The sequence below is a fragment of the Harpegnathos saltator genome, unplaced genomic scaffold (genome assembly GCF_003227715.2).
Source record: "Harpegnathos saltator strain DR-91 unplaced genomic scaffold, Hsal_v8.6 scaffold168, whole genome shotgun sequence".
NCBI lineage: Eukaryota > Metazoa > Arthropoda > Insecta > Hymenoptera > Formicidae > Harpegnathos > Harpegnathos saltator.
The window spans coordinates 17,889-267,500 of record NW_020229948.1 but is presented as its reverse complement, the minus strand read 5'-3'; the positions used below and the strand labels follow the sequence as shown (position 1 = coordinate 267,500).

The 249,612-nt window shown below is 45.0% G+C and overlaps 26 protein-coding genes and 3 long non-coding RNA genes across 76 annotated transcripts; 12 read left to right on the top strand and 17 right to left on the bottom strand.

The window, feature by feature from the left end:
• Nucleotides 1-6,587: 6,587 nt before the first annotated feature.
• Nucleotides 6,588-8,987, bottom strand: LOC105190683 (odorant receptor 13a-like). Its single transcript, XM_025297066.1, has 9 exons — nucleotides 8,832-8,987; nucleotides 8,539-8,655; nucleotides 8,278-8,395; nucleotides 7,870-8,131; nucleotides 7,612-7,734; nucleotides 7,385-7,475; nucleotides 7,157-7,296; nucleotides 6,855-6,987; nucleotides 6,588-6,766 (listed from the first exon to the last, which is right to left on the bottom strand). The coding sequence occupies exons 1-9, from the start codon at nucleotides 8,985-8,987 to the stop codon at nucleotides 6,710-6,712; spliced, it is 1,197 nt and encodes a 398-aa protein (XP_025152851.1). The 3' UTR covers nucleotides 6,588-6,709.
• A 621-nt stretch (nucleotides 8,988-9,608) lies between these two features.
• LOC105190684 (uncharacterized) lies at nucleotides 9,609-21,575 on the bottom strand. Its single transcript, XM_025297065.1, has 28 exons — nucleotides 21,170-21,575; nucleotides 20,874-20,990; nucleotides 20,619-20,736; nucleotides 20,183-20,444; nucleotides 19,944-20,075; nucleotides 19,727-19,817; nucleotides 19,499-19,638; nucleotides 19,203-19,340; nucleotides 18,940-19,114; nucleotides 17,739-17,855; nucleotides 17,484-17,601; nucleotides 16,601-16,647; nucleotides 16,373-16,512; nucleotides 16,077-16,214; nucleotides 14,916-15,045; nucleotides 14,621-14,737; nucleotides 14,365-14,482; nucleotides 13,442-13,488; nucleotides 13,205-13,344; nucleotides 12,919-13,051; nucleotides 12,796-12,825; nucleotides 12,012-12,197; nucleotides 11,813-11,932; nucleotides 11,488-11,605; nucleotides 11,143-11,404; nucleotides 10,604-10,726; nucleotides 9,934-10,066; nucleotides 9,609-9,855 (listed from the first exon to the last, which is right to left on the bottom strand). Exons 1-28 carry the CDS (start codon nucleotides 21,323-21,325, stop codon nucleotides 9,805-9,807), a joined length of 3,597 nt encoding a protein of 1,198 aa, XP_025152850.1. The 5' UTR covers nucleotides 21,326-21,575; the 3' UTR covers nucleotides 9,609-9,804.
• LOC109504555 (odorant receptor 13a-like) lies at nucleotides 12,259-15,298 on the bottom strand. 2 transcript variants are annotated; one of them, XM_025297044.1, is made up of 9 exons: nucleotides 14,916-15,298; nucleotides 14,621-14,737; nucleotides 14,365-14,482; nucleotides 13,926-14,190; nucleotides 13,659-13,781; nucleotides 13,442-13,532; nucleotides 13,205-13,344; nucleotides 12,914-13,051; nucleotides 12,259-12,825 (listed from the first exon to the last, which is right to left on the bottom strand). In XM_025297044.1, the coding sequence occupies exons 1-9, from the start codon at nucleotides 15,069-15,071 to the stop codon at nucleotides 12,687-12,689; spliced, it is 1,287 nt and encodes a 428-aa protein (XP_025152829.1). In that variant the 5' UTR covers nucleotides 15,072-15,298; the 3' UTR covers nucleotides 12,259-12,686. The 2 variants fall into 2 exon arrangements, with proteins under 2 accessions (XP_025152829.1, XP_025152830.1); XM_025297045.1 differs by having other exon boundaries at nucleotides 12,705-12,825; nucleotides 12,919-13,051.
• LOC105188849 (uncharacterized) lies at nucleotides 15,768-18,932 on the bottom strand. Its single transcript, XM_025297046.1, has 9 exons — nucleotides 18,036-18,932; nucleotides 17,739-17,855; nucleotides 17,484-17,601; nucleotides 17,048-17,309; nucleotides 16,818-16,940; nucleotides 16,601-16,691; nucleotides 16,373-16,512; nucleotides 16,077-16,214; nucleotides 15,768-15,988 (listed from the first exon to the last, which is right to left on the bottom strand). The coding sequence occupies exons 1-9, from the start codon at nucleotides 18,189-18,191 to the stop codon at nucleotides 15,853-15,855; spliced, it is 1,281 nt and encodes a 426-aa protein (XP_025152831.1). The 5' UTR covers nucleotides 18,192-18,932; the 3' UTR covers nucleotides 15,768-15,852.
• Nucleotides 21,570-26,479, bottom strand: LOC112588176 (odorant receptor 13a-like). 2 transcript variants are annotated; one of them, XM_025297047.1, is made up of 9 exons: nucleotides 25,594-26,479; nucleotides 25,298-25,414; nucleotides 25,067-25,157; nucleotides 24,606-24,867; nucleotides 23,051-23,173; nucleotides 22,834-22,924; nucleotides 22,606-22,745; nucleotides 22,310-22,447; nucleotides 21,570-22,221 (listed from the first exon to the last, which is right to left on the bottom strand). In XM_025297047.1, exons 1-9 carry the CDS (start codon nucleotides 25,747-25,749, stop codon nucleotides 22,101-22,103), a joined length of 1,239 nt encoding a protein of 412 aa, XP_025152832.1. In that variant the 5' UTR covers nucleotides 25,750-26,479; the 3' UTR covers nucleotides 21,570-22,100. The 2 variants fall into 2 exon arrangements, with proteins under 2 accessions (XP_025152832.1, XP_025152833.1); XM_025297048.1 differs by having other exon boundaries at nucleotides 22,125-22,221; nucleotides 22,315-22,447.
• Nucleotides 26,478-30,602, bottom strand: LOC112588177 (odorant receptor 46a-like). 2 transcript variants are annotated; one of them, XM_025297051.1, is made up of 7 exons: nucleotides 29,977-30,602; nucleotides 29,681-29,797; nucleotides 28,755-29,542; nucleotides 27,233-27,323; nucleotides 27,010-27,149; nucleotides 26,708-26,845; nucleotides 26,478-26,619 (listed from the first exon to the last, which is right to left on the bottom strand). In XM_025297051.1, exons 3-7 carry the CDS (start codon nucleotides 28,895-28,897, stop codon nucleotides 26,490-26,492), a joined length of 642 nt encoding a protein of 213 aa, XP_025152836.1. In that variant the 5' UTR covers nucleotides 28,898-29,542; nucleotides 29,681-29,797; nucleotides 29,977-30,602; the 3' UTR covers nucleotides 26,478-26,489. The 2 variants fall into 2 exon arrangements, with proteins under 2 accessions (XP_025152836.1, XP_025152837.1); XM_025297052.1 differs by having other exon boundaries at nucleotides 26,513-26,619; nucleotides 26,713-26,845.
• LOC109504380 (odorant receptor 4-like) lies at nucleotides 30,594-33,295 on the bottom strand. Of its 2 annotated transcripts, XM_025297049.1 has the most exons (6): nucleotides 33,088-33,295; nucleotides 32,791-32,907; nucleotides 32,535-32,652; nucleotides 31,869-32,362; nucleotides 31,652-31,742; nucleotides 31,553-31,563 (listed from the first exon to the last, which is right to left on the bottom strand). In XM_025297049.1, exons 1-4 carry the CDS (start codon nucleotides 33,283-33,285, stop codon nucleotides 32,094-32,096), a joined length of 702 nt encoding a protein of 233 aa, XP_025152834.1. In that variant the 5' UTR covers nucleotides 33,286-33,295; the 3' UTR covers nucleotides 31,553-31,563; nucleotides 31,652-31,742; nucleotides 31,869-32,093. The 2 variants fall into 2 exon arrangements, with proteins under 2 accessions (XP_025152835.1, XP_025152834.1); XM_025297050.1 differs by lacking the exons at nucleotides 32,535-32,652; nucleotides 32,791-32,907; nucleotides 33,088-33,295 and adding exons at nucleotides 30,594-31,029; nucleotides 31,123-31,255 and having other exon boundaries at nucleotides 31,424-31,563; nucleotides 31,869-32,097.
• On the top strand, nucleotides 33,139-34,031 carry LOC112588178 (uncharacterized). The gene is made up of 3 exons (XR_003112609.1): nucleotides 33,139-33,175; nucleotides 33,669-33,906; nucleotides 33,992-34,031. It is a non-coding gene; the product is annotated as an uncharacterized LOC112588178 (long non-coding RNA).
• LOC105188847 (odorant receptor 4) lies at nucleotides 33,919-39,817 on the bottom strand. 2 transcript variants are annotated; one of them, XM_019843991.2, is made up of 9 exons: nucleotides 39,462-39,666; nucleotides 39,272-39,391; nucleotides 38,837-38,954; nucleotides 38,513-38,774; nucleotides 38,301-38,423; nucleotides 38,082-38,172; nucleotides 37,869-38,005; nucleotides 34,147-34,279; nucleotides 33,919-34,066 (listed from the first exon to the last, which is right to left on the bottom strand). In XM_019843991.2, the coding sequence occupies exons 1-9, from the start codon at nucleotides 39,603-39,605 to the stop codon at nucleotides 34,016-34,018; spliced, it is 1,179 nt and encodes a 392-aa protein (XP_019699550.1). In that variant the 5' UTR covers nucleotides 39,606-39,666; the 3' UTR covers nucleotides 33,919-34,015. The 2 variants fall into 2 exon arrangements, with proteins under 2 accessions (XP_019699550.1, XP_019699549.1); XM_019843990.2 differs by having other exon boundaries at nucleotides 33,919-34,279; nucleotides 39,462-39,817.
• Nucleotides 34,254-38,476, top strand: LOC112588179 (uncharacterized). Its single transcript, XR_003112610.1, has 3 exons — nucleotides 34,254-34,295; nucleotides 34,634-34,888; nucleotides 38,230-38,476. It is a non-coding gene; the product is annotated as an uncharacterized LOC112588179 (long non-coding RNA).
• A 5,605-nt stretch (nucleotides 39,818-45,422) lies between the features above and the next one.
• Nucleotides 45,423-62,890, bottom strand: Ssdp (Sequence-specific single-stranded DNA-binding protein). Of its 5 annotated transcripts, none has more exons than XM_011150500.3 (14): nucleotides 62,349-62,404; nucleotides 60,101-60,173; nucleotides 59,952-60,013; nucleotides 59,757-59,841; nucleotides 59,401-59,442; nucleotides 58,936-59,022; nucleotides 56,452-56,559; nucleotides 55,915-55,989; nucleotides 55,628-55,676; nucleotides 54,962-54,991; nucleotides 53,623-53,834; nucleotides 53,338-53,508; nucleotides 52,937-53,137; nucleotides 45,423-45,636 (listed from the first exon to the last, which is right to left on the bottom strand). In XM_011150500.3, the coding sequence occupies exons 1-14, from the start codon at nucleotides 62,402-62,404 to the stop codon at nucleotides 45,532-45,534; spliced, it is 1,356 nt and encodes a 451-aa protein (XP_011148802.1). In that variant the 3' UTR covers nucleotides 45,423-45,531. The 5 variants fall into 5 exon arrangements, with proteins under 5 accessions (XP_011148802.1, XP_011148805.1, XP_025152827.1 ...); XM_025297041.1 differs by lacking the exon at nucleotides 45,423-45,636 and adding an exon at nucleotides 50,351-51,557 and having other exon boundaries at nucleotides 62,349-62,890; XM_011150503.3 differs by lacking the exon at nucleotides 54,962-54,991 and having other exon boundaries at nucleotides 45,449-45,636; nucleotides 62,349-62,890.
• Nucleotides 62,891-62,911: 21 nt separating this feature from the next.
• Nucleotides 62,912-69,161, top strand: Atg10 (Autophagy-related 10). Of its 6 annotated transcripts, XM_011150509.3 has the most exons (6): nucleotides 63,807-64,016; nucleotides 64,804-65,884; nucleotides 66,726-66,847; nucleotides 67,324-67,522; nucleotides 68,617-68,782; nucleotides 68,916-69,161. In XM_011150509.3, the coding sequence occupies exons 2-6, from the start codon at nucleotides 65,836-65,838 to the stop codon at nucleotides 69,037-69,039; spliced, it is 660 nt and encodes a 219-aa protein (XP_011148811.1). In that variant the 5' UTR covers nucleotides 63,807-64,016; nucleotides 64,804-65,835; the 3' UTR covers nucleotides 69,040-69,161. The 6 variants fall into 6 exon arrangements, with proteins under 6 accessions (XP_011148810.2, XP_011148812.1, XP_011148811.1 ...); XM_011150508.3 differs by lacking the exons at nucleotides 63,807-64,016; nucleotides 64,804-65,884 and adding an exon at nucleotides 62,912-62,972; XM_011150510.3 differs by lacking the exons at nucleotides 63,807-64,016; nucleotides 64,804-65,884 and adding an exon at nucleotides 63,042-63,213.
• A 1,976-nt stretch (nucleotides 69,162-71,137) lies between these two features.
• On the top strand, nucleotides 71,138-88,268 carry LOC105188843 (excitatory amino acid transporter 1). 3 transcript variants are annotated; one of them, XM_011150515.3, is made up of 8 exons: nucleotides 71,138-71,318; nucleotides 74,660-75,470; nucleotides 83,187-83,587; nucleotides 84,598-84,786; nucleotides 84,954-85,137; nucleotides 85,368-85,796; nucleotides 85,912-86,046; nucleotides 86,159-88,268. In XM_011150515.3, exons 2-8 carry the CDS (start codon nucleotides 75,451-75,453, stop codon nucleotides 86,307-86,309), a joined length of 1,509 nt encoding a protein of 502 aa, XP_011148817.1. In that variant the 5' UTR covers nucleotides 71,138-71,318; nucleotides 74,660-75,450; the 3' UTR covers nucleotides 86,310-88,268. The 3 variants fall into 3 exon arrangements, with proteins under 3 accessions (XP_011148817.1, XP_011148816.1, XP_011148818.1); XM_011150514.3 differs by lacking the exon at nucleotides 71,138-71,318 and adding an exon at nucleotides 72,585-72,767; XM_011150516.3 differs by lacking the exon at nucleotides 71,138-71,318 and adding an exon at nucleotides 73,014-73,093.
• A 2,171-nt stretch (nucleotides 88,269-90,439) lies between these two features.
• Alg10 (alpha-1,2-glucosyltransferase Alg10) lies at nucleotides 90,440-92,435 on the top strand. Its single transcript, XM_011150517.3, has 4 exons — nucleotides 90,440-90,817; nucleotides 90,900-91,242; nucleotides 91,318-91,457; nucleotides 91,542-92,435. Exons 1-4 carry the CDS (start codon nucleotides 90,671-90,673, stop codon nucleotides 92,277-92,279), a joined length of 1,368 nt encoding a protein of 455 aa, XP_011148819.1. The 5' UTR covers nucleotides 90,440-90,670; the 3' UTR covers nucleotides 92,280-92,435.
• A 241-nt stretch (nucleotides 92,436-92,676) lies between these two features.
• On the bottom strand, nucleotides 92,677-110,949 carry GlcAT-P (Glucuronyltransferase P). Of its 6 annotated transcripts, none has more exons than XM_025297076.1 (7): nucleotides 103,550-104,011; nucleotides 102,385-102,559; nucleotides 99,554-99,623; nucleotides 98,313-98,524; nucleotides 97,348-97,750; nucleotides 97,091-97,248; nucleotides 92,677-96,974 (listed from the first exon to the last, which is right to left on the bottom strand). In XM_025297076.1, the coding sequence occupies exons 4-7, from the start codon at nucleotides 98,511-98,513 to the stop codon at nucleotides 96,576-96,578; spliced, it is 1,161 nt and encodes a 386-aa protein (XP_025152861.1). In that variant the 5' UTR covers nucleotides 98,514-98,524; nucleotides 99,554-99,623; nucleotides 102,385-102,559; nucleotides 103,550-104,011; the 3' UTR covers nucleotides 92,677-96,575. The 6 variants fall into 6 exon arrangements, with proteins under 6 accessions (XP_025152861.1, XP_025152862.1, XP_025152859.1 ...); XM_025297077.1 differs by lacking the exon at nucleotides 102,385-102,559 and having other exon boundaries at nucleotides 103,550-103,621; nucleotides 103,714-104,011; XM_025297074.1 differs by lacking the exons at nucleotides 102,385-102,559; nucleotides 103,550-104,011 and adding an exon at nucleotides 110,784-110,949.
• Nucleotides 110,950-112,454: 1,505 nt separating this feature from the next.
• On the top strand, nucleotides 112,455-117,628 carry Art4 (arginine methyltransferase 4). 4 transcript variants are annotated; one of them, XM_011154978.2, is made up of 8 exons: nucleotides 112,455-113,006; nucleotides 113,737-113,877; nucleotides 113,988-114,482; nucleotides 114,559-114,825; nucleotides 114,916-115,138; nucleotides 115,234-115,520; nucleotides 116,138-116,232; nucleotides 117,060-117,196. In XM_011154978.2, exons 1-7 carry the CDS (start codon nucleotides 112,874-112,876, stop codon nucleotides 116,188-116,190), a joined length of 1,599 nt encoding a protein of 532 aa, XP_011153280.2. In that variant the 5' UTR covers nucleotides 112,455-112,873; the 3' UTR covers nucleotides 116,191-116,232; nucleotides 117,060-117,196. The 4 variants fall into 4 exon arrangements, with proteins under 4 accessions (XP_011153280.2, XP_011153281.2, XP_011153278.2 ...); XM_011154979.3 differs by lacking the exon at nucleotides 117,060-117,196 and adding an exon at nucleotides 116,336-116,358; XM_011154976.3 differs by lacking the exon at nucleotides 116,138-116,232 and adding an exon at nucleotides 117,402-117,628 and having other exon boundaries at nucleotides 112,456-113,006.
• A 4,293-nt stretch (nucleotides 117,629-121,921) lies between these two features.
• Nucleotides 121,922-127,620, bottom strand: LOC105191515 (P protein). Of its 2 annotated transcripts, none has more exons than XR_003112611.1 (17): nucleotides 127,352-127,620; nucleotides 126,887-127,043; nucleotides 126,746-126,820; nucleotides 126,508-126,640; nucleotides 126,364-126,436; nucleotides 126,081-126,250; nucleotides 125,758-125,864; nucleotides 125,527-125,680; nucleotides 125,331-125,402; nucleotides 125,121-125,252; nucleotides 124,769-125,023; nucleotides 124,444-124,578; nucleotides 124,166-124,360; nucleotides 123,812-124,045; nucleotides 123,448-123,706; nucleotides 123,092-123,310; nucleotides 121,922-122,958 (listed from the first exon to the last, which is right to left on the bottom strand). XR_003112611.1 is itself a non-coding variant. In XM_011154967.3 (17 exons), the coding sequence occupies exons 1-17, from the start codon at nucleotides 127,449-127,451 to the stop codon at nucleotides 122,868-122,870; spliced, it is 2,436 nt and encodes an 811-aa protein (XP_011153269.1). In that variant the 5' UTR covers nucleotides 127,452-127,620; the 3' UTR covers nucleotides 121,922-122,867. The 2 variants fall into 2 exon arrangements, 1 of the variants encoding a protein (XP_011153269.1); XM_011154967.3 differs by having other exon boundaries at nucleotides 123,092-123,185.
• Nucleotides 127,621-127,666: 46 nt separating this feature from the next.
• On the bottom strand, nucleotides 127,667-128,566 carry l(3)87Df (cytochrome c oxidase assembly factor COX20 lethal (3) 87Df). Its single transcript, XM_011154968.3, has one exon. The coding sequence runs from the start codon at nucleotides 128,452-128,454 to the stop codon at nucleotides 128,104-128,106; it is 351 nt and encodes a 116-aa protein (XP_011153270.2). The 5' UTR covers nucleotides 128,455-128,566; the 3' UTR covers nucleotides 127,667-128,103.
• A 1,116-nt stretch (nucleotides 128,567-129,682) lies between these two features.
• On the top strand, nucleotides 129,683-164,275 carry LOC105191517 (putative uncharacterized protein DDB_G0282129). 11 transcript variants are annotated; one of them, XM_025297054.1, is made up of 14 exons: nucleotides 129,683-130,053; nucleotides 130,825-130,882; nucleotides 134,218-134,352; nucleotides 142,811-144,575; nucleotides 144,835-144,994; nucleotides 145,139-145,345; nucleotides 158,897-159,011; nucleotides 159,142-159,273; nucleotides 159,566-159,589; nucleotides 159,964-159,999; nucleotides 160,129-160,308; nucleotides 160,436-160,555; nucleotides 160,675-160,748; nucleotides 162,106-164,275. In XM_025297054.1, exons 3-14 carry the CDS (start codon nucleotides 134,251-134,253, stop codon nucleotides 162,404-162,406), a joined length of 3,216 nt encoding a protein of 1,071 aa, XP_025152839.1. In that variant the 5' UTR covers nucleotides 129,683-130,053; nucleotides 130,825-130,882; nucleotides 134,218-134,250; the 3' UTR covers nucleotides 162,407-164,275. The 11 variants fall into 11 exon arrangements, with proteins under 11 accessions (XP_025152839.1, XP_011153271.2, XP_025152841.1 ...); XM_025297062.1 differs by lacking the exons at nucleotides 129,683-130,053; nucleotides 130,825-130,882 and adding exons at nucleotides 161,052-161,067; nucleotides 161,879-161,887 and having other exon boundaries at nucleotides 134,251-134,352; nucleotides 162,106-162,294; XM_011154969.3 differs by lacking the exon at nucleotides 130,825-130,882.
• A 1,596-nt stretch (nucleotides 164,276-165,871) lies between these two features.
• LOC105191514 (uncharacterized) lies at nucleotides 165,872-168,823 on the bottom strand. 2 transcript variants are annotated; one of them, XM_011154965.3, is made up of 9 exons: nucleotides 168,710-168,823; nucleotides 168,054-168,409; nucleotides 167,740-167,971; nucleotides 167,545-167,642; nucleotides 167,283-167,474; nucleotides 167,073-167,200; nucleotides 166,799-167,003; nucleotides 166,442-166,713; nucleotides 165,872-166,366 (listed from the first exon to the last, which is right to left on the bottom strand). In XM_011154965.3, the coding sequence occupies exons 2-9, from the start codon at nucleotides 168,288-168,290 to the stop codon at nucleotides 166,174-166,176; spliced, it is 1,557 nt and encodes a 518-aa protein (XP_011153267.1). In that variant the 5' UTR covers nucleotides 168,291-168,409; nucleotides 168,710-168,823; the 3' UTR covers nucleotides 165,872-166,173. The 2 variants fall into 2 exon arrangements, with proteins under 2 accessions (XP_011153267.1, XP_011153264.1); XM_011154962.3 differs by having other exon boundaries at nucleotides 168,594-168,815.
• Nucleotides 168,824-171,161: 2,338 nt separating this feature from the next.
• Nucleotides 171,162-174,978, top strand: LOC105191513 (ATP-dependent DNA helicase DDX11). The gene is made up of 9 exons (XM_011154961.3): nucleotides 171,162-171,470; nucleotides 171,555-172,291; nucleotides 172,384-172,860; nucleotides 172,962-173,515; nucleotides 173,630-173,853; nucleotides 173,935-174,114; nucleotides 174,214-174,298; nucleotides 174,391-174,521; nucleotides 174,619-174,978. Exons 2-9 carry the CDS (start codon nucleotides 171,594-171,596, stop codon nucleotides 174,856-174,858), a joined length of 2,589 nt encoding a protein of 862 aa, XP_011153263.2. The 5' UTR covers nucleotides 171,162-171,470; nucleotides 171,555-171,593; the 3' UTR covers nucleotides 174,859-174,978.
• A 170-nt stretch (nucleotides 174,979-175,148) lies between these two features.
• On the bottom strand, nucleotides 175,149-177,060 carry LOC105191512 (aldose 1-epimerase). The gene is given in 7 exon segments (XM_019845221.2): nucleotides 175,149-175,241; nucleotides 175,305-175,650; nucleotides 175,728-175,828; nucleotides 175,896-176,060; nucleotides 176,124-176,351; nucleotides 176,419-176,564; nucleotides 176,726-177,060. Coding segments are annotated over 7 exon segments (1,404 nt in total). The 5' UTR covers nucleotides 177,051-177,060.
• A 7,845-nt stretch (nucleotides 177,061-184,905) lies between these two features.
• On the bottom strand, nucleotides 184,906-197,225 carry LOC105191510 (mitogen-activated protein kinase kinase kinase 11). 6 transcript variants are annotated; one of them, XM_025297068.1, is made up of 15 exons: nucleotides 196,003-196,193; nucleotides 195,692-195,926; nucleotides 195,289-195,506; nucleotides 194,755-195,095; nucleotides 194,492-194,672; nucleotides 194,226-194,374; nucleotides 193,937-194,109; nucleotides 193,721-193,741; nucleotides 193,268-193,514; nucleotides 192,968-193,087; nucleotides 192,267-192,470; nucleotides 190,469-190,498; nucleotides 187,070-187,478; nucleotides 186,411-186,743; nucleotides 184,906-186,139 (listed from the first exon to the last, which is right to left on the bottom strand). In XM_025297068.1, exons 1-15 carry the CDS (start codon nucleotides 196,191-196,193, stop codon nucleotides 185,410-185,412), a joined length of 3,582 nt encoding a protein of 1,193 aa, XP_025152853.1. In that variant the 3' UTR covers nucleotides 184,906-185,409. The 6 variants fall into 6 exon arrangements, with proteins under 6 accessions (XP_025152853.1, XP_025152856.1, XP_025152857.1 ...); XM_025297071.1 differs by lacking the exon at nucleotides 192,267-192,470 and having other exon boundaries at nucleotides 196,003-197,225; XM_025297070.1 differs by lacking the exon at nucleotides 190,469-190,498 and having other exon boundaries at nucleotides 184,907-186,139; nucleotides 196,003-197,225.
• Nucleotides 186,563-187,223, top strand: LOC112588185 (uncharacterized). The gene is made up of 3 exons (XR_003112616.1): nucleotides 186,563-186,745; nucleotides 186,826-186,926; nucleotides 187,043-187,223. It is a non-coding gene; the product is annotated as an uncharacterized LOC112588185 (long non-coding RNA).
• Nucleotides 197,226-197,487: 262 nt separating the features above from the next.
• LOC105191505 (alpha-ketoglutarate-dependent dioxygenase alkB homolog 7, mitochondrial) lies at nucleotides 197,488-198,803 on the bottom strand. The gene is made up of 5 exons (XM_011154947.3): nucleotides 198,662-198,803; nucleotides 198,309-198,566; nucleotides 198,049-198,222; nucleotides 197,849-197,976; nucleotides 197,488-197,751 (listed from the first exon to the last, which is right to left on the bottom strand). The coding sequence occupies exons 2-5, from the start codon at nucleotides 198,561-198,563 to the stop codon at nucleotides 197,619-197,621; spliced, it is 690 nt and encodes a 229-aa protein (XP_011153249.1). The 5' UTR covers nucleotides 198,564-198,566; nucleotides 198,662-198,803; the 3' UTR covers nucleotides 197,488-197,618.
• Nucleotides 198,804-201,464: 2,661 nt separating this feature from the next.
• On the top strand, nucleotides 201,465-218,050 carry Chsy (Chondroitin sulfate synthase). Of its 7 annotated transcripts, XR_003112615.1 has the most exons (8): nucleotides 201,466-202,364; nucleotides 206,938-207,042; nucleotides 207,524-208,508; nucleotides 212,345-212,485; nucleotides 212,772-212,952; nucleotides 214,474-214,830; nucleotides 215,072-217,592; nucleotides 217,688-218,050. XR_003112615.1 is itself a non-coding variant. In XM_011154953.3 (7 exons), the coding sequence occupies exons 3-7, from the start codon at nucleotides 207,696-207,698 to the stop codon at nucleotides 216,025-216,027; spliced, it is 2,448 nt and encodes an 815-aa protein (XP_011153255.1). In that variant the 5' UTR covers nucleotides 201,465-202,364; nucleotides 206,938-207,058; nucleotides 207,524-207,695; the 3' UTR covers nucleotides 216,028-218,050. The 7 variants fall into 7 exon arrangements, 6 of the variants coding, with proteins under 6 accessions (XP_011153255.1, XP_025152858.1, XP_011153256.1 ...); XM_011154953.3 differs by having other exon boundaries at nucleotides 201,465-202,364; nucleotides 206,938-207,058; nucleotides 215,072-218,050; XM_011154950.3 differs by having other exon boundaries at nucleotides 201,466-201,857; nucleotides 215,072-218,050.
• A 184-nt stretch (nucleotides 218,051-218,234) lies between these two features.
• On the top strand, nucleotides 218,235-218,917 carry LOC105191507 (lysozyme c-1). Its single transcript, XM_011154955.3, has one exon. The coding sequence runs from the start codon at nucleotides 218,310-218,312 to the stop codon at nucleotides 218,772-218,774; it is 465 nt and encodes a 154-aa protein (XP_011153257.1). The 5' UTR covers nucleotides 218,235-218,309; the 3' UTR covers nucleotides 218,775-218,917.
• An 11,673-nt stretch (nucleotides 218,918-230,590) lies between these two features.
• LOC105191508 (pro-resilin) lies at nucleotides 230,591-233,403 on the top strand. Its single transcript, XM_011154956.3, has 2 exons — nucleotides 230,591-230,700; nucleotides 231,437-233,403. The coding sequence occupies exons 1-2, from the start codon at nucleotides 230,683-230,685 to the stop codon at nucleotides 231,959-231,961; spliced, it is 543 nt and encodes a 180-aa protein (XP_011153258.1). The 5' UTR covers nucleotides 230,591-230,682; the 3' UTR covers nucleotides 231,962-233,403.
• Nucleotides 233,404-240,342: 6,939 nt separating this feature from the next.
• Nucleotides 240,343-241,077, bottom strand: LOC105191509 (immediate early response 3-interacting protein 1). The gene is made up of 3 exons (XM_011154957.3): nucleotides 240,879-241,077; nucleotides 240,603-240,704; nucleotides 240,343-240,526 (listed from the first exon to the last, which is right to left on the bottom strand). The coding sequence occupies exons 1-3, from the start codon at nucleotides 240,967-240,969 to the stop codon at nucleotides 240,471-240,473; spliced, it is 249 nt and encodes an 82-aa protein (XP_011153259.1). The 5' UTR covers nucleotides 240,970-241,077; the 3' UTR covers nucleotides 240,343-240,470.
• Between the last annotated feature and the right edge of the window lie 8,535 nt (nucleotides 241,078-249,612).

The following is a 249,612-nucleotide window of genomic DNA, read 5'->3' as shown; positions in this document are numbered from 1 at the left end:
TCGCCTCGTCTAGACGTTGCCGTTTAGCGGTGGGTCTCTTCTGTACGTGGACAGCGCGCCGCGAAAGTGGCCCGCCCTTCTCACACGCACCTCGCTCTCGCCTGTCAATCGCAACTGCCGATCGATGGCCGCGGGAACGAGACAATTAGCGTTATCGCGGCGTTGCGGACAGATCTCCGCGCAGACGGACCCGGTACCTGACGAATCACCAGTCAGGTAGTGGGAATTTGCGATATTCAGCGGTAGAACTGAACGTGAAAATATTACTTTTACGTTAAATATTTATATATATTTCATTCATATATATTTTATTTATTATATATATATATATATATATTTCATTCGTTATATATATTTCATTCAATATATATATATATATATCCCATCATTAAATATTAAATATCTATATATATATATATATAGACATATATATAGACTATATATATATAGACATGAACATTTTAGAATTATCTTTACGGAAAATATTAGAATGTATATTTGAAATACATCGCGATTGCCATATATATTACATTGAGAAAAAATTGTACTAAAATTAAACAAATATTTGTTCAAATGTGACTGTGAATACATTTACTTAAATTAAGCAATTATTTTCTAAAAGTCAAGAAAAAAGTTCACATTCAGAGAATTTCTGTATTTCATTTTAGAAATTAGTCGCTTAATTTGAATAAATGTATTCACAGTCTTATTCGAACAAATATTTGTTTAATTTTAATACAATTTTTTCTCAGTATACCAAAAGGGTACGTATTTTCTCGAGAACCTGTCACTTTGATCGTAGGAGCAAGTTGTAAATCGTCGATGTTTCGTGCGCGATGTGTATCTAATCGCTCTCACTGAATTAAACACGTGACGAGTCGAGCGACAAACTGATAAAACCAGTTGGTAAATACATGAGCATCGAGAAACGTATGTGTATCCATCGTAACTATGATTATTTAAACTCTATTTAACATATTGACAAACTGCCAAATACGAATTATATCGCAGTTGACATGCGAGAGGAATTCTCCATTTTGTACGATATCCAGAGTAGATTTCCTTCCGATGCTGTGTGAATTTGTATTTCTCACTTTGTTTTCATTCCCCGCCCCGAGAGTAATAAATATAATTAATTAGTGCGTCGAAATAACACGCTGATTTTTAAAGGCCAGAAACAGCGAGCTAATAGCTCCTACGCGTGTGGGACGCTCAAGCGCGCGCTGATCGAAGCGAGTCAAACAAATCATTAAGGATCGCAATCTCCTTACACCTGTGGAGAATGGTGACGGCCGGTGAGTTAACGCGCGTTATTATTACGACCGGATATGATCCCGCGTCTCTCTCTCTCTCTCTTTCTCTCTCTCACACGTACGTCTCGTTCGATTACGTAAATCGTACGTCACGGTCGGCTCCGCGAGGAATTCCGCCGATTCAATCGCTCGCGACGCGGCGCTGTGCCAGACCGAAATAAAAGGGACCCGACAAAAGCGGGACTGTGCGGGGGGTCGGGCGGGACGGTGGGGCTAGGAAAAGGAGCGAGCAGCCACGTCGTCCTTTCACGGCAAGGACGACGTCGCCGTCGCAGCCTCCGATGTCGAAGTGCACCCGCCTGACCGGCCGCGCGCACCTCCGCCAAGGTCGTTACTTATATCGAGAGTGAAGTAAATTTTGCGTCCTTCCGCGACGTCAGCCCCGCTCTCGATACCAATCGCGCGCCGGCCCGATGAGGGTGGGAGCGGACGAGCGAGCGAGCAAGAGAGAAGAGAGAGACCGTCGGAGAGAGACAATGTGCCGTTTATTTCGGACTTGTGTCTCGTCGTCCAACAGCGATTTAGATAGCGATCAGTCTATCGGATCATGAAGGGACTCGGAAGAACACCGGGGAAGGATCTTCAGGGAGATCAACGCACGTTTTCATGTCGCCTCGCGCCAAAGCCCCTGTCTACGAGACGCGCCGCTTCTCGGGGAAATGTCCACCGCGCTGTAAGCTCTTTATGACCAACCCTTCGTCGGGAAGCCACCGTTGCGTCGGGTGAAAGGCACAGGGAGAGAGAATAGAGTCGTTAGAGCGAATGACAAAATGGAGACCTTAAATCGTCCACTTTTACCTGGCGACCGGCATAGGCGACTCGGCCAGGAAAAGCGCAAAAGCACCTTTCTTTTAAGCCGGGTCCTATTATCCGCCACTTGTCCCGCCGGCCGTTGTGTTTTCCCTCCCTCTCCCTCCTCCCCTCCCCCTCCCCGGAGAAAGTTCGTTATCGAGTCCACTGGATCTGACAAATCTCTCCGAGTATTGGCCGTGAGGACGACCGCCAATTTCACTACATCTGTTACGTGCGATGAGAGGGGCAGAGAGCGCTGGCGATGGAGAGCGTTTCCCCTTGAGGGAGAAAAAATTTCGCCGCTGAGACGACGGCGGCAACGGCGGCGGCGACGGCGGGCGCATGAAATGTCACGTCGTACTAGGATTAAATGTCGCCCTGCGCTACGTAATTGCAGTACGCAACGGTATTATCCCGAGGAATCGCATAATGGACAAGTTTCTCGTACTCGTATCTCCCCCCCCCTCTCTCTCTCTCTCTCTCTCTCTCTCTCTCTTTCTCTCCGTCTACTACGTGCTCCCGGCGTTTCTCTTTGCACCGTCTACAGGAGGAATGCTCTGGGGGAGGGGGGGGGGGGGGAAACGAGCGTTGCATAACTCGAGAAGTTTTAATCTGAGATACTTTCGGGAGAGAGAAGCGAGATTAATTTAGCTGGAGAAGGAGAATCGTTGTTGAACCAAAATTAACTCGATTTTCAAGAATGTAACATCGCGGCAGAGATTTGATCTCTGATGCGTGCTGTGTTTCGGCTCGAGGCATCTAGATATAATTAGAAATATTGGGTTGGCAACTAAGTGATTGCGGATTTTAAATAAGAATGAAAATTCAAAATTTTAAATTTGCTTTTTTAAACTTTTTTCAATGCATGTATGCGATACATTGAGCTTCTCTGCAATATCACGTGTTGTGCTATGACGATCTGAATCGATAATGGCCTTGATATGGGTCTCATCGACTTCAACTGGACGGCCAGATCGTTGAGCATTTTTCAATGAAAAATCACCAGAACGAAATCTGGCAAACCAATTTTGACACTGCCTTTCTTTCAAGGCTTCATTCCCATACACGGCACATAACTTCTTGTGTACTTGCGATGCGTTCTTGCCTTTTCGGAAATAATACAATAAAATATGTCTGAAGTGCACGTCTTGCTCTTCCATTTTTAAATTGGGATAAAAACAAAACTAAAGAACTAATCGATATAATTTTTGTACTAAATGAAAGGTAGAAGTCCAAACGATAAGAAAAAAATATAGGTTAGGTACTTCGAACACGTTAACGAAACAAAAGAAAGTGTAAAATCCATCTGTCGACAAAATCCGCAATCACTTAGTTGCCAACTCAATAGATAAACGGACACGAATAAATAAACGAAATAAAAAATTATCTCGGCTGTGACCGAGATTAATTATCCGGACTTGCAAGGAAACGGATAAGACCTGTTCTATACCTTTTAGCGACAGTCTCGTTACAGAATAGGTCTGCAGGAGGCCGGCGGTGAATCGATATATGCCGATTCACGCGTGATTTCGAAGGTCGCGATTGTTCCGGTACACCCGGATCGAGACACGCGTCCGCGAAGGAGTCGCGTCGTAGAAGGCGCGCGCGTCGGGAAAAATTCGCCGCGGCATACGCGTCAAATGTCACATCGCGCGCGCGATTAAATGTCGCTGCGCGTCGTACAAAGTAATGGTATTATTCAAAGTAGCCGTACAATTATGGTAATTCTACGACGTAGCGCTCGAGAAGGAGCGAGCGAGAAAGAGCGATCACCCGCGCACGCACGACTCGGACAAATGCGTGAAATTCGCGCGTGCTTTGTTAAAATTCGATCGGCACCGAGCAAGTCTCATTTTCAAGACATTGCCCGACTCGTCGAGCAATATTTCTGAAACAACAAAGTTGCGCAATCCCCGCGGCGCATAACGCATCTGTCGGGACATCGAGTATCAATTTCGTATTACGTAATCGAGGGCAAGAGACGCGGGGAGCTCGGGAGCAGGCGCAAGAGGGGCAGGGAGAAAGATCAATCGACGCGCAGGCAGAAACGAAGCGAAGAGAGCTGGTCCACACGAACTTTCTTATTCCGTCCCGTAGACTCGCTTCCGGTTGTGTAACAGGCGCTTACGTCGCCCGTTGCACCCACCGTGTGTGCGGATCGTCCTCGTCTCTTCCGCTCTCCCGTCGTCCTTTGCGGTCGCGCGCGCGAGCTCGAGGGCACCCTCGTTGCGCGCGCTATGTGTACCTCCACAAAGGATCGCCAGTTTTGTACGAACTTTTTTAATAGAACTCGTACAAAAAGGTAGGCAGAAGGCACGAGGAGGAAAGAGACACGAGTAGGAAAGGAGAGAGAAAGAGAGAGGGACAGGGGATCCAGTGCAGCTTGACGATGGCTCGACAAACGCCGGTAGTTTTTCAGTCGCCCGGCCGACTGTCCATATATCAGAGAAACGGGGAATACACGAATGCAGGAAGTAACGTATCCTGTACGCGAGCGATCGCTCAAGGGCGATCCTTGATACGGACGCGCTCCTGCCGCCTGTCTCGATCGATTTCACTACCTGCGTGATGCGACGCGCGCGTACGCCCTTTCGTGGGCGTATCTCCTTGCGAGACTCACTCTGAAGGAATTTTAAAAAGATCTCGGACGAGGAATTTGCACAGCTCCCGAGCTGTTCATGACACGGACGCGTGTTCTTGTTCGTTCTCGGTCGATTTAACCGTCTGCGTGATGATGTGCACGTACAAATCGTGCGTTTCGGCAAAAATCTCCGTACAAGAGGCACGTCGGTCGAATTTTGGAAAAAAATTTCGGAAAAAATTTTGTAGAAGGATTTATGACCCAGTCTTTAAATTTTTCAACATCAGGTTGTCATCTCAGTAAATGGCGCTTTTATTATTGACGAGGGGGTATTGTAAATAAATTGAAATCTTTCCGTAGACTAAAGAAATATAACATGATTGAAACCTTCCATGTCCAAGTTTTCAACGAGATTAATTTTGCGCACATTGATACTGTTTTATTTATTATTATCATTAATTAATAATTTATTTTCATGGAAAGATTGCTTAGTCACTGACATATTCACCTGATGCGTAAACAGATATTACAGAGATAGATTGATAAATCGTTTGGGACGAGCAATATGAGACTCGAGACGTGTTGAGACATGAGAACTAGCTTTCGAAATTTGGGGAGCATGGAAGACTCGGTGTGACTAATAACGTCGGCGAACAATCTGGTCAGGCCCGAAGTAATATAAATGCGAGCGATGGGAAGATATGACATCCCTTAGGGCGTACAGAATATAATCTTTTCAGTAGTTCGCCCGCCCCGTCGTTTAGGTATCAATAGCCTTTCATTAAAATAACTACCTTTCATTCAGGCAATATTTGCACACTCACCTTTCTTCGGCTTGGAGAAAATAGAAGGCAGGAAACTCTGATGTCACGAAGGCGATAAAAGTTTACGACGTCCCAGAAAGAACAGGTAACAATAGGCAAGATGGACCGAGAAAGAGTTTACAAAGGAGCCGCAAGAAAGTCGCATAATCCGCTTACAAATCCCAAAATCTTTCTATTCGAGCGGAACATTTCCCCCAAAAATCTCCGACCCCCATTTCTTACGTATATAATCAGTGGGATACCAAAAAATAGTCACTCCGGCACTTTGACTGACACCGCTTTCCGTTACAGTTTGGTACGCCATCTGCACCTATTTTGCAACAGAAACTACGTCCTCATTTTCAGGCGTTACCGATAAAATCGACATTTAATATGTATCCGTGTTACATCTATTTATTTTTATAAATAAGCTATTTTTTTTAACAGATGTAATATATAATAGAGATAATCTAATCTGTAATAATGTAAATTTCTCTCTTTTGTGTTCCTTCAAGTCACATTCCTACTTTACTTTATTCATTTTCTCTTCTATCGAAAATAATGGTGCATCGAGCTCATGAATCAAACTATCAAACAATATTGTCCACTTAATATGTTAATTCGTATTGACTGAAAATAAAAATAAGCCTGTAAAAAATGTGCAGATCGGTAAATCATGGTTCGATTCTTGGCTAAATTTATTTCAGATATCTCTTTGCTCATTCTATTCTCCTGATACGTAAACGTGAAATCGAGAATATTTCAATTCAATGGTGAAATCGAGAAAATGATATTTCAATTTAATGTTTGTGGTTCGAGTCTCGGCTATATTTCTGGAGGCCGGTAAATTGTGGTTCAAGTCTGGATTAAATTTAATCTGAATAAAAATGTTCTAGCTTCTATATACGTATTTTTTTTCTTTTCTTGGTTGAGACTCAAATAACGAAACTGAAAATTTTTAAATTTTGATTATTTTCACGTTTAAAAGTGCACCATGATGTCTGATATGATGTTTAACACGTGTTCAAAGTGTTGAGGGAATGTTATCAATTATGTTTTAATATTAATAATAAAATAAATATATTTATTACTGTTTGTCCGTAAGCGGATTCAGAAAACATATCAATTATATTGGCGAGATACCATTATTTCATATTACTCGTAATCTCATTTATACAAATTGCTTTACTAAACGAGTCACTAGAAAGATCGGCTGTCGATCATGATTCGTTGAAAGACGACAGTACCGTAAAGTACGAGAGCGAGCATTGCAACACCTGGGACGTTGAAAAATTGTTTAAAGTGGCACACGTATTGTTTTGTTTATTATATTGCAGCATTCCTCGTATATGATAATTACTTTACCGAAGTGAAACTTTCCAGGCAAAATATATATATTTTGCCAGCGGTCACAATACTAGGCTCCATGTTCTTTCTCATTGCAAACAACAGCAGCCGTTGCGATTTCACTGGTATTGTGTACCACAAACCATTATAACTGAAAAAGTCACCTCGTTATATACACAAAGGAAACGGTATAACAATGCCACGTTTGTCTTTACAGAGAATTATTACGTTTTCATAGAAGTATTTTTGTTAAAAATAAATTTTTATATGTTGATGAAAACTTATATCATTGACTTATTTTTATGTTTAATTCTCCTTACAGTTTCTCACTTGTCTCGAGACTGTGATTTATCAATTTTTGTCCCTCGTAGCTGTAAATGAATAAATGACCCAGTTGAGCAACGATAAAAAAAAAGTATCTAATCAGTTCTATTATATCACCCTGCAATTCTGACGAGAGCTTAAACATGAGAAAAATTAAATCATGTTTTAATTCTGCAGCTTGATAATTTAATAAGTTTATAATTACTTTTCGGAGTACAACTCACTTGTATTAAAGATATGCTCATGCCAATTGTAACTATCAGCATTTGTGCGGCAAAGGATATGTAAAAAGTGTTTTCGAGAAGGTCGACGAAACTATTGTAAACATAATGATAGTTATGAACAATTGTTATTGCTTATAAGTAAGAATTTGTTATAATTGTCGAAGCGTACTTATTAAAAGCGTCTTTAGCATTTATACGCTGCATTATAAATACGATGCATTACTTACTGCAAAGCATTTCGGTGAGCTTGAATGGAAAATTTGATGTTTCTGACATACACGTCATCCGAAGAATCGATCAGGCTCTTCTCCGTAATATTTTGTCTATATAACAAATGTTCGAGTCTGAAGCTGCAAACATTAGCGTGCATATTAACAGGTCGATGCGCATTTTCCGTCATTAACTTATGCGAATGTTGCAAGAACCAAAATTGTCATTCATGTGTCACAAGGTATATATATAAGCTTTCGATAATAAATCAGTACCCGACAATGGCGAAGAGGCCGCAAACGTGTTCGACGAAAGCGAAGAAGTTACAATCGTGCGCTATTATTCCAGTGATGCATACAAAGGCACCGATTATCATGTGGACAAAAATATAATAATAATATTCAGTCTCGTCGACGAAATAGTATGCTGGACATGGCATTATTATCAGACGACTTTCATTCAAAGGAGACACAACGTCCATGATACGTGGCGTTATACTCGAAAATGCGAACAGTACGGTAGCCAAGTATATGCTTACTGCAAACAGTTTTATTACGAAACAACGAAGATGTTCCTATTCATTAAATAAATTCTACAACGATCAAATATATTCTCTTTTATAATATCTCTTTTATAATAGCAAAATGTGCTTCTATAACGTTTATTGAATAAGAAATTCTTACTGGCATAGTAAAGCGCGTAGAATCTACCAGTTTCAGCGTACTTCTTCATGATAATAAATTCTTCTTCGTAACAGAGTGTATTCCAATCTGAGTGCAAGTGTTCTAAGAGGCCTTTAATCTGCAAGTGTCATCAATGTATTCAAGATATCGCAAATATATTTTCAATGTTTACACAAAGAGATTGACGTCGTCAAATTTCAGCTGAACATTTCGCATACAGAAGTTACTTGTACCTGTACCTGTGGATTAGAACTAATGTACCTTCTGCCTATTAAAATAATACGTGAATAATTTCACCAACAGTATTACAGCCATCATATTCATAGGTAAAGTTTTAAAAATACACTGTATTGTCTCGCATATGAAATAGTGTGCTGTCTGAAAGATTAATTTTGATTAAGACTTTTCCAAGCCAATGAGATATCCACCCGAAAGATTAAAAACAACGTACGCCGAATTAAATTCGCGCATGAAGCTGCGGTCACTTTACACCAAAATTTCAACGACCGTTCGTCGTCGATTCTCGCGCTACTTGTAACGATAATTGATATTACCTGTACAATGAAAAAAGAAATGTCATATAGAATGATAAAACCAAGGTGAAGCAGGCTCCTTCGGAGTGTCTCATAAGGCCACAGACCAGTGAGTAACAAAAGTTTCCTACACAGTTTGTAATATTCATACTTGCTACTGGCTCGAATAGGATCCATATTTCCTAAGGAGACTGTTGTTCTTTCACGTCACACGCTCATTTGAATGTCGAGCTTTCCCCGCGAGAACTCCCGCCACGGGAAATCAATAAATTATGGATGTCGCTTCCCTTCCTTGCCCGGCGCGTTCGGTAGAACGCAGGTTGTTACAATTAACTAGCAGACGCAACGCAAGTACATGTTCCGCGTAAGTATTATGTAAACGCGAATTGACAGCTCTTGTTAGGCTGACCCTTTGACAAGTCGCTTTAACCCGAAACATATGTATAGAACATGCTATCAATAAAATATTCGTTGTCACGGAATAGCGGATACTTTGATTGCTACGGTAGAATATTCGAAAACCTGCAATGTTCGTGCTGTAAGAATGTATTTCTATCGATATTATTTATGTGCAAATGCTCCTCGGTCACGAAACACGTACTTTTTCCATCGAGAGACGGACATTTTGCGTTAAAAAGAAAAGAAAAAAAAATTATTTCGCGAGGTAAGGAAAAACGTGGTTTGAGAGAGCGACGTTTGAACAATCCCGGTATTTCACAGAAATAACAGAAGTGCGTTATTAAAGAATATAAGTAAATGCAGTTCTGCAAAATGAAGCGTGCAGAAACGTACAGAGCATTGGACGTTTCACCAATCGGTCGGTTAACTTTTATTAGTTGTTTCCATGTATATCATGATTCACACATTTTAATCACTACCTTCTTCTCCCGTTCTCAATTGTCTTGATAAAAAACTTACATTATATTAAAAAGACACAAGTAGAAAGGGGTTGCGCACTCGACAGGACATCAGTACCATCGCAGACGTAGCGTTTCTATTGAAAAGACGCGAGTACCGTAAAATACGACATCGAGGTCTGTAGGATCTTTAAAACAGAAGAAACTGGTTGTTAGGCGAGATAAAATTCCGGAGCATTGCTTACGTGTGAAAAGTCTTATTTCACCGTGGTAAAGCTTTCCAGAGAGAACACATAAATCTTGCCGGCGGTCAAGGAAATCGGCCGAATGCTCTGTATCATCGTTATAATGAGCAACTTTCGTGACTTTAAAGGCGCTTCGTACCAGGAGCTACTGTATCTGCAACATTTCGAAGAGAGGCGAGCTAAGTACAAAAGATAACACGTGCAGGAATTTTTTCGTTAGGTTAGATTTCACAGTGTCTCACATCTTGTCGCGCATCTGAAGACTGTGGTCTATTAGCTTCTGTCCCTCGAAACTCAGGCAGAATAAATGAAACAACTGTCCGCCGGTGTACATAACGTACCTCACCAAGTCTAAGAACCCACTTTCCCGCGTGATCTCAAGGACAAAAAGTGATATGCTAATTAATGCTGAGTGTGGAGAATTCCACGATGATTGAGAATATATATATATATACATATATACTTGTAACAAAGTGCAACTCATCGTTATAACAGTGATGGACAATTGTATAGCGAAAGATATGGTGAAAGCATTTTCGAGAAGCTGTGCGAACCTGCAGCAGATGAGAGACACTGAAAACTTCAACTTTTCATCATTTCCCGATATTCCTGCGTCTTTTCTCGACTCGAAAACGTTGCAGCTCACATTTCTTTATATTACACAACGAGATTACGCATATTATATACTCACTCTAAAGCTTTTTGGTGGTTGTGCACGAAGAGCGCAATCTTCTTACAGTACACATCGTCTAGATCATCTTTCGAATCTTTTAACGCCTCGTTACGATTACAAAACACATATTCGAAACGATATCTGCAAACAGTGTTATATACTGATTTTTCGTTTGCTTCTTGAATAAATGATCCGAATACACATTTTAACGTACAGTTACAAAAATCTGTGGGAGCAGAACGTAAAGTCACAAGGCCTGACTGATGCATGTAAAAACTATCTGCCACAAGAAAAAGGAAGAGTTGGACATACTGAGATCTTTAATGTGTAATGGAAAATATTTATTGCAGTTCAGTGCTACGACGGATAATTATTCTTACAATTAGTATTGGAGAGACTTTGACCTTACGCCACGTTCGACTCTCACAAATCTTTATAACTGTATTTCATTGTATCGTCATCTAATTTAAAAAAATCCCTTCATTCATTTTCCTGTTTCTCTTATTTTAACTTTCTTTCAACGTATTGAATTACACCGGAGGAAAGTATCCCCTTACCCGATCACTGCGAACATACTGCAAACGTGTTCCACGTAACCCACGTACAAGCAATCATGCGTCACTATTACAGTCATGACCATCTGCCAGCTCACGATGGAGTGGCCATAGATGTAATAAAAGTATTTCTTACTGTCCACAAAGTAATACCCCGGATAAGGTAAAAGGATAGGGCGGGATTCATTAAGCGGCGATATTACATCAAGTATAGGCGGCACGATAGATACCGACATAAATATGTACACTGTTCCGAGAACGTACACTGCAAAGCATGAAGTTCTTTACGAAAGTAAAGTTGCACGAAGGATTGACGCAGCAACTAAATGGATAGTCGAAAAATCTTACCGGGATATAGTATGGAAAATTGCCTGCAAGCTTGAGCGTGCGATTTCGCAATTTCGCACTCCTCGGGGGTTTCCAGTGATTTCCGGTCAATAAATAGGCGTTTGGTGAGTTCTCTAAACTGACGATTAAAACGTCGATTAAGAGCATATTTTTTAAGCGACCTGATAAAATGTTACAGTCCGTAAAGGTGCGTATGTCGAAGAAGTGCGTTTATAAATTCAAAAGGACGTTCATGTTTGTGCACAGGATAGAAAATGAGAGGAAATGAAACTGCAACATGCAAGTATTTGATCGCCGTACGATGTTCTTATATTACCAAACGTACTTTTTGTATGTTTAATTGAAATGTAGCCATCTTCACTATGGACATAATTGTCAACATATACGCTGTTACCGATAGAAAATTACATTGTATACCTTCCTCGCATATATTGAGAAACGCAAACTGCCGAAATTTTCAATTTCTTATAACAAGTTCCAATCAATGATCAATGATGAAGTTATATCTCACGCTTTCACTTTACCTCAGGGATGAACAACGTTATGAATATCACTATCATCAAGGATAAGCAGATCAATCTCCTTCGTGGTTTCAGGAATGGCCACAAACCGGTGTAACACGATAACTTCTCCACTATACCGTAATAGTAATTCCAATTAATCTCCATACTCTGCACAGGCATACTACATCCTCGGGGTCGCACGAAGGAATAAAATTAATGACCTACCTATACCGGTGCGGTGGATGAATAAATGATTCATGTGGACAAAGTGTAGCACGCGCAAATATTATCCCCATCGTAGGAAACCCATCGTATTGCAATCTTAAGTTATTATCTAATGATTGACAACTGCATATATTTTTATACCACAGTGTTTATATCCCTACGTGGTATAAGTAGTTATACGTATACGACATCTCCCTGGGATCGGAAGGTATCAATCAGACTGTAGACATCCGATTATTATGTACTTGCATTTACCAATGTTCGAAACCCTCGTGAATAGATGCGAAAGCTGCATTCTTCGCAGAAACAAAAAACGGATATGAGGAGCGTCCGCGACATGTAACACGTGTGTGAGATGGGAAAATGTACTCGGTTGTATTCTGATATCGATAATAAAATACGTATTTATTGATGTTTGGCCGCAAGTTGCTCAAGAAAACATATCAAGTATATTGGAGAGATACAGTTATCTCACATTGCTCGTAACGTCACTTCTGCGATATGTTGAAAAGTTGTTTCACTAGACGAGTCACTAGAATCATCTGCTCCATTATTATGGCTCGTTGAAAGTTGACAATACCGTAAAGTACGAGAGCGAGCATTGCAACACCTGAACAGGGAAGTTGAAAAATTGTTTAAAGTTGCACACGTATCCTTTTGTTTATTATATTGCAGCTTTCTCCGTATGTGATAATTACTTTACCGAAGTAAAACTTTCCAAGCAAAATATGTAAATTTTCCCAGCGGACACAAAACTAGGCTCTACGTTCTTCCTCATCGCGAACAACAACAGCCGTTGCGATTTCACTGGTATGTTGTACCACAAACCATTATAACTGCAAAATCGAACACATGAAGGAAATGGTATGATAATGTTATGTTCATCTTTACAGATAATTATTATATTTTTATCAAAAGTAAAACTTTTACGTGTCAAAAAACTTTTCACCGATCTCTTTTGAAGTTAAATCTTCTTAAAATCTCCTTACATTTTCTGGCACAATTCAAGACTATGATTTATTATCTTTTGCCCCTCGTAACTGTAAATAAGTAAATGGCCCAATTGACCAATTACAAAAGGAACGAATCTCACCACTTCTATCATGTCACCCTGCAATTCTGAAGAGATCTTAAGCATGCAAAAGATTAAATCATGTTTTAATTCTTTCTTATTCGTAATTCGTTGTGACAAATTTATAATCGTTTATCAGAAAGCGACTACTCACATATAATAAAGTTATGCTCATGCCGGTCGTAACTATCAAGAGTTGTACTGCGAAGGATAAGCAGAAAGTGTTTTCGAGCAGGGCAACGAAACTATAAACGATGGTCATAAACAATTATTACTGCTTATAAGAAAGAATTTGTTACAACTGACAAAGCGTACTCATTAAAAGTGACTTTAGCATTTGTAGAGCAAAAGATATACAATGCATTACTTACTGGAGGGCCCGCCGGTGAGCTTCAATGGAAAACTCGATGTTCTTGACATAAATGTTATCCGAAAACTCAATCAAGCTTTTTTCCTTAATATTTCGTTCATATAACAAATGTTCAAATCTGAAGCTGCAAACATTAGCGTGCATATTAATGTGTTCACGTGCATTTCCCGCCATTAAATTATACGAACAATTATGAGGACTAAAATTGTCATTTATATGACGACAAGGAACACATAACAAGATCTTGAGATAAATATTCAGTACTTACCCCACAATTTCGAAGAGACCGCAAACGTGCTCGACGAAAGTGAAGAAATTGCAGTCGTGTGCGACCAATCCGGTAATACATACAAAAGCACCGATTAATAGATGGACACAAATATAATAAAAATATTCTTCCTCGTCGACGAAGTAGTTTGCTGGACACGGCAATATTATAGGACGACTTTCATTCAAAGGAGACACAATGTCCATGAAACGTGACACGAGAACCGTGCATCCGAATATAAAAAAGGTAATCGAATATATGCTTGCTACAAAAAGTTTCATTACGAAACAACGAAGATGCTGCTTTTATTTTCCTATTCATTAAAAACAAATTCTACAACGATCAAGTATATTTCATGTTACAACTCGCTTTATCTCTTTCATTATACTGCAAAAAAAGTGTTTCTCTAACTATCATTTATTGAATAAGAAATTCTTACTGGCATAGAAAAACGAGTAGAATCTACCAGTTTCAGCGTATTTCTTCATGATAACAAATTCTTCTTCACAATGCAGTACATTCCAGTCTGAGTGTAAGTGTTCTAAGAGGCCTTTAATCTACAAATGTCATCAATATATTCAAGATATCACAAATATATTTTCAATGTTTACACAAAGAGATTAATAGTCGTCAAGTGTCAACTGAAAATTTCGCATACAGAGGTCACTTTTATCTGTAGATTTGAACTAATGTACCTTCTGCCTATTAAAATGGTACGTGAATATTTTCACCAACACCATTACCGCCATCATATTCATAGGTAAAGTTTTAAAAACGCACTGTATTGTGTCGCAGACGAAATAGTTTGCTATCTAGAAAATTAGTTAGGGTTTTGATTACGATTTATCAGGATGATGGATGTCCACTCGAGAGGCTAAAAATATCGTATACCAAATTAAATTCAAAAGAAACTGCGATCACTTTAGCCCAAAATCTCAACATTCGTTCACCGTCGACTCCCGCTGGACTTTCGACAATAATTAATATTACCTGTACAAACATAATAGAAATATCATATACAATGATAACACCCATATGAAGCAGCCTGTTTCTGAACTTGTCATAAGGCCACAGACCACTGAGTAGCAAAAGTTTTCTACATAGCTTGTAACAATCATATCTACAGTCCGTTTGGAAGCGATCCATATTTCCTAAGAAGACTGTTTCTCTTTCGTATCACACACTCATTTGAATATCGAGCTTCCCTCTTCGAATTCTCGCCACGGAAAATCAATAAAGAATTTATCATGTCACTCTTCTTCTTTGCCCGGCGTATTCGGTGCAACACAGGTTGTTACTAACTAGCAGACGTAACATAAGTACATGTTCCGCGTAAGTATTATCTAAACGCGAATTGACAGCTCTAGTTAGGCTGATGGCAAGCCATTTTAACCCAGATAAGTATAGAAAAATTAAAGATATGTATAGAACATGCTATCAATAAATATTCGTTGTCAGGGAATGGTGGATATTTTGATTGCTACGGTAGAATCTTTGAGAACCTGGAGTGTTCATGTTGTATTTCTATCGACATTATTTATGCAAATGGGCTTCAGTACGAAGTATGCAGTTTTTCCGTCGAGAGACAGACACTTTACGTTAGATAAAAAAATTACTTCGTGAGATAAAGAAAAACATGGTTTGATAGAATGACGTTAGGACAATTCCGGTATTTCACAGAAATAATAGAAGTGTATCATTAAACAATATAAATAGGCGCAGCTCTACAAGTAAGATGAAACGTATGGAAACGTACAAAACATTGAACATTTAATAAACATCGATTAATTTTCGTCTAACACGTGTGTAAGATGAGAAAATGTACTCGATTGTTTTCTGATATCGATAGTAAAATACGTATTTATTGCTGTTTGGCCGCAAGTGGCTCAAGGAAACATATCAAGTATATTGGAAAGATACGGTTATCTCATATTGCTCGTAACGTCACTTTTGCGATATGTTGAAGAGTTGTTTCACTAGACGCGTTACTAGAACCATCTACTCCATTATGGCTCGTTGAAAGTTGACAATACCGTAAAGTACGAGAGCGAGCATTGCAACACCTGAACAGGGAAGTTGAAATATTGTTTAAAGTTGCACATGTATCCTTTTGTTTATTATATTGCAGCTTCCTCCGTATGTGATAATTACTTTACCGAAGTAAAACTTTCCAAGCAAAATATGTAAACTTTTCCAGCGGACACAAAACTAGGCTCTATGGTCTTCCTCATCGCGAATAACAGCAGCCGTTGCGATTTCACTGGTATGTTGTACCACAAACCATTATAACTGCAAAATCGGTCCGACATACACACGAAGGAAATGGTATGATAATGCTACGTTCATCTTTACAGATAATTATCATATTTTTATCAAAAGTAAAACTTTTACGTGTCAAAAAACTTTTCACCGATCTCTTTTGAAGTTAAATCTTAAAATCTCCTTACATTTTCTGGCATAACTCAAGACTATGATTTATCATCTTTTGCCCCTCGTAACTATAAATAAGTAAATGGCCCAATTGACCAATTACAAAAGGAACGATTCTCACCACTTCTATCATGTCACCCTGCAATTCTGACGACAGCTGAAACATGCGAATGATTAAATCATGTTTTAATTCTGTAATTCGTTGTGACAAAATTATAATCGTTTATCAGAAAGTAACTACTCACTTGTAATAAAGTTATGCTCATGCCGGTCGTAACTATCAAGAGTTGTACTGCGAAGGATAAGCAGAAAGTGTTTTCGAGCAGGGCAGCGAAACTATAAACGATGGTCATAAACAATTATTACTGCTTATAAGAAAGAATTTGTTACAACTGACAAAGCGTTCTCATTAAAAGTGACTTTAGCATTTGTAGAGCAAAAGATATACAACGCATTACTTACTGGAGGGCCCGCCGGTGAGATTCAATGGAAAACTCGATGTTTTTGACATAAATGTTATCCGAAAACTCAATTAAGCTTTTTTCCGTAATATTTCGTTTATATAACGAATGTTCAAATCTGAAGCTACAAATATTAGCGTGCATATTAATGTATTATACGAACGATTATAAGGATCAAAATCGTCATTTATGTGAAGACAAACATACAAATTCGAAATAAATATTCAGTACCCCACAATTTCGAAGAGACCGCAAACGTGCTCGACGAAAGTGAAGAAGTTGCAGTCGTGTGCGACCAATCCGGTAATACATACAAAAGCACCGATTATCAGATGGACAAAAATATAATAAAAATATTCTTCCTCGTCGACGAAGTAGTTTGCCGGACACGGCAATATTATCGGACGACTTTCATTCAAACGAGATACAATGTCCATGAAACGTGGCACGAGAACCATGCATCCGAATATAAAGGAAATCGAATATATGCTTGCTACAAAGAGTTTTATTACGAAACAACGAAGATGCTGCTTTTATTTTCCTATTCATTAAAAACAAATTCTACAACGATCAAGTATATTTCATATTACAACTCGCTTCATCTCTTTCATTATACTGCAAAAAATGTGTTTCTCTAACTATCATTTATTAAATAAGAAATTCTTACTAGCATAGTAAAACGAGTAGGATCTACCAGTTTCAGCGTATTTCTTCATGATAACAAATTCTTCTTCACAACGCAGTACATTCCAGTCTGAGTGCAAGTGTTCTAAGATGCCTTTAATCTACAAGTATCATCAATGTATTCAAGATATCACAAATATATTTCAATGTTTGCACAAAGAGATTAATAGTATTTAAGTTTCAACTGAAAATTTCGCACACAGAAGTCACTATTATCTGTAGATATGATCTAATGTACCTTCTGCCTATTAAAATGGTACGTGAATATTTTCACCAACACTATTCCCGTCATCATATTCATAGGTAAAGTTTTAAAAACGCACTGTATTGTGTCGCAGACGAAATAGTTTGCTATCTACAAAATTAGTTAGGTTTTTGATTAGGATTTATCGGGATGATGGATGTCCACTCGAGAGGCTAAAAATATCGTATACCGAATTAAATTCAAACATGAAACTGCGATCACTTTAGCCCAAAATCTCAACGATCGTTCACCGTCGATTCTCGCGGGACTTTCGACAATAATTAATATTACCTGTACAAACATAATAGAAATATCACACACAATGATAACACCCATATGAAGCAGCCTGTTTCTGAACTTGTCATAAGGCCACAAACCACTGAGTAGCAAAAGTTTTCTACATAGCTTGTAACAATCATATCTACAGTCCGTTTGGAAGCGATCCATATTTCCTAAGGAGACTGTTTCTCTTTCGTATCACACACTCATTTGAATGTCGAGCTTCCCTCTTCGAATTCCCGCCACGGAAAATCAATAAAGAATTTATCATGTCACTCTTCTTCTTTGCCCGGCGCATTCGGTGCAACACAGGTTGTTACTAACTAGCAGACGTAACATAAGTACATGTTCCGCGTAAGTATTATCTAAACGCGAATTGACAGCTCTAGTTAGGCTGATGGCAAGCCATTTTAACCCAAAAGATATGTATAGAACATGGTATCAATAAATATTCGTTGTCAGGGAATGGTGGATATTTTGATTGCTACGGTAGAATCTTTGAGAACCTGCAGTGTTCATGCTGTATTTCTATCGACGTTATTTATGCAAATGGGTTACAGTACGAAGCAGTACGTATGCAGTTCTTCCGTCGAGAGACAGACACTTTACGTTAGAAAAAAGAATTACTTCGTGAGATAAAGAAAAACATGGTTTGATAGAATGACGTTAGGACAATTCCGATATTTCACAGAAATAATAGAAGTGTATCATTAAACAATATAAATAGGTGCAGCTCTACAAGTAAGATGAAACGTATGGAAACGTACAAAGCATTGAACGTTTAATAAACATCGGTTAATTTTCTTCTAACACGTGCGTGAGATGAGAAAATGTATTCGGTTGTTTTCTGATATCGATAGTAAAATACGTATTTATTGCTGTTTGGCCGCAAGTGGATCAAGAAAACATATCAATTGGAGAGATATTGGAGAGATATTGGAGAGATATAGTTATCTCTTATTGCTCGTAACGTCACTTCTGCGATATGTTGAAGAGTTGTTTCACTAGACGAGTTACTAGAATCATCTACTCCATTATGGCTCGTTGAAAGTTGACAATACCGTAAAGTACGAAAGCGAGCATTGCATGACCTGAACAGGGAAGTTGAAAAATTGTTTAAAGTTGCACATGTATCCCTTTGTTTATTATATTGCAGCTTCCTCCATATGTGATAATTACTTTACCGAAGTAAAACTTTCCAAGCAAAATATGTAAATTTTTCCAGCGGACACAAAACTAGGCTCTATGGTCTTCCTCAGCGCGAACAACAGCAGTCGTTGCGAATTCACTGGTATGGTGTACCACAAACCATTATAACTGCAAAATCGGTCCGACATACACACGAAGGAAATGGTATGGTAATGTTACGTTCATCTTTACAGATAATTATTATATTTTTATCAAAAGTAAAACTTTTACGTGTCAAACAACTTTTCACCGATCTCTTTTGAAGTTAAATCTTAAAATCTTCTTACATTTTCTGGCATAACTCAAGACTATGATTTATCATCTTTTGCCCCTCATAACTGTAAATAAGTAAATGGCCCAATTGACCAATTACAAAAGGAACGAATCTCACCACTTCTATCATGTCACCCTGCAATTCTGACGAGAGCTGAAACATGCGAATGATTAAATCATGTTTTAATTCTGTAATTCGTTGTGACAAATTTATAATCGTTTATCAGAAAGCAACTACTCACTTGTAACAAAGTTATGCTCATGCCGGTCGTAACTATCAAGAGTTGTACTGCGAAGGATAAGCAGAAAGTGTTTTCGAGCAGGGCAGCGAAACTATAAACGATGGTCATAAACAATTATTACTGCTTATAAGAAAGAATTTGTTACAACTGACAAAGCGTACTTATTAAAAGTGACTTTAGCATTTGTAGAACAAAAGATATACAACGCATTACTTACTGGAGGGCCCGCTGGTGAGCTTCAATGGAAAACTCGATGTTTTTGACATAAAATTTATCCGAAACCTCAATCCGAACACTCAAGCTCTTTTCCGTAATATTTCGTTTATATAACAAATGTTCAAATCTGAAGCTGCAAACATTAGGGTGCATATTGATGTATTATACGAACGATTATAAGGACCACAATTGTCATTTATGTGAAGACAAACATACAAATTCAAAATAAATATTCAGTACCCCACAATTTCGAAGAGGCCGCAAACGTGTTCGACGAAAGTGAAGAAGTTGCAGTCGTGTGCGAGAAATCCGGTAATACATACAAAGGCACCGATTGTCAGATGGACAAAGATATAATAAAAATATTCTTCCTCGTCGACGAAGTAGTTTACCGGACACGGCAATATTATCGGACGACTTTCATTCAAAGGAGACACAATGTCCATGAAACGTGGCACGAGAACCGTGCATACGAATATAAAGGAAATCGAATATATGCTTGCTACAAAGAGTTTTATTACGAAACAACGAAGATGCTGCTTTTATTTTCCTATTCATTAAAAACAAATTCTACAACGATCAAGTATATTTCATATTACAACTCGCTTTATCTCTTTCATTATACTGCAAAAAATGTGTTTTTCTAACTACCATTTATTAAATAAGAAATTCTTACTAGCATAGTAAAACGAGTAGGATCTACCAGTTTCAGCGTATTTCTTCATGATAACAAATTCTTCTTCACAACGCAGTACATTCCAGTCTGAGTGCAAGTGTTCTAAGAGGCCTTTAATCTACAAGTATCATCAATGTATTCAAGATATCTCAAATATATTTTCAAATTTACACAAAGAGATTAATAGTCGTCAAGTGTCAACTGAAAATTTCGCACACAGAGGTCACTATTATCTGTAGATTTGAACTAATGTACCTTCTGCCTATTAAAATGGTACGTGAATATTTTCACCAACACCATTACCGTCATCATATTCATAGGTAATGTTTTAAAAACGCACTGTATTGTGTCGCAGACGAAATAGTTTGCTATCTACAAAATTAGTTAAGTTTTTGATTAGGATTTATCGGGATGATGGATGTCCACTCGAGAGGCTAAAAATATCGTATACCGAATTAAATTCAAACATGAAACTGCGATTTTACTTTAACCTAAAGTCTCAACAACCGTTCACCACCGATTCTCGCGGGACTTGTGATAATTAATATTACCTGTGCAAACATAATAGAAATATCAAATACAATGATAACACCCATATGAAGCAGCCTGTTTCTGAACTTGTCATAAGGCCACAAACCAGTGAGTAGCAAAAGTTTTCTACATAGCTTGTAACAATCATATCTACAGTCCGTTTGGAAGCGATCCATATTTCCTAAGAAGACTGTTTGTCTTTCGTATCACACACTCATTTGAATATCGAGCTTCCCTCTTCGAATTCTCGCCACGGAAAATCAATAAAGAATTTATCATGTCACTCTTCTTCTTTGCCCGGTGCATTCGGTGCAACACAGGTTGTTACTAACTAGCAGACGTAACATAAGTACATGTTCCGCGTAAGTATCTAAATGCAAATTGACAGCTCTAGTTAGGCTGATGGCAAACCGTTTTAACCAAAGATATATATAAAACATGCTATCAATAAATATCCGTTGTCAGGGAATGGTGGATATTTTGATTGCTACGGTAAAATCTTTGAGAACCTGCAGTGTTCATGTTGTATTTCTATCGACATTATTTATGCAAATGGGCTTCAGTACGAAGTATGCAGTTTTTCCGTCGAGAGACAGACACTTTACGTTAGATAAAAAAATTACTTCGTGAGATAAAGAAAAACATGGTTTGATAGAATGACGTTAGGACAATTCCGGTATTTCACAGAAATAATAGAAGTGTATCATTAAACAATATAAATAGGCGCAGCTCTACAAGTAAGATGAAACGTATGGAAACGTACAAAACATTGAACATTTAATAAACATCGGTTAATTTTCGTCTAACACGTGTGTAAGATGAGAAAATGTACTCGGTTGTTTTCTGATATCGATAGTAAAATACGTATTTATTGATGTTTGGCCGCAAGTGGCTCAAGGAAACATATCAAGTATATTGGAAAGATACGGTTATCTCATATTGCTCGTAACGTCACTTTTGCGATATGTTGAAGAGTTGTTTCACTAGACGAGTTACTAGACTCATAGACTGTCCATTATGGCTCGTTGAAAGATGACAATACCGTAAAGTACGAGAGCGAGCATTGCAACACCTGAACAGGGAAGTTGAAAAATTGTTTAAAGTTGCACATGTATCCTTTTGTTTATTATATTGCAGCTTCCTCCATATGTGATAATTACTTTACCGAAGTAAAACTTTCCAAGCAAAATATGTAAATTTTTCCAGCGGACACAAAACTAGGCTCTATGGTCTTCCTCATCGCGAACAACAGCAGCCGTTGCGATTTCACTGGTATGTTGTACCACAAACCATTATAACTGCAAAATCGGTCCGACATACACACGAAGGAAATGGTATGATAATGCTACGTTCATCTTTACAGATAATTATTATATTTTTATCAAAAGTAAAACTTTTACGTGTCAAAAAACTTTTCACCGATCCCTTTTGAAGTTAAATCTTAAAATCTCCTTACATTTTCTGGCATAACTCAAGACTATGATTTATCATCTTTTGCCCCTCATAACTGTAAATAAGTAAATGGCCCAATTGACCAATTACAAAAGGAACGAATCTCACCACTTCCATCATGTCACCCTGCAATTCTGACGAGATCTGAAACATGCGAATGATTAAATCATGTTTTAATTCTGTAATTCGTTGTAACAAATTTATAATCATTTCTCAGAAAGCAACTGCTCACTTGTAATAAACTTATGCTCATGCCGGTCGTAGCTATCAAGAGTTGTACTGCGAAGGATAAGCAGAAAGTGTTTTCGAGCAGGGTAGCGAAACTATAAACGATGGTCATAAACAATTATTACTGCTTATAAGAAAGAATTTGTTACAACTGACAAAGCGTACTCATTAAAAGTGACTTTAGCATTTGTAGAGAAAAAGATATACAATGCATTATTTACTGGAGGGCCCGCCGATGAGCTTCAATGGAAAACTCGATGTTTTTGACATAAATGTTATCCGAAAACTCAATCAAGCTTTTTTCCGTAATATTTCGTTTATATAACAAATGTTCAAATCTGAAGCTGTAAACATTAGCGTGCATATTAATGTGTTCATGTGCATTCCCGCCATTAAATTATACAAACGATTGTGAGAACCAAAATTGTCATTTACCAGGTCTGTAAATATGAAACCGGACTTTGCCCATAGATGGCCCTAGCTGTAAATGTAGTTACCGTCAAACCGCGTCATTAGCGCCATTTTCATTTATTGACATCTGACAAAGATTTTCAACTCACAACAATACAAGTTTCATACAACAGCATAGTTTGTAATAGCGTTGAATATGTCGAATTTTGTGCCTGGGAGCTGCGATTTGCGAACAGCATTGATTTTCTGTTACCATCTGAAGAAAACTGCTGCAGAATCGCATCGAATGTTTGTCGAAGCTTACGGTGAGCATGCTCTTGGTAAATCACAGTGCTTTGAGTGGTTTAAAAAATTCAAACGTGGCGATTTTGACGTGAGAAACGAAGAACGTGGAAGACCACCGAAAAAGTTTGAAGACAGCGAATTGCAAGCATTGTTGGATGAGGATGACGCTCAAACGCAACAACAACTCGCGGATCAATTAAATGTGACACGAGAAGTCATCTCCATACGTTTGAAAGCCATGGGAAAGATCCAGAAGATGGGAAAATGGGTTCCACATGAACTGAATGAAAGACAGCAGGAAAACCGAAAAACCACTTGCGAAATGCTGCTCGCCAGGTACAAAAGAAAGTCATTTCTCCATCGAATTGTGACTGGCGATGAAAAATGGATATATTTTGAGAATCCTAAGCGTAAAAGGTCATGGGTAACTCCAGGCGAACCGTCGACATCGACTGCAAGGCCAAATCGCTATGTGCGGAAGACAATGCTCTGTGTTTGGTGGGATCAGAAGGGTGTGATCTATTATGAGCTGCTAAAACCTGGCGAAACCGTTCATACTGAACGCTACCGACAACAAATGATCGATTTGAATCAAGCTTTGCGTGAAAAACCACCAGAATATCAAAAAAGGCAACACAAAGTGATTTTGCTTCATGATAATGCACCATCACACACAGCAAAACTGGTCAAGGAAACGATTGAGGTGTTTGGTTGGGAAATACTTTCGCATGCGGCTTACTCACCAGACTTGGCTCCGTCCGATTACTACTTATTTGCATCGATGGGACACGCACTTGCTGAGCAGCGCTTCACTTCTTACGAAAATGTACGAAAATGGCTCGATGACCGGTTTGCCTCAAAAGAGCAACAGTCTTTTTAGCGTGGCATCCACAAATTGTCAGACAGGTGAGAAAAATGTATAGCTAGCGATGGGCAATACTTCGAATAAAATATTTTTTATTATTTTCATACAATAAACGTGTATTTTCGATACAAAAATTCCGGTTTCATATTTACATATCTGGTACATGACGACAAGGAACACATTACAAGCTCTTGAGATAAATATTCAGTACTTACCCCACAATTTCGAAGAGGCCGCAAACGTGCTCGGTGAAAGTGAAGAAATTGCAGTCATGCGCGAGCACTCCGGTAATACATATAAGACCACCGATTATCATATGGACAAAAATATAATAAAAATATTCTTCCTCGTCGACGAAATAGTTTGCCGGACACGGCAATATTATCGGACGACTTTCATTCAAAGGAGACACAATGTCCATGAAACGTGGTACGAGAACCGTGCATCCGAATATAAGGGTAAGCGAATATACGCTTGCTACAAAAAGTTTTATTACGAAACAACGAAGATGCTGCTTTTATTTTCCAATTCATTAAACAAATTCAACAACGATCAAGTATATTTCATATTACAACTCGCTTTATCTCTTTCATTATACCGCAAAAAATGTGTTTCTATAACTATCATTTATTAAATAAGAAATTTTTACTGGCATAGTAAAACGAGTAGAATCTACCAGTTTCAGCGTATTTCTTCATGATAACAAATTCTTCTTCACAATGCAGTACATTCCAGTCTGAGTGCAAGTGTTCTAAGAGGCCTTTAATCTACAAGCGTCATCAATATATCAAGATATCACAAATATATTTTCAATGTTTACACAAAGAGGTTAATAATAGTCGTCAAGATTCAACTGAAAATTTCGCACACAGAAGTCACTTATATCTGTAGATTTGAACTAATGTACCTTCTGCTTATTAAAATGGTACGTGAATATTTTCACCAACACCATTACCGTCATCATATTCAGAGGTAAAGTTTGAAAAACGCACTGTATTGTGTCGCAGACGAAATAGTTTGCTATCTACAAAATTAGTTAGGTTTTTGATTAGGATTTATCGGGATGATAGATGTCCACTCGAGAGGCTAAAAATATCGTATACCGAATTAAATTCAAACATGAAACTGCGATTTTACTTTAACCTAAAATCTCAACAACCGTTCACCACCGATTCTCGCGGGACTTGTGATAATTAATATTACCTGTGCAAACATAATAGAAATATCAAATACAATGATAACACCCATATGAAGCAGCCTGTTTCTGAACTTGTCATAAGGCCACAAACCAGTGAGTAGCAAAAGTTTTCTACATAGCTTGTAACAATCATATCTACAGTCCGTTTGGAAGCGATCCATATTTCCTAAGGAGACTGATCTTCTTTCGTATCACACACTCATTTGAATATCGAGCTACCTTCTACGAATTCTCGCCACGGAAAATCAATAAAGAATTTGTCATGTCACTCTTCTTCTTTGCCCGGCGCATTCGGTTGTTACTAACTAGCAGACGTAACATAAGTACATGTTCCGCGTAAGTATTATCTAAACGCGAATTGACAGCTCTAGTTAGGGTGATGGCAAGCCGTTTTAACCCAAAAGATATGTATAGAAGACGATATCAATAAATATTCGTTATCAGGGAATGGTGAATATTTTGATTGCTACGGTAGAATCTTTCTACGGTAGAAAACCTGCAGTGTTCATGCTGTATTTCTATCGAGATTATTTATGCAAATGGGCTTCAGTACGAAGTATGCAGTTTTTCCGTCGAGAGACAGACACTTTACGTTAGAAAAAAGAATTACTTCGTGAGATAAAGAAAAACATGGTTTGATAGAATGACGTTAGGGCAATTCCAGTATTTCACATTAAACAATATAAATAGGCGCAGCTCTACAGGTAAAACGAAACGTATAGAAACATACAAAACACTGAACGTTTAATAAACATCGGTTAATTTTCGTCTAACACATGTGTGAGATGTGGAAATGTATTCGATTATTCTCTAATGTCGATAGTAAAATATGTATTTATTACTATTTGCTCGTAAGTGGCTCAAGAAAACATATCAAGTATATTGGGGAGATACGATTATCTCATATTGCTCGTAACGTCACTTCATGTTGAAGTAGCTTTACTAGACGAGTCACTAGAATCATCGACTGTCCATTATGGCTCGTTGAAAGATGACAATACCGTAAAGTACGAAAGCGAGCATTGCATGACCTGAATAGGGATGTTGAAAAATTGTTTAAAGTCGCACACGTATCCTTTTGTTTATTACATTGCAGCTTTCTCCGTATGTGACAATTACTTTACCGAAGTAAAACTTTCCAAGCAAAATATGTAAACTTTTCCAGCGGTCATAAAACTAGGCTCTATGTTCTTTCTCATTACGAACAACAGCAGCCGTTGCGATTTCACTGGTATAGTGTACCACAAACCATTATAACTGCAAAATTAGTTCATACACACGAAGGAAATGGTATGGACAATAATGTTATGTTTGTCTCTACAGATAATTATCATATTTTCATCAAAAGTATAACTTTACGTGTCGAAAAAATTTATGTCACCGATCTCTTTTGAAGTTAAATCTACTTAAAATCTCCTTACATTTTCTGGCACAACTCAAGACTGTGATTTATCAACTTTTGCCCCTGGTAACTGTAAATAAATAAATGAGCCAATTGACCAATTATGTAAGGAACGAGTCTCACCATTTCCACCATATCACCCTGCAATTCTGACGAGAGCTGAAACATGCGAAAAATTAAATCATGTCTTAATTCTATAGCTTGGCGATGTGTTTCTAATCGTCTTTTGGAAAGCAACTCACTTGTATTAAAGTTATGCTCATGTTGGTCGTAATTATCAAGAGTTGTATTGCGAATGATAAGCAGAATGTGTTTTCGAGCAGGGTAACGAAACTGTAAACGATAGTAATAAACAATTATTACTGCTTATAAGGAAGAATTTGTTATAACTAACAAAGCGTACTCATTAAAAGTAACTTTAGTATTTGTAGAGCAAAAGATATATTGAGTGTGTGAATTAATTCGGTCCATCTGACGGTCAATTGCTGCTGTAATTTTCTAACTTGTAATTTCTGCAAAAAGCTTTATTTTTTAGTTTTGATATCTGGCAATAATATTCAGTTGATAAACGTTCGGGTTTGTAACAATAACATCGTGTTTATCTGATTCGAAAATGTCGAAATTCGAGCCAAGAAAGCATCATTTCCGGGAAGTTCTCATTTTCTGTTTTCATTTGAAGAAAACAGCTGCTGAAGCTCATTGAATGCTCGTAGAAGCTTATAGTGAAAGTGCTCCCACCGATAAATCATGCGGAGAATGGTCTCGACGTTTCAAAAGTGATGATTTCAGTGTTGATGACAAACGACACTGAACCGTCGTCCAGGTCAGCCGAAGAAGTTCGAGGACGAGGAATTGCAGGCGCTCATCGATAAAGATCCGTGTCAATCGCAACATGAGCTCGCACAATTGTTGAATGTTGATCGATCATCAATTTCTATGCGTTTGGCAGCTATGGGATCACATTTACAAAGAAGGAAGATGGGAGCCATACGCACTGAAAGAAATAGATATCGAAAGACGAAAAGCCATGTCTGAAATCTTGCCCGCCAGGCAAAATAGAAAAGGTTTTTTGCGTCATATTGTGACTGCAGGCGAAAAGTGGATATATTTCGATAATCCCAAACGAAGGAAATCCATTAGCGACCCAGGAAAACCATCCACATCGATACCAAAACGGAATATTCACGGCATGAAAGTAATGCTCTGTATATGGTGGGACCGGAAGGGTGTAATGTATCATGAACTATTAAAACAGAGCCAAACCATCACTGCCGAACTTTACCAGCAACATTTAATCCGTTTGAACAACGTATTGAAGAATAAACGGCCGGAATGTGCAAAGAAACACGATAAAGTGATCTTCCAGCGATCCACGATAACGCTCGGCCACATGTTGGAAAGATTGTGAAGGCCACCTTGGGAGCATTTGGCTGGGACGTTTTACCTCATCCGCCGTATTCACCAGACATTGCTCCATCCGATTATCACTTGTTCAGATCGATGGCACACGGGTTTTCGGACAGCACTTCAACAATTATGAAGAAATAGAGAAATGGCTCAATGAATGGATCGCTTCGAAGGACGAGTCGTTTTTCCGTCACGGAATGCAACAACTGCCAGACAGATGGGAAAACATAATAGCAAGCGATGGCAAATACTTTGATTAGTGTATTTTCTCATGTTTTTTTTCATACTAAAGTCTTTTTTTGGAAGAAAAAAACCCGACCGAATTAATTCACACACCTAATACGATGCATTACTTACTGCAGGGCCCGCCGGTGAGCTTGAATGGAAAACTCGATGTTTTTGACGTACACGTCATCCGAAAGCTCGATCACATTCCTTTTCATAATATTTCGTTTATATAACAAATGTTCGAGCCTGAAACTGCAAACATTAGTGTGCATATTAATGGGTGTATGTGTAACCTTACGAAAACCAAAACTGTCATTTATGTGAAGACAAAGAACATACAAATTCGAAATAAATATTCAGTACCCCACAATTTCGAAGAGGCCGCAAACGTGCTCGACGAAAGTTAAGAAGTTGCAGTCGTGTGCGACCAATCCGGTAATACATACAAAAGCACCGATTATCAGATGGACAAAAATATAATAAAAATATTCTTCCTCGTCGACGAAGTAGTTTGCCGGACACGGCATCATTATCGGACGACTTTCATTCAAAGGAGACACAACGTCCATGAAACGTGGCACGAGAACCGTGCATCCGAATATAAAGGTAATCGAATATATGCTTGCTACAAAAAGTTTTATTACGAAACAACGAAGATGCTGCTTTTATTTTCCTATTCATTAAAAACAAATTCTACAACGATCAAGTATATTTCATATTACAACTCGCTTTATCTCTTTCATTATACTGCAAAAAATGTGTTTCACTAACTATCATTTATTGAATAAGAAATTCTTACCAGCATAATAAAACGAGTAGGATCTACCAGTTTCAGCGTATTTCTTCATGATAACAAATTCTTCTTCACAATGCAGTACATTCCAGTCTGAGTGCAAGTGTTCTAAGAGGCCTTTAATCTACAAGCGTCATTAATATATTCAAGATATCATAAATATATTTCCAATGCTTAAACAAAGAGATTAATAGTCGTCAAGTTTCAACTGAAAGTTTCGCTCACAGAAGTTACTTGTATCTGTAGCTTAGAACTAACGTACCTTCTGCCTATTAAAATGGTACGTGAATATTTTCACCAATACTAGTAGCGTCATCATATTCATAGGTAAAGTTTTAAAAATGCACTGTATTGTGTCGCAGGCGAAATAGTTTGCTATCTAGAAAATTAGTTAGGTTTCTGATTAGGATTTTTCGAGATAATGGATGTCTATTCGAGAGGCTAAAAATATCGTATACCGAATTAAATTCAAACATGAAACTGCGATTTCACTTTAACCTAAAATCTCAACAACCCGTCACCACCGATTCTCGCGGGACTTGTGATAATTAATATTACCTGTACAAACATAATAGAAATATCACACACAATGATAACACCCATACGAAGCAGCCTTCTTCTGAGCTTCTCATAAGGCCACAGCCCACTCAGAAGCAAAAGTTTTTTACACAGCTTGTAACAATCATATCTGCAGTCCGTTTGGAAGCGATCCATATTTCCTAAGGAGACTGTTTCTTTTTTCATATCATACACTCATATGAAAATCGAGCTTTCCTCTTGGGACTCTCGCCACAGAAAATTCATAAATAATTTATCATGTCACTCTTCTTCTTTGCCCGGCGCATTCGGTGCAACACAGGTTGTTACTAACTAGTAGACGTAATATAAATACATATTCCGCGTAAGTATTATCTAAACGCGAATTGTCAGCTCTAGTTAGGCTGATGGCAAGCCGTTTTAACCCAAACGGTATAGAACATGCTATCGGTAAATATTCATTGTCACTGAATGCCGGATGCTTTGATTGCTACGTTCGAATTTTCGAAAACACGCAATGTTCATGCTGTAAGTATGTATTTCTACACATATTATTTATGCAAGTGGTCTTCAGTACGAAGTACATAGCTCATTCGTCTAAAGACGGACACTTCGAGTTAGAAAATTATTTCGTGAGCTAAAGAAAAACATAGTTTGAGAGAGTGACATTTAAACAATTCCGTCATTTTACAGAAATAACAGAAGTGTATCATGAACGAATATGGGCGCAGTTCTACAAGTAAGATGAAACGTGTAGAAACGTACGAAGCATTGAACAGTTCATAACCGTCGGTTAATTTTCGCCTAATACGTGCGTGAGGTGGGAAAATGTACTCGGTTATACTCTAATATCTACAGTAAAATATATATTTATTGCTGTTTGGCCGCAAGTGGCTCAAGAAAACATATCAAGTATATTGGAGAGATATGATTATCTTATATTGCTCGCAACGTTACTTCTACGATATGTTGGACAATTGTTTTACTAGACGAGTTACTAGACTCATAGACTGTCCATTACGGCTCGTTGAAAGATGACAATACCGTAAAATACGAGATCGAACATTGCATAACCTGAATAGGGACGTTGAAAAATTGTTTAAAGTCGCACACGTATCCTTTTGTTTATTATATTGCAGCTTTCTTCATATATGATAATTACTTTACCGAAGTAAAATTTTCCAAGCAAAATATATAAATTTTTCCGGCGGTCACAAAACTAGGCACTATGTTCTTTCTCATCGCGAACAACAGCAGCCGTTGCGATTTCACTGGTATGGTGTACCACAAACCATTATAACTGCAAAATCAGTCTGACATACACACGAAGGAAATGGTATGATAATGCTATGTTCATCTTTATAGATAATTATTATATTTCCATCAAAAGTATAACTTTCCATCAAAAGTGTAGAAAAAACTTATGTCACCGGTCTGCTTTGAAGTTTAAATTTTCTTAAGGTCTTACATTTTCTCGCACAACCCAAGACTATGATTTATCATCTTTTGCCCCTGATAACTGTAAATAAGTAAATGGGCCAATTGACCAATTACAAAAGGAACATATCTCACCACTTCCATCATGTCACCCTGCAATTCTGACGAGAGCTGAAACATGCGAAAAATTAAATCATGTCTTAATTCTGTAACTTGATGACGTGATAAGTTTATAACCGTTTTTCGTAAAACAACTCACTTGTATTAAAGTTATGCTCATGATGATAGTAACTATCAAAAGTTGTATTGCGAAAGATAAGCAGAAAGTGTTTTCGAGCAGGGCAACGAAACTGTAAACGACAGTCATAAACAATTATTACTGCTTATAAGAAAGAATTTCTTACAACTGACGAAGCGTACTCATCAAAAGTAACTTTAGTATTTGTAGAGCAAACAATACACAATACATTACTTACTGCAGGGCCCGCCGATGAGCTTGAATGGAAAACTCGATATTTTTTACATACACGTCATCCGAAAGCTCGATCATATTCTTTTCCGTAATATTTCGTTTATATAATAAATTTTCGAGTCTGAAGCTGCAAACATTAGTATTTATATTAATGGGTTGATGTGCTACGTTACGAAAAACAAAATTGTCATTTATGTGGACAAGAAACATACAAGTTCAAAATAAATATTCAATACCCCACAATTTCGAAGAGGCCGCAAACGTGCTCGGTGAAAGTGAAGAAATTGCAGTCATGCGCGAGCAATCCGGTAATACATACAAAAGCACCGATTATCAGATGGACAAAGATATAATAAAAATATTCTTCCTCGTCGACGAAGTAGTTTACCGGACACGGCATCATTATCGGACGACTTTCATTCAAAGGAGACACAACGTCCATGAAACGTGGCACGAGAACCACGCATCCGAATATAAAGGTAATCGAATATATGCTTGCTACAAAAGGTCTTATTACGAAACAACGAAGATGCTGCTTTTATTTTCCTATTCATTAAACAGATTCTACAACGATCAAGTATATTTCACATCACAACTCGCTTTATCTCTTTCATAATACCGCAAAAAATGTGTTTCTATAACTATCATTTATTAAATAAGAAATTCTTACTGGCATAGTAAAACGAGTAGGATCTACCAGTTTCAGCGTACTTCCTCATGATAACAAATTCTTCTTCGTAACAGAGTGCATTCCAATCTGAGTGCAAGTGTTCTAAGAGGTCTTTAATCTACAAGTGTCATCAATGTATTCAAGATATCACAAATATATTTTCAATGCTTACGCAATGAGATTAACCGCCGTCAAGTTTCAACTGAAAGTTTCGCTCACAGAAGTTACTTGTATCTGTAGATTAGAACTAATGTACCTTCTGCCTATTAAAATGGTACGTGAGTAACTTCACCAACACTATTACCGTCATTATGTTCATAGGTAAAGTTTTAAAAATGCACTGTATTGTGTCGCAGACGAAATAGTTTGCTATCTAGAAAATTAATTAGGTTTCCGATTAGGATTTTTCGAGATGATGGATGTCTATCCGAGAGACTAAGAAGATCGTATACCGAATTAAATTCGAACATGAGACTTCGATCACTTTAACCCAAAATCTCAACGATCGTTCACCATTGATTCTCGCGGGACTTGTTACGTAAATTAATGTTACCTGCACAAACATAATAGAAATATCATATACAATGATAACACCCATATGAAGCAGCCTGTTTCTGAGCTTGTCATAAGGCCACAGACCAGTGAGTAGCAAAAGTTTTCTACACAGCTTGTAATATTCATAATTGCTACTGGTTCGAATAGGATCCATATTTCCTAAGGAGACTGTTGTTCTTTCACGTTTCACGCTCATTTGAATGTCAAGCTTTCCCCTTAGAATTCTCGCCACGGAAAATAAATATTTTATGATGTCGCTTCCCTTCCTTGCCCGATACGTACTACATAGCACGGGTTGTCATAACTAAATAGATGCCGCGTAATTATACGTCTTGCATACGTGTTACATAGATGTGAATGGATAGCTTTTGTTAAGCAAACCGCTTCATTTCGCATAAAACACGCTGTCAGGTTCTATAATTTGCGTTGTCACGGAATAACGGATATCGCAATTGCTATGATAGGATATCATGTAACATATAGTGTTGTTAAGTTGAGAGTGTATCCCTATCGAAGTTTTTGTATTATTAAACGTGCTGTATTTATGCGTGTAATTGAAGTATAACCACTTCTTCCTAGGAATACGGATGAGAGGATACATGAAGGCAAAAGAGCTGGTAGTGGATAAAAAACTGCAAGAGTGGTTAGCTTTAACACACAATTATGTTTCTTTTTCTATGTAATACTCTCCTATTCATGTTCAAAAACCACCTCTCTAGCTTTTGCAAGATAGACCCTCCTCCCTCGTGCCTATTGAGAATAATATAATAGGAAATGCAGTCCGTATTGTCCGTAACATGGATAACTTGGCAAGTCGGTAAAGTATATCCTCTCGGCTAATATATAATGTTAAAAAATTTATATTGTTTTATTTTGGTTTAATACAAGTTAAAAATCGATAGAACAATTCTGATGGAATATCGCTGTTATTGAAAGGTGGAGAGTACCGTAAAATAAGACATCGAAGTTTGTAAAACCTTGAAAAGACAGGGACATTTTGTCATTATGCGCGACGGAACGTCCGAATGTCAATGGTCTGTGATGCTGCATATTTTACCGTAGTGAAGCTCTCCAGAGAGAATATGTAAACTTTGCCCGCGCTCAAGACAGTCGGCCGAAGACTCTGCATCATCGTTAATATAAGGAGCTTCCGTGACTTCAACGGTGCCTTGTACCACAAGCTATTGTATCTGTAATGTTTCGAAGGTGCGCGCGATGTAAGTTCGGCAGGTGCTAGAAATCAGGTAGTTTCGAGGCAAGCTATACTAGTGTGATCAAAAAGTATCCAAATTTTATTTTTTAAAAATCGCGGGTAAACTATAAATCAAATCCGTTTGCTTTCTTAAGTTGGTACACACGTCCTTCACATTTGGTGAAAAAATCATGGTGTTCCTTCAAGCCGTTTGAAAGTGGCAGTTGTTTATGTCATTGAAGATTGTTGTGCATGGCAATTTTTACGATGTCGAAAAATATGGAGCAAAGAATTTCTTTGAAATTGTGTTGCGAACAAGATTTCGTTCACAAACGCATTCGAAATGTTGCAGAAAGCTTATGGCGATGATTGTTTATCGAAAACGAGTACATTTGAGTGGTTTAAGAAGTTCCAAGAAGGGCGAGAATCCGTTGAAGACGACCCACGCTCTGGAAAACCATCAACGTCACCGGATGACGCTCACATTGAGAAAGTGAAAGAATTGGTGCTCCAAAACCGTCGATTGACTGTGCGAGAGATAGCAGATGAAGTTGGAATATCATTTTGGAATTTGGATCGTGCCAGCACATTTTGTCCAATATACCAGGTATGTAAATAGGAAACTGGAATTTTTTCATAGAAAATACACGTTTATTGTATGAAAATGATAAAAAATATTTTATTCGAAGTATTGCCCATCGCTAGCTATACATTTTTCCCACCTGTCTGACAATTTGTGGATGCCACGGCAAAAAAGCTGTTGCTCTTTTGAGGCAAACCAGTCATCGGGTCATTTTCGTACATTTTCGTAAGAAGTGAAGCGCTGCTCAGCAAGTGCGTGTTCCATCGATGCAAATAAGTAGTAATCGGACGGAACCAAGTCTGGTGAGTAAGCCGCATGCGAAAGTATTTCCCAACCAAACACCTCAACCGTTTCCTTGACCAGTTTTGCTGTGTGTGATGGTGCATTATCATGAAGCAAAATCACTTTGTGTTGCCTTTTTTGATATTCTGGTCGTTTTTCACGCAAAGCTTGATTCAAATCGATCATTTGTTGTCGGTAGCGTTCAGTATGAACGGTTTCGCCAGGTTTTAGCAGCTCATAATAGATCACACCCTTCTGATCCCACCAAACACAGAGCATTGTCTTCCGCACATAGCGATTTGGCCTTGCAGTCGATGTCGACGGTTCGCCTGGAGTTACCCATGACCTTTTACGCTTAGGATTCTCAAAATATATCCACTTTTCATCGCCAGTCACAATTCGATGGAGAAATGACTTTCTTTTGTACCTGGCGAGCAGCATTTCGCAAGTGGTTTTTCGGTTTTCCTGCTGTCTTTCATTCAGTTCATGTGGAACCCATTTTCCCATCTTCTGGATCTTTCCCATGGCTTTCAAACGTATGGAGACGACTTCTCGTGTCACATTTAATTGATCCGCGAGTTGTTGTTGCGTTTGAGCGTCATCCTCATCCAACAATGCTTGCAATTCGCTGTCTTCAAACTTTTTCGGTGGTCTTCCACGTTCTTCGTTTCTCACGTCAAAATCGCCACGTTTGAATTTTTTAAACCACTCAAAGCACTGTGATTTACCAAGAGCATGCTGACCGTAAGCTTCGACAAACATTCGATGCGATTCTGCAGCAGTTTTCTTCAAATGGTAACAGAAAATCAATGCTGTTCGCAAATCGCAGCTCCCAGGCACAAAATTCGACATATTCAACGCTATTACAAACTATGCTGTTGTATGAAACTTGTATTGTTGTGAGTTGAAAATCTTTGTCAGATATCAACAAATGGCGCCAATGACGCGGTTTAACGGTAACAACATTGACAGCTAGGGCCATCTATGGGCAAGTTCCGGTTTCATATTTACAGACCTGGTACTGGATATAAAACGGCATCGCGTTTGATTCCGAAAAACCTGGATTTTCTCCAAAATCTCAACGAATGTCGCTCCGCAAGCACCGTATTCACCAGACATGGCCCCCTGCGATTTTTTCTTGTTCCCCCTACTGAAAAAATCTACTGTCCACTTCGCGGACAGCGTTTCGAATCGATTGAGGACATGAAAGGAAAATCGCTGCGTGAATTGAAGGCCATACCGTCTGCCGCATATGAGCGATGTTTTCAGGACTGGATCAAATGTGCGCTGGCATATGTGCGCTGCAAGCAATGGGGACTACTTTGAAGGAGACTATAAGAATTTTGATGATTGTAATTTTGATTTTTAAAAATAAACTTCGGATACTTTTTGATCACAGTAATATTAGGTAAATCGGAAAGTTCCGTCCATCTAGCGGCAAGTAGCTATAGCTAGAACTATCGTTAATCTCTAATATCTAAACGAAGCTTAATGATTTGTTTTGATATCTGTCAATAACGTTCAGTATATAAAAGTATACGTTTGCATCAATAACATTATTTTTTACTGCATCAAAAATATCGAAATTTGAGCCAAATAAGCGTCATTTGCGCGAAGTGTTAATCTTTTGCTTCAATTTGAAGAAAACTGCAGCTGAAGCTCATCGAATGCTTGTAGAAGGTTTATGGTGATAATGCTCCTTCCGATAAAACATGCAGAGAATGGTTTCGGCGCTTTAAAAGTGGTGATTTTGATGTAGAGGACAAAGAGCGTTCTGGACGGCCAAGAGTATTCGAAGACGAAGAATTGCAGGCAGTGGTGGACGAAGACCCATGTCAAACGCAAATACAACTTGCAGAAGCATTAAATTGTGCTCAATCTGTCATTTCCGATCGTTTGAAAGCCTTAGGAAAGGTTTACAAGGAAGGAAAATGGGTCCCATATGAACTGAAGCCAAGAGACATTGAAAGGCGAAAAACCATCTGCGAAATTCTGCTTGCTAGCTGCTCGCAAAGAAAAGGGGTTTTTACATCGTATCATCACTGGGGATGAAAAATGGATTTATTTTGACAACCCCAAACGTCGAGAAACTATAATATTTACGAACTCGGCCAACCCCGAACATCGACGCCAAAGCGGAATATATCCACGGAAAGAAGGCTCTGTATTTGGTGGGATCAGAAGGGTGTGTTGTACCACAAGCTGTTGAAAAGTGGTCAAACAGTCACAGGGGAACTCTACAGAGAACAAATGATCCGTTTGAGCCGAGCATTGCACGAAAAACGACTAGAATATGAAACGAGACAGCATAAAGTGATTTTGCTTCATGACAACGCTCGGCCTCACGTCACAAAATCTGTCAAGGAAACGTTAGAAGCACTTCGCTGGGAAGTGTTACCCCATGCGGCTTCTTATTCACCAAACTGTGCCCCTTCCGACTACTACTTGTTTCGGCCGATGGCACACGCACTTGCTGACGAATGCTTCAATTTTTATGAAGACGTCGAAAAATGGGTCTCTGACTGGATAGCCTCCAAAGACGAGTCATTCTTTCGCCGCGGAATTCGCTTGCTGACCGAAAGATGGAGAAAAGTCATCGCTAACGATGGACAATATTTCGATTGATGTACTTTTGCATTTTATTTCTGAAATAAAGCCATAAGTTTTGCAAAAAAAAAACGGACGAAACTTTCCGATTGACTTAATAAGACGATCGTCTTACATCTTGTCGCGCATCCGAAGGCTGTGGTCGATCAGCTTCTGGCCCTCGAAACTGAGGCAGAACAAATGAAACAGTTGACCGATGACGTACAATATGTACCTTATTAGTTCCAACATGCCGGCCTCCTGCTGCGTGATCTCGAGTACAAAGGAAAGTGGTGCTTTAGTTTCTCTCTTTCGCAAATTCAGAAAAGATTTTCTAACGCATCAGTACCTGCAACAGGGTGCAGCTCATCGTGCCAATAATTATGAGTAATTGCACAGCAAAGGGTACGGTGAAGGTACTTTCGAGAGTCTGCGCGAACCTGTCGCAGTGAACAAAGAGAAGAGAGACTAATCTAATTGAATCTTATCATTTCCAGATGTTCCCGCATGTACTCGTTTATTCTTCCAAGCAAACCTCGTTGCATCCTCGTCAGTTCCAGGTACTTACTTCAAGGTTTTCCGATGTGTGTGGACGAAGAGCGCGATCTTCTTGCGATAAACATCGTCTAGATTTCCTTTCGCGTCTTCCACTGCATCGTCAGAATTACGAAATAGATCTTCGAAACGAGATCTACGAGTAATTCGACTTTGCCGCTTGAATAAATCGAGCGAATGCACGTTGAACATGTGTTTACTCACACCTTGAAACGATCTCCTTACCCGACCACCGCGAACATACTGCACAGATGCTCGACGTAACTCACGAACATGCAATCATGCGCTACTATTCCGGCCATGACCATCTCCCAGCTGAAGATGGAGTGGCCAAAAATATAAAAGAAATATTTCCTACTGTCCACAAAGTAGTATCCCGGGTACGGCAGCAGTACAGGCCGGGATTCGTTAAGCGGTGATACAATGTCGAGTATAGGTGGTACAATAGACACCGACATGAAAATGTACACCGCCGAGAAGCAGTACACTGCAACGAGAGCGTATCACGAGGTAGAAAGAGGATCCTGCGGGGTATTTATCAAAACTCACCCGGATATAGCAAGGAGAATCGTCTGCAGTTCTCGGCGTACGACCTCATGATTTCGTACTCCTGAGGCGTCTCCAGTTCCTTCCAGTCGACGAACAAGTGTTCGGTGAAGCTCTTAATCTGGCAAAACGTCGATCAATCGCACACTACTTCACGATCCGACGAAACAGATAAATGTCAAGGGGCGGGGGAGGGATAAGAGAGAACCCGAGAGAACATATCCCATGTAGCATAAGATGTCCCGAAGCAATTCTGATCCCACTCGAGACATCCTGGGATCTTCGAAGGAATTTCGAATGCGTTTAGGATAATGCTGGGATGTCTTGTGCTATTTGGATCATTAAATATATGTCCTCATGCGAACAGGCGATTCTCTCTCTCTCTCTCTCTCTCTCTGTCGAAGCTGAATACTCCGTCGCGTCTGTCACGAAACGTACTTGACGAATATTCAATTGAAACGACCACACCTTCACCATACCGACGCTCGTCAACAGGCACGACGTCATTGATTCGAAAATACATTGAAGGTCCTGCTTGCACGTGAATTGATGCGCTATCTGGAAATATCGCGTCAACCTTTTGCGACAAGCTGTTCCGTCGACCACTCAATCGCGTCCCTAAAATTACCTGCGGAACGAATATAGTCAGGACGATCGTGGTCAACAGGACCACGCGGAGCAACCTCGTTCTCGGCTTCAGGTACGGCCACATGCCGGTGAGTAGCGATAAGTTTTGAATGATACCGTAATAATGACTCCAGGAGGCTTCCATGCTTTTCGTGGAAATACTACGTAGTCCAGAACACGCGATCGACTGAATCGATAATTCGCGCGAATAGCGGACTATATGCAGCACATCCGAAATAATATCTCGAGCGCGGCAATCGCGCGTGTCACTCCTCGCGATGATTGACACCCGCGCACATTTTGACACGGCGACACTTACATCCCGCGTCACTGCTGACGCGGAAAGGTTTTTTTTACACGCACCCGTTCTTTATACGTGAAAAGTAGCAATTAGAATGTTCGAGAGAAAATGAGTCCTTCCGACTATGAGGGGAACGAGAGACGCTCTCCTGCCGCGGTCAAGTATCGAGGAGACGCACAATGTAAGAATGACAATTTCTAAGTCGTGTGAGTGACGTCTCTTTCCTTTTTCCTATGACAGAAGAGTTTGCCATTTTCGCACACATCGCCGCAAGAAAAGCAAATTTTTCTCGCGGGTACTTTCCACCGCGTTATCGCCAAGTCGAATTTGCTTCCAGGTAAGAGCTGCCGAATCAGGAATTAAAAACTCTCGACTTCGGTGCTTCTGATGCGTTATAAATATGTTTTCCTTAAACAATATCGAAGACCTACCGAAGACATTTCACCGTACTATCTCGAGCCGATAGCGTCACTTACCTGTGAAGCTCACTTACCTGCGAGTGGCGGAGAAGATCTCGGGATCTGCGTTGGAATTCGCGAGCACCCTCGCCGAGATTAACGTCGAGAACGTATAACACAAGATTTGGTGTACAGGATAGATGACATTTATTTAATTACTTTATCGGCATTATTTATGCTACTGAATGCTATACTCGTAATAGGTATCTATAATTATGTCGATAATCACACACACACATGTGTGAGTTCGAAGATTACGTGAGGTCAGCCGCGAGCTTTACAGTCCGTGAACAGTGTTACAATGAGAGAGTGTGAGAGAAAGAGAGAGAGAGAGAGAGAGAGAGAGAGAGAGAGAGAGAGAGAGAGAGAGAGAAAGAGAGAGAAAGGGAGAGTATGCGTATGTGTAAGTTAATTACAAGGGAGAAGAGAGGGCCGGGAAAGGACGTCGCTCCGAATACGAGATGCGTGCTGCTCGAGCGAATCGTCGACTACGCACGCACACACATACGCACGCAATCAGCCCTCGATCGCGACTCCTCGGATCTGCATGAAGAACCACGTGCGAGTCGATTATTTCTTTTATATATATATATATATATATATATATCTACGTTATGTTCTCTCGTTCGCGCCCTTCGACCGTGATCGATTTCGGGGATCGCTCCCTCTCGATCGCAACGTGTAAACTCGTAGACGGTGCTTAACCACTATCTCGAAATCCGCTCTCGATCCTTTCACCAGCGGTCTCACGCTTCGCAGTTGAGCGCTGGAGAACGTCGCGCAGCCCCGGTCATGGACAAAGTTCGCCGTTGCGTCTCTTCAATCGTTCATCCGAGTCATTCGCTAATACAGTGAAAGTGCGCGCGCACGCTCCTGCGATGAGGACGTTTTTTTTTGTTTTGTTCCTTTCTTACATTCGCTCGCTTCCATATAGGCGTCTCTCTCTCTCTCTCTCTCTCTCTCTCTCTCTCTCTCTCTCTCTCTCTCTCTCTCTCTCTCTCTCTCTCTCTCTCTCTTTCTCTCGAGATATATATAGATTCTTAGATAAAGGATAAGAAGGACGACATAATGGTTAAGTCCAAATACATACATTTAAGAACTTAGCGATATACATGTACAAGGGCGTATATATAACATAAGATCCCGTCGAGAGGAATCACGGTACTCCGATTTGCCGATGTCGCCTGTTCGACAGGATCAAAGAAACTCAAAAATCGAATCGTGTAGTGTCGTGTCGATAGTCATCACGTCTCACGCGCCCAATCGCTCGGCTCTGCTCCTCAATAAACGTGCTTCTCCTTCACGCTTCCCAAGTCTCAAGTCAAACACAACCATCGCACACGCTTGCGCTTTAAAAAACGGAAAAGAAAAAAATACGGAAAAGGAGGAAGCGTGGAAGGTGTGCCCAAAGGACAGATTCGATAAACATCCGAAGGACGCGGAACATCTTGGACTTGGACTGAACACTGCGCGTTGAAGTGTCCTCTGATATTTAAAAGTGGAGAATGAGAGAGAGAGAGAGAGAGAGAGAGAGAGAGAGAGGGAGAGAGAGGGAGGGAGGGGGGAGAGAGAGAGAGAGAGAGAGAGAGAGAGAGAGAGAGAGAGAGAGAGAGAGAGAAAGCGATCGGAATAGCCATCTTTCGCGTTTCTCTGATCTCCTGCTGAAGAGTTAATCGGTCGCGCGCGTTTGTGCGATCCGCGATTCTCGAAAGATAGCGTTTGCGTCGACCTCGTGAAGGGAACGATGCTCTCGAGACACGAGAAGTCTCCCTTGACAAATATTATATACATATATAATTCATGATTAATGATACATCTCAGGGAAGTTCGACGGACTTATACATTATGATAATTTCAGATCGCTGCGCGATATCGTACAGGATGACAACGAGAATGTCGCTGAAAAGCTAAACTCCTCCCGCCCTCCCTCCCCGCGCACACATACGCACACATATTTAAAATCTAATATTATTCCGTCGAATCGTTTTTTCGTACAGTTTCCGTACTGCTCGCTAATATCTCTTGCCTCTATATATATATATATATATATATATATATATATATATTCTCCTCCGTAGATAGCGGTTGAACAATGATCAGTAACATGCTAATTGTCACCCGGGGATGGGAAAAATTGTCTACTGGATCGTGCGACGGGAGATCGTCAAGAGTGAAGTAACGAAGGTGCTTACTGTCGGGCTTGTGTCTAAAAGACGGCATCGCGTATAAAATGTGACGGCGACCTCGCGCACGATAGTCGAGTTCGCCTGCCGGTGTTGCACTCGACCCAACCGCTGACTATTGTATTGCTAAAACGGCGGCCCAGCAATCGTTCACGACCGGTTACAAAGCATTGAAGAGCGTAAGGACTCGAGCGTGTAATCGTCTTGCCAGCATCCGTCGTGCACTAGAGTACAAATACGCGCTAGTATACAAGTATACTAAATATTACAGTCGGTAACTTACCTGACATGATACTGATAAGAGCGTATCGTGTAAGGTAATAGCGATCTCGTTGTAGGAAAAAGCTCTCTCTCTGTTCATTCTCGCGCATTAAATATCTCCTTATAAAAGGTATTCCAGAACTTAAAACCGGAATACGCATACAAATTCGCAATTCTGCTTTACAAATGAACATCCTTGCGGGAGGATCCTCACCCTCGCCTTCGCCTGAAGAATTGTACGCGCGTACTGTACACAATAAAGTATAATATTATCGCCTGTGCGCGAGCGGAAGTAATATCTCTTATCAATTCGACCGACAAATATAATACAAAACCCCCCGCTGACATATGCCTCTATGCGCGTCCGCGTCTGTATTCGAAACAAACGATGTCCAATCGTGATTAGAAGTCGAAATAAGTTAGTCAATTAAAACTGCAACACTACAATGTACAATATAAAAAGATATCACAATACGTTTTCCTCTCCTCTTACTTCCTAATTATCATAATTGCCCATTGTAATAATATAATATAACTCTTATCTTTTTATAATCTATAGCTTTATATATTCCTCGAGATTACTTTCTATTAAACGTACTAAATTACGATTAAACTATACATATATATTGCCGATAGCTCGGTCAGACGCGCCGGTAGTGGTAGTGGTGGTGGTGATGGTGGTGATGGTGATGGTGGTGATGGTGGTGATGGTGGTGGTGGTGGTGGTGGTGGTGGTGGTGGTGGTGGTGATGGTGGTGGTGATAGTGGTTGTTCAACTGTGGTTCCAGTCGTGAAACGTCCAAATATTTCACGACTGGAATTGTCGCATTTTGCGCGTCCGGGATAATTACGGATAATTACGGTTTTACAAATCAAACGCCACCCCGTGCGTGATTGCGACACAAGAAAGCAAAATCGCCGAGACTTCGCAGATCGCGATCGCGAGTGCTTTGTAACCGGTTACGGACAAGTGGAGAGATCGCCTCTTTCTCCCTTCGCAAAGCTTCCGGAGATCCGTGACGAGATGATCGCATGCCGATGAGATATACAATACACATCGTACGGTAGAAAGGAATTTGGTCCTCAATCGTGATTGAAATTGCCGAAAAGTCTCTCGCGTTTGGATGACATATATTAGCTTCCGTCTACGTGGTCGTGATCGTCTTCTCGTCCCGTCAATGACGGCTTTTACGTATTCGCACAACCACAATTCGCACAAGTGTGCTCGTCCGATTCTGTTCATGTTTCTCTATTCGTTTCGATCGGCGGCAACCTCTCGTCGTTTCAAATCGTCGCGTTATAAATCGCCGTGTTTGGACCGGAACAAAGTTCGACGACAATACTCGACGACAACCTCTCTCCGTACGAGCGACCTCCACGCACGGGCCAACGTTGAGAGCTGTCGATGGACCCTCCGCCGAAAACGAGACGGTCGAAGAGAGCGCTCGTAACGAGGTTGCAGCAAGCAACGAGCCAGTTTCGCGATTCAAATCAAGCATGATTAACGAGCTTTCGCGATTCTCGCCGAGATTATTCCCACGAGGAATCTTGGAGCTCTAAAGCTTCGGTTAATCATGCTCCGCTTGGATGACGCCGATATTTTCGGATGTACAGAGTTATATGTACTCTCAATTTACCTCACACATCACAGTGAAAATAGTCGCGCGCGCAAAGTGGACACAAGAATCGCGATCGAGAACGTCGTCCGTTCGTGCGTCGCGCGTCGGTTCAATTAGTCTTCAACAGACGATCGCGTTAACAGACGATCAGAACGTCTTCGTGTTCGTCGCGAGAACGCCGGAGAACGAACGACGTTCGCGTCACACAACATTTACACTTGTCAAAAACGTCGATCGCCGTGAGAATCGCGCGAAATCGATGTTCTTTTTCTCTCTCTCAGTCCGTCTCGAAGATCTCTCTCGTACTGACATCACGGTCCTCCTCGCCATCGCAGCGTGCGACATAAAGGACGGGTCGCCGATGCGCGGGAGGGTCGCTCTTGCTCATCGATCAACACCGTGTTCGGAGGGAGGATAAGAGAGGAAGATGTAACATGGAAAGAAACAAAGTAGTGCGGCAGGACCGAGAGGGATACTGTTACAAAAGACAAAGAGAGATTGATAGAGAGAAAAAGAGATGAAGAATGCAGAGAGGAGAAGGAAAATGGTTCCACGGCGTGGAGGATGTGTGTGTGTGTGTATACACTAGGAAAAAAAATTTAGTATCTCTAACAAAACTGTTTAGTTGAGGCATTTTTTATTAACAAGCAAATATCTTGTTTTATATAACAAAATATTTAGTTGTCTCAACTAAATATATTTTTCTGCTTTGTTCTCTGGACTAAATGATTTTGTTCTTAAACTTCATATATAAAAATTAAGCATTTTAGTTATTTTATCCATAAAAATTACATAATAACAAAATATTATTTTACATAAACTAAAATAATGCCCAATGGATACTATTTTGTCTTTCTGTGCACTAAAATTTAGATTTTATATATTAAGAAAAAATTATAGTTAATATATAAAAAGTATCACGTTAAACGAACAAACCGTAATCAAACAAGATATTTGTTTACAGGAATTAAACAGTTTTGTGGGACATATTTTAACCAAATTATTGTGTTGTTACAACAAAATTTTGGTTCACGCAACAATATATTTTTCCTAGTGTATGTGGGGGTGTAGGTGTGGGTGTGTGTATGTGTGTGTGCGCGCACGCGCGCGTATGTATGCATGTATGTGTGTGTGTGTGTGTGTGTGAGTGTATAGGAGGATGGTTATCGGACTAAAGGAAGAAAGGAAATCGATTCATTATCTATTAAACTGTTAATTTGGTCTCGGGGGTCCAACGACTCGTGAAGAGTTATTGTATGAAATAATCGGGGTGATCTGAGTCCTTTTCAAACCTCTTGGCCTCTTCCTGCATGCTCTCCTTGATCTTCAGGATGGCCGCCGACTCGGTCTGATCCTGCGAACCAACCAACACCAGGCCGGTTACACGTAAACGGTCAGGCGAGCCCACCAACCTTGCCCAAGTTTCCGCGCAGCATCTTTCACCAGCGAGTTCGAAGGACTATCTCGGTCATTCCGTCCAGTTAAATTTCGACAAGGACGCGGGGCCTAGTAAGAGATTGCCACGGACGCGATTAGCGACATACGAACAAAAATTGAGAGAGAGAGAGAGAAGAGAGAGAGGGGAGGGGGGCAAGAGAAGGGAGAGGGGGAGACGAGAGAGACGGAAGAAAAGAGGCACGGAAAAGCCGAGCCGAAGAATCGATAAGCGCAAAGAACCGATGACAGACGACCGAGGTAGCATCAGAGACAGGAGCCCAGTAAGCGCGGAAATTGATGGATCATCCCGGGAGAGGAGGCCAGGGAGGCGACGACCAGAAGACGGAAGAGGAGGTAGAGGGGAGAGAGAGAGGAGAGAGGAAAGAAGGAGAGAGATGGAGAGGTGAGAGAGACGAGAGAAGAGAGAGAGAAGAGAGAAGAGAGAAGAGGGAGGAAAGACGAGAGAGAGAGAGAGAGAGAGAGAGAGAGAAGACGGAAGAGGACAGGAGAGAAGAGGCGAGAGAAGAGAGAGGAGGAGAGATAGAGAGAGAGAGAGAGAGAGACAAGAGACGGAGAGAGAGAGAGATGGAGGAGAGGAGAGAGAGAGAGAGAGACGAGAGGAGAGAGAGGAGGAGAGAGAGGACGAGAGACGAGAGAGGAGAGAGAGAGAGAGAGAGAGAGAGAGAGAGAGAGAGAGAGAGAGAGAGAGAGAGAGAGAGAGAGAGACAAGGGCACGCGCGTAACCGGTCCGCTCGTCGCAATGTCTTACTAGGTTTCCGCGCTGAAGCGTCATTCGCTCCGCATTCAACGTAGCTACAAACACGCAAGGAGAACTACCAAAAGGTAATGGACGAAACCGAAAAGTCCCACGAAACGGTCCCGTCTTCTCGGCCACGCGCGAGAACGCTGGCCAGTAATTACGCGGCGTTAATTGCGCGCGGCGTGATGGCGGTGTGCGTCGTGAAGGGCTCGGGCTCGTGAAACAAAAAAAAGATACTCGGAGGAGAGGACGGGAGGTACTGAAGAGATAACACTGAAAGATCAACGAAATCGGTAGATTTCCAACGGCTGGGCAGGAGAAAGGTGGTAAGGGAGAGGCTGAAGAGGGGGATCGAAAAGAAAATCGATCGGTACTGTTCTGCTTAAAGGGTGCTCTGACCCACAACACATGGACGTTACGTAAGATATAGTGAAGCCCGTGTCGAGGCAAAAATAAATAACAACAACAATAACGATAACAATGATGGCATAACGAAAAAAAGAAAAAGAAAAAAGAAAGATAGAAAATTCTCATTATCGCTGCCTGCCCCCCACGCACGCACGCCTCACCGACTAAACAATAGGTGATATGATGCATTATAGTGAGAAAAAAAATCAGTACTATAGAGAAACTCGACGTGTTGTCCTTCACATACTCGTACTACATTTTTTTCCCTCTTGGCCGCAGGGACTCTTTCGTGCCCTCTAATTTTTTTTTTCTTTACTTTCCGGCTCTCTCGATACGATCTCGCAATCCATCAATCGCTTTGCGCTGACGACGCATCCATGTGCTACAGGTCAGTACAGGCTAGTATACTATATACAGCTATCGTTCTGTTCTACGCGACGGTTCCGTACTTGCGTTACTCTAGAGCCGCAGAGAAAAATGCTCGGGCAATGTTTAATGAAAGTGTGCAACATCGATCATGACAACAATGTGTTCCACAGCCAACAATAGTGGTGCAACGATCAGTTTATAGTGAAGTCTCGTTTCTTTCTTTCTTTTTTTTTTAGTTAAGTGAAAAGGAAAAAAACAACATTGACCGTTCTATCGGCTTATGGAACAAAGCGACAATTGTGAAACACAAGTGATACACGTGTTGTATGCGTTGTGTGGTGTGTGTGTGTGTGTGTGTGTGTGTGTGTGTGTGTGTGTGTGTGTGTGTGTGTGTGTGTGTGTGTGTGTGTGCATGTGTGCGCGCGTGATTAGCACAAGTGCAAATACACGGAGACAGATAGTTATATATAAATACGATAATAGCCAGCACCCCTCGGATTGAACGCAAATATAAAAAAGAAAAACGCAATAGTCTCAGTGTAACAGGATTACATTTATTGTCTCGATCTCTCCCCTGGCTTAGGCATATATTAATTACGTTACGTTTAAAACCATTCGTCGATACCATTCGGCGACTTACAACGAGAAGTAATATCAAGTAAGTCGGCATCAAGGGTACCAAACTGTCCACACGATTATATCCGCGATGAATTTTCCGCGTCACTTCCGGTAAGAGTCGAACAGCGAGATCCGATTTTCTGTTCTCTTTTCTTTTCATTTTTTGTTCGCGTTACAGAAACGCGCGTACGGGAAATCACTTTTTGTCAGTCGTGAAAGATGTCTCGAAGTGGCTGATGGCTGATGAACAAATCGATCGGCAATCTCTCGAGTCATCAAGCAAAATACTCGAAAGGGGGGGGGGGGCGGGAAGCTTCGTACCCTCAATGCGTCGCGCTTTCACTGAGCTTCCTTCACTTATTTGTGACTGTGTGGTACATCCTCGCAATTAAAAAGAAAAAGATTATATGCGACTCCAAGCGTGTCTTTCCCGTGTGTACTTTCTTTTCTCCGTTTGACGTATGGGCTTTAACGGCAAGACGTAAACTCCGGGATATCGGCAAGCGGCGCGCGCTCCGCGAGAGGAGGCTATCCTGCAATATTTCTCACAACAGGACGGCGAATATCTCCGCAGATCACAAGTCAAGCTAATTAGAAGGTAGACCCGTCACCTCCCACCCGCGAATTCTCGCGATTTTGCGATCGCGACGAAACGACGACGTCGCTATCTACAGAATGGTACTGAACCTTCGATCTACAACGACTGTCAGACCCGTCGTGGTAGACAGAAGATTCGTCATTCTCTATGTCGTAACTATATATCGTTATATCGCTAAGTTTTGTACTCGACATCTCATAATAATAAATACTATATAAAGCAAAATCGTAATATTTTTCTTTTCCTTACAAACGAGCACCCTGTATAATTTCTTACAAACGAGCAACCTTTTGTGCTTTCTTTTTTTCTCGGTGTGTTTAATTCTTTTTTTTTTTTTCGTAAGTAACAATTTGTTAAGCCACGATCCATAGGCCGAAATGAAAGCGTTAACCCAAAGTACGTTCGCAGCAAAGTAGCTCTTGTGACAAGACAACGAGACAATAAAAAAAAAAGAAAAAAAAAACTTGCAAGCGTCTTGCCGTTGATCCCAAAGCATGCACTTGCGCATACGCACATTCATTCTTTCTCTTTCTTCTCTCTCTCTCTCTCTCTCTCTCTTTCTCTCTCTCTCTTTCGCTCTCTCCCTCTCACCCGCATTCTCTCCGTGTATTTCTTTTTACATGATTTTTCATCAATATCTCGGCACTATAATTTAATTTAAACATAACTAATAGCAGCACAGTATAGTCCAGTACTGACCTATAATCATTGCGGACGGATGGATTCCGGGAATCTCGCTTCAACCTTCATCGCACATTATCTTCCGTTCTTTATCTACATTCTCGCTCTTTAAGGTTCAGTACTCGCACGTCTACGTATCTTATGTTCATACAAAAATATTAACGTTTGCATATATATTTATAATATATATATATATATATTTCATATGTATATAAAATTTCTCTTACTTTCTCAAGTACTTCATTAAACCATTTGCAGTGAACCATTCGCCTCGCAATACTGCGTAACTCGAGCTGTCGAATTACCGGGGAATTCGCCGGGGAATCTTGCCTACATCGTTACGTAATCCGATTCAAACAGTTCACGTATGAGTGTGTATGTGTGTGTGAGAGAGTATGTGCGTGTGTATGTACGTGTGTGTATGTGTGTGTCATAGATAAAAACTATGACCGATTAAACTTTCATGAGTATTCGTTGCTCTCGAGTCGAACGATTAAGCGTCAACGATTCAAACTAACGACGTACCGCTTCCGAGAGATTTCTCTTCTCGTCCTACGAGTATGACGGTGAAAATTGAGCAAATAACGAACTCCGTGTATTCCACGCGCGAGGATGAAACCGGTCGAGAACGAAACACGAACGGGTTGCGTGAGTGATACACGCATCGCCCGTTTTCTAGAGATTCTCCAAGAGAGATCAGATTTCAAATATAGGAACAATTCTTTTAGCTACGGCGTTATTAAATATCATTACACGGACGATACTTATGTCTAGAAGGGAAAGCGATTGAGACGGATTCGTGTCAACGGCAGAACGTCAACCGTATCGGACCTCGCGAGGAGGACGCGCGGTTTAGGACACTTCGACCGGGACGCGACACATGTATGAAAAACTATCGAAGATTCTCCGTGTAGCCGGACGCGTCAATAACTTCCCGTCACAACCGACATCGATTGTCCGTTAATCGCGCGATGCTAAAAAGCCGAGCGTTCCCGCACGTTCCTGCGCCGTCACACCGCGCGAATGAACAGCAACTGCTAATTCGCGCGTTCTCGCGGCTGACAACGTACGCATGTGATATTGCAATGCTAATGGCTGCAAGAAAGCACAACGCGCAGACTTGGCCCCGGTTGGGAGCGAATTGTGAGCAAACAATGGAGGGACTCGGTACAAGCTTGCCTGGACTTGTTCATCTCATTACAGAGTCTCGTGTTTGTTACGGCGGAAAGATTCGAGCCGACGATAAATCGTACCGCGAGCCGTGCGAAGCGCCCATCAAATTTGGATTTGTCAGTTTCGCGACTTTTGCCGGGGCGATCCGCAAGATCAGACGTCTGCCTTCGGCGTAGAATTCAAAGATACGCGCGAATGTCCCGTGCGGGAGCGAATGTACCCATACATGCCCGGTTTCAACGCCCGGTTTCAGGCAATTCTTACCTGCCACGCAGGTAGAGTACAATTTACGCCGCTAACTCTATAATGGGATGACTATAATCCCATAGGCCAAACACCGATACAGAACAAGTAGTATGTTCACATGAGATAAGAAACAAGAGCGTAATAATCGATTAATAATTAATTATGCGATCGGTATAATCACAGTAGCGGAGACAGTTATATACGTAATATATACTATTTGTGTGTCGTGTGTGTGTGTGTGTGTGTGTGTGTGTGTGTGTGTGTGTGTGTGTGTGTGTGTGTGTGTGTGTGTGTGTGTGTCTATGAATGTGTGTGCGTGTACGTATTCCGTGTACATGCACGTGTTTCTTACGTAAACAACCTTCCGTGATTCGTTTTTTCAGGCACCTTTGCTTACGAGCTAATTGTCAAATAAATATAAATAATAGAAAATAATCTGACAAATCTTAATTAAAAAGATTAGGTAGCTTCCGTTATAGTAAAGTGTGTAACAATAGTCATAGTATAAAAAAAAAAAGAGAGAAAAAAAAACCGAAAGTCACGAGAGCAAATACATCTAGTCTTGCAACTTTCTGAGTATTTAGAGAAAAAGCATATACATAGTGTATATCTACGCGGTGAGACGCACGTAATTGTATCGTCAAGTATCTGCGCCGTTCCATAGATTAATGCGATAGATGAGCGCTTAAGTGTTAATACTCTAATCGAGCAAGAGCAATCGACAACGGTCGCAGGTGTTACGTCGCGTTTGACACAATTGCCTCGAAATTTTCTTTTTCCTTGTTCTACCTTGCCACGAGAGAGAGAATTGACTGTCTGCTGTACTGAAACTGTACGAACTACATGCGCCAGAATGCACGTGGAACACGTGAAATGCAGCGAGTCCGCGTACGATGCTTTTCCACACTACGTGTATAACCGGGTAGAGTCTACGGCATCTATGAACTCGGGGCTGGCTCCAAGGCGACTTGATTTTTTAAAAAAACTGTCGAGAATACAGAAGGTGCACGTACGTGATTACTAGTAACACTCCTCGACACACAAGGAACACCGCGACGCTGCCGCTTCCTCGATCGCCTCATCGAATCTTTGCGGAATTTGCAAAATAATCGAGGATTAATAATATACGTTTCTCTCTTGCCAACGGAAACATTCGGCTCAAAGAAGGAATCTCGTTAAGTATTTTTCAGAAGTCAGCATCTCGTTCCAACTTTTTTCGTTCGGGCTATTGACAGAAGAAGGAAATTTCTCAAATATCCAGATTATTACCGAGCCAATTTGGAATAACGTTAAAATGTTGCAGGTGACACGTGTCACAATCGTGCGAGAGACCTGAGTGAATGCTTAACATCTTTGCCATTGCGGCCCGAAAACACTGTTTCCAATCAATTTACGAGCTGCAAAACGTCAATACGCGCTACGGAGTAGCGTGATTTGAGATAACGCAAGCGCGAATCTCCCTTGGCAAAAGATCCTTCTCGTTACCTTCTGAATTATTTTGCAGATCGACAAAGTTTTATGAAAATCGGAAACGACAGCACCGTGACTATTCCTTTGCCAGACGCTACCGATAATCCGATACAGTAATAATATAAGAAGATATTAGCATGTAAAATCGTTTGCGCGATCCGAGAAAGGATTCGATTACTTTGTCGTACGAAAGTAATTTGGCACTTGTTATAAAGCGCGCAGTAAAAAATCAAGACAAACACGCGTACATGAGGTAATCCAATTGTCATTTCATATGACATGTTTCCAAATGAGAGACAAACTATGTTTATTAACATTACAAGTCTCGTCATCTTTCTGCCCACTTTATAATTGCATCGTTAGACATACGGTTAGTGCGATAGTAGTTAGACGCTATTTCAGCGAATACGGTTATGACAATATTAGATGCGAGAACAAGTGACGCTGATTAAATTTACCAGAAAGAACCATGACGCGTGATGAAAACAGAACACCTTCCGAGAGATTTATAAGGACAAATGATACACTGTAAGGAAGCATTAACAAGACTGTCTGAGCAAGGCTAAAAACAAATCCCTTGAACGCACGACTGAACCCAAATTACTCAGCGAGATACGTGAATGTCCGCCGTATTGATAGAAGCGCTTGTGGCTGTTAATTGAGATGATTAGAAGGGCGATAAGTTGTAACGTGGATCCGTATAACACGCGCAAGAAGACGACAACGTAAACGTCGTATAAAGAAAAGAGAAAGCGACAATTCAAAACAATCCTTTATGATTTGGTTATCGGCAGATTCGATGAATAGGAAGAGATTCGCCGTGCGATACAGATCCACAACAACACGTCGAGTGATCATTAGATGAAGTTGTTAAGAGAACCTGTGCATACTCACATTTTCTCCTGGAGCTCCGAATCCACTCAAATTATAATCACCCATTCCGCTGCCGCTATCTTCCCGTGGTGTACCAGGACCGCCATTCGCAGGACTGTTTTTCATCCCGTCGAGACCGTCACCGTTTAGAACTGGGCCCATCGTATTAGGACCCATAGGTCCCATTGGACCACCTTCCGGTCCGCCACTCATTGGAAAGTCCTAAAATGTATGAATTTTTAATATCATCTTGTCTATATAAATACTTTAAAGCGCCGATTCACTTATTTTCTCCATTATGATGCAATGCAACTTATAAACGAAATATATAATTCATTACGAAAAATATCTGCAGCAAAATTGTAACAAAGAGCAACGCACGATACGTTATTTAATTACAATAAAATAAATTGTAAACTTACACCTGGCATGTTCCCTCCAGGTACAGGCTTCATCATGGTATACATATTTTCTCCCCCGCTATTGCTGCTATCTTGTGGGCTAGGCATGATAGGTGTGCCAGGTCCTGGCGGACCTGTTGATCCAGGCGGTCCTCCGTAGTTACCCGGTGATGACGATGAATAATTCATTGGCTGTGCATCATCACATGAAGAGTTTTTAAACATTTCTCTTCCTCAAGAGCGTGTTAAGAGCAAGTGGAAACATGTGTATATCGATAGACGGAATTCGTCTGTATTTATCCGTACCGTAGATGTGTTTGGTTGCCACTGTTGTCTACCACCGGGAGCAGCCATACTCATTGGCGGCATTCCAGGACCTCCTGGCCCACCTGGGCCCAAAGTGCTATTGGGTGGTGGACCTCGCATACCCGGACCATAGCTTCCAGGACCCATGGGACCCATGCCCGGCCCTCGCGGAGGATTCATTCTTGGATTCATGGGATTCATTCCTGGTGGACCTAAGATAGGAATCCGAGTTTGATACATTCGATCGTAAATGCGAGAATGTTAACTTTGCTCTAATTCTATGTTAATGCTAACTGCTAATTGCGATCTGTAAACTGACGATAAATCGCGGACTTTGTAAAATCTAATAAACTATTTTGTGTATCAAGTTTGTGCTCTATTGTGTACAAAGATAACAATTAAGTGTGCGCTCAAAGTGCCCGAGTGAGAATCATGCTTTGCCAAAGTGAAGATCGAGGTAAAGCAGGTGGATGACATGCTAATCAAGCAACTGTCACCACACAAACACAGTGAGAAGCTCATGCTGAAGATAAAAACAACACTGCGCAGGTTGTGATGCTGAACTGCAAATGATTATTCAACAAGTGAAATATTTGGTAAAAAGAAAATATTTTGCATTAGCTTCTTAATATAAGATTTTTAAGGATCGTTTAAAAGCTATTTCTTGCTTTATTTAGTAACATATAATCGTTATATAATTGGAGTATTAACAAATTTCTTTCTCTGTGAGTACAACATACATAAGCAACATAGTTTTAAGAATGTTTAAAAAATATGCTTGTTAAACACAAATATGATCGATCTTTTCCGCCTGCGTGTGGCATAGAGTCTCGAAATGTGCAAATATTTTTAGTCGATATAAGATGTTCTTGCACACAAATACATTGTGCCGATAAATTTGATGATTTTTTCGCTAATTTTAAAATATCTGTTCCTCCAAGAAAATGAACCATGCATTCACGCCCGTACACTTAATATAAATATATCACGAATATTTTTTCCTTGATATAATACACTTTGCACACATATTATATGCATTAACCTGTTTTTGATGAGAGGATTTAGAAGATTACGGTGCATTCTGCAATGCATTTTGTAAGTCGTATAAACATTGTTTTTGTAAAGTTACACACACATGTCCTTCGTTTAATACACTTCATTGCAATTTTCATGCTGAATGTCATTTTGGATGAGCGAATTATTTTGCAAAAGAGCAAAGCCGGTGCAATTATTTTTATGAAAATGGAAAAAAAACCTTAGAGGCAAGGAGGAAAAAAAAATAAAAGTTAGGCTCGACTAAGTCATGTAAGTGTGATTTGGTTGCTGGGTTGCTTCCTACCTTGCCACCCTACAAATTCTCCAGCTTCGCCTGAGGAACACAAGAGCACACATTAGTACGGCAGGTAGGTAAGGTCAGTTTCATGGTGGTGGTAAAGCCTAGTTATTTCACAGTGGTTCAGCATATATGTTTATTTTAGGAAAAATGTTTTCAACTAATGAATTATCTTTAACATATTTATAGTAAAGTGAAAAATAACGTATATAAAGTTCCAAAAACCATTTGTGTAAAAACCCACAATATTTTAAGAACAAGATATTCTTCTGCAGAAATTGCACTTTTGCAAGTTTAAATTTTAATATGACGAAACATCTCAGGAAACATTATCGTATACTTTATAGCATAAAAATCATTTTCTTGTGAAAAAGAAAAAATATAAATCATAAAAGCGTATCAAACGTTGGTAAAAAAAATACATATTTACATACAAGTTACAAAAACTGACTTTTTAGCAATCATACGCAAACTGCACCACTGCTTATAACTAGACAATTCAAAAACCAATCCACTCCACATCACAGCAATCCAATCCAATTTAAAATATTACTTATTCGTTTGTTGCTGTGTGGTTTTTGGTACGCATGCGTCTATGCCATTCTCCTTTCGCAACTTTCGTTAATGCCAGAAAAAAGTAATGTAATACTGGCATATTAAATGATCTCTCACCTTGCCTAGTAGGATCCATACTATTTGGCATCATTGGCTGTCCTGGTGGCTGTGAAGAAAATAGATAAATAATGTTAAAAATTTATAATACATGTACAATGACATAAGTGTGTGCAGCTCATTCGCGATATAATTTACATACACGATTTAAAGTGAAAGAAAAGAAAATCAGAAGAAATAAAAGTATACAGTCTACTGTCGTGACATTTTATTTATTTGAAAAAGATATTTCTAAGCTTTGACCTAGAGAGAGACTTAATTAGAGACATGTATATTTTTATCCTTACCCCGTTAAAGTCATTTGCCATTTGTGGCATACGTACTCCAGGTCGTGGTCCTGCCGGATATCTGGGGCCCATAAACTGTAACAGAAAGTGAACTCTTGCCATATCACTCACCAACAGGGATGACTTGTCAAAGATTTCAAGTTGTAAATTAAGTATTCATAAAGTGTAAGTCATGATTACTATACACAGAATCGACTAGATATAGTATAAATACCAGGCAGCCACAATAAGCAATCCGTGAGATGATAGGCCATAAAATATGCATTTCAATCAAGTTCATCGCAGCACATTAGTTGGTAATATCATGTTCTAAGGTGCTTTCTGACAAACTGAGAATATGTAAATCGTTTATCGTATGTTGTAAATATATATAAAACACTTCGGTACACGGTAAACACACGAGGGAAAAATTGAGACAATATCACCAGCGACGAAGGTTAGTTATATAAGTTTCAGCTGTACTATGATATGGTGCGATGACACAGCGGAACAAGTGATTCTTCATGAGTGAGAGTGTATGTGTTGAATGAGGCTTACCTGAGTGGACATCATCTGCGAGTGTGGGGGCGGGGGTGGCTGGGGGTGCTGGGGGGATGGCTGTGATGAGGGGTGTGTGGGCGGAGATGGTCGCATTGTCGAGTTGTTCTGCAACAAGCAACGCAAACGACAGACATGTAGCAACACTGCGATCCAGGCAACAGCTAGACTAGAAGGCTTGGGGATGATTGTGTTAATACTATGTCGATCAGAGCATCTTGAAAGTTACCCAGAAGTTGTAATTAGGAAAATCATTCGGATGATGTCTCAATCCGCTGTTGTACGATTTGTTTCTTTCTTTTCGTAATTACAACTCGTGCATGACGAAAGATTTCACTAGATTGTGAAATGAGACAGACAAGAGTACAAGATGCCAATCAATTATAAATGTACAACATTGTAGAACGTAAAACGACTTTGTCGGAAAAGTATGATGACTCCTAAGCATTACAGGATAACTATATTAAAGAAATCTAGAGAAAAACCGCATTGCTTATATACTGTATGTAGCATTTTATCTTGATCTAATCTAGTAGGGGATGGGTATTTTGACAAGCGACAGATGCATGATTTTTTTTTCATTTTCCCTTAATATCCGCATATATATATATATATACATATATATATATATACATACATACATATATGTCCATATATACATATATATCAAATTTCTATATATCTTTCTATTTTTCTCATATAGTCAATGCGAATGTTATCATACATTCCTATACCAGCATTACAAGATGTATTAAATATATCATTTGTTATATAAAAAAATACAAATAAAATATTAATAAAATATTGATGATTTAATAAAGAAAACGATTTATAATCTCCTGTTTTTATAATTAATTTTTTTTAAGGTACTATCATCATAAATTATATAAAGATATATATTGTACAATTATAAAATTATATGCATATTTACATATTTTGTATATTCCAGAATTGTACTGTTCTTCTCTCAATCTTTTCATAAAGGTTAAGTTAATGCATAATTTAATCAATATCTCTCAAATTAATAATTCCCCCGATAAAATAAACGAATTTGTGAAAAGACTAGACTACACTCTAAGCAGGCTTCCATGTTAGTTATTCTATACATTCTAAAGAGTATAACTTGAGCTGGCTGTGCAATCCAGTGAAATGTCAAGACGTATTTCGCAAATGCGGCATTGCGAACGGCATATACACATCTATAATATTTTTACATACCACTGTAACACGACCAGCACAAAGTAGTACACTCGTCACAATATGTTTATTGTATCACAGTATTGGTGCTGAATGTATTCTAACATTTATATAGTCCTGTTTTCGATAGAATTTCTAGATTTGCTTTCTTTTTATGCGCCAAGGAGATGAAACAGTGAAAATGGTACAAGAACGCACATACAAGTATTAGATAGAGAGCGGAAAGAAAGTAAGTACATATATACAGTATAGACAAGCATGACATAAGAACGTTTTTTGAATGTACACTTGTTTCAAAACGAAGTGACCATGACTACGACCAGTGTGTACATTTACTGGTAACATAGGGATACATGTTTGTAGAATAAAAACGTATTATATAAATAATGTATAATATATAATTCGTCTTCTGAGGTAAAGGTGTGTGTGTGTGTGTGTGTGTGTGTGTGTGTGTGTGTGTGTGTGTGTGTGTGTGTGTGTGTGTGTGTGTGTGTGTGTGTGTGTGTGTATTTATAAAAATATTAGTTGTAACACCCCTATTCACATATAAATTATGTAAGGAATTCTTATATCAATCGACAATTATATCTCTCACTAGTATTTAAGCAAAACATTAACGTATTCTTTATTTGTTCGGATACTTCTTGTGTTTCCTCTTGATCTCTATTACATCAATTATATGTAAAATAAGCTACTTCTTTATTATTCTATTGTGCTAGATAATTAATAATTAAATTAGCACTAATAACCAATCCCGTTAATAATTTAGACTTGATTATTAGTCTTTATTGTAGGTAAATTTTTATATTTTATTTTTGTACTTACTATGCTTTGAATCAAGTGTAAGTTTTAATAAACAAGAACTATGCATGACAATGATAACAGATATATGACAATGTATATATACATATAAATGTACTAGATTAATATGTAAAAAAAAAGAAAACAACTAGTTTGTTTTATTTTAAAACTTTTACTTTTTAATTTTCTTTTCACAAAATTGCTCTAGTGTTTTTCGTGCAGTTTACTCAAAAGAATCTAAAAAGTTCCATTATTTAGACTGTCACAATAAAGATAAATCGAGTATTAAACAATTCTTCAGCTCATTGTAAACTAGAAGAGATCCTAATACTGAACTTTGCAAAGACAATTTTAAAGAGAGCAATTGTTTCGAATTGAAATCAAATGCTAATGACCCTTTCTTTCACTGTACGTTTCACAAGTACAGATTGAGGGAAACGAATGATGTTGAAACATTTGAATATTATAGAATGAAAAGAAACTCACAGGGAAGAAAGCAGGAGGCATAGGACCACCAGGCATTCCATCATTCGGTGCCATTTGACCGATTGGAGACGGAGCTGGTCCAGCATTCTGTAAATAATTTGTAGTTTCTGTAGTTGACGGCGACTCTTCCTCTCAAAAGAGAAAGCTTTTCTAACAAATATATTATGCTGTTCAATATACAAAAATAATTGAAACTCGCTATGCATCGAAAATTGCGCTAATTATTACGCAATACTAATGTGTTAGTATGCGTTAATATACTACGCAGAAGAAAGATTAATATAATAATATGTACAGAAGTCGACATAATAGACTTAACACGTAGTGACTACGATTTTCAAACACACACGCATGAATACGTACAGTCGAAAAATCGTAGCCATTACGTGTTAATGGCTATCACGCCGTTCTCTGTATGTTTAACTCAAGCGTACACATCAACTGAGCATAAATCTGTCAACGTACGTGGGCAATGCCATTGACGTTGTAAGCACTGTTCACAAATCCCTGGAAACAGAACATTTTACATAATATCCAAGGTTTTAAGACAGTCAACGAAGGACTGAATGGCAGATGTCAGCGCGTAAGTGCCAATGACAAACTCCGAAATACAGCACACGTAAATGTATACCAAATGCCAGTGACATAGCTGAAGGAAGCTCAAAGTGTGAAGACTAAACTGTTTGGTACATGTCTATAGGGCGCTGAATTTAAGATTTTGTCGTCGATACTCATTGTATACTTATGCACTAACGCATAAGTTACAAGCGATTAGTGCATTTACTACATTGTACTTCAGCGCATATCTTAGGCCTACTTACATAATCATGAAAAGCTTTGGCCTCGCTGCTATGTTCACAAGTATCTCTTCGTTCCGGCGCTGCACAATATAAGTCCCAAAAGACACTGAAATAATTCCACAATTATTTTTTACATTACACAATTTAAATCTCTTGATAATCGAATTATGGTCGAATTAGCTAAAGCTAACTGCCAAATATACCGATAATACTCACCACCACCAAGAGTGTAAGAATCCAGGAGGTTCTCCAAGTGTAATATTCTTTTCCCATCGGATCTGCACCAATCGAAAGCTACGTTATAGCATATAGCACTTGGAAACAACGATGATACAAACGTAAATATTGTAACATTGGATTATTACCTCTGAGAGGAAGGTCTGTGCTGCTTTCTGTGCGCCTACATGTAGCAAGTATTCATATACATAAAGAGCCAACCTGAAACAATCATAACGTGTCAGTTGCGCTGCGAATCAAAGACTATCGATCAAGGAGAAACTTTAAAGGGATCACAACCAAACGAATACAAGGAGAAGTTCAAAACAACGAAAGACGCAAAAATGGTAAGCGAATTGCACGGACAACAACAATCGGTCACTCTTCGCGCTGGGCATTCTTGTTTTCATCATTCCTCTTAGAAAGCCCGTACTTAAATCAGGACTGCCTTTACGTCGCATTTCCTTACGGGATCGTCCGTTAAACGTAAAGTTAATGTCGACTTTCCCCACGTAGACAGCAACACGGCAATAATGCATCCAACGAACGCATTACTTACGACGAGAGACCGGCTTCGCCGCCGTAACGATACAAACATGGCGCGGAATTACGCCGACGATCCGCGAATCGGAGCGCGTACTCTCGGTGAACTGACAACGCGCGCGGATCAATCGCCTTTACGTGAAAGCGGGTTACGCGCGCTAGGAATCCGGGGTAAACACAACTTCCTCATCAGTCGATTTCATTTTTGCCATTAGTCTTTTCGAAACCATCGATTTTCCGATCGATTCGACCAGTTTCCTTTTTCAGAATCTTCGACACACACCTCTCGATGCGTGATACCTAAACATTCTTCATGTTTTATTGTTTGCATTTACTAATGCAACCTGACCTGCAACAATACGTCAATACGAGTGTAGAGGATGATAGATTTTATCAATGGGCCAGCGAAATTGTCAGTTTTCAATTGATATATTCACTAGAATCACGACAGTTCAAAGAACAACCGTAAATTAGAGTCAACTGGCATGAACGCCGTTGTCACAGCGACTAATCGCATCAGATTTTGACGGATTGAGCCTCGTTTAAAAGACTTCCTGATCTCATCCTAGATAGAAATGATAAAAAGAAAGATGCGATTAGCGCAGTCGGTTCCTTTCCAATACTACCTCCCTTCTCCCACTCCCTGCAATCTTTCCTCCCCTCTCCCCATCGTCAAAAATCTCGAAACGTTTCTTTCCTTTTAAATGCAGAACAGGAAATACAGTACGGGTAAAAGGGACAGATGTCACACTTTATTGTATCGCGACGCAATGAAGTATCAAACGGCAGAATCTACGTCGCCGATCACGGCTGCTGAACGCGATTTCGAATTACCGAATGGCTACTCCGATCGGGGTCGCTCGCCGGCTAATTAGCTGTAGCCTAACTTTCTAAGGGAGATCGGTCGGACTAATCCGCTCGTTTCCAACGTTTCGCCTTGCACTTTCAAAGTGTACCCGCGCGGAGGCCGTTTCGCGCCATCACGACGGCCTGTCGCACATAGTATATACATATAGCTGAACATTGTAACTAGGGTCACCTGTGCGACTTTTGATCTTAAACGTCGTACGCGTCGGGTTAAGAAGCGCGCAGAACTCTACTGAAGTATCGTTACGGCATATGCCTGGTGTGCATACGTAATGCCGCGTCGAAATTCAAAACTTTGGAATCGAAATGATGAGACGCGAGCGTTCACGACGGCGTCATCTCGCGAGGTTCGCGAATCCGTATAAATTTCATCTGGTACGACAGCGCGCGTCGTCTTTGCCGCGCGGACGATCGAGCCTTTCGTATGTCGAGACTCGAATCGATCGACAAGGGGAGAAGGAGGAGCGGGAGGAGGAGGAGAAGAGGAGGAGGAGAAAGAGGTAGAGGACAGCGGGGAGCACGGAGAGAGGGGCATCATGACGTTCGCAAAACGGGGAAAAGAGACGGACGAAAGAGCACAAATCGACGGCTCATCGGTAAACTGGATTAACCCGACGAACCGGGTTCTCCGGTCGCGATGTATATACGCGCGCGGGTACATACTCCGAGCAAAAAGAACCGGTGAACGGCGACGGCGACGGCGACGGTGGCAGCGACGGCGGCGGCAGCGGCGGCGGCGGCGGCGGCGGCGACGACGGCAACGGCAAGGGGGAAGATCCGCGGATATGAAGGAGCGCGGGCTGAGGGGAACACGGGGAGACGAAGGAGGAGGGGAGGCAGGAGGATGCACGAGAAAAATGGAGTTACTGGGCGATCAATGGCCGGCCGGAATTTTCACGACGGCTCGCCGATTCTTCCTTTCCATTGCCCCCCTCGCCGCTGCGCCAGCCTTTTTCCCCCGACACATACGCTGCGCACGATACGTACTTTTCTCTTGCTTGCGAGTCCGAGGGCACCGACGACCCTTTCCCTTTCGCGTACATCGTCGTCGTGGTGGCCGGTCAGTTCTTCCAGCGTAAACACAAGCGCGCCCGCCGCCAAGTTCGCTCCGTTGGGCGCGCTGGACGGCCGAATGAAAAGAACGGCAGCGGAGATCGGGTACTGTGCGTATACGTACACGCGCGTGTATGTATGTGTGTGCGTACACCGCTCTCTCTCTCTCTCTCTCTCTCTCTTGCTCTCTCTTACTCTCACTGTCTGTCCCTGTCTCTCGTTCTCACACTGTCTCACTCTGTCCCTAGGGCGACGGTGTGTCTTTTCAACGTGTGCTGCTAGTCGTTCCGCTGTCGACGACGTGCGACTCGTGTCGAACGAAATACGAACGTACACTCCACTGAGAAAGGTGCGCGCACTTCGGCGCGCTCGCGCGTGCGCTCCCTCTGTCTTTTTGTCTCTCTTTTGCTCCTCTCTCTCTCTCTCTCGCTCCTTTATTCGTCACTATGTCCCTGTCTCACTCACACTCTTCTTCTCTATCTCTATCCCTCGTAGTCGCTACCTCTGTTTCACTCGAACTCTGTCTCGCTCACTATGTGCCGAAAGGAGTCGCGGGAGGTGAGTACTGCTCTCCCTCTCCTTCTCTCTCTTTCTCGTCTTATTCCACCGGTCTTATCCGCTCGCTCGCACGAGACGAAGGTCTTCTCCACCCCGCTTTCGTCGCGTCGCGTCGCGTCGCGTCGCGTCACGATCACGACACGTCGCGAAGCGTCACAACCGTAGCGAGGTAGCTCACTGCTGTTGCGCGGTACTAGGACGACACCGTGTGACGTACACCGTTGTGTCGTCGTCAATTCAGGTGCGTTGCTGCAGACGTCGTCTCGACGTCGTCGCCACCGTCGCCGTCGTAGTTGTCTTCATGGTCCTTCCACCGTACTTGTTCTTCTCATGCGATCGCCGTCATTCTCTGGAAGTACCGTACCAGTACGTCCTCCCCGTTGCTCGCGTTTCCTATTGTCTCTGATCACTGCCACACCGCGTCGCCTCGTCGTCCTCCGTCTTTGTCGGTTCTTCGCCGACTCTCTCACTTCTTCTCTCTCACTTCGCGTCGCTCACTTTATCCCGAACGCTCGTTCGCTGGTCGCTCTCTCGTCGACTCGTCCCGCCTTGCTTCTTGAACGCGTTGCCAATCACCAGCACCGGGACTCGCAGACACAAACGTATCGATGACGGACGCAGCTCGGGTTGATTTAAATCCCGATCGCGCGTCCCGGTCGTCGCCAAGAGCCGAACGTCGCAGCTGTCTCTCTCTTTCGCGCGCGCGCGCGCTCGTTCGCTCGCTCGCTCGCTCGTCTTCGACAAGTTTCGGCTTTTGTCGCGCGCGCTGCCCGAGAGCGTCTCGCGGCCGACACGGGAGAATGGTGTATCACTGTTTCGCAGTATATGTGGTGTACAACGTGTATACGATTCGCGCTATCGCGACACACGTAACGGGTACCCACGTACGCAAGCGCGCGTGCACGCACACCCGAGCGGTGAGACGAGGACGGACGACCGAGGAAGAAGGGAGGAACTTACCGCTCGTGTAAACACGAGCAAGTTCGGAAGTGTGACTCGTAGGAGTTCGCACGCGCTGCACGACTACACGCAGATGAGTGGACGGTGGATACATACGTGCCTCTTTCCTCTACCTTTCTTCCTCGTTACATTTCCTCTTGCTCGCTCGTAGCCGCCACTCAACGCGCTTCTCTTTCTTTCTCTCTCTCTCTCTTTCTCTCTCTCTCTCTCTCTCTCTCTCTCTCTCTTTCTCATTCTGGTTTGCGATATCGATGCGCTATCTTCATCTCTCGAACTGGCTGGGAGTGGTGCGCGCGCATCGCCGTTTGTTATGTCAGGACCGTATCAAGACGAGCGAGAAGGCGAGTCCGAGGGGCTTTGTCCATTCTCGTCTCAGTATACGCGATATTTTTCCTATCGATACACAGGTGAATCGATATCATATCACGGTGCATGGGTGCAAGCAGAAGATAAATTCCAAGGACACGGATTTTTCTAACTCGAAATTCCTTCAAAGTCGTTGTCTTTTTTGTAAAAAGTCCGTGAATTTCTCGTCAATGCATGATCGCACTGGTTCTTATCGATACTGCAACTACGAGTCATGTCGTGCGTTGAAAATCATTTTTATGTATTTCCCTGAGAGAGAGAGAGAGAGAGAGAGAGAGAGAGAGAGGCCAAGAGACTCGGGAACCTTGGAAATATCGTAATGAGAATAGCAACGATCGTTGTTGCAAGTTGCGCAGCGATGCGGCTGCACAGCGAATTTGAGCTGGTCGAGAGATCGATTGACCTGCGTTCGTAGCTGCGCTCAGTCCGGAAACTGCGACCGAGTTGCTTTTATTGAATATCGAAAAAAAATAACGATTCTCGATCTTCTTACTTCCCTCTGTAGAAAGCTCGTCGAATCTACTCGTCAGACTGATGCTATTAAAAGATACTTCGACTGAAGAAATTCTGAAGTCATCGCGTGGAGCACCGGTCGCGATCGTATTTACGGAAAATAATCATGACTCCTCGGATCGTCGATTAGATATCTCATGACGAGCTTGCTATATATACGCTCGCTGTTTGTACGCGTCAGATTACATGACGGCAAAAAAACGGTGTTTGACTGCGCTCGACATATTGCTCCTTCCACGCGTCGCCAAGGTATAATTATAATACGCTCATTTCTTCGTCGACCTTGCCTTGTTAGGCTCAGGCTTGTCATTAGTAGCGGCAACAATGTAGCGCATTACTGTAGAGCGAAGGCGTGAATCTTAGACACGGATTCTCCTGCAATTATCACGATCATCGAGTGTCTCATCGGTGCAAACACCGTTACGAACGGCGATCGAACATTTCACGGCGGAGGACACCTCGGCCGCGCGGTTGCACATTGCGCGGTTAAAAACGCGCCGATATTGGGATAGGTCGATACTGCGAATTGCAATAAAGGCGCAGGCGTAAAACAAGGGAGAAATTATACGCAACACGTTGGCGGCACATTGTTGAATAAAGGACGAAAGCGCCGAAAAGGACGGAATGATCGGGGCCCGGGTGGAGGAAACGGCACATTTGAGCCCGCTTTTGGCACAGCACTGACTGCATCGCGGCGTCTGATTGGACAGGCGCGACGGCGATGCACACACAGTGTGCACACACCGTTGAAGTAGCCGCTATCGGCGTGCGTATGTCGACAACCGTGGAAGCGCGAGGGAGGAAGCGAAAGGGCCGACGGCTGAAGAGAGCAGGGTCCGATTATGCCCGAGCGCCGGCGGACACGTCCGACGTGAAATAGCCGACAATTGACGCGATAGAGAGTTTGGTAAGAGGAGCGGCGGGCAAGAGGAGACACGTGCTGTTCTCTCGGCTGTACCGCTTCCCCTTTTTCAATTTTATCGTGCGATCGACGTGCACATCGTCGTCGTTCGGCGACGTCGCTATGCGAAAACTAGAGAGAGGAAGAGAGAGAGAGAGAGAGCTGACCTCCGGTAATTCTTCTTTCCTTCCTTTCTTTCTGTCATTCTCCTTTCGCTCGGCCACGAGACAAATCGCGCGCCGATTCTCCGAGTCACTGGGAAATTAATCGGAACTCGGTTCTCGTGCACTCTCGGGAGACAGAATTCGCGAGCATTTAGGTTGCATTACATCGTGTCGGTAAGCTATATCCGTCACGACCGCCGCTTCTCGTACTTGTGTGCATCCATCTGATGTACATGGTACAACAAGCTTGCCGTCGTGGAGAAGAGCGTTTCTCTCTATTACGTACCAGTCGTAGTCTCTCAAACGTGAGAACATTCTTTTCCTCGATCGTCTACGCTCGAAAGATCCCTCGGCCGCTTGCTCTCTGCTTTTGTGATGATACAACACAAAGAGAAAACGATGCAGCAGAAGGGAGGGGGTACTCTGGTTCTAGCGACTTCTCTCGTATGCTGTGAAGCTGTGCACAAGTTTTCAGCTCCACATTGCAGGGCTGATTTCGCCCGCGAATTAAATACATAGACGAATAAGAATACTTTTGGCGCTCGAGGTCAATTTTTTAACGAATTTCTGAAAGAAACTTATCGAAATCTGGACCCACTCTATGTTAGAAACTGCTCTTTAGATATCGTTTATATGCGTTTCCTTTATTCCTGGCTATCCGTGACGCTACTGCGACACTTCGTGCGCCTTTACTCTCTTTCGCTGACGTCTACTTGCGTGATGACTTTGTAACGATGTATTTTTCCAAACAACATTGCAAAACATCAACTTCCCAAAGTTTTAAAACATCTTACCGAGGTATTCTGCGACGATTTTACCCTCGTATGTAATAATGGATTTCCTTTCCAGTTTTCCCTGCCACGATGGACGGTCCAGGTACTTTTACATGGGAAGAATTTGTTGCAAATGCGAAAGAATTTCTTGCTCTTTCAGACGAGCTTCGTGATAGGTGGGAGTTTTGTGGTAATCAGGTACGTGCATTTTTAGAGAAGTGCATTGAATTGTTTGCAAATTCTTATATATTACAAGCTAAGTGAGTTTAAATATGTATCTTAAATTGTACTGAATGTGGAATCTTTGTAGATTCAGCGATTTCATAAAGAGATCTCTCTCCCTAGGCTCTTGATATATTTTTAAATCATGTTTAAATTATAAGAAAGTAGTATTTTCTGAACGACTAAATTTACAAATATTCTACAACACTGATATTGTTAACAGCACGTTTGCAATTTTATATTTTGCCTATATAGTTTGCTCTAAAAATATATAAAATTTAATATCTACATGTCCAAAAATCTGGTCTTGATTCAAAATGCATATTTGACCAAGTGCCAAGGTCGATAGCAAAATAAGTATATTATTGTTCTAATAATATACAATGTCTAAGTATGTTTAATGGCATTTGTAATTTGTAATGTCTTTATTTTATTGTAATAATGATGCTCAGAATATTCCTGGACAAGCGTACCTAGTTAAAAAATCGATGTGCTTTGTACGATGCGATGAGGATGTTTCGAGGAAAAAGGACGACAACTTCTTGTCTTCCCCACATTTCGGATCCGAGGTGCCTATCGTTACCGAACATCACATATTATGGTCTATGAGTTACAGCGTCCCGGTTCTCTACTTCAACGGATGGAAATCGGGTAACTTGACGCGATGTCAATCTTATCGTAAAATCAATTCTTGACAATCGAAAAGATATATCAAAATTGCATGACTCATTAATTGCTGTAATTTTCGCACGTAGATTATTGTAAAAGGAAAGAAAGAGAATTATTTGCATTATAAATTTCGCCGTGAAATTTATATCCTATTTTCTCGGAGAGAGAAAAATTTGTGCGCAATTTTGAGGTCTAATCAATAATTGATTCATTCGTTTGATTTCGGGTTCGCGATTTCCCTAGAGGAGATGATAACAACAAAGTTTAGGTTTGTTTTTCTACATGGGTTCTCTTGATTCTTTCATGCCAAAACATCAATTTTTAATACCTGATAATATCTGACTTCGTATTATCGATTTTAAGTACTTAATTATAAGCCTTTACTGTCTATTTCGGAACATAAGACAATTATCAAACTTGCAAAACTAAACCGTTTCATTTTGTTCACTGTATACAAAAATTTCACAATGAGCTCAGATTCATTCGGATGATCAGATTCAGCACGAAATGCACAGCTGAAATACGGACCGTCATCTCCCTATCCGGAATTCCAGTTTCCCCGGGCTTCGCACGTTCACCATTCGCAAAAACCAATTTGCGTCCCTTGATAAAAATATTTCACGTGTACTGCGTAAAAAATGCTTGACCGTTCGCATAAGTCGTGCGATTTTAACGAAAGATATTTGTCGAGCTCGTCGATTTGTTTCGGGCGGAAAGTACGGCTGGAACACATTGTAGAGTTTCGTAAATTCGACCAATAGATGCACAGTATGCGGTTGCGGATACATTCGTGTTTCCTCGCTCGCGTTCATCGTTTATTGATTACAAACGCAGCGTGTTCGTCTATTTCAATATTCGCGCAGATATTCCGGTGGCATAATTCATCTCGATAACACATTTCAGCGGAGCGGAAATAAACGTAAAATTGCTCAAGTGGGAATAAATGCGTACGCATGCATGCTATTTGGATTAATTAACGCCGAACGTTTTTTTTTTCTCCATTTTTTTCTTATGTATTCATCAACGAAAAGAAGCAATTGTCGTGAGAGACGTCATCTTCTTTCCCCCTGTTTTAGGTTATCCCGACATGAAACCAGTGAACGTGGACGAGGCTCGAATGGCCCACAGTTTACAGCTGAATTACATGGAATTATCGCAAGCGATCCACCCTATCATCGGCACTCCGTTCCTGCAATTGCATCCGTGTCAGTCGCAGGAATTGATACGAAATATGCCGAACAGGTGAACAATGCAGCGGGATATAATAATAATGATAAAAAAAAAACGGAAGAGAAATCGTATCTATATCGTGATAAGCCAATCACGCGCGATCACGCTTTTTCGTTCTTTACTGAATGCCTCGTAAATGTTGTAGCAAAAATAAACTCGTCAGTTGGCTGAGTTGCGTGGCATCTGCGGCCCTAAATCTCAACGTGAATTCGGAATACTACAAATTGACCGCCGAACGCACTGGTTATCTTGGGCTACTGCGGCAGTAATAAACATCTCGTTAAAGAAATTCTCACTCGAATATGTTAACATATTATTAACGTACTTAAGTATATATTTTTTATTAAAGAAGGATAAAAAGAGGAGGAAATAAAGAATGATAATCTAAGGACGAATGTGAGCATCGGCTAAGTGGCCGTTTACCGGTGATCGGTCATTCATTGCCACCGGTGTGCACCGAGATTCCGCTCGTCTCGAAGTTGCCTGCGAATAGTTCGATGTTATCTTCGCTAAAGTATACGCGAGTAATTCCAGTCACGAATATTCGACGACGATTGGAATAGAATCGTACGCTGACGGCAACGACGTCGGCGGCGGCGGCGAAGGCGGCGGCGGCGACGGCGGCGGCGGTGGCGGCGGTGGCGGCGACATGGCGTCACCGGATCTAGCATTGACCCACGTCGGCCGCGGGCCGGGTAAATTGCTCGCAATTGGGCGCGTTCGCGTTCTCGCGCGCCCGCGAAGAGACCGGAGCGTGGAAAAGAGAACGCAATTAATGCGACGGGCAGTGTGTGAGCGCACGATTAATTTGCGCAAGGACAATTTACGTGCGTCCCCGGAATGTTTATTTCCCAGCGCGGAGGCGTATGCTTTTTGCACGTACGCATCGGGTTTCCCCCCTCCCCCCTCTCTCTCTGTCTCTCTCTCTCTCTCTGTCTCTCTCTCTCTCTCTCTCTCTCTCTGTCTCTCTCTCTCTCTCTCTCTCTCTCTCTCTCTCTCTCTCTCTCTCTCTCTCTCTCTCTCTCTCTCTCTCTCTGTCTCTCTCTCTCTCTCTCTCTCTCTCTCTCTCTCTCTCTCTCTCTCTCTCTCTCTCTCTCTCTCTCTCTCTCTCTCTCTCTCTCTCTCTCTCTCTCTCTCTCTTTCTCTTTCCTGCTATCTCGCGTATCTCGTATCTTGTATTCACGTGGCACGCGTACAACAGTGCTTCTCAACCCGCCGTTGTCTGCCGGTGCGACTCGATGCCTCGCTCTATGCGCCCGGTAATAATCCCGTTATTCTCGTCCTCCGTACACCCGGCCCGTGAATGCCCGCCTCGCAGGACACGTGCCGCTGCTTTAAATTACAATAGCAAATGCACGGTGTCGTTCATCTATTGACCTTCATTCAGATTAGTCGCATAGTGCTTATTGTACTTCCTCCTTCGGTCATATAAAAAACGTCAAAATGCTTGTCGTGCGTTGTCGTTAACAGTCGTTGAGGATGCTATCGCGTGCTATCGTGAGAGAGAAAAATGTATCCCGACTAGGACGAAGGAGGAGACTCGGTCTGTTGTTCTCACGCTCGAGGAGAAGTTGATCGTAGCAAAAATTTAATTCGCCGATTGCACGAAAGCGCCGCTCGAGCATACCGGTGTTCCTCTGTTTATCGTGCTTAGGCGATGCTCATTCATGTTGACCGTATTTCCGTTAGCTCGAGCTGGAAGCGGGCTACTGCGAACCGTTAGATAAAAAACGGCACGACCTTTCTTTTGACGTTACTAAACAAACGCGTAATCCATCGTCGATCGCGATGCTAGTTTATGTCAAATTGCGTATGTCTTATATTTCAAGTTGCATACATTTTTAATTTTCCATTTGACCAAATCCGTCGCAAGTACTCATGACTCTTACATAACAGTGAACGTGTGGCGGGACGATAAGAGGCGACGACGCGATAATCAATCAAGTTCCCATCTTCCCGAGAATAATACACAATTTCTGCGAACGCGGTACTGTCAGGGGTCGGATGATTCTCGAAGAAAAAGAATGAGTCGGGAACGTGGACTAAATTTGTTTTCTTTGCCCCACAGAATTGATCAGTCCCGCGGAAAGTATCGTGAACGTTCTGCGTGCAGAAAACTGTTCTTCGTCTTCATCTTCACTCGCAAACTTCCGGCTCGTCAGGGACGACAAGATACTCTTTGTACAAGAGCAAGTTGAATGATTCGTCGAGGCGCGAATAGTCGCGGTAGTCGCTGGCTCCACCTATAAAGGCGATCGAAGCTGCACGGCCGTGTAGAGAAAGGTCCGCGCGCTTTTCGAACCGACCTCGACTGTCGCGCGACTCGACTCTCGTGCGATCTCGCAACCGTCTTCGCGCAATGCGTACAGTGAGTTGACGCCGCGTGCGCGCGGCAGCGAGTAGTCTCCGTCGCATGTCGCGACCCGCCCGGCGTGCTATTCCGTCGTGCGACACGCTACGTTTGTGCGTAACCGGAAACGGAACGAAGAGGAAGATCGTCGCGCGCATTACCGTATTCCCCAGCAGCAAACGAGTATTCGAAAGACAGGTGGAATAGTCTCATCTGGCGCGAAATCCTCGAAATCGCAGCGACAGGAAGAAAGTTTGTCGAAGGAGCGGAAGGTGGACGAAGGAAGGCGGTGTTTTATCCTTTCCTTACTTCGACCGCGAATGTCGCCGAAATATCCTTCCGAAACGGATGCTGCGGAGTATCAAATTCGATCTCGATCGTTCGACTTGTACGGGAGACTGTCTCCTCCTCCTTTCACTCCGCGGCCGCTCGCCGTTAAGATATCGCGAGCCTGATTCTCTCCTGTCGCGCGATTATCACGGTGTGATATCATTTAAATGATAACTCGAAACGAGCGGAGGCGCGGAAACGCGCGACGCGCCGCGCCGCGCTCGTTATCTGAAATTCAGGAGGCGTTATATCGATCCCCACGATGCGTCGCGTGGGCAGTACCTCCTGACATCTGATTCGTTCCGTTCGTCAGGTGGAAATAGAAGCACGCAGATAAAATCCAGGGTGTCAATGAATTTTCCATGGCGACGCGTAGAATATCGAAGGAGTGGGAGGGCGCGAGACGAGAGATACACGCTTTATATATCGCGTTGTCCTCGGATTTTCATCATGCTTATCGTAACACCCGCCTCTCACCCTCCCCGTTTCTCGAAGATGAGCTCGCACGCCGATTTCGAAGCGTAAATGTGAATGTTTTGTACGATTTCTTTTTTATTTGCGGCCTTGAGAATTCCTCGTCTCGTCGAGTCTACTAAATCGATTCTCGTTATTGGGTCTTCTCGACACGACGGTCGAGACGACGGTACTTTTGCCGGACGTTTTTTTCCCTACCAAGGGACCCTGGTTTCGTTATGTAACAAACCAGACGTTCGTTGCGAAAGCACCGTGACGACGACATTCGTCTTTCTCACACGCTTCACAGTGCTTCTATGAAAAATAAGTAGAAATGATGAGTGAGACGAATGAAATAGAGCGAGCGAGATAACGATTTGCCAAAATACTGGTGTCACAAAAAAAGCTGTAGAAAAAAGTGCTCGTCAGCCCGAGCCGGAGAAAGGCCCGAGAAAGGCTCGACGACCTCCTCCCCCGGGCAATCGAGACACACACGCACGTGCGACCGAATGCCGGCGAGACTGCGCCGGCGAGCGCTCATGAATCGCCACGATTTTTTGCTTCACCCACCGGTCGCCGATTTATCTCTCTCTTGCTCTCTCTCTTTCTCTCTCTCTCTCTCTCTCTCTTTCTTTCTCTTTCGTCGCGCTTCCCGCGTCTCCCGCCAATACCCCGGACCACCCCACCCAGCCATCACGTCTCGCGCGCTTTTCAAAGTGGCATGGACGTCACACGCGCGCGGCTTACAGTCCGCCACCGCGCTATAAAGAAGCAATTTTACACCGCGTCGCAACAGTCTCGCGATCGTCGCTGTGCCGCGCGGATCTCGTCATCCGAGAGCGAGTAATCGCGACCCCGACTCTCGTACGTATGTTCGTTCATCTACCCGTTCATTCATTCGTCGGTCCGTCCGCACGCACGCACGCACGCACGCACGCACGCAACGTGAAACATCGCAGGCGAGTCGCGCGATTAATCGCGTCGTCGTCCACTGTGAACCGTACGAGCGCAATGTGGCGCTCCTCGATGAATTAATTACGCGACGAAAACTAGTTGTTGGTATACAATTGAGACGCTGAAAACGTACGACAGCGGACCGAAGTCGTTACGCAACGACGCGCACGGTCAGTCGTTCGCGTCGCGGCCCTCGCGCAAGTACCTGTTGGCGCGCGAAAGATCTTCAACGTGAGGTGTGCCATTGTGTGTAATCAAAGTCGAGTTATCGCTCGCACGACTCAACTCGTCAGCTCGGACTTGGTTACACACAGATGTTTCGCGTATTACTGAAAACTTTTGTCGCGACTTTATCACGCGGAACGCCCTTCAGCGCGTCGATTCTGTTCCAACAATTCTGTAGAATCACTCTCAGCTGACTCTCGTTTACTTCCAAACTTGCCGCGGGTCGTTCGCGACAGTTAACAATTTTGTCATCCATTCATCCGTCCATTCTTCGTGCTGAAGGAGAGAGGGAGAGGGAGAGGAAATACAAATAAAAGAAGCGCGCTACACAGCGAACGTTCACGAAGGTCGCACGCGGACTTTGTTGTGTACAGTTCGATACCTCGATTAACGAATGCTCGCGCAACGATTATGTGTCCCAAGGTTATCGGAATTAATCGAGGACGAGGCGGGAGAAACTGGAGGTTTAAATTTGGAGCGAGGGCATCGTAGGGACATTTAGGGCCTTCCCCATTACCCGGTCGTCCCGCGCTTGATTGCACGTTACGTTTGACGTTCACGTCAAATCGCCGCTCACCGAGCCGTAAAGTATCGCCAGGGTGTTCAGCCGGCGATCCCGGGACATTTAGCGCGGCAGCTCCGCCCGTAGTTGGCCCGGTTGGCCCGAGTCTCCTCTTCTGGTTGTAGTGTAATTAAAGCTGTCAAACTACTTAGCCGTGCCTCGTAATCGCCGCCGCGATCGAGCCTTCCGTTTCTATGCCGCGAATGCTAATCGAATTGGACTTGTGTGACACACGTATGCAAATCCACTCGATGACAACAATCCCGAGCGGATTACAAGTGCCGTCCTGATTATCGAAAGTCGCGAACGGTGACGTATGCACGATTCGGCGAGCTTGTGTAATAATGCGCGCGTTCCGCGCGAGCGAGCCGGTGAAATGTACTTTTTATTATGATTCACTCGCTATCTCGCTTCAGATCAACGGCCGTTTATCTCATTACGATAAGCGCAACACGTTACGCGCGTACGGATTGATTTTTCCGCGGTATGCAACACCGGACACGTACTCGCCTTATTAATTACGTCGGCTGTGGCTCATTGATAGTTTACTCGACTCTCTCCTCTTGCGCGATATCAGACGTATGAATGAGCGAACGACACCACCGTTGACAGCACACATTTTTTATCTCGACAAGCTGACAAGTGTCGAGAGCTTAACGACTGACATCTGTTACCGTTACGTTACAACGAGCGGCAGTAAACAGCAATGAAATCGGATTATGTATTCGGACGGATTTGTTTGCGGGAAATACTCATCCCTGTCTCTCTCTCTCTCTCTCTCTCTCTCTCTCTGTCTCTCTTTCGGTATTACACGTTACGTAAAAACGATACGCTGCGGCAATTATCTCGGCAATTAATGCCGTGCGTTCGATCGTAAGCGTCGCATTACGCGTGTTAAAAACAAAAATGCCACCGGAAAAAAAGGCGATGCGAATAAAACTCACGCGAGTTAAAGGGAGCAAACGACGTCTCAAGGTTCAACGCGTTTATTAATATAAGACGCATCATTTTGCAGGTAAAATTCAGCAAATTTCTCGCCATCCTCGAGACCGTCGCGGTCTGAAGCAACTTAAACGAATCGCATCATCTGAAGTCAACGGTCAGCGAAACTCGCTTCGAAAAAGGGAAAAGAGCAAAAGCAAGAGAGGCGACGAGCGAGGTACTGGACGGGCTAGAGCACCGAGGATTCGGAACCGTCCGGTTCGATGGGAAGAGGCTCGCTTTCGCAACGAGGGACGCGTCCGCCGTCGTAGCCGGGACGAGAGAAGAATCGCCAACAGCACGAACTCTTAATCGAGTGGACAAACCGCCGACAAACAATAGGGAACCTGGCGGCTTCCGATGGGGTCGTAACCGCCAACGCGTGTATTCGTAACATATATCGCGATGATAGGCTAGCCGCGGCAGGAAGAGATCGTAGGGGGATCGCCATAGCTAATCGTACCACCCAAGGTGGCACAGATTGAGAGCCCTATCAGCATACATCCTCTCCTGGCTAACGAGATACCCAGCGTCCATCCAGTTCGCGCACGTCGTTACACGTCGCTTGCATTGACGACAACGTGTCTTCGACATCGTCGTGCCAACCTTCTCGGAGGTTCACCGATACTGACTGCCGGCCGACATTCCGATCAGTCCGATCAGCCAGGTCCTATATCGGCAAAGACCACCATCCTCCTTGAGCTGTCATCTTCCCCCGAAGACACGCGCCTCTTCCGGTTGACTGGAGGTGACCACGTAAACGACTGACGACGACGAGCGATTCGCATTGGAAGACGCATACGGCAAACGACAGGCGGGATCATTATGGAAGTAGCGAGCGAGCTGTAAGTAGGACTTTTCTTCTCGCATGAGGCCTTTGTCAATTCATTCACGCGACCGGCGAAGTTCTCCGACTGGGAGAGGAGGTGTAAATTGCAGCGGTGTGCTCGCTGCCGTGTTCTGCATGAGGAAAAAGACCGGCTGAATGAACGTGACGATGAACGAGCCAGGCGCATTTTGGCCGAAGGAAACGGGCTGTCTGGTCCTTAGAAGCGAATTTCATTCATGTGCGGCGGAAATTCCGTTTCTCTCGACCGAGACGCGCGTCACGTTGGTTTAATCGATCTGTGCAGCGAGTCTTGCTAGCCGAGCTATCTGGTCTTGTTGCCACTGATGTAATTTGTCGTTTGTATGAATGTATCATTATTGCGACCGAGTTATCGGCAGACTGCTGATAAGCAAGGTTCGGCACAAATAAATATGTGTCGGACTTGACTTCTGCCCTCTCGTGTTCGAATTTGCCGGCGCGGTTATCGCCGGAATCCATTTTCTGAGTCGTGTGATTCCCGAGATCTCGCGATTTACGCAAGAGAATCGCCGTATACTCCGAATAATATTTTTTCTTCTACGTTCTTCCACAAAATCCTCCTCGACATTTTCGCACGATGCTCGCTGACGACGCAAGCGACTGCATCCAGTCTCTCTCACTCTCTCTTCCAGAGTCGTTTCGCAGCTGTGTACGCATCTACAGACTTTTAATAGCGCATACAATTACCGTACACGTCTTCGCGGCACGCGTCCTTTGCGTATATTCATCGGCAGATGCCTGTCTGATCGTAAAAAAACATAAAACACTCGCCTATCGACACATTAGGTCGCGTGTCGCTCTTTATTCCCAATTGAAATGGATTTCAATCGCGTTAACTAACTCGATGCGTGCCACGAGAGACTCGGTCACTCGACCTCGTTCCTTTCCGCGCTGCGACGGTGGCGGCGGCCCAAGCTGTTGTTATCGAATCACATATGAGGAGCCTATAATTTATTAACGGGGTGGGTTAATGACGCATTCGTCTGATGAATGTTGACGTGGCACAACACCACACACAAATGTCAAAACGGCATAACGATGCGCTTGAACTTGTCATAGACAGCGCTTGCAGCTTCTGTGCAGATTTTGAAAAATTGCGAGAAATAAAATCAATCTCTTATCACGCGTCATATCGTGAAGTACACCGCCTGTTGCCACGTGACATGTCGCTCTTTACGAGACGTCACGACGAACACGTGCTGTATTTTATGCACCGACATATATATATATATAGTTATAATTGAGTCAGCGTCGATGTTTTCGTTTGAGGGAAAAAAAGTGACGTATCGCGTTAAGCGACACAACTCAAATATTCAAAATGACGCTGCGACGTCATTTGGATATTTGAATGGAAGTCGCGGGTCACCCTGTATATCCGCGGTCGATCCATTTATATGTCGCATTCAACGGCGCAGCGAGATTCATTGGCACAGAATTCCATAATGGCAACAGCGGTGCTTGGCTGCTCATTAAATCATTGTTGGGCTCGTTCTTTGTGATAAGGAACGGAGGGAGACGACGACGACGACGACGACGACAGTCGCGCGCGCTGCATAAGAATTTATCGCTAATCGTAATTAGACGCAGCTCTGCGGCTCCTGCGTGTAAAATCTGTCGAAAGGGCACACGTAGGCTTTGAGGAAGATGATTTCACGAGAAATCCTCGTGAATTTCCGCCATCAGACCCGTCAATTAACGACAGAGCCAGCAGCGATTTTAGCGCGACCCGATTTTTACCGAAACGATCGAAATGACAGACTCTGGGAGAGAAAGGAAAACAATCGCAACAAAATGAAAAAAAAAAAGATCGAGCTTGGGACACGTTCGATAAGAATACGCCAGTGAAATGCGTTATCGCGGATGGAGAAGTGTGCGCCACAGCGATTGCGCGCATTTATCCTTTGTTCGGATGCGCTGATAAGGGAATACATGATTCGCCTGTGTCGCTCGAAGCGGTGCGACTGCAAATTTATCTTTTATCTCATGTGATCGCACGGTGCAGTCGATGGGGTTTGATTAAGCAGGGTTGCGGCGCTTTCGCATCGCGTGTGCGATCTCACTCGCGCAGAATTACCTGCTCTTAACGAACATATGTACGTTTCCGAGCGAGCGAATTCGTCATTTCGGACTGCAATAATAAATCCATATTCCAGATCCTCGATAATTAAACGTGAGATTAACGCGGCATCTCTTTTCTTCGATATTCAACTGTCGCCTTTCGCGGGCATCTTGTATCTTTTCGGATTGATCGCGAGTGTCTAATAATGCCGTCGATTGCACAATGAGCACACACGTGACATGCGTGAAACCGGTTATTCGAGCGTGCATGTGCTAATTATTCAAATCCAGAAGGATACGATGGAAATGGGCTTGACGTTAACCGCGCGCGCGCACGTGGGACTATTGAATTTTTAATTGAAACCTCGGTATTGTGCGATTTCGCAAATCAGACGTGGCTGAAATTAATTCCTTTGCAGTCGCGACGGCTGTGTCGAGCGATCGCAATTGCGACGTTGGAATCTCAGATAAATATTTACGAAACGACAGATTTATTCTCTATTTCTCTCTTGCTCTCGGTATGAATTATTGAACATCGTGAAGATTGCATCGGTAAAACCTCCCAGTATGCGACGGCCAATGACGTCGTTTTTCGAAATACACGGGAGGAAAGGAGGTCTGCACCTCCACCTGCACCGTCAATTTTACATTAGCCTCAAGTGCACCTACTTACGTAAGTGCATTCAACAAGTTGTTTGCCGAGAAGATAATTTTGGAACTATCAGCCGAGCCAAGCTGGCATTGAGGATTTTCGACGTCGCGCATTATTGTTATCTGCTCGCGATTCTACACAAATTTTAGCGCGTGTCCGATGTATTCTCCCGCTTATGCTCGTTTAGATATATATTACGTTATTAATTTGCTCGAGAAACTGAAACAATCCTGCCGCGTGAAGTGAAACATAAGGTGCGCGTAATGATCTTGTTATTTCTTCTTCCAATCGCGCTCAAAATTCTTAGAGCGCCGACCTCCTTCGACGAATCGCGAGCACTTTCGCGACGCATGTGTTTCGCAAACGCGCTGCCTCGCCTCGACGATATGCTTCCCGTTTTATTTTTCCGGCCCATTAAGTGCCTGAGCACCGTGAAATTTTTATTTCCGACAGAAACGTCATCCCCCTCGTTAAGCGAAAAAATTTCAATCGGCCGTTATTCGAGACGAACGCGTTACCCATGCAGCCGCAAGGTGATACCTTTTAACTCTTCGGCATTTGGCGCGACTCGCGCGAGCGAATTAAACGAGGGTAATGTAAAACCGCGAAAAAAAAGAGGATACGCGTGAGCATCTGTCGTCCAAGTCCGAAATTAATTGTCAAGGACGATGTTTTTCCCAGCCGACCAATGGTCGTGACCGCCGGGATTGTTTTGCAACAATCGTGTGTTTCTCTTTTTCCTTTTCTCCCTCTCCTTTCTCATCTTCATTTTATCCAGGTCAATGTAAACACAACTCCATCGTGCATACAATTATCATTGTGTATTTTTTTTTTATTACACGCTTGCAGGGATTTTTCCCAGAGCGCCTGATAAATAAAACTTGTTGTCTTTTTCTTCCTCTCTTTCTCTCTCTTTTTCTCTCCATTTATGTGCCGCGCTACGAAAGTCGCGAGTTTCGTCACGCTATCGGTGAATTAACTGGTGCAATTAAAATCATTTCTCTCGCCACCGTCGTCGTCGGGGCGACGTTATTATCATCGCCGCTGTCATTGTCGTCGTCGTCGTTCGTTTACCTCGATACGTCCGTCGTGTCAACAATGTGATCGCTCGCGACTCTTCCTTTACGAATTCCTGTACGCACGCACGTTGAGAATCTCGAGCGCAAGATTTTCGCCAACGTGAGAAATTCGCTTCATCCTCGGCGACGGATCGGTATCTGCATTTACAAAGGCATTTCTTCGCGGTGGGCGACGATAAGATAAAAATACAGGCGACCGATCGAGAAATGTGGGACACGATTCGGCGGGCGTTTCACGCGACGTCGTCGCAGGTTCAGGCGGAACTCCGGCACGAGAGACGGAAATAATTGAACCATCCGCGAAACTAACCGTGACGGACGCCCACGCGTCGAGTAGGAGTTGATTGGTTGCGTCTCTCCCGCAAGAGAAGCTATATCGTGCCAGATCTCATCGTCGATCCCAAAGTCTTCGCTCTTTCTCTCTCTCTCTCTCTTTCTTTTTCCGTCGTCATTAATAAAAGTTGTGGAGAACGGTCGCATTTAATAGGCGTAATGCAATGGAAGCGGCCAACGATGCATGGCGCGTGCTCCTCGTGTTCTACCTCGCGCGCACGTGTCTCTTCCGCGACGCGCGAATCGCGTCGGAGGAGATACTTGGCAGAGGCCGCCGAGGAATGGAACGGCCGCCGCAGCCAACGTTGTCCGATGCGTTACGGCCTCCACTCGTTCCGCATTTTCCGCGAGTTACACGGTAACTCGATATCTTTTCGCGTTTCCCTTCAAATCCCCCTTTGAAGTCGAGACGAGGGTAGGGACACGCATTGTCCCGGAAAAATGCATCGAAGAATGTAGAAAATGGAAAATAATTTCCTGAAAAATCGTAATCTCGGCATCCGAAACGATCTCCCGAGAAATAGAATTTCAGTATTCAATATTTGTTGTATATATGTATTTTATATTATATGTTTAATTTTACTTCCATATATTTGAATATCGAAATTGCCTCGTTGTGCAGATGCGTTAGTTATTTGAGTGCAGCGAGAGAGAGAGAGAGAGAGAGAGAGATTCGGGGCAATATTGCCTCTTCGGAATAATTCATATTTTACGACATGTCGGATTTTGGTATTTTGGGACTTTGCGGGAAAATCTTGCTGTCCAAGATTTCGAATGTCGAGAATTGCAGAATTTTTCGGAACCGAGATATCGTCGCACGCCAATAATCATCGACGTCCGCCTCGCGACATACGCTGACACCCGCGGGGAGACAAGCGATATCGCTCAGCCGACGACGATGAAAGACGGGTTGAAAGTGTGACCGAAGGAACAGATTAGATACAAAATGAACCACATCGTGATGGTGACGTAAGCGCGGCTAAAATCTTTATACGCAAGTGGATATCCGTGACCTCTTTTTTTCAGCGACGCTGAACGATCGTGCGTTAACTTCCACGCCTGGTCAAGGTGTGAGCGCGCTATTGTGTGGTACCTGTAAGGGTATCCGTATCGTATGCGCCTTGAGATGACATTTCATAACGGACTTCACACCTAGGTTCAAGGTGGACGTCGCGATAAATTTTTTCCGACTGTCCTGTTGCATCTGAATGACCACTCCTTCGTGAGTTGCAAACATGTTTGACGAATCTCTCTTCTTCCGTGCGTTTAAACAGCGCGTCTCTTTCGACTCGAAGCCGAGGAGAAACGGCTTACAACAATCGCGGGCGTGAGCGCCCGCGACGTGTTTGCTCGGACACGTATATTTATTTATATCACGTGGACTACGCTGGTGAATATAGAAAGGTAAGCCACGCGCAATCATCTATTAATAATCAGAGACACTTCCGACATATGTGTGTTCTAGTCGAGAAATATCTCGCGTGTTCTCCGAGAACAACTGGTCGCCGCGGACTTCTGATCCCGTCGGGTCGTCCGTGAATTTTTCTCTCTTATCTCAGTGCCTTTTGCTCTTTCTCTCCCTCCCTCCCTCCCTCCCACCCTCAGTCAGCCGCTAACAAAGACGCGAATTTGAACGAAGTACACTCGCGGAAAAATGCTGGTGCAAAAACATCGTATACTTTAGAACAACAATAAATCAATTTATTTGCCAAGCTCTTCGGGCGATTTGTCCGGAAAGGAAAGAGAAAAAAGTAGCGGCAACTCTGTATGTTATCAGATTAAGTGACACGAGCGTGACTTTAAAGCGCGCATTATCCTCCCGATCCGTTTAATTCCGTAATAACCATAAACTCATATCAGCAATAACGATGCGTTCTTCGTAATCGGCTCAATTACACACACACACACACACACACACACACAGACATACATACGCAGCGGGCGTCACCAATGGAAAAAGATCGACAGATCGTTATCTCGTCGCGTTAATAAAGGGTTTGCCCATGACGATTCGCAGCAGTGTCACTTCTCGGTCTCATTCGAGCACTTGCCGATGTAACACGCTATCGATACTTCCGTCTCTCATCGCCGGTATCATATCGCTCGCGTCGATTAAAGCGATTCACCTACGCGCCGCTACGGGGACGACGGTGGGATTCCTCTATGTTATTAAATTCATCGTTGCGACTTGATCGACGTGAGCATATTGCGCGATTTCTCATCTCTCAGCTCGATTCCTCAAGTCGGAGTATTTTCCGCCGTGCGAGCGCGCGCGTGCCTCGCAATTATTCCGTCGTCCCCGCCGTTTCCTCGTGAATACCGATTGCGCGGCGTGCACTCTTCATAGGAGGCAGAGGCCGAAGCTTGTCAGAAAATAGTCGATGGCTTAAAACAGTCCTCGGCCGACCGCGGAAGAGACCGGTAATCTTTTCGCGAGGTGTCGGACTGTGGGAATCTCCCGACATTAAAGAACCATTCGCCTTGACGAGAGGATCGTCGTGTGAACCGCCGCCGTCGCCGACCTAAGATGCCCAGACAATCGAGATACGTGCGAATCGAGCGTTAATGTTTCCGCACATACCGCGAACGAGTGCTAATTGCCTAAATCAATTGCGCCCGTCTGTTTGGGATAAACGAAAACACGCCTGTCGAAATCTCCTGCCAAGTGCGATCCGTCGACTCGCGATTGCTCGGTGATGCGAAATATCAATTTTTCGATTCTCAGCGATTTGAGATAAATATAAAAATCGCGCTCGTCGTGTGTGTGTGTGTGTGTGTGTGTGTGTGTGTGTGTGTGTGTGTGTATGTGCCATACTTACGAATGACAAAATAGATCCTTGGATCTTGTTGGATCGCGTAATTCTTCGTTGTGCAAGTGACGTATCATGGCCGACGCTGACGGAACGGGGTAAGCGAAAATTTATCAACGAACAATGCTACTCTCCTGAAGAGCGTCCACTGCTTATGCAAGACGTTAAATATAGAATTAGCACATTTAAAGATACACGTTTGTGCGTTTCGGCACGTAACAGTGTGAAGCTGTTAAAATCGTATCTCTTAAAGTCGGTGCGTTATCAGAGAGTTATCAAGTATAACGAATGTCAGGAGCCGTTGGACTTTCGGCGAGTCACAGGGCGGCTCGCAATAAAAACATGATTAAATCCAGTAGCAGAGGAGAAAGGAGGGGGAAATTTCGCGAGAACCGAGCGCGATAAAAATGCAAGAATTGATCTATTATTCTACTGTAAAAAATGCTCCATATGGATAAGATAGATTCGTTGAATTAACGTGACAACGCGAGTCTATCACTATTAATGACTATCACTATTAATGATTGAAGAAAACAGAATTTCCGCTTCTCAGAATCGAATTTGTTTCGTAAGAATCGGCGATTCTGGTTAAAGCAAAAAAAGAAAACAAATTACTTTTCTTTCAACCGACAGACACGTTGATTCGTTCGTCATCGCGTTAATCAATCTTCGTTTTCTGCGAAAAGCAAAGAGAGAGGCCGAGTACCATATTGCCGGTACCACCTATGAAAACCATCTATCGCCAATATGTGTTGTTTCAGGTCGCCGTTGTCGGGCGCGGAGAATCAAGGCAGGATGAAGGAGAGGAGCTCATACTACCCGCAGGAGCCCAGCAAGAGGCCGAAAACGAAGGGACAGAAGATGCGGTCGTGCTTGAGACACAATGCGCTGACGATACTCACTGTCAGCGGCGTGGTCGGCGGCGTGATCCTCGGCATCATCCTGCGAAACTCGCGGACCGAGAAATGGACGCCGCGGGAGATCATGTACATCAATTACCTCGGCGACCTCTTCCTGAGGATGCTCAAGAGCTTGATCCTGCCGTTGATCATTTCGAGCTTGGTGTCGGCGATCGGCTCGCTCGACCTGTCGCTCAGCGGCAAGATTGGCGCGCGTGCGATCGGCTATTACATGGTTACGACCATCTGCGCGGTCGTGTTAGGTCAGTGAAGCCTAATTTGTACATCGCCACTTTCTCCTTCCCTCCGCCTTTCCTCTGCCTTTCTTCGCGCCACTAATGCGATTACTTCATGTCGGGCACGGATATGTAAAAGCGCGCGGACGCGAACCTCGGAGTCTAAATCCCGAGTGTAATTAACGCGGAATAACACGCATGTAGGAGCACGCGCAGGAAGGAAAGCCGCAAGCGTCTGTGGTGATTGTTCGCGTGTCTTCTCTCGCGCATTCGAAGTCGGCTGTCTGAAGAGAAGTGAGCGGCGCACTCTCGGAGCTTTGTGTACTCTCCGAGGTTAAACGAAACGATTGGCCCGCATCATCAACGACGCGACGACGCGATCAAAGAGAGGTCCCGTCCTCTCGGGCGTTTTGTTTCACGCTCGCAACGGACTGCCGTTTCTCGGAAATCGCGAGCAAACGTGACAAACAGTAGATGGATGGCACTGTTCCTCGCATTTACATATCTGGTCGCAGGAACGCGCGCACGATAGCCCTGAATTCTCTCGGTGACTCATCCTCGGTTAATTGACAACGAGCTCCGGATCCGAGGGAAAATCAAGCGCGCAAACATGTCAGGCCCCCCCCCCCCCCACAACAACCGCCGGCAGATTACGATGTTATCTCCAAGTCTGCGCGATTTTGTTCCCCTCTACCTCCTTTTCTCTTTTGCAACGCGTCGCGAGCAGAAGATACGATGGTTTATTACGTTAGTCACTACAGATTAGACCGGTTATAACCGAAACCGTCGCTTACGTACGTTCGACTTTTCCTCCTGTCATCGATTCTGCTTGCGACATCATATATGCCAGCTGTATAACTATTCGTCATCTTCTGCCTTTGCACTTATCTCGTCGATTTTTCATCGACGTTAACGCTCCTCGCTATCCGTTGCTCTTGCGACCGACGATAAAGCAAATGTAGAAAAAGAGATTAGACATTTACGCGCGTTGACGTTATGTCATGCTTTGTTAGTGATACGTTGGGTATCGATTTCAGGTATAATTCTCGTCGTTTCCATTCAACCCGGAGTCGGCAGCTCCGCCTCGGAGAGCAAGAGACCGGCGCAAAATGTTTCCACCGTTGACACGCTGATGGATTTGGTGAGAAACATGTTTCCACCGAATCTCGTTCAAGCCTGCATCTCCCAGCACCGCACTGAGCCCAAGCCGCCGGAGAACGAGTCGAGTGAGTCGAGATTTTGCTACCGTACCAGAACTAGAGATCTTTAGAATAGACAAGAAACGCATTTTTCGTTTCGTTAATGTATACATTTGCTTCTAAGAGCTTCTACAAGCGAAAGAATCATTTTATCCATCAGTAATAATTTATCCATTTTCCCCTATTGAAATTAGTTCCTCTGGAGGAGTGGGAGTTGGTGGAGAAAGAAGTGTCCGGTGCCAACATTCTCGGGCTCGTGGTATTCGCAACGGTGTTGGGCATCACTCTCGGTAAGATGGGACCGCAAGCCAAGCCGCTGTTGAGCTTCTTCGAGTCGCTGTCCGGTGCTATGATGGTGATCACTAACTGGGTCATATGGTAAGGCACGAGGGCAAGTATACGATACTCAAGATCGTGTCGAGTTCCTCGGGTCGGGGAAACTCGTGTATTATTCGCACAACGTTGACGTCGATGTTGCATAACATTGTGTTGCGCAGCTATCGCATGATGATGCGATAACGTCTTCAGTCGTCACGCGTCAGTCGTTATTTCTTTCAACGATTGAAGGAGTCTGGCAATTTATGCATGCGTGCGTTACGTGCGCGCAGGTTGTCGCCAATCGGTGTTCTCTTCCTGGTCGCCTCCAAAATCACGGAGATGAAGTCACTGGACGAGATAGTCGCCCAGCTCGGCATGTACTTCTTGACTGTGTTGGTCGCCCTGATAATACACGGCTTTCTGGTGCTGCCGGGAATGTACTTCCTTCTCACGAAGAAGAACCCTTATCGCTACATATCCAACATGGCTCAAGCGCTTGTCACTGCCTTCGGCACGTCTTCGAGCTCAGCGACGTTGCCGATCGCCATTAGCTGCCTCGAAGAGCGCAACGGCATCGACTCGCGCGTTACCAGATTTGTCATGCCGATTGGCGCTACCGTAAACATGGATGGTACCGCTTTATACGAGGCTGTAGCTGCCATTTTCATATCGCAAGTGCGCAAAGTTGGTCTCTCCTTCGGTCAGTTAATAGCGGTTAGGTGAGTATTGGCGTTACTTATTTCAGTTTCTCTCTTGTTGCAAGTCCCATTAGAGGGTCCTATGAAAGTGAGACGATTACATGAGCTAAAACTTTTCTGGTCCAACTTGTTTCAGTATCACGGCAACCGCCGCCAGTATTGGCGCAGCTGGTATTCCGCAGGCCGGACTAGTCACAATGGTGATGGTGCTGGACACAGTTCGCCTTCCGGCCAATGACGTTTTTTTAATTATCGCGGTCGACTGGTTGCTGTGAGTATATTCTCGCGTGTCATATTCGCCTTGGAATTGCAACTTTCCGATGTCTTATCGGAGACTCTATTTGCTATGTGAGCGCATACTTATACGTGTCTCCACCTTCCAGAGATCGTTTTAGAACAACGGTGAACGTAATCGGTGACTCACTCGGTGCGGGAATCGTTCATCATCTTAGTAGAAACGAGCTCGCATCGATGCCGCATCATCCGCAGCAGACACAAAACGGAGCCGAGCGTCACGCAACCACATCGATATGAACATGCCACTGGTAATCGCGGCGTCTCCTCGACTGACGATTACAAAACTGCTTCGCGATCAGAGAATTGACCAACCGACTACATCATCAAATTCGCGTGGCTAATCGCCTGTCGAAACGCTGACATACGCTATCGCTACGAGTTCAGGAGAGTTCTACTTCAAGAATATACGATTAAGTTCAATTTCAAGTGAGAATCGAGATTAGAATTAAGAGCACGTGAGTGCTCTTAATTCTAATCTCGAGTGCTCTTTCAACTTGTGAGCGATAACATGATATTAGTCTTTTCTACCACAACGGTCGATGATCGCGAGGTACGATCCTGACGAAGTGTTCTTGCGTACTCAGTAAGTGTTCCGTTTTTACCTTAGTCAGTTACATCGGTTTAGTATTAATTATCCCGTACAAAAAGAATAAAACAGACTACAAATGAAGGGAACAATAAACTGTATCGCCGGCTCTTAACGCCATATTATGCGATAAACGCACACGCGGAATGCGAGAGACGCATAATCTTCTTCAATTACCTCTACACGAGTACTGTAAGAGAAGAATTATTTTGGTAGTCACTTAATTGACATCCATTCCGCGATATATGTAATAATAGGGCGATAAGATTTTAACTATTAGCGCACAGCGCTTGCAGTGCGAGCGACTATGGCGTCTTTTAGATAACTCCGAAGTGTGTTTGAAACTAAATAATTCGTAGCTTTAGTTTACTCATAGACCCCATTAAAGCAATCTTGCTTATAAAATGTATAGGTATATATTATACACACATATATGTCTTCCATTCTTGCGTTTAACGACATTTACGCTTGTTATCTAATATGTATCGCGCGTTACACTTTGTTCGAGCCGCGAAATTCGCCGTCTAGTGTATCTTTCCTCGCGATTCATTCTTCTCTTCAAGTGCATTTAAAATTGAGAGGTCCATAAGAGACAAAGGGAAAAGAGCGTAACGTTTTTGAAGCTAAATATGCCAGCGGTGCTTCCGCAGAAATTGATTTTTATTACTATTTGACACGACGAAAAGTCAAGATAGATGAAATTCCTCTTATTACTTTTTTATGTAAAAGTAGAAGCGAGAATGTGTATAAATCTGTTCGTGCACTATTCCGTAGCAATTAAGAAATGTCGCAGCTTGTGCCATAGAACGTTACTGTCGTAATTATCGAAGTAATGCTCGATACAGCGGAAAACGCAGACTTAACTAATTTTTGTCAGTTTTGTATGCAATTAAAAACGAGCGTGTGAAAGCAGTCAAGAGTCACATCATATTGACGGATATTTTCTTGGTATCGGGATGAGAAATCACATTACCGAACATGAGATCTTATCGGAAATATTTTTTCCGTCGTCTATTTGCAAAAAGTGTCGCGTACGATGTTATATAGTATACGATTCGGTGCCATTAACAACAATCAGCTACGGTACTTAACCCTTAAGTATGAAACCTTAAGTATGAAGCTGATCACATTTTTTGTCCCTTCATCAATTTTCAAATAATAAAACCACAGCTTTCTACATTTTATATTTTTTCACACGAAAAGTCTAATAATAAGTCACGACATGTAAAATGAAAACTACAAACAAAATCTTTAGAAAACGTATGTTCAAAAACCGAACATGCTAATGATGAAAAATAAAACGCGTACTTAAGGGTTGAAATACCTTTTCTTTCTATTGGTGTAGGAAACAAAGAAAAAAAAGGAACAACGTAATTGTGAAATTATCATACGCGTGACGTGTGAAAGAATTATATGAAGAAAATAACAAAATGATTAATAAACGAATTGCCTGATTTTATTCAAAAATCATCTGGTATAAAATCCTTTTGTTATTTTTTACGCAGCATTTTTCTCAGGTTTGTACGAAAGAAAAGTGTTCCATTGAATGAATCGCTATTGTGTTTTGGTATCGCGGTTATCGAGTGTGATTAACATATCTTCCTGAATGTACTCTTGCACCTAAGTGGTGCGCAGATAAAGCAAAACCAGTGTATGTAAATAAAGCATGGAAATGAAAAAGAAAACCGCGTTTATCGTCGTACATGCCGATAAATACAACGTTCGGCAACTGTTTTGCTTGTACTGTGTATCTATCAACTGTATAATTCGGAAATATGTGTATTTGCATAATTAATATAACGAATATACAAATTAATATAGTATACACAATGTATAAATATATACATATATATATATATATATTATAAAAATATAAATGAAAACTAACTATATAGGTGTGTGTAATTGTAAGTGTAATAACATATGGGAAAACAATGTTCATTCTCAGAGAAGAATCTTTGTTCTGAGATCAAAATTCTACGCACAAACAGTGAGAAATCTGCGAGTTGTTGCGAAATGTTATAACAAGCGTATGTATCTCATTTCAAAGCATTACGACAAAAAATTTCACTTACCGTTTGTCGTGTATTTTCACTGCTCTGGAACCAGCTGCTCCATCGACTTTAGCTTGCGTCAAAATCTCGTTGACCATCTTAGCGAAGCATGCAGCATTATCGTTTATAGATCGGGAGAAGACGCACTACGTTATACCGCGCACTAATTCACACGATGCTTCTAGAAAAGACAATCGATTATGTGGAAGTTGATTCTCTTCTTTTAATATTACTCGTCTTTGTTCGTAGATACAAATTTTATTTCGTTACTTACATTCTTCTAACATTACGAACAAATCTCACGTCTCGCCGACACTCGATAGAGATAAATGAACGTTCTTACAAATATCAGCAATCTTGAGATAAACGTCCATCTTGAATCAAATACGTTCAAATACGACAGTTGCGTTATTTCTGCCTCTTGATTGGCTATCGCTAGAGTGTAGTTGCTCTGTATACACGCGTCCTTTAATTGTCGAAAATAAACATCGCAAGTAGATTTACATCAGAGAACGTTAAATAAACAATGTACGGCAATCGTAGTATCTTTATCAGGGAACATAATTATGATTAATCATCTTCAAGCAATATTTATATACACCGGCGGCGGCAGCGCTGGTGCAAGTGCAGATGTTTGAACGTTGGTAAGTGCTGCCGCCATGTCCTTTTCTCGCCGCTGCGACTCGCGATCGGACGGGATTTTTTGGTCGCTCCGTATTAATTACGTTCTTCGATCGTCGGAAACGCATGTCGCACATGAGTGAGTATCCAAAGTCGACAGAAAACGATCATACTCTCATCACAGCATGTTATTCAAGGCACGAGATCCCGATTAACCGTCTTTCGGGCGATATTCAGTTAAGTTTGATTAGTGCGACACGGCCGTTCAAACGTTTGTTGGCGCCATATTTGTTTCGCGCGGTCGTTCGGTCGTCGGCAGCATCGTTACATCGTATTTACGTTTTATCGCAATCGAATGTCGTTTGAACGTCGGCAGCACCGGTTGAACTTTACACGCGTCGTACGCGAGTGCGAAAGTCGCCGAATAAAATTAAGCGTCGTGCCGCAGAATATCGTATCGGACGCGAGTGAATTTCGCGAGTGTCGAGCAAAGTGTTCGTATCCCACGCGAACAAATACATCGCAAGATCGCCGCGATCGTGCGCGTAATATGATCGAATCGTTGCACCCGCAGCACGAGCAAAAGAGTCCAACAGTTCTTTATCATATATAGTGTCGGAGACGCCGAGTCAAATATCGTGCTCATACGCAAATAATGCCGGGAGTGTCGAATGTCGTGACGTGTGCAAATGTGATATGCTTTGTCGAGAAAGTGAGGATCAACGCGACCGTAGGAATAGATGAAGTTGTAGTTGAAGCAACTGGTAACCGAGTAACGACGACACGCGGCGAGCAGTGAGTGAATTTATTTGTCGTATTATTCGTTTTGTGAACAGATTCTTTGTTTGCTCGCAGCGATTTATCTAGAATCTGTTTCTTTCACATCGCGCATAGCGTATGTACATTTCCGATGTGTTCTTAAAAACGTACCAACTGCTCAGTGACGGTTCCCGAGTAAACTTCAATCTCTAGATGTCGCTAGAGTGTCTGTAAATACAAACATGCTGCGTGTCACTTGCAGCATACCGGCTTTTAAATAACAATTAACTATTAGATGTATTAAGTAATATATGCAGTAATATTCGTACTGTTGTCAGGTGTATATACAACAGTGACATGCTCTCAGTAACTTTATAAGAAACTTGAGAGCACATAGTGTTACACATAGGTTAGGTTGACTGAAGCAATAATTATGTGGCTGTGACGATATGTTTAACAAAATATCAATATTGAACATGTGCAATTATTAGGAATATTTTATCGTTGTTGAAATATAATTCTCAATAAATATTAGAATACATTTTTAAAACTTTAATTATTCGAGTTTGAATTGCAAGATGTTTATACATTCCACATTGATTTTATTTGTTACAAGTACTGTGTTGCTTTTTTTATATCTGAATCGTATTCAGCCACATTATTTCATTGACGAGGCTTTCCATATTCCTCAAACGTTACGATATTGTGCGTGGAATTTTACAGAGGTAACATATTCAATAGCCAAAACTTCCAACTATATTATACATCATTTCCCTGTGACCAAAAAATGAGTCAAATTATTTGCAGTGGGATCCTAAAATTACTACATTGCCAGGATTATATCTTATTACTACTGCGATATTGTCACCATTTAATCTCTGTAATATTATCTACATACGATGTGTAAATTTAATCGGGACATGTATAAATCTCTACCTTATTTATAATATCATAAAAGAAAATTGTAAATCTAACAAGATGGATCGGTGGAGTAATTGGTTGATACTTGTATCAGCATATAATATTACTCTCTTTCCGCCACTATATTTCTGGTGTTTCTTTTATTATACGGATGTAGCATCTGTGAATACAGTGCTTTTAATGTTACTTCTGCACCAACGTAAACACATGAAGATGAGTGCGTTTGCAGGTATGTGTATGCAACTTATATAAACTACAATATTAAAAATTATTAAAATTATGATCTAAAAGTGATATTGTGCAGGTTTAATAGCTGTGGTTATTCGTCAAACAAATATTATTTGGCTCAGCTTCCTTGCTGTAGAACATGTATTGGACTTATTTGATTACAAAATGGAACAGCCAGTGCCACCTCGATCACTTAATACCCCAATGCATTTTCACGTAAGCAAAAAGACCACAAGATTACAATATGTTATACATGTTCATTAGACGACTTAATCTGCAACATATTCCAATTATTTCTAGCTAATCTGGAAACGGATGATATATGAATTTCGCAAAGGCCTACTGTCCTTTATCAAGTTCCTCCTACAAATATGCGGCAGTCTGCTTCCTTACATAACAATATGCCTGATGTTTATCGCCTTTGTCGTGTGGAATAAAGGCATAGTGATCGGCGACCGTTCCGCTCACGTTGCGACCATTCACGTCTGCCAGATATTTTACTTTTCCGCTTTTGTCTCGCTGTTCTCGTGGCCATACGCGGTATTGCATTGGAGAACAAGCTTGCGATTTCTACGCCAGCATTGGATCCTCATGAGCTCTGTAGTCGCGTTAATAACTGTGGTAATCCGCTTCAATACGCTCGTTCATCCGTACGTTTTGGCCGATAATCGGCACTACTGGTTCTACGTGTGGAATCGATTAATAGGACGTTACACGGCGTGCCGGTACTTGCTGGTGCCAGTTTACTGCGCGAGTCTGTTCGCCATGTCGCGAAATATCAGTCACCTGAGATTTCTCACGCAGATCAACTACATGATCTGCGTGTGCATGGTTCTGATACCTCAGTTACTGGTAGAACCACGTTATTTTATTCTACCGTACATCTTTTACCGCTTGAACATCGAGAGGCCACGCAAATGGCAGATCTGTCTGGAATCGCTCACGACATTGGCGGTCAATCTCGCGCAATTTTTTATTTTCGCCAACAAAGTATTTTACTGGGAGGATCAACCCTATGCCCAGCGCATTTCTTGGTGATTTCTGACGCGGAGGAAAAATGTACACAATAAAAGAAACTTCTTTTAATTACAAGCATTTATCCCTAATCTTACTTATCTTTCAATACATTAACATATCTACGGAAAGAGGAGCATTAAAATGGTTGCGATTGTCTTTTTTTTCGACGCACAATAATTTATTGTTCATGATTGAAACTTATGGCAAAGCTGCTAATTGTCTTTGTACAGTAACAGCTTGTCATAGTTTCGCAACGCGCGTTATCGTCGGCGTACAATATACATTAAACATATCCGACGACATAAAACTGTTAAAATTCCCTATTCTTATCGTTCTTTGTCGAGTATCACTATCTTGCCGTATTATCACTCCTTCGTTGATCTGAACATAAGAGCGGTATTTGTAAGAGATACCGAGATACATTTTGCAAAGAATTTTATTTCTAGTATATATAAACGTTTCTTTATTCACATGGTAAAGAATTATGTACTCTTGCGGAAATCAGGCCTGATACAAGTATTCTTAAAAACAAATTTCACACGAATAAAAAGTAAGTGTTTGCGCGCATCGGAACAGTTTCGAGCCACCCCTGCGCTCCGAATCCGCGGACATGTTAAGCGGGAGAGGGAAACAAGTCAATGAATTTTTATTACAATACTAAACGAAGGAAATTGTTCTTTTCTCAAAAAGAGTGGCTCAATTCCTTCAGATGTGTACATGGAACACGGACAAACATGGGCAAACTAAAAAGCTAATTATCCTTTAGAAATCAAGACAAGTATGTACAATTCCCGGCTTATACATACACACACACACTCATACGCACGCACACGCACATATACATATATACGTACATACATACATACATACATACATATATACATGTATGTATGTATGTATATATATCGTACCATTCAGCCTCTCGATTGCCGGAACGTTGAGCATTATCCGCGACAAGAACTCTTTGTTGCTTCGCAGAGAGAACCGATGCATTTAAAACAATATAATCGTATATCACAAACAGTTTTCAATCAACGCTAAGTATTCTCTGTCTCTCTTTCTCTAGAGAATTCCTTAAAAAATTAAAACTAAAACTACTTATACAACGTACTCTTTACGACCTGGGCCTTCCGATAAAACGAGAACAATCGTTCCATCTGTCATTCGCTGTCCCTACTACCTAACCGTGCGAAAATCGCGCGTATTGCTTGTCGTGAGTTTATTGCAAACCGTTTACATAAATTGAATTTGGAACGTAAATAGAATATATATATATATATTTTTTTTTTGTCTTCTGTACACAAACCTCCGCACATCCCGGTAGGATATGTGATTGGGAGAAATATAACGCTCTTGACATCTGACCGATTGCTAAGTAGTGCAATTAACGTATAGATATATATGTATTTATATAGCTTCTCGAGTTTTGGTGTCACAGCGACACGATATAATTCACGTCCTAGCGTTACATTATTATCATCCACGCGCTGGAGTTGTTACGTCTATCCGCTATATAAAGCGTTGTACGCTAAGTGAGATAAAGTAGATCACTAAATAATAAAGTAGATCGCTCTCTCTCTCGAAAAAAAAAAAAAAGAACTCAAAGTGTCGCAGGAAAATCGTGCATCTTTGAGAAGATGCTGTAAGCCGTTAGACTTTCTTCCTTTCTGATTTAACTAATGACATAATAATTTTTCGATATTGATTTTAAAGACGTTACGATCGAGGATACCGCTAGACATAGAAATTTACACATAAAAAACAAGAGAACAGCTTTACTCCTTGATATATATTTTTTTTTCGAGCGTTCGTACAGCAGAACTCCTAATGCCCGAATTAATTAAGCGGACAATTAATACTCTAATCAGCGACTAGTCGTTACTCTGAAATGTCGAAGATTCTTTTCGATTGTTCTTATCGAGATCTTGTGAATTGTCTCACTTGGAGTAACTACATATTTTTACTCTCAATTTAAAAATATAAATTATAATAATATATACGTAGGATACTTATAAGTAATATTATATTTGTAGAGCAATCAGCTAAATACTGTATAAGTTTCATTTAAAATTGGTCACAAATTTCAGAAGAGATATGTATAGTAACAGAAGCGTGTCGGGATTTATCAAGGTTCCACTGTACATCGTGAGTCAATATAACCTCGATCGTTCTAGAGACGCCGTCTTGGAGACGATTGAAACAATTTTCTTCCCTTCTTCCTTTCCTTTTCTTTTTTTTTTTGGATTTTGCTTAGCACTCGTGAGCGGGGTGCATCTTTTTTATTTTCTGGTTTTCTCAGTCCTACTTAAAGGACATCGAGTCTCAAAATCCGACTCGCACGAACTATATTGTGTAAGAAGAGTCAAATGTAGCTTTGGATATATTATGCATTTCCTTACACGCACACACTTTTGACCACACGCACAAGTATGTTGCAAGTAAACGCAAACGCTCGTTTGTTTGATTATAATACGTTGTTCTCTTTGTAATTTCATCGTGCATCGATCACGACGTTACGACGAAACGATATCATATCAGAAACGGAAATAAAAGAGCGGCAACGAGCGCGACTCAACACAATGAAAAGTATCCCTATTCAGTCAAATACAGTCGAGGCCGCTTGTTTCACGACGATCGGACGGTGTTCGTCGCGTGCGGGTGTTTCCCCGACGTTCAGTCGTAAAATTAATTTTTTTTTCTGGCTTTCTGATTTAACGCGATCTAAAGTACGATAGACATGCACGCCAGAGATCCCACGCGGTTCGTGAAGAACGCAACCGAACGCTCGTAGATACTTGTCAGAGAAGACTACGTGAATTCTACACAAGTCAAGAGATATTCGACAAAATACAAATCTCGTGCATTCCAACTTCACGTTTTCCGGTGAGCTCCTATCTATCGAAGAAATTTCTCGCATCTTAATCGGAAGTCCTCGTAGACCGTAACTTTCAACGTCGGGCGAACTTTAAAGTAACTTTTGGTATCGGCGAATTTCAGAATATTAAACTCTTCATATTTCGTCGCTTTTGAGCATATTCTCTGGCTTCCTTTTTCTTATCTTTTCCCTTTTCCCTTACATTTTTATTTCCTCGTCTGAAATCGCGTTTGGGAAGTACGAGGAATTCTTATTAAGGAACTCGTTTTCTAACTCTCTACGAATCTTACAATCGTTTATGCTCGTTAAACGCAACGTTTGAAGAAACACGGCAGGATCAAACGACGAGATCACAAAAAAATGTTGAACATCGCAAAAAAATCTTCGTCCAGATTGACGAGCAATATCGGCATTCTCGTAAGTAGGAGACCGATCAACGCGGGTTCAGGAAGCGCGTAGTCACCCAAAATAAAAGGACACCTGCCGCGGTAGTGACTGCTTATAAACGTAATCTTTGGTTGTGTCGCGATCTTGACTATTGGTGTAACTAGCTTCGAGGTCTAGACGAAGGAGGGCTATAGCCAGTTTAGGAATGAACTTGACTGCTGTGGAATAAAATACGGAGCACAGAATAGAGAATCTATTCGGGAGAAGGGGGTCCCTCCAGCGGGGGAGGTGGAACGAAACGAAGAGCTTAGTCTTACCTAACAAGTGACTCGTCTGCTTCCTTTGGTCGTTGATTTATGTAGAGTGAGCAATGTCGCACACGTTGGGAGAGATAAAGGTCATTACCGCACCAACTTCCTCACCCGATACCACCGATACCGACTACTCTAATATTAGCGAATGAAATTGATCTCTCTCTCTCTCTCTCTCTCTCTCTCTCTCTCTCTCTCTCTCTCTCTCTCTCTCTGTCTGCTCGCGATCGCTTTGATGATGGGCGGCATGCACGAAACAAGGAATGCGCGAGAAGAGTACCGAGAAGTAATGACGGAGAGCACCAAACTCTCCTCTACGTGTAAACTCGAATCGCTAACATACACCGCGAGTCATTGCGCTCGAAGCGCCGCCCCGGAACCTACCTACCTACCTACCTACCTATCTATCTATCTATCTACCTACCTACCCTATCAACCTATCTATCTTCCAGTAATCCTTCCTTCCTCGAGGTAAGGGCGCACTCGTCTTCGGGGGAGCTACTTGCTGCGGATTGTAAAAGCTGATAAAAAAACGATCGTTTTACCGGCTACGCTTAAAGATAACGGTCCCTCCCGTCGTGAGAGAGAGGGGGTAGATACTTTAGGCACTGAATCGCACAGTTTTCCGCACCTAGGAATTCCCTTGGAGAAACACCGATGAACTAGTGCGAAGGAGGGGCGGGATCACAAGATTCAGGTTATTAGATTCTCTCGCGTTAAGAGTCGGCGACCGGTCGGCCGGCATCATACTATTTGCTGCTTCAGCTTCACCAGGTTCGTCGTGCCGTACAGCTTCATGTCCAAGGGCGCGCTCGGCTCGTTCTTCTTCGTCTGGGTGTGCCAGGCGAGCACCTTGGTGCAATTGTCCGCGAGCAGCTGGGCGTCGCGCGGCTCGAACGGCGCCAGGCTCTTCAGGAAGCCGTCCTCTTCGTAACCCGCGCGAAACGGCATCGTCGCGTTCGGTCTCTGCTGCAGGAACTTGACGCTCACGGCGAACCCGGCCATGTCCACCGGGAACTTCCTGCCGGCTATCCAGCCGTCGTAAAACCCAGCGAACTTGCCGTTCTTCAGGATAGGCGAGCTCAATCCGAACTTGGTGCACAGTCCCACCGGGAACATCGACACCGTCTTCGTCTTCCGAATCTGAAACGCGCGCGTCGGGATAGAGAGAGACAGAGAGAGAGAGAGAGAGAGAGAGAGAGAGAGAATGAGATGATTCGTCTCGAATCTTGTTGGGAGAGAGGGTGATCTGGGTATACCTCGTTGAAAAGCTCAATGTCGTAAGTATTGTCGTCGTCGGCGAAGTAGAAGACACCTCTCGTAGCGTTCGCTCGTATCCACTGCAGACCACGATTTCTGTTCGACACCCCTCGCGGCTTCGCGCCCTTCTTGAGCTTGTACTTCTCCGGCATCGGAGCTGCACAGACCGTTCGCGATGATCGGGAGATGTTCCCTCTGATAATACTCTACGGCAGGGCTACTCGTAATTCAATTTCGTGAGAGCGATTCGTTTTACCGATTAAGTGATCGAACTTCAGACCCGTGCGCTCCAACAGCCTGGTGACTTGCTTGGTAGCGACGGCAGCATCCTCGATAACGAGCCAGTGCACGTTTTTGACTAACATCAGGGTGTGAGCCATCCTCGTGAGCTCGGGGATTTGTTCCGGTCTTCGATATGTCGGTGTGATGATGTACAAGGGCTCGACGAGATTCGACGAAGCTGACTGACGCGGCGACGGCGTCGCCGCCACCGCCGCCTTGTGCGTCGTCGTCGGCGATGTTTGCGGAAGCTTGGAATTATTTCTGGAGGCCACCGAGACGTTCTTGCTTAACTGACTGATAAGCTCTTGTACGAGCAACGAGCTTATCTCCGGACTCAGGCCATTCGCAATTTGCACTCGATACACGGCGCATCGAATCTGTAAAGAGAACGACCACGTTGTCCAACGAGGAGATGTCGCGCGGATTGGGAAATTAGTCATCGTTCGCCAGACGAGGTGAGCGACCCCGGCGAGGCGCGTTCGCAGAAATTGAGAATTCTTAATTAATTTGCGATGAATTCTCGCGCGACAAAATTGCCTGTTTCATATTAATCTTCACGCGTTTTATGGCACACCTGGGTCTTTCGTGTCCGGTCAACTTTTAACGCGCGTTCGCATGTACAGGAGTAATTAATATCGTAAATTGTGGTCAAGCTAATTCTGTATCTCTGGCAAGTATAATCGCGAAGTTTCACCGAAATGAAATTGTTTTTCACTTCTTCGTTCTAACAATATCTCGAAACGCACATCACCATCGAATATTCAATCGCTAAGAATCAATGTAAACCAATATGAACTGCGCAAGGATGTCGCTAGCGGATAATTCTCCTTTCTTTCAATGATTTGCTTTGCGAAATGGGGGAGGGAGGAAGAGAGAAACGCGCATGAATGACCTCGGTTCGACGGATAATCGCGATTGATCTCGTCATTGTTTACTCACCATGTCCTCGGTGAGCCTCGAGGTTTTACTGTAGTTGTCGCCCTCTTCGCCAATCGGCAAAACCCCGGCGTCGTCCGCAGAGTTGTCCGCATTGAAGGCCGTTACTTGGTCGAAAGTAACGCCGGTGGACAGGTGATATTGATAAAACACTACGCAGATCCCTATCAAGGCGATCACTCCCATTTTCATGGACGGCTTCATTATACCGATGCCTGTGTGGAGAAACGAGTGAATAGAGCGTCCGAGCGCGGGCGAGAAGGGACAGAGAGAGAAAGGCGCGCAGGTCTCTCGACGAAGATAATACGTATATATAACGCGCCGGGCGTTTCGCACGTGCGAAGTTCCAAAGGAGCGGCGGTCGTGACGGGGGAAAACAGAGAGACGACTCCCGGCCGAAATTCTCGAGCATCGCGAGGCATCGGGCGTGTTTTTCGATCTTCCTAATCCCGCTCCAGTTTAATAACGGGGAAATGGGACTGGCGGATTAATCGGATTTTCAATGAAAAATGCACCGCTTCGCAACTTACTCTCCGCGAACTCTCCTGCTCGGCGCGGAAAGCAGTTACTCTCTCGCGTCCCATTCCCATGCTTCCTCCTTTTCCTCTTCCACCACCACCACCACCACCACCACCACCACCACCACCACCATCACCTCCACTACCACCACCTCCACCTCCGGAGCGTGAGTTTTCAATTTTAATCTGATTCTCGGCCCGATCCAATTCACCGAGCATTACCGTGTAAATGTATATCGCGCGCGAGTTATATGTGTAAAATGTAAATTTCCAACGTAGAAACGGAACGAAGAGTGCGCCGTCCGAGGGGGAGAGAGAGAGAGAGAGAGGGAGAGGGGGAGAGACGAAGGGAGATAGAAAGCGGTAATGATGGAAAAAACTCCATGAATTAAAGCTCAACGTCGCGCATTGAAACGCGCCCTCCCATACCTCTTCTCCACGACCAGTCCGCGTATTAACGCTCGTGCAGATGATCCCGAGTTTCGGTGCGATTCCAAGCGGAAAACATCGGATTACCATAATAACCGCGTCGGAGAGCGCGACAGAGAGGAAGAGAGCGGGTGGGAGGGAAGGAGGGTCGGAAAGAGAGAGAGAGAGAGAAAGAGAGAGAGAGGGGGAGGGGGGAGGGAGGGAGGGAGGGAGAGGGAGAGAGAGAGAGAGAGAGAGAGGGAGGGAGGGAGAGAGAGAAAGAGAGAGAGAGAGAGTGAAAGAGAGATATCCACTTACCCGAATGCTACATGTGTCGGCTGCTCCGTCGTTTCCGTTGCCTCTCCTGAATCGCGAGCTGCTTCTTGCCCTGTCATCAAAATAATTAGCTCGTCAAGCTCGTAATATCTCACCGCAGCGACAGCGGAGGGAGATAGAGGGAGATTTTTTTACGGCTCGAAAAAATAACAATCACGGAGAGATCTGTTGTACTTTTTTCTCGCCTTCTTTTTTTTTTATTTTACGGAAATATATCCGGCTCCGTATTTCCGTGCACAGCAGCATGTAACACTTACGGCGTTGTTACTTGCGCTACTGCGCGTCGTCGACCCGACTCCGCGAGTCAAAAACACGAGTCTACGTACGTCTACTGCGGTCGCGGCAATTACAGACGTCTCGCGGGAGGTTTCGCTGTTCGGATTCGCGCGCTCCGCGCGCATTCGTCACTGCGGACTAATTAAATTCTCGCCGCGCGAACGTGTCGCGCGACCCCACTCCTTCCCGCGATCGGGAAGGGCGGTTCTCGGCTTTAATTATTTTTCTAGGGTCGTATTCTTCTGTTCCCCTGGGGCCAGGGGGGCCGGGAAAGTCGTTCGGTGCGCGGGCGTGCGACTCGATAGCGCGCCGGAAGAACATCCGTCAGGATCGTGGACTTGGCTGATAAACGCAGCAACGTTTAAAGCAAGCTAACGTCGCTCTCTGCTAACGAGCGAGATAACGCGAGATTTATCTACCGAATGAAACGACGCGAGTTCATGGCTCTCGAGGGACTCGCTCTTGTGAACTATGAGCCGCGTGAGTGTGAGAGAGCAATGCAATATAATTTCAGCCACGTTTCTCCCGCTCGCTCTCTTGTTCTCTCGCGCAACGTCCACCGACACACACACACACACTCTCTCTCTCTCTCTCTCTCTCTCTCTCTCTCTCTCTCTCTCGTATTCGGTGAACGTCTTATTTTCAGCGCTATTTCTTCCGCACGCTATCACCAGGCGTTCCGCTTTGTCCGTCTGTTATTAATAACGCCATCTCCTGATCCTCGCGCGATTTCATGGTCGCTCGTTTTGGCCTGCGAAGACAATAGATATTTTCAGTCGACGGCGACGTTCGCGACGGCGCATATAACTCCGTAGTGGGATATTCAAAATACTCACTTATCTTTGTCTCTCGTATGTTTATCACTCAAGCTGAATAAAGGACTGCCAGCAATGAGCTCTTAAACGCTACACTTAGCCTTCCTCTAATTTATCTCCGGCCTCTACGCTATCGTCTAAGATCTTACATAAAATCGCCAGAACGCGAAACGGCCGTTCTAAATGACAATAAACGCGGTATTTAATACTGTCGATGTTGCCGTGCGACGTCAGCTGCGGAAAAACAACGAAAACACGCGACGCGATAAAATCTCTCACCGATCTTTCAATTAGCCGTCTTCAGCCGTCATCAGCTTTGTTCAGCCGTGGCTCAGCTTGGCGCAACCGGTCGCGCTATTTATTACAGATGACAAAATTGCGGAAAATACGTTCGTCAATTGATAATTAATTCACGTCGCGTATCGTCCGTCTGTTTTGCGATATCAGAATCGATCTGCGAAAGAATAGAGAGAGAGAGAGAGAGAGAGAGAGAGAGAGAGAGAGAGAGAGAGACATACATGATTCACGTAAAACGTTATTTCATTGCCGCCGATAATATCTGTGCTGTAGGAAATACCGAGTAACGCGCGCGAGAGAAAATTGCCGTCTTCTTTGCGACCGGCGAGATGCAAATCGTCGAGTACGAACGAGTAATATTCGACCGGATGAGACGCGCGCGGATGTCGGCGAATTGTACGTTGGTAAATTCCAACGACCGGCTGTAAATATGCGGAGAAGGAAGCGCCGCGCCGCCACCCTTGGTCGATCGATCGATTCCTCGTAATTAAACGGCGCGACAAACTCGCTTGACGGAGGCGCGAACGTGGCATAACTTCGTCGTCGATGAATTACACGAGCCGGTCGATGCGCGAAAGGTTTCTTCGGGGGCACGTTTCGTTGGCACGTTTTCTCAGAGTCACGTTTTTTCTCCTTCGCCAGCCCGGCGAAATTCGATCGATGCGTGCCGCGAGCGAACTTCGCGCAACGAAATCCGGAATATCGTTTGCGGAATACGGTTACTAAGCGCGCGACGGTGTTCCCGGCTACGCGACGGTATTCCTGGCTGCGCAACGATTGTTCCAAGTGTCAATCGTCTCGAGATCGTCTACTGTGATTCGCACATGATGCCGAGAGTGTGTCGGATGTCGTTACGTCAAAGGGAGCCTTCCATTGTAACCAAGTTGTTCGCGCGACAAGATCTTAAGGTGACAAACACGGGGTACTTGAACAGATCGACATCTATTGACTGCGCTACCCACGCAATTGCAGAAGACTCGTGTCGTTGTGAAATCTCTCTCTCTCTCTCTCTCTCTCTCTCTCTCTTCCTCCCTCCCTTCCTCCCCACACAACATTGTTATGCACAGAAAAATAGGATAAAAGATCGAGAGAATCCGCGAAATTCAGCAGCCGAGCGGTACGTAGACTCGAGAACGTTGAACGGATATTTCGCGAGTTACATTTTGCATTTTACAATCGTGCGTAATTTTGCTTCTGGTCAAAGCAAACAGTATCATTTTGCGTGCGCGCGAAAAAATACAATTCGCGATAAAAATACAGTCGATAAAAATATACCGCACAACGATATTCTCGCTCTATATACAAATAGAAATTCGCGCTGTTTTCGCACGAATCTAACGGTCGCGCGTTGTTTCTCGCACAAAGGGTCCCGTTATTAAGCTTACAAGGACCCGCTGTTCTCGCGCGCTATTAATAATAACGAACCTGATAATCGGCAAATCCCTCGTACGAATCCCGGTCACGGTGCGGTGCGATTATTATGCGTCGTTTGCGCACTCCACGCCATTGAGAGCGCCGATGCAGCGCAGCGCGAAATGGCATGCAGCGATTGCTCGCGTATCCCGATAGAAACTCCGTGATATCGCTGCGCTGATAAAACCTTCATTCGACGTTGCAATATAAAAATCGGATCAATTAAATTTTATCACCCTTTCCCCGAAACCTCTCTCTTTTCTATCTCCCTCGTTCGCGCGCACGCGCGCGCTCTCTTTCTCTCTCTCTCTCTTTACAACTTGAAAATTGAATTCGCTCACTCAAACTGAATTGATGTCGGGCCAAAGTGGAATGAGTTAAAATCGTCGGCAGAGTAAAAATTTTTAACCGTGACATAAAAGTCGACGTGTCATTCCTGACTTTATCTGTCTATTTTTTCAAGCAAGACCCGCAAACGTGCATAGGAAAGCGCGAGACATTTATCGCTATTTATTAGCGGTCTTAATAACAATTTTGCATATCGCCAGAATTATTTCGGACTCTGGCGATGTAAATCCGAGCTCTTCAGCCGCGTTGCGAGCCGAAGCATCGCTTTCCCACAGTTTATTAACGTCCTCGCGTAAAACCGACAGTGTGTACGTATTGCGCAGCTTTATTTGCACGGTGCACCGCGAAAGCTAATAGCGATTAGAGGTAATAATCCAAACATCACGCAATCCTCTCTCTCTCTCTCTCTCTCTCTCTCTCTCTCTCTCTCTCTCTCTCTCTCTCTCTCTCTCTTTCTCTCTCTCCGCCACTTACTCCTCTCTAATATGCGATATGCTCGAGACATTGCCGCTGCGTATTGCGGAGCAACGCATTGCGGAACAATCTTGGCGAGTGTGGAAATCATAAGGTAAGCCAAGTGCCGACTTTTTCATTCCGATGAACGTCGAGCACACCGGGCTTTAAAACGGTTTGATTTTCTCGGCGCGATTTACAACGCAGCCGATACGACGGGAGAAATCATCTCCGGAAAATTCGCAGAAACCAAGTTTTGCCATTGAACATCCGTTGCGTTCGGAATTGTGCGAAAGAGAAGAGGAAAAAAATATGTAAACCGTGTGGAAGCTCAGTGTGCGACGACGAAATCATCTATTTATCTGATTGTTCGCACTTCTCGATGAAACCGATCGGATTAACGGCGAAAGCCAAAGTCCGATAAATGCAGGACGTTAATCGCAGCTTCCTGGAACAAGCGACGGCACTTATCGCGCGGGTTCCTGTATAAGCCGAAGACAAATTAACACATTCATCGTCGAATCAATTTTTCACGCCGACCTACAACCGCCGCCGCTCTAATCACTCGCGCACGGTCGCGAGAGAGATCCACTCTCGGACACGCTCTCCCCGGGGAACTTTAATCAGGCCACTCCTCTCAGTTAGCGCTTGGGTCTCATTGTCCCACGGGAGACCTCGCGAGATCGGCCGGCACGACCGGAACGCGTCCCGACGCCGAGATCCCATCGGAGACACGCGACCGACTCGATGACGACCGGCAATGACGACAACGATGACAACGACGACGGGAACGACAATACGGAACGCAATCACGGCTCGCTCAACACTGAAAACGTTTCCTTCGCTTTCCTCCTACTTACGTGGCCCCTCTCTCTCTCTCTCTCTCTCTCTCTTTCGCTTCTGTAACGCCTTCGTAATGCCCCACTACCAACAATGCGGCGACATGATTGTCGTACGAGAGAGAGAGAGAGAGAGAGAGAGAGAGAGAGAGAGAGAGAGAGAGAAGAAGAGGGAGGGGGCAAAGGAGAGAGAAAAAAGAGAGGCACTTTGGCTGCTGCACGTGTGCGTGCTGCGCAGGGTCACGTGGCAGAATCTATTAGCAGATTGTGGTAATTCGGCGTGAGGAAGGCGAGAGCACGTTTTCAGGCCGCGCGGCCGTCATCACCCGCGAAACCGCTCGATTTTCGCGCGGGATTCGCAATCTTTTCGTCCGCGGCGGGCGAATCGTAAAGATAAGCCGCGCGCATTAAATTGCAATGCAAATTCGCAATGTCGTTCCGCTCTAAAAGAGAATCTGAAAACACTTCGTTGGGGAGGTAGGAAGAGAGAGAGAGAGAGAGAGAGAGACAGAGAGAGAGAGAGAGAGAGAGAGAGAGAGAGAGAGAGAGAGAGAGAGAGAGAGAGAGCATAGTGCGACAAAAATTGCATGTTATATTGAAATGTGCAGAACGGACGACGTATGCGGGTTAATTGCGAATGACGAACGGACGCATTTCACATCGCCGAAACACAAAGTGGACGTGAGAATATGCGACATAGAGAGCGCACGATTCCGATGTGATACCGCCGTGAATATGTTGTATATATGTGTGTGTGTGTTGTATGTGTGTGACGAATGTATGGTACGCACTTAGGCAAATATTTGATGGACGGGATAGAGGAGATAGATAAATTTATTACGTGTTTTAGTAAGATCAAATTAAAGCACGACAAAGTAACGAGTCGAAAAGTGTGATGTACATGGTGCAAACATTGTGCACGAGTACATTGGTTCAGCTGTTGCAATCAGAGGTAGACTCTCCGCGGGATGAAACGCTCGTAGAGTGTTGCTGAAAAGGCATCAGGGCAGTCTGGCTGTCGGCAAAAAGACGGACAAAGAAACGGCGGAGATATTGATATTCGGTTGCCACGCTGAGCCAGATTGAAATAGGAATAACATTCGTCTCGCTTGTCCGACAGGCAAGCGGGATATTTCTGTCCATATCGCGATATCGCGGTGACATTCGCAAGTTGGAGCCGAACGACTCCGAAGAATTTCGCGGATAATTCATGCGACCTGGATATCGGCGCTTCCGATTTTTCGACGTGCGCAATCGCGGCTAATCAGCCGCGTCGCGAAAATATCGCTGCCGCCCACGCAATACGAATCACGTACGCGATATTGGGAGCATGACGAGCGACGGCGACATGAATCATTTATCCGGACGTTTTATTTCAGGGATTATTTCTATTAATATTTCGGCAGAAGAAGTCGCGCGAGAGGGGCAATCGCGAGCGGAATAAAGATGCTAAGGAATACATACGTGTCCTCTATCGGGCGCAAACACGGCGGTTTCCGCGAAAATAGAAAAATTATTTCGGGACCCCGAGCGTTATCGTCGGCAAGTTTCTTATCGGCAAGGAGCTCGTCGAAGACGCATATAAATCGTTCTCGCGTTCCTCGTCCACATCGCGCGTCACGACGGGTACAAGAAGGTAAACAACACCGCGCCTCTTTCGTGTCTCTTTCGTTTTATCGAGCGAGCTTTACCCGCCTAATGCAAAGTACGCCCTGATTTCTTCGCTTCGTACCAAGGTAGAAGTCTTGAGAGAGAGAGAGAGAGAGAGAGGGGAGGGAGAGAGGAAGGGAAGGGAAAAAGAGGAATATTTTTTATATTGCATCGTGGAGGCGTCGCGCGACAGCTTTGACGTAATCACGCAGAAATCGCGCCGCACTTTTCGTGTGACGTGTGACATGCAGAAACACGTTGTCGGAGCGACCTCGTTAAACGCGGTACGCCGTAACTGGCATGATCTGCACGGTGGGGGAGGGAAAACAATTTTCAGCGTGATTAAAACAGCCGAGCAATATCTGTTAGAATTATCTGGATCGCACGCGAGCGAAATTTACAAATTCTGCCGACTGTTGAGTTTTCGTCCGACCGGTTCTGCATATATACGATACATACATTTTGCATACGCATCTCATTGTTACCAAATAGCGCTGTGACTCACGTTCACGTTCGTATTTCGAAAGCTTAGCTGATAACGGGAAAACGATACGAGCATGCGATACCCGTACGTGGCACGTGCTCGCGATCGTCGGCGCACGAGAGAGAGACAATGTGTGGTTGTGTAATGATCAATAATACGAAGCGCGAAACGAAGACAGTGGTAGCGCAATGGCGAAGGACGAACCTTCGAGCGCCGGTTCAGAATAGACGGAGCGGCGAGTAAATCGTTTGGCAGAGAAGCAATCGAGTTCTCTCTCTCTCTCTCTTGCGCGCGCGCCCGGTGTGACCCGAATAAGTAATTAGCTTGACGTAAAATCAATCTCGAACATCACCGATTGATCACGATCGATTGATTAAATATTGGCCCGCCGCCGCAACGGGGATATCCCCCGCATGGCAATTTAATTCCATTAAAATTTCCGGCGTTACGGTCCTCCTCCCCTCGCCTCTGTTCGTGTGCACGATGGATAGCAAATACTTGATATTACATCGCGCGCTATGCACGCGGGATGCACGCGGACGACTCCGCATAACGGCGAATGTTGGCGGACAAATATGTAACTATTCGTCGTACATTTGCGCGCACCGCGAAGTATCCGGAATATGAGACTGTATCTTTGGCACTCGAGCCCTCTTTAGACGATCAATTATTCGCGACGGAACTTGGGACATGGGGTGTCCCGTGTGTATGGTGAGTGTTCGACTTTACGTGCAGACCGTGTGACAGAGAACACTTGGAAATTTATTGGGTCCACATACGTGTACAGTGTTCGTAACGGCAAGAAAGTGATTACCCATGCGAGAAGAAGTAAAAAATGTAGAATAAATTTTTTCCCACGAGGGTTTGTCCTCGAGCAGATCAATATTGAATATTCGCCGACTACGCTGTGTGCACTTTTGACCGTTGCGTGGAACGTCCGTCCCTCTTTCGCTTCTTTCACGTAGAAACGTAAAATTTTGCCTTAAATTCTGCTCGCGAATTATACAGCTCATCCAAAGTGACCGTCCCGTCGGACGATCGGTTGTGCGCGCGTGTGAAAAATTCCGAGGTTGGAGTGATTTTTCTGCGCGGACTATACCGTCAATATTTTCACGGAGAGCACTCTTTACGTATACTTACATACTCCGTTTGTATCGCCAACTATTTGCCGAAGACTATAGCGGCAGTTCCTCGCTCCGAGAGAAAATAGTAAAAAGATACGCCACAACCTCGGCGTCGGCAATCCTTGAAACCCGCGTATTTACCGGAGTACCGCGCATTTCCTCTCCTTTCTTCTGTGCAGTCCGCTCGCGAGAACTGCGCGCGGCAGGACTAACGAAGGAAGATATAACGCGGGAGGATATATCGCGGAGTTTGATCGATTCGCGTTCGAGCAGGCGAGTTTCGGGACGAACGGATATGTTTGTACAAGCTCTCCCCGGTTTCGCGTTTAATTCCCGAGCACGTTGCCACCGGCCGCCCATCCGTGTCAGATCCTCGGGGGCGCAATTTCGAGACGAGGTCGCGTAATTTGTAACGCAACTTTTGCTATCGGAGCCGCAACTAATAAGAAGTTCCCGCCGGCCAAGCGATATGCCGGCCGGTGCGCACGGTATGGTCAGTGCCTTTTCGGTTTGGAAGGCACACGGTACGACCGCGCGCCGGGTGCCTTCGCTCTGGTCGATAGTCACGCTCGCCTCAGCACAGACACCATGTGAATTCTCTCCCCCTTCTCTTACGCGCCTTCGCGATACCCCCGGTGGTGTGTCCTTCCCCTGATACCGCTTACTTAGCCGTCCGCGTACGCCGACAGAATTTTTCGCGGACGAAGCCCTTCGTGCGCGTGTCGGCCGGCGGGATGCGGCCCCCTCCCCCCCCGATCAACGCCCACGAGATCTAACCGACGAGACAATGCCCCCTGAGCTCATTAGGGGCTGTAATTATAATGTAAACGGCTGCAGTCGAGTCACGATCGTTCGTGCTGCCGAAAGTTTCAGTATTGTTCGCACGAACGACCAAAGTCTCCCGAGACAGTCGGCGATCCGACCTTTCGGAGAATTAGAACAACGTGTACGCGAATGAGGATTTTCTTTTATCCCCCTTCTTCAGCGGAATCTCGTTTTAGAGATAAAACAAGACCGGGCCGCCGCGCTAGAGGTGGCGGCGCCGATTGTTGACGAGTTTACAAGAGGGCACCTTTTTTCCTCCCTCTTAAAAATTCAGAGAAGTGCAGGTGCATCCTCTTGGTGATTCCTCTCACGGCGCCCTACCTTCCCCTCTTTTTCCCCCTGTCTCGTTCTCCATCCGTTCTGTCCTTCTTCCGCCGTCATATTGATCGTGACTTACAATACCAAGGTGTGTGTGATATACGTGTAATAATGTAAATCGGGGATCTCGCTCGACATCTCGACAGAGACCTTCCGTGACCGATCTCGCCGGGTGCAATGTAGATTACACGGATTATCAATAAGGGCCAGTTGGCGCGTTGCCCGGAAATGTGCTCGGATAAGCCGACTCGCGATCGATCAAGGTCGCGGTCGATGCTGTTCTAACGGGTGTCACTCCTCGGTCGTTTGATTTCGCAACATTGTGTCGGCTGTTTCTTCGCAATCTTTCGCGTCCGTTTCGCGAAGCGGCCGGGTATCGGCTGTCGAGATGGATTTATTCCAATGCGCATACTATGTACATATATACAAGGATATCTTTTTACAGGACGGATTTCGAAATGTACACGTTGGCAATAACGCTAGCACGCTGCTTCAAAACGTGCGCTGCATGCAAAACGCGCAAACGATCGGGGTCGTCCACCACGTCCTCGTGCTTTTGTAACTAACTTTTGTAACCGTCCACCTTAATCCAATCCAATTAACTCGGCAACATCCCTCGCGAAATGGCTACACGTGTACCTTCTCCGTAATACCGTATTTCCCCGTGGAGTTCCCGCGCCGCCGAAGCAAACAAGCGTGTTGCTCACGAGCTCGACGAAGCGCGATCGTCTACTCCTCTTTCTTTGCTTCAGCCACTTCCAGGCTCTCAATTATCGGCGTAATATCATAATGCGAGACCACCTCTTTTTCTTCGGCTTGACATTGCCGCCTTTGGACTCTTCCGCGCGTCCATCGAGAAAAATTCTCTTTCTCTTTCGTCTTTCGGAGGGAGGGGGGAGGTCTCTCTTTTGCCCTCGGCCGAGCCGAATCGCTACGACTTCGATGGCGATTCGTCTCGCCCCGCGCGAGACGCGCGCAACCCACCCTGGCCAACGTCCTTACGTCGCCGCTCCAGGACTTCCCGATAACTTAAGCCAGTTAAATACATTTCCACTTCCTTTATTGACCTTCCGATATCAGCCCCCTTCCCTAGCACCCCTTTGCCCTCCCGTTCCTCCCCTCCTGGAGCAATTCCACTCTAATCGGCATGGCGCAAAGGTAGCGCCACAGTAGCGCGCTGGAAGACCATTCACCACCGCGAGGCAAACAGCAGCAGATTTGGATAAATATTAAAAGCGATTACCGGACACACACACACACTGGGTATCGTCTCCTCCTCCTCCTCCTCCTCCTCCTCCTCCTCTTGCGCCTCTTCTTCCTTGTCAGGACTCTCGGCAAAGTGTCGTCGAGTCTTGCCGGCGCGCTCGAGCGGACGCAAATATTTAGCCAAGGCAGTTCGGCACGAGGAACTGTGCTCGAGGTTAAGCCATCGGGTCGTTAATCCTGATTAATCCCAGTAATCCGTCAGGATAATCAACATCGGAGCGGAGAAACGCTCCGGCGCGTGTGCCTCTCCATTTCTCTGGCCCCTTAATGATCCTCGTCGCGAGATTCTGCGATGTCTTGAAGAAATCGCCGCGACTTCTCAGCGCGAGACTGACGACTACAAATTAAATATCGGCACCTGACGCGACGAAAGAGGATCGTAAACGAATAGAATCGGTGCGCGCGTTCCGTGTCGTTCCGGGTTCAAGCAACTGGAAAAGCCAAAGGCCAGCTGCATTCGCCGCTAAATGCGCGACCATATGACTGGTTGAGCGCGAGACGGCTCGGCGAGCACACGAATCTGCGCGTCCGCATTTAGCACGCCGCGAGGAACGCGATTACCGCGTTCCGTATCCCCGTGAAACGCATCGCGCGCGTTAAGCTGCGCGACGACGACGACGTCGACGACGACGAGGACGACCGTTCCGCGTCGTTAAGCAGCGTCGTTAAACAAATGTCCCGCGACTGGATTCGCGTTATTCCGCAGAAGCAAGTCCGCTCGCACGCCTCGAAATCTCGCCGATTTCGATTCAGCGAGGCTCGAATCGTGCGCACATCGTTCGCTCGGTCGGCGGATCCGGCGAGAAAAATGGAGCCTCGTGGCTAAAAGGGGGATGCACGTAGGACGTAAGACGCACACACGCTCGACGGCATTCACGTCGATCTCTCGGCGAAGGCGCATCCGCGATGCGTGCTGCGGTGTGACGTTCCTCTGCCTCTCTCTCTCGCTCTCGCTCTCGCTCTCGCTCTCGCTCTCGCTCTCTCCCTCGCTCGTCTCTCCGCCGGATCCGTCCGCGAAGCGGAAAAAAGGCGAGCGTTCCCGTGGCTCGCGCGACCTCGTCAACGTGCATCCCCCGCGACGGTATTGCGACCATAGTGACTCACCATAGTGACGAGGGTGTCCCCGTCGCCGTCGTTCCGTCGTCCCGTCGCAATCTCCGTCGGCCGCCCTCGCTGTCGTCCAACTACCCCCGATCAGCCGATCGGCAATCACGGCAACCGCCACACTGCGGCGGAAAGCGCTACGAGAACGCTACTGCCGTTCCGGAAAAAGCGGGGGCAGATCGCGGCGGCGGCGGCGGCGGCGGCGGCGACGGCGACGACCACCGCCGCTCGCGACCCATGCTGCGGCATGCGAAATCCGACGCGCATGTACCTTGGCGACGGCGCCGCGACGCCGCGCGTCGCGCAGCCGGCGGATACACCGCGGCGGTGTGCGGTGCACGCACGTATGCACGTACACATGCGCGTACACAGCGTATACGCGCGCGCACACATGCACAGCGACATTTCGGGCCGGTTCCACGCGGTTGATCGAAAGAGCTGCTCCGACCCTTCGGCGTCACGGACGCTTTATTTCGCTCGCGTTCAATGCGCTCGCAGGCTACCCTCCCCGCAGATTCGCTCGATGAGAGTCTTGCTGCGAGAACTCGTAGACGAGACCGTCTACGAGGACATAGGTGGGCGAATGGAAGTTCTCGTAGGAGTTGATCAGCGTTTCATCAGCTGCCTATTGCCGAGAGCCCGTGCAACTCTCCGAATGCAATCGATCGCCTTTTGCATCTGTGAATCAATGAGAAAGAGAGAGAGAGAGAGAGAGAGAGAGAGAGAGAGATTGGATGTGTCGGTGCGTTTCGCAGGACACGCCACGTCTCCGAGAGACGTCGAGTGGACGCGATGGGGAACTTGATGATTTCCCCCGTGTTTCGCCGTGCTCGTCGCTTGTTGTTCATCGAGATTATGTATTCGCATTGAAACACCCCGAACTCGGCAGTTCCGTCTGATCAAGCAGACCGGTCCGGACACTCCGGCCGACCGCGTTTAGAAAGTTCATTCGACCAGTCGGCACACATACGCGTGCCGATCGCGGATTCCCTGAGGTTTATCGATGTAATGCACATATGGCAACGCGCAACGATAAGAGCGGCTAGTTCAATGTCGTACATTCAGTATTTCCCAGACCATATCGATGAATCACGTAATGCGTATGAAAATAGCGAGATCGTTATCACTGCTTTTCCGGAATTATGATTTTTTAAACGATTATCTATAGTCCACTTATCGCGATAATATCGGCGATACGAATGTTGACTGAAGCAAAATATTTGCTGAACGTTCGATTACACATACAGAATATTCCACATTCAACGAACGATTTCAATTACAAGTTTTTAAAGGTCCTCGTCGTGAAACAGACTGTAGTCAGCCAGTTCGGAAGTAGGGAACAAATCTATGAAGAAATACTACTCAGCTTTTAAATTTAAATCCACTTGTCGTTTCTCAGAGCTTCTCGGAGAGGTTCATTGTAAAATCGAGAATCGGAATCTTTCGAGTCTCATACCAAACTTCTACTCCTGATTCTATTCCATCGTTTTCACGTTATCATTTTTCCCCACCTCGTTTATTATATACCCCGCGCTTTCGATAGACCGGTCAATTCGACTTCGCCACAGTACGTCGACGAACGAATCTGCCGCCAAAGCGACGAGAGCCAACGTTATGGCGGCCAGAATCGGTGGTAAAAGTCGCAGTACCCGCCATCTACATGTCCGGTGAACACAGCCTGGCGGAGACGGCGTTCTCGCGGCACCTTGCGGCGTTCGGTGACGGTGCGGGAGAAACGCGCGATTCTGCGGCACAGCAGCGCGACGGCCCTGGCCGGGGGTTAAGTCTCTTCTGTTGGAAGTGCTCTGTATACGTGTGACGGCGGTGGCTTTTGTTTCTCCCGAGTAGTGCGGGAGGCACGGCGCGCCGTGAAGGGAGCGCGTGAGGTAAGCGACATTGGCGGCGGCGACGGCGGCGGCGGCGGCGGCGACAGTGCATTACGAGCCACCGGCAGAAGACGAAGGAGAAGGAGGAGGTAGTGAAGAAGGAGGAGAAGGAAGAGGAGAAGAGAGAGAGAGAGAGAGAGAGAGAGAAAGAGAAAGAGAGAGAGGGACCGCGTCAGGAAGCGCTTGCACGCGGTGTGGCGAAAAATGGCGAAGACGTTTCGCGCGGTGACGGTCACGACTCTGTCAAACAATGGACAGTCTACGCCGAAGTACAACAAGCCGGTCACGCTCAATATTAATTATGACCCGCAGGGCCTCAGCGTCGAGCTCGTCTCAGGTAAGGGAAGCAAGCCGTTATACGCCGTCTCCTTGGCCCAGCGCGGCCGTTGGACGGCGCGACGCGGCCAACGGCGACGCGACTGATCGATCACGCGACCGATCGCGGCCCGGGCAACATAACCACACTTTGCATCGAACCTCGCGTCGCGTGATGCTCGCCGTGTTAATTTTCACCGTCTTGCCGAACTGCGGTCAAACTTGCGAATCCACCGAGCCTCTTTTTCTCTCTCTCTCTCTCTCTTGTTCTCGCTCTCTTTGTATCTCCTCCCCCCTTGCTTTGCTCCGCGGCTCGGTTCGCTTCTGTGTTGTCGAGATCACCGGCGTCGAGATCGTGGTGGCTCTCACGCCGTGGTATTGTCATCGAGCGACGCACGCGAATGACCTTCCTGTTTAGCATGCTGCAAGTTTTCTTTTTCTCAGCTCTTCGGCCGTTATTGAGTTTAATCGGGCTTCTTCTCACCTATTGCTCCGATAAACGATATGGCGTTAATTAGTCGCGCGAATGAGTCAGATACCGCCACTCGTACATTACACGATGCTACCGATGCTATTGTTATATTTTGCACGGGAGGGATTATCTTGTGCAAAGAAACATTGGTATCGATTTGCAATTGATCAGCCGATTTTTGTCAATATAATTCGTCGTTACCGCGGTGATTTTGACGATAAATTTCGTTAATGCTTATTTTGTTGAAGTAAAAAATATTGATCAGTTTTGATTCTTGTAGGAGATCTTAGCAGCAGGGAAAAATCATCCTTATTGGAATTTCCAGTAACTCCCAGCACCGAATGTTCTCGTATATCATCTCGAAGTTATGTTTTTACAATTGATACAGATAGTTTACTCATTACATTTGCTAATGAAACAGGTGAGCCTGCAGTTGTTTATGTCACCTAATCTGCATGAATTTTTAAGAACTCTTTAATATACACACATAAGCAAGATATTTAAGTCTCAACAATCATATTTAATCTACAGATTTCCGCAACTTTCATTCGCAAATAGTAAAGCTCAAAATGGGGAAAGGCGTGTCAGCATTTAATGAGAGAACAGAAGAGTCTTCGGCGATGCAGTATTTCCAGTTTTATGGCTACTTGTCGCAACAACAGAACATGATGCAGGATTATATTAGAACCAGTACATACCAACGAGCGATTCTTGGCAATTTGTCCGACTTTAAAGATAAGGTTGTGCTAGATGTAGGAGCAGGGTCTGGAATATTATCATTCTTCGCTATACAAGCGGGTGCAAAAAAAGTGTATGCAGTAGAAGCGAGCAATATGGCAAACCATGCGGAATTACTAGTTGCAGCTAATAATTTATCAGATAAAATAATAGTCATAGCGGGAAAAATAGAAGAGATCGATTTGCCGGAGCGTGTGGACTGTATAGTGAGCGAGCCTATGGGATACATGCTATATAACGAAAGAATGCTGGAAACCTATCTACATGCGAAAAAATGGTTGGTTCCAGGTGAGTGTCCTATGAATGCACTGTCCTTCGTTTTCTTTATTTCTGTTTTATAATGAAATAATTTGTATGGCTGCAGGTGGAAGAATGTTTCCCTCCAGAGGTGATCTGCATATTGCACCATTTTCCGATGAAAATCTTTACATGGAACAGTTTAACAAAGCTAATTTTTGGTATCAGACATGTTTCCATGGAGTAGATCTCTCTGCCATGAGAAACAATGCCATTAAAGAGTACTTCAGGCAGCCGATCGTCGATACTTTCGATATTAGAATATGTATGGCGAAATCGGTGAGGCACATAGTAGACTTCCAAACAGCTAATGAGACTGATTTACATAAAATAGGTACGCAATAAGAATCTCAGGCATTATGATATATAATATACATACATACAATCCCCTTGCTAATATCTTGCAAATTATGTTTCCTTGTAGAAATAGATGTCGATTTTCATATACTGGAAAGTGGCACATGCCACGGTCTAGCCTTTTGGTTCGATGTAGCATTTATCGGATCGACGCAACAAGTTTGGCTGAGTACGGCTCCTACAGAACCTCTCACGCATTGGTATCAAGTACGCTGCCTCCTGGAGAATCCGCTCTTTTGTAAAAGCGGCCAGCTACTCTCCGGGAAAGTAATTCTTATAGCGAATAAAAGGTAAACATGCCAACTTGTAACTCGTATAGTGTTTTACGGATATTTAATTTTCCGCAATTGTTATTATTGTGTTTTACCTGATATATTTATTTCAGACAATCTTACGACGTAACAATAGACCTGAAGCTCGAGGGAACGAACTTGGAGAGCAGTAGCAACACTTTGGATTTAAAAAATCCTTACTTCCGATATACTGGTGCTGCAGCGCAACCACCGCCTGGCTTGAATAACACCTCACCTAGCGAGTCGTATTGGACAACTCTAGATGCGCAAGGTGCTCGACAAGCAGTGAATATGGTTAACGGAATGTCGGTTAATGGTCTCGGCGAAGTCTCGATGGACACGAGTACGGCCGTAAATCCGAATAATTTGCTGGCAATAGGTAAGATTTGGTTTGACTCCCCAGTATACCACTACATGTGTTAAACGTGCCATGTGTAATATATAATATTGTAATCAATATGTCCTTGTATCACACGTATAACGCCAGGAAAGTTTCAATTCCTCCAGTGTTTCGATTGATTTTTGTACTGAACGTATTCATCATGAGATTTAATGCGTCAAAGTACGATTGAACGATATTAATTTAAAACATAAAATATTACAAGTAAAACGTTTCAGTAGCAGTAAACAACTGATTTTAAAATTTAAAAGATGCATTTTATTTGTCTACCGGTTCCCGTAGTTCCCGCTACATACCGCAATACGTTTTATATAATGTGTTATTGTACAAGAATATTCTGACTCGTATTCTTTTTTTCCAAACGACTGATTTATTCCATTTTTACCAAAATCTTATCCCAGTGACGCTTTTTCTATATAAAAGCACAATGTTGAAAAATAAGCATGAAATACAATAGTTGGTGTATAAATGTTTCATTAAACAATTCTTATTAGAGTGCTACAAATGTGCTTCGAAGGCTGTCATTAGATACTGTTAATGTAGAAATACTTCTTTTTTTTTCTTTTTTATGTATACACATCTCCAAAATTGTAAAGCAATTGGTAACTGTATGAGTAACTATATAACTATGGGTAGCTGGCAGCTATAGTTTGTTCCGATAGTGAGACATTTAGAAGACGAACGCATTACGGTAAATATAAGTTACTTTTGACTCTTATATGGTGATATTGTTCTAATTATAAATGTTTTGTAACCATTAAATATCAATTTGTCGAACATTTCTATTGTAATAGTACTTACAGAAAATGGACTGAGATATTTTATTATTCTACATCACGCAGGACATTTGTACAAAGAAGAAAAGTTCCTTGTGATTGTTCTAATTTATACATTTTGTAGAATTCAACTCATGTAAATAAACTTCTTTTTAGAGTAGTATGGGCTTATAAATATTTGACTATACTAATCCCATACTCGAAAATTGAGTTTGCTTTTTTTTTATCCCAATGCTTTTGTGTAAGTATAATTTAGAACTGTCCTACTTATTTGTGAGATACAAGTAGACATGTGTCTGCTGAGAAAATGGATAAGCCCATTTTTATCATTGAGCGCCTGTTATAGGTTGCTTCGGTGGCTTGTATAAATATATCTTACTATAGATTACTTATTTCATTTTTATTTATAGATGCACGTTTCACACAACATTTAACTCCTATTGTAAATCCAAACACTTGACATTTTTTATAACATTTCCAATCGATTAGTTTGCTTTGCACATTTGAAATTTAAGAGTTCTTTCAATTTATTACTTGGAGCTTCTGAACAACATTCTACTCGAGCTTTCTCTTTTTACTTTTATCAACGATAGTTGAGGCGCTTTGTACTTATGATGCGGGATAATATTACGAAAGTATGATACTTGAGTTCTTTTTATTTATACTTTGTGCTCAAAATGCTACAGATCTCGTGTACGATACGATTTCACAGACGATACATAGGATTTCCTTTATGTAACAGGTGGCCAGCCAAACATACATCCCGGTTCTATCTCGAGTACTGGACGAGGTCGTGTGGGAGGTACAGCCACGAGCACACAAGCAGCACAATTGATAGGAGGTGGGATAACTCCGAACATGTTCACATCACCCGCTACTGTAAGTATAATATGTATATCAATATTTTCATACACACATACACACTACACTGGCAGCCGAAAATTCGCGAGCATGAAAAGCGCACGTCCCGCAAAATTCTTGCGATAGCTCGCCACACACAATATTCAATATCTGATTACGTCTAATACACGTAAGAAACGGAGACTAAAGCTAAACGTTTGCCTGCGTGACTTTCGCGCTACAGCTTGGTGTTACTTTCCAGCAATCGCTGGTCCTTGGCAACACTTCTCATTATCCAGTGAACCCCAGCTTGATGATCGGCGACTACGTGACCCCTGGGAACGGCATATCGCCCCAGGCGTATCGGCAATGATCTATGGCAAGATCATTCCTCGCCGAATATTCCCGCAAAATAAAACAGTTACAGAGTGAGCGTAATAGCTGTAGCAATATTGGCGATACCGGCAACAACAGTAAGCAAAGCCGCAAATTGGTATTTAGCTCCCCAGCCAGTAAGCTTCGACTTTCGTCCGCCGTACGGATTTTAAGTACTGTCGACCTGGCCAGCATCAATCCGGACTCAAACCACAGCAACACTGCTTATCCAAACAAAAATAATACATTCGGTCCTGGGTTTGACTGGAATCACGCAAGGAATAATAAGTCTCAGTGGGAGGCACGTTGGAAAAGACTGCGAGCCGTCCTCTCGTAGTTGTCATTAGTTTTCATGCGATTAATTTTTCATTTAGTCATCTCTCGAAAAGAAAAGGAAAATAAGAAAAAGCAAGAATGATCTTCCAGATCGACGTGCATGCTTGCCAAATACACCCATGAGAATATAATATTTTTTAATGACAATACAGTCGTCGTTGTAGTATAGGCATCACTATTTTACGAGGTCTTGACACGAATCTGTGTGCGAAAATCATAATTTATTACGAAAGAAGGAACCGAGAATGATCATATTATGACATATTTCATTTTAATTTGGTGAACTGAAATATTTTAGGATTGACTGAGTATTCTCTCTCTCTCTCTTTCTCTCTCTCTCTCTCTCTCTCTCTCTCTCTCTCTCTCTCTCTCTCTCTCTCTCTCTCTCTCTCTCTCTTTTACATACATACACATACACACACACACACATATGAAAACAGCGTATTTTACTGAGCTGCGAGGTTGGCTCTTGATTGGATTTCGATATCAAGTGACTTTTATACGAGTTTTTAGAATAGGACGGAACAGCGTTTCGAACATTTTGAGAAGTGCAAAGAGCAATAATATATTAGGCATACGTTGTAGAGCACTCTGTGGCATTACCTGTTAATCGGACGTCTCCGCGTGCGCTTGTTTTATACAGTTGTTGTGTTTTTCTTCTTTTTCCTCTCTTTTTACATCATTAGCATGACAATATATACAAGAAGTACAACTTTTTTATGAATATGATTGACATGATGACGTATATTTCAGTTCCATATAATCCGCAACGAGATGTTTTAAACTGTTTAACGCGTGTTATCGACGAATATTTGTGTATTACATTTCGTAGACAAATTGTATATATCTAAATATGCATGACGCAAACATATAAGTTTATGGGATACTTCATCCAGAAAAAAAAGCAAACAGAAACGACGGCTACCGATTCAACACGACACGATACCGAATCATCTGACACTTTGAGTTATGTTGCCATAACATAAGCGTAGCTACAGATTTGTTACAAATGTATTGCGCATTGTGGGGAAGAAGATCGCTCGAATGAAATCTTATAGTTTTATATAAGATTATCTGTAATTTGTAAGACTAGATTTATACGTTATACTTAATTTTCTTTTTTTTACATGTATTTTGTAGTCGCGACAAATGTCTATTTCGAAAGATTCTCCTCGAGCGTTATTTATAAATCGTAACGAACATAGCGACGCTACGCGTCGTAGACGTTTCAGCGATTCTATGAAGTCGCTTTCTCTTTGCCATTGTCATGATGTGCATAAACTGTAAAAGTAATATAAGGATTCGATGTGTCACTTTTACATCGAGGCGTTTCTTTCCCGGGTGCGTATATTTTGTAATTTTGTGATAACAGCGAAGCCGACGGAGCTTTTGAAGATAGACATTTTTCGCATCGATGATCTGTACACGTAAAAAGTGATGCTTGGAAATTTATCCATGTTCCCTGTACTCATAATAATGTGATGAAGTAAAAAAGGAAATATACGGCCATAATGACTTTTCATCATATTTAACCCTTTCCACTCGTGGATTGAGATACAACGGTGTAGAATTATTCGGTATTTGTGCAGGCATTGTAAGTACGGAAAGCTGTATGAAAAGCCGTTGTAATTGTACGTTGAAATTATATCTTTTACAAGATCCACATCGGCGATCATTTCCCGTTATCAATCTTTCAATCGTCGAATCAACGAAAACAGATTTCAGAGTGTAAAGGGTTAAATTGAGCTACTAAACTATTTTACGTACAGTCTCTCACATACAAGGCGAACACGTAACACGACGATGTCTATCTACATCGCACTAAGGACTTTTTATTCCGGTAAATAGATGTGTGAGTTGTGTGTGGCACAACCATCGATCGTCCAGGTGCATGTAATTAATTGTACATATACCTGTATCCTCGAATCACATTTTTATGTATTGCTTAAGTACACAGCAGGTAAATCTCGAGAAGAGGATCTTTTTTAAGTCTAATTAGTTTCTAAGGACGTTACACAACTTACACTTTATTTGTTATCTGCACACGCTTGCCATCCAATCCCGATCACAATCTCCTGATTACTTCATCGCTGGTTAACGGCTGACAATTGAATTTTGCAGCGGCTTATTTCGGTGTTCCTTCCCGTAGGCATTTGTTGAACCGAAAAGAAAGAGGAGAAAGGAGATATATGGAGGAGGAACTCCTTGGTGCGAAACGTTCGCGCGGATACGCTTCCGTGCGCAATGTTCTCACCCATTGTACTTTGAATCAAAGCTGAATAGTTTGTACTTATTCTCCATCGACGGGATCTTTGGCGAATCGTGTGGATACTCGTGCGAAAAAAGTGCGGGAGCGGCGCGCGACAATTTCTCGATGAAGTATTTCTAGAAAACGAACGTAGAGAGGATGGGAGAAGAATTCGTATCGCTTGTTAATGCGCATCGGCACACAAAACAAATCAATCTCGTGACAGGCATTCCACAAGTGCTGCTAATAATGCATGGTTTGTTGTTGTAATAATTAATATAAGGACTCGCTTCCACATGGTTATTTTTTCTTTCTTTTTTTTTTTTTTTTTTTCTCGATGCAGCGGCGCCGAGAGCAACATCCAGTGGGAGTCTAACGCTCCGCTTATCTTGGTTTTTTCATGTGCTCCGCACTTTTTCCATTGCTCATGAATACATCATGTAGAACATCGGGAATGTACGATGATGATATTGAGGACGACGAGATGATAATCGTCCGCTACGTACGTTTCCGGATGTTGCTCTCGTCGCGGTCTTACATTGATGTGAGTGTGTGCGTTTTTCTTTTTGTACCGTTTAGAATATCGAATATATAAGACTGGTAAACCGCTCGAAAAAACATATACGCAAGTACATATCTTATCCCAGTTGCGTCCGTCGTTGCTCGTTGTCGCGTTCTCATGTCTCGCGTATTCTGTCGAAATTTTCACATGATTTCAACGTGTATAAAATTCTATTGAAAAGCGCGTGTCGTCTGTTTGGAGAGAATTGCTTTGCCCTATTTCCATCCGATCGTTGAGACGTTCCATCGATTTCCAAATTGGGGTATACTTCGTTAATTAGCTTCCCCTCGTGTGTGTTTTCGGGCGGTATGTTCGAGTATTAATAGTCCAGCAGCATTACATATAGAAATCCGTGCGTTTCAACGACTGAAAACTATATAAGATATCTCAGGTAGTTTACGCGAGTTCGAAGGATGCCTTTACTGCGCCGAGTGTTTGGATCCGATTACGATTGTTTTCTTTCTCTCCCACAAGAAGTTCGCTCTCGATTCGGCATTACGATGCGAGAAGATACGCAGGTTCTCGTTTACGATCCGTATCCGAGTCAAGCATAAGCATGCTTTTACCAAAACATTGTATAATCGCATGAAATCAGAATCATATACAAATATAATCTATAGTGTAACTGTGTAGTAAAACTGAGACCAGTCGTACTTGAGACAAGTTTCTTTTCGAACCGATCGTTTCTCCTTTGCCACATCCGCGGAACTTTCCACTCAACGTGGTCATTTCGGGACATTCTGTTAGTTCTAACGCTCGGTTAAGCAATTTTCCTTTTCAAGTCCCAGCGGATAATCGGTTCTCGGCATTTCAGAACGATTTTTGTCCGAAGCATAAGAGCCAACTGCCCAGTTTTATTTCACGTATATAAATTAGAGATGGATTATTTTTGAGAGGTTTCTTACGAACATACGTTGTTTCTGTCGCGTGTTTATAAGAACGAAATTCTACATTACGCGAGCGGAAAGAAACGATTGATACTGCTGAAAAATTGTACTTGGCGGTAACAGGATTACAGACAAGCAATAACATATTGTTCTAGACATTATACATTTAATACGTTGTATTCATTGTAAATACGACAATTTTCGTAGTAACTGACATTCTTTTTTAAATTCGCTTACAAGAATTTCGTATCCGTATGCTGTGTAAGATAATAACTGAGATAATATTTGGTTTTATGACGTTTGATTTGATGATACCGAAGTCAATGAACGCTCACACTTGTGTGTGTATGTGTGTGTGTGTGTCTATTTATTGGCAATTTTAATAAATTCTAATGACTTACTTTTTAGCAGCGAAGATCACACGCACAAAGAATTTATTGTCTTAATTACAAGAATACCAGTTTTATAAGAAATAGAATTTAAGTAAAACAGTTCAGTGTTTAGTTTCAGTAAACACACGACTGCGTTAAGCTGAGCATAATTTTAACGGGGATTTATAAGTGTAAGCTCGCGATAAGTTGTCCGATCTTTCAACAATCTACGACGCTACGCGTCTGGTGGCGTTTGGAATTGAGATCTTTTCCCTCTTCATCCGGAGAGCCCCGTTTTTTTAATAAAGGTGTTTCAACGAATTGCGTCTATCGTGTATGTGTATTTTGTGTAATTATTAAAACCTTTTTGCAACGAAGGTCTGCCAAGTGATTATTCTTCACGACGAATTCACGATTGAAAGCGAGCGACCGAAGAGAAGAGACTTGGCAAGCTTCGAAAGGAGCAATTTATTGCATATGGGACTCGATATATACATTGTATCATGTGATATGATTGATTTCTCATAGTATAACGTATGCGTAGGAGCTGTGTTTCGAATTTCTTTTTTACACAATTTTACACGAATACTCGCAGAAATGTAAGAAAGTGTATGTTAAAACTATACGTATATTTGACGCATAATAAATATTCGGATCGCGTATACATATACATATATATATATATATATACATATAACAAATATCCCCCAAAATAACTAAAACTCGCGGTGTGCCGTACAATTATCTTGAGAACGAAAATAACGAATGTTACATAATGACTGACTCGCTTTGAGACGATTATGAAACGATTATTGCGACGAGCGTTTCTGTGCGTAAAAGTGTACACGATATACATTGTGTTAATGTTCTCCGTGCGTTTTAGAAGGTTTTAGAAGGCTTCTCGTTGACACTTTCCTAGTGCTTGTAGTCGCTAAGTTGCGTTCCAACCGAACATAACGTGAGCGATTATTAGATATATCGTTATGGTTAAAGTACTTGTTACCATGATGGGGAATCCTATCCTGCAACATATTCAGGCAACGGCAGGAATTTTAATTAACAAGTCGCGGAACACCTCCATGTAACTGGCGCGTGCGATAAGAAGACAGTTGCGATTTACGTTTACGTAGCCGTCGCGGCTACTCTCTTACTTACTTGAAGAACTGCATGAAACTGAACTTGTAACCGTGTTGCTCCGCGACGCCCACGCAGACCACATTGGCGGTAGCTCCAATCAAAGTTCCATTTCCTTTAAACACCGCAATCGTTCAAATAGCTCACGTAAATAGAAGAACTGGCGCTCGTCGAGGAGCTCGTCGAGGGGCGCCAGTTTCCACGAGTCGCGGCCTTTCGTTATCCCGCGCGATACGATAGCTGAGACAAGTAAATCAAGCAACGTGATCATGGGCGAACAAAGTGTTCACTTCGAGAGCGAGAGCGAGTTTCGTAGCGACGCGGCCTGTTCAGTTTTAGACGGACATTGATCGAACTTGCGCGATATATCCGCTTACCTCCCATACAAGCGCCCAACGCCAACGACCACACCAGAGGTTGCAATGGTAAATTGAGCTCGTTATTCTGCGCCAGATTCGTGGCGATTCTCACCATCATGGTGGTGAGCGGCACGTTGTCGACGAAGGCGCTCGCTAACGCCGACACCCAGAGCAACAGCAGTATGGCAACCGCCAGTCGGGACTCCTCGTTGACCGACAGAATAATTGTCTCCGTCTGCTTGCCGATCCAGTCGATGAAACCCAAGCGTGATAGACACTGAAGAATATTAGAACGTTAAGTCTTTTACGTTCACGGGGCAAGTCTTTGGGTCGAGTCAAAGGCTTGACATGATTCTTCTCACACGTGGTCGTTGACAGTTACCTCCATAAGAATAAACAGCGATGCGAAGAATACCAAAGTACTCCACTCGACACGCGCCATTAGACCGTCGAGATCCTGGCTGTCGGTTAATATCAGGAGCAGCAGGATGCCGATGAGGGCGGTCCAGCCTAGAGATAGGTTCAAGTTAGGCACGCTGTGCAGGAAAAAGAGTGTCATCTCGAAAATCAGCACGAATCCCGACTTTGCCAGCAGCCATTTGTCTCTGATAGGATACTGCGGTGGAAAGAATAAGATCGAATAAATTCGTCAAGAAAAAGTACAAGAAGAGACGCGACGGGGTATAGTAATCATCAGGACACAATGATTCGGCTCGTCCTTCGGGCTCGGTCTCACCTTTTCCTGCAATTCGTCGAGCGTGTTCTTGTAATTCCTCAACGCTGTGCTGCCAGTGATCGCCTTTGATTTAAGCCGCGACAGCAAACGTTGGGCTTTCTTCAGCAACGTCTCTCTCACCACGTTCTCGTCTTTGCTGTAGCTGGATAAACTGGCCGCCGCTCGTTGCCAGATGGCGATCTCGTGTCTCAGCTCCTGCGACGTGATTTCTCGTGTGGTTATCGTAGATAGCGCGGCAACACGGGCGGACAATGAAGAGATATCGGCGTTTCTCGAACCTGTACATCCTGTGGCACGTCGAACCTCAGGACCGCCACATCTCGATAGATGAAACGGAATTGCGCGGTGACTATGATCAGCACCAGTATTACCCCGATGCTCATGTGCAACATGAACGTGCTGAAGTCGATTCCCTGCCGCGACAATAACGATTACACTTGTCAGTCGCCCAAGAAGATTTCAGCTCGATGCGGAAGAGAGACAAATTGAAAAGTTTGAAGAGAAATGCGGTTGCGAGTTATTCACGAGGAGTTATTTCGCGTCAAATATCTTGGTCCGCTTCGGGTTGATTTTATCAACAGCGGCTTCGGCAGCATTACTCACAGCTTCTACGACGTCTCGGTTGGAACAGATGATGACATTCGGCGGATCGCCGATCGGCGTCATCGCGCCCCCGATGTTGGAGTAAACCACCATGGCGGTCAAGATCGGGACCGGATTCAGCTCCATCACCTCGCACAACCTGATGGTCACGGGGGTCATCAGCAATACCGTCGTGACGTTATCCAAGAACGACGAGACGAATGCAGTAAAGAAACACAGAGTGTTGATCAACGGCCACATCTTGCCGCCGGATATCTGGAAGTAGACGAACCATAAGCGTGTCGGTGCCTCGTCCTCGCCGGCTCGTCGTTAACCACGAGCGGAATCCGACTTGGATTATCGCACCGTTCACCTTGTAAGCGTAAACTGACAGCCAGTCGAAGATGCCGGTCTCAGCGATGATGCCAACAAGCAACATCATGGAAAACAAAAGCAGAAGCGTATCCATGTCTATCCAGGAGATCAGTTGGGCCATGGTCGGTCGCTAAAGCACGAGTGCTGAGTTTTAAGTCGGTACTTCAACATCTTATCGTGCAAATTACACGAATATAATAGTGTGTACCTCGTTGAAAGCTGCCAATATTCCGACAGACATCGTAGACGCTAACATGGCTGCCAGTGCTCTGTGTACAACCTGACAGGATGAAGTAAGTCAAAAGTCTTACTCGGTAAGTGCACGAAAAAGATGAGAAAAGAAGAAGAGAGAGAGAGAGAGAGAGAGAGAGAGAGAGAGAGTATTGACTCGCACGTGCAATTACCTCGAAGATAATCAAGATGTACAAGCCTATCAAGACCAAAGCTGCGCATATTATACCCATTTGGCTGTCCAACAAGTCGTAACTGACGTTAATCGGAAAATTGGACTCCAAGTTCGTGCGGAAGTTGATGGACATCACACCGCGCGACAAGGTGCTGAAGACAGAAAGGTAGAAGTCATTTTTCGAGTCAACGCGGTGCACGTTAGGAAAATTAGAAACGGAAAGTCGCACTCGTCGTTGATTCCTTTGATCTCGAATATCCGCTCGTGCTTTTGGTCGAGAAAGACATCCATCAAATGTTCGGGCGGTACGTTCAATATCCACACGTCGCTTATATTCTGCAATTGACAGCCACGATTTCACATTCAAATCCAGTATTTTGTCCTTTTCGGACAATCGCATTAACTAATTCTCCCCCTCTTTTCTCTGCTTCAGAATCGACTGGCTTAACTCGGCGGTTGCTAGCTCGCACTTTTCTCGTCTCTGAACGTGAGTACGTGCGTACAGAATAATTTACAAAGAGGACGTTTTGAATCGCGAGCGACGTAAACTACCTGCGGCACTTGCGGGCTTGCGTCAATCGTTTCCTCGCGTATCGAAAACCCCAGCCATATGATCAAATGAGGCGTGGACAGATTTTGTTCGTTTTTCACCAAGGACAACAACGAGCCTTGCACCGTCATCTTGATCCGCTTGCTTGCGACGCGCTCGTGAATCTCGTAATCTGAATATCTTGATGGTAAGGACGATACTTTTTACCTTGCTTGCCGAATTGAACGTCGCTCAATTTCGACCAAGTTTCTCGATCTCGCTGTCTTCGCACGAACAAAAGGATACTTATGCTTTCTCCGCTTGGGATCGAGACCCGGTGCATCGTCTCGATCTTCTCGCTCTTGAACATCAGTATCATCTGCAACAGACTTGGAAATTTTCCATGTCGGTCGGCCGGTTCTCGCGTCCGGCTTTCGCGCGGGTTCTTACCGTAAACATCAGCCAACAACAGGACAGCACGGTTAATTTCACGTAACGACAAAACATCTTTTGCTTGACCTCCGGGGCCGCTTGTGCATCTTGCCCGTTGTTCCCTTCGCTGAGGTTGCTTGTATTCGGGACTCTGCAAAAACGGCAGTTTTATCACGGCGGACGGCTCTTCCGTCGCCGGCCGCGTTCTCTTCCATCAACGTTTTATATCTGGAAAATTTGGCGCGCAAGGATTTACCTAATCGACATCGCGGGTTGCCTGCCGAGAGACATATTCACAACCAGGTAGTCTCGCTTCGAGTTATCCGGAGATCTGCGAACACGTTATCGTTAACGCAAAGTATCCTTCTTCGGTCGTTTCTCGTCCCTCGTCACTCACCTCGTCTCCGTTATTTGATTGACTCGGTCATATTCGCGCTGGAAAACCGCCAGGCTGGGGTCCAGTCGAACTGCCTCCGGCAGTTGACTCCAGACGCGCAGCACGTCTTCGGGGATTTGCCCGAATATCACGGAGCTTGTGATGGACGAGGGTGTAACTGGTACGTGCCGCCATTGGAAAATATTAGGAAACATATTGGATATATTAGAGCATGCTGGACATGCCAGATATATCAGATATATTCAGCAGAGAAAATAGCAGAGATCACGAAACGATATCCGAATGTTTCGAAATTAATTTAATCACGATCACGAAATTACGAGGACGTTCCGTCATCGAAATAAGCGCCCAGACAAATTGACAAGAGACATGACAGGCGAAATAATTTAGCGAGTCGAATCACCGCAGCTGCCGCGAATTCTTACGGCTTTTTCAACGTGTCTCGCAATCGAGCAAAATGTGTACCTGGGCTGCCATGATTGTGACTCTGATATTGGCGAGTTTTTCGGACAAAATTCGGAGTCGGCAGGTCCGATTCATCTTCGCTCGTATCGATGTGCGCCATTTCGGATTATTCGGTGCGACTCGAGATCTCTCCCGTTCGTAATCACTCGTGTCTTTTAGTCACGTGGAAACCGCATGTACATCCCTCTAGGTGTCCTCTGAAAGGTCGTGTAATGTTTACAGTTTACACACGGCCATTGACAGCTGACAGAAATTCGACACAACAATGTGTCACTTCTCTTGCAACAACGAGACGTTGGAAGGAAAGTTGAACACTTGTGTTTGGACAGTGGTTTTATTCTAAAGAAATTACACATCGCGATTGCAAACAATCCAGTCGTTTTTCCATTGACATCATTAACTAAATTATCATACAATGCGCTTCACGCGATCGTATTACAATTCTACAAGTGAATTTGACTTTTATACAAAATTAGCGCACACTCTTGTATATACATATGTACTTAAAATAACAATCCCAAAGTACGAAATATTCTACAATGACACTGTTCAGAAATGCTGTACAAGCTGTTTAAGAAATTATTTTTAGAATATTTATTCCACAATTCTCTCACAAGAGACTCTTAAATAATACAGCAATCTTAATCATGTGTTACACTGTACATACTATGCTGATCAACCTAATATTATGTTGCGCGCAATGCAGCCGTTACATAATCTCAAAGGTTTTCAGCATTTGAACAGAATGTTCCCTAAGCGTCCTCCATCTTTTGCTGGTCATTATTCTGCAAGGTTCCTATCGCTCTTGTTCCTCGCGTCTCCTGTATCCTGTTTTGCATTGCAGTGATAGCGTATTTGTTCTTCACAAAGGTGTATCGGCAGAAACACCAGTAAGATAAGGAAACACCCATGTAGGAACCCATTGCCACGTTCGTCGCGAGTCTGACGCGACTCGTGAACAGGAAGGTGACTAAGCCGGCCGCGACACCGCTGTAGATACCAAACAGTACACTGTTCTTGAAGCAGGTAACCTTCCTGATGTCCCGGCCTAACAGCATTACCGCTTTCGACTTGTCGTCCGGCTCTGTATCTGCCGTCTCCATTTCTGACAGTTTCTGTTATTTAAAAACACAAGTGCTCTTTACACAACCTCCGAGACAGTGGAAAGTGAGGTTAAAGCATCACTCCATTTGATAGAGCGATATCTTTAACAAGGAAGTACGAGTTGTGTGAAGATGGTCGATGGTCCCCTTCAATCGCGCACAAGATAGAGAACTACGTCGTTACCGGCTGAAACCGAACTCTAATCCTTCTCAGAACGCTCAACGTGGTCGTAACTCTACATTGGTGCATAACCCGTGCTTCCCGATTAATGATGGAAAGGTCGAAAGATAATCGATTGCTCGAAAATTCGTCTCGCCCCCAGCAGAGAGAAATCTGGGCAACGATCATGAATCTTTTCTCTAGCGTGAACTAGTGAAAAGTGAAAGACTTCTGTGAATTAGTGAAAAATGAAAAATTTTATATGAATTTGTGAAAATCGAAACATTTCACACGACAGTTGAGTCATTCAACATGACAGTTGCATTCTGGATAATTTTTAATGGATATCAAAGAAATCCGTGTGACGCGAAGGATATTGCGTGACATGTAAAATCCGTTTGATATTCCAGAGAAAATGTTACATTGTAAGTTAATCTATATATAGTAAATGATCTCCAACAGATATCTCCAGGATTCCTGCGGACATTCGAATGTTCTCAGAATATCTTTAGGATGACCTTGAGACATTTCAGACATCCTCTGAATGTTTTTCGAATATCCTTAAATATATCTTATGCTATTTTTATTTTTAACAATTATATCTATATTACAGAAATATTACTTTTCACTTTTTTACAATTCATTTTTCATGTGAAATTACTTACAGTGAAAAGTGAAAAAGAAGTTCACGTGGTGAAAGATTCATGATTGCTACCCAAGCCCCTTCTTGGCCAATATAAAAGTTTACCTAGGGTTGACTTTAATATTGCTTCGTCGGTGGCGTAGTTAAAGCAGTATTATCAGTTAAAGCGGTATTATCGCTCTTCAATTACCTCCGGGGCCCCTTCAGGCCCCTTGGCTGATACGAAAATTTATCCAGGGCTGTCAGTCTTTATATTACCTCGTCGGTGCTTAAACTCTCATCTTACAAGTTACAAATCTCGCGCGAATGGCGTCACGTGTGCGCGCGCCGAATCGACGTACTCGAGCCGACGCACTGATTGGTCGCTCGCGGCCGTCGGCGCGGCGAGCAGTGGGGCGCCGGTGACATCAACACGACGCATGTTCCATGCTATCGAGTACGTCCAAAGTGACAGGTGGTGTGCGCACTGCCGAGGTTCCGTATGTGTTTCGTGCGCTCGTATCTTCGTGTTTGCTCTCGCGACACACGCGGATCGGCACAACCCACACGAGAACATCGACGACGCGTCGTTACGTGATATATCCACGTACGCCAAGTCCGAGTGTCGCTCTTCGTCTCGCTCCACCCCGACTCGCCCGCGACTCCAGACACCGCTCCGTTGTAGGTCCACGCGTGAATCGCGGTGACATGCTCGCACGATCGGTGCGTCGCTGCTCGTAGGTGCTTCCAGTGCCAGTTCCTATGATGTATACCACGTATTCTCGCGACTCGCCCGGGAGATTCAACTGCAGAAGAGGTAAGCGCTCACGTTATCTCTCACGGCCGCCGTATCGGACTAATCGCGATCACCTGTCTCGCGTATTTTTCTGCCGTTAATAACCTCAACGGCGAACGGGCACGAATTCACGCTGTTTCCGACGATGCCCTCGCTGCGTCGTCGTCGTCGTCGTCGTCGTCGTCGTCGTCGTCGTCGGGCGAAATTCATTCTCATGTGCATGTCTCGTGGGTGGAGTTTGCCAAAATCTTGCTGTCTACGTTTCTCACGTAGCTCACCTAGGCTCGATCTTTGGATCGATGGCTTTGCGCGATGTCCCGCCGGAATACCGACGCGTTTGCTTCGTAAATAAACAAATCTTACGCGTACGGTCAGAGACTTTTAACGGTGTTACAATCACCGAGAGCCGTGCAGTGTGTAACGTGAATTCTACCGAAAGATAGTAATGGGTAGCATGTATGGGATATCATGAGACGTGCATTGATCAGCGACCTCGTCGTCGTCGTCGTCGTCGTCGTCGTCGTCATCATCGTCATCGTCGCGCGACGTCCTCCGGAACGTTGAGAGAGAGAGAGAGAGAGAGAGAGAGAGAGAGAGAGAGAAACGACGTCTCTCGCGAATATACGCGCATAAGAGGAGCACCGCACTTCTGCAGCGCTCTTGCCGTCGCGATGTTTATCAGACGTTTTTCCTCTCAACGGAACAAGAATTTCCCCGTCGGACGCGTCCCAATGGACGAGGCGAGTTCTGAATCGGAGTCGCATGAAAGTAGACGACTTTACTTTTTTCCAGTGTTTTCGAGATTACTCTCCGGCAGGCCAGGCATAAAACCGCAGGGATTTTCGTTTCTGTGAGTACGGAACATACACGCGGCAATACACGCTAATGCCATTTAAGGTCCGACAAGAGGCGCGTGTGTACTTTCGAAGGGGGAAGGGTTGCTGCATGCACGCTATTTTCTTGCGAGCAATCTCGCGCGCGCTATTAATCACGTATCTCTCTTTATCTCTTTCTCCCTCTCTCTCCCTCTCTCTCTCTCTCTCTCTTTCTCTCTCTCTATCTTTCTCCCTCTTCCTCCTTTTCTATCTTTCTCCTCTTTCTTTCTTTTTTTCTCGTTCCGTTACTTTTCTTTCTCTCTGTCCTGCATGTATATACTCTCAATTTCCGATGCGCATTGAGATAGAAAAATTCAACGGAAGAGCCCGACAAACCCGAGGAATTGGCGAGAACGAGAAGTCATTCCCGGTCTTCGAGCGGTCTAAATTGGAATTTGTGTATTTGTCCAACATTCAATTCCGACAACGATTATCGTGTATCGTCGAAACGTCGGGAAATCGTACCCGCCCCTCGTTGAACCGTGTTCATGGTTATCGTTCTGTATTATGCAAATTCGTAGGACAATTTTCTTCTTTTATACGGTCCTGACGACACGACTCTGATCGTGGAAATTGTGTTGCTTGAGATAGAGAGAGAGAGAGAGAGAGAGAGAGAGAGAGAGAGAGAGAGAGAGAGAGAGAGAGAGAGAGAGAGAGAGAGAGAGAGAGAGAGAGAGGCAGAGGGGAAAGGACGCGACGCGTTACGTGGGCTGACCGATTAGAGAATCGAGTACACCTGCGAAGGTGTACAGCAGCGTATCTCTGGTACTTCGTGGTGGCCGGCGCTTTGCTCGCTAACGGTAAGCGGAGATTTCGCACGAGTGCTACGGCAGGAAAGGTCAAATTCCATGCATTTACGGCGCGGTGCGAGAAGCACCGCTCGACACGAACACAATCACCTGTTTGTTCGCCGTAAATCAGCCCGGGATCTGCATTAGATGGAACGACCGACGTCGCATAGATAACGCTTTTTTTCGCGGGCTGAAAGCGAACGAACGGTGGAACGGGAAACGGGAAGCACACACCACAGGGTGGCCCGTCATCAACGAGCTGCATTTCACATTCGGCTTCGCGTCTCGCAACACCTCTCGATATCCAGGAGATTGCAACTTTCTCGAAGCAGCGAATGTCGCGGGTACTGTTCGTCAGCTGCGTGCCCCGACACAATGTAACGTTACAATGTAACCTCGCTGATTTATCGATTAGATTCCCTCAGGCTTTCGCCCGCGCGCCGTCTTCCCTCTATTTTCTGTTCTGACCAAATTCTGCTCAAACACTTCTGCCGGTCAATCGCTGATTATGTTAATTGGACTCGGTTTGGGAATTGATTTATATATTGAACAAAGAATTCGATGAAAGTCGCCGCTAGAGGCAGATCCTTCTCTTTGAATTTTTCGGATCCTTGCGTAACAAGAGCTTTACCTTCATTTCTCAATTTCGACTTGGGCAATTTACATTGTACGAAACGTGAGTCCTGTGATGCCTCGGTACGATGAATTGGGCCAGTGCCATTAATCGTCCTACATTTAGAGATCGTGGCACGCCGGTCACTACCTTTCACCATCTATGCGATGCATCTAGAATCAAATTCCTCGGGCGCTCCTCTCTCGCACGTGTTTTTCTCCTTTTGTCCTCCGATCGCCGTCATGCGAGACATCGCTTTATTTCCAAAGAGTTAGTTATCCACACGCGCAGGACGTCTGATGAATTACAGGCACAACGAGCGCACGAGAGAGAGAGAGAGAGAGAGGGAGAGAGAGGGAGAGGTTTGTTACTTATTCGATAGCGCTATTCCGAATATTCGATGTGTTTTGTAACGGTATTCGTATACGCTCGTCTCCCTCGGCGGATTGAATACACGCGAGCGAGCGCGATCGCTATCTCGCGTTTCACATTCATGGATTAATTATCCATCTCCGCTCGATCCGATTTGCAGGGGGTACGCGGAGGCAACGATAATCGGGACTTTAAACTCTTGCGTTCTATTTCTTACGTAGTTGGCGAAATATTCTTTCAACACAGAGGTGTCGCGTCGTATTTCGAGCAGCAAAAGCATCGATTTTTATTAAAGCGTCTTCTGCCTCAAATATGTTCCCGCTGTGTACTATTCACCCTGAGGTGAACTACTCGTCGAGTTAATCAAGTTATGAAGATGAGGCAAAATTTTGGCACACGGGTGCTCGAGGAACACTTGTGGAGCTAATTCAGAGTTTCTTCGAAAGTTCCCGGAGAGTGTCTCTCGGAGAGAGAAGCGTCGAAGTCTCTTCCGCGAGACACTCCGTGTATCGTAATAACGTCCCTGGCGTATCTAATGGGGACGCAAGTTCGGTTCATGACCTGCGTGTACGTGGAGAACCGGTGCGCTGTAACTCCAGAGGTAATCATACGCAGCGCATACTGGTAGCGCGATACGCGCGACCGGTAGCTTCGTTAAATGGCGCATTTTCTCTTTTCGCGAGCGAAACAGGCTTTGCATATCGATTAACGCACGATACTTTTCCCAGGATTTACATACTGTGGTGGCGGTGTTATCTCTTCTATACTTCTTGCTGCATCTTGGCCTTCTCTCTTTTTCTTTCTCTCCCTCTCTCTCTCTCTCTCTCTCTCGCGCTGCCTCTGCCTCTCTTCCTATTTCTCTGCTCTCTGCCGAGCCTCTCGCAGCTTATATATTTCATCTCACACTCGACGAGGAATTAAATAAGGGGATTCCTCGGCGCGTCAGTCAACCGCGAAGTGAAATATTAACGAAGGTGAATGGGAAAGGCAGGTGTGCAATCAGGATGATGGCGATTACACGCATAGTTTAACTCCTTCCGCTATACGTGTCGACTGTGGTATGCGGGTATCTGTCTATTAGGTCGGCGCAGAAGATTTATCGTAAAACGTACGAGAGGGCAGAAAGAAATGGAAAAGAGAAGGAACAAAAGATGTAAAAGTACGCAACAACGTCGGGAGGCAACTGTCACTTTGTCATCTTGAGCTCCTCCCCACTCAGAGGAGGAATTAAGAGAAATGTTCCATTACCTCGAAAAGAAAGCCAACTCAGACCGGTAATTCGAATCAGGACTAAATCCAACGGGGGAGGGGGAGGGGAGAGAGAGAACGATCAGTTTTTTGCACCGACCTGACCGGTAGTGCGGCGACGAGATTCGCCTGCCAATTTTTACAGACGTATCTCGATCTCCGGTTTACTTTCCTGCGAACGGCTTCTCTACGCGAAGCGGAGTAGTGCGAACTTGCGCGCGCAAAATTCGCGCTCACCTCGAGTAATGAGCGACAACTAACGCGTAACTTTATTGATGTGCGACAGCATTCGGTGTTGGGACAAGGTTGGCAGATCTATATGGGGCAATGCGTGTCTCGTAAGGCGGGCGCCGTCGTCGCAGCATCCGGTCATCACAACTCTCCCTCGTACCGCATCATGGAGAAACACGCCCAAAAACAGGTGAGTCTCTGCGTCTCTTTCCAAGGTACAATCAGCGTCGAACATTCCCGAAGACTTCACGTCGGACGATTTACCGAGAGGATGTTCGGGAGCGAAAGGACTCGAAGTAGCAACGAGAGAACTTGAATTCTCTCGTCGAGTCGTTTCCTCCGAAGCGTCTCCAAAGTGAGAAGACATCGATCCAAGTTGCAACATACTTGGCACTTTTAATCCTTTCACTGCTGAATTAACTTCCCTTGAGAAAATTATTAAAATATTTGGTAGTCCTACGTTTTTTGGATCGCCGATTACGAATCTAAAGTCAGATTTGCAAAATTCAAAATGGTGGACTCAATATGGCGATCATGATGTACGAAAGTAATGAAAATTCCAATTATTATTGATGGTGTATGGGTTTTGCGGATCGCTGATTACGAATCTGAAGTCAGATCTACCGAATTCAAAATGGCGGAATTTATGTGGGAAAATGTTCAGTACTGCATATTTATGCTTACTAAAGATTAAACATTCATTTTTGAGTAAAATAATATTGATAGTATGGATCAGATGGAGATACAGAATGAAAAATAGAGCTAAAAAGTGCAAAAAATTCAAATTTCGGCCGTTTGTGTAGAAATATTTGTTTATAAAAAAAAATCTAACCTGCAAAAAAATACTGAAAAAAATATATGTTTTTGTACAACATCAGAAAAATATTTGGTGAAAATTTCGGACATCTACATTCAATACTCTCCGAGGAATCGATTTTTCCTAAAATCCTAAAAAAAAGTATTTTTCTCAACTTTGATTTGTTATATAAATAAACACAAATGAATAATAGGGTATAAAAACCTATTGGAGTATGTTGAACAACTATTCACTCACTTATCTGAAAAACTCAAATTCCCGATCAGTTCTTCAAAATTATGTGATTTACAACGCAAATTGTAAAATTGAATCAAGAAAAGGTGAGAAGTGTACTTCCCACCTAACAGTGAAAGGGTGAACGAAGGATCCGCTCTTATTTTCATCATTACGAGCATTATCGGGGTAATTATCGGCTGGAATAGGGTGAATTTCGCAAGCAGAAGGGACAAAGAACGAGTCGATGAATCCACGCAACGCTCGACTCATCGAACGCACCCCCAGCGCGCGAGTGTTGCGATCGATTCGCTCACCCTGCGTGAAAAGCCCGCTCTTTCACGTCGCTCCCATTGATCCCGTTGAACTTCGAGGTCTGCGCTCACAGCAGAGGCCGCCGTATTTCATGGCTGGCTATCGCTGACTCGCGCGCTCGCGCGCGCGCGCGCGCGCGTGACGACGCGGACGACGCGGCTTCTACACGAGTCGCCGAGCGTACACTCAACTTTGTCCCTGACTGCTCGTCGTTATTGTATTTCACGCGATACCCAGCGGAGACATCGCGAGCACGTACGTGTGTGAGCACCTCGCTGGGACCGCGCGAGTAATGCACGTATGTAGCGGAAAATCCAGCTGATCGCGCGAGCGAGCGAGCGAGCGGTTAGCCGAAGGCCACGTCGAGGTTCAACGCCCTTCCTCGCGACGACGATTCTGCTACCTGCAACGGTACGGCTTCGCGGATATATCACTCGTGCGTGGATCTGTCGTGGATCGTTGATCCGTTCGTCCGCCCGTCCGTTCCATTCGTCCACGATCGCAGCGCACAATGTCCTGCCTCGCTCCGCCTGTAAGGACACGCGATCGGCGACGCGTGACCGCGTATGTTGCGTCGGATGTCGTTTACCTCGAGAGTCACATCGTGTCTCGCTGTCTTTTCTCACGACGCACGTTTGCGGGATCGAACGTGGCGAATTTTGCATTTGAATTTATGCTCCGCTCGCAAGTCGCAGTACGCGGTCGTGACGACGATCGCTGTTACCAGAGTCTCCTTTCCGAACGGCGGACGATTATTAACGATCGGAATCGGCGTTTGAGACGCGCGCCGGGAAAGCCGCCGGGAATCGTTCGCTCGCACGCTCCAACGCTTACGCTAATCAGCAATGTAAGTGGAGTTCGATTATCCATCGAGTATCGTATCGGACACATCGATCTCCACTTTCGCGGCACGCGAGTTCGCTTTCTCATGCGCGAATCGCGATAATTATCCTCGCGCGGCCGCTCGTCTTGGCATCAGCGACGCTCACTTTGAACTTTAAGTTGACTTACCGTTGCTGTTTTCGCTTCTCATCAATGACCTTCCCTCGGAGGAACTGTAAACGCATCCTCTATGCACGGGTGATTTGCAGATTTATTTATTTTCATCCTCGTCCTGCCTTGCAACAGAGTATCGCTCGTGTTTCTCGGTGATTGCGGTTAATGACTGTGCGACTCGTAATTAGCTCAGATTAAATCCAAATAAAATTAAGGCGATTTGCATAAAACTGAGTAGTGGTCATTTTGTCAGGCAGCTTGAGGCGAGGTGATATTGTCGACGGTATCTAATGAAATGACACCGCAGACTTCTGTGTTACGAACCGATAATTACATTAGGCCGATAACTTAAAAGTATGTGTTAAAATTTCATTCGTATGCGCATTGCAAGGTTCCGAAAGGGATGTAACTGCACCGTACAGGCATTTTTCTCCAGAAAATGTTAATATTTATTAGAGATGTGCGAACTATTCGAATTCGAATCGAATCGAATCTAATGTAATTCGATTCGAATCGGAATAATTCGAAAATTTCCGAATCGCGAAGATTCGAATACGATTGAAATATTAGCGTTTGCGCGCATCAGCTGCAAAACGGGCCATCTGGGCCTGTATGTTTGAACCCTTAACTTATAATTCATAACTTAATTATAAATTACTTTAAATATTTAAATATATATTTTACTTTAAAATGATATTACAATATTAATATTCTCTTTCATAGATATTAAAATCTTCCATCATTATTCGCATGTTTAATAGTCATGTTAAATTTTTTAATGATTCGATTCGAATTCGAATAAAATTTCATAGATTCGATTCGCTTCGAATTCGAATTTAAAAAGTGAAATTCGATTCGATTCGGTTCGACATAGAAATTCTTGATTCGCACATCTCTAATATTTATCCAATATTTCATATTTCCTCTTGCAATGTGCACATTCAATGACACATTCAGCGTTCATGTAAATATTAAATATTGGATAGATATTAACATTTTCTCGAATAAAAATACTTGTACGGTATCATTCGCATGTGCGTATGCGATTCTATGTTTTACATTAGGCACGCTTTTATACACGAAAACCAATGGAAGTTAGTCTAGCTTATATATAGAAGTCTGTGGGCGACACATTCCTTCCCGATCAGCTGAAACCCTGTCTATTACCACCACCTATCGTTTTGACACTTGATGTATTTCCGAAAGTCCCGGGGAGCTTTCCCAGAGCACAATACAAATGCTCTATTCTACTTTACCCTCTCTATCTTTCTTCCTGAGTGGCGCAAGTAGCGCCGAACGTTGCCGTTAGATGTTCACGGTGCAGCGAGATCACGTCTCGTCGTCGTGGTCGCGCTGCCGGCGCGCGGAAGTGTCACGTTCATCAGGAGGTGCCTCGATTCACGCGCGGCCGATCGTCGCTCTTGTCTTAGCCGACGTGTGCTTGCTCTCCATTGTGTTCGTCGTCACGCGTGTCGCCTCGCGTCCCGCGGTGATCCCGCCGCCGGAAACCGAAAGGCCGGCTCGAAAACGCGGCGCACCGCCGCTGCTGCACGCTTCAGGTGCGAAGAAGGAGAAATCGCGGAGAACGCTCTCTTTCTCCCGTCTCTATGCACTGTAGCGCACGTGTGGCTACCTTTTCTCCCCATTGTCTTCTCCTCCTTTCCGCTCCGTGCCGATTCGCACGGCGAGATCTTCTCGCGCGCGCGCGCGCGCTCGCTCCCGATCGGATAGGGCGCCTCCATTGTTCCTCTCTCGTGTCTCTCTCTTCTTGTTAGAGACATGAAATCATGGCCGACTGCTCGCACGCTCCTCGCCGCGCCGCGGAACGAGGAGAAGATGTATGTCGAAGAGCGGAAGCGCCCGGTATCCCCTTTCTTTCGGACACGATTGTTGCGGATAGTCTGACTGATCGAGCTCGATCGGCGAGAAGAAGCGCATTCGCGCGGATTCAAGTCGTCCGCCACGTTGTTCGCGCGAAACGCCCTTTGTGCGCGGCGTCAGCGGTAGAGAAGAGAGGCGGTAGAGACGCGAAAGCGCGTCGCTCTTCTTATCAGCAAGGCCGGTTGCTTCGCGGCAAAGTCGCGCCGTGAAGAAAGAAGAGCGAATCTAAAGCTGCCGTCGCGACTTCTTATCGATATCAGGAAATGCCTCCACGTTCTTATCACGCCGATCAATCGGCCAAGGCGCTCTCGTTCTCCGCGCGATCTAATCTAAAGGAGGAACACAGTTTCCAAGAACCTTAATCTTGCGAACAACGCATCAGCGAATCTGTACCCTAGTAGCATATATTGTTGGGACAATATTGGCTACAAATTGGGCCCCCAATATTGGCCAATGTAACCCCAATGTAAGTCAATATTGGTATAACAATGCTATGCAATATTAGCGATATATTGTAATTTAATGTCTAACCAATATTGGTTGTATATTGGGATACATTGGGCCAATGTAGTCCCAATGTAAGTCAATATTGGTATAACAATGCTGTGCAATATTGGCGATATCTTGTAATCTGATATCTAACCAATATTGGCTGCATATTGGGATACATTGGGCCAATGTAACCCCAATGTAAGTCAATATTGGTATAACAATGCTGTGCAATATTGGCGATATCTTGTAATTTGATATCTAACCAATATTGGCTGCGTATTGGGATACATTGGGCCAATGTAGTCCCAATGTAAGTCAATACTGGTATAACAATGCTATGCAATATTGGCGATATATTGTAATTTAATGTCTAACCAATATTAGTTGTATATTGGGATACATTGGGCCAATGTAGTCCCAATGTAAGTCAATATTGGTATAACAATGTTGTGCAATATTGGCGATATCTTGTAATTTGATATCTAACCAATATTGGCTGCATATTAGGATACATTGGACCAATGTAGTCCCAGTGTAAGTCAATATTGGTATAACAATGCTGTGCAATATTGGCAATATATTGTAATTTAATGTTTAACCAATATTAGTTGTATATTGGGATACACTGGGCCAATGTAACCCCAATTTATGTCACCTTATCCAATGTAATACCAATGTAACGCCAATGAAGTGTACTATTAGGGTATATCGTTCCCGCTGAAGGCGCGGCTCGTGACGTCTGGGAACTCGGCTGGTTTCTCGTCATTCTCTCAGAAGATCACGCAGGAGTAGTCGCGTGTCTGCCGCTAACGCTAGACGATGACGCATCGTCGTGGAAGAAAAACTCATGAAAGCAGAAGCGCGCCGCGAAGGAAGAGGGTGTCTCTCGGCCGCCACCTGAAATCGATCGCGGTCTTCCACGGAAGCGACTGTAATATAGAGGCAGGCCCACTGCGGGCAGGCGGTTATTTCCAGAACACGCAGACTCCGAGAGGCACGACAGCCTTCTTCGAGAATGTCGGACGGTCAAGGTGAACTTGAATCCGACTTGAAGCCGAACGGTAACGGTAACGGCGCTCGTGTCTGACAAATGCAATTGGCATGATGAGAGCGGCAGCCGCCAAGTTGAAGCGGTCGACTCGCAGGCACCCTCGCGCCCGAGCACACCCTGTATATCGGGGGGTATGTACCTGGGCGCATCCGCAAAATCAACCCCTCGGTGTGCCGCGTCAGCATCGGCGTCGGCGTCGCGACGCCGGCGCAGACGGCCGGATCGATCCCTCGCGCTCGCTTTTCTTCGCATCCCACGAGCTTCGTTCGCGAGACGGAAGAGGCGTTCACGAAGACGCGATTGCGGGGGTGACACGACGACGACGACGACGACGACGACGACGACGGCGACGACGACGACAACGACGACAACCGACGACCGACGGCTGCACCTGCCGCCGCGCGTTCTTCCACACGTCGCCGAAGCGTGCACCGTCCTGACGATGTGACCGACCACGAAGACGACGTGAACACGCGCCGTCCGCTGCGAAATATCTTGTGAGTCTGGACATGACGGCGTGAGAGCCGCGCAGAGCGCGACAGAGGGTGGCCGCGCCGCGACGCAATCCCCGCCAGGAAGAGAGAGAGAGAGAGATAGATAGAGAGATAGAGAGAGAGAGAGAGAGAGGGAGAGAGAGAGAGAGAGAGAGAGAGAGAGAGAGAGAGAGAGAGAGAGAGAGAGAGAGAGAGAGAGAGAGAGAGAAATCGATCGACGACCGGCTGTGACATTGGCCCGGAAGAGAACACACCATGGAGTACCGGTACGGCAGCACGAGATGCGAGGACGACTCGTTGGAGAACGAGAAGGGCACCGGCGTTGCGGTAAGGGAGGATGCTTCCCGAGGACGTTCCTCTTCATGGATCACTTGGAGGATCCTCGCTCGAGCCGCTCTCTCCCGTTCCTTTCCTCTCTTTTTTTTTCTCTTTGTGTGTGTTTCTTCTTCTGCATACGTGTGTGCTTGTGTATGTGTGTGCGCGAGTTTGACGATTCCGTGGAGTCACCGTCGTATTATTAATATCGCTCGAGTATCACTCGACATGCAGCTGATGAGTTTCCTCAGAGAGCTTATTAGGTGCTCTAATGACGGAATGCGCGAGGATGAGTGGATCTCATCGCACGACGGTGGAAACGCGGCGAGACACGGGGCTCTTCGCCGAGTCCTCGTGTAAAACATTCGTTTAATCAGCTCCCAAGTGCAGCGCCGGCGATATCTCGAGTTCCTCGTCGGCTTGGTGCACTCGTTGCTCGACTTCGTTACATCATAAGGTGCAAGCTGTCGATAGCTGCTCTCCGGCTGTCCGGACTGATCGATTCGCAATTGTCGCGAAACGGCGTCGTACCGTCGCGTCGCGTCGCGTCGCGCCGGGCCGAGATCGCTCGGCCTTTTCACGTGGGGAGACTTCTCCGCGATCTCGAGGAGTCTCTCCTCACGGGCGATTCTCTTTCTCTCTCCTTCGCGACTCGCCCGAGACGCGCGAGCGCAATCCCAGATTTGTCGGACCGCAGCCGCGCTCGTCGGTTACTCTATTTCTGGAGTTCAAACGGGGTTGGCCGCTGCTGCATGGTGGCTCGGACGAGGAGAGCGTCCGTGAACGCGACACTCCGCCGCGAGTCGCGGCCTGTCGCCGCACGTACGCGCGATCGAAGTCGCACGTCGCTCTCGGACAATGCGGTGCTGGTGTGCGTGTATCGTCTTCTCCGGCCGGAAGCTTCGCCCGCGCCTAGGGTGCACTATCGGCTATGCCGTAGTTTCCCCGCTCTCGCGGCCGTTATATAACCCTGCCGCGTCTGTATAGGAGTATTGATTGATACTCTTGCAAACCGGGGATCACGCAGCAGCGAGCTCTCGCCGAACGAACCCCCTGAGCGCACCCCGCGAACGTACGCGTGCGGTACGTACATTCGCAGCCGTCGGGCGAGCCCTCGGGCCGCCGTCCATCTTGCAGCGAACATCGTGTCAAGCTCATCTTCAGGTTGCTGCCCCAAACGCAGCGCGCACGGGCAGAGTCCTCCTCTCGGCGAGATAGCGACGTTCTCGTACACTGAGGAAGTATCACGTCGCCTTGCGCTCGTATTGTTTCGGACGTTTCGGAATTTTGAGAAAGTAGCATGGGAAATGCTTTTACCGTGTACTTTTGCCGTGCGTCTTCACATCGTAAAGTTGACGAAGAGCATCAGTCGTCACGATGCATAAATTTGCACTTCGGTGTGAATGTCCTTTGTGCGTCTTTCGGGTATACCTAAAAGAAGATTAACCCTTCTAAGGTGTCTCTTAGACGTTACGTAAATCTATCCGACTGTGAAAATGCCGATCTTGGTCTGTCGGATGTCGCGAGAAGACAAGAAGGCAGAGGGGAGTTGAGATCGAGGAGTTGCAGTCGCGAGACGATCGGCTCCGGCAGTCGCGAACCCTCGCGAAATTCTGCAGTCGAATGGTAAAAGTTCCAGCTGGGCGCACCGTTGAAGCGCGTTTCCACCGCGATATCGATCCCTTCCCGCAGGATATAATCGTCGCGAACGATGCGTGACTGAAACTGCTACCTGCTGATAACAACCGCCGCCTTGATACGACGTGCTCTTTGTTCGTGACGTTTGTGGAGAGACGATAGCGATCTGTAGGTGGCTGCTTCCCCGGCTCGATTCAAGACCCGGCGATAAAAAGTCCACGATCGCGAATCGCGTACCGTTTCTCGCGCGCTCCCGACGAGAGAGCGATTCGTATCGAGGAGATCCGGCCGGCGAGAGAACGTGTTTTGATCGCACATTTCGATTCAGTCGTCCGTCGCGACTCGATAATTCGTTCTCTCTTCCGCGCGACTTGGCCGCTCTGACTGAAGTTTCATCAAATCCGACTGAACGAGACAATCTTCGATCGTGTTTCAGGGTGATCAGCGGGGCTCGTCGAGACGGGGTACGTCGCACACGCGCGGCACCGCGATGTCCTTTGGATTCCGACGAAGACCCGCCAGCGGGATTCCGATGCCGATCACGGGCTTCGCCGGTACCGAATCGAGTCTGCTGCATCCTCGATCCAAATCGGCTGGCCCGGAGCAAGACCGCAGGCGGGACGACGACAACAGCAACGCGGCGATTCACAACTCGTCGTCCGGCCGCTCGACGCCGCGATTAGCGCCGCCTAAGAAGGATTCTAGCGGCATCGGCGTCCGGACGAATCGCTTCGGCTACCGGCAGCCGCAGAAATTCACCAACAAGGTTGGCGACATATGCAACAGTCACAGTATCAGCCACTATAATCAGGAGAAGCTGCTGCAGCAGCAGCAGCAGCAGCTACAACAGCAGCAGCAGCAACAGCAACACCATCAGCAACAACAATCGGACAACTACTTCGCCAAGCAACCGAATAGAGTTCTACATGTGTACAACGCGGCGCCGACGACGAAGGCTCGCTTGTCGCCGTCAAATAACGTGGTTTACGGCGGCAATTTGACCGGCAATGCAGCGGACGTGAACAAGCGAGTTTCGGGCATTCCGGAGCCCATCAGCAGGTACACTCTACACACCAGCCACTTGCCGTTACCTCAGTACGCCGTAAGGGTGAACGACTCAAATTCCAAGATCGCCAAGACAGCGGCGAATCAGAGTAGGAAGGTATCCACGTCGACGTACAAGGGCTCGGCCAGCTCGAAAGAGGGCTCGATAACCGAGGACTCGGGCGTTAGCAGCCAAGCGGCTTGCCCCGAGGACAACGACAGAATCCGCTCGTTGGATTACGCGGACGATGGCTCCATGAGGAGGCGCGGCATCGGCAGACCGAGAAATCTGCGGATGGTGGTGAGCGGCAAGAGCTTCGACGTGAGAGATGTCCGGGACGACGACAGCACGGTCACGGAGATCTCCGTGATCCCGTTGCCCAAGTCCTTCGCCAGCGCCAACCTCAACACCGGCTTCGTGCGCGAGAGAACCACGCAGTACCAGCGGATCGTGAGCAAGGACAACAGGTACACCGAGTCGACCACGTCCATGTCTACCACGTCCTCGGAGGGCTACGACGAAGGTTGCCTGAGCGAGGAGAAGGTCTACAAGGACCGCTCGCACTCGGAAAAGATCCCTTCCATCAAGTCGGACTTTAGCCCGCCCAGCTCCGACGATCCCGAGTACGGCCACGGCGAGGCAATGGCGGACGAATATTCTTTGAGCTCGAGCGACGATTGCCAGCGCTCCGGCTCCATACAACACGCGCAGGCGATCACGGCCGCGACCAAGAACGGCGTCGCCACGAAAAACGCGTTGCGCTCGGTGCTGCTCACCATCGAGGATCCAGCCTTCGCCGCCGCCGCCGCCACCACGACCACCTTAATAGACGACGAGACCTCTCCGGTCGACAGTCTGTTCGACAGTCCTACGGCCAGCATCACCCAATCGGACGGGAAGGCCTCGAAGAAGGACGATCACGTCCTGGAACCCTCGGACAACACCTTGGAGGACGACAGTCCTGGCACTCCGACGAATGCTTCCAACTCGTTGAGCCTGTCGGAGGGTAGGGAGTTCTTTGACGATGAGATCGCGGATCAGCCCGGATTAATCTTCGACGACAACTCGAGAGCAAGGATCGAGGCGCAGTCTGCTATGGGGAGTCAAGTAATCACCGAGAATAGCCACACTCTGATCGAGACGAATTCTAAGACGAGTGAGTAAGGACTTGACTGCTATTCTGGGAGTCGTCCTCCCGAGGTGCGTGTTGCGCCAGATGACTCTCCTCGGTGACTCTTTCTCGCGCTCGATCTGCTCGTTTCCTTTCACTGAATGCTCTCTCAGAGCAGTGACGAGATTCCGGCTCCGGGTTGTACACGTACTTCTCTCTCTCTCGTTGGATACAGATTTGGATATAGTTACTAATAATAAAAATTCGTGTCTCGTTTATCGACGAGTTGTGATTTGCATTGCAGGTGGTGGTGCGTTGCACATGAAAGGCGTAGCGAATAGCCCCCACCACGGGCGAATACACCGAGCCGGGAGTGTGGACACCTTGTCTCCCTGCGAGTCTATCGCCTCGGATGACTTAATGTTGGATTATAGCGACACGAGTTCCTACGAGGAACAGCAGCGGTTAGTCATCCTTATTAATACGACATATCTGTCCGATCGGGTCTCAACTCGCGAGATACAGATAAGGATAAAAGTGGGAAACGCAATTTCCCCTCCGTCGCGCGAGTCCGTCGGCTAGATCGCTACGTTGTCGATATCTTTCAGATTAAACTCCAATCCGGCGCTGCACGAGCTGGACGACGCCACTATAATCTCGGAACTGGAGGCGCAGGGCGAGGAAATGGTGAGGCAGTGGAGCTCGTTGCTGAGCACCGCGCATATGCAGGAGCAGGCGAATTCCAATTCGGCCAACAACAATGTCAACGGTGGAGGAGCCGGCAACAACAACAATCAGGCCGCCGTCGAATCCGGGTGTGTACTCGCCTTTTTCTCGCTACCTTTCACGCTTACGTTGCTCGACGTGAACGAAAGCTCGCGGTGTGCACGACGCTTCCTCAGGTATAGTTAACGAAACGTGGCGCGATTAGGGTTACAACGCGTGACACGTTGTACTTGCAAATTATATGCAAATTGCGGGAAGACGTTCCTCCCCTTCCGGACGGGCCGTAGGAACGCATCAAGTACTTCCCGTGTGCGTCGCAGACTTGTTTTACGCGCGGAAGGTGAAGTTTGAAGTTACTCGAGCCTTGTGTTCTCCGCAGCGCTTCTTCCTCGTTTCATGCGTCTCATCGTGGCTTGGATACCCTGATCGCAGTATCATTCTGCCTCTTTACGTTATGTTTTACGTTCGTTGCAAATCTATGTCTTTCGACCGCAACATCCCGCTTTCGTTGGTTATTTTTTGCGCTTTCCTGGCTACGTAATAGCGATTGCTCGCATAATGCATCATTTCCGTTGATTTCGACGCGCCCGTAGCACTGGCAGTAGCTGGAGATTCGTCAATGGACGGCGCATCACTGTAGCAGGCTTGAATTAGAAGTAGAGAAATGCGTAGGAGAGGGGTTGAAAGAATACCTGTATCGATGCTGTGTGGCATAATTAGTTGACGAAATGTGCATACTACACGAAGGGAGGAGACAGAGGATGCGGATGCGTCATCCGACTGTTGAATTAGTGTTATTCACTGTGTGTGTATGCCTACTGTGTGACTATGAGCCGCAAACTCTCACATGGATCTCGCTCGTCCCGAATCGACTTTGCGCGACCTTCCGAATTTTTTGTATATCATGTTTTTCGTGTACAAAAAGTTCCGCAAGGGAATTGGACGCTGAACGTTCACAATCACGTCACGCGCGGGACGATTATTACGAGAAATCGGTAACGTGCGGCTGCGGAAGAGACGCACGCATTTGTACATTCTTTCGAAACGTCGCTCTGACTTCGTCGTACCCGAAGGAGAAGCGCACTCTTTCAGCATTTTCCGAACTTGCAATGTAGAACGAAGAGTCGATACTATCTTGGTCGACGTGTATCAATCATACGGGCATTTTTCTTCGTAAGGTAATTCTTCTTTTTTTCGATCGAACGACAATTTAGTGCAAGTCTTTAGAGAGAGAGAGAGAGAGAGAGAGAGAGAGAGAGAGAGAGAGAGAGAGGGAGAGAGAGAGAGAGAGGGGAAGGATGTCACACACGATACTCCACGAAGAGATTCTTTTTATATATTCTGTGCACCACATATACCATATATTGATAGACCCGATGATGTTAATTTTGCAACGAAGGATCGGAAAAGTCGGTCATTGCACTCCTCCGCGCATTCGCACAAAAAAAAAATATCGCACACGCGCGTATATTTCGAGTTCTATACACGTTTATGTACCTAGAAGACGGCTCCGTCTCTTGACTGCGTTGAAGAAACAGCATTTCGGATTGCGTTATCGCTCGCAAAATAACGAGATCCCGCGATCCGAGCTAATCCGGCTAAATTTCGAGCGCGTCATGGCTACATGCGCATAACAACCTACTCTCTTTCGCGTCGGCGGCTCTTTTTCGCCTGGTGGCTTTCTCGACGAACGCGAGAGACAAAAAGAGAAGAAAAAAAACTACATTCCGACGAGCATTCGCATTAGACTCGTACACCACCGCCCATCCGTTCTCATCTCCCCCCCCCCCCCGTCTTTTCCCTACGCAGTAGTAGCAGTCCTCGATCTCGTGCAACTCTCGAGTCGATATCATCTTGAAGCTTTCGTCGAGATGCGACATTTCGTACTTGTCTCTGTTTTGTGTCGGCCGTTTTCGTTAAGTTTTCGTTAAAGTGATGAAGTGATGACAGCGCGACCGAGAGCGGGTCTGTGAATGCGTACGATCGAACGAACAAATGAACGGACAGACAGACAGACAGACAGATAGATTAATCGAAGACGTTTCCCCATCTGCAAATTGTCTTTTCAACGATGTCCGCCAAAGCGTGCAGGTCTGCCTGGGAAGACCACGTTCATTTGATTATACGAGAGCGAGTGTTGAGTCGCCGTTTGATAATTCGCGATGTTTCCGTAAGACTGGATTCACACTGTCCGTTCAGACGGCGGCAAACAAGAGTCCGCAAATCCTCCGTCAAGTATTTTTTTTAATAGGAACGGACAGATGCGACGGTGACGGACATTGTGAATACCCCAACGGGAAAAGCATCGGAGAATGTTTCAAGGGAGGATCGACGCAGTCTGCCACCTGGACGGGGGACAATGTGAATCCAGCCGAAGAGGTTCTTCGTCGGTCGTCAGAACGGCCGAATTGGTGTCCTCCTCCTTGCGAAAGCATCTCGAATTCTTAGCGTCACACCATCGACGAGAAGATGTCGCGAGCCGATCGCGTCTGTTCTTCCCGATCAGACTTTACGCCATCAGACGATGATACAGCCTTCCCCCCACCCCCTGTGCTTGCAAAACAAAAAAGAAAAAGCAAGAACAGACACGAAATTTAACATGACCGCATCACACAGGAGACGTCACAATTCAGCGAGAGTATTCTGTGTTCTAGCGCGCTAGTAAAACGGGTGAAGCAATTGCAAATCCCCGATGAGGACTCCGCGGGTGGAGACTACTACCAGCTGACATACCCTAACTAGCGAGCAGAGTCCGCCGGTCCTCCCTTGAATGTCGACTAGCAAAACTGATAACCGCAGCTGATTACCGACACAGATAATACACACGGACGTGCAAGCTTGGTCCGTAAGTGGTCTCGTGATTTCGACGAGTCAGTCGCGTCAGAGTCAAGCTGGACGACGAACGGAGAGTGTCAGGAAAGGTGTAGGAATTTCTCGGTCTACGATTACTCGTCTCGGGCAATAATTTTACCCACGCAACCACTTACGAATCAAACGTGACGGACATTGGCGGAAGAGAGAAAGCGCGCGAGAGAGAGAGAGAGAGAGAGAGAGAGAGAGAGAGAGAGAGAGAGAGAGAAAGGGAGAGAGAGTGAGTGATTGAGCGGCGCAAGCGATGATTACGATGACACGGCATCTACAATAACGTCTATGGTGTTGCAACTGGCAAATTTAACGACTGACCATGGCTAGGTAGGATATACGGTAAAACGATTAGGTCATATACGGAGGAAAAAGGTTGGTTGGGGAAGTCAACGCGACGACGAATGAACCAAACACCTTTTGGCGACGAAGAAAACGGAATTTCCGATCCTTGGGAACGAAATCGATTCGCAAGAAGCAGAAATTCTATTTTCTGGCTTATTCGTCGTCGTTGAACGTTAACGTTCAACCGATCCTTTTTTTTCATGTAGATTCGAGAGAGAGAGAGAGAGAGAGAGAGAGAGAGAGAGAGAGAAAGAGAGAAAGAGAGAAAGCGTTTTCGAACAGGAAGCGACTTGTGTTAAGAAGTATCATTTCTCCAATATGCGGTGTTTCTCCGCGAAAGGTTCGGTTAGAGTAGACTAATAAATTGGAGTACCTCTTGAATTCTCGCCAAGCGAGCATTATAGTTTTAACACGAGACTTCTTTGAGCGCGCGTGATTCCTAGTCTGATAATTTTATATACGTTAAGAAGAGTGAACTGTGTATAGATATATATATATATCTTTTTTTTTTCTTTTTTTTTTTTTCTTGACAACAGACTGTGCAGTCACCGTTCGTTTGGAGAATTATGCTCCGTCGGTTTATCCGTCTCTCCTATTTTTCAAGTATCGATTAGGTTCCGAGAAGTGCTGATAATCCGGTATTAATGTATAATAACCAATCATGTCCCATCCATCCCTCGAGAGTTTCTCGAATCCTTGACACACACACATACACACTCACACACGGATGGGATAGGTGCTACCTCAAAGGTACTAGTCCTGCAAGCTCCCGCGAACCTCCCCACCCCCTTCGGATAAAGTTAATCAATTATCTCGTCGATTTATCCCTCTTTCTTCGATCCAGACCAGAGAATACGGCTTAACGTGATCTCACCGCAAAAAACCACACTTGGCAGTCTTTCCTCAAGATTACAGTCCACATAACAGTGCGTCCTTTTATTATATAGTCGGGAAAATTACCAACTTTCAAGTATAGTCGAAGCGTAGTCGGTGCGTAGTATCAAATAATAAGGAGCAATCCACCGAAACAGGCTGGGCTGCAAACCGCTCGCTGTTTGCAGTCGGCTCGTCGCGCAGCTGCTCACAACGCTGCGAGGATTCGCTCGAGCTCGCGTGCGTGTATGGCAATTCCGATCCTTCGTTCGTGCAAAAGGTACCTTCTACCTTGTCCTCGACGGTGATACCTCGGCCACGCGTGTTCTCCGATATCAGCGATGTGGCGGCGCGTGCGAGCGCGGTGGTGAGACAGACGTAGTAGCGAGGATGATAGAGATTATTTTTCCAATTTCATACGATGGTCCGTCGAGTCCTTCCAAAATTGTCGTCCTCACGTAATACAACCTAAAAAGGAAAAGAAAAAAGAGAGAAAAAAAAAGAAGAAAGACGAAGAAGAAGAAGAAAACTGGTCCAAAAACTGGTGTTTCGATCGCAATCCTCAGTAGTAGTCTAGACCTCTCCTAGTCGTCCAAACGGCCGTCATTTAACGATAATCTTTGGTACTATTTAACACGTAGACACACGTAACTTTGACGGGTGCCAGCACGTCGGTGCAGGACGTCCTCCGGCGTGTCGCCGAGTATTAATCGAACATGTATACTTGTGGCATTATAGAGAGCTGCTATTTAGGTATAGAAGACGCGTGTAGCTTCGTAGAAGACACGCGAGCGTGCACTCGCGTGCGTGGACCGGTAAACTCGATAGTCGACTCCGATATCAATATCCTCTTTCCCGGAAGGTCGTTGCGGAAGGTAAGAACGTGGCTGCGGGCTCGTCGCATGCGAGTCTTACGACACACTCGACGATAATAAAACCGTATTTACCACTCTCCGCCCTCAGCGGAGCACTCTGCCTCCCCCCCCCCCCCCCCGAGCTCGTCCTCCTCCGAATCTTCGTCGTGACTCTTCAAACAGTTTCTCCTCCCGACTCTTCGATTCCGACCGCGCGTTTATTCTATGCGTCAAACGCGCTCTTTGAGCCGACCTGGCCTCGTGCTTATCTTTCTTCGCCGACCGCGTCCACGAGACATTCCTTCGCGTTATCGTTCGCGTTGCTCGTTCCGACACTCTCCGCAAGAGAGAGACGTCGATGACGACGACGACGAGTCGGTGTCTCACCTTCGGCTCTCGGTCGCGTTCTTCGCGCGCATCGTACGCCGCACTTTGATCCCTCGTTACGTTTTAGCGGATAGCTCGCTCCAGAAGCGAGAAGAGATGCGCTTACCTTTGAGTTCCACGCTGGACTGCGGAACCGAAAAATAGCGCAGATAGATATATTTTTCATTTTTCCGACCGCGAGATAGCTGATAGTTCAGGGAATAGTCGGCGAGTACGTGCACGAGAAAAGATCTCAGTCGGTGCGACCGTCAGAGCGGGGACCGGACGAGGACTCGCTGACGACAAATGGCATCTCCGCGCGCAGGAGTCGCTTCGTTCGTTACTCGCGTTTACTCAACCGGTCTATTTTCCTCGAGTGCGTTATCGCGACCGAGCGGAAACCTCCTGCGGGAATCTTCCCGCCTCCGCAAGTTGAATCGTCGTCTGGTCCCCGGCTAACGGAGAGATTCTCAGTCATGCTGACGGAGTTGCTTTTTTCCGTGTCGCTCGCGAGTAGCAGAGTAGTTTGGTTTATCGCGCATCCTTAGCCCCCCGATGCGTTCACGAGAAATCGTGACTATACCGACACGCGCAATAACGACAACGTACATATATACATACATACATACATATATATATATATATTTATTATCTAGCGTACGTAGAATATATATTTACGAGAAGTATTATCGCCGCTGTTTCGTGCTCCGAACGATAGTTCTCCGTAGATCCTTTCGAGCTTCTCGCGCCTCTTGTTTCTTCTTCGCGATCGAGTTGCTCCTCCACTCTTGCTTTCCACCTGGTTTGCTTTTACTCGTGATCCCTTCTTGCACACCTCTGAACGTTCGCTCCAAGGTGTATCAACGCGATCTAACGAGCACCGGGCGATCCGGCATACGTACTATACACCTCCTGAACGTTCCAAGGATCATCCTCCTGTGAATTATCGTTCGTCTCTGGATTCGTGTTGGAATTCGTTTAGCGGGATTAGCAGCCGTCGTATCGTTTACGCGGCACTTACGCACGTATCTATATCCACCACGTATGTACTCGTTGTATCTCCGTAAATGTAACCAGCGACTTATAAGGGAGAGAGAGAGAGAGAGAGAGAGGTGAAGAGAGGAGAGGAGAGGAGAGAAAGAGCGTAGTGCCGACTAGAACTTAGATCGCGAAACGTACGACGTATTTAACGCATGACGATTGATTGTACATCTCATATTTTGTCTTCCCCTCGTGCGTACTATTATTATTGTAAGCATACGACCCCACCCCCCCGTTGCATTATTAAAAACACTCTTCCTCTCGTAAGCACTTGTACTTTATTTCACGAATCCGCATCGAGCGCAGCGAGCCGCCTCGCGTTCGTTCGGACGATCGGTGCGATTCGTCCCGGCAGGTCGGACGACGTGTTCACCTGCCGGCTCGCCGTCGCGGATTCGTGTCGAGCGGTCGGTCGGATAAATTGCGAGGACGTCGGATTTGGGTCACAAAGGGGGTTGACTCGTCGTCAGCGAGAGGAAGGACCGAGGTCGCCGGCGGTCGTCGTGTGCCTTATGCGCGTGTCCACGCCACATCGTATCCTTGGCCGTTACGTTAAAAAGCCGCGGTTTAACCCGCTCAACCACAGAAACCGGTTCCCCAGCGTGTGACGGAACGACCCATCTCGTGATGTAATGATATATCCTCCGCCGCGAATATATACGATGGAATCGATATTCGCTCCGGGGTCGAAAGCGCGAACGGGACATGTTGCACAAACGTCGCGTGTGTGTTCTCTTCTTCTTCCTCTTCTTCTGCTTTTTATTTGTCTTGCTGTTTTCTGTCTTTTCTTCTCTCTCTGTGTGCGTGCGCGCGCGCGCGCGTATGTGTGTGTGTGTGTTCTCTTTTTCATTTTTCCGCCGCGAGGAGTGACCGAAGCCGAACCGATATCGGCCGACGGCGCGACTTTTTCTTCTTGCTCTTCTTCGGCCGAACCGCGCCGATTTCGTCGTTAATCAGAGCGTTACTAGTTGGCCGTGTCGGTATTTTTCTACTGTTCCCTCATTTGCGCGAGTCTTCTCCCCCGTACTTTGCGCGTGAAACCTCCGCGATTCCGCGGCGGCATCGATCGCGCGAACAGAAAACTCACAAACGCGAACGCACGGACATGTGATTGATCGATCCTCTCCGGCGCTGTTGTTTTTTACGAGAAAAATTCGCGCGCGCGCGCGCGCGTGCACGCGCAGTCGAGGGAATGGATGTCTACGTACGCGGTATTCAAGAATAGAAACGAGCTAGAGAAGTAAGAGGAGAGGCATGCAGAAATTTCTCGAGCCTCTGTCGCGCGCACTCGCGGCAGCTCGCGTTGACGCTCCCCCGGCTTTCGTAGCTCGCGCGTCTCAACGAGCGACGGGCGAGAGCCAGTCAGCCAGCCCGTGAACAATGAACACCGTCTTTAATGGGGGAGAAGAGAAGCGAGCGCGGAGGGCGCGCAGAGAGAAAGAGAGCGACCTGGCGCCTTCATTCTCAAAGGTGCTGCCAAGTCCGTGCGGATGAGTCGCGCTCGTCGCCGTGGCGGAAGCAGCTCGCCGCGCGCGACGTAACCACGCGTTTTCCTCGCGCGGTTTACTGTGTAACGGTGAACTCTTTCGGTCTATTTACTAAAGCTCTTTGAACGATAACTAGCTCGTGGCTGACGGTAGAAAACAGTGTGCCGCCTACGTCGGTCGCGGGAGAGACTCGCTTCGTTTTTGCGTTGAGGGCGCTCGCCCCTCGCGAGACCTCCCCTTGGAGAAGAGGCGACGGCATCGCGACCGATTATTTCTCGTTGGAACCGCGCGGCTTGATTGATCGACCGATCGATGCTAATTAATCAATTACGTTGGCCACCGTGAAATAACATCGGTGAGCGGCGCTATAATATCGTCACGTCTCGCGAATTTATGAATAAATCGCAGCCGACTGCCAACGTGTGTTAAATACGGAGCCGTTCGATAAAACCAGCCGACGAATATGCGTGTCGCGGCGATTCGTTTGCGGCGTCTTTGATGATTCAAGTTTGAGCCGCGAGCATAGGCGGGAATCAGTGTGGCGGTGAATGTGCGGGGAAAATAACAGCGACCGAGAGCTCGGCGGAAATCTCGGAAATTTCCCGTCCGATTGATCCTCCGCTTTTCAATCCCCGGACGAAATCCGCAGAAAGACGCGAGCAGAGCGAAGCTCGAGAGTACTCAACGGGAGGAAAAAGCCGCAAGTTTTTCCCCAGGGTACTCGCGGAAGGGCCTCGAGGACCGACGCGGGAGCGAATGCGGTCGCGGAGATGAAAAGTCTCGGCGAGGGCTTCATAAATCGCGAGTTCTCTCGTTGCCGCAGCCAAATTGGCAGAGAGCCCTGCGCCAAAGCCGAGAGGGCGAGAATTGCCGAGTGAGACTGGTCGAGCTATCCGAAGGGCAGCTGCCGGGAAGTATTGATCCCTTATTTTTGCCGAAGACGCGTCACGCGAAGCAGCGATGATCCCGCCGTTATGATGTGTGCTCGAGGATTTCTCTTCCGCGGCAGAGCCCTGTGAATCGAGCTTCGATTCATCGTCGAACGCAACTCGGCTCAGTCAACGTCGAAGTCGCCAGACTTGAAGATTTAAAGAGCTGGAGATCACACGGAGAAAAATATCAGAAATATCCGATTGTTAATTTTGTTATCCGATCAGATATCCGATTAAATACACCGGATACTTGATCGGATAACGAAATTAACGATCGGATATTTCGGATATTTTTCTCAGTGCAGGAACTGGAAGTACAGTTTTAGGATGTTTATATGACAAGGGATGTTTATACAACATTTTTAACAAAATTTGGACGTTTCTAACATCAGCCGGACGCTGACAGTGAGTTCCGGAGTGTCCAGCTGAAATTCGGACGTCTGGCGACTTGATCAACTTTGGTGAAGTCGGAGCCAAGCCTGAGACGGATCAGTTTCTTGTCAACAGAACGATCCGGGGGGTGAACTCGGGTCTGACTTTGTCGGAACCAGGCGAGGTTTTATTTGACAATGATTCGGGCCCGGTTAGGCACTGGCGGGTCTTGATTTGCAGGTGCTCAGTCGAGAGCGTGCTTCGAGCGATGTGGTCTCTATGAACGGTCTAGCGACGTGGTCTCGCCGACGTGACGTTCGAGTGGTGAGCAAACAGTGACTTGAGTCACACTCGAGATAAAGACCGATAAAGTGATCGGACAGAGCTCACTCACACACACACACACACAGGCGAAACTTTGCAAACAAGCTCGCGTCGTGTGTTGAGGTACTCATTGAAATATGTGAAACGGTCCGACTCGACGCGAGAGCGCTATTTCCGGTCGCATCGATCGACAGGCTGTTCGCTATTTGGGATAGACGGAACAGGTCGTCGACCTGGACGACATTAATTTCAACAGATCACAGCTGTCTAATTACCGGCCTGACGGCTGATGAAATATTCGGCTGAGACCGCCGCGGAGTTGAGTCAGAGTCGCGGGAATAGCAGGACTTGGTGCATTCGTTACGTTGTTTCTTGCCGTAAGAACCCGTTTGCGGCGGATTCTTCGGAATACGCTGGACACCTGTCGATCCCGACGACCTCTCGATCGGGGAAATGAAGCAAGTGACTCTCTCGATTGAACGTCGCGGCGACGTCGACAGCGGAGCGGAGCGTTCGGAGGAGAGAGACAGCCGGAATAGGAAGTGGAAGAGACATCCTCGAGCGCAAATTTGAAAGCCGAATGGGGGGGGGGAGGGTCCAGGAAATTAAACGGTCGCTTATACTAATTGCTCCTTCTCGCTGGGAAGTATCGGTCGGTGATTCGTGCCCTAAAGTGTCCTAAAGCCCGTCGCGATAGTTCCCGCAGTTTTTCCCATTATCACCCCCACCGTCCTTGCAACTACCTGCTCCCTACCGTCCGCAGCTGTTATTCCCCCCTACCGTTTTCCCCCGCCCCTCTCTCTCTCTCTCTCTCTCTCTCTCTCTCTCTCTCTCTCTCTCTCTCTCTCTCTCTCTCTCTCTCTCTCTCTGCCGCCGACGTCGTTTCTCTCCTCTCTCCCTCGCCATCCACCACGGTATCGAACCAAGCTGCCGTCGCCGTAGCGCGAGTTGCGCACGCGCTACCAGTATCCCTCGGAGGATCCTTGGTAATCCTGTCTACCTGCCGGCCGTCGCAGCTCACTTCGGCTAACACTCCGGCCAATAAGCTGCTCGTCGAACTGTCCTCTCGTACTCCGAACTGTCAATTCCCCTCGGAGGGACACGTGTTGTCGCCGGGAGAACCCGCCGGGTTTTTCGCAATTGCGCGTGTCGCTTCGGCAGGACGAGCCGATATGCGACGCTCAACGAAAGCGAACGCTCCTCCAGTTTCTCCTGCGACGCCGACGACGACGCCGACGACGACGACGACGACGACGACGGGCTTTTCCGCTCGGGAGTGACTGTTCTTTCGAAAAACTGGCCCGACCAATCGTGTGTGGTGCTGTTTGATCGTGAGAGAGCGACAAGCGCTCGCTCTCGTGTGTGGATGTGGGATGTGGGTGTGAGTGGTGACGGTTTCAATTGAGAGACAGAGAGAGAGAGAGAGAGAGAGAGAGAGAGAGGGAGAGCGTTTTCATACAGCCGCGTTGGCGGACGTTCGATTTTCGGTGCAGGTAAAAGATAAGGTCGCCGGCGGCGACCGGTCGCGACCTGATTCTTCCGCTTTCGTGTGTTGCGACGGCTATTTTCGGCTACTCCGAGCACGTCATCCTTGTCACCTTTCGATACCGTGAGGAGCGGATGTAACGTATCGCGCGCGCGCGCGCGATCGAACGGTCTTATGTATTTAATGTGTCATTAAAAATCGGACGCGAAGTATTAACAGCACAAAGATTCTCCCTCGGGATTCTACGGTTTAGTCGATAAAGTTTTTCCGCATGGCATCAATGAAATTAGCGTAAACTCGCTCACGCGATGTGCCACTTTGGGAATATGAAAATTGTGCCGCGCTCGCAAGCATGTCAAGCGCGTGAGCTACGCTGCAATTGGTTGAATTTACAATGAGACGGTCTCAGTTCTGGAATCAATAGACAGCGATGAAACGACATATTATTCGATTCCCTCGACGAGCGCGAGTAAGAAAGAAAAAAACGAAGCGCGGCGCGTTGACGATGATACTTTTCGCTTCGGTAAGCGCTCGCGAGACGCTTGAGCGAACGAGGAGGATACGGTAATTGTTCCGAAAGATTTCAACAAGGTAACTTTCACCCGCGCGGCGCTGTGACTCAAGCTTTTCGAGTGCGCGCATTCGGGATTGTTACGAAAATGAAGTGAAAATGAAGGGACCACGGCGGCGTTAATGAGCGAATAATAAGCGAGCGAGAGACGAGGCGCGAGGACGAGGAGGTTCAAATGGACCGAGGACTCCTCGGATGCGTTAAAGAAGATAGATCGCGGGAGGGATGTCGCGAGCGCTGAGTAAACAGCGGCATTGGACGAATCGTTTCTCAGAAGCTGATGAGGGAGTGACGTGAAACGAACGAACGCTCTCGTAATTTCGCGCATTAGATTATCCCGCTTCGCTCATCGGCGGAATGTGTCGCGACCTCCTCCCCGGTCGAGCGGATCGCACGCTCGTCGTCGACAATCGAATTTGCATAATTCCGCGCGAGGATTGCGGACGCGGAACGCCTGCAATTAGATAATTAGGCGCGCGAGCCGGCGCGGCGAGCGTTTCGGGAAAGTGAGTGCAGCCGCATGTTTCGCGAATTACTCATCGCCGCGGCTCTACGCGCCGGGCTCTCTTTCGTCCTCTCTCGCGCTAATTCCAGCGGATCTCTCGTCCGTCCCGACGCCGTTTCCTCCTCCGTACACTTCGAGCCCGCGCTCCGACGAACGTCGCGATGCAGCTCGCTCTGCGCGCCGATATACGCCCGTCTGATTCTCGCGCCGATCGTCGCGTCGCGTTCGTCACCGTGCCGTGAACTTTCTTCCCGAACTGTCGCTCTCAACACTTTATGTTGGACTTGCGTTCATTTTACGCGTAGAGCTAATCATTGGCCGGATACGTGAAAAACCTGCGAGGAATAAAATCCCTCTAAAATATCGGCGAGGACAAATTGGATATAAATGTTGCCATTGTTTTCGCACATGGTTGCTTGCAGAGGAATTATCATTTCTCGAAGCTCTTTTTTCCCTGTCGATGAATATGTTGCTTCAAGCTTTCGTCTTTCGTCGCCGTTGAAAACTCCATCCCTGGAAACCTCGTTCGACTCTCGCCAAGGAGAGTCGTGATTCTCTCTCTCTCTCTCTCTCTCTCTCTCTCTCTCTCTCTCTCTCTCTCTCTCTCTCTCTCTCTCTCTCTCTCTTTTTCTCCCTCTCCCTCTTCCTCTCCCTCTCCCTCTCTCTCTCTCTTTCTTTTTCTCATCACGAGAATCCAAAGTTTCAACTCGTCGTGCGGTGAAACTTGCTCTGCTTCTTCGGTGGAACTTGGAACCGCGGCGAACGCGCGACAACGCCAGCGCGAGCCGATGAAGAGTGAAGACCGCGACGCGTGAGCGTCGTCTTGCCGATTCGCGAGCTCACGGCGAAAGGAGAGCCTCCTCGAGGATGGCCTCCTCGTCGTGCGAGAGCTCGAAGGGCGCCAAGAGGCGCACCGGCTTACCGGCGCGTAGCCGCGGCGCGGCGGCCGGCCTGGAGAACGGCAGTGGGGCCATCGGCGAGGATGGACGCGACTCCGGCCTCTCCTCCGAGAGCTCGACGCCTACGAACGGATCGCCACCGCCGCGGCAGCCGAAGCCGCCGAGCAGCAGCCAAGTCGTCGCCGGCGCGGCGTCCGCCGCTCTTCGCGCCAAGAACAGTTCCGGAAGGTAGAGCTCACCCTCTCTTCGGGACGCGCGCTCTCACAGAGACGTTTCCGAGCTAGTCGAGCTAGGGAGAGGAGCTGGCGCACGCGAAGGGGGAGATCGCAGCGGAGAATCCGCGTGTATCGCCGTGTATTCTCCTCTCCCCTTTGTCACCGGCGTGACTGCGATGAGCGCCGCGATAACGTGCGAATGTGCGACTTCCGGGGCGTTGAATGCTTTTCAGCCGCGCTCTCGCGGAGGCTTTCACTGTTTATGACAGGTGCGACGATAATAATCCGCGCGAGTCCTCGCGCGAGGTTGTACGATGAGTCATTAGCGCCTTGTATTCGGTTCGACGCGTTCTTCCGTCTTAGCCCCTTCCCTCTCCCCCGGCTCCTACGGAGTGCGAATGTCAGGTCTTTTCTTCCCGAGCAGTCGCGGACAAATGAGCTTTTTATCGAACTCGAGAGAGACTCGCGCCTGTGTGAATAATCGTGCGCCTCGCTCTTCTTTTTGCAGAATCGCTGGCGACAGGATGAGGTTCCTGCGCAACCGATCCGGAACGGAATCGCCGCGCTCGTTGGACAGCATGCGCAATCGTCAAGTTTCTAGTCCTCTGAGGAGAACGGGAGATGTGAGTATCCACGATTCTTTCTTGGTTTCTCTCTCAGCCTCGCTGCTCACTTCACCGCAGAGTCTCGTTCGGTTAATAAACTGACGCGGCCGGAAGCGAAGATTCTCACACGGTATCTTTCCGCTCGCAGGTGCAATCTCCATGCCTGGATTCCGGAGACGAAGCGAGCCTGAGGATAGACCGCGCTACGTATCAGCACATGTTCCAGGACATCGTCTCCCTGAAGACGATGCTGCTGAAACTCAAACGAGTTCTTCAGGAGGTACGACGTCCGCGCGCGACATTCGACAGTTGCCGTTTCTCGCCTCGCGAGATCTTTGCACGTCGCTTTCACGTCCCGTCAATGTGTGCTTCGCGCGCAATTCCTTTTTTTCTGTCTCTCTTTTTATGCCGGTCGGGTACTTGCGATATGCACGCCTGATGTCGCCCGACCACATGCGGCGGATTTTTGTCACCTTTTTATACACATTGCGCCGTATTTTTGCCCTTGGAATTAACACGACCTTTTTTTACTTTTCATTTTGTCGTCGTCCTTCCTGATTTTGCGTCTCAAGTCAGGAGAGAACGATTTGACGAGGGTACGTTGCATTGATTTTTTCTTCCTTATTATTATATTTTTTCGCCACTAATGTTGTGTCACCTCACTCGCATGCATGTGTGTGTGTGTGTGTGTGTGTGTGCAAACATAATGAGGAGATAATTAATCGTGACTGTGGGATCGAGTAAAATTGACGTGCAATCACTCGTCACTCGATTGCACAAAATCATATGTGACGAGTAGTACTTACAATATTGCAACACACGAATGATAATTAAGCTATTTGCGGTAACACTGATATTTTACTCCTTCCCAGTGATACTTGCGGATTTACTAGTAATATCTACGAATTACTTAAGTTCTCGGCGATAGAACGCGTTGTATACGTTGTTGATGTTTGATTCTGCTTTTTAGGCAGACACTCTCAACCCATTCGATAATTCTGTGAAGGTTCGTATCTTTTCTTAGCAAGAAATTTTGCTGAAGGTAACGTCAAGTAATAATCACGCAATAATCTTACTCAGCTCTGAATTTGAATCACAAGAAGAACGACGTATTATAATCTGTCCGCTATTACAGAATGGTCTCTTCTGTAACCTGAACCTGAATCTGAACGAAGGTAGTGAAACCATCGATGTGAGCACGTCACCGGGTAGCGGTGGTAGCAGTATCGCGGACGAATTAGCGGATCTGAGAAGACAAGTGATCTTTCTTCAGGGTCAAGTGGAGGACCGGGATCGTACCATACAACAGCTTCAGGTAAATCACCGCGGCGCGACAATGAAAAGCTCTAGCTGCTCCGTCGGTGAACGTCCTCAAGGCGGCCGTCACAAGACGTGCGAGTCGCGTATCGAGTGTGATAAGTAACCGAGTCGTTTGTTGGCAGGCTCAATTTTTGAAATTGCAAGGATCTACGAGCGGTGATGCGCAGACCTGCATCGTACCAACGCGCAATAACAACATCCCTTTCGTGGACACGTGTAACGCCGCTACGCAGACGGAGAAGGTATGCTTTTTATCGCCGCGCGGTAGTGCGATATTCCACTCATCGAGTGCCTTATTTCGCACTGTTCATATGTGACTCGTCATCGAGAGTAAAAGAACACGCTTTAATTGCGATCGTAGACACGTCCAGTGTCGGCGGGGCCCTCGCTCCTACAGTCACTCCCGCAGGATGGAAGCATGGGGCCTCTCGTTAGGTGAGATTTACCTTCTTCATATCACTCTCAATCAGCTCCGACACTAAACTTTCATCTTGCATTGAACCTTCATTCGATCTTCGAGTAGTAGAATACTTTCCTCAGAAGACAAACGCGATTAAACCGCGTTGATCGCGAATTTACTGTCTTGACGAACGAGAGTTACATTTCCGCAAACTACGCTCACGCTATTGACAACACTTGCGCTTTGAACACACCTTTATCACAAATGTGCGCCATAAATAATATGTCGTTTTTGCTGTTCTGGTCTCGCCCTTTACTCGGCTGATTCTACGCAAACAGCTTCAGGATCGGGAAGGTAGAGTCCATCAATCTGTGTGACATAGTGTTGGGATATGTATTGCTTTGTGCGATTAATATATTCGTATTCGTACACCTCCTTTATACTCGTAACGTTAGTTTGAGCATGATCTATTAACCTACATTCGTTTTGCATGAGTCCAAGCATCACGATCTTCAGTCTTTAGCTATTCGACCAGTAACAAACTTTTATTATCTCTTGGAGAAGTTTTATTCGTCTGAATTTGATTTGTTGGATATCCAAAAATGTTACTTTAGTTCTCTCCTGTCAAAATTGGAAATTGAATTTCTTTTCAATTTTTTTTTTTTTTTATTAAAGTGTTGGGATCGATCTATATATATATATATATCGCATACACATATACATGTGACTTACACATTATGAGTAAATTATTTCGTCACACGCGTTTAATTGGTCGAATAGCCGTGACATTCTAACGTTACGGTTTTTGTATTCATATTATTCTCCGTGTTCTCCGTATGACGTTCAAAGAGTTTCTTCTTCATTTTTAGAGAAAAGATATTCGAGTAATCGCATTTTACACGATTATTTCACAGAGTTTAATTATTTATTGTAAGAATCGATGTCGAACTTTGAAGACATCCTCGATTATTCTGACGCATTGTAGATAACTCTTGCTTATGGTTAATTTGTAAAACATGACGTTCCCAGCATGTAGCAGTAATATAACGTTTGAGTCTCAAGGCTATTGAGATCATTGTATTGTACATACCTAGACGTTTCCCTAAATCTTTTGCGACAATATACTCGATTTACACTACGTAATGTTTCACGCTGCTTTGATTAGCCTTGTGCGGTAAGTGCGATTTTATACATGAAACAAATCGGTTTTTGTGATTTAAAACGGGGTGCCCGATACTCTTGATTAGCACGACAACTATCGCCGATTTATAATTATGCAATAAATACTACATCACTTGAAATTTTTATTGTTGCAAGTCACTCGTTGAAATCGCGAGTTACATATTTCCCACCTCTGGCCCAGTTTCTCATCGGTTGCCCTTCGGATTGCAGTTGGAGTGACTCGTGGGACCGTCAGCGACCCTCGCTGCTTTCCGAGCTTAACTCCGCCGGAAGCCTTCGCAAGCCAACCGAACGTTTACCTCATACGTTAAGACTTCGTCAAGAACAGACCCCACGTCGCAGCAGCGTACACACGAGAAGACACTCGTCGGAGAGCGTGTCCAGCTCGCTCAAATCGAAGGACTCTACTAAACTGTCGTGCGAGCCGAACGACATGGAGCAATGCGACGCCAAGGTAGAAGGAAATGCGGTCAAGTCCCTTATTCCGACGTTTAGGAAGCTACGGCTTTAACGACACGACGGAGTTCAGCTACATTATGTTCTCTGTATAGCAACGTTTATCACGTTCCAGACGTCCGAATCCTCGAAGAACAGAAACATCAGAGAAGAGAGATTTTTCTCCGTGAGGAGAATTCAATCGCGGGCAAATTGCCCGACCTGCTTTTGATAACGCTATAACGCTTCTTTCTTTTCTGGCAAATCTTTTCTCGCGTTGTAATGAATTATAGCTGCAATTTTCGTGTTAGATGAATCATCGGAGTCGAGGACTTCGACCGATTCGGACGTCCGTACAAAACGATCTCTCGTCCCCGTCTATTTTCTCACACGTAATTAGTTGTTTCGCGCGCCACGAAGTTCACGTTCCTCGCAGCGCGTAGCGGGATCGTTACGCGCGCTTCTTCTCATATAATTTGCCGCCGTACTTATGCGACGTAGCGGAGAATGTCGCGCGAAGTCATCTATTCCTGAACGGATATTTCGGGCGACGTAATTCGTCGCGCTGGTGCGACTAGTATACTCTTCTTCGTTAATATTAACGTTCCGAGCTGATTTTCACGTTCGGGCGTGATCTCAAGCGCAAAATTGACAAATCGGCGAACGATATCTACATTGCAAAAGTCACCGACCGCGATTTATCTGTCCGGCAAATTGGCCTGCGTTGCAAACGCGGACGGAAAAGGCGGACTCTTTAGTTGAAGGTGAAATTTTCAATTGCAGATATTTATTTACGCGATAAAATTTTTTTGTAGTATAATTTATTGTAAATACAAGTGCAAAAGTTGATTTTAGACATAGCGTACGATTGCAATCGAGGAAGATGATATCGGTATTTCGGTGAGGAAAATTCTCAAATCTCCAGTTCGTGTTTCTTTTTTTTTCTTCTTTCGTTAGACGCAAACGTATCCGAACGTTCCGCAATTTGTGTTTCGTCAATTTGTGTTTCGTCAATTTGTGTTTCGACAATTTGTACATATGAATTATATTGGAACTTTTGATTTTTGAGGAAGAGAAGTTTTTCTAAATACATGTACACGTACACTTGTTTCACTTTAGCAGTTTCATCGATTAGATTTTCTCTCATCGTTTATGTTGCTCACTGTGATGAATCCAACGGAAATTGGACTCGACGTTTAATCATATCGTTTGTAATGTGCAAGGACGCAAGTTTGTGTTGTAATTCGTTCATCCGCGTTACTTAAATACCAACGAGTGCATTTGAGTAATCCCGGGCAAGCTGCAGTGGCTTCGGCCCCCCGCGGTGAGTACACGTCTCACAACAGCAGACAAAAAGATTAGAGGTATGGTCGTAATTAGCGAAGCCAGGGTACTTTGTAAATTCCATACGTCACTTTAATTTATTGCGTGCAGTATGTGCTTGGTGCTAGTAAGTTTGTATTCGTTGTATGATGTTTAGACTCTCCTGTCCTCCCTCGAGACGCTTCCCCATTTCCATGTGCGCCGGCGACGTTCGTGCGGAAGTATCTCAGAGCGCTGCGCGAAAACGCGATTCGAAAGATTTTCACGCGACATTTCTACGTTCGGATCGAGGCGAATCCGGGAAAAGACGAAGAAATAAAGAAAAACAACCCGTCCAGACGAAAGAAAGTATGTTTAGCAGTTTGTTTTATATTTTCTTGTCCTATAAGGCGATGCGTGACAATAATTGTTCTTACAGTACAAAAAGAAAAGTATAAAAGGAGACTTTGCGTTTTGTTCTTGTCTCTTTGTGTAATAAATGGTGAGTAGGAAATAACGATTTGGTCTGTGCATTTGTAAGGTATGTAAAATAAACGCTAATACATTTTCCACGCAAACGAACGTATTTATCTCAGGAAGAGAAATATTAGCGGTGTATACCAGTCCCGTAACCGCTAACAGCCAGATTCAAGCATGATATTGCGGCGAATTTGGCATCATTGCGTCCGCTGCATTAAGTTTGTGTTCTATCGGCAGAGCTTGTCGACATAATCGGACAGCGAGTCGGCGATGCAGACTGAATTGAATCTGTCGATTAGTATATTTCGTTCAAATGCATTTCAACTACTATACGGCAAATGTCGACTCTTATCGCCTGCAATCTGTCAGCAGATCCCGTTGTATGTTCACAGGCAAGCTGCCGGCAAAATTTGTACCAGACTCTTTGCAAAATCTGTTTCAATAGATATTTTGCTATTCGGATACAAATGTATTAGTACTTATTAAATACAGTGCATTTTTACGTATTCGAGATCGTTATTTGTTACTCACGAATAAGTATCATCTCTTGCCCGACATTGGTGTCATGTAATACGTGTAAGGCGGGCACACGCATGTAGTGGATGATAGCGAAAGAGCGATGGACGTCAGGAGAAACTAAATATTATATGATCATTGTATATTCATTTGTCTATATTCTAATTTATGCGGTGATAGTATGTGAAAAATGAGACAAAGAGAGAATGAAAGAATGAGAACACGAGAGAGAGAGAGAGAGAGAGAGAGAGAGAGAGAGAGAGAGAGAGAGAGAGAGGAAAGGGGGAGAGAGAGAGAGAGAGAGAGAGAGAGAGAGAGAGAGAGAGAGAGAGAGAGAGAAGAAAGGAGAGTGAGTGAGAGAGAGAGAGAGAGAGAGAGAGAGAGAGAGAGAGAGAGATGTGAGAATCTCGTTAATTTTTTAAAAAATATATAATAAAAATGTGGACTAGGGAAATCTTAGTTTTAGCAGAGAGTTACGCTACGCAGGATGCAGTCGAATATTTAATGGAATCGTGTTGGGTAATTCAAAATTCGCTTATTAATAACGAACATACGAAATCGATAGATCTGATGATGAAGTAAGCTGACCGACAGTCGTTATTATCGACTATTGATATCAATTATCAAACGTTACGACTGTCACGTCTTCGATGAAAATCGATCGAATCTATAACTACATCATTGTCGTATTCAAAGTTATGGCAAATAAAGAGCATACGTAACATAGCGATCATATACTCATTTATTCTCTATAAGTGTACAAGGTTCGTTCGATCACATAATTTACTAATCGATCACGGATCCGTTTATTCTCTAAGGGTCCTCGCACATAATCAAGATGAGAAATTTTTTCGAAACGCGCTCTACTTCATTATCCGATACGGCAGATCGTAATGCAGATCACAATACGCAGTTATCTGTCTCTGTTTAAGCTACTTAAGCCACAATAACGATAGCGGATTAATTAGATGAGTCAACTAACTTGAAAAGTACGTTTCGTAAGTACATTCGCCTACCTAGTCCCACGAGTATCGCAATAAAAATAATTTCATTTGTCCACATCGTTCTCATTCCCACCCAGTTGCAATACGTATAAGTCAACGTCGCAAGAAATTTTCGTCTGCGAAGGAAAGTAATGTACAACGCAAGCGTGCTTTCGCGTATTTTTACACCAAAGACGAGATCCCGATCCGATGTGATCCAAAAGGGACGAGTGCATTGGAATCGAAATGAGGGAGAGACGTTACGAAATTAAAAAAGATCTTATTATTGCGGCACCAGTCGAAGTACATACTCATTTCACATGACTAATTCGCGTTATTCGCACTACGTCTTCAGGATTATCATGGAAAGAGAAAGCGCGATAACGGGCTCTTAAAATTATATTACTCTTAAAATTATATTTACTCTTAACATTAAACGACGGGAGAGAATATAGAAGGCTCTACAAATAGCGAACGCTTGTACAAAAGGACGGGATGACAAATGAGATAATCGCAGCGGTATTTACATGTTTCTATCGCGTATACGCGTCTATGATTGACTTTATAAAGATACGTTTGCTAGATTATAGAAATCGTGGCGTTTCCTTTCTTTATCTTTGACCACGAGGAGCCTGCGTGATGCGACTAGAGCAAGAGTGGCTTGAAGTTCGCTTCTTAGAATCTGGTAGTTTGCTCGTAAACTGATGCGTCTCAAATTGCTAGGTGGGACCGGACGGCCGCCAGCGAATGCAAATCTGCGATTATATTCATAACATGAGAGGATATCGAGCGGCCTCATCGGTTATTCTTGTTGAATTTCACATACGAACCTTATCTCTCGCCTCGGTCCTCTCAGAGTGGAGTCCGGAAACACCGTTTGTTTATCCCATAATGTCCTGTTATTGAGCAACGGTCTCACTTTCACATACTTCATTTTACCTTTGATTATAATGGGCAATGAGGCCTTCCTACTGGTTTTCTTTCTCGTGCTATTGTTATAATCAGCTGGCAGGTACGGTAATAACGAATCACCGTAATGCTCAGTCAAGACAGTTAACTCCAACGGATGATTTCCCGATTTTACGAGGGAGCATATAGCCAACTAAAGAGTAACGAGGAGAAACAAGTTGGTTACATACAAAGTTGAAACAGTGTAACACAAAGTAACGTAACGCATGGATACTAACGGCTATTAGTTGCCAAATAGGCGATCCAGGCGAAGCGTAAAGATTCAAAATGTTCTGCACGGAAAGCACGTGTTCACTTTTGCGTTGGAAAAATCTGAGCGGCTGTATGCTCGCTAACATCTCCACAGCCATTATCCTTTTCTTGTTGAACTCAACACTCTCCTTTTCATCCTTCAGAAGAACACTCTCCATTACAGGTATATATCTGACGACAAATATTGAAAAAATTAATCGCTCAGATAGTTATTTGTATCATAGATGTGTTTTTCCTTACTTGTCGGCAATAGACGGCCACCGAAGCATGAGTTTGAGCGCACATTCTTTAAAGAGCACCTCCAGATTTGAATTGATGAAACTCTGCCCCAGTAACAGTTCCAACAATAATTCTGTCAATTTGTCCACCTGTTATTAAATGTTAGAATGAGACACTCGCAAATGTTTGGTAGAAAGTTTGAAAGATGCATATGTTTTTACAATTCATTACCGAAGCTACGTGATATGGATAGACAGCTTCACTATTGCTAGCGATAGCAATAATAAGCTGACACGTTCGCGTGGAAACGCGTGTATATTGCGCATTATTGGAGATCAACAAAGATCTGGCAATAGACATCAATTTGTCTACAACTCCTTCATCACCTAATTGTGGATTTGTGGCGCAGTCGTTAATTAAAACCTAAGAACGCAAAAATATTAATGATACAATAAATACTGTATTCATCTGAGATATTAAAATATAAACCTACCTGGAAAGTTTTTTGCGAACCATTAAATAAAGTTTTTAGTGCACGTTTAGCATAATTGTGACGTGCTTCTGTGAGTCTCAAGTCACATACCTCAGATTCTAAGAAACAAAAGGATAATGCTCTAGAGATGATGTAAATATTAGAAAACCAAGTGTAAAATATATGTATCACAAACATATATAAATGCAGAAGTACCTTGAAGAAATGGCACATTAGTTTGAGACAGATTCAATGGTTCATTCAATCGATGAGTGAGATTAACGATGGATTCATTAGGTACATATATCTTTGCTTCTGTGTGATATTCTGGCATAAATTCAGGTGCACCAAGAACTGGGTCTGTATCACACAAGCTAGTAATTACTGCATTTACATCTGTAGACATGAGTCGTCGTTTTTTACTATGCCTTAGTCTTGTAACACATTTCTGAAGACAAAATAATCACTGTAAGCATTATATATATACTGAAATATCATATATCAGGCAAGAAAGTAAATTATATTCTTACGTGCAGGACTTCTCTTAAACGATAGGAGGCATCTTCAGCTAGTCTCTTCAACAGAGGATCTGGCAGTGGATGCATACCTAATTCTTCACCGATAGCAGAGATCCATTCTGTGCTGACCATAGCATATCTTCTTGAGTTATTATCATTTGTAATACTGGTTCCTGCATCTCTGTTGTTATTGTTCATAAAGGAATTACTGTATCCAGCAGTAGTCTGATTTGTCAACATCTCTTTCATGACTAATAACTTTACTTTGTGCCCTGATGTAATGTATATACTTTTCTATATATTTGTTTCTTTAGATAAACTTTTGCTGAGGTCTCATCATTGCTTGCACATTGTGACAGAATAATCAACTATCAAAATACCAAAGCACATGAATTTGATTAGTGAAATTTTTGTCGCAAAAATAAAAACAGAAAAAAGAAAATATCAAAATGTACAATGCACGTAAATTATACATTTATCGCCATATTCAAAAACTATGATATATTAATTTAATATATTAATTAATTTTGGTAAGTAAAATCAATATTATACTATATGCGTTTTCGTTGGGATTGCATGAGAACCTGTAGTGATTCGGCTGTCATTTATATTTATTGTACGAATATTACTAGATATGCCGATTGAAGATTATATAGAGACTTTCTAACCTCCTTAATATCTCTTTAATACCACCGATGAAGTAATATCAGAGAGAAGAAGGAAAGGTCCACGGTCCACGGTTCTTTACTGTTTTCCCCCACCACGCACGCACCATATGGTCTGTTCTTTGTAGCTGCACTGCTGAACTGGTGCAATAAGCTAGAGTGAGAAAACCTATATTTGTCTCACTTTAACTTATTGCACCAGTTCAACAGTGCAGCTACAAAGAACAGACCAATAGTCGACTCGGTCTCTCCGTTGGTCTGTTCTTTTTAGCTGCATTACTGAACTGGTGCAACAAGTTAAAGTGAGAAAAAATATAGTGTCTCATTCTAACTTATTGCACTAGTTCCGCAATGCAGCTAAAAAGAACAGACCAATTGTCACACGAATGTGTATACAAAACAATTTTTACAGAGTTCGTGGAGACATAGGGCAGGTTAAAACAAACATAAAAGGTCTATACCGTTTTGCAATATTCGTAAGAGTTATCGAGTTATTAATTACAGAAATTTGACGATTGATCGCGCGTCGGCATGGTTGATTGGAAAAACGTCGCAGCATAACGCTGCATCAAGTGGGCGCTGCGCTTTGGCCCGAGCGGGGCTTCGATGCTTTGTCGATATCATCTCGACGTGTGCTTATTTGTTACATTCCTGTAATTAATAATTCGAATGTTATTGCGAAAATTGCAAAATTGTATGGGAATTTTATATTTATCTTAACCCACTCTATGTCTCCATGAATTCCTCGGAGCGAGGAATTCATGAAACATCCTGTATATGCGTGTCTTCGACCGCAATTTTTGTATAATTTCAACTTTAAATTATCAACTCAAGAAATACCCCAACGTGTGTATATATTTAAAATAAAACTTATTCCAAATTTTCTTACGTCCTGCAATCCTAGGAGACATATAAACATCATCCACATTATCCACATCCACATCTACATCCAGATCATCACATCTGCATCATTCACATTAAGGTCATTCTACAATACGTGTCGTAAGTTGTAAGCCGTAAGAATTGGCGAATCACAGTCGATTATTACAAAAATAATCGGCTATAATTGGTCAGTTCTTAAGGCTCGTCTACATTAGCTGTAAGAGTAAAGGTTATTGCACGTAAAAAAATTTTAGTTTTAACCGTAAGACCGTAAGCAAATTGACCAATCACAATCCAGCATCTCGAATATACGAATTGTGATTGGTCAATTTGCTTACGGACTTACGGTTACGATTAAAACTTTTGTACATGCAATGGCCTTTAGGCTGTAAGGTTGCAAGACACGAAATGAAATATTTTCATTCGCTGACAGCTTACGTTACAGCCTTATAGGCTTAAGGTCATTCTACAATACGTGTCATAAGTTGTAAGCCGTAAGAACTGACCAATTATGGCCGATTATTTTTAATAATTGATTGTGATTCGTCAATTCTTACGGCTTACAACTTACGACACGTATTGTAGAATGACCTTTCCTCTTACAGCTATTGTAGACGAGCCTTTACGGCTTACAACTTACGACACGTATTATAGAATGATCAAACGTGGTCTACAATGACAGTAAGTAGTAAGAAATAAGCATAAGCGGTAAGAAATAAACCAATCACAGTCGACTATGACAAAAATAATCAACCGTAGTTGGTCCATTTCTTAAGCCAGCGGCACACGGTGCTTGTTTTCGTGCTGGATTGCTTGCTGGATGAAAATACTGCGTTCTGATTGGTGCATTTCCATCCATCTTCGGAAATGTACCAATCAGAACGCAGTATTTTCATCCAGCACGAAAACAAGCACCGTGTGCCGCTGGCTTTACTGCTTACGGCCATTGTAGACCACGCTTCACAGGCGTGGGGCTGTATTCTGTACCTGCATATCGACAGTTGTCGGTGTCGTTAGCGACATTGCGCAGGTTTTTCATATAACAAAAAAGCTGCGCAATACTGCTTACGACACCGACAACTATCAGTACGCGAGTACGGAATACAGCCCCAGTGGTGCGATTCTGTAACTCGTTATTGGAGTTAACGATAGTTTCGTTATTGTTGCGCAGCTTTTCTACGGTATACAAAAACTGCCCAACGATAACGAAAGTGTCGTTAACTCCAATAACGAGTTACAGAGTCGCAGCACAGTACCGCGATTCTGTAACTCGTTATTGGAGTTAACGACACTTTCGTTATCGTTGCGCAGCTTTTGTATACCGTAGAAAAGCTGCGCAACGATAACGAAACTGTCGTTAACTCCAATAACGAGTTACAGAATCGTAGCACAGTGGTGCGATTCTTTAACTCGTTATTGGAGTTAACGACAGTTTCGTTAACTCCAAAATAACGAGTTACAGAATCCAGCTGCTGGTTCTTTACAGCTGCAATGTTGGACCAGTGCAATAAGTTAGAATGAGAAAAAGTATAGTCGTTTCATTTTAATTATTTCACTAGTTCAGCAATACAGTTATAAAGAACAAACCCATGGTTTCAAATGTAGACTCCGTCATGAATACGCCATGAATATGTTCTTTTATTGGTTATGTTTCGAAGTTGACTCCCAGTACTGGAAATACATAGTTTGTGTCACGTAACTAGAGAATTTCAGCGCTAGCAGTGAATATCGGAATGCAACCTTTTTTGCTAGAATGATGGCGGCACTGAGAGTAGCGGGAAAGTGGTCGATACGTTGCGAATTCTGAATAGTAAAAATATAGAATAAAAGTTTCAATTAACAAGGAATAACCGAGTTGACAATTAACATTGGCGTAATATGTGTAAGTTAAAATTATGACTCTAGTTTGCAAAAGTAAATGTTTAAACAAACTCTAAAAATAACTTGTTTATATATATTTGAGTAGGAGCAGAATAGACTTGTAAATCTGAAATTTCGTATAAAGATGGAACTTCCACAAGAATTTCCATTTCCTTTCCCAGCATATGAGATTCAGAAACAGTTTATGAAAGAACTCTATAACTGTTTAGAAGGTGGCAAATTAGGTCTTTTTGAAAGTCCTACTGGTACTGGAAAGTCTTTATCTCTCATTTGTGGCACACTGAAATGGCTGGTTGATCATGAGAAATACAAAAAGCAGGAATTATCTTCTGTAATTTCAGAGATAGATGGTAAAATAAAAAACTGTGAAAAGCCATCTGATGATTGGTTTTCTGTGCAAACAGAACAGATACAGTTAAATGCTGAAAAGCAGAAATTCCAAGCTAAACTAAATGCAATTCTTGAGTTTGAGAGTGAGAAAGAAAAGTTTAAGAAAATAATTGAATTAAATAAAACTTCAAAAACTAAAGCAACTCAGAAAGTAAGACAACAATTTAGAATTTCACAAAAAAAATCTACAGATCATAGTAAAACAGAAGAAATAGACTCTGATGTTTGTAATACCGAAAAGGATCTTATTCTGGAAGATCCATTGTCAAACTCAGAAAGTTCTGAAGAAGAAGATGATAAGGAAGAATCATCATTTAAGAATACTAAGATATTTTTCTGTTCTAGAACACACTCACAGTTGACACAGTTTGTGCATGAATTACAGAGATCTCCTTATTCTCAGGATATTTCTGTGGTACCACTATCATCAAGGTATCCCTCTATTTGATGTCACATTTCAGATGTATCGCATGATACATTTATTACCATATTTAGCTCTATATTAATACATTTTTATCTCTTAGACAAAATTACTGCATCAACAAAAATGTCAAGAAGTTAAAGCATGTAAGTTTGATTAATGAGACATGCCTTCAGTTACAAAGGAAGAAAACTACAGTTAAAAAGGAAAAAGATCTGAAGAAATCAAAAACTGCAAGTGGCTGTCCTTTTATACCAGGTGATCAAAAGTTATTGATGGCTGAAGTACTAACAAACATTCAAGATATCGAAGAAATTGTGCAGAAAGGCCAAGAGAATAATACTTGTCCATATTATGGCTCGAGAAAATCTGTGCAGAATGGACAGTTGATTTTGGTTCCATACAATTCTATTCTACACAGGAATACTAGGATCAGCTTAGGAATAGATTTAAAAGAAAGTGTACTAATTATAGATGAAGCCCATAATTTATTGGATGCCATTGAAGGAATGTATAGTTCTGTTATTACAGGAAGAAATTTGCTTCACTGCTACAGTCAACTGTCCCAATATCAGAAAAAGTATATTGTTACAGTAATATATATTATTTTTGAAATTTTATTATTAAATTATTAAATGAAGTATTTGTTCAATATTAGTTATGAGATGCATATAATTACAGATTTGAATCTTTATTCTCAGCCAAGAGCGTGCTGTTCTTAAATCAACTAAGCTTTTGTTTGAAGAAGTTTCTAATCCTTTTTGGAGCAACTATAAACTCTCATCCTAATGATGAAGTCAATAAGACTATAGTACCCAAATTATACAAACTAGAAGAATTCGAGCTACTTACAGAGATTGATACAGTCAACATATTCAAGCTATTAGAATTTGTTAAAGCTTCGAAACTCGTTCATAAACTGCAAGGATTTGTCGAGCAGTATGGTAACAATGTGAAAATTGGTGAACAGAAGGTAATGAAGTCTGGAATAACAGAATTTTTAAATTCGATCAAAAATAAAGATGCACTATCTCAAGAAGCATCTAGTGTCGCGGATGCACCGAATAACAATGAAGAGCCAATGAGCAATCCCTTGATGGCAATCTTAAGCTTTTTGGAATCCCTGAAAAGTAGCTGCTTAGATGGTAGAATATATGTTTTACCTAGTGCCACTATTGGACAAGGGATTATAAAATTTTTGCTATTAAATCCTGCAGCACACTTTCATGATATTGGTATACATATTGATTAATATTTATCTCAATATGAATAATCATTCTTTTCATTCTTATCTTATGTTTATCTTGATTTTGTTTAATACGTTAATTTTTTGATTGCAAAAATGACAGTGGAAGATGCCAGATCTGTGGTGCTAGCTGGTGGTACAATGGAGCCAATGTCTGAATTCATAGATCAGTTATTCCTGATGGCTGGTGCTACGATAGATAGAATAATGACGTTTTCGTGCGATCACGTGATTCCTAAAGAAAATATTATATCCAACGTTGTGATGCGTGGTCCTACTGGAATTGAATTTGAGTTTAGCTTTCATAATCGTCAAGATACAAAATTAGTAATACAATTACTATTTCTGTTCTTTTTTATTTTATTACATGTTTGATTATTCGACACTCAAATTGTTGCTTTATTTTAGCTGGATGAACTGGGTAGAACTTTGATAAATTTATGTAACATTGTACCAGCTGGAGTCATAGTGTTTTTTCCATCTTACAAATTTGAAGATACAGTGTTTAAGCATTTAAGTAAATCTGGTGTCATATCAAAGATTTCTGCAAAGAAATGTATCTATCGTGAGCCAAAATTAGCATCACAAGTATTTAATTTATTCTGCATATTTGTTCAGTAGAGACTGATATTAATGCTTCATAAATATATAATGTTTCATAAATATATGATTCATATTATGTTGCAGGTAAGTGTAATATTGGACCAATATGCACATTCCATCAAGAATCCGCAATCTCCATGCAATGGATCATTGCTGTTTAGTGTAGTTGGTAAGTAAACTGTATTAATATTATGGGAATATATTACTTCTCTGTAGAAAAGGATATTTTATTTAATTAAAATTTTTTATATTATTTCCCAGGTGGCAAATTGAGTGAAGGTTTAAATTTTTCCGACGATTTGGGTCGATGTGTTATAGTCGTTGGCTTGCCATATCCCAACATCAAGTCATTAGAATTACAAGAAAAGATGAAATACTTAAACGAAAATGTGGTATATAAGATTTGAAATATAAACTTCTTGATCATGAAACTTAGAATAAGAAAAACATTACGATATTTTTGTTTTAATTTTTCTGATGTCTGTTTAGAAACCAGATGCTGGGAGTAAATTTTATGAAAATTCTTGTATGAAAGCAGTGAATCAATGCATCGGCCGATCCGTACGTCATATAAATGATTACTCGACTGTCGTGCTGTTAGACAAACGCTATTGTCATAAAATCAAAGTACTACCACAATGGATTCAACGTTCCGTGAAGATCAACGAATCATTTGGATCTGTAATTAGTAGCATCGCAAAATTTTTTGCAACGAAGAGAACCAAATAAGTTTTGATCTGCGAAATAATAGCTTCGTGTTATGTAAATTTAAGAGATTACTAAATTATTATGAAACAATACTCAATAAACTCATTAAATACTTTTGTAATGAAATCACAACTATAACAATCGAATAAAATAAATATATATTTTTTTATTTTGCCTAAAATATATTCACTTTTCTCCCTAATATTCCAGATAATACAGTAGATATTATATACGCCACATATTATTTCCTATGTCTCTACTTTTCTTTCTGATACAGACTTCATCCTTTAAACAACTAGAAAATACATAGCTCATATATAATTGGCCAGTTGGATACCAAATTTGTAAGTTAAATCATGACAATAGATCTGGCCAGGTCGTAGAATGGATTGAGGGAAATGTGACTGAAAAAATGAATTCGTATGTGAATTAATTAATGCTATGAATAAGGGCATGACTCCACCTACATGATTAATCGCATTTGGGTAGTTTTGTGGTTGAAAGCTGAAAGCACAATGTTTGACGTAACGAGCGCCTTTCTTCCCGAGAATGAAACTTGGCAGTCTAGTCGCAGGCATCACCTCTGGCTTCGTTTCTTCACTTGCTTCTTCCTCATACTCTTCTTCATTATCAGATTTATCATCACCAACCCGACCGTCACCGATATTACTATTGGTCTACGGTAAAATTACCTTTCAATATGCATAAATTGCTTCGATTATTGGTGTAACTGGCGATACCTTAGTACGTGATGATAATCGGCCGCTTGTGTAAAACTGAACACCGGGTTGATTCGAGTAAATCTCCAAAACGCTGCATATATGTTAATTTATATTTGCAGGATATCGCTGCAAATATAGTTTATCAAATAACACAATCGCGAATCTTACCGGCCGCTTCTTGGATGAACGGCTTGAGCAACATATCCACTACCTCCGTGCCAACTGGGCGTCACGCAGAAGTTATGATCGTACCCTTCTCCCGGGGGGACCTGCGGCTCACAAAAATTCGTCATATATTTCCTATTGAAATGATTAATCTGAATAGTAACGCGCTACCTTCTCGATGCAGCTCTCCAGAAATTTTGGCACACGCAGATCCATAATGGTTCCTCCAACTCCTCGGATGTCACCAGTTGGTATCGGATCGGTGTAATCCGCGAAGGTCCAGCGATCGCAATTCAATGAGACTCTGTGCCTCAGCAGTTCTTTCTTGCCAGCGTCCTGCGTCATGTCGCAGTAAGTAATTTGCCTTAACGGGGTGTACTAAAATTTTATTTTAATTACATGTCCAGCAAGATTGAACAGCGAGCCGTGCGAGATGTTCACTATCGTGGAGTTTGTTGTTGTGGCTCGAATATTTATCTCCAGCTTGTTGTCGGACGTTAAGCTGAACCTCACCGTGGTCAACACTGCACCGGGATAGCCCTCTTCGCCATCTTCGCTCAAGTAGCTCATAACGACTGAGCAGCCGTCGATGTGCGATTCCCACAACCGCCGACCGAAGCCTTTCGTCTAAAGCCAAAGTGTACGCCAATGATCGGATGGAGATGATGCTGAATAAAGAGACCAGCAGACTTACACCCCCATGGAGATGGTGTTTGTTGACGTCATTCGTTGTGAGCTGGTAAGGTTTACCTTTGATAGTGAAATAGCCATTTCTGATGCGATTTGCACATCTACCCAGTATGCATCCTATGAATGGATTGATGCTGGGATTCATGTAGTCTGAAAAACGACCATCTTTTTTATATGCTCTTGATTGCGAGATGATTTACGAAGGAACATTGAATCGATCATCTGTTTGCATTACTACGCATTTTCATTCAATTATAGCAAAGTTCGATGAGATAGAAAGTTAAATCAACACGACACGTAAAACTTCGTACTTTCCAAATCGTCGAAACCAAGCACAACATCCGCGATACGGCCGTACTTATCAGGGAACTTTAGAGAAACGATCGTGGCACCCCAAGTGATGACGGTAATCTCTATACGATTGCCGTTGGTCATTGTGTAAAACTTTACTGGTATCAAACGAGATTCCTTAGAGGCTTTTTTTATGTCGGCATCTAAAGACAATTCTTCTTTATAATATCCCTCACTGTTGTAGCCGCGTGTTTTATCATCCGCAGATTCTGCAAATGTAGGAAGCTTTATGCCGCTGTTGCTATCTACCGCACCATTGTCATCATGAAGGCAGGACTCTTTCATCACCGGCGTGGATCTCTCCAAAAATCCCTTCCGTAATTTCGACACCCTTGCAGTCACAATTGTAAGTAACCATGTTGCGTTTCTTTGACGTCCGCTTATTGCCGAATCATGGATAATATATGATGTAGTAGAAACAAGAAATTTGGTTGCTGCGCTCCTACGTTTATGTCAAACGTGACATTGGCTTGATAGGCATGACGCAGACAAATAATGGATTACAGGGTGTCATCTCGACTTTTTTTTCGTAATATCTTTTGTTGCTTCGTAACATCAGAAAATCACATTTCTAGTTTTTTGGACATAATCATTGACTCGAGCGGTAAAAGTTAGTGTGCTCAGCTATATTGATTGAACATTCTCCAAAATTTAAGAGTTAGATGTTGTAGGAATGTGGAAAACAATAAATAGTCACTCAAGTTCCATGAGACTGTTATTTGAAGTTATTTATTAATAGTAATAATAAAAATAATAATAATAATAATAATAATAATAATAATAATGAGATAATAATTGTAAAAATAAGAAAAGAAATGAAAATAATAATATAAGAACAAATATGGTGCATCGTGTGTAGTAACGCTAAGACGTCACAGTAATAATAAAATATTAATACATTAATAGTTATTCTAATAAAATATAATAATAAAATAATAACTACAGTTTATTATTATTCTTATTATTATTATCATTCTCATACTCTAATTGTTATTTATAATTTATATAGTTAATATTTATAGAATAATGTACAATGGTTGAAAAAATACATGAGTAATTTTAGTGCAATTCTGACACCACGATGCTAGACGTTCGTTCATAATTCCGATAACTTCGTCGGGAGAGTAGACATCACGTGAAAGAATCGAAGACAGAATATGTTATTGCGAGATATATTTCATTTTTAAACAATCAAGAGTTCTCAAGTCTCCATCGTGAAATTAATATTCGTCCATCTGTATATAATAATCATTTTTATTCGCTGTTCATAGAGAGATAAAAACAGTCCTGTAAGACCTCGTTCTCCCTTTTTCGCATGTCTGTCTGCTGTGTGTGTGTGTGTGTGTGTGTGTGTGTGTGTGTGTGTGTGTGTGTGTGTATACGTGTCTGTTTTGGCAATCTATATTAATCGTCAGAAATCAGAAAGATTTCCCCGGGTAATCCTCTTCTAAAAGTGAATTCCTTCTCCGAACTCACGTGCGAGAGATCGCTGGTAAGAGTTTATTATATTACATTGAACAATTTCCCGTCGAAAGCTTTGGGTTCCGCGATTTTTTTTTTTCGTTACTTTAAGGCGCGCACCGAAGCGATCATTATTATTCTTCACTTAAATACACGTGGAACACATTGCACTTAGCTTATCATTAACATACTTACAAACTATAGAGTTATTTCATGCTTAAATAAATTGCTTGCGACCCTCTCTCTTGTGAGTTTTGCCGTATGTTTTCTCTACGTTCCCTACAGCTCATGTATTACAAAAGGATACTGACGAAAAAGAATCTTTTGTCTTCCGCGCGCGCGCGCGCGCGCACGTGTGTATGTGTTTGTATGTATGTGTACGTATGTATGTATGAATATATGTATGTACCAAACTGCGACAGCCCCATATATGCGGTCGATAGAGAGAATCGTTTCTATATTTATGAAATATATTACGTTAAACTTTCTGCAACGATCTCGCCACAAGCGTACAAATATCAAAGGAGCTATCACAGTATGAAAAGAAAAAAAAATGTGTGTGTGTGTGTGTGTACATCGATCAGACGATTCATTTTATAATTAATCTTCTTGGTCGTGGGTGTTATTGTACAATTTGCTAATTCGCGCAAGCGGCATGCAATCTCGACATAACTTACGTCGTAAAAATATTTACACGTTTCCTCCTTTTTCCCCTCTCTCTCTCTTTCATTTTTTTGTTTTTTTTTTCTCTTTTTTTTTTAATGCGACATTATAAGAAACAGGTTCAGAGCAACGGGATCTTGTCATATCATGTATATTCCCCACGAGGCTGACGATGAGTATTTGCATTTCTTCAGTGCCTTGAAACAGTCCGCTCGTTAGACCTAGCTAAATTAGTAAAAGACTACATCGTGAGAGTGTGAGTTTTGTATTATTACTGTAAAAACGGTGTTAGTTTCGCGCATTACGTTCGTGACTCCGACACACGCGTTCCACGCATCTGTCTCTTGTCGCTCTCTACACAAAATTTATAAATTTATATCCTGTATCAAAGAGTGCATGTGTAGTGGTGATGATGATACGCAACAGATTCTCTTCTCTTCTCTTCTTTTTTTTTCGTTTCTTTTTGACAGAGAAAACACAGTGAGAGGAAGAAAAGAAACACCGGAGACGTCATCGCTGATCGCTCGAAAGAAGAAATTCATTTCCCGCGCGCGTATGATTGCCTTCGTCGGAGTGAACAGTTTTAAGTCTTACAAATTCACAATTTCTCATTTTCGTGCCGATTATTGGGCAACGAAAGGAAAGAATGATTGCTTATTATTGAGCGCGCATAGAAACAGACTTCCTCTTTCGTCGCGTAACGCTCGGCCCTGTCGATCGTTTCGGCCTCGTCATTGTTTCGCCCGGATAATTTGTGTTCGAGAATAACTTCGTCTAAAATCGAATCATAGTTAATTAAGAAAACATCCGGAAAAAATTGACTACCATCGCAATGTGATATTATTATCGACATATCATGCGATATATCGAACGATACATTTATAATAAATTTGTCGAGGTTTGCTGTTGCGTATATGTGTCTTCTTTTTTCTTTACAGAGAGATACGTATATTATAGACTGATATTATAAAGAGACCTCGGTTACGATTCATGTTTGATATGATACAACGTGGTTTTATCTCATATACAATTATTCTGAACACACGTTTCTTATATACGTTCTGTCCAACGAGTCAAACATATTCCGTAATGCTCTCTAATAAAGTATAAAATCGGATTCTTACACCCCCTTAATCTATAGGCTAAAAGGTGTTTGTTATATATATAAAAAATAAATATAGCTTAGACTAGCACTGTCGGCGACGGATACGCCATTACACAATCGATATAGCTGTCGAACGTTATATATATATATATATATATTCTTGTATAATTAAATTATATATAATTACTATATGAACAATTCTCGATATTAGCATTCTAACACTTTGTCAAACATTTTTCTCTTTCACTCTCTCGCTCTCTCGATTATCTTGGAAGCATTTTGAATTTCTACGTGTCACTTATTAACGTATTAAGTACGTGATATTAGCACCGCAGAGAATACCATCGCGCAGCATAGAAAAGTATATCCATTAAATGCTTTCTGAACGGGACGTCATTTGTAGTAACGTAGAAGAAAAAAAAGAAAAAAAAGAGAACCAGGGACCGGTCACCTCGTTTATGATTCCGCGCGTCTTGACGAAGTTGCCGCGACTGCGTGTGACAATGCGAAAGCAAGGAGGGTCCGTAAAGGAAAAGAAAAAAGAAAATGCGAAAACTCCGTCATGCCGATCCGCCGCGATGGGTCCACGTTTCTCTGCCTGAGAAAGATTTCGAATGCGTCCTCGCGTTGTTCACCGGATCTGTTCTCCTCGCGGTGGCTGACGTTACGTTCTTATCGTTTTATCTTTTGCTTTCTGTTGTAGCCGAGAGTAAAAATCAATCGGTGCGGTGCGACCATCGAAGTGCAAGTTCCTCTCTACCACGCCCAACGCGCTCGCTCTCCTGTCCTACGTATGTACATCGCGCGGCGTCGTACACCTACGAAATACTGATGATCGTCACTCGGGAATACAGTGCGGAGGGAAAGGTGCGACATTCGTACGACACGGGGAGAGCCGTGTGCGGGCGCTCGCGCACGCGAGATTGTGCGCTGCATGAGGCGGGCGAGGTGCAAACGCGGATCGTTTTGATTTGATTTCCCCCGGATGCGGCGTAGAAACGATGCGACGACCGTGCGTGAGTAAGTTTGATTGCTTCACGGGCGTTTCGACCGAAGGGACTCGGACCTTCCCTAATTATCGTTATACCGATCAACTAAGAGATTACGTGCGTCGTCTTCGAATGCTTTACTCGGCGGTGCGACGTAACAACCTTGTTATAGCTCTCTAGAGCGCACAGTGTATCTCTTATGAGGAGCTCTAATTAGCTGTAATTTTATGTGTCGAGGTTGTTTCACCGGTCTGTGTATATTCAGGGCACATCGAGCACGCGGAAAGCACACGAGCATTCTTCGACGTCCTCCGGAATTGGAAGAGACCCAAATAATCATAATAGTAATATAATTCCTCCGTCGACAATTAGCGTTAACCGGTGATTACTGGAAAACGGCAAGTTCGAGTCGCGGTGAATCGGTATAAAAAGAGCGCTAGAGTCGCTTTTCTCAAATGGTTTTCACGGCAAGGAACCCGAGAATAATCGAGAATCTTCAACTTTTCTCAAATCTGCGGTGAATATATTTTCAGACACTATTATTAAGAAAGCAGTCTCCGTCGAGGACAACCGTTAAAGTTAAAGACCAATCAAGCCAACGCTCTCCTTAGCAACAGAATGCTATCTTTTCCTGTGCAGCCGAGTCAAACGCCGTGTGCTCTTCGAGTGGCCCGTGCGTCGAAAACGAAACGCTTACAATCATCATTGGCGCGACGCAGAGACATCCGCGGAGCGTCCGATATTCCTTGAGGAAACTCCGCGGATGTCGTACAACATGCGTGAGCTGCAGGAGGAATGTATGAGTAGTCGTTACGCTATCCAACAGTAATCGTGATTCAGCGCTTACTTCTATATGTACAACGACCGTTACGTGCACGAGGGATCCTCGAGTTCTACGACGATCCGCAAGAGTATCATGAATTTTCATGAGCGCAGCCGAGCGCTCGCTCGCTCGCAACGCGCCTCGCTTCGCGCTTTCAATACTTTCTACAGACACGCAAGTGGTGTTCGCACAAGGAGAGACCTACTGCTTCGTGGATACAAAAAAGAAGAAGAAGTAGCTGCGTGACAGCTGCGCGAGGCGCGACCAGATCATGCCCGTTGTATCGCTACTACGACAATCCGCGAACTGAAGCTGATACTTTTGTCTTTCGGCTATTCGGTAAACATTGCTCTTTTCATCAGTCGCGCATACTTTGTCGATCGACGCGAGTAAGAGGCGGAAGTAGCTGCGGATGTGTAACCGTGTACAAATTTCCAATTGTGTGCATCGCTGCGATAGAACGACGACGACGGCGACGACGATGACGGCGACGACGACGACGACGACGAAGAATATGATGATGATGATGATGACGATGAACGTATCATTGAGCAGAAGCACTGTTTTAAGAATGACGCTACGCTCATTTTCCTTCCTTTCGGTGCGTAGCGTTTAAAACTGAGAAGACGGAGACGAGATTACTTTTTTTTTTTTTAGTAGCGTGTTACGGACAATCTCGAAACGAAGGAAAATGGAATCGTATGCCACCACCAAATTAACAATAGTACAACTTCGAATACAATCACAATGACTAGTTACACTGATTGCAATAAGAAGAGAGATTATGCCGAGAATACTGTAGATTAATACGTAAAACCGCGGAGTAAACTCAGCTAAGTACATAAAGCTACAACTAATGCTTTTATAGCTGTCCGTTAGAATACATAAAATTAGATTATAAATAGCGATCCTTCATTATCTCTCGGACCATCTGTTATATCCGTCTAACGATTGTAATGTCTCTACCAATCTAATAGACAATCGAGCTGCCGATGCGTGTGTATAAAATCAATTGCTCGCTCAGGTTGCACAAAACGCGCAAAAGTCCGCACAATTTGACGAGACTGCCGTCAATACTTTCTAGTAGGAAAATTAGTAAAGTAGAACCTTCGCTACTCAAACGTACTCTAGCATCTGGCGAAGAGAAGAAATATGCGAAGGAGCAATCGCTGAGGCAATGTGGAACCAACATCCATCGGATGGACAATCTCTTGGCTAAAACTATCAAGTACAATCCAAAATGACCGGTTTGTTTCTTCTGAAAATTATTCGAATTTACATGTGACGGTGCGTTTGATATTTTTTCAAGAACTTGCCATTTCAACCGCTCTGTTACAATTTGATTCGCGTTGGTCGTCAGCGGTAGTTCTAGCGTCGAGATTTCCGTAGAGCGTGTGTTCCTTGCTCAAAAATCGACTCGAAATCCGATGAAGTGCTCATTCCACATTGCACAACCGCGATTTGCCGCGAAAAGGCTTCTTGGAATGTTCTACGCAACGTCGCAACGTGTGTTCGGATGTATACAAGTATATCACTGGAGTTCTCTATTACTTCTAACTTTCGTTTCACCGAGATGCGACTGCGAATATCGAAAGCAAATGTCGCTAATACGCGGTCGTTGTTGAAGAAAAGAATGTTTTCGTTTTCTCCAGTTTAATCTTACTGCCGCGATTTCAAATAGAATTGCACACACACATGTACACATGCGCGCTCGCACGCGCGCCCACACACATCACAAATAGACACACACACACACATACATATATATACACGTATCGATGACCTTTCTCTTCCGCGAAGTCGTACGCACCGCTTACTTTCCTTTTCGCGCATTTAATAACACATACATCGTTGAAATGTGTCGAGACGCCGAGGAGAACGCTCTTCTGGAATGTTTCGATATCGAGTAAACTGCGAAGAATGCCAGACTGCGTAAGCTTCGAACGATCATTTTCGAATGATACAATGCGTTTATTAATCAACAATATCATTACCGATTATTATGTTACTCAACGATATATACCGATTATCATATTGTTAGAAGAATATCGTTTCAACCAACTTGGGTCCTTACCAATCGTGACAACGGAATTTGCAGCTTCTCACGGTCGACAAGGACCCAAGTTGGTTACGTCGAGATGTTTCTGAAAAATTTCTGGAGATACGTTTTTGTTCACGTCAACTTCTACCTCTTCGTTAAATAGCTTCTTTCGGATTTTTCTAGTTGCCGAGCCGTTTCTCTATGCCTCCTCCGTTTCCATGTTCGGCTTTTATTAATTATTTAAGAATATCGTTGCACACATGGTGTGCCACTATCACCGCCGATCGACCGCCAGTCATAGAGTTCTCGCGAAGTCGGTGTCGATTTGGGGGGCGACTCCGCGACTTCGAGCGAGTTTGTCATCAGCAGTCGGCGTCACGGTGCTACACCGTGTGTATATTCGCAGAAGAATATTTACTTTTGGAATAATAATAATAATAATATATGCGACTCGAATATACACGCGCGCAGAGAATTGCAACCTTTACTTACATATATACAGGATATTCGTTTGAAAACTTTCCAGCTAATTATCTCGAAAACTATCAGAGATATTAAAAAAAGCTAAATCTTTTAAATTAATAGAGCTAAAACTTGTAATTTAATAATTTTGAAGTTTCCAAAGGTCGATAAGTTAACAAAAGTTAGGGCACTATTATAGTAATATATTCTTGATAGTAAATGAAGTAAAAAAGTCTAATACTATTTTTTCTTTACGACGAATAGTTAGCGAGATATCGTAAATTAAATGTTGAAAACCACCAAGTTTTCCTTAAATATTTTAAAAAATATTAGGCAAGTAAAAAAATGTTTCAGACAAAAGTTGTTCAAATTAATTGATAGAAAAAGAAGGCATAATAAAAAAAGTAGGCTTTCTATTTTAAAAAATTAAGTTGACCTTCAACTGACCTTGAAAATGCCCTCCAAATAAAAAACTGATAATGCCATTCTCTTTCCCCTTTGAAATCATGGAACACGTAATTTAGCTTTTCTTAATATCTTTCATAGTTTTCGAGATAATTAGCTGAAAAGTTTTCAAATGAATACCCTGTATATATATACATATATATATATATGTATGTATATATATATATCGTGACACGCATATCAAATACCACTATGTTACGAAATAAAAAATCACCTAATCGCGCGTTACAACGTTGCACGCTCTACAACGAAGCGAGTCGCGCTCGGATTGTACGCGTGGCGTTGTATGGAATGTCGTCAGTTTCCCGGAGTAGTTAAATTAGTGTAAGATTACGACCCGCTGTTCTACCGATGAGTATCATCCGCGAGAGGCAGTGCTTCGACAACATGCGACATCGTTCCGCGACTCTCTAGTTCCGCCGACGAACCGAGTGCGGGCCCTCGAGGCTCGATTATAGGAGCGACGATGACCGCGACGGGCGACTTTCACGACCCGACATAACCGGCGACACGAGAGGAGATAGTCCTACGTTCTCTATGAGACATCGATCAGCGACAGTGAGAGAACATTTCGACGAACGCTCTGTCTCAGTGCAGTCCTACGTGAGTTTCGCGCGGTCTTAAATAAGCCAGTGCTATGACAAGAACTCCCTCTCGAGCTCCGAGATGCTCGGCTTCCTACTTCGGTTGAGCCGGCGATTCGCTTGCAGTGGCACCGTCACGTCCTGACTCTGCCCATGCACCGGAATGTCCAGCAGCGTCTCCCTGTGGTCGCGCGGCACGCCGTCGCGGTCGAAGGTCACCGGCGAGAAACGCACCCGGCCAATGGAGATCTGGCTGTCCTTGGCGGAAACGTAGCTCGAGTCCTCGGACGTGAGCGAGTCGGGCGGGGTCGGGTTCGTCGGCGTGCCCGAGCCCGAGTTGTTCTTGCTGACGCTCTTGCTCGGCGAGTTGTAGGAGTAACTAGAGCGCTTCAGACTCGAGCGCAATCGCGTGATCACCTCCAGGTTACTCGGCCTATCGCCCGAGTTGCTGCTGGAATCGTGAGAATTCTGGCGGGTCAGCAACGGCGAGCCATATTCGTGATTCAGGATACTCGAGCCGTACGTCGACGCCAAGTTGGAGATTACGTTCGACGGTCGCTGATAATACGGCACGGGCGAGTACACGCCGTAATCATCCTCGTCCTCCAGGCGAAACGTCGGGTTCACGTTGCTCTGGCTCGACGTGCTGGCGTTGGAGACGTTGGACGAGGTGCGGTGATGCGTGTAAGGCAGAAGTCTGGACACCGGTCTGGCCGGGCTGTTCATGCTACTTGGATTGTCGTACGCGTGTGGAAACTCGGGGCACTCGAGCATCCGGTCGCTGAAAGAACGGGAAATTCTTCATTCATCGTCTGCGCTGTGATGCACTGATTTGAAGCTGCGGAAGACTCTATCTTAAGCCTTAAATGTATTATTACTGCATCGATTTAATTGAGGCAACTTGAAGCTTTTGTCCGGGCGATCTAGAAGACTTGATTTTAAGCCCTGGATATATTAGCTATGCTATATTTATAATTTAAGATTATCTGACAGAACTTTTGAATCGACTACCCTGATGTACTTGCATCTTATATTTTGATACTCGTACTTACTGACACTCCGTAGGTACGTAATACGGCGGTTCGGGGGAACGATAATACTCCGGCGGTACGACGGTGTACACCGGTGGCCCGTAATCCGGAAACGGGGCGACGTTGCCCATGTATATCGTCGGCACCCTCTCCATCCGGTCGACGCGAGCTGCGTCGTGCGAGTACGCGTCCTCGTTGCTGGTGCTGCTGCTCTTCCTCCTCGGGCTCGGCGTCGGGGCGTTGGAGCCGGTCGTGCTGCTGGTGTAGTGCTGCGGGGAGTCCGTGAAGCGCAACGGCTTGTCCGGCATCGCTGGAAGGCCAGGCGCTATGCCACCCATGTTACTTAGGAACGGCCTGTAAGAACGGTGTAGTCGTTAGACTTATCCGTCAATCAAATGCAAACTGATAATTTACAAAAAGATTCGCTTTTTTTAAGATGTTCTCTAGGAGTTTGCATTATCCGGGAAGACTGTGTACCTTCTTAGTTACACCAGGGACTTCAGTTGAAAAAAAGATGAGGGAGTCATCCCTTACCAAGTAAGAAATTTCGTACATTGATCCCCTTCTTGACTCCACAGAATGACAAATATGATTATCGTAAGGCGTATCATTTGGGAAACTAAACCGACCGCTCATTTCGATGGTGGTTTTAGGTGCTACCGAGAGACCAGTCGGATTACCTGTAATGGTGTGCCCGTCCGTGATAAGTGTTGTGCGGATAGCCGCTGCTCGAGCTGAACTCGTAATCAGCGCCGAGATAAGAGTTGCGATTTGAGCCGGTGTCCGCTTGAAACCACCACCTGGGCTGCTCCTCGTCGCACTCGCTCACTCGGGGATACAGTCGCGGGTGAATCGGGGATATGTTCGACATTCTCACGTCGTAGCCGGTGGCCACGCCGGCCAGCATCGCCGCGATGTTGTATAGCACCAGCTCTATTATGCTTAGCTTTGGTTTCTTCGTCTCGCCGTTGTATAGGGTGGGCATAGGAACGGCCATCGGCATGATGTACGACCCAGTCAGACCGGGCTTCAGCGGATAATCCGACGTTATCCAGTCGGTCGACAGGTCGGGCGGTAATGCTGTATAATCTATAAAAGACATTCACGTTTGGGGTGACAATGGTATAGCGCACGCTCGCGTGGATAGTGGAATCGTCAAGATAGCAGATCGGTCGCGAGATCTCGCTTGCGAGGATCACACTGTGCGCAGTTTTCTCTTCTCTCGTGTTCGCTCAGACTCTCGCGAATCCGACTCGGATTCGCGACTCGCAGAAACTCATGTGCCTTCTTCCTTACCTTGTTACCGCGCTTCGAACCGACCGATTAACGTATAAGTTTTCGTCGTACGTGTACTCTTACGCTCGGAGCTCTTTATTTAACGGTGACTAAACACTGCGGGATAGCTCGTGTAATTCGCGTGCTTGGTAGTCTCTCTCTCTCTCTCTCTCTCTCTCTCTCATTAATATCAATTAAATTATTATTTATATTAATCATTATATTATCCATGCATGTGTAAAGCGATTGCTCGTATCGGAAGATATTAAGTATTATCGTGGCGCGTTAGAGCTACGTTCAATCTCTATAGCTAAGAGCAAACACCAAAGAAAAAAAAAAATGCACCCACACAAGTACAACATGTAAGGCGTATTTTAAAAATCGGCCAAGTCGTCGCCAAGATACGCGCGATAATCTCAAACAGAACGTGCGCTTTCTAAAAGTACTAAGAGTTGCAATCCAAATTATAATTCCATGATATCTTCTTTTGCAGACTCGGCCAATTCTTACAGACAGAAGCAAAGTTCAACGTACTGAGAAGAAACAGAAATGTATCAACCTACTGTAATCCTTGGCAACAATGTGTAGAGCAACTACGTCTAAGATAGAGTTTAGAAATGGAAGGCATTGCTCTGGTCGAAAACGTGAAACACTCTCTCCAAACTCTGAAGACATCCCGTCGGATGAGTTGGACGATAAAAACGATTACACGCAAGTTGTTTCGTACACACATTTTTTGCCTCAGGAGATCCTTACTCTAAGAATTTTGCCCTCGTCAATTCGGAACAAGACAATTGTGAACAGATTTCTATTACATGAAGTCGGATTAAATTGCTCAAGCACTCACAATCGGACGTTCCCGCGTGATTCCTGTTCCTCGCAACTGTCGGAGATAGAATGTAACAGAATTGCACGCAAGTAATATTTGCTCGTCAGCGAGCCTAGGATCTTAGGAAGAGAGAGGGACCAAACCCAATTGGAGTTAACAGTTAGGATCCTACTGGAAGCATGCAAGGATCGTTTTTTTACGCTCGGCCATCGACACACACAGTAACTTTTTTCTCTTTCTCTCTTTTTTTTCTTTTTTTTTTATCGAAAGCGCAAAATGTGACGAGACCGATAATTGCGGTACGAGCCATTGTAAACTGTAACATTCGTTACATCTCATTGTACATCTCATTGTCGGTGAAAGTTTTCGTACACGCAATCGTCTAAAATTTTGTGTACCGTACCGGTAAAAAAAAAAAAGATGCTACACGAGATGTTGATTCAATCAATGTTTCATCAGAATACATTCGTTCTATCGCCAAAGACCGAGCGTAAAAAATTCAGCAAAACGAAAAAACAAAATTCAATGTGTCCAACTGAAAAGGTTTTATTGAAAAAATTTCTATCACTAAAATACAAATGTGCGTGTGGCTCCGTGTGTTGAGAATGTGATGTGTGCAAAAATCTCTGCTCTCGAGAAACGGTTACGGAAGTTTTGGCATAACAACAGTACAGAAACAAATTCGCTGAGAGTTGCATTAACAATCAATAAATTTGCAATCGATCTAAATGCACATAAGGCAACAAGATAAAAGAGGGCTACTTTAACAAATATATATTTTTCTCTCTCTCTCTCTCTCTCTCTCTCTCTCTCTCTCTTTCTTTCTCTCTCCCTTTCTTTCTATATATAAATGTTTATATATAGACTATATATATGACCATATAATTTTGATTTCACTTTGTTGTTATAAAAATTATGACTATGCAGACATACACAACCTGATAACGCTCCAATGTAAAGACATGTATCGTTATAGTTGAACTTTGCGGCAATGGCCGAAGCGTGTGACTCTTTCTCTCTCTCTCTCGCTCTCTCTCTTTCTCTCTCTCTTTCTCTCTGTCTCTCACGTAGTAGTGGGCTGTTAGATCTGCTTGTTAGAAATGTGTTATGTCTTCCAGATAATATCAGAAAAGAACCAACACCAGAAAGACTGCGTGTGTATATATATATATATATATAAAATATATATATCCTTTTTTCTTATATTCTCTCTCATTATAGATTTTTAGCTTACTCGGACTACGAGTATCACATCGGCTTAAATTAGGATAAATTAATTCGTAAATTAATGCAAAACTGGGTACAAAAACAAGTCCATGCCCTCTGCATAAACATTTAAAAATAGTGCATAACATATCTAATGTATACTTTAGACAATTTCATCCTCCGAGACAACTTTTAGGGCCCGCCTGTGCACCAGCTAGCATTCTCTCGTCGTACGATAAACTTAAATTCCTATCTGGTCCCTCACCGAATTTCTTTTCTCTCTCTCTCTCTTTCTTTTTTTTGAGGCAAAACCACTTCGCGCCAGTCAGAGCGAAATGAGCGTCCACGAAGTCCGTACACAGATCGTCCGAAAAGTGTACATCTAATTATCGACCTCAAATGACTGATAGATAATGAGAAAAAAACACTATCGATCGGTGCATACATGCATTATATTACTATGTGAACAATCACTAAGCATAAACTACGTGACAGGGCTCATTGAAAAAAAAAAAAAAAAAAAGAAAAAATTCAGTTATGAAAGTAAAAAGACATTGCCTACATTGAGATCTTCGTTTTTAGCTTTACAATACGCAAATGTAAATCATCGTCTTGGTGGAATTAAACGTGACGGGAATATCAGTGACGGATGGAAGCACGGAAGAAGGAGACGGAAGAAGATGAAGAAAAAGAGGAGAAGGGGCTGGATATAAAGTGGACATCATTGAAATATATAACAACCGTTGCGGCAATGTGTGAGAAAACTTACGGGTGTGGTAGATGCTTTCCTCAGAGAGGCCTGCGATAGAATAGAAACACACGGTCAGTACGAAGTCATTCAAAAATACCATGTAACGGAGAAAAGTGCAGTGGAGAAAAGGTGACATGCCATATCGAAATGCGTTTCGAGCTGCAAGCTCTACTTGTGCCCCCGTCAAATCTAAAGTGTCCATGATCGACTGCACTTTCTTAAAATGATGGATACCACGTGCGTCAATCTAATCAACAGCGGGACAGTATCCTAGAATCTCGCGTAACATGACGGCTCGCGCGCGAGAAACGTTCGTAATCGTCAGTGTGGAAACACTGACATTGATGAAATTCATCTCATCGGCCGCGATTCATCACGACGATAATAATCATTGAATCAATGCCTATCTCTTTCACGTGCGCGTGCGGTATCTATCGTCGAAAGAAACCGCGGCAGGTCGGGGACAGCCGACAATGTCGCAGGAGTACATCCGTTCTGGCCGTGCGCGCGCGCTATGTTTACTTATCATTCTTTCGCGGGAATTGTTCAGCAGCGAAATGTTTGAACACCACGTCGATATCCTCGGAACTGGGCCCGATGGTGTCCGGGGGAGACGCGGGCAGACTTCTCTTTGGACTATAATTCGTACGGGGACTATGGCGATCGGCCTCGTGGAGGCGACCGGACGTGTGCACAACGCTGTCGCCGTCGCAGCTGCGCAAGTACTCGTTATTCCTGGACTTGTGATGCAAGAGGGAATTCATCTCGATGCCGTGATCGAGACGGTACGCGGCCTGCTTCGCGGGCACGTCCGGCGTCGTCTCGACGTTGATCGGCGACCTCTTATGCCTGGGTACCTCGTGGTACGGCCCCAGCGAGCTCTTCGACCTGGAGCTGTCGTTCGAGTGCTCCGAGTCGAAGTTGCACAACTCGGACTCGAGACTCTCGAAGTCGATGCCCTCGCGGGAGTTGGCCGCGAGGAACCTCGGCACCGTCGTGTTCGCCTGATCGGAGTCGCGACGGCTCAACTGCGGTATGGATATCACGTTCTCCTGGACACTGTACTCCACTTTAACCGTGGCGGTTTTGTCGTCGAGCGCGTCCCGGCTGCCCCATGTCTTCATCTTGTTGAACACCCTCAGTGGGCTCTTGGATATGCGCGACTTGTGCTGAGAGGAGGAAGAGGTGGTGGAGGAGGTCTTACCGATGGAATTCTCGGGGCTCGACTCGAGACCATCGGTGTCGTTAATTTTGATGGTGACCGAGTTCTTTCTCTCGGTACTACGCGGCGAATTGAGGGAGCTCTTGCGCGAGCCGGACGGCGACCGGAAGAAATCGGCTAAGGACGCTAAGCGCGACTCCGAACTGTCTCTGCGCTTCGACTCCTTCGACTTGCTTCTATCGCGTTTCTTACTCTTGACCCGCTTCGCGGTGCCCACCAGAGTGCACGCCACATTCTGCACGAAATTCGTGGAGTACGAGTGCTCCCATTCGGGCGGCCTCTGGCATTTGGGCGACGTGGTGGCCTTCATGGAAGCGCCACCACCCGCACGGCCGACCCGATTCGGGTAATCGTCGTTGATTATCGGGGGCCCGTCCGAGGATTGAGTCTTAAGATCGTTCGGGGCTTTATGCAGAACTATGGACTCGTATATGTCGTTGTCCAGAATGACAAAGTCCTCGCCTATGTTGCAGGGCGCGAAGCCCTGCATGATGCTGTCGAGGTTTTGCGGCATATCGTTATAGCTACTACATCCCGGCTGATTGTCTATCAGGTTATTGGCCGAGGAGTACAATTTTCTGGAGGTAGGGTTACCTATTTCCTGCAGAAGCGGGGAGCGGTGCGCGTTCGCCAACAGGGCTGTACGCAGCGGTGTCTTTTCGAGATCTGGCGCGGAACGGGACCAGCGTTTGCCGCCAGGGGAGGCGGGATTCGGCGGCTGGGTGATAATAGCCCCGCGTTCACGTTGATGAAGCGTCGACGGTCCCCAAGTCTTACCCTTTACTCCGTCCGCCGGTACTAGACGGGGAAAGAAAGAGAAACAAAGTGCTACTCACTACGGTACTAACTACTCAAATCTCCTCTCCTTCGCTCAATTCGACGGAGGCGACTCGGAGGCTTCTTACGGATATACTCTCTTCGGGAAGCGACTGTATATATTCAAACGATATCATTGTGCACACTAATCTCAGCGAGATGGTATACTCTGTATCACTATGGTATAATACAATAGCTCAAAGTAATTGTGGCTTTTGCGAGAGAAGAAAGTAAAATGGAGAGGTATCCATGTATGTATATATGTATGTAGAAACAATGATTGTGCACACCATGCCGAAAAAGTATTGACATGTATAAAAAGTACAAGGTGTCTACCACGAACAAACAGTGTAACACTCAAATTGTCTGATTACAATTCAATACGTTCGATCGCTCGTAAAGTCACTCATATTGCACGATACATTGTCAATAATTACGGTACTACTGAAAGCGTTCAAAAGTGGATTTATTATACTTACATGCGATTGCTCGGAGTCTTGGAATGCTGGGCGAGCCTGGTGGGCTGTTGGGTCTCGACGGGTTTCTCACCTTGCCTCGATCCAAGGCCGTGTGCTGAACGGTGATCGTATGACGAAAATCTAAACAGGGATATCTCTAATTACAAACCGAGATATATCATTCTTCACCGAAATATATTTTAAAGAAAGGAGTATATATATATATATAAAATCGCTGCTTACACCTAAATCAATTTTGGAAAATCGATTTTGTACACAGCGTCTGAACGATAATTTGGAGAAAGAGAGTGATTATTTTACCCGATGGCGCACTAATGTTGCTCCCAGGCTCCTTTTTGTTTAACTTCAATCGCGACTTCTTGAATTTGCCACGTCTCTTGTTCGGCGTAGGCGTATTCTGTTGTTGAATGATCATTACGGTGAGTTCCCTTTCTAAGAGATCTATCTCGCGCGCAGCTAACTCCTGCTCCCGCTGCCTCAAGTTCTCTTCGTGCTGTCTCTGTTGCACCTGTGCCTTCGTCAGTTCTTCCTCTCTACAGCGCAGCTCCTTGCAAGCGAAATTAAAAAGACACGTCAGACGGCCAATTTACTTAGAGCACCGTAATTATATATGTATGTACCGAGTCATATCACATGTTCTACGAAACTTAAAGACAATAATTAACTTTTATCGAAAGAATAAAAAATATATGTAAACGGGACGACTATTCCTCTAACAGTGATATATTAAGCAACTTTTTTATTTCGTCTTACCTCCTCTAAAGAACGGCATGCCTTTGCAAAGCGTTTGAAATAACGATTATAAATATTATTTATTTTGTAATACATATTTGTATACGTGTAAGGTTTGAAAATGACATCTTACAAAATTTGTAGGAGAGATTGTACGAGAATACGATATTTTTTGAATAATTTCAAATGTAAAGATACAAGTAATTCTCAAACACAATAACGTCATAATGCTTATACCTTTTCCTTCATGCGCAGCCCGTGCAGAACTTGCTCAATCTCCAGTCTCCAATCTTCCTGCATCGTGTGAAAAGACTCGTGTGGCGTTGCCGCGAATGCATCTCGCACCTCCTCCAGAGCTATTAAAATCTCCGCGAATCCAGGTCGAGCATGACTGTCCGATGCCCAACATTCTAAATAATAAATTACTTTCAGTATACTAAACTCACTCTGGACTTACTAAAGTACGCGATTATAAGCACGATTTGAGAAGAAAAGGATCTCTCAGCGCGTCTAATTAATCTCTCACCTTCCATGAGATACCTCCAGGGTTGAGGGCAAGTTGATGGTATAGGTAGAGTCAGTTTATTAACAGCGACGCCGTATGCTATAGCCAAAGTATCGATGCCTTTGTACGGTATCTCTCCCGTCAGGAGTTCCCACAACAGCACACCGTAGCTGTGAGTGAAGATTTCAAGTACTTGAATTAAAAGTCAGACACAGCTCAAGGAAAATACGACGAAAACGCTCATTCGTGAGATGAAGACATCAGACCCAAAGACATCGAAAACTGACCTCCATACATCACTGGCTTTGCTGAAGGTGCTCTTCTTGATCACTTCCGGCGCCATCCAGGCGTAAGTGCCCGCCGCTGACATGCGGGTTGTTTTGTAGACTTCTCTCGCTAAACCAAAGTCCGTGATCTTTAGGGTTTTGTATTGCAGATCGTCGTTTTCAATCGGCTCGCTCAGTAACACTATCGATGTGAAAAGATGTTCCGAATGAAAAGAAGGGAACGGACTCACCGATGTTATTGTCGACTTGTTGACATGTCTTACCATTGGAGCTTTTCAGATCCCTATGGATAAGGCTTATAGGAGCTTTATTGTGGAGGTAATCCATTCCCCTCGCGATCTGTATCGCCCAATCGACTAATACGTCGGGTCTTATTTTCCTGCCACTAAGGACTCTGTTAAGACTGCCGCCGCGGGCGTACTCCATCACAAGACACATATTGGGCATCTTTATACACACCCCTTCTAATTGCACAATATTTTCGTGTTTCAATAACCAGAATAATTTCGCTTCCTGCCGTACATTTTCTAACGTTACACTGGGCTCTTCGTCCGGGTCTTGGCGCGCAGCCTTCACGGCTACCTCGCGGCCCTTCCAAAAGCCCCTGAAAAATCAAAGGAATCTTACTAATGAGCACTATCTTCATCGCGAGATATGTATGTGTATGTGTATATGTCTTGAAATCATTGTCGGTACTTTAGAATCAGTATATCAGAATCTTTTTCCATGGAATGTTTCTGAAACAAACGTGACGCTGATAGCTCTGCACATCTATACGAAGCGATTCGTTCGCCTACCTGTACACTTTCCCAAATCCTCCGACCCCTATAACTTCCTCCAGTTGCAGCTCTTCGAAATTGATTTCGATAGGTTGCACCTTATCGATCACCGACGAGACTCGATCGATACTCTCTGCCTCCGCGACGAAGTTCGCAGGAAAGATTCCCACTTTCCCGTGAACTTTTCCAGTCCACCATCCTTCGTCGCCTGAGATTTTCGAGTCCTTCGACAAAACCTATCGTAAAGAACAACTGTGTTTTACACTGGCAGACTCTTATGCTAAAATAAATACATTGTCGCGATTGAATCGGCCGTTTCCCAATCGACTATTTGCAATCAACATACCAAGTAGGGAGTTTTCACAAAATGATCTCAATGAAACAAATAATCGAGATTAAATTATCCTGGAAGTTGAACTACCTCAACAGTCTCCCCTCTCTGAAGAGATAACTCATCTTCACCCTGAGCAACGTAATCAAAGAGGGCTGTGAAGATAGTAGTGCTGTTGTCCTGTCGTGACTGAGAAGAGGAATGTGTACCGTGGGATGGACTAGTCTGTTGGGAGACAGTTCTCGCAGTTCCACCGCTATGCGTATCAGAAACGCTGCTGTCAGACATATTGTTACTGGACGTATGTCCATATATGTAACTGTAACTGCAAAAAGGAATCTCCCTGATGAAAATTGCTCAGGTCACCTCCCGTAGGTCTTGTCTACGGTGTATGGCTTTACCTAGCGTTATGACTATTGGTTCTGCTGTTATGCTGATACCGCGGTGATGAGTTGGCCGTGTTTGGACTATGAGGATGTGAGGAGCCATTCTCTGGGTAGAGTAGGTAACGCTCGCTCCGATGACGAGCGTCCGGTTGTCCGTGGTCCATCAAGGTAGACAAGCCTCTCGCCGATAGCCCGGCCGGCGGCATATGGCTCGACACTCTCCTTACTCCTCTCTTCTGCGTAAATCACACTCTTTCCTTCTTCTCTCGACTCCACGCGCCGATACCGCGTTACACCGCGCGACGCAAAACACTAAGTTGCGATTTAACGTTTCGTCTCTTATCGCGGCCGAGTGACGATACATATCAGGAACGAGAAGCGTCGTCGTCCTGACGCATCCTGGATCACCGTGGGACAAGGCAGGGACTTGGAGCAAGCGGTTTACATCGGATACACTCCCCCCCTGCTTGGCGCTTGTAAGTACTACGAGAATGCGAAATCGGATCGCGTTAGCGTGATTGATACGTTTCCCATCGGCTACAATGTTCCGGGAATACGCGACGGGTTTCCTGCGCGACGGTAAGAAGCAAACAGGAGGAGAGGACGCGATCACGTCTCGACTCGCTTTCTCCCTCTCTCTCTCTCTCTCTCTCTCTCTCCTCTTACCACCCTGTGCGTGAAAACAATTTCACGGAAACCGGCATTCTGAGGCGCGTGTCCGCGAATGGCGCGCACGGACCTAGTTCGTCCTGTCGCGAGGACGATCTTCGATGGTCCGTGGTCGCGGGGCGGAATTCGGCGAAGGCGGAGGAGGCCGCGATATGCCGAAATACCAGTCTCGACGGTCTCGCGTCAGGGTGTGTATACCTACAAGCCCACTCTTTCCCTCTCTCTCTCGCGCGCTCTCGCTCTCTCTCTCTCTCTCTCTCTCTCACTCTTTCTCTCCCACTCTCTCTCTCTCTCTCTCTCTCTCTCTCTCTCTCCCTTGCTCTCTCTTTCTGTTGACGAGGCCTGTTTTTCTCGCCGCCGGGTCGTTCCTACGGTCGGCCGACTTGGGTCACGGGGGGTTCAAGCAGCCGCGCTCGCCGCCCCGAGGACACGACGCTTCGCGTCAGCCCGCACGTCGCGCGACGATGCCACATTTAACAATAGAAAACGGAGCAGCACTCATAGCAATAACCTCGCGGACGCCATGTTTCGTACGACGGCCCCGCCATGAACCCGCGACGCTCGTATAGACGACGCGCATCGCGTCCTGCTCTGTCGCGCCTCCGCTGACACCATCTGTTATCGGTCGCCGTGTATCATGTGAACGGCTGTTCACATACATCGGGTGCCCGCCTGGGTATTTAAATTCATGCTTGAACGGGAGTTCGAGGCTTTTAAAAGACTGTTTCTCGAGCTCCACGTGTGAAGTCAGACGTCTCGCCTTTAATATCGCGAGTGAATCTAAGTGGATATGAGCGATATTGTATGATGTAAATTTTCACTTCTCATGTGTACCTTGGCTACTTGATTCTCGAAGATATGCTCTTTATTATTAGCAATAATTCTTGCTAGCTATGATTGAATATTTGATATTTACATGGGATATCTTTAGGATGTAAGGTATCTTAATTGCACAACAAATCCTAGCTAATTTCAGGATCAGGTTCACTTCTGCATATCACAGAGATACGTCTATTCTTTGGTATATGTTGTCCTTCAAAATATGATTCCTCAGATTTGAGAATTTCATGGTTGTACTTGTACCTTGCAACACCACTGAAAACATAATTGTATACAAAAATTTTCAAGTATATCAGTATATTCAAGTATATCAGCTAATAATAGCAAAGCATGAGAACAAGTTGTATCAAACCTCATGATATACAGTGACCTCCTTGGAAGTAGAAAGCACTCTGAGCACTCTTTCTCATGTTCCACCATTGTCAGTCTCATTACACTGTCACTTAATAAGCTTAATCCTGCAATAATCCCTCCACAAAACTACAAAAAATTTCATCTATATGTAAAATTACTTAGAGGTCATCTCGAAACGTAACAGCAACGTTTTGTTACCCTGATACTATCAACATGAGGCTTTATCCATCCCTTAGCTGACAAATCCAATATATGCACCAGCGAGAGCTGTGCCACATCCCGTGGGAATGCTGTTTTACGAACCCTATCAATAATCTCTGAATTATCTTCATTCCACTTTCTCCATTCTGTTTCTCTGTAACCATGTATCGCCTATGAAAGAAAATAAAGGCGATAATATATAAGAAATAAACCAAATATTTCTATGTGCTCTGTGTGAAAATTGACATCTTACTAACATTGTCCCAGTGGGAAAACTCGTAACGCAACCGCTTCATGTAAGGTTCAATCTCTTGCAATAAAATCTCTTCCTCTTTCTCACTGATGAAATTTGGCAAAATTTTCATAGTGTTGTGTAACTCCACTTTCCAATCCTTCATTAAATCCGCATTTAATTCTTTCGTATCTGAATTAGAATTAGCAACATGTCTCAAGCTGGTGTAACAAAATGCTCTATTTGCGATGCGGGATATCACACGTGAGGTCAGCACCATTTCCTAAATTTAAAAATCTGTCAATACTTGTCAAGAAATAAAGATTTCGATATAAATTAGCCGTTAGCAAATATATAATATATACAAGCGACACAGACCAATCATAAACTACTGAAGCTTGATTATTTTACAATTGCAGTTTTATATCAGTTAACGGTTCTCATTATATATTCATATCAGACAAATCTGACAGCAATACATAGGTTATTTCTGATTGATATAAAGGTTATACATTTAAATGGCTTTACAGCATGGATTATAACTGCTGTGAAAACATCTAGAGCATAAACCAGATGATGTAAAGCCAAAAATCTTTAAGGGCGGATTCACATCTTGGTAGAAAAGCAGAGAGCAAAAAGGCAGCATCCAATCAGAACTGATAACCTGTCTTTCACTTGGCTTCGCAATTGCCCGGAGCGATGTCACTTGTATTATTTCCTGACATATCTATCGTACGCTATCAATTTTTTAATTTGATATAAAATGTGTTCTGAGTTAGCATGTGATTTTCTTAAATTTTTCTTCATGTTTATTACGATTAAACTTGATATTTTTATCTAGTGTATATTTGTTAATAGTTATTTATCATCTTGATATTTTCCGATATCTTTTTCCCATTACTCCATATCTGTTACAATTTATGCTCATTTTGAACTTCAGCTTTGCACTCCATCCACGATATTTCCAAGAGGGCGTTAGTGCTCAGCGAGAGTTCTCTGGTATTTCTCTGGTATTCTAAATCCAGAAGACCAACGGTCTTTATTAGTGTCTCGTCGATGCTGCTGATTATTCGGTAGAACGACAATACTTTAAATATTATCTCTCTTTTTCTATGTGATTTTATATTTTATTATAAACATCATGCTGAATGATATTTGAGATATCGTTTAGCGCGCGCAAAATGTTTCGTTGTATAGCAACTTCGTCGGTAAATCATGCGTTGGATTTGCATAAATAATGAACATTACGTAACATTGCACGAATAAAAAATATACAATATAATATACTTAATTATAAATTTTTATACGCATCTATGAAAAGTACTAGGTTAATTGCAAATTGTTTGTTTAATTAATTTATATCAAAAACGACTACGAGTCGATTGATAATGCGATCACTCATCAATTTTCAATATCGAGATGTATCGATTTATCGGCCTCGAAGGTTTCGATCGCTCGTTCTTCTTCCCTTCATTTTCCCGCATGCTGTCGGCGCGTAAGTTTCGCACGTTGGATTTACTAGGATCCATTATTATTATTACCTCCATCAACAGATCTGAACGCGTAGATCCGGATAATAATTTAACGAGTTTCGCGCACACGCCCTACATATTCTCCTACACGTTGCTCCTTCGTGTCTTAATCCGATCGTTCCGGTCTATCAAGAATCGAGCGCGGCGAATGAAAGATAATGTGAAACTCACGAAGCGTAAAGGTAGTTCAATTCGCCTCTATTTCGACGGAAGTTCCTGCTTTACAGACACGCAGCTATAGCGGCCATAACGACAGTTTCTGCCGATTCTTGCTATACTGGGTGGGCATGTTTAACAATGCCGGCGTTCATGACGATGTCACGGATATATGCGTCGAACACGCAAGCTCTTCAGCGGGACGTCCTGTTTGCAGAAGGGTGAGTTTTGCAATTCGAATATTCCGCGAAAAGATTTGCCATCATATTAGACCAGACAAACGTATTTCCGCGGGATTGCAAATCGCAGCGGCGGAAACTCTGTGCGTTGACATCGATATCATTGTCTCGCAAAATTATCCATCGGAATTGCTTAATCAATCGTGCAAACGAATTATTCTCATGCGACCGAACGCGACGATAGAAATGATCGATTTAGAAAACGTGCGCTGCGGCTCGTACGGAGCATCGAAAGCGGAAGCTGTTAGAGCTGCTTAGACGCGTTTAGCCAATCTTCCAATTTGCTATTTTCCGGCTCATTAAAGATTCCGACACGAGAAACGACTCGGTGCATCGTCGGCCGAAGATTGCGCGTCGATCGTTGAGCGTGGATCGATCGCGAGCGATTGAATATTTATCCGAATAATAATATACCATCTATTTCCGCCATTGCAGCGGCTAATGACTCGTTCTAACGACCCAATCGACGACGAACAGACATGCTATGTCATTCAAAAAGTTGAACGCGCTTACAGGTCCGTGCTTACGATTAATGGAAATGACTCATCGTGTTTGAGCACGGCAACGTACTGGTCGATGACTGCTGGACATTTTGCAAACTGTTATTACGCTTAATTTTTCATCACTATTGCGTTAGGACAGTAATGCTTTCTCCTTCTCCTTTTCTCTCTCTCTCTCTCTCTCTTTCTCTCTCTCTCTCTCTCTCTCTCTCTCTCTCTCTCTCTCTCTTTCTTGCGGATCTCTGGAGCGGATTTAAATAGAATAATTCAGTATCGTAGAGAATGAGAGAGGGGAAGAGAGGACATGACTAAACACGAAGCTACACAATGAACTTACAGTTATTTAGCGCAATCACACGGTAGTTGTCAGAGGCGACAGAAATCCGATTTGCACTCATCAACTGCAAATTCATTAAGTCCAGAGCAACGACACTCCTGTTGAATGCCGTCTCGCGGGCGGAGTAACAAATAATCCACTTATAGGATCAAGCCGCCGCTTCGCAGGTTGTCAGAAACGATGACTCTCCCCGGCCGAGGGAAGAGAAAAAAAGATTTCTCGCGCCGAGCACGCGCGCGGCGGAAATTTCGAAAAGGCAGTCGCACCTGTCGCACCTGAGAACCACCGGCCGGCTTGCTCGGCCCGGCTGTCCGCGATTAATTCGCGCTTCTGCGAAACGCGCACGTGACGCGGCCGAACCGGAAGGTTCGCGCGAAGGTTCCCAGCCGTCGGAGGTTGCCGAGGTCGGGAGCCGCGTACGCTGCGTGTCCGGTTGGGAGACCGCGCTAGTCGCGGCGGCGACGGCTGCTCGGCTCGGCCTGCCCCAGCCTCGTCGTCACGTCACGTCACGTCGTTTCGCTTCTCCCGGCCTGTTGCGTCCGTCTTGCCGTGACTACCGCACCGCCGTTCAGTCGCGCTGCCGGCATCATCCCGCTCGCAAGCGTACAACACGGGCCTCCCCGGCCCTCGTCCGAAAAGTGGCCGCGCCGCCAGGCGCCGTTTTTCCAGTCTCTCGTTTCGGGTCTCGGCGTTTCCGGCTCGGGCGAGGCGCTTTTTCCACGCACCCGTAGAAACCCCGGCTGCGCTTTTGGTGCGCGAACGCACACACTCGTGACCCTCCGTCGACCGCGCGGCTCTCCGCTGAAACCGGTGAGGACTCGATGACTGGAATATATATGATTACATGTCTTTTTTTTTATTGAAGCTACTTTGTTAAATTAAAGTAGCGTCTCGCTCAGTCTTCTCCGACGGGTCTCTATTATGAAGGACTTCTCCGGAAAAGTGCAGGATCGAGAATCGATCGAGTGATTCCGTTCTCGCGAGACGGAGAGATTTGCTGCGATTGGCAATTTTCGAACCCGAGATTCAGTTCGGGTTCGCTCGACGAGGAAATTTTCCGGCGTCGGTTTAACAATCGACGGCAAGCCGTCTGTGATCGTCCGGAGAGAGGCTCTCAGAGAGATCTCATTTACCAGATATTGTCCGTAAGTGAACCCATGCGGAGTCGATTGTGCGGTTTGTGGCAGTTTGTGGTTGTGGGGTGAAATGTAACACACGCAGCATTCCTCGTCGCAAGAGAGGCAAGAGAAAAAGCGCGAGCGAAAGAAGCTGCGGATGGTGGATTCGAGGAAGAAACGTTCGCTGGCGTTCCGGAGAGTAAGTCTCTCGCCACCTTCTGAAAAAAAGATCTACTTTTAAATGCCTCCGTCGTGTCTTCCCACGAGAAGCGCGGCGAGTGACGAGGCAGAGGAATTTACCGGCAACTCTTTTTCTGCTATTCCTGATATCGACTGGTGTTCTCCGATATTATCTGGTTGGGCAATCAATCGGAGCGATTATCATATCGTTATCGTGTCGACGCCAACCATCACTTTCACTCGATACGCTGATTCTCATGCGACTCGTCGTCGCACAGCTGTAATTTTTCACTTATAGCGTAACGATGAGATTTTAATCAATCGCGCCGGATCACGCGAGTTCACCGGCCGAGAGAATCGAGTTATTGCAAATGTCTACGCGGAGCGCGCGCCGGCGATAAGATTAAATTTGGTAAAGGGGCCGTCGTGGTGTTCCCACGGGGGAATACTTCTAGCGGAGCATGAAATGGGGCCGTTCAACGAATGACTGGGCGATTCGTCGTGGCCCGTGTCGCTTCGTGAAGGAGTCGATGACTCTGACCGCAGTCCAGCTTACCGGTCGACCGAACGGTCTCCGCGTCGTGGTCGTCTTCATCGTCTTGCTCTTCGATTCCAGTCACGACCGCGACAATCTGGTCGCACCGTCAGCGCGGTCGAATGATTCCGCATGTCTGTGGGAACAATTAACAGCGACGTCTCCTCGTGAAGAAAGCTCTTCAGCGCTCTTCAAAGCTTCCTTCAAACGACTGTAACTCTCTCTTCCTCTCTCTCTCTCTCTATCTCTCTCTCTCTCTCTCTCTCTCTTTCCTCTTTGCCGTCTTCTCTTTTTCCGGAGATTCGATCTCGAGAGCACACGGTTCACCATGGCGTTAATGCGAACCGACGTACGCGGCTGACTAACCGCGACGCGTTTCCAGATACCGCGGTCGTTTTGTTACGTGACGCCATCGACCGCTCTTGAGCGGTTCGTACGGTTGAAATACAATCTTTCAGCATCTGTGACACTGTAGATTGTCGCTTGCAAAATGCATTTTCAAAAACCGTCTCCGCGGAACGAGAAAAAACGAGGAGCCACCTTGTCTCTTGCTGGTGAAAGAACTTATAGCTGACACGGTTACGCGCTAAATTTAGCCGGCGATGTGAATCTATTTTTGCGTGAAGTTCATGAGCGTTTTTCTTGCGAAGAAATGTGTATTATACTTATAGCTTTTACATGTGTGTATATTCTTTGTAGTTTCTAAAGTGTCAGGTTGGTGCGAGAGGTTCGTCGTGCCCGTGAAGTAAAAAACTCCCTCAATTTCGAAGGATTGATAATTTTGACAAAATGAGCAATGTCATCTCGATGGTTCTTCAGACATCTAACGAGGACTTCCTTTTCTCTTTTAGTATCCAAACTTTCTGGAAGAATTTCACGGAAAAGCGACGAATCTTTTGCATCAACTTGATGCATCAATTAGCGTCGAGTTGTATACGTTTATAATTATTATACATTCGAGTTGGACTTTTACGTAATTTCCTCAAAATGTCACAATGAGTTCAAAATGTCTTCACTGAACTTGATCGTCCTTGTCTCGAGCAATTCGAAAAAGCGCATGAAGAACGGGAAAAATCGAAGAAGCGCGATTTTCAGAACGTGCGCTTGCTCTCGATTTCGGACACGTTCGCAAATGTCTGTGAGCCCCATTTGATGAGTCCTCGCGAGAGAAAAACACGTGGTGTAGCATGTCCGTCGCTTCCCCGTTTGAATCAGCTAGACCAGACGTCGTGCTCCGGACGACGTGCACTATCTAGCGGCGCTCTTCGCTTCTGACTTTCGGCTTAAACCGGTTCTCCCGCCTTCCGTGCGTGCGTTCGTCCGTACACGTCACTCCGAAGCGTATCCTTTAACGGGACGAACACCGGGATTTCGTGGATTCGAGGAGTCGTGCGTGTAATCGCGATTACCACGTCGCTACTCGCTCCTGGACGCGGCCACGGCGAGACAGCGACAGTTCGATTTTCCGGCGTGACTATTCTTCTGGATCTAACTGGCCCTCTTTTTCCGGAAATCACGGAAGAAAAACGTGGAACAAGGTAACGACAGTCGATACGCATTCTCGGTATCGCAGTAGCGTCTTTCCTCGCGAGGCCTTCCTCGGCTGGTTCGCACAAATCGCAAGCGATCGTTCCGCGTTATCACCTTTTGGCGACTTGGCGGGCTCAGCGAGTTGCGAAATCGATAACGCGCACCTGGAATTCGCGTCTTGCGAAAAAGCGCTCGCGACGCGACGGACTCCGCCGATGACGCGGTTGGTCGCTTCGATTCTCGTAGACGTGCGTCCGATTTGCAATTCGATGAGGCGGCAATGAGGTCGCAAATATCGGAGCGAATTCAGGGAATTTGTCTTCGTCTTTCACGCGAAATACGGACGTCCTTTGATAAAGACAGATAGTCGCGCAAGGGGGACGTGATGAGAGGTGTAATTGGGAGGATGATTAATCGCGTCGTACGAATAATTCAATAATTGCGCGCGTGAAGCGATCTGATGGCGAATCGCGAGGGAATCTCGCGTCGTGATAACGCACGTGTGCGTGCAAGTTAACTTACTGAATTCGCACGGAATTCCAAAGAGGAAGCATGCATTTTTTCTCTAATGATTCCGTGCAACACGTGGGAAAGGAAGCGGCTGTGCGAACACCGCCGCTTCGAAAACAATCGATGATAACGACGGAACGCGATTTTATGAATAATGGATTAGCGGGGCGTATTTTCTATCGAGCTTAATTATCCACCCGCTTGCGTAACTGTATTATCGCCATTTTCAAGAATCGCGCTCCCGGTGGATTTCGCGCGAGATCCTTGTCGGCTTTCGTATAACGGGGGATTGTTTAGGCGCGTCATGCTCGGGCAAGAGCTAGAAAAATTTCGCGACCTCGCGAGGAATTTTGCGTCGCGCCGAGTATCGGGAGGACTCCGCGAGCCGGAAGGATCTGCCTTTCGAGTTTCGTTGAAAAGCGTGTCCGCTGTTCGATACCACTTTGTCGCGGCGCGCATACACGCACGTCAGCTGACCTGGAACCGGTTTTAGTGCCGGTCGAGTCCTTTGTCTACGGCGATTTAAGGGAAATAAATCAGAGATAACGCGACGTGGACACCGTTCAGGAAGGATGTGCGAAACGAACGGGGCGCAGCGTTTGCTCGGGCTCTTCGCTCGGATCTTCGCCGCGTGTCCGCGGAGAATTCTCGCAAATATATGCCGTGTAATACGAAATATTTGCCATGCTGATGGAAGCTCACTCACAGAGAGACGCGGGAAGATCTTTCACTGGCACACATTTGGCGAACATTCTGGCCGAGTGAACGTGAGGCGGCGAAAGAGGAGGAAAAACCGCGTGACCGCGTTGGTTTTGGCGTAACGGAAGTGAATAAAATCAATTATTAATTGCAGACGAGGCGGGCCGCCTCTCTCTCTCTCTCTCTCTCTCTCTCTCTCTCTCTCTCTCTCTCTCTCTCTCTCTCTCTCTCTCTCCTCTCTCTCGCGCGCGCGCGAAGCGCGAGCGATCCGTTATGGATTTGCAAGCGGGACATACATTCCTGGATATGATCGTGAAAATAACAGAACCGTACGGTTAATTCGCCGTAGAGGAAAAGCTCGTAACGGCGCTGGGCTCTCATTTCCGAGCGTTCGCGTTTGCCATATATTTCATGACTTTCTACGTGTCCACACACAGTGCTCGCTTTGTTCTCATTCTCATTATCACAGCCGTCGCACGGCCGTGCACGAAACGCCAATCATGCGGAAATTTTTCCGGAACCCGCCAACGCTGGCGTGTCCGCACCGGCGAGTCGCCGCAACGTCGAATTAATCACTCGAACGAGCGGTGAAAAACAAGCGATTATAAGGACTATCGCATCTTGTAGAAACCTTTCAAATTTATACAACGATATCTCTTATATCTTCAACAGACGTCGAATCGAACCGAAAAGAATAAATATGTAGATACTCTTGATCCGGCGAATAATATACTCTTTTCCAAAATTTACCGTTACGACCGCTGAGGCAGAAAGAAGTCTCGCGATAATCGTCGGCGGCCCCGATGTAAAAAATCAAGAGCTCTTCTGTTCGGGAGGAACGGTTGTATCCTTGAGACGATCCTTGACACGACTTTCAGCGAAGCGAGAGAGCCTCTGTGACGGTCGTGTTAACATTGAGACATTAAAATCTCATCCGTGGAAGATATCGAGTAGCGACGATTGAAGCTTCGAAAAAAATGAAGACACGAACGCGGCGTTGAAGAAAACGACAATCGCGATTCTGTCTCTCGTCTCGAGTAGAAGGGAAAATGTCTGTCGAATTTTCACGCGGTGGGATGCCGCTTAAAACGATAATTGACTCGCATCATCATCGCGTGATTGGTACCGCAATCAGACGCACGTCGCCTGACGGTGCCTGATGGTGAAAAATGGCTGGGTATTAATTGCTGACGCGTTGGCGGCTTCGGTCTTTATTGCTTAACACGCGTGCGACCTCGATTCCCCAAAGTCGCGCGTACGCGCGACTTTGGGGAAGTCGACTTCTCGCGAACGTTAATGTCGCATGTTTTATTCTCAGATTACCCGCCGTGCGCATCTGTCTCCTGCACATTCTTCAGTCATTTCGAGACCGCCGACACGAGACGACATGACGTTTTCCGTCGCCACGAAGGAAGAGCTCGACGTGAGTTGAGCGCAAGGTCCGCCGGAATCGGCTTGTTATAAATTAGAAATTCTCGCCAAGTGCTAATCATGAATATTTATCGTTTGACGGTCGATCGACCGGCGGGAACAGCTGGATTCCAGTTTCTCTCGTAAAAAGACGCGTGACTAATCGATGAAGAGGCAGTTTCGGACGAAGCGAGACTGGGGGCCAGGCGACCGAAGTTTGTTTTGCGAATAACGCACGGATCAGGGTCCAGCGCCGGTGGATTTATTTAAGACCTCAAACACTTCGTAATTCTCTCTGAAGACGGTCTGTCTTCGTTTCCGCGAAGAAGCGGTGCTTTCCGAGAGAAACTGATTTACGTCAAATCTAAAATCTACGACTGTACGCGCGCGCTAATGACACGATATAAGGATAGATCAGCGCGTTTTCCGAAACATCATTCCCGAAAGTTTGAAGCCGTCGTGCTGAAGTAACGCAGAACGAATCTCGCCCGCAGGCTCTCGTCCGCACCACGAAGGAAGTTCCTTGGTTTTAGCAGCGGGCGAAGCGATGGGATTGGCCGGAGGGAACTCTCCGACGGGACAAATCGCTGCTACAGCCGAGCTGGTAATCGCGGCCACCATGACGAGGATGAGCGAAGATCCAGAAACCCCTGAAGAAGAGCGCAAATGGGAGAGGTGACGTATCCAGTGATGCGTAAACGGCGTGGACTGGGTAGCGCCTTTCTGGGCCTCTTCGTGGGTCTACTTCTGGGTTTCCTGGTACTCAGCTACCGTCTGATCGTTTCCAATCAGCAACAGCAGGTCGCCATGTGGACCTCCATGCCTGGGCTGCGGTCGCCGCCGAGAGCGTCCGCTCGGAACATGCCGAGGCTGAAGGACGACGAGCGAATCAACAGCTCGACCTCGAGTCTCGTGTTTGTGGGCGTGATGACGGCTCAGAAGTACCTGGACACGCGGGCTAAGGCCGTCTACGAGACCTGGGGCAAAGAGCTACCCGGCAAGATTGCCTTCTTCTCGTCCGAGTCCTCCACCGTGCCCGACAACTGCCCGGAGTTGCCTCTGGTGCCGCTCCCGCGGGTGGACGACACCTACCCGCCACAGAAGAAGTCCTTCATGATGCTGCAGTACATGTGGAGCAACTTTGGCGATCGCTTCGAGTGGTTCCTTCGGGCGGACGACGACGTATACGTGAGGACCGACCGGCTGGAGAAGTTGCTGAGGTCCGTCGACTCCAGAAGAGCGATGTACATCGGTCAGGCCGGCAGGGGTAACTCGGAAGAGTTCGGATTGCTGTCGCTGGATTACGACGAGAACTTTTGCATGGGTGGCCCGGGGGTGGTGCTATCCAGGGAGACCCTGAGGAGGATCGTGCCGCACATCAAGTACTGCCTGCGTCACTTGTACACCACGCACGAGGACGTCGAATTGGGCAGATGCGTAAAGAAGTACGCGGGGATCCCCTGTACTTGGAGCTACGAGGTAATTTTTATTCTTCATCATTGCACGGCGGATAATGCGACCGGATGTAAGGAATAAACAGGAGCGCAATAAGAAAGCGACTTTTCTCACGAAAGTTGCATTCTTTCGCTTTTACTCTCTCCTGTGCGAATCTATCGATTCGCTCGTTTCATCGTCGCAAAGCAGGTGCGATACGTTACGCGCAGATAGCTTACGTGAATTTTTATCTTATCGTAAGACAACGAAAATACACGTTAAACAAGTCTACCTTGCTGATTGCCAAAAGGTTCTCCCCCCTTTCCATTGCTTTGCTTTTGCGCGTGTTTAACGACAGAATACTTTAACCAAACACGCGATAATGCGCTCTCAATGAAACCTCAACGACGCTACACGACCGCGATATTCCATCTGTGTACAAGGTCGCTTCCAGGTAATTTCCAGGGGAACGAAAAGGACAGATTAAACAGCTTCTTACGACGTCGAGTCTGACTTGTAAAAAATATGCAGAAGTCCTCTCTTTCTTCCGAGCAAACCGAGCCGGGTTCGTTCGCTGCCGATTCAATGCGTTCCTTTTCTCAATGCGTGTAACATTTAATGGCTAATCGTAAGATAGCCAAACGCAGATATGATAGTTTCCTCTACATCCGGAATCCCGGGAACCGCGCGATTGTTTTATACATTCCGCGACCTACGCGATCCTAAAGTTATTTTAAGATTGTCCTCTTTTCTCCTCTGCTGCTCGTCTCCTCGAAGCCGCGACACGGACGAGTCGCGTATGCGCGTGACGCGTGACGATTTGTTGATTAACACACACGCACGGCGGATTAGGAGCTGGTTTATCCGCTCCCAGAAGTGTTTTCCTCACACGTACGTGTTCCAATATCGCGTCCCCCAGCACGATCATCTCGGCATCCCGCGATGATGGAGGCATTACTTGGACACCAATATAATGGATCCTGACGTCGATAATAGGGGGGAGGGGAAGGGGTTTAATAAAATTGTAAATATAATAATGCTGTAGCTTTGAGATTTTTTATAATCATTAATAGACTCTCAGCAAACAACAGCGGACATTGTATATCAGAAATCGGACAGTGTGGATGCAGTGAATCCTAGACATAAGGATTTGATTCACGGGCGCCTTTGTATTAATTGACCTGTATCATTTTACCTAAACTGTTTAAACAGATCTAGTAAGAATGATTTCTTTCAATTTGGAACCCCCCTTCCAAAAACCCCCTCCCGTTTTAACCCCAAAACCCGCTTAGAATTCGCCAGTGTATGTCACGATCGTCGCCCGAACTGTCGCCCGCGCTCGAGGAGTTTCTTAATGTCAAGCCCTTCACCTCCCCTGCGCGCCGATCGAGCTTAGACGATCAAGATTACGTGATCCTGAGTAACTTAATCAGGAATGACGTAGCGACGGTCTCGTAATAAAATCGCGCGCACAACTCGACCATGTCGTCGGTTTGAACGCGACACACGAGCCGCGCGCTCGCGGCATCAGGTAGGTCGGCCTCAAGTCGGAAGACACAACGCGCAGCGATGAGGATGTTAGTCGTTAAGTAAGTAAATCGTACCCTGCTAACCCAATGGCCAGATCGAGCTATTCTTCTCCATCTTGGTACTCGGCCGTATTAGGTCGTACCGCTTAAGTAACAATTTGTGCCACGGAGTGCTTAAATCTTCGAGGCGCACGTCATGATAATTGAACAGAATTGACGCGGGAGCCGTAAACGGAGCGCGTGGTGCAAATTTCCGAATGAGACCAGAGAAAACACGTGACTGCTCAGACGAAGAGCAGCCCCTCTCGCCCCCGACGACGAAGCCTTCAAATACCCGCCGGGTCAAAACTTTGTAGTCTCTCCGATCGCTCGCGTCGTGTTTGGACAGGAAAATTGGCCGCTGTTTTCTCCGCGAATTCTGGAATGCATCCCTTTCGTAAAATGGGAGAGAATTCTCCTGCTTCTCAGAGACAAGAGGCGAGATACATCTTGAGATTCGTGCAAAAAGTAACGAAGCCCAACGCACCCATCATGACGGTTCACTACTCGGCTAATCAGTCATCTCTTCTGACTTCCTCATCGTTTCTTGATCTATCACGTATCTATTGTGCGTTACATGCAAATCGAGCGAGAGATTGGGCAGACCAGCGAATCTTGCTGAAGCGATGAACGCCTTGATTAAGGCTTAGTGTACTTGCGTGGATGCGCATGGCTCCTGACGATTCGCGTTGTCGTATTACAGTCGCAACGGACGAAAGGTAAAGTGCACGGATGAGGATGTTACTCGTTAGGTCCGAACAAATCGTACCCTGCTAACCTACTGGCTAGACCATTCGTTCTCGTCTTGACACTCGACGTAAGGTCGAAACACTTAACAATCGTTCGTGCGGCATGCAACGCTTGCACGGCGTTCACCGGCGGTCAGTTTTGCACATCCAGTGCGCGCGCTGCAATTGATTGATTGATTGATTGATTGACTGATCGATCGGGAGCCTGCGCGAGATTCGATAAGGGATTTACGAGCTCGCCAGTGGGTCACGCGTGCGTTATAGTGCCTTTTGTCGTCCATTACGACCGCGAGGAGGATCGATAAACTCGCTGGGATATTGCGCGTTAATTCCGAGAGAAATTGCTGTCCCCTGGAGGCGACGCGATTAAAGTCGGTTTTATATTCGACTGAGTAATTTGGCAAGGAGTGGGAGGAGGATTATTGTGTTGTCCGAAGCGGAGATGCGTGCGAAACGTCTCGTGGAAGCACAAAAATGAGGGAAAAGAGTCCGAAGAAATTCAACGAATCAGACCCGTATTTTTCGTCGGTAGACGAGCGAAAAATTATGAGACCGATAAGAGCAAAGAAATAGAATTACGTTGTAAGGTCTTAGAAAGTGGGATCACCGTGGGAAATACTTGAAGTGTCTCAAGTTTTTTAATTCAGCCTCGAGTTTGATATCGGACCAGGAGGAGTCCAAGGATGTCCAAGACTTCATCAGCTTCAAAGAGGCCCGAAGAGGCTTTTTACAGGCACTTTAATAACTTTAATAAATGTTATACAGGCGTCACGCAAACGACGTGCCGAGATGCTTGTCGCCGAGGCATCGAGAAACGCAGGCGTAATACGGTGAAATAAGAAACCACCACACCCAGTTGTGCAGTGCTGATTAGCACTTGCGCCGCGGGTTTGGCGTTTCGGTCCAGACACCGCGCGACAGATACGACGTTCTTAATAATAATTATTATAGGTCGCACTGCACACAGGCAGGAAGTTCGTACTTTAACTCCGCTTCTGCTTGTGCTAATTGCCATTTACCGAGGCCCGCTCGTGCGTGCATTCAGACATGCATTCGGAGCGAGCTGGTGTGCGCGGCTCGCTCGAAATCGACAGACGCGATGCCATTGTCGTGATGATCAAGCGAGCACGCGATTCAAGGGAATGATCAGCTCGAGCCAATTTCGGCTGAAAATGAGCCGGCTGAACGGCCGCGAGCCGGACGATCGAACATCGTTAATCAAATAAACGACTATATTGCTCCGTCAATTTCGAGACAGCAGACTTCGTCCGCTACGTCTTAATTACTCGCTTCGGAGCGGTCGTGGAAGTCGATTTGCTTAAATTTCGGAGGTATCGCTAAATTACGAGGAAGAACAAGGTCGCTTCGTTAGCGTGTAGTCAGCATGTCATTAGCATACGTCGAAATATACATCGTGTGACGCAGACGAAATGATCTTCCGGTGACGATCTCTCTCTCTCTCTCTCTCTCTCTCTCTCTCTCTCTCTCTCTCTCTCTCTCTTTCTTTCTCTCACGCACAGAGAATCGGCGACACTCACGATACATTTGCGACGGTATGCTGCAGATGCAGTCCATTCTCTATCACAACAGCAGCGGGGCCCAAGCATTCACCGGAAATCTCAAGAAGAAGGAGGTTCATCGTGCCATTACTTTGCATCCTGTGAAAAGTCCGCCTCACATGTACAGGCTGCACAATTACATGAGGGTTGGTATATCGCCGAGTATAGTAATTATGATAATCACCACACAATCGCGCATGAAAAGAAAATCAGCCGCTGCTCCATCACTCAGCCGAGGCTGCGGAATAACGTAGCGACCGTTACGAGGATAACGTGAGGTAACGCGAACAACGCTTCTAAGGAGCAGCTCCTCTCCGAGACTCCCGCCGCGTGTTATCCCATTATTATTGCCGATATTTAACTCGTGATTGCATCGCACGCGCGTTATTAGCAGATGGGGTGTCTACAATTACATGCTTTCCCTGATCGCAGGGGCTGCAAATACAAGAGCTGCAGCAGGAGAGGATCCGCTTGCACCGAGACGTTCACACGATGGCCCAGGAGCTCGGAGTCAGGCCGGATACCCTGAAGAATTACGAGCTAGTGGAGGGTCTGCATCTTTTTCCGGCCGATCCCAATTCCGAGAATTACCCGGGCGACACGGACGTACTAGGTGATCCCCGCACTTCCGTTATCGCGAACCGGCTATGGAAATTGGCCCGAGCGACGCTCGCGATACGCCTGTGTAAAATTACCTCGCCTTTTGCCGTTTCCGCTTCATTATCGCTTACTCTCGGGCGAGAATGGCGCTTCCGTTGCGACGATGGCTCGCCGTCTAAATAATTATTCATAAATAATTCATATCTCTCCAGCGTAAAACTTTTCACCGCTCCTCGCCGTTGAATTAACGCGCTGCCACGCGTTTATGCCACGTGCGTAAGCGACCGTAGCCATGTACGGCGCTTTAACGTAAGCATTCCACCGGGATATTACCGGGATACTATCGCGTCGCTCAAACCATTCTCTCTTTCTCCCCCTCGCCGGAAGGATTGTGCGTCCGGATACTTGAAACCGGATACGAAATCTCGCGCCGAGGCGAGAATCGCGATATGTAACTTTGTACTTATCATCACGTTTGATCTCCTCGTGTCTCCAATTTCGTTGTCATTAGCTACGTCATTATCTTGTCGTGGATGCGCGAAATTCCACATAAAAAAAGCGAAAGCAAATAAAAAAAAGTGAAATTGAGCTCGTAGAAACTCGTCTCTCACAAAGTCACCGATTTCGAGAGATCAAACTTCTAGTTATGAATCTCTTTCTTTGCACTTTTCGTATTTCTGCAAATTAGCATTTTGCTTTTAATTTGGTAGGCAGTAATTGAAGTTGGACGGAAATAGATTTCTCTTTCAGATCAGATTCGATCCTGAAATAATATTCAGTCGTCGAGGCGTTTGGGAATTAATAAGATGAACGATCTCAAGAACGATCGTGCTATTCTAGACTTCTATTCTCGTCGATAAATCTAGTCGGAATGATCGTCCCCATGCAGACTAATGGCCAGCCTAACGCGGGACTACAAACTTGTCGTCACGTCTCGATTGAATTCGTCAGACATAAACGATCGAGAGTCTCGCCATTGCTATTCCGATCATTTCCATTTCCATTATAGTCCTACTGATTTCGCGGCCGTTGTGCGTTAGAACGTTGACCCACATAACTCATACGTGCGATATGTATGATGCAATAAATCTCAATTAATTGAGACTGTAAAGGCGGGCGTAGCGTGCCGATGAAATTGTAATTTAAAGTTGCGGTTCAAGGAGCATTGGGATCCCGCAGGAAATTACCACACTCGCGCGCTTTCCTCCGTGTAATTGTCCAACAACTTTGTATCAGCGGGAGAAACAAAGCGTGAACTTGCGGCGGCTATCTTGCGCTATAGTCAGGATCTGTCAGGATCAATATCAGAACAGTCGATATTGAGAATGTCGCGCGTATCGAAAATTTAATACACATCAGATCTCTTCGCTCGATCTCCCTCGGACCCTTTTCTGCCTTGGACATCTTCTTTGAACTCATCCACTCTTCGTGCGATGCGTTTTTATGGAAGCGCTTTTTGCGGCATGTCGGCATGCGCTTATTTAGAAGAGCCAGTCGGGCCTTTGATTTGTAAGAGGAAATCTTGTTTTCACAGGTGTACCGGCGAGTTTAAGTTCGTTCAAGCCGGCGACGAGTGACGAGGTGATCCCGTGGGGCTTCCTCTCGCGGCTGGAATACAGCTTGACCGACTCTAATCCAAGGCGGCGTATTCATAGCGACATTAAAGAGGGCCTGGAAGATATCACGAGGGAGGTCATGGCCTCCATTAATTCCTGCTCGCGGCAGCGCGGCCGTGTTGTCGAGGAGCGATCGGCGCTTTATGGGTACAGAAGGGTGAACTCTTATGGGGCTGACACGATATTAGATCTTCTATTAGTTTACCGGAAGTACCGGGGCAGGAAGGTCACTCTTCCCGTCAGACGACACGTTTATCTCCATCAGCACTTCATTGGTACGATCGTTGATGCCTGTGCGTTTCTCTCTTCACACTCCGCCATATCTTTCGCGCTCGGTATTTCTTTCGCTGAATAACGGCATTGTATTAGAACTGATCTTTTCTGGCCACCAAGATGTCCAATTTTACGAAAATAAAATGAAATTTCTCCTCTCTGTCACGTCGAAAGAGAGATACGAGCCGTGATAGAAGAGTATGATACGAAATCAGTGAATGACCATTGAATATGTTTCCGCAGGACTGGAGATACGCGAGACGGTAAACGGCGTCGAAGTCGATCCTCACCAAAGATCAGACGACACGTCTATCCACCATCTGTTCCGCGGTGGTTTCCTGAATCTCAACTTCAACCAGCAGGAAGAGGACTCAGTGCGAAGCAAGACCATAAACTTCATCCTGCCGTTGTCAGGCCGCTATGAGATTTTCCAGAGGTTCCTGAAGAACTACGAAGACATCTGCCTGACCGTCGGCGAGAAGACGTCGCTGCTCGTCGTGCTCTACCAGCGCAAGGATGAGAACTCCTTCAACAAGACGATAGATCTGATCGAACGGCTCAAGTACAAGTATCGCAGCGCCAGCATGGATGTCCTGTCGATATCCGGCGAGTTCTCCAGAGCCAGAGCCTTGGACACGGCCGTGTCGAAATTGCAGCCCGATGATCTGATGCTGTTCATCGACGTGGACATCGTTTTCACGAATTCAGCGTTGAACAGAATACGTCTAAACACGCTTCCAGGTCGGAGGATATACTTTCCGATCGTCTTCAGCCAGTACAATCCCCAAGTGGTATACAGTGAAACCAGCAGGCAGGACAGATTCACCATAAACGAGGTCTCCGGCCATTGGAGGCAGTACGGCTTCGGGATCGTTTCTCTTTACAAGAGAGATTACGTCACCATCGGCGGGTTGGATCTCTCGATTCAGGGATGGGGGAAGGAGGACGTGGAGTTCTACGAGAAGGCGGTCAAGTCGGGCCTCGACGTCTTTAGAGCCGCGGACAGGCATCTGGTGCACGTGTATCACGAGATCGAGTGCAGCAAAGAGCTGCCGAGTCTTCAATTCTCCATGTGCATGGGATCCAAAGCTGACACGTACGCCGGCGTCGAGACCTTGTCTGACATGATTTACGCTAACCCGAATATACTGCACTTCGCCAAAGAGAGGAGACAGAAGAGGACCAATCCGGCTGGCTGATGGCAACAAGCTTGCAATGTGAGAGATTATCGGCTGTCGAAAATAGTTGTTAGAAAAAGAAGATTCTAGTTGACAGTGAAAAACGACATGAACTGCATGAAGTTGCAGTGGAGAGAGAGAGAGAGAGAGAGAGAGAGAGAGAGAGAGGGGGGGAGAGAGAGAGAGAGAGAGAGAGAGAGAGAGAGAGAGAGAGAGAGAGAGAGATGCGATGGGGACGCGTGTCCCTTCGAGGTAGAGGCGTCCTTTTCGTCAGCGGTTCAGTCTTGGCGGGCAATACCGACGAGCGGACCGTCCGAACTAAACCTCGGTGCCAGATTGTTAGTTAGGTGTTGTAAATATGGAATGTTATTTCATTCGAGTCTCAAGTAAGCTTTGAAAGATTGGAAGGATTTCACGCGCTCCGCTGTAAGACGAGAAACGTATGTATCGGCCGCAGCTTCGACGGAGAGACTATAATTCTCACAAGGTTTTTTATCGTGAAATGCGATAATCAAGATATTGATGTAGGCGCATGTGTCTTTTTTTATTCCCGAATTTATTTACAATGTAGGATACACTGATCTGGTAATAGAGCGGATCCTGCTATACTGAAACTGCATTAATCAGCGATGACTGCCGTAGCGAGAAGTTTAATCACACTTCGGGAATAACGAAAGACGCGTCGCCGACTATCGACAATCGAAATCAAGTGTAATGGCCTGTATTTTATAAGATCGTTAGCGTCTGAAGTAAGTCTTAATGCCGTAACGCTAAGTTTAAATGTGATATTATCGTGCCTTTGATGAAACTTTATTCCGCAATCTTTCGTTTCGTACTGCCGATCTCGTAACGCATAAAAGCGCGTTACGGCTATCCCGATATATGTAGATGTAAATACTCTCGAATTGTCTCTCTTGTTTCGCGCTTTTGTATCCCCCTCGTGATAACGTTCGAAATACGCTGAGATGCAGTCAATCGATGCATCGATCTCGTTCTCGGGAAATTCGCCGGCGACTAGAACTTCTGAGAAACTCCGTAATCAGAGAGGTGCAGAGGAGAGGTCAAACTTCGATGAAAAATAACATTGATGTTGCGAGGAAACGGAGTTGAAAAAGAACCGATTGTTAGTCCACGCGAATCGTGTTGCTAGCGATAGCTTATCATCGAGCTTCTCAGCGACGTTCGGGGAAAATAAAAACCAAAAGAGAAATGTAACAGTTAGAGACGCAATAAATAACGATAATTTATAGTTATATACTTGTGATGTGTTTGGCAATAAACGAGAACACAGAGAATACTGTTTGCAAGAGAGCGCGATTTTTCCTCAAGACGGCGCACGTCTACGATGTGCACCTCAGAGTGCAATTATCGGTAATAAATGTTGTATTGTTGCGTCATCACGCATGCAAGAGATACGTTATCGCTGTAATGTTTAGACGTTATAGTCGATTAATATGCCTTTGATTATTCCGCATGCAGTGAATATATTTGCGACCGCAGTAACGGCCTGCGTCCTCCCGAAACCTCGCACCAAGAAAAGAAGAGAGCAGACACTGAAGAATTTCCATTTATATCGCTTGATAATGGTATTCAAATTTTTTCCAACTTTTGACTCGCGATGTACAATATTTTTTACCAAGCGGTCTCCTACAATAACGGTACCGTCGTTGTTTTATTTCAGCGCTGCCTAACGACAACTGGCGTCTCAACGTGGCGAAGCTGTCGACAGTTGTCTTGCATATTATTACGATGATGGTAGATAATAGCGTATCACTCAAGCTCAAGGCCATTCGCGATCGTTCGCCGCGTTAACGGCAGACGGCGCATTTATAAGACCAGGTTGCGTCTCGTTTCCGCATGAGTCTTCAACGCGTGTAAGTGCAATCGTTATCAGCAGTCCGCATCAAATTGCGCCTTAGAGAAAACCGCGAGATTGTCGACTTAGCCTAGTATCGAACGTAGAAGAATACACCTTCCCGAGGAAAATTCTTCAACAAGGAGACCTAGAAGGAAGAAGAGCTTCCTGAACAACCAGCAGTGGCTATTCAAGCCAGACCAAGCTTCAACGCGAATCAAACTCGCGCCAACTCGAGAGTGACGAGTAGTGAAGAGCACCTTCGCCTTCGGGGTACTCCTCAAAGCGAGAGAATTTACTTGAAAGGATCAACGCATTCGGAACGGTAGATTAGCGCTTGGACCTTCGCTCCTGAAGAATGTGCTGAGCCGTGAACGTAGTGATTAAAGTGAATCATAGATACATGTTCGCCGCAGTTTTACTGCGTAAATTCGTGAGAACCTGAAGGATGGGGAGACTGTGGGTGATTCTGTTGGTCTCGATAGTCGCGCTTAGCCAACTGCCGGCAGAAGGTAAAATATTGGCGCAATGCGACGTCGTGAGAGAGATGATGCGTGCTAAAGTCAGCAGGAGTTTCATCAGCAATTGGATCTGCCTGATGCAGAGCGAGAGCGGATTAGACACGAGCAAGGTGACCGGGCCGAAGGGAGCTTCCAGCTACTCCTTCGGTATTCTCCAGATCAACAGCGCCACGTGGTGCACCAGAGGACGTGCAGGTGGATTATGCAATAAACGCTGCGAGGATTTCATAAATGACGACATTCAGGACGATATAGCATGTGCCCTGAAGATTTACAATCGAGAAGGATTCAAGGCTTGGGACGGGTGGGTGAAGAAGTGCAAGAACAAGCCGCTGCCGAACATCGGGAACTGCAGGCGGAGGAGGATGGCGGCGCAGGTGGAAACGTTGTGATCTTGCCGGTGTGAAACTCGACTTGGCTTCATGAGAGTGGATTCGATAGAAAGTCAATGCAAATAATTAGTGTAGTAATTCATACATACAAAAACATGTATAATTAGTGTAGTAATTCATACATATAAAATATTCGCGTCCTTCTGGGGAACTACCTTTCTTTCCCTCTCCTTTCGTGGAAATCGATATTGCTCACAAAGGTAAACGATTGTAGACAAAATGACCGATTGCACACACGCAGTGAGTCATAAAAGTAATTACAGTCTTCTCCATACTCCATAGTCTTGCGTGGTCGGTGTCGATAAGTTTCGCGAGAGTAAACTCTGCATTTTTCGCGCACGAAAGAACGCGCAGGAACCAAGCGGCGCGCGGATCGCTTTCAATAAAGAGCGCGATCATCCCGGCGTCGCAATTTGCTCGAAAAATCTTATTATGCATAATCGATTCTACGTGGGTATACGTCGGCACTTTCTATTGTAACGGGAATAGGCCGATTTTGTAAGAGCGCGTTGTTCCCGGCGAGCGCGATTCATTGCACAAACGTGTACTACGAGATGCTTTACAAATATGATAGTAAATCGATTGGAACTAGGCCAGAAATGACGTAAAGCTTCGCCGCGCTCGTCCCAGAGTCGCCGCGCGATTTAGCAGGCGGCACGGCGAGCGAGCGGTTTAGAAATTCCTGCTGTTAGAATCACAAAATCCAAACGTGACGAAACTTCGCCGAACTCTTCCCGATTTCATTCCCTTCTGCTCGCGCTGCGCGTACGACGCACGAAGGATCGTCCTCGCTCTGAATATCGCGCGCGAGCGAAATTCAAAATGCCTGCCAAAATTCGACGATAGATCGGGCAAATTCTGCGCTGGAGGGATCGAGGACACACCTCACGAAAGGACACACCTCGAATAAAAATGTCTCCGACGCTGAATGTGCGATTGTCGGGCGCTTCGAGAATCGTCTCGGTTAATCCGCTTTTACGCGGCGCGGTATTCGAGCAACCGATTAATTCTAACACTTGTATCAACGAACGGGCTTCTCTGGGAGAAGCACAAGCGAAGAGCATCGCGACAATACGGCCGCTGTTCTTCGACTCGGCTCTCAAAGAAGAGGTGACATAAGCCGTAAGCGAGAGATCGTAAGATACGAGGATCCTCGATTTTACGCAACGCGCGCGTACTGCGCGCGTTTCTGGGAGGATTTCTGTCCTCCTTTGAATTTAATATCAAGGTCAGTGGCGGGCGGTGTTCTCCCCGATTTCTCAGCCGATCGTGTAAAACGACCGACCTTACACGCGCGCTCGCGCGACGTCCCAGAATTTCGGTCAGCGGTCCGAGCGAGATAATTTCAGTGTTCGCTTTCACATCGATAGCGTCGCGAAATATTGCGTGGCGCGAAAGGAAACAAACGCTCCATGTGCTTCCGGACGTTGTACGAATCTTTGTGCTTTTTTTCTCTTTTTTTTTTTTTATCAAGGTATGAGAATGAGCGTCGTTCTTCCCGAGTGGGCGCCCAATAAAATGTCCGATCTCGCAGCGACGCGAATCGACCCGCGAGAGCCTGTCTTTTCAGATGATAATCACTAGCCGAGAGCTAAAAGGTGTTGATGTGTGTGTGTATGTGTGTGTGTTTGTTCGATGCGCCGCACGAGGATGCACGTAAGCTCTTTTTTTCCGTAGGCCCCGGCCGCGGAGTGCATGCACCTTTCACTAGCGGAAGTGAACAGCTGAGAGATAGACGCGTGAGAGCGACCCAGGTCATCATTCGTTCGTTGCAACCGTCTCGTCGAAAGAACGCGGAATGCGCGCTCGACCGGGGTCATTAATCGCCGCCGATTATCGACACGATAATATCGTGACTTATCGGTGCTTCGGCCCGACCATCGCGGCGAAATTGTCCGATTCGCCTCGCGCCGGCGATGGCTAATAATGCGCGAATGTGGGTCTCCTGAGATAATAGATCAGAGCGTATCTTTGGATCTTGCTGAAGATAATAAAAGAACCAATTCTGGGACAGGTGGCTAAAATAAAAATTCCGGAAGTCCTTTTATTAGTATTGCCTCTGTTCTGTAAATTTGAGTATTTAATATATTCGCGCCAATATTTCGCCAATATTCGTGTTGAATGTATACGCTGAGAGTTTAAATATTCAAATCTCCAGATACCGCGGCGATAAAAATACTCAGAGCTAGACACGCATCGTCGTTTTTACGTCGCTTTTACGTTATTTTGTATGTACGTCTTATGCGATTACGGACGAGCGGACAAAAAGCGACGCGGAAAATCGCCTTGCTCAATCGACATTTTATTCCCTCGATACGTGCGCGACAGTCGATGAAGCTCATAATTACCTTGCCCGTCAGACTCGTAGCGCAACTCTGAAACCACAATTGTTCTTCGGCGCTCGCGCTCGCGCGCGCGCGCGCGCTGAGGAAGACTCGTTAGTGACGCGTTGGTCGGTTGGTCGGACGGGGAAGAACCGCGCATTAAGCGCCAGCGCAAACGCGATATCGTATCTCGCGGCTGGTACATCTCGCGGCAATTAATCACGCGACGCGTCGGCGGGGATGCGCGAAGTAAATGAATAAGCGCGATACGCTTTCTCACGAGGCGCTCTATGACTGCGCAATGCGCGTGAGAGGACGGACGTATGTAGATGCCATATGTATGTGCCGTATAAATGAGTCTCCTTTGGTGTTTCGGCGGTGCGAAGAGACGACGCGGCTAACGACGTGGAGGTAAAAGAAATCACCTCGCGACGCGTTCGTCGCGGCGATTTGTCGGGGCGAATAAAATGATACAGGAAGTGAGTCCAGGCGCGATCCCGAGGTGCCGTAACTTCGCCACGTAACTTCGGGCGAATCATTATCTCCGACTTTCCTTTAATACCCGCCGTTTACCGAGGATTATCAACGCCGAGCGTTCGGCGTTGATAATCCTCGGTAACATTCTTCGGTCGGTGCTGAAGCGCACCGTCTCTCGAAGATGACGCGAGATCGCCCGGCTTTGCTGCGCGTCGAAAGGCCGGACCATGTGGGTGCCGATTTCTTCCTGCGATTTCTTCGCCGGGACAGGAGCCTCGGGAGCGGTAAATCAGTTTCGCGTAGGATGGAAGCGACTTCGTTCCGAGGAACAATTCGGAGCCCTATAATTCTCTCTCTCTCTCTCTCTCTCTTTCTTTCTTCTCCTCCTGACGGCTAATAAAGCCGCGTGATTTATATGGCAATTGGTCTCGCGGAAGACAAGAGCCTCTTGCGAGCCCATCGAAGGATATGGTAAAGGCGAAAGAACTCGCCTTCTCCACGCGCTTGCGTGATGATATTCGGATATGGAGATTAAGCCTCATTCTCACTTGTCCAGCGCTGTTATCTGCGGCCAAAGTCAGGAAGCCAATAATTAATTAGTTCGCACGCTTGTACCCGCGAGGGAATCTTCTACGCACACACACACGCACGCACGCACGCACGCACTTAAATCCGCTAGGACGAGCTCTTCCTCCCTGATATTAGGCTGTAGGTTTGCACCGTTTGCTTTAATGGCGAACGAAGCCGCGCTTGCGTTACCGGCAAATTATGCATCAGCCGCATAATGACGGGCTGTGCAGCGCTGTTGATGTTGCAAAACAATGCAGACGGATGTCCTGCGAATAAATCAACCGTTGTTGTAAGGTAAGGCAAGCAGGACCCGGTACACTTGCAATTCCGCGAGCCCAACTGGCGATACTTATCGAATAAATTCCATAAACGATCGACAATTCATGATTCGACGTGGACGTTCGGTCGTGCAAATAACGACCGACGTAACTCGCGGCTGTTGCGCAAACGGAAATTTGAATAGGCAAACTTTTATCCTCCCATCGTCACAATGTTTTCGTCTCGTTTCTCGAAACGGCGTGCATCTTCACACGAGAGCAGCAACGCCTGAACACCTGAACGCCTGAACAGGCGAATCTTATCGAGAGGCCGTGCGAAAACATCTTGAAGCTTATATTGAGCAAACTGCAAGAATCGTCGTATTCTTCAAACAATCGCACATGTGCGGGCGCGAGCGCGAGCGCGATCGCGCATTGTGGCTATCAGGCGCAAACACCACTTACAGCGTTAATTCAGCTGCAACGCTGGAAGAAGGAAGTAGCAGATTGATCGTCCGACTTCACCGAGGGAATCGGCCGGGACGAGCGCGCCACGGCCGGTGAAACTCGAGCGTGGTCTAGGTGACCTCTGCAAAGGTCGCTCTTTCGCGCCGAGGAAAGTGAGACTTGCGATAAAGTGCGAGCCAGGTAAGGTCGTAATTGTGATTGCGGTCAGGTGTAGGCCGTTTCAAACGGCTGGATGCTAGAGCGGAATCGATGGCCGGCCCGATCCGCGGACAACGGTAAAAGCTTCTTACGCGGAAAGAACTGGCGATTTATTTCGTAGTTTATCAGAGGCGCGTCTCTCTCTCTCTCTCTCTCTCTCTCTCTCTCTCTCTCTCTCTCTCTCTCGACTCTATAATTCATCTCTCGACCGGGGAAACGATCCAAATGACCGGCGCCGGTGCCGCCGTCACGGTGCAGATTTCCGTGCGAAAGCAACGTAATTTTCTTCATCGGGGATCAAGATACGCTCGCGCACACTGTGTGTGTGTATGTGTGTACGTGGCTATCGAAAGTTTGGATCGCGAGCTTCGGAGAAACCAGGAGCAATCATTTTACCAATCATGTTACGTAGAAATACGGACGACCGAGGCGGATGATTACGTTATCAGGCAATTGCTCAATCGTTAAGTAGAGACGCGCATTTAGGATCGGCAATTTGACGTAACGGAAATCGCCGGCCAGCCCATGCGACTTCACGTTGTTTCTCGTGAATCATTTTCTCACCAAATTCGTCGTTAAAACGAGAAAAAGGAGAAGGAAAAGTCACTGCACAGCGTACGTGTGTATGTGTGGAAGTGAAAGACGCGCTTCATCGGGCGAATCGAAGGGATGCCGAAGCATCTCCGAAGAAAAATGCCGGCACGCACGCACGCACGCCCGCACACCCGCACACCCGCATTGGACGCATAATAAAATGTCCATCGCACAGTTACACGCGGGGTTTACTGTCATTACAATATGGATTACCGTTGCACGCGGACGGCGAACATCAGCCGTGCTTGTGCAAGCGAGCTCAGCTGAACGAGGAAACTTGCCCCGTTTCCCGTGGGCAATTTTGCGCAATCACAACGAGTACCTGCCGTAAAGCTAACTCGAGCCGAAGCCGCTAACGACTGCTCCACTCTAATAAACGAGTCTTGCCACAGAGAACGCCGCTCGCTCTTCGGAGCCGCCGAGTTGTCTCTCTCGCGCGGCTTCAACGCAGCGCGATTTTTGATGCGTCACTCGCACGACAAAGCGACGATTCCACCGACAACATTAATTGCCGCGAAATCTGCCCGCGGCGCGCTACCCGACCTAGAGAGAGAGAGGAGAGAGAGGGAGAGAAAGGGATTATCCAACGGTTCGCGTACAAACGTTTGCCCGGCGCAAACACATTCGCGTCGGCACGTTAATGCGACAAGTGTCATACCGCCTGCGACGGAACGGTTTACATGTCGCACGGGCTTTGCAAATACAGCGTGCCGCCGCTTGTTTCAAACAAATCGTCAACGCCCGGCTGCTGACGTTCAGGTGTGTGCAGGTGCGCCAGGAGCCGTCGTTAGGTCCGCTCCCCTTTTAGCCGAACCAGGCTCAGCACTTCACGTCTGAGTCACGTCAAGATCACGCTTTTGCTCAAGCTTTCTGAGTGATGATTTTTCCTTCCGCCTCTCACCGCGAATCCCAACCCTTCATCCCCACGAGAACACGCTGAATTTCAACGCTCGTTTCGGTTTCTCGCGGCCTTCCTTCGCAGGTTGATCCTCGCGCTAGAAATTAGTGTATTCAAATGAGGACTTTACGCTGGAAACGGCGCTTACGTAAAATTGCGCCGACGGAGGATCGCGACTACGGAGGCGCTGTTGCCATTAATCTTGTAAACATCGTATCCCGTAAACGATTACACTTTCTAAAGAGTTACGACGTAACGTTTTGTCGCAGACGCGCGTCTGCGTACACGCGTGCTTTCGAGTCGGGTGCTAAAAAGCCTCGCTCTAACGAAGCGCAGATTTTTGCCAGGCTCCTCGGGTCGCCGATTATGCAACAATACAAATTCGGCCCGCTCTTCGGGGAGGGGGAGGGGGGGAGGGGGGGAAGGGGCTGAATGTTGAATTGTTCCTAAACTTGGATATTTTGTGGGATAAAAAATCCAAGCGATCTTGGATCTCTTTTCCGCCGGCATAGCAACGAGGAAGGTACAGTCGCAGCTTTTTTCCGGCAAGCTTTTGCGTGCGAACCTCGCTGGAGCGGATCTCCGGCGAAATTCTGCGCGACGTGAAAAAATTGTGAAAGTTTGAACTGTAACCCGCGCAGCAACAGTGGTCAATCAAGCGATAGTCGTACGCAGCGCTTGCGCGGTAATTGAGGGGACAAGCGGCTAATCAAACTCTCACGGTACCGCTAATTACTCAGCCGTTTAATGTACATTCGAGATAAAACCGTGGCTCGCCGTGACGGCACAAGTATAATTCGCCTACGATCGTGAACGACGGGCGACATAACATTTTTATGACCGGCTATTAACTGGACGGGGCTGATTTAGTAGAGACAACTGGAGGAATATTCGGATGTCCATGCTACGGACACGATTGGAAGCGCGATGATCGGCCCGAGATGTGCTTCGGCGATTGAACAGGTTCTGATATATACAGTACGAACGATCGTCCTGCGAGAAGCAGAGTTCGCAGCGATACAAGGACGCCTGTCGACTTGCATTTTCAACGTCGTTTCGTTCGAGACACCGCGGGAGTCCGTCTCCCGGTGTTGCGCGCAACTAGCCTCGATCAAACCGAACGCTGGAGAAGCCGCAGGTGACGACGACATCGAGTCAATAGTCTCGACTGTTTGAGAGGAAATTCCTCGCAGCGTGGACGAGAGAAAAATGACGAAGCGAATGACGCCGCGAAGAGGAAGAAGACCGGCGCGAGAGAGCAGAAGCTCGGCTGGCCGAGCGAAAGTCAAGCTCGGCTTCCACACGAGAGAGGAGTCGTTCCTTCCATGCGACGCTGCAACATTAATATCTGAGAAACTCGGATGCACAGCACACGTTGCGACGTGACTCGGGGGGCTGGAGAGTGTTACTCGAGTCGTCGGGATCGACGATCCGGGCCGTTGATTGCTTCTACGGCGATCGAGGAAGTCAAAATCGCGGACACGCGATAGAACGTGACAATGAACGAGCGGGCGAGAGAGAGAGAGAGAGAGAGAGGGGGAGAGAGAGAGAGAGAGAGAGAGAGAGAGAGAGAGAGAGAGAGAGAGAGAGAGAGAGAGAGAAGCTCCTCTTCGCTCCGCTTCGCAGAAAGAGAAGTGGAAGTTGGAAGAAATAAAAATTCAATTGCGTTGGGGCTGAAATTGTAACGATCGAGAGGAAAATCGAGATCGGATTCAAGTGGAATGAAAATCAAAGGGATCAGAAGGGAGATTAACCTTTCATTGTGCTGCTTTGCACATCTGCAAAGCAGAGTTTGAACTGGATTTTCTCTGCTGTCAGTCAGTTTAACATTGTCGATTGTTTTGCTTATTTGAACAGACGCGGCTCTAAGCGGGAAAAAAGAATTGGCCACCAGTTTGCGCTAGTTTTGCAGATATGCAAAGTGACAAAAAAAATTATTTTTCAGAAAAATATAAGTGAAATATTTTTTAAAAAATTTTTCCTGTATTCCTCGACCAATCCTGCACATGAAAATAATTATTAATGGTCATCAATATAAAAAGTGCGGAATGAAGGGTTAAATTGAATTAAATTAAATTGAATTAAACATTTCTCCAAGAGCGCACAGAAAAAGCGCGATCGACTGGTTGCGTCGTAATGTGACAAATGTGGCGCCGCGGAATGATGCATTGTCATTTTCTCTGTGTCAACATATTTCATCTGCCATAATACACACCGCACGATTCGGGAGGCTACCCTCCCTCTTGATTCCCATCCCCCCTCTCTCCCCGTTTTGCTCACTTCGCTAAGGTGCGTATGCACAGGTGTGTTTCTCGCACGCGCACGCTCGCGAGAAAGATTTTTCTCCTTATCTGTGCGATTCGTTTGCCTTCACTCGAATAATGTCGAAATTGGCAGAAATAAATCGGCCAGCGTGAAACGCCGCGCGCGGACTCCATGCCGGCGCGCAGGAGCATGTGGATTGTACGTTGTTCAGATTTTATAGCTGTCATCGACACACCGCAGACCGCTGATTTAACACTGTTCTCTCGAGCATTAAAGCCTCGTAACACCAATTCATAGTGAATCAACACGTTGGCACTCGTATTGACAGAAGTGACAAGAATGAAGGACCTTCTTCAGGAATGAAAGAACTTGTCATATCTGCGCATGATAGTGCGGCCAAATTGGCGCGGAGAGCCTCGGCGAGCAGCCGGGCAAGCGGAAAATATTATTTATCAGAAACTATAATTCGATTCAAGGCCCTTTCGCGATTCAGCATCTGAGTTGCGCAAATATGTGTACAGATAAGAGATGATGACGCCATCGAAAACGCAACGGTCTCTCAAGATTGCCTACACAAGTCTTCTGAATAAAAAAATATATGTATACTTATATATATATTTACATACAACGCGCAGATATTAACCGCGGAATGGAAAGCAAAGGTTCACGCCGTTATCACGAGATTTTTATCGTTCCAAGCGGGATTCGCGTTCTCGTGCAAACATGTCGAAGATCCAGCGAGTGCACGAGCGACGACAAAGTTACTGCGGCAGAACGAGCCGGCGGTTGCAGCTGCCAGCGATTTTTGCGTAATCGAATATAATGTCGCTGACGTAACAATCGGGACCGTGGTCTGTAAAAAAATCGTCGGCGTATGTGTACTTGCCGCGCCGAAATTGGCCATCTCGCTACGTGCGTGTACTATTAGCTTCAAACGGCAAGGACACGTGAAAGTAATCGCCGAAAAGCACGAGCCTCGCGCGCATCCATCCTCGTCGCCATGGTCGTCGTCGTCGTCATCGTCGTGGTCGGGACCAACAACCGGGCGAAACGCGCGTGCGCGCGCGCGGAAGCAAGAGAGGAAGAAAGAAATAGAGCGAATCAGATCGAAGGGAAAAAAAGGCGAAGAAGAAAGCGAAGGAGGTAGGATATACGAGGTCATAATGCGCGGGGAAGTGGGTCAAGAGTTCACAGGCCGGATAATTAAATTCCTCGCCGAAGAAAGCGTTTTCCCTCTCGTTTAGTTGGTACCGTCACCGGCGAGGATGGGAACCGGACACTGGACGAACGCCGCGTTGCCAGACCAGGCAACCGTAATCGACTTCCTCCTCTAAGCGCCTTCAAGTCTCTCACTGCCGCAGAGAGCGAAGTGGTTGCAAACTTCTTAATTGTATTCTTTTCGACCGTCGGCCGCTGGCGAGCTTGGAGATTAGAGGCTGCGCTACTCATTTCATACACCCGACGCTTCGAAGATTCGAAACCTCGGAGCTCTTCATGAAATTCTATACCGATTCAATTGCATGTTCCTTCGACATCTCCGAGTCCCGCATTTTCGAAAGTTTGCATATTCACACAAATTCCGTCTATTCAAATATATACTTCCTCGACTCTTCGGATATAAATTATAGCTCTATTTATGGGACCTCTATTAGACCGTCTCTTCATCGCGTCGGGTCTCGCGGACTGTTAGGAATCAAGCGATAGGACTTGAAATGTAAAACACGTCGAATCCCGTATTTTGCATTCCGAAATATCGCGGCTTCGGCTTCGGCGCTTTCCCGCTCGTTCGTAGATGCCGCCGTCAAATTCCGCGCGAAAGAGAAACGTTACTCTCGCGGAGATATGAGCGAACGTTGCGAAACATAATGTATCATAAGCGGCGTGCTCGCATGAAAAAATCACGCCCGGAATAATGGGATTTATGGAGGCGCTTTGTCGCGCGCAAAACCGCGTGCGAAAACTACGGCCGGGTGTTGTAGGTATCGGTGCACTGGTAGCGCTTTTCAGGACAGCCACGTCGCGTGTGTTGATGCATGCAAGATGCGCTCGTCACGAAGTCGATGATTACGTCGATTCGAACGCACGGAAGCTTCGCCGCATGGATGATACAATGATGGCGTAGCGCGTACTTTTCTTCCTGATGCCCGACTCTCCTTTTACAAGCAAAAGTTCGTGACTCTGACAGGCGATCGCGCGCTACGTGCGTTCGGAGCTCACCTACACGCGACTCCAGCAAATGGCAGAACGCGAATTACTTATTCGCGCAACTACATTTCGTCTCTCAACGGGATCTTGCTTAACCGCCATTACCCGCGGAGATTGTCCGTTAATGCGAGACTTGAAGTTTCGGATTCTGAATAAAGGCAATTTTTCTCGCGTCAGGTTCTCTTTCAAGCCGAGGCGTAATAATGTGCGCACGCGCGCCTGCGCGCGCGCGTATGTGTGTGTGTGTATGCAAATAAAATGTCGCGAGATACGAGCAAAGTTACGAGACTTGTTAAGCGCCAGACCAACTGCCAAGCTCGTGTCTGTCCCACGTGCGCGTTAAATATCAATTAAGCGCTCGAAGTTATTCCTCGGCGGTCGAGAGAACCGGTCAAGTCGTTTAGCAGCGAGGCCACACAGACTAGTTATTCTCATGTGAAACATTCGCGTTAAGATAAGCACATTCCTGACGCAACGCCAACAAAGTAGGTACAGTGACAATGGCCACGGAGGTTGCAACATGCAAGGAAATGGAAGACATTGAAAGGGCCTGGTGAATTTTTCTCGGCTACGTTTCTCGGGAAACGTGAAATTTAGCCCGTGACGCTTCTAGTCGTAGGAAAATCTGAAAACCCCGCGGAGACAATGTAAATTCTCTCTTCCTTCAGCGGATACATCATTAACCGAATCGGCCGCTTGTTGGCCGTGCGATCTCAAGCATTTCTGAAATTACTGCCAACTTTCTTTCAAGTGACCTATTCAGGACGTACAAATCCGTGTAAAGTGTCGTTGTCTTACGCACGATCACACGATTGATGAGATTTCGACTATTCAAACAGTCAAGTTATCGCGATCGTACAATTCCCCATCAGAACGTGCGCACAAAATCTGACTATTTCTAATCGTCATGTGCTATTAAACGAATGGTTGCACGAGTCGTAAAATCGTCAAGGGCGTGCATCAAAGCGTCTCGCTTTCGCAATTCACGAAGAATAATGTTGTCTAACCCCGTAAAATTTCAACGGCACGTTGAAATAACTCAAAGGCCCTCGAGCGTTGCCAATAATCCTTACGACAGGTAACAATAATCGTACCTGTGATTTATAGACGCGTGTTAAATCATACGTTTCTTCCCGTCCAGATGTCAACATCCGTAACCATAAAAATGTCTGTAATCATAATTATAAAAATCGCTGTTATGGTCGTAAAAAAATTGACGCAGAGACTAATATATAGCAGGTGGCTGAGGCAAATTCTTTCGCGGGACCATCGCTACGACGATGGATCCGACTAATGAAGTCTAGGTCTAGGACGCAAACAGATATTCGCGGCTGACTATCGAGAGAGAGAAAGAAAGAGAGAGAGAGAGACCGCGTTTCGCAAGATCTCAACGTCCAAATCTCGAGTACATCGCCGACCCTCGCGAGCAGGACGAGCGGATCGAGAGACTTGGCGGAGAAAGAGAGAAGCACGAGGTCGCGCGAGGAGGGAGGGAGAGAATCGTCTCACAAGTGAATTACTCTCACTCGAGAAGCCCCCGTCTCTTCTTCGTGGGGGCCTTACGTGTATCCCCCTGCTTCTCCCGGGAGTATAAATGACTCCGGTCTACCTTCCACGGAGTCACAGAACTGAGCGGCATCGCAGAAGCCGACATGAATCTTTTGATCGCGGTAAGCACGATTTTTTTCATTTCTACTTCTAGTAAGAGACGGCGAGAGATAGGGTGTGAGAGAGAGAGAGAGAGAGAGAGAGAGGTGGAGCTTCGAGACGAAGGAGAGTGAGAAAATGTAGCATGTAATCGCGTGCGCGATCGGTACGAGAAGAAGAGAAAGAGAACTCGCGAGGAAGTGTAGAGAGTTCGCAGTGATCGGGATTAAAAAACAAAAAAAAAGCGAGTGTGCTCTCTTTTTTTTTCTAGATCGCATTTCACAACAGCCTACGTAGTTGCTAGAGCCTGTGATTTCTCGCGACGCGAGTTTCACATTAGGCGCCTGGCCTGACGATACTTTCCTTTATGCTCGCGCCTCATTGATTTCTCGCAGGAAGCTTCGCTCGCACAATGACACGATGGCACCTTCCGGGAATTAAAAAGGCCAAAACCGTTCCGATTAATATCGTACGTTCGAAATCATGCCGATTTCATTATGATTATCAAAAGAGCGCTCGAAAGCAATTACCGGCGATTGAGTCGCTCGATTCACTCTCTCACGATCTACGCAGAGTCTCCTGAAGAGCATAAGACAGCGAAATCCCTCGCGAGTCTACGTGAAATCTTCCACAGGTCTCCGTTAACCGAAGACCGAGAGAATACGCGCGTCCACTGAAGGACGCGCAGCTGACTGAAGGACCAAGAGTGTGCGGCCACTCAGGCCCAGAGTAACGCACGTCCTTTTTCGCTGATTACAGTGTATGATCATCGGTCTGGCAGGGTTCGCCCTGGCCGAGCCGCCTGTGTCCGGCGGCTACAGCTACAGCAGACCGACCGGTGGCTACTCCTTCGGCGGCGGCGGCGGCGGCGGTGGTTTCGGCATCGGTGGCGGCGGCGGGGGTTACACCCAGGTGTCCACCGGCTATCAGACCAGCGAAGGCGCGTCCGTGGACGGAGCTCTGCTCGAGCAGATCCGGCAGATCCTCCTGAAAGAAGAGCTCCAGTCCCAACAGACCGGCGGGTTCGGTATAGGCGGAGGATACGCGCCCAGCTCTAGCTACGGTGCCCCGTCCCCGCAATATGGCGCCCCGAGCACGTCCTACGGTGTGCCGACCTACCAGACCCGCGTCGTGGGGATCGATCTCGAGGGTATCAGGCAGGCCATCCAGGTGGCCCAGTTCAACCAGGTGAGCCAAGGCCCCGGAGGTTACCCCAGTGGACCCAGCACCAGCTACGGAACGCCCAACAGGCCGCCGACCGGTAGCTACGGTGCGCCGTACTAAGCAGTCATCTTGGGTTGCATGACGATGAGAGAGAGAGAGAGAGAGAGAGAGAGAGAGAGAGAGAGAGAGAGAGAGAGAGAGAGAGAGAGAGAGAGAGAGAGAGAGAGAGAGAGAGAGAGAGAGAGAGAGGGAGAGAAAGGGAGAGAGAGAATGGAAGAGAAGCAAAGACGGAGGAAGCAAAGAAAGAAGAGGAGCAGGAGGAAGAGTCGATAATGGCACCAGTCGGCGACAACGACTATCTTTCGAGACGCGTACAATAAATACCGAAGCAACGAGGATCGCGCGAGGAGATTGACGAAAATCTTCACTACACCCTACACGACGGAGAACGACGGATCGGTTTCTCTCTCTCGAAGTGAGCACATTTCTCCGACGCAGCTCGGAAGGTCGTCGAGGTCGGGGTGAAATTGTCGCGCCTCACGAAGATGGACCGAATAATTGAGGACCGTCCGAGGAGCAGCCACGGGTCGTCGAAGGCTCTTACGTATTCTTCGCGAGTTCAAGTCGCGTCCCCCAGCCGGCAGACGAGCCGAGATGGCACCGGGAACCGAGATCCTCGGGACGGCGCCTGAGCCGTTGAAGATCAAAAATAGTCGTCGCTTCAACGGGTCAGGGTCCCCCGGGGTCCGCCGAAAGATACCGCCGGCGTTTCCCTCCGGGCCCTCGATTTGTCGGGGATCCAACGGTCGTCGCTTCGACAAGCCGAGGCCCGCGAGAGTGAACGTGGCCAGTTTTTTCTTCTTCTCCCTTTTTTTTCCATTTTCACCGACCCGGACGGTCGCTCGAAGAAATCACCCTGAGGAGAGCCGGCGTGGTGCCGAAGTCTAATCGTACCAAAATCGCATCTATCGCCGCGGGCTCGCGCCCGCGCACGGGTTCGAGGATCAGTGATATCTCAAGAAGAGGCAAAGTCGCAGTCGCTGATGCAGATACACTTCACACAGCCGGCGACCGCGCGCGCTCGGGCGCGGGCTCGCCGGCGACATTCAGAGGACGACGGAGGAACGGCAAAAGGACGAGGAGGAGGAGGAGGAGGACGAAGAGGTCCACAAGCCGAAGACGTGATCGGCGCGTTCAGCGCCTTGTAAATAAAGTTCTATCGCTGCCGCGCGGCGTCCGCTGCGTAATCCCGACTTGGTCGTTTCAACGGAACAGCCGAGGACCTCCGCACCGGCGAGAACTCACCGGGCTCTGCTAAATCGCCGAAAGGAGAGAGAGAGAGCTCCTTCCTCATCCGTTTCCTTCGAACGAGCTGATGGAGGACCGCGCGTGCGCGCGCGTATCTCGGAGTCGATCTCGTACAAGATATCGATTCCCATCTGTCTCCGTGAGGTCATCATCAGGAGTATACCAGCAGGGCGGAGAAGCGACTCGGAGGAGGGATTACGGGGCGGACGCCGTCGAGTCGAGCCAACACGTACACACACGAAGCCACGAATACACACTATTTTTTTATACGTTTTAACGCCCTACTTCTTAACCACGCATCTTTTTGTACTTGTATAAAGGCTTTTTTGTAGAAAAAAAATAAATAAAACGTCGCCACCGTTAAAGGTCCGTGTGCTTCTTCCTCCGCTCACCTCCCGGCCGATCGATCCGCCGCGGGTCGTGCGAATCGCTCCCGGCGAACGACCAACTTTTCTCCTCCCCGACATTCCCAATTTCACTCTCGGCCGATCTTCATCGATCGCCGACGTTCGCCATTACTGCGATTTCGCCGTGCCTCTCTCCCTCTCTATACCCCTCCTCCGCATGACCCTGTGATCTCCGTTAGAGACGGACGTCGATTTCGTCGGCAGGTTGTTTCGCACGGGTTTCCTTCGCGCCGCCATCTTCCCCGCAGAAGATATCCGATCTTTTCCCTTTCTTTTCGCCGGTGTTCCGAGAGACCGGCACCTTTCTCCTTTCACCCGTGGACTCGTGAGCCAACGGAGTCGTATTATCCTTGCCGAGGAGAGGGGACAGCGAGCTTCTCCGCTCGGACATGACGTAAACACTCGGCGAGCATGCAAAAGAAACGTCTCTCTGCTTACAAAAGGGGCCACGTTGCGAGAGGAAGAGACAGAGAAGGAAAGAGGGAGAGCGAGAGAGCGAGAGAGAGAGAGAGAGAGAGAGAGAGAAAGAGAGAGAGAGAGGAAGAAAGAAGGATCTGGCCATTGGTCAAGATTCGAAAGTGGCTGGAGCTCGCGATTACGTCGAGGCGAACGGAATACCCACGGATTAGTTGTGCGAGGAATCAGCGGGACGAACGCTTTTTGTTTTATCGCACTTTCGAGGAGCTTCGCGCAGCGTCATTGCCGTCATGATCTCGAGATGCTCGAGGTGAGATGCACTCCTTTCTCGCTCAGGATATTTCGCACACTGCAGATTAACATCGGCCACTGACTCTCTTGATTGCGGCAGGATGATGTAACGTATGCCCATCTGCAGAGCCTCGGAGATTTCACTAGAATACTAGTTGCCGAGGAGAAGAAGACGCTTCCTATCGCTTCTTCCTCTCGTAGCTGAAGTCTCCAAGCAGGAAGTCGCGTTGCTGCAAGATGATCGTTAAGGGGACTGGAGGGTCAGATTACTGAAAAATCGTGCTTGTTTTTGATAATGATTTTGTGACGAACCAAATAAATGTGCGAGAGTGAAAATTTTACATATATTTATTTAACATATGAAGAGTAGAAAAATTTATTCAGTTCGTCTCAAAACATTATCAAAAACAAGCACGATTTTTCAGCAATCTGATCCTCCAGTCCCCTTAATGGCTGATTCAAGGGGAAGCGTGCAACGAAGAACTTTGTCGAAGCGGACGTCTCTTGTCTCCCGATCTTCATTGTCAGATTTGTCATTTCTCAAGAAAGAATTTCATCGAATTATCGTCTGAACGAAAGTGCGATCTTTCTTCGGTGCGCACAAGGCATTGGAACGTGGACGAGTCGGCCGAGTGAGAAAAGTCGGTTAGCTAACCAGGTTCGTTGTCTTTATTAGACTAATTAAAGTCGCGTTATCCGGCTAAGAGGAGGCTCGTTTATATTTACCGTTGTCTCGAAAACATTTCATTAGCGTTTCCAAGTAGCAACCGAGCTGGACTTTTACGACGGCGTTCATCAAGCGCGGTTTCCTACAGCGCGCCACAGCGTTCGTTTACGATGACGAGGGCAGTACGATAATTATGTGGGTTTTTTCGTGAACTCTAAATAACAAATGGAGGCTAATTGTGTAAGACGTATTGGTCGACGAGACATCGGCACCGCGTGTCGGAAAATGGTGTTTACATGCGATCATCTCGCGTGGGATTGAATCGAAATTGAAACGTCCCTCAATGAGGGGATGAGTGGAAGAAAAAGATATTTAATATGCAATCTCGTGACAGCCACGTGTGTGTATGTGTGTGTGTGTGTGTGTGTGTGTGTGTGTGTGTGCGTGTGCGTGCGTGTGTGTGTGTGTGTGTGTGTGTGTGTGTGTGTAAGTAAGCAGCAGTGGTTCGTGCAAACTGCGAGTAATTTCCGGCGCGGTGAAATGAAGAAGCTAATCGAGACGCGATTAGCCTCAGATTAAGTCATTATACGAAATCTTGATTACTCCAAAATCTCAAAGCCTAAGCCGCATCCGCGTGAATTACATCACACATGGATGCGTGAGTTTATTCGGATTGCTCACACTAAGGTGCGAGATGTACGAGGTGGCGGTCTACGTGGACCAAGAGGAACTTTGCAAATTGCAGGTGCGTAACATTCCGTTACGCAATGTGAAAATGCCGCGAGTACCGCGTTTAAACGGTACAAGCTCGGACGGTTATTATCACAGAAGAAGCGGGACAGTAAGAAAGTGAACGCTAATGTGAGTCGGCCGCTAGCTAAGCCGGCAGATGAGGGGGGGGGGATACCGAAGGGAATCGAGCGGATTCACACATGGAGAACCCGTGTAACCCCGGCGAAGAAGAAACACGTCTTGGCAGCTCCCCGTATCTCTCTATCGCCGCGATGCGATTGCAGACAAATGGCGACGCCGTGTCAAGCGTTCAGCGACGTCGCTGTTTCGATCTCGACGCGCAAGATATCGCACTTCCGCATCACGGAGTCAATGACAAGCGGTCGACGTGACGGAGTTCGAGCGTGGGTTCGGCGGAATTTCCAAAGGAAGAAAGTGAATGCCCGTGGTCGCGAGGCGCGCCGAACGTCCACGGGAGCAATTCCCCGCGTCGGTGGAAATGCAGCCCTTGCGAATCTCCCCGTAGCGTAATGTCATCCCGTCATTTCTTCAACGGCGGAATGAGTTTCAGCGTAACCAGAGCCGCCTATGTCGCGTCGGCACGTGTTCCACGTGCGCTCGCACAATTAGAGCTCGTGTAATCCGGCCTCGGCGAAGACCCAACGCGATGCGAGGGTGTCCTTCGGGAGACTCGGAAGCAGATATAAAAAGACGTAAGACTGCGGAAGAGACGATTTCCGCGATTATGTTTGACGTGTCGTGGATGTCCGCCGAGGATGTGGACGCATAGATTTTTATTCGCCAGCGTCTAAAATTTGGGAGACGCGACGTCGCTGAAACAAAGTTGGATATGTTCAACTTTGACGCCGTGTCTTCGAAATTTCAGACGCTAGAGAATAAAAATCGAGCGCCTGGAGGAATTTTCTTACCAGCGAATTCGCTGGCGGATCAAGAAGCTGCTTGCTCAAAGAGAATGAAAGCAGCACCGTATAAATTACCCTTAACGTACATAGTCGATACGCGCTTTCGTGATGCGCGACGACGGCGATGGCGCTGACTTCACTACAAAGTACCTATCAAACATGATTTCGTGGGAGATGCGAGGAAAGCGCGCGCGATATCAGACAGCTATCTGGCCGGCGAGAGAGCCTTACGTGTGTACCTGCGACATCCGAGCAGGGAAAGTGCCGCGCGACTTGGCGCACAGTCGGGGGGCACAGTGAGATCGGCAGGAGGGAGATGGAGAGGCGCGCACACACGCTGTGTGAGACTCGTCGTGGAATTTTGCAAGAGGCGCGCGAACTCGTCTGCCGGCGTGCGAAAGGAGAAAAACACACGGCCGGAGAATCGGCCGCGATCCAGTTAGAGCAGCGCGTCTCTCTTTGCTCTTTGCTGGAGCAGTGGAGAGAAAAAAGGAAACCCCCAGTGGAAAATTGTTTTTGCGAGGAAATCGCTAAAGGTCACAGGTCTAAAGGCACATACTGAACGCTGCAACGGCAGGATTCAGCGTTCAATCTGAAAAGGATTGCCTGTGCCACGGACGCTCGATCTTCGTCCAGCTTGATCTTCACCGGAGAAAGCTAGACGAAGACAGCACGTGCTGTCTGTGGAAAATAGAAGGGGAACATGGCCGTCTCCTCTATCTTGACTTCGAGTCTTCCTCGTAAGAAGGAGTCTATGTACATAAATCTATGGCGAAAATATGGCCGAGACAGAGGCCGATGGACATGCAAACGGCGACGTAAACGCACCGTCCACCTGTCTGTCTGATTTATCTCCGATCAATTCTGTGGACAAAGATACGCGCTCGAAGAGATCGGTGTCTCTTTGCCGACTTTGATACTCGGGATCGCGAAAGTTCGGGAATGCGAATTGAACGATATTAATCGCGCGGACAGGGCCGAGAATCTCCGAGGCGCTCCGCCGAGCGGCGAGCAACTTGCGCTGTCGTTTATACTAGCGCAAGATCCGCTTTTATAATCGGCGAGGCTGATCTACGGCGAGCAACCGTAGGGAAAAGCCGGCGTGTGAAAATGAGGGAAGCGTCGGGAGAGGAAGTGCGCGGCGTACACAATGCCAACCGCGCTGCCAATTATGGGAAGCAGATTTGTCGGGGCGCAGGCAAAACGCAAGCGCCGGTTCTACGATGCGCTCGCCGGTCCTCGCTACTTTCGCTAGTCCCATTTCCGCGGGACTTTTGACAGGAATAAACGCGAGTTGCTCAACGACGTCGGCGTGGCTCGACGCGCCGCGTTAGCGGCGAACGAGATCGCGAAGACGCCGCGGCTCGGCGAGCCGCTTTATCCTCCCCTCGTTGCTCCCTCTTGTTCTTTTTTTCTTTTCGTAATTGCTAGAGTCGCGCGTCGCTCGCGGATTGCGTGCCGTCGGATTACGCGAGCTTTAATTAGCCGGCGCGATGCTCGAGATAAATCGATCCGCACGTATCCTTTTCGCACCGCACGTGCGTTGAGAATGCTCTCGAAAATGTTCGGAGAAAAAGAACACGTGAGATCCTTTCAGCTTGAAATTGACCAAACGACGTCGGACCGACGGGGCATTTTGCTGCCACATTTTCGTCAAAATTTCGAAGACACGCAGCTGCGTGTCTAAGAACAGGCAGTGCAACGTCGTCTCGAGACGCGCGTGACTCTGAAAATAATCGGATCGCTCGCGAGGATTATATCGGCCGAACACGATCGATGTACGGTAAATCGCGGACAAGATTCCTTGCGCAATATCGCAGCCGGCGTTGCATCTTCGGACACAACCTGCAGCGCCGCGAATGGGATCGTAATTTCCAAGCAGAAATGACCGCAGCGTCGTTATAACGTTACCTCATGCGGGGCCGGCACTCCTTGCACCCATAAATCGTTTCAACGGTTCGAAATCGATTTTTTCTTCGACAGTGCCTTACAAAAGTCCTAAGCGGGGATTACGTGTGCAAGGAAAATCGCGCGCGATTTTCGCGTGACCGTTGCGTATCCACTGGATTTTCCGTCGGTGCGGGAAAATATCGGGAAAAGGTGTTGAAAGGAAATCCAGCGGAACAAAATGAAAGAGCAAACGGAACTTCCGCAATGCAATCGAACACGAGCGAATACGCGAGCGGTTTGCGCAACTCACGCTTAATGACGCTAATGAGTCCTTACATATCGCGAACACATACATACACACACACATACATATGATACATACGACAAAGTGCGAATTCGATATAATAGTCATTGATTATCTCTCCCGAGGAGTACTTCTTTTATCCCGAGAAAGCTGGGAAGGGGAGAAAGTTGGTGGAAAATCATCGAGGCCTTCCGAGCGTCCTGTTATTTTATTCGTAAAGACGCCAAAGGCAACTTGCTCGGCTCGGCGCATCTTCCGCGAAGAACGTCGATGATTATTTACGCGCTGGCCATTGACCAGACGATTTACGATTCAAATGATGCGGGAAGGAATAATTGAAATGGAAATGAGCGGAAGCGCGCGACCGGAGCTACGTTTGTTTCAGCCGCGTCGGTGCTGCGCACACAGAGCCAATTCGTGTAGGGGAAGGCAAGGTACATGAATACTCTCGCAGGACGATTGGTTAGACCTTTCGCGCCGTTCGCAGCTCTAATAATGAGCGATAATTCAGACGTCGACGTACTGAATGATCTTTGAAAGGCGGTTCGTTAAAAATTAAAAAAAAAATTTTCTCCCTGCCAGCTGCGTTTTACGAGATGCGAATTCCTATCCGTTAATTCATTTTCATCGGTGGTTTCGCCAATCGACTACAATGGGCTTATGGACATCGTTCATTATCGTTTCTAATTAGCGCTTAGCGAAGGCTTACCTTGGTCCTCGAGAATTCTCTCACAATACGAGTAGAAGACGGCGGATGAACTAATTTGGCTTGTAGGTCAGCTAGCTGGTAGCATCGAATGAAAGCGAGGAATCATCACCTTCTGTCAGATGAGGTTGGGTAGAGTATATACATTGTGCAGGGCCGTTGTAAGACGTGTTCTAAACATGTTAACAAAAATCGATTTGTAATGTGCTGAAGAATGAATTCTGGAATCATAAATTTTTATAAGTTTCTTTCAGAAAAGGGAAAGCTTTGTATATATTAAATTCTACTATATTATTATAAATCTTTTCATATGTTTTCTCTATTGTATGATCTTATTTCCGATACTATGCACCGGGTCTAGAAACTTTTAGACAGCCCCTGATACGCTGGATGGGAAAGATACTGGCGGGCATTCGTTTGAAAGTAAGAGTCGTCATGAAATTTCGCAATTTGGACAAGTTACATGATTGCTAGTAGAAAAGAATCATTGGCGAACATCGAAGATGAAGTGTGCTCGTAGTACCAATCAATTTCTTAGTTTTTTTACTGCTATGTCAAAAATGGTCAATAATTTAACTGCTTGTTGTCTAATCACATACACGTCTTTGGTTTTAATAAAAATATCCCACGTACCAGAGTATGAATAAATATTATCACTTTTATAATATTACTACTATATATAAGTATAATTGTATTATTTTATTATTTGTGATATTTCTTGTTAATGTGGTCATTTTTATATATTACATCCAAAATATATGTATATACAGGAATTATCTAGGAGAAGGAAGAAGAGGTATTACATGTTGCTTGTTTTATACAGAGTTATTACCAATGTATTAAAGTTCCTTTAGAAACAGATAAAAATGACATTCCTTTTCACCAAAAAAGTAAATATAATTTAATAAGTTGTACAGACATTATTCGATAATTTGGTTTATAGACAATATTTCATTTGTATACCTATACTGTAATTCTTATGTACTACCCTAATATAAGTTTCACGATTATTGTCAAGATGTTGAAGAATATCAGTGGAACTGAAAATTTTAAAGTTAATACAGAAGCTGTAATAATAAGAATCATCAGTAATCAACAGATTTTAACATTACTTACCTTTCATTACAGTTCGTATTGACTTAATAAGATTCAATATTTGTGTTTTAGCAGTAGGAGGTTCACCAAATCCTTGTACATTCTGCCATGACGCCCAGCCAACTAAAATAAAACTGTTTAATGTCAAAATACAGATTCAAATATTGTTTTCAGAAAATAACATTAGTCTTAAAATTATAACCTATAATGTTACAAGTATTCACTATTTATATTGTTTGATATAAAAATATATACAAGAATCAGAGTTTATAAAAATCATAAATGCTTTATCATTACCCTTGGCGAGAAACCTTTCCTCATTTAAAACGCAAACTGCATTCAAGCATAATAAAGTCGCTTCGAAAAGTGTCCACAACGTAAATGCCATGTCGTTTTCATGCAAGGCATTGACAGAAACCTGTCGCAAAGCGACGCCTGAGAGTAGAGACGGAGAACTATCGATATTTTACTCCATCGATACTTATCGATAGTAGAGGGAAACCTGAAAACGGCCAACACGGCATTTTCCGCGACACCGACTTTTCGCACTGGGAAAGGCCACCTGCATCCATTTTGAGAGGGGAACTACGATGCTACATCCACTTTCAGGTCTCGGCGGTAAAATCTGCATGTGGTGGAAGTCCGTGCTACATCCGCTTTCAGGCGGTTTATGTCCGTGTTGCAACCATCGCCGGCCGCACGGCCGCGTCCACGTAACAGTCGTTCTGTCGCCTAGCCCCATCTTTTTCGCCCCGGGGCTTCACCAGCTTCGCTGCCAGCCGCGGAGCTGTGTCTCCGCGGGTATAAATTTGCAAAGTTGCGCGACGTTGGATTAAACGCTCATAAGACCAAGAACGCGAGAAACGTAGGTTTTGCCATGTTTGGGACGTTTTTCACGCTTCTGCTAGCCACTGTCATGGAGGTCACGCTATTTCCGGGAATCAGCGCGAGAGCTATCGCCGATGCTGCTGCTGAGGATGATTTGGAATGTTTTATTGCGTTAATTTTCAAGAAGCTTTCGGCGGTTGAGCTCTCAACGAGCACACTTTCGAATACAATTTTAAAAGTTCAAAAAAGGCGCCTGGTTTGCACTAGAGATCCTTAAACAGAGATCGGCCGATGGATGAACGATTGCTAATTGGCTCGCGTCGCATGGGGTAAAACCGGAAATGAGAGAGAAAGATATATACGAGGGCCATTCAAATATAAACCGGATTTTTTTTACAGATTTATTGATAACAGATGAAATTACAAAAATGATATATTATTTTTCTACATAGTTCTCTTCAACGGAAATGCATTTTTTCCACCGGATAGGTAGCTTCTTGATCCCTTCATCAGAAAAAGAAGAAAGGCGCTCCAACTGCGCCAATTGCGCACGTACTGTTCAATCGCTGCGTCGTTGTTAAATCTTTCCCCTCCTAAAGCCTCCTTCAGGGGTCCAAACATGTGAAAGTTACATGGGGATAAATCGGGACTGTAAAGAGGATGTTCAAGAGGTGTCCAGTATATTTCTCCGAGTTTATCGCGGGTTAAGGCCATCACACACAAATAAACTTAAGCAGTAAGACGTAAGCAGTAAGCAAATCGACCAATCACAATCGAAATTTAAGGACCCCATTTTAAAATTTACGAGAATAATTGATTGTGATTGGTCAGTTTCTTTACTGCTTACGTTCATTTGTGTATGATGACCTTTAAGGCTGCTGTATGAGGCCGCGCGTTGTCATGGAGAAGCAGAACGTCGCGAATGGATTGCCGGTATTCTGAGAGAATTGTGTGAGCACTCCCAATATTTATGCCCACCTCCGATGAGATTTCGACAACAGTTAAGCGCCGGTCATTTTCCATAAGTTCGCGAACGGCCCGAATATTCTCATCAGTGACACTCGATCGCGGACGACGTTCGTGACTTTCGTTTTCCACAACATTACGGTTACTGCGAGGTTTTTTGGCCCAATCAAACACTTGGGTTCTTGACAGAATACCATCTCCAAACTATGCTTGGAGTCTGGTCAAAATTTCAACTGGTTTGACGCCTCCGTTAGCGATAAATCGGATGATAATGCGTTGCGCAACAGTCTTGAAACATCGATTGCCGTATCAAAATCTCCTGTCCAACTATTAATGACCAAAGTCATTAATAACTCGATAATTATTACGAATTTCGCAAAACGATATGGAACTTTTATGTTTATCTCAACCCAATCTACCCTAACATTTCGGGTTGGCAGCTATAATTACCGGACACTTCGTATGATCTTCATGATATTAATCATACACAATGTCAATTCTCTTTTTTTGCATATGTTAACATGTTAATTCATGTTATAAACGCGTAATAATGTGCGAGACCGTGCTTGTCAAGTACGCTATTATGGTTGTAGCACGGAGATAAACCGCCTGAAAATGGATATAGCACGGACTGCCACTACATGCAGGTTTTACCGCCGAAACCTGAAAGTGGATGTAGCATCGTAGTTCCCCTCTCAAAATGAATGCAGATGGCGCCCTTTCCCAGTGCGGAAAGTCGGTGTAGCCGAAAACGCCGGTTGGCCGGCTTTCATGTTCCTCTTTGGAGAATAGCATATGGGTACACCTTTCTACATAAAGCCATATACCGAACGAACGAAATGTTCCTCTTTGCTTCTGCCAGAGAGGAAGCTGAGAGCGGCCAACACGGCGTTTTCGGCGACATCGATTTTTCGCACTGGGAATGGGCGCTATCTGCATCCATTTTGAGAGGGGAACTACGATGCTACATGCACTTTTAGGTCTCGACGGTAAAACCTGTATCTGGTGGCTGTCCGTGCTACATCCACTTTCAGGCGGTTTATGTCCGTGCTACAACCATAATAGCGTATTTGACAAGCACGGTCTCGCGCATTGTTATGCATTTGTAACATAAATTAACATGTTAACATGCACAAAAAAAATAAGAATTGAGATTGTATATGATTAATATCATGAAGATTATATATGATTTATATCGATATATAAATATATGATAATAAGATAATATTTTGTTTGTACCCAAAATTATTTTTCCAAAATATTTCAGCGTTACGTTAGTATTTATTTATACTCCGGCAGGCGTTTTTTAGCGCAGTTGTGTCCGTGTGCATGTATTGCATTGAAAGTGTGCGTGACGTACGTGTGCATATACGCACTCACACACACACACACACACACACACACACACACACACACACACACACGCGCGCGCGCGCGCCCGCGCGCGCGCGCACACACACACACACACACACACACGCACACGCACACGCACACGCACACGCACACGCACACGCACACACACGTGTCACACATACGCAACAGATAGAATCTCAGGGTATATGCTTAAACATTTCCAATTGCCGTACGTTTCTATGTAAGAATGCAGTCCGCACACACACTCAGAGAAACTGCTCCCGTCTATCCGTCTGAAGTCCCGCCCTCCGCTCGGCTTGTTTTGACGAGCCAAGCGAAAGAGAGAGAGAGAGGGAATGTGTTCGCTCCATCTCGCTCTGATTCGCAACGTTGCCGAGATTGTGCTTCCCGACACACGGCCGAGACTGATGTTTCACTCTCGGCGTGAATCCAACGAGATGATCAATAGCAATCGATTTCGACTAAACTCGTTGTGTCGATAGATTTGCATGACAAATTAACATTGCACTTAAAGATACGGCGTAGCATTGAAGCGTTTGCAAGAAAATCGCGATTGAAAATCGCGAGTGCTGCATGAACCAAATGAAGGAGCGAGCTTCTCAAGGATTGTGTGGCTTGGTGGAAGTACGCTGGACTTGCGAGGTTGAGGTCGGTGGTTCGCATCTCCTTGGCGGTCGGCGTTGTTCTTTTTCGTCAATCATTTTTTTTTCGTTTTCTAGGAAAATGCACGTGTTATATACAACATACGTGTATTACAATAAATTCTTTTTCATTTTTTAAGAAAATGCACGTATTGCATACAACACACGGGCATCGCAAGCATTGCACGTTTCGTCGATGATACTTCCTCTGAGACCTTGCCCTCCGCTCGACTTGTTTCGACGAGCCAAGCAAAAAAGAGACAGAGAATGTGTTCGCTCCATCACCTCTGTGAAGATGGCCCTTCATTCTTCAAATTTGAAAAAAAATTATTAGAGTTCTGAATGCTCCTCGCAGAGTTCTAGAGTTCGCAATCCTTTATAGAAAGAGTTCCGTCATTTAAAGTAGAGAAAATACCATTTTAAAAATCGGAAGGCCAACTTCACGACGCCCCTCATTATGTAAAAAATGACAATTTTTTTAGAGTTCTAGATAGATTTTTAAGTTCTATAGTTCTAGATAAGTTTTAAAAAGTTAGTTTAGTTCTGTTTAAAACAATAAGAAAAATTATATTAAAAATTCTCGAATTAGAAAACGAAAAATGGCAAGAACTCTATCAATTTTGGTTTTAGCGCGTCGCGTGTTAATAATAATCTTTAGAACTCGTGAGGGGCTAACCAGAACTCTGAATAAAACATCGGATTTTAAAAAAAATTGATTGTTTATTAAACACGTAAAATTTTTTTTCGGAAATCCGATGTTTCATTCAGAGTTCTGGTTAGCCCCTCACGAGTTCTGAAGATTATTATTAACACTCGGAACGCTAAAACCAAAATTGAAAGAGTTGCCGCCGATTTTTATCCCTCGAGTCGAATATTTCCATGTCTCTCGGATCGAAAGATTTTTTCGGAAATTCGACGTTCCATTCAGAGTTCTGGTTAGCTCCTCATGAACTCTGAAGATTATTATTAACACTCGGAGCGCTAAAAACAAAATTGAAAGAGTTCTCGCAGATTTTCGTCCCACGAGTCGAATATTTCCATGTCCCCCCGCTCGAAAATCGGCGAGAATCTTTCAATTTTGGTTTTAGCGCTCCGAGTATTAATAATAATCTTTAGAACTCGTGCGGGGCTAACCAGAACACTGAATGAAACGTCGGACTACCGAAAATAAATTTTCTGAGTGAGATGGCAGTCGCAATTTATGGAAAAATGTAGCGTTTTTACAGTGAAATCCGATGATCGAGGTGGAAAAACGATTGACCCATATTTGCCTATTCACGTATAGGGAAAAATATTAATATATTATCATTATTACATATTATTATCACGATGCACGAATCACTACAGCTCTCTTTCAGCAGTAGAACGTACCTTGTATTAACAACTATCGCCGCTACGTGGCGCACGATTGCATTGGCATACACGGAGTCGAATTAACGACTCGGAAAGGATAAAATGCGAACGTAGCAGTTGTAAAGCATCGCTTCTCGGCACTCTGAGCTAAGATCAAAGTGTAGTACTCGTCAATGTAGTCGAAAATGTAGGGTTTTGAGAGGACTTTATTTTAGTGCCAGAAACAGGCCTGCTTCTCAAGCCGTTTAGGAGATATCGAAGGTTAAAGTTTTCCCACCTTTCTCCGTTGATATCTCCGCTTCTACTGGGAGTAGAGAGTTGTCAATGTAGTCGAAAATGTAGGGTTTTGAGAGGACTTTATTTTGGTGCCAGAAACAGGTCTGTATCTCAAGCCGTTTAGGAGATATCGAAGGCTAAAGTTTTACCACCTTTCTCCGTTCATATCTCCGCTACTACTGGCAGTAGAGTTGTCATTTACGGGAAAATGTAGGGTTTTGAAAGGACTTTATTTTGGTGCCAGAAACAGGCCTGTATCTCAAGCCGTTTAGGAGATATCGAAGGTTAAAGTTTTCCCACCTCTCTCCGTTGATATCTCCGCTACTACTGGCAGTAGAGTTGTCATTTACGGGAAAATGTAGGGTTTTGAAAGGACTTTATTTTGGTGCCAGAAACAGGCCTGTATCTCTAACCGTTTAGGAGTTATCGAAGGTTAAAGTTTTCCAGCCTTTCTCCGTCGATATCCAGCCTTCCTCCGTCGATATCTCCGCTTCTACTGGGAGTAGAGAGTCGTCCATGTAGTCGAAAATGTAGGGTTTTGAAAGGACTTTAATTTGGTGCCAGACCGAGGCCTGTATCTCTAACCGTTTAGGAGATATCGAAGATTAAAGTTTTCCAACCTTCCTCCGTCGATATCTCCGCTTCTACTGGGAGTAGAGAGTCGCCATTGTAGTCGAAAAAGTAGGGTTTTGAAAGGACTTCATTTTGGTACCAGAGCCAGGCCTGTATCTCTAACCGTTTAGGAGATATCGAAGGTTAAAGTTTTCCAACCTTTCTCCGTCGATATCCAGCCTTCCTCCGTCGATATCTCCGCTTCTACTGGGAGTAGAGAGTCGCCCTTGTAGTCGAAAATGTAGGGTTTTGAAAGGACTTCATTTTGGTAGCAGAGCCAGGCCTGTATCTCTAACCGTTTAGGAGATATCGAAGATTAAAGTTTTCCAACCTTCCTCCGTCGATATCTCCGCTTCTACTGGGAGTAGAGAGTCGCCATTGTAGTCGAAAAGGTAGGGTTTTGAAAGGACTTCATTTTGGTACCAGAGCCAGGCCTGTATCTCTAACCGTTTAGGAGATATCGAAGGTTAAAGTTTTCCAACCTTTCTCCGTCGATATCCAGCCTTCCTCCGTCGATATCTCCGCTTCTACTGGGAGTAGAGAGTCGCCCTTGTAGTCGAAAATGTAGGGTTTTGAAAGGACTTCATTTTGGTAGCAGAGCCAGGCCTGTATCTCTAACCGTTTAGGAGATATCGAAGATTAAAGTTTTCCAACATTTCTCCGTCGATATCTCCGCTTCTATTGGGAGTAGAGAGTCGCCACTGTAGTCGAAAATGTAGGGTTTTGAAAGGACTTCATTTTGGTACCAGAGCCAGGCCTGTATCTCTAACCGTTTAGGAGATATCGAAGGTTAAAGTTTTCCAACCTTTCTCCGTCGATATCCAGCCTTCCTCCGTCGATATCTCCGCTTCTACTGGGAGTAGAGAGTCGCCATTGTAGTCGAAAATGTAGGGTTTTGAAAGGACTTCATTTTGGTACCAGAGCCAGGCCTGTATCTCTAACCGTTTAGGAGATATCGAAGATTAAAGTTTTCCAACATTTCTCCGTCGATATCTCCGCTTCTATTGGGAGTAGAGAGTCGCCACTGTAGTCGAAAATGTAGGGTTTTGAAAGGACTTCATTTTGGTACCAGAGCCAGGCCTGTATCTCTAACCGTTTAGGAGATATCGAAGGTTAAAGTTTTCCAAACTTTCTCCGTCGATATCCAGCCTTCCTCCGTCGATATCTTCGCTTCTACTGGGAGTAGAGGGTCGCCATTGTAGTCCAAAATGTAGGGTTTTGAAAGCACTTCATTTTGGTACCAGAGCCAGGCCTGTATCTCTAACCGTTTAGGAGATATCGAAGATTAAAGTTTTACAATACTTCTCCGTCGATATCTCCGCTTCTATTGGTAGTAGAGAGTCGCCACTGTAGTCGGAAATGTAGGGTTTTGAAAGGACTTCATTTTGGTACCAGAGCCAGGCCTGTATCTCTAACCGTTTAGGAGATATCGAAGGTTAAAGTTTTCCAAGCTTTCTCCTTTGATATCTCCGCTTCTACTGGGAGTAGAGAGCTGTCACTTACGGCAATATGTAGGGTTTTGAGAGGACTTTAATTTGGTGCCAGAACAAGGCCTGTATCTCTAACCGTTTAGGAGATATCGAAGGTTAAAGTTTTCCAATCTTTCTCCTTTGATATCTCCGCTTCTACTGGGAGTAGAGAGTCGTCACTTACGGCAAATGTAGGGTTTTGAGAGGACTTTAATTTGGTGCCAGAACCAGGCCTGTATCTCTAACCGTTTAGGAGATATCGAAGGTTAAAGTTTTCCAAGCTTTCCTCCGTTGATATCTCCGCTTCTACTGGGAGTAGAGAGTCGTCACTTACGGCAAAATGTAGGGTTTTGAGAGGACTTTAATTTGGTGCCAGAACCAGGCCTGTATCTCTAACCGTTTAGGAGATATCGAAGGTTAAAGTTTTCCAAGCTTTCTCCGTTGATATCTCCGCTTCTACTGGGAGTAGAGAGTCGTCACATACGGCAAAATGTAGGGTTTTGAGAGGACTTTAATTTGGTGCCAGAACCAGGCCTCTATCTCTAACCGTTTAGGAGATATCGAAGGTTAAAATTTTCCAAGCTTTCTCCGTTGTTATCTCCGCTTCGACTGGGAGTAGAGAGTCGTCAATTACGGCAAAATGTAGGGTTTTGAAAGGACTTTAATTTAGTGCAAGAACCAGGCCTGTATCTCTAACCGTTTAGGAGATATCGAAGGTTAAAGTTTTCCAACCTTTCTCCGTCGATATCCAGCCTTCATCCGTCGATATCTCCGCTTCTATTGGGAGTAGAGGGTCGTCCATGTAGTCCAAAATGTAGGGTTTTGAAAGGGCTTTAATTTGGTACCTGTCCGAAGCCTGTATCTCTAACCGTTTAGGAGATATCGAAGGTTAAAGTTTTCCAACCTTTCTCCGTCGATATCCAGCCTTCATCCGTCGATATCTCCGCTTCTACTGGGAGTAGAGAGTCGTCCATGTAGTCCAAAATGTAGGGTTTTGAAAGGGCTTTAATTTGGCACCTGTCCGAAGCCTGTATCTCTAACCGTTTAGGAGATATCGAAGGTTAAAATTTTCCAACCTTTCTCCGTCGATATCCAGCCTTCATCCGTCGATATCTCCGATTCTACTGGGAGTAGAGGGTCGTCATTGTAGTCCAAAATGTAGGGTTTTGAAAGGGCTTTAATTTGGTACCTGTCCGAAGCCTGTATCTCTAACCGTTTAGGAGATATCGAAGGTTAAAGTTTTCTAACCTTTCTCCGTCGATATCCAGCCTTCATTCGTCGATATCTCCGCTTCTATTGGGAGTAGAGGGTCATACATGTAGTCCAAAATGTAGGGTTTTGAAAGGGCTTTAATTTGGTACCTGTCCGAAGCCTGTATCTCTAACCGTTTAGGAGATATCGAAGGTTAAAGTTTTCCAACCTTTCTCCGTCGATATCTCCGCTTCTACTGGGAGTAGAGAGTCGTCCATGTAGTCCAAAATGTAGGGTTTTGAAAGGGCTTTAATCTGGTAC

Excerpts from the sequence above, each read along its gene's own strand:
- LOC105190683 (XM_025297066.1), bottom strand. The coding sequence starts at position 8,987 with ATGGATCCTATTCGAGCCAGTAGCAAGTATGAATATTACAAACTGTGT. Across the intron at positions 8,132-8,277 it reads CTACGCGCTTTACTATGCCA|TAAGCATATACTTGGCTACC; the intron begins GTAAGAATTTCT and ends AACTGTTTGCAG. Across the intron at positions 6,767-6,854 it reads GCCTGGAAAGTTTCACTTCG|GTGTTGCAATGCTCGCTCTC; the intron begins GTAAAGTAATTA and ends TCAACGTCCCAG.
- LOC109504555 (XM_025297044.1), bottom strand. The coding sequence starts at position 15,071 with ATGGATCGCTTCCAAACGGACTGTAGATATGATTGTTACAAGCTATGT. Across the intron at positions 13,533-13,658 it reads GCTCACCGGCGGGCCCTCCA|TTTCGTTGCCCTGCTCGAAA; the intron begins GTAAGTAATGCA and ends CATCGTTTATAG. Across the intron at positions 13,052-13,204 it reads CTTGAATTGTGCCAGAAAAT|TTATAATGGTTTGTGGTACA; the intron begins GTAAGGAGATTT and ends TCGATTTTGCAG.
- LOC105188849 (XM_025297046.1), bottom strand. The coding sequence starts at position 18,191 with ATGGATCGCTTCCAAACGGACTGTAGATATGATTGTTACAAGCTATGT. Across the intron at positions 17,602-17,738 it reads ACCATTTTAATAGGCAGAAG|ATTAAAGGCATCTTAGAACA; the intron begins GTACATTAGATC and ends TGATACTTGTAG. Across the intron at positions 16,215-16,372 it reads CTTGAGTTATGCCAGAAAAT|TTATAATGGTTTGTGGTACA; the intron begins GTAAGGAGATTT and ends CCGATTTTGCAG.
- LOC105190684 (XM_025297065.1), bottom strand. The coding sequence starts at position 21,325 with ATGGATCGCTTCCAAACGGACTGTAGATATGATTGTTACAAGCTATGT. Across the intron at positions 20,076-20,182 it reads GGCCTCTTCGAAATTGTGGG|CTTCAGATTTGAACATTTGT; the intron begins GTACTGAATATT and ends TAATGTTTGCAG. Across the intron at positions 13,345-13,441 it reads TGAGCATAACTTTATTATAT|ATCTCTTCAGAATTGCAGGG; the intron begins GTGAGTAGTCGC and ends TGCATGCTTAAG.
- LOC112588176 (XM_025297047.1), bottom strand. The coding sequence starts at position 25,749 with ATGGATCGCTTCCAAACGGACTGTAGATATGATTGTTACAAGCTATGT. Across the intron at positions 23,174-24,605 it reads GGCCTCTTCGAAATTGTGGG|CTTCAGATTTGAACATTTGT; the intron begins GTAAGTACTGAA and ends TAATGTTTACAG. Across the intron at positions 22,222-22,309 it reads GAAAGTTTTACTTCGGTAAA|GTGTTGCAATGCTCGCTCTC; the intron begins GTAATTATCACA and ends TTCCCTGTTCAG.
- LOC112588177 (XM_025297051.1), bottom strand. The coding sequence starts at position 28,897 with ATGCACACTAATGTTTGCAGTTTCAGGCTCGAACATTTGTTATATAAA. Across the intron at positions 27,324-28,754 it reads GCTCACCGGCGGGCCCTGCA|TTTCGTTACCCTGCTCGAAA; the intron begins GTAAGTAATGCA and ends TATCGTTTACAG. Across the intron at positions 27,150-27,232 it reads TGAGCATAACTTTAATACAA|CTCTCGTCAGAATTGCAGGG; the intron begins GTGAGTTGCTTT and ends CGCATGTTTCAG.
- LOC109504380 (XM_025297049.1), bottom strand. The coding sequence starts at position 33,285 with ATGAGCGTGAAACGTGAAAGAACAACAGTCTCCTTAGGAAATATGGAT. Across the intron at positions 32,653-32,790 it reads ACCATTTTAATAGGCAGAAG|ATTAAAGACCTCTTAGAACA; the intron begins GTACATTAGTTC and ends TGACACTTGTAG. Across the intron at positions 32,363-32,534 it reads CTACTCGTTTTACTATGCCA|CAAGCATATATTCGATTACC; the intron begins GTAAGAATTTCT and ends GACCTTTTGTAG.
- LOC105188847 (XM_019843990.2), bottom strand. The coding sequence starts at position 39,605 with ATGGAAGCCTCCTGGAGTCATTATTACGGTATCATTCAAAACTTATCG. Across the intron at positions 39,392-39,461 it reads TGACTATATTCGTTCCGCAG|ATAGCGCATCAATTCACGTG; the intron begins GTAATTTTAGGG and ends CGATATTTCCAG. Across the intron at positions 38,775-38,836 it reads ATTCTCCTTGCTATATCCGG|TGTACTGCTTCTCGGCGGTG; the intron begins GTGAGTTTTGAT and ends CTCTCGTTGCAG.
- Ssdp (XM_011150500.3), bottom strand. The coding sequence starts at position 62,404 with ATGTACGCGAAAGGGAAAGGGTCGTCGGTGCCCTCGGACTCGCAAGCA. Across the intron at positions 56,560-58,935 it reads TGCCTCCTGCTTTCTTCCCT|AACAACTCGACAATGCGACC; the intron begins GTGAGTTTCTTT and ends TGCTTGTTGCAG. Across the intron at positions 55,990-56,451 it reads CGCAGATGATGTCCACTCAG|TTTATGGGCCCCAGATATCC; the intron begins GTAAGCCTCATT and ends TTTCTGTTACAG.
- Atg10 (XM_011150509.3), top strand. The coding sequence starts at position 65,836 with ATGCGAAAACTAGAGAGAGGAAGAGAGAGAGAGAGAGAGCTGACCTCC. Across the intron at positions 65,885-66,725 it reads AGAGAGAGAGCTGACCTCCG|TTTTCCCTGCCACGATGGAC; the intron begins GTAATTCTTCTT and ends TTTCCTTTCCAG. Across the intron at positions 67,523-68,616 it reads CTTCAACGGATGGAAATCGG|GTTATCCCGACATGAAACCA; the intron begins GTAACTTGACGC and ends CCCCTGTTTTAG.
- LOC105188843 (XM_011150515.3), top strand. The coding sequence starts at position 75,451 with ATGGAAGTAGCGAGCGAGCT. Across the intron at positions 75,471-83,186 it reads ATGGAAGTAGCGAGCGAGCT|GTCGCCGTTGTCGGGCGCGG; the intron begins GTAAGTAGGACT and ends GTGTTGTTTCAG. Across the intron at positions 86,047-86,158 it reads ATCGCGGTCGACTGGTTGCT|AGATCGTTTTAGAACAACGG; the intron begins GTGAGTATATTC and ends TCCACCTTCCAG.
- Alg10 (XM_011150517.3), top strand. The coding sequence starts at position 90,671 with ATGTTTATACATTCCACATTGATTTTATTTGTTACAAGTACTGTGTTG. Across the intron at positions 91,243-91,317 it reads GAAGATGAGTGCGTTTGCAG|GTTTAATAGCTGTGGTTATT; the intron begins GTATGTGTATGC and ends GATATTGTGCAG. Across the intron at positions 91,458-91,541 it reads ATACCCCAATGCATTTTCAC|CTAATCTGGAAACGGATGAT; the intron begins GTAAGCAAAAAG and ends AATTATTTCTAG.
- GlcAT-P (XM_025297074.1), bottom strand. The coding sequence starts at position 98,513 with ATGAAGCCGTCCATGAAAATGGGAGTGATCGCCTTGATAGGGATCTGC. Across the intron at positions 97,751-98,312 it reads CGAGGCTCACCGAGGACATG|ATTCGATGCGCCGTGTATCG; the intron begins GTGAGTAAACAA and ends TTCTCTTTACAG. Across the intron at positions 97,249-97,347 it reads GAAGTTCGATCACTTAATCG|CTCCGATGCCGGAGAAGTAC; the intron begins GTAAAACGAATC and ends CGGTCTGTGCAG.
- Art4 (XM_011154976.3), top strand. The coding sequence starts at position 112,874 with ATGGCGAAGACGTTTCGCGCGGTGACGGTCACGACTCTGTCAAACAAT. Across the intron at positions 113,878-113,987 it reads TACATTTGCTAATGAAACAG|ATTTCCGCAACTTTCATTCG; the intron begins GTGAGCCTGCAG and ends TTTAATCTACAG. Across the intron at positions 114,826-114,915 it reads GACTGATTTACATAAAATAG|AAATAGATGTCGATTTTCAT; the intron begins GTACGCAATAAG and ends GTTTCCTTGTAG.
- LOC105191515 (XM_011154967.3), bottom strand. The coding sequence starts at position 127,451 with ATGGCGCACATCGATACGAGCGAAGATGAATCGGACCTGCCGACTCCG. Across the intron at positions 126,437-126,507 it reads GTTGTTGGCTGATGTTTACG|ATGATACTGATGTTCAAGAG; the intron begins GTAAGAACCCGC and ends AGTCTGTTGCAG. Across the intron at positions 124,579-124,768 it reads ACCGAGACGTCGTAGAAGCT|GGAATCGACTTCAGCACGTT; the intron begins GTGAGTAATGCT and ends TTGTCGCGGCAG.
- LOC105191517 (XM_011154969.3), top strand. The coding sequence starts at position 134,251 with ATGGGGCAATGCGTGTCTCGTAAGGCGGGCGCCGTCGTCGCAGCATCC. Across the intron at positions 160,556-160,674 it reads CCGCTACGCAGACGGAGAAG|ACACGTCCAGTGTCGGCGGG; the intron begins GTATGCTTTTTA and ends TTGCGATCGTAG. Across the intron at positions 160,749-162,105 it reads AGCATGGGGCCTCTCGTTAG|TTGGAGTGACTCGTGGGACC; the intron begins GTGAGATTTACC and ends TTCGGATTGCAG.
- LOC105191514 (XM_011154965.3), bottom strand. The coding sequence starts at position 168,290 with ATGAAAGAGATGTTGACAAATCAGACTACTGCTGGATACAGTAATTCC. Across the intron at positions 167,972-168,053 it reads GTTTAAGAGAAGTCCTGCAC|AAATGTGTTACAAGACTAAG; the intron begins GTAAGAATATAA and ends TTTTGTCTTCAG. Across the intron at positions 166,367-166,441 it reads GGACCGAGGCGAGAGATAAG|ATTTGCATTCGCTGGCGGCC; the intron begins GTTCGTATGTGA and ends ATATAATCGCAG.
- LOC105191513 (XM_011154961.3), top strand. The coding sequence starts at position 171,594 with ATGGAACTTCCACAAGAATTTCCATTTCCTTTCCCAGCATATGAGATT. Across the intron at positions 174,115-174,213 it reads AGCCAAAATTAGCATCACAA|GTAAGTGTAATATTGGACCA; the intron begins GTATTTAATTTA and ends ATTATGTTGCAG. Across the intron at positions 174,522-174,618 it reads AATACTTAAACGAAAATGTG|AAACCAGATGCTGGGAGTAA; the intron begins GTATATAAGATT and ends ATGTCTGTTTAG.
- LOC105191510 (XM_025297068.1), bottom strand. The coding sequence starts at position 196,193 with ATGCCGCCGGCCGGGCTATCGGCGAGAGGCTTGTCTACCTTGATGGAC. Across the intron at positions 194,110-194,225 it reads CTGGAGGTATCTCATGGAAG|AATGTTGGGCATCGGACAGT; the intron begins GTGAGAGATTAA and ends TTTATTATTTAG. Across the intron at positions 186,744-187,069 it reads GGACGGGCACACCATTACAG|GCCGTTCCTAAGTAACATGG; the intron begins GTAATCCGACTG and ends CCGTTCTTACAG.
- LOC105191505 (XM_011154947.3), bottom strand. The coding sequence starts at position 198,563 with ATGGTGCTGACCTCACGTGTGATATCCCGCATCGCAAATAGAGCATTT. Across the intron at positions 197,977-198,048 it reads CTCATGTTGATAGTATCAGG|TTTTGTGGAGGGATTATTGC; the intron begins GTAACAAAACGT and ends AATTTTTTGTAG. Across the intron at positions 197,752-197,848 it reads AGGTCACTGTATATCATGAG|TGGTGTTGCAAGGTACAAGT; the intron begins GTTTGATACAAC and ends TTATGTTTTCAG.
- Chsy (XM_025297073.1), top strand. The coding sequence starts at position 207,696 with ATGGGAGAGGTGACGTATCCAGTGATGCGTAAACGGCGTGGACTGGGT. Across the intron at positions 212,486-212,771 it reads GGCTGCACAATTACATGAGG|GGGCTGCAAATACAAGAGCT; the intron begins GTTGGTATATCG and ends CCCTGATCGCAG. Across the intron at positions 214,831-215,071 it reads TCTCCATCAGCACTTCATTG|GACTGGAGATACGCGAGACG; the intron begins GTACGATCGTTG and ends ATGTTTCCGCAG.
- LOC105191507 (XM_011154955.3), top strand. The coding sequence starts at position 218,310 with ATGGGGAGACTGTGGGTGATTCTGTTGGTCTCGATAGTCGCGCTTAGC.
- LOC105191509 (XM_011154957.3), bottom strand. The coding sequence starts at position 240,969 with ATGGCATTTACGTTGTGGACACTTTTCGAAGCGACTTTATTATGCTTG. Across the intron at positions 240,705-240,878 it reads GGAAAGGTTTCTCGCCAAGG|TTGGCTGGGCGTCATGGCAG; the intron begins GTAATGATAAAG and ends GTTTTATTTTAG. Across the intron at positions 240,527-240,602 it reads AATACGAACTGTAATGAAAG|TTCCACTGATATTCTTCAAC; the intron begins GTAAGTAATGTT and ends TAAAATTTTCAG.